At 43.5% G+C, this 288,358-nt stretch overlaps 1 protein-coding gene and 2 pseudogenes across 1 annotated transcript; 1 reads left to right on the top strand and 2 right to left on the bottom strand.

The window, feature by feature from the left end:
• Window positions 1-87,345: 87,345 nt before the first annotated feature.
• ANOS1 (anosmin 1) lies at window positions 87,346-276,544 on the top strand. Its single transcript, XM_065901097.1, has 14 exons — window positions 87,346-87,543; window positions 124,981-125,028; window positions 197,654-197,716; window positions 221,897-222,119; window positions 231,673-231,857; window positions 234,248-234,377; window positions 247,533-247,738; window positions 250,636-250,780; window positions 260,572-260,718; window positions 271,675-271,769; window positions 272,958-273,129; window positions 273,868-274,088; window positions 275,194-275,335; window positions 276,486-276,544. Exons 1-14 carry the CDS (start codon window positions 87,346-87,348, stop codon window positions 276,542-276,544), a joined length of 2,034 nt encoding a protein of 677 aa, XP_065757169.1.
• On the bottom strand, window positions 255,348-255,818 carry LOC136142633 (large ribosomal subunit protein uL23 pseudogene; annotated as a pseudogene).
• On the bottom strand, window positions 266,285-266,394 carry LOC136143173 (U5 spliceosomal RNA; annotated as a pseudogene).
• Window positions 276,545-288,358: the final 11,814 nt, after the last annotated feature.

The raw sequence follows: 288,358 nt of genomic DNA, 5'->3' as shown, positions 1-288,358 counted from the left end.
TGCATCTCTTCGTATATTTTTGGTAGTGCTTGTTCTGAGTACTACTATATCTACTTATCTCTATATCTATCAATCGACAAATTATACGGTCTAATGTAATAGCGTTTTACCACTTTAAGTGAAGTGTGGAAAGCTCACTCTTATTTGAGTCTCTTTGTCTTCCCTATTTAAAAATATTATTGTCTTGGGAATCAGGAGGTGCTACAATTTTTGTTCCAGTCATCAAATATGTTTTTTTTTTTAACATCTTTATTGGAGTATACTTGCATTACAATGGTGTGTTAGTTTCTGCTTTATAACAAAGTGAATCAGCTATACATCTACATATGTTCCCATATCTCCTCCCTCTTGCGTCTCCCTCCCACCCTCCCTATCCCACCCGTCTAGGTGGTCACAAAGCACCGAGCTGATCTCCCTGTGCTATGCTATGCGGCTGCTTCCCACCAGCTATCTGTTTCACATTTGGTAGTGTATATATGTCCATGCCACTCTCTCACTTCGTCCTGGCTTACCCTTTCCCCTCCCTGTGTCCTCAAGTCCATTCTCTACGACCAGACCTATTATTGGTGAGGGCAAACATTTTCCAGAACTCATTTATACTGCTCCACACTCTGTTAAATGACCCACATTAGGTTATTTAATATAAATGAGGTGATTCAAATTGGGCTGCTTTCTGAAACCAACAAAAAAGGCTATTCCTCTTTGTTTTTCTTATTTATGGGGGGAAAAAAGCATATATGAAAGCACCATCTGAACTCCCATTATTCACAGGAGCCCTTTAGAATGTGTTCTTGAAACCATATTGCATAATCTAAAACCTGACTCTCTTCAAGCTTTGCTTGCAATAGAAGGTAAAGCCCTTCCTTCGTTTTCCTCACATTTTCCGCCATGCAACTTATGCGGGTTCCTGTAAAGCACACGCACTAAACAATTACACACACACGCACGCACACACCTTGTAAGCCAGAATCCACGCAATGACCAGCTCAGAAATCTTTATGGATTTTGTGTCATCAGATGTGACTTTGGAGGATGAAATTTAATAACTCAACCAGTGTTGCTTAATCAATTGTTTATTTATATTCAGAAGAGTTTCCTGGCTTCAGAAGTTGCAATAATTGTTTACCTTATGCTTATTTTGACCTAGTATATGTTTGGCATATGTCGGTAGCGGGTATAGAATTCAGCCAAGTTGTAACAATTGATATTTCAAACTCCAGTTGAAGAAGATCTGGCTTTGAGAAAGCAGTGGTTCCTGGCAACTCTTGCTAAAATGAGTAGATAAATTATACACTTCATTTTACGCCAGAACCATAACCAGGGCACTTATACCAAAACCAAAAAAAGCTATTGTACCAGTCTCAGATAATTACACACTTTAATTTTGAGAACGACTTCTTATCCCAGAAAGGTCATTACTTTCAACAGAATTGAAGTTTTTTTAGAATGTGTTACCTCTGTTTTAGGCCACACACGTTATTTCTGTGTGTAAAGAAATTACTGTGGAGTGAGCTGAGCAGTCATAAACCGAACTGGGCCCTGAACGTTTAACAACCGTGCCCACAGAGGGTAGGAGACCAATGTTCATCGCCTTCTTGATTACGTCTGCATTTCAAAGGGGAGACATTTCTGGGGACCCGCATGTGAGTGCAGGTTGAAACAGGCCTCAAGGGGAACAGGAGAGCTGGTTTTCCTTTCCTTTCTTTTTTTTTTTTCTTTTCTTTTTTTTTTACGGCTGCGCCATGCGGCATGCAGGATCTTAGTTCCCCGACCAGGGATGGAACCCGCGCCCCCTGCAGTGGAAGCGCGGAGTCAGCCTCTGGACTGCCAGGGAAGTCCCTGAAGTTCTTCTTTAAAGTTGGATACTTCCTAAATAACACCAACAAATAAATACTGTATTTCCTCAACTCAAAGATAAGGAAATATTTTATCTTCTTTCCCCATCTACATTTTTTGTTTCAGAAACCAAGACACATCTTACCTTCAGTTTAATGTAGCAGGTTTCTTCTGTCTGAAAATCTTCAGTATTAGACTTTTGCTATGATATACAACTGATGGTGTCTTAGAAATAAAGGAGTGCAAGGAATTTGTAAGCACTGTTGAGAGTTCGGTATTTGTGGCTGCCATAAACATTTATCACAAACTTAGTAGACCACACACATTTATTGTCTCACAGTCCTGTAGGTGAGAAGTTTGACATGGGCTCACTAAAATCAAAGTCATGGCTGGGCTGAACTCTTTTTTTTTATTTTATTTTTTTTTATTGGAGTATAGTTGACTTAACAATGTTGTGTTAGTGGCAGGGCCGAACTCTTAACTGAAGGGTCTGGGGGCTGTCCGCTTTCAAGCTGTTGGCAGAACTGAGTTCCATGCTGAGGTCCGAGGTCCCCATTCCCTGTTGGCTGTCAGGTTCTCAGCTCCTAGAGGCCCCTCTCTTTCCCTGCCTCACGGTCCCTTCCATCTCCCAGGCGAGTCCTTTTCATGCCTCATCGCTCTGACTTAGTTCTGCTGCTGCAGCTCTCTGAGCCCAGCGGGGAGAGGTTCTCTGCTTTGAAGGGCTCCTGTGATTCGTTTGAGCCCACCTGGATGACCCAGGGTACCCTCCCCCGTCAGTGTCCTTTACACATCTATAAGATCCCTTTTGCCACGCAACGTAACATATTCCTAGGTTCCCGGCATTAGAAGGACGTGGACTTCTTTGGAGGCCATCATTCTGCCTGTGACAAACCATATTGTGTCTTGCGTGAATGGAAGTCTTCTAAAAGCCCCAAGGCAGACTGAAGGCCCCCGCAGAACAGAGACAGGGCCAGCGTGAGCGCAAGGAGGTGCTGGAGAGAGGCTTTCAGTCCTACGGTAGAGAGCGCCGCTGAGCCTTTCTGAAGCACGCCACCGAACACACCTTGCGTGTATGTCTCTGTAGAGTTTTCTGTACACTGAAGGAATGCGTGCCAATGCCGCAGAAGAGCGGAATTCGGGTTACCTTACCTCTGGTGTTTCTGGGGTGCCATTGACAGGTCTGCCTCCTGTTTACAGTGGAAGTGTCTGGCAGCAAAGCCCCTGAGCAGGTTACTTCCTAACATTCACTTCTTGGAGTAGCAAGAAAATAGTAATGTTCTCGGGAAGAGGGGACCGTATTTCCAGACAATTGAACACTCCTTTATTACCTTTTCAGGAAAGAATTGGCCTAAAAATGTAGCTCCTCTTGGGGTCAGTGGTGTGTCATACTGTTCTAAAATCTAATACTCTCTGCTGTTACTTTGGAAAGAGTACCATTATTTCCATTTTGTAGATAATACCACTCCTTGAATGAGCTGTCCCGTTTGTCCTGCAGTATTGGCGCTGCAGATGGCCCTGTATGGGGAGGCATAATGAATTGAAAGGCCATGCTATGGCTCCGTAACCTCAGAGAATGGAAGATACAACGCCTGTTCCGTAAGGGCAGGAATTGACCCATAGGGAAACGCGGCTTGTAAATTTCCTCGTACCTAGCTACATGAGTCTGCACTAGAAAGAGGAAAGCACTTTTATAACCCCAAATTGCCCGCATACGTTGTCTTACACAGGGCACATTAGTAATATGAGTCAGTCAGATATCACCTCCTTAAGTAGAAGATTTCATATAAATGGTTACCACACTTATAGGAAACTTATCTATGTTTAGACGTGTTTAAACCCACTATTTCACCATTTAAGCTCAGTAATATTGAATACTGAGTCTCCAGTTCTGCAAATGGCTATTTCAGAAGACAAGCTGTAATTTCCAGCTGAAGTAAGATTGGATAAGTGGCCGAAAGTAAGAATATTCTGCTTCTCAACAATTTCCCAATCTTGAGAGGCAGTAAAAGGGGATTTTATGGGCTTCCCTGGTGGCACAGTGGTTGCAAGTCCGCCTGCCGATGCAGGGGACGCGGGTTCGTGTCCCGGTCCGGGAAGATCCCACGTGCCGCGGAGCGGCTGGGCCCGTGAGCCATGGCCACTGGGCCTGCGTGTCCGGAGCCTGTGTTCCGCAACAGGAGAGGCCACAACAGTGAGAGGCCCGCATACCGCAAAAAAAAAGGGGATTTTATGGGACCAAAAATGATAGTATTTACATTACGCAGCTTAAAAAGTGCAATAATAGGCCTTTTTTCCCACGTGAAGAAACTTTAAGCAGAGACTATTATATTTCCGTAGATAACGTGACTTTTGATTCAGTAACAGAATTGCATAACCAACAGGGGTGCAATGATAAAAATACCGAGCTTTGGGGAAATACGGCTCCTGAATTCTTCAGGTGAAAGGTGGTCAATTCTGGCACCCACTGTATTGCACCTGAATACGTGATGTGTATCTCTGTGCGTTTAAACCATCTCAGTCCTGTGTGTTCTTTTCCCCTGCCGACGGTTAGAAATGCACTTTCCTTTCAACACTTTTCAAGCCCTGACTTCTCAGGATGGTTGTTTCCTCTGATTTGCTCCCTGCCCACTTCCCCAGGCAGGACCATCCTTTCCTTACAGGAAACTGGGTTCAAGCCCTGGATCCCGCTGCCCTTTACTCTTCTTGGTTCGCCATTGGTGTTGACTGCTGTCCTACAGATGGGGGTAATGAGACCTGTGTCAAGTGTGATTATTCTTGGGCTACGACACTGTGGCTTTGCCGTGTGTCCCCCCAGTATTCTCCCCAAAAGACCCTTTTTTTTTTTTTTTTAAATAAAACAAAACATTTTTATTTGGTCCATCAGAGCCTGTGTCTAGAAACACCCATGGAGAATCATCCTACAGGGCTGGTACTAACAATTGATAGAATAGCCTCTGTGTCAGAAGAGCTGCCGTACGTACAGGGTTAAAAATACTCACAGCTCAGAGTAAAAGGAGGACTATAAAGGAGGCCCAAAGGGGAGGCTAGTGCTTCTGGGTGCTTCTCCAGGTGTAAACCACCCCCCCTGCACGCCCCATGGGAAGCGAGGGGCCACAGACTGGGCCACCCACTGCCTGGGGGCTGCAGGGCAGTGAGGCCAGGCGGCCCAGGAAGCCGGGTTCAGTCATCCTCGGGCAGACGCAGAGCTCAGGGCTGAACTGCCCCCACCCAGACTGTGGACCACAGGGAAATCCCTAGTTTAGTGCCAAGCCTGGGCACATCAGCCAGAGTCCTTCATGTGCGCGAACCTCAGCGGTGAGCTTGCACGAAAAGCTGGGGACCTGGGATGGTGGAGCTGAGTGAGCACAGGGTTGATGCTTACAGAGGTGAAGGACGGGGAGAAATGGTGCTCACGAGTTGGGTGATAGCACTTGGATGGTGGCGCTTGTTCCTGAGCTGTAGCATCCTGGAGGGAGGAGCCAATCAGGAAGAAGGTGGGAAACGCAGTTGAGCTTCAAGGGTCCGTGGCATATTCACGTGCAACTTCCTAATACGTAGTTGGCTTTATGAGTCTGAAATGCAGCAGACAGGTCACATGAAAAGGCTCTTCATGTTGAGAGGGCAGCTGGGGAGACTGGCGTAAACTGGGGCTTAGCACGCTTTTTCTATAAAAGGCCGGAGAGTACATATTTTAAGTTTTGTGCACCATAGGGTCTCTGTTGCAGCTCTTCAGCTCTGCTGCAGCCGCTCAAAAGCAGCCATAGGCCATATGCCAAACAGTGGGTGTGGCTGTGTTCCAACAAAACTTTATTTACAAAAATGAGTGGTGGGCCTGAGTCGGTCCTTTGGCTGCAGTTTACCAACTTCTGCTCTAAATTGTGTATGGAAGGCATGGAACAGGTCTCTGAGGAATATAAGTACTTATAACAGAGCCTCTGAAAGTATAAAAGAATCTCCTGGGAGCTATTTCAAAGGCAGAGATTTCTAGGCCCCATACAAATTTCACTTGCAATAGAAATCCAAGCTTGGATTTAAGGGATGGACAGTGAAATGAGCCTAAAGAAAAAGGGGAGAGGGCAGCTTCCTGGAGCCTGGTGGAAGGGGCTGTGTACAGCACCCCTAAGAAATCAAGAGTAATTAGGACCACACTTCCTCCATTGACCACAGCAACAAAAAGTTTGGGTTTAGTGGTGAGCACAGAAGCCTGCCTGTGGTGGGTGGAGAGGCACAGGGAAATGAAAACAGAAAATAGTGGCTCTAGACAGCCTTTTGATGAAGGGGAAAGCGAAGGTGGCTTTTAATTGGAAGAAGAGTCTCCAGGGAAATGTTTGTTTTAAGGTAGGAGAGACATCCTCACATTTAAAGGCTGATGAGAAGAAGCCAGTGGAGAGGGGAGGCGAGGAACTCAGGAGAGAGGGGGCAGCTGATGGTCAGAGCCGGGATGCTGACGATGCAGCTGTTGGGCGGCAAGGGTTTCACGGGAATAAGCATATTTATAAAGAGAATAAAAGTGAAGTGTCAGTTGCAGGTAAATTTAGAGGCAAGAAGATAAAGTGAAAAAAAAAAAAGAAGAAGATGAAGTGATTGCAACTGACGGCCTCTTGGGTTTTCCTAAGCCAGGCCTTAGGTCATCTGCTGAAGGTGAGTGGGGAGGTCCTGTAGCTGGTAGGCTGGAGGGGATGAAGATCCCGCTGCAGAAGGTGGGAGAGAGAAGCAGGTAGGAAAGAGGAAGAGTTGTGGGTGCGCTCTGCATCGGATGCAAGTCCAGGTCCTCCAACAAGCCTTCATTATCCCCTCCTGGGTGGTTTCCACTTTCATTCATTCAGTCTAAGAATGCCCATGGTGTGCCCATTGCATGCCGGGCTAGGGGGGAACATCATCCTTGCTCTCAGGGAGACACAGAATAAAGAAGTGCGAGGTGATAGCTGTAGGAAGAGGTAACCAGAGCTCCACACAGACACACACACACACACACCCCCCACGGGAGTTAGGACTCTGTGTTACACTTTGCGTGCATGCCCTGCGCGCCTACCCAGGAGGCTTGCTGCCGTTTCACAAACCTGCCGGCTCTCTCCCTGTCCAGGTATTAAAACTTGCAGCCGTCTTCAGAAGCCTAACCCAAACCCCATCATGTCTTCTTCTCCCCTTAAACACCTGGGACATTGCACCTCAGTAAAGCGAGGGAGGGAGATGAGGCGAGAAATGCCGAGGGGAGCCTGATTCCAAGGCAAGCAAAACCCGACAAAGAGAGTCTGTTTAGAAGTCACCGTTCCTGCATGGCAACTTTTTATCCGAAATGAATGACCTGGAATCTGTTACGATGACAAAAGCAGGAACAAGCATCAGAAAGCTCGAGGCTGAATCTATCCTGGAAGTAATCACCTCATTCTCATATCCCCCCGTCAAAGAACATTCGGCACTTCTACTCAAAACAAGGTTGTCAAATCAATTAAGTGTATTGATCACCCCTTTCCAGTACTATGTTTCATGAATAATGGAGCCGTATTTTAAGTCAAAAGATGGTTTTCTATTCTGGGCGTGTAAGGTAAAACCATTATACATGATAGATCAAATTAATTGAATTATTACCTGTAAAGTTACCAGTAATGGCTTTCACGGAGTTAGCTGTAATCATTGCCAGTGGCATTAATTGTAGTGAATCTATGTTCATTTTCCTAGGAAAGCTATAATACGTTGCGTCTTGGGCTATACAGCAAATGCGTAAGGAATCAGAACCATTTACTTGGCAAATCACTCCAAACACTGTCCAAAGCAATTATTCAAAAATTCACATACAACAACTGAAGTTTTTGCCATTTATAGGTTGAAAAGAAGTGTCCAAAGGCATATGCTTATAAATCTTATACATACATTAGCCTCATCTTGAGGTTTTATTTCTTGTTGTGATTCAATCTCCGTTGAGACTAGGACTTGGTAAACTAGTCGAATTCCTATCAATTTGCAAACTCTTGCCCACAGCTTGTTATGCCCAAAGGCAGAGTCACGGACTCTCCTTGACCATGAAGGTGAGAAAGGATGAAGAGTCCATTTAGTTTAGAAACAGAAATTCTTTCTGAGGTTTAAGTAGACAGAGCAAGCAGAGAAAAGAAAACTTCCTTAATCTACAAATCTTAAGAGATGACCACAGGACCTTTGCGCTCTTAACACGTTGTTTTAACAAAATTTATAAAACCACATCTTCTCATTTATTTATGATTCAACAAGTATTTATTGAGCGCCCGCTGCATGCTTGACACTGTTCTTTTTGTGGGAGGTAGAACGTTGATGCACGAAGTTTCTCTTTCATATTATAGTATGGCCTTGTGGGGAGGGTCTGTGTGGGAGAGTGGGGCAGAGAGTAAGTGGAGAGCTCTCTACTCTCTGTCATATTTCGCCCACCACTAACTGCTTCCTTGATTCTCAGTCTGGTCATTGTGGACTGTGACCCAGCCCCATCCATCTCATTTTAAATGGATCTCCCTCAGTAAGCATCTGCTTTTGTTGCTAACACCTGACTGTATATCCTGATTTTTTTTTTCCATTTCTTGATTTTATTTCCCCTGCAGATTGCCAGATTCACTCTTGGTGTATTAACTTCTCTGCCTCGCCCAGTTTCTTCTAATAATAGGATCCCTCCTTCCTTTTGGAATCCCCCCTCGCTCCACATGGAAAGAGCTGTAACGCATGTTGTCTGGACCATTTCCCTGCAGGAGGCATATGGCTGAGACTTGGCAGTTAGTGGAGCCTGGCACACTGGCCACAGGTCGGGACTGGGTGTATAACCCCACCAGGCCCATCAGAAATCTCTGCTTTCCATCCCAAAGAGCAAGAAAATTGCTGGTGTCTTCAGGTTCATGGTACTGGAAGTATTTAATACCCTTTCTCCCAGCTGCTAGGATGAAGTCTGCATAGGATACGAGGGTTGAGGATAGTACAGTTCAATATCTCCTCCTGTGTCACAGCCTCCTTGTTACACACTAGATAGCTTGTATTCTGCCCCCTTAGTGTTTATCTTTGTCCTGATAGCCTGCCATATTTTCCTAACACTTAGCAATACCTGAAAATGTATTATTCTCCTTCTTTATTCTCTCTCAATGGAATGTAAGCCCTTTGATATCAGGGATTTTGTTTTGTCTTCTTTTATTCTCCACTTAACATTGACACCTAAAACAGTGTGTGGTTCTTTACAAGAACTCCGGATACTTTTAAGGAAAGAAAGAAGGATTTCTTGAGCCAGTTCCATGATGTTTTATTTTCCATACTACATTATTGTAATATTAAAAGTGCATTTACTTTAATATATGGTCGGTTAGGTCTACCCTTATTCATTGCTGGTGGGAATGTACTGTGGTACAATCACTTTGGAAAACTTCTGGTTTCTAATAAAGTTAATGAATTTCCATGTGACACAGAAATTCCACTTGTGGGTAGATAGCAAAAAGAAATGAGTGTTCATGTCTACAAAAAGAATTATGGAGTGTCCTTCCCCCCGTGGTGAACCACAGCTTCCCCCAGCCTCTGCAGGAGACCTTCCAACACTAGCAGACTGAGTCCCAACCATCAGGAAGCCAGCACAAGCCTATTAGATAGTCTCATCCACCAGAGGACAAACAGCAGAAGCAAAAAGAACTACAGTCCTGCAGCCTGTGGAACAAAAACCACATTCACAGAAAGATAGACAAGATGAAAATGTAGAGGGCTATGTACCAGATGAAGGAACAAGATAAAACCCCAGAAAAACAACTAAATGAAGTAGAGATAGGCAACCTTCCAGGAAAAGAATTCAGAATAATGATAGTGAAGATGATCCAGGACCTCGGAAAAAGAATGGAGGCAAAGATCAAGAAGATGCAAGAAATGTTTCACAAAGACCTAGAAGAATTAACAAACAGAGATGAACAATACAGTAACTGAAATGAAATCTACACTAGAAGGAATCAATAGCAGAATAACTGAGGCAGAAGAACGGATAAGTGACCTGGAAGACAGAAGGGTGGAATTCATTGCTGCAGAACAGAATAAAGAAAAAAGAATGAAAAGAAACGAAGACAGCCTAAGAGACCTCTGGAACAACATTAAATGCAACAACATTTGCATCATAGGGGTCCCAGAAGGAGAAGAGAGAGAGAAAGGACCCAAGAAAATATTTGGAGAGATTATAGTTGAAAACTTCCCTAACATGGGAATGGAAATAGCCACACAAGTCCAGGAAACACAGTGAGTCCCATGCAGGATAAACCCAAGGAGAAACACGCCGAGACACATAGTAATCAAATTGGCAAAAATTAAAGACAAAGAAAAATTATTGAAAGCAGCAAGAGAAAAACGACAAATAACATACAAGGGAACTCGCATAAGGTTATCAGCTGATTTCTCAGCAGAAACTCTACAAGCCAGAAGGGAGTGGCATGATATACTTAAAGTGATGAAAGGGAAGAACCTACAACCAAGATTACTCTACCTGGCAAGGATCTCATTCAGATTCGATGGAGAAACCAAAATGTACAGACAAGCAAAAGCTAAGAGAATTCAGCACCACCAAACCAGCTCTGCAACAAAGGCTAAAGGAACTTCTTTAAGTGGGAAACACAAGAGAAGAAAAGGACCTACAAAAACAAACCCAAAACAATTAAGAAAATGGTCATAGGAACATACATATCGATAATTACCTTAAACGTGAGTGGATTAAATACTCTAACCAAAACACACAAGCTTGTTGAATGGATACAAAAACAAGACCCATATATATGCTGTCTACAAGAGACCCACTTCAGACCTAGGGACACATACAGACTGAAAGTGAAGGGATGGAAAAAGATATTCCATGCAAATGGAAATCAAAAGAAAGCTGGAGTAGCAATTCTCGTATCAGACAAAATAGACTTTAAAATAAAGAATGTTACAAGAGACAAGGAAGGACACCACATAATGATCAAGGGATCAATCCAAGAAGAAGATATAACAATTATAAATATATATGCACCCAACATAGGAGCACCTCAATACATAAGGCAACAGCTAACAGCTATAAAAGAGGAAATTGACAGTAACACAATAACAGTGGGGGACTTTAACACCTCACTTACACCAATGGACAGATCATCCAAACAGAAAATTAATAAGGAACCACAAGCTTTAAATGACACAATAGACCAGATAGATTTACTTGATATTTATAGGACATTCCATCCAAAAACAGCAGATTACACTTTCTTCTCAAGTGTGCACATGAAACATTCTCCAGGATAGATCACATGTTGGGACACAAATCAAGCCTCAGTAAATTTAAAATTGAAATCATATCAAGCATCTTATTTGACCACAGTGCTATGAGATTGGAAATGAATTACAGGGGAAAAAATGTAAAAAACACAAACATATGGAGGCTAAACACTACATTACTAAATAACCAAGAGATCAGTGAAGAAATCAAAGAGGAAATCAAAAAATACTTAGAGACAAATGACAATAAAAATACGACAATCCAAAATCTATGGGATGCAGCAAAAGCAGTTCTAAGAGGGAAGTTTATAGCTATACAAGCCTACCTCAAGAAACAAGAAAAAATTTGAATACATGATCTAACCTTACACCTAAAGGAACTAGAGAAAGAAGAACAAAGCCCAACGTTAGCAGAAGGAAAGAAATCATAAAGATCAGAGTGGAAATAAATGAAATAGAAACAAAGAAAACAATAGCAAAGATCAGTAAAACTAAAAGGTGGTTCTTTGATAAGGTAAACAAAATTGATAAACCATTAGCCAGACTTATCAAGAAAAAGAGGGAGAGGACTCAAATTAATAAAACTAGAAATGAAAAAGGAGAAGTTACAACAGACACTGCAGAAATACAAAGCATCCTAAGAGACTACTACAAGCAACTCTATGCCAATAAAATGGACAACCTGGAAGAAATGGACAAATTCTCAGAAAGGTATAACCTTCCAAGACCGAACAAGGAAGAAACAGAAAATATGAACCGACCAATCACAAGTAATGAAATTGAAACTGTGATTAAAAATCTTCCAACAAACAAAATTCCAGGACCGGATGGCTTCACAGGTGAATTCTATCAAACATTTAGAGAAGAGCTAGCACCCATCCTTCTCAGACTCTTCCAAAAAATTGTGGAGGAAGGAACACTCCCAAACTCATTCTATGAGGCCACCATCACCCTGATACCAAAACCAGACAAAGATACTACAAAAAAAGAGAACTACAGATCAATATCACTGATGACTATAGATGCAAAAATCCTCAACAAAATACTAGCAAAACACATTAAAAGGATCATACACCACGATCAAGTGGGATTTATCCCAGGCATGTGAGGATTCTTCAATGTATGCAAATCAGTCAATGTGATACACCATATTAACAAACTGAAGAATAAAAACCATATGATCATCTCAATAGATGCAGAAAAAGCTTTTGACAAAATTCAACACCCATTTATGATAAAAACTCTCCAGAAACTGGGCATGGAGGGAACCTACCTCAACATAATAAAGGCCATATACGACAAACCCACAGCAAGCATCATTCTCAATGGTGGAAAACTGAAAGCATTTCCTCTAAGATCAGGAACAAGACAAGGATGTCCACTCTTACCACTATTATTCAACATAGTTTTGGAATTCCTAGCCTCGGCAATCAGAGAAGAAAAAGAAATAAAAGGAATACAAGTTGTAAAAGAAGAAGTAAAACTGTCCCTGTTTGAAGATGACATGATACTATACATAGAGAATCCTAAAAGTGGCACCAGAAATCTACTAGAGCTAATCAATGAATTTGGTAAAGTTGCAGGATAGAAAATTAATGCACAGAAATCTCTTGCATTCCTATACACTAATGATGAAAAATCTGAAAGAGAAATCAAGGAAACACTCCCATTTCCCACTGTAACAAAAAGAATAAAATACCTAGGAATAAACTTACCTAGGGAGACAAAAGACCTGTATGCAGAAAACTATAAGACACTTTCGATGATACCAACAGATGGAGAGATATACCATGTTCTTGGACTGGAAGAATCAATATTGTGAAAATGACTATATTACCCAAAGCAATCTACAGATTCAATGCAATCCCTAGCAAATTACCAATGGCATTTTTTACAGAACTAGAACAAAAAGTCTTTAAATTCGCATGGAGACACAAAAGACCCTGAACTGCCAAAGCAGTCTTGAGGGAAAAAAACGGAGCTGGAGGAATCAGACTCCCTGACTTCAGACTATACCAGAAAGCTAAAGTAATGAAGACAATAAGGTACTGGCACAAAAACCGAAACACAGATCAATGGAACAAGATAGAAAGCCCAGAGATAAACCCATGCACCTATGGTCAACTAATCTATGACAAAGGAGGCAAGGATATACAATGGAGAAAAGACAGTCTCTTCAATAAGTGGTGCTGGGAAAACTGGACAGCTCCATGTAAAAGAATGAAATAAGAACACTCCCTAACACCATACACAAAAATAAATTCAAAATGGGTTAGAGACCTAAATGTAAATCCGGACACTATAAACTCTTAGAGGAAAACACAGGAAGAACACTGTTTGACATAAGTCACAGCAAGATCTTGTTTGATCCACCTCCTAGAGTAATGGAAATAAAACCAAAAATAAACAAATGGGACCTAATGAAACATCAAAGCTTTTGCACAGCAAAGGAAACCATAAACAAGATGAAAAGAGAACCCTCAGAATGGGAGAAAATATTTGCAAACGAATCAACGGACTAAGGATTAATCTCCAGAATATATAAACAGCTCATGCAGCTCGATATTAAAAAAGCAAACAACCCAATGCAAAAATGGGCAGAAGAACTAAATAGACATTTCTCCAAGGAAGACATACAGATGGCCAAGAAGCACATGAAAAGCTGCTCAACATCACTAATTATTAGAGAAACGCAAGTCAAAACTACAATGTGGTATCACCTCACAGCAGTTAGAATGGGCATCATCAGAAAATCTACAAACAACAAATGCTGGAGAGAGTGTGGAGAAAAGGGAACCCTCTTGCACTGTTGGTGGGAATGTAAACTGATACAGCCACTATGGAGAACAGTATGGAGGTTCCTTAAATAACTAAAAATAGAATTACCATATGATCCAGCCATCCCACTACTGGGCATATACCCAGAGAAAACCATAATTCAAAAAGGCACATGCACCCCAATGTTCATTGCAGCACTATTTCCAATAGCCAGGTCATGGAAGCAACCTAAATGCCCATCGACAGACGAATGGATAAAGAAGATGTGGCACATATATACAATGGAATATTACTCAGCCATAAAAAAGGAACGAAATTGGGTCATTTGCTGAGACGTGAATGGATCTAGAGACTGTCATACAGAGTGAAGTAAGTCAGAAAGAAAAAAACAAATATTGTATATTAACGCATATATGTGGAACCTAGACAAATGGTACAGATGAACCGGTTTTCAGGGCAGAAATTGAGACACAGACGTAGAGAATAAACGTATGGACACCAAGGGGGGAAAGCTGGGGGTGGGGTGGGGATGGTGGTGTGATGAATTGGGCGATTGGGGTTGACATGTATACTGGTGTGTATAAACTTGATGACTAATAAGAAAAAAAAATAAATATAACTTCAGTGGGAAAAAAAAAAGACTTATGAAGGATGTTCAGAAGTCCACTCCTAATAGCCTCAAACTGGAAAAGACCCAAATGTCCCTCAACAAGAGAACTTATAAAGACCTGGTATATTCACACAATGGAGAGCCACTCAGGCATAAGAACAAACGTCAGAGAAACTCAACAACAGGGCTGAATCTCAAAGTCATTTTGTGGAGTGCAGGAATTCGGACACAAAAGTTACATAGTGTATGATCCCGTGTACATGGGGGTTGGAGAGGAGGCAGCAGTGACTAGTGGGTGATAGATGTCAGAACAAGGGCCAACCCTGGGTGGAGAGGATGGGGCAGTAACTGGGAGGGGCAGGAGGAAACTTTCTGATGGATCAAAATGTTCTTTGTTTTGACCTGGGTGGGGGTTTATGGTTATTTACAAATGTAAAAGTGATGGAACTCTAGACAATTAAGGTTTGTGTTTTACTGCATGAAAATTATTCCTCAATATATAAAATGCAGTGGGAAAAAAATGAAGATTTGTCATGTAGATTCCACCTCCCCACAGGCAAGGAGGAGCTCTAGACTAGTTTCTTTGGCCAGCTGAGCTCGTTATAGAGAAACCTCAGCCATGGTCATCTTCTTTCTGAAGCCTCCCTATTCTCCCTCCTGGGGAAAACTTAGGACGGTGATGTCAGAACCACCCCATTTGCTTTTCTTAGCCCTCTTGAGACACCACCCTTTCTAAAGCCTTGGAATGTTATCTGCAAAGTAGTAAGTATGTAGCTATCCTGTGCCAAGTGATTCAAGTCCATAAGCTCGAAGGATCAGAATGTCCCTGAACACTGGAGTGAGTGGTTCCGTTGTCTCCACGAGCATTTTCTAAGGAAATGTTTGCCCTGGATCACACAGTAGTGTGATCTAGCACTACTATCTAGCACATGAGGCTTTACCCCCAATACCAGAGAGAGAGAGCATCCATTGCAACTCAGAGTCCACAAATAAAGACATACATACCCCATATAACACTTTGCTGGAATGATACGTCCATGGTGTGAGGTAGGAAGGCAGACGTGTGGAAACGCAAGAAAAGTAATTTACTTTATCCTGGTGTCTAGAGCAGGCATGCTCCAGACTGAGAATTTTCCTTTGTCCAGTTTTGGTTGTCAACTATTTACATACAAACTGGTCAAATTAAAGGAAACCTCTAGAATCAGATGCATCCACCGTTCAACACTTGTTCTTCCCGCGTGGGTAGGTGTCCACTTTGATTATGACCAGTTGTAGCAACAGTCATTCTTTTTTTTTTTTAATTGTGGTAAAATAACATAGGCCATTTTAGCCATTTTTAAGTGTCCAATTCAAAGACATTCATTATATTCACACCGTTGTGCAACCCATCACCACTGCTTCTAAAACTTTTCCACCGCCCCACACAGAAACTCTGACCCATCAAGCAGTAACTGCTCACAGCCGCTGTTCCAAGCCCCTGATCACCTCTAATCTCCTTTCCTTCTCTGTGAAGAGCAGCGATCTTTCTTGACGTGATTTATGGGAGGTACTAATTTCTTGCAAGTAAAGGTTGACTTTATTTAATGCCCTTGGTTGAGGATATGCTAAAATTAGGGTCTTGTTTTCCTCTCTGTCGCCATAGACATTTGGACGAATAACTGAATCACTGTGTCATAAAGCACTAACATTTCCAGGAGAGAAAATAACATCTTTTCTCATCTTAAAGGACTGTGTTTATTTTACCAGTAGAGAATGACTGGTGAAATGACTCTGTCAGTTAATGTGTGTGTGTGTGTGTGTGTGTGTGTGTGTGTGTGTGTGTGTGTTACAGGTATACATGGTAGAATGAACCATCTCTGATTTAGACATCTATCAGATTCTTCCATATATAGAAATACATTAGTAGAAGAACCATTTCTTTGCCAAATTCTAACATAATTATGGACAGTAAGACACCCAGCAAATCGTGTGTCCTGAACTATAAATAAGCAGTGCCCTCCATCGCGGAGCAAGTGTACAGCCAGAAGACCTCCTTAACCTCATCTGGGACAGCAGGAGAGCCAGGCATCACCCTGTTATCTTCAGCCACTCCTGTCTTCACAAATAGTGTGATGGCATCTCACAGAGAAGCGGAGATGAGATTTTTTTTTTTTTTAATGCTCACTTCTTAGAAGTCTGTAATCCATTCCCAGTATCTAAAGGTGGAATAATCTGACTGTTTTTACCTGAGACAGAGTTCTGAGGTCAGATTCAAAGCTAAGGGCAGTAATCTCATGACAAAGGAGGGAGCCTCACTGAAACACATCTCTCTCTCTGCTTTCAAGATCTCATTCTTTAGACAATTTGCATTGTATATTAATGATGCCGTTCTGGATTTTCTGTGTTCTTCTCGTATCTGACTACGTGTTTTTATTGCAGATTTACAAAGGGAAGATTTGGCTGTGCTGTCTTGCCCCGGGGAGCAAGGAGATTAATATAACAAGGCAGTAACGTGGGGTTGATTTCTCTGTGTTCTCAGGAATACTCTGAGATTTCTTTTCTCATTGTTATCACTGTCAGTTTCATCTTTTCATCTCAACAGACTCTTATCACAACCATTCTTTTGTGTAGAGTAGACAGCTGTCAACATTCTCCTATCTGTTAGTTTGAATAGGAAAAGGTCTAATATTCCAAAACTCTTTTCACCCTCTTGCACCCTTGGCTGATTTAAAACTTTCTATTATTGCGATTGAATGTGACTAGGTATTGCGTCAAATCTCAATTATGACTTTAAATATCATTCTTCTTCCCCTAACCTCTGTCCTTCTTCCCAGTAGTGCCTCAGGGGGTTGCCACAAATGCGGAACTGAATTTGCTGGGTTTAGTAGTTAATCAAAGCGACTGAATGTGAATTAAATTCAGGCCTCTAGAGACGAGAGTTTATTCACCCTTTGCCAAAGAGTAGCCTCTTCTTTTAAGGACCAAAAAGCCTACTAAGTATTTCTCGGCCTTCTGATAGTGTGTGCAGGGTTACTCTGTGGAAATGAGTAAGATGTGAGTATAGGGATCTATCAATATAATCCCCAAAGGGGAAACTTTACATTACAGAAGTGAGTTATGATGGACCGTGTGTACACATTTTACAGACCTTCAAAATGACTATCTTGTAGAGTCTGTACTCCTTATGCTTTCAGAGTATGGACTGGTTTTTAGAAAAGCCTTGAAAATTTCATAAAGGCATCTGTACCCTAAAGGGAGGTGTATAGGGGAGAGGAGAGAATTTGTTTCTGTGGGCATTTGATGCTACCTGGAACTCTTCTCCCAAGATGAAACATTGTCTGGAGGACCGTAAGTGAGGCAATGATGTCTCTTATTAGCAGTACCAGCTGGAATCAACCCGGTTTGGGAAGAATAGCATCACGGACAATGAAAATGATACTTGTTCGTTCATAAAGGAAGGCTAAACTTGGGTCATCAGAATCTGGTCAGATAGGGCTTGTGAAGCAATGAAACTATGACCCTTTCGTGAAGAAAAGAGATTTCCAAGGCCCCTGTCTTTGACAACATCAGACAGATAGGAGTGACGGAAAGGAACCTGGATGGAATTCTCCTGCGCTTTTCCTGGGGAATAGTACCGGGGTTACAGCGTAATGGGACTTAGGTGCTGGGAGCTGGCTGGAGCATGCCAGCCTCTGAGAGACCAGTAGGGAGCAGAGCCTAGTGTCAGCTGTACAGGGTGGGCAGGTGCTGTCAGAAGCTCGAGTGCGTGAGTCTCAGTAGAAGAACGAGATGACTCACACTTCACAAAACCGGAACCTGTCTGCAGTGCCATCATTGTTCAAGACGGGGCATCACAGGGTGCCCAGCCGTCATCCACGTGCACCCAAGGGAAGACGGGTAGATGGTGGCGATCTTCTCACCTCTGACCGTAGGTGGATAAAGAGAAAAGATGGGAATTGGCGCTGATGATCACTTTTCCTTTTTCACTCATCACACCGACTTAAGCAACCTCTCCTCCTCCACGTTTTAAAGCCTGGTATAAAATGTGCCCAAGCAATTTTAACCCTGCTTATGTTTCAGATGAAGATTGAGTTGAACTAGGCTGTCTGTAATCATTCAAACTAGCTGCATGCCATTGGGCAAAAAGGATATAAATGTTAGTTAAATGATTCAGTAAACATTTATGGACCACTAAATCACTGGACCAGAAGCTCTTTAAAAGCAAGGATTGTGTCTTGTTCAGAGTGTACCCCTGGTACCCCCTGCATCAGGGCACAAGATGGCATAGGTTCACCAGGGGATGGTTGGTTGAGTGAATAACATGTTCTTGTTATGTATCTGACTCAAAAACAAACAAATGAGTGCTATTGTCGAGGAACTCCCGGTGTGGAGGGATAACTAACTTCCTACTAGTATCGCATCTGTACTATAAAAGATTATGGTTTAAAAATGACAAACAACAGAAATAGGGAGGAGGAAGACATTAATTCTGCCTTTGGACGGGGGATCAAGGAGGCCTGTGATGCCCAGTTAGGAATGCGTTTGAAAGATGAAGAGAGGTCTGTCAACGAGAGGAGAGGAAGGACGTGGCTTTCCAGGAAGAGCAAGGGTGTGGACGCCTGAGTGTGCGTGGCTTGCCCAGGGATCCGTGAGGTGTCTGACATAGCTCAAGCCTAAGATTTGCAAAGGGGCATGGCTCAATATGGAAGAAAACTGTAGGATATGATCAGATTTAAATTTTCCTAGGGCTTCGTCCTTTTTATTGAGTAGGAAGCCCTTATATCACATGACGGGAGAGCCTAGATTTACTGAGCGCATTAGAGACTGTAGATGTCATTCAAACAAGACAGGACTAGTGTCTGTAGTAGAGTGTGGGGACTCTTTGGGGGACAAAGACATTGTGTGGATAAACATGTTGGAGATAGAAAGGACCACAACCAGGGACTTCCCTGGTGGTGCAGTGGTTAAGAATCGCCAGCCAGTGCAGGGGACACAGGTTTGAGCCCTGGTCCGGGAAGATCCCACATGCAGCTAAGCCCATGCGCCACAGCTACTGAGTCTGAGCTCTAGAGCCCTCGAGCCACAATTCCTGAGGCCGCACGCCACAACTACTGAAGCCTGTGCTCCACAACAAGAGAAGCCACCGCAATGAGAAGCCCGTGCACCCCAACAAGGAGTAGCCCCTGCTCGCTGCAACTAGAGAAAACCTGCGCGTAGCAACGAAGACCCAACACAGCCAAAAATAAATAAATAAATAATAATTTTAAAAAAGAAAGAAAGGGCCACACCATGTAACCTGTGGTTGATGGTGTGGGGCAGAGGGAGGGGTGCAAGCTGACAGAAGTTTCTCTCTTACTCCAGAATCTTTTTGCCTTTCGAATACCTCTATATCTATACCACCCCCAGAAACCCAGGTTAATTATGGTGAGAAGAACAGCCAATGTTTGTATTCCTGCTTTTTGAGTGTTTTGAGAAAATACTGTTTACAGTTTTGCCAAAATCTTAGCCCAATGCAATATTGTCCCATGAATGAATGGGAGGTTTTTTAATGGGCCGGAGAAGGGATCTTCCATGAAATAGAGCAAAAAAGAGTTCACATTTTTATTACAGAATTAATTGTAGAAGCCCTAGATAATTACTGACAGTCAAGGCACCTTTTCCTCTAGAAGATGGATACATTATTGCTGTATCAAACAACATGTAATTTATTTAATTCTAAAAAGAAACAAGATCTCAGTTGTTGTAAAGAATATAAGATTAGATGTGGTTCTTGCTAGGGAGCCTAGAAGATGTGTGATAGGGTGCGATTTGGGGTACCCATGCAGCAGAAGAAAATATAACAAATAAAAAGTTCCGAAGTTTTCAGTAACATGAAGGCCATACTAAGACACAAGAAAGCTATAAGAAAATAAAACATTTAAGTTAGTAAAATCTAGAAAATGGTAGACTTCAGATAAGATCATTAAGGTGTTTCTCACAGGGTGAGGGATGGCTGAGGAAGCACGTCAGATTTCTTGAAAAGGGAGACATATGTACACACACATCTGTGTGTGTGTGTGATAGATATTTTTGTATATGTAATTAGTAAATGCATATGCTAGCATTGTAATTTCTTTGGTTTTTGGAATTTTAAATAACAATAAGAATAGAATGTCACCTTTTTATTTATTTACGTAGGACATGTTTCCTTATATTTCTTTAAAAAGGAAATTGGTATAAACTTATATGGTTTAATTAGCACTGCAAATTAACACATGGTTTTGTTCTTTTGTCACATTAATGATAAGTTTTATTCTTAAAGTCTTCATGGGTTACCAGGGTGTGAACAGCAGGGACTGTTTTCTATGTAGCGGAATATTTGACTGCATGGTATTAAGAATTTAGAAACTGACTTTAAAATTCTAATAGCCTATCTAATTTAGCTGTGGAAAAGCATCATTATTATTAGTTATCTTATTCCAATGGAAAACACATATGCCAAAATATTTTTGGAGAAATTAAATTGCAATATCAGTTTTATCTTGAGCAGTTACAATTAACGTGCTAAGTGCAGTGAAATGTGGTTTTTAGAACTTCTTAACTTATATGCTTAAGGGGATTTGGGATACTTTATAGGAAACCCTTTCAGAAGAAACACTGAATTTCAAAAAGTTTGAAAATGTCATACAAATTGAGGGGGAAATCATACAACTTGATAGTCCCATAAATTGACTTAAAAAACCACTTTATAAGGTGCAAATTTAATTTTTAGCAAAGCAAAGTTATCACCTAATAAAAACATGAGAGAAGTTTTACCTCCCCCTTCTGAAGCATTGTCTGTAAAGCAAGTCTCTTAGTCTGGGCTGAACAAGTGTCTTCGGGGGGGTTTTGACCCCTTTCAATTATATACAAATTTTGTGTGCATGTTTTAGAGCAAGGTCCACACCTAGATGGACGTTAAAGACTTTCTTCAGTATGTGTTTTCCTTCTGGCTCTGCCCTCCCATCACCTAGTACTGTGTTCAGAATATACTAGAATTCGGTGATGCTGTTGTTGAATTACGGATGAATGTCTAAAACTGGAAATTATAGAAAGAGTGTAAAGGTATAGCTGATGGAAGAGAATTAACTTATTAATTGAGGAAGGGATTTAGCAACAGGGAAGGTCATTAGGGGCCGGAGAATTTACAGGGAACCAGATAAAAAAATAAAAGCAACAGGGTATATTTTTTAAATAGCTTTTTTCTTTTTTTTTTAATAGAAATTTATTTATTTATTTTTGGCTGTGTTGGGTCTTCGTTTCTATGCGAGAGCTTTCTCTAGTTGTGGCGAGCGGGCACCACTCTTCATCGCGGTGCGCGGGCCTCTCACTGTCGTGGCCTCTCATTGCGGAGCACAGGCTCCAGACGCGCAGGTTCAGCAGTTGTGGCTCACGGGCTCAGTTGCTCCGCAGCATGTGGGATCTTCCCAGACTGGGGCTCGAACCCGTGTCCCCTTCATTGACAGGCAGATTCTCAACCACTGCACCACCAGGGCATCGTACTGTATGTTCTCTTTGTGCCTGTCTTCTTTCACTCAGCGCTAAGTGTGTGGGATTCTTTCATGTACCTCCATGGAGCAATAGTCCCTTGATTCCTATTACTGTCTTGCAGTCTCTTGTTGTAACTTTACCACCGTTTATTTATCCATTCTGCTGTTGGTACACATTTCCCTTTTTTTCTCTGTTACAAATGGCACAGCTCTGAGTAGTTATTTATTTTTTATTTGTACATTCAAAGCAGTGTGCAAGCATTCCCTCTGTCAAGGGCTGTACAAGTTTCATCACCTGCAGATGCTCTAAGTATCCTTCCTTGTGTGCGTTTTCGGTGGACGTGTACACGCATTCTGTTGTGTATGTACACGAGTAGAATTTCTGGGTCACAGCTATATATTTGGGTTGGCCAAAAAGTTCGTTCGGGATTTTCCATACGATGCTATGGAAAAACCCGAATGAACTTTTTGGCCAACCCAATATGTATTTAAAAATAACAATCACGAGGGAGGAGATATGGGGATATGTGGAAATGTATAACTGATTCACTTTGTTATAAATCAGAAACTAACACACCATTGTAAAGCAATTACACTCCAATAAAGATGTTAACAAAATTTAAAAAAAAATAAAGATAACCATCACGAAACTGCCATGTAGCTTAGACATTGATATTTTACAGGATAATACTGTTTGGGTTTTAAAATACTATGGTTCATTGCAGACAATTTGGACAGTTCAAAAGATCACGAAGAAAAGAATAAAAATCATGCCTAATGCTCACATCCAGAGACAGCCACTCTTAGTGAGTCGAGGTGTCCTAGCTAACCTTTTATGTGTGCATTTCACGGACTACTTTTTTTTTTTTTTTTTTTTTTTTTGCGGTACGTGGGCCTCTCACTGTTGTGGCCTCTCCCGTTGCGGAGCACAGGCTCCGGACGCGCAGGCTCAGCGGCCATGGCTCACGGGCCCAGCCGCTCCGCGGCACATGGGATCTTCCCGGACCGGGGCACGAACCCGTGTCCCCTGCATTGGCAGGCGGATTCTCAACCACTGCGCCACCAGGGAAGCCCCGGACTACTTTTAAACCATTTATTTTTACTCAATCGTGAATTTTGTTTTATAGCTATTCCTTTACAAAATATTTTTAGTGGTTGAATAGTTATTCTATGCTACGTGTCTATCATGGTTTATTTTCCAGTTTTTGGACTTATAGGTCATTTCTAATTTTCACTGTTTTAAAATACCAATGTTGTGGGTCAGTGTGCATCTGTCTTTGTGGGTATATATCTCTGTTTTCTTAGAATTACTTCCTAGAGGTGGAATTGCTGGGAATAAGGGTATTATCAGTCTTAAGGTTTGGTATATATTTCCACCCTGACCTTGCAGTAGAGATGAAAATGGAAGTTTAGAAAATATTAGAATCGTTCAAAAGAAATATGCTGATCTATAGGCAGTGTAAATGTTTATCAGACTAGTGATATGTAGAATGTTCTAGAACTGTCTCCTGTGCCTCCATTCTCATATAAAACATTTACCAGCATTTTATTATTGACACAAATATTCATGCTGTGCCTGCTGGGTATTATTTTTAAAAACAGCACACCATCCTTGCCCTGTGTACAATGTAGTAGGGAAACCTTACTTAAAGTCCATCAAAGAGTTAAACAACATTGTAGGAAATAAGAGTTCAGGACAACAGTAGAAGCATTTTCATGAGGCATTTGATGATAATAATCACAGGCGTTTCAAAGATAGGTGGCTGTTACAGCAAAGAAGGTGAATTGGACAGATTTTCAGGGAAGGAGGGACTGCAAGTCCCTGGATTGTTCCAAGTGGGGGAGGCCTTCTAGGAGTTCTGAAAAGTGTGAACAAAATCCCCAAAGAGGAAAACTTAAGGCATTTTTTTCAGCTTTACTGGGGTATAATTGACAAAATTCTAAGATAATAAAGGTGTACAGTATGATTTTATACACACACACACATTGTGAAAGAATTTCCCCCATCAAATTAAACACATCCATCACCTATCCTCCCTCCTTTCCTTCCTTCCTTCCTTTCTTTTTTTGTGAGAACAATTGAGTTCTACTCTCTTAGGAAACTTCAGTGATATAATTATTAACTATAGTCACCATTTTATACATTGGATCCTCAGATCTTATTCATCTTATAACTGAAAGTTTGGACCCTTTGACCAACATTTCCATGTGTCCGCAACCCCAACCTTCTGTTTCTAGGAGTTTGATTTTTTTTTTTTTTAAGCTTCCACATATAAGTGAGATGATGCCATATTTGTCTTCTCTGCCTGGCTTATTTCACGTAGCGTAACTCTAGATTCATCCACGTTGGCTCAAATGGTAGAATTTCCTTCTTTTTTATGGCTAAATAATTCAAAACATTTTGGAAAAGTGCAATTAAATCTTTAGACCCAAGGATTGACTTCTTTGAAAATCTGAATTCCGGAGTTGAAGAGTGGGTTAGGAAAAGAGAGTCCGTTGGTACCGAGCAGCCAGAGACACTGGTCTCAGTGCAGACTGGTTCATGGTCTTCTCCTGCGGGCCAGATCTTAGGTGACTGTGAGAAGTGGGATTTAAAGGAACAGAGACAGGACGCAGAGGGGAGGACACTTGTGAAGCCGTGTGTGGCTAGGTGATTGCTAGGCTAGATGCTGTGTACAGAGATTGGTCACCTGAGAAGTTGATGTGCACAGATCAGGAGGAATGAGAACAACGGGGAGACAGGAGTATGCAGACACCTTTTACTGATTTAGCGATGTTGCCTTGTGCTTTCCGTCGTCATCTTATGATTGCCCCTGAAATGGGCGAAGGTTTCCTGGTGAAGACAGCGGAAGGGAGGTACTGTGCCGTATGTTTACAGGTTTTTGCAGAATTGCCGGTGCACACCTGTTCAGGAAATTATGGTAGAGCAGCAGATACATTTGCATGTGTACAGCAACTAAGGAAGTTATGAAAACGAATCAAAGTACAGGCTCCAGAGAATTCAAAATGCCACTTCTCTCCCTATTCTACTCTCCCCCAAAAGCTTTATTGATCATCTTTAGGACTCCAACTGTTTATTCTGAAATTTCATAAATGGGAGGAAAATATCACACATATATTCTGTCTTTTCTGAATGGATTTTACTTCAAGGATTTTAATTCAAGGTAGTCTGACTTCAAGATTATCTGGACTTTACTTCAGACAGTCTATGATGGAAAGCCATTCTTTGTAGAGAAGCACATTAATAAACAAAGGAGGGATAATAGAATTAGAACATCATGCTTTGCTACCCCTAATGATGTCATACATCAAGGTAGTGATCATCGGTGGCTGCTAAAATCTGTAGGTGAAAGGTTGATGGGAGCTTTCAAATGGTTCCATCAGGGTGACCCCTCCAGAGCCCCATGTCAGTCTTATCCTTATTAGCAGTGCCTCCTGCTGGGATGCAATAAGCTCCATCAAGGGAGTATTCTTGCCTCCCCAACCCCCCCGACAAAAAAATCAATCCTCAATCTAATCAAGTCTCTGGAGGTAAACAGCACTTTGTATAAAAATACACGTGCTAAAGGAGCGTGTAAAAAATCACCACAAGAACACAACATGTAACATTCTAGATTGTGGGACATCTTATAGGAATATGGACTCAGGTCCTGAACGATACAAGTGACATAGGAGAAGAGTGCTGGGGAGCTGAAAGAAGTTTAGGTGACGTATCAATCATAAGAAGCCTGACGCAAACAGATTAACTGCTGGAATTTTATCTTTCTGCAAAAAGTCAAAAAACAAATGATACTTAGGAATACTTGTTAATTTTGTTTGATGTGGCATTGTGGTTAAGTTTTTAAAAGCCCGGATTAGAGATATCGGGTGAAGAAGTTGTAGATAGATGATGGGTAGTCAACCATTCTGGTTTACCTAGGACCAGGTGGATTCCTGAGATACGGGACTTTCAGTGCTATGGGATGGTCCAGGACAAATATGGACAGTGGGTCTTTCCATCTGAGGTTTGCTTTAAAAGGCTCCATTAAAGGAAACATAGAGAGCGCTTTAGAAAAATGTTGATGGTGAAATTGAGCAATGGATACCTAGAGGTTTATGACTCCATTCTGTCTATTTGGGACTAGGTTTGAGAATTTCTGTTATAATAAAAAATAAGATAGTAAAGATAATAATAAAATGATCTCTACTTTTAATAGTGTTTCTGAATAATAAGGGTATCTTTTCTCCATTTTGTCATCATCTGGGGAATCAAGGAGTCAAAATAAGAAGGAATCTCAGGGAATTTGTGGATATGGTGAAGGCCGCTCAGAGTGTGTGTTATAGGGAGAACTTTTGGCAAAGATGCAAAGCTGCAGAGATTTCCTTCTATTTGGACCATGTGTATTTCCACTGGACACGCCACGCCAATGATTTATTTGCTGGCTAGACAATGGCAAACTCAGGAAATAATTTATTTAAAAAGAGCATTATTTATATCGGAGACTGGGTGTGAGGTCTTGTTGGAAACACAGTGCCAATATACTCATATAGCATCTTTCTCCAAGGAGTGCTATCAACAGAAAGTTAATTCTGTGGTGCTGAGTGTGAGGTCGACAGGAAACAGATATTTCTGCGAAATTGAATTGAATCTTTTGAGTCCAAACGGCAGTTTAATGGCATAAGGAAAAACTCGTGAAGGAAACAGAGACCCCTGTCACGTAATCTAATATTTAGCAAGTTTTGCACAAACGTTTTGACAACTTTCAGGTCAGTGTTTGACAGTGTTCCCATTATTCAACGTGAAAGAGGCAGCCAAATGCCAGGTTACCTGTATAATGTTAAAGAGATAAAATAAGACGGTGTCAGGACATTACAGTCAGCCCCAAATATTTTCGCTTTCTAGTTGCGTCCAAGTTGACGCTTATTTCTAAAAACCCTTTCGGCTTACGTCAATAAAGAGAATGTGAGAAAAGCCAGGGCGGCTGAAAACGTCAGTGTCGGGCGGAGCAGGCCTGGAGGAGACCCGCCACGCGCCCCGGCCTCCGAGCTTCCGTGGGCACCGCGTGGGATGCCGTCCACACGCGTGTGCACACGTGCTCGTGCGGAGCCCTGCGCCCGGCCAGTGTGCTCGTGCGCGGAAATGCCCAACTGCACGAGTGGAAGCGACTGGCCAGGCCCCTGGTCTCTGCAGACCAAGCTTCTTGGAACCGGGTCATTCTACCTCGCAGGATGGCTGTGTGTGGTCACGTGCATGTCACAGATGTGCATGTGTCCATCCCCAAACCTAGACGTGAACTAGGACACCACATCCGTATCTGGGGCAGGAAACCACAAAAAAAAAAAAAAAAAAAATCAGAACTAGGCGGCCGGGGAGAGAAGTGACTAGTTTTTTGTTTGAAGCTGCCGTCAGCACCCTGTGGGAGGAAGTACTGGGATTCCAGTATTGCAACAGCCAGCTTTGCTTTGTTTTACTGACTACAGATCCTTGAAAGTCTGATGACTGGGATGAAATATGACCTTTTGTCTGTGATGGCGTTCAGGTGAGAGCAGTTGGGATTCGGCTCCTGGGAGCTCTGCAGTAATAGAAAATATCATTTGTTTCAAAGGCTCGGGAAGCAGGCTGTGCCTTCCGGAAAGGCCGGTTTGGGGGTTCACATGTCCACAGCGCCATCACCAGGGCAATGTGGGACATGCATGATCCCCAGAGCTAGTGCCTGCAGTTGGGAGGAACCCTGTAGGGAGGAAACACCTAACCTATCATCATCATCAATCATCAGTAGGACCAGGAGAGATCAGTGTCTGCAGGCTCCATGCCAGAGCTGCAAATAAATAGGGAGCCCCCAGTCTAAGGAGCTTCGCTCGAGAGAACTAAGAGCATGCTCTGAGCAGAGTTAAGGGATGCGAGTTTGGAGCCAGAGTACGAGGGAGAAGCCCAGAAGAGGCGACGGGTGGAAGCGGGCGATGGATGGGGCGCTTCCTCCGCGACGGCTGGGCTGCGCTGGGCTTTGCCCCTGAGTTCCAGAGTAAGCCTCACTTGCAAATGATAAGCCCCAACTCCCAGCAGTCCTCTCCAAAACTTGTCTGCTCCGCTGGCCTCTGTGTTTCCGCGAAGGAGGAGAAAAAAAAGTCCAAGGGCAGCGTGGAGGGTTAGCCAGTATTGTGGGAATTGCCAAAAGACAGAGGTTTGCCGAAATCTCGGGGATTCACCCTTTACTTGCCCTGTGACCGAAGTCACAACACTTGTTCTGTGTTTGTGTTGTCGAATGAGCACGATGGGATAAAATTTGCAAGTTTGTTTCGCAGAGTAAATGAGATACAAAAAGCACCAACATAAACGTGCTGAAATAGTCTCGTTTATTAAATTATAATAATGTATAAAATCCAGTCTTGACGGGGAGAGATCCTGGGTGCAAATTGGTCCTAAAAAGGGTGTAATTGGCTTGATATTGCATTTGTTGGGACAGCAAAGTGTAGAAAGAAGAGGCTCAGAAGCTAGAAGTCCCTGATTTCCCTTGGGTTGGCCTTTTTATTGAAGAATTTTTACACTACATGTGCATTTTAAAGAGGATCCTAATAACAAGCAATAACTAATCAATGATTATTATTATGATTTTAATGAGCACCTGCTATGTGATGTGTGCTCCATTCAGCAATTTCCCACTGACACTCTCTTTCACTCTTGAGAACCAGGTGGGTGAAATTATACCTCTTTTTAGAGAGGAAGTAGTTGAATGAGGCACCAGGAGATTTCTTTCTTATTGCTGTAAAGTTCATTCAACTTGGAAGGAGCAGGCCGTGAGGTCTGCCTGGCTTTACAGACAGAAACCTTTTCAGGTGAATTCTGACATCAAAAGAGTATATACAGTATTATGGAATATGTATTAAAAAATTGTGACCCTTTCTTAAGTGTGTGTCTAATTTTCATGTAATATACAAATGACTACAAATAGTCGTCTATGTATTAGTCATCTATGTAATTATATTAGACTTGGGTAAAGTTACATGATTTGTTACTTAAAGAAAAACAAACTTTAAATTAAGCCATAATTCGCTGATATCATGTGCTAGTTTGGCAATTTCGATTTCTACTTTTTTCTTTATTTTTCCTTTTTACTCTCTGTCAGTATTAATATGGGTAACCTACCTATACGGTGTTGCCTTCATAAATTTAAAAAAAAAAAGATTGGTGATTGTGAAATACTTTATAAGTGAACTCTGGGGAAAAATGTGTCACATATCTAAAGTATAAAGAGAATCCCCTGATTTAAACATCTGTCCTTAATGGCAATACTGATTTTAAAGTCTCCCCACCTCACTTTTGTCACCGGAGAAACACCGACTCTTTTTCTACTCGAGTATGGATGGGAATTAAAGGATGAAATGACTGCCATCTTGTGTTGTGTTTGCTAAATGTTATTCAACTGCCTTAGAGAAAAATGGAAATAAATCTTCACATTTCCAGCCCCTGGGTTTCACTAAGTAGGGAAAGCTCTTCTTCATCAGAGGATGAGGATTATCAATATATATTTAAGTTCACTTAATGAATATTTAAATTTAAAATCCAACAAAGCAGCTGCATGATCATTTCTCTTCGTACAGGAGAATCACTCTTTAAGTCTGACAATGCAGAATTTTTTGGTTTTTTTACCTTGATCTCATTACATCAAAATATTACTTAGTTATCTCAATAACTTTATTTAAGTGATAAAGGTACCTGTATTATTTAAAAGCTGTTAGGGTGGATGACTAGTACAGACATGCCTCCTTTTATTGCACTTTACATTGCCTTATTGCACTGCTAGTTACTTTGAATTTTACAAATTGAAAATTTGGGTCAACCCTGTGTTGTCAATTGATGGTTAGCACTTTTTAGCAACAAAGCGCTTTAAGGTAAGTACATTGTTTCTCGGGGGTTTTTTGTTTGTTTTTTTTAAACATAATGCTATTGTACACTTGATAGACTACAATATAGTGTAAACATAACTTTTTAAAAATAGATCTTTATTAGAGTATAACTGCTTCACAATACCGTGTCAGTTTCTCTCGTGCACCAAAGTGCATCAGCCACGTGCACACATATGTCCCCACCTCCCCTCCCTCTTGAGCCTCCCTCCCACCCTCCCCATCCCACCCCTCTAGGTCATCGCAAAGCGCAGAGCTGATCTCCCTGTGCGATGCTGCTGCTTCCCACTAGCTATCTATTTTACATTCGGTAGTGTATATATATGTAGATGCCACTTTCACTTCACCCCAGCTTCCCCCTCCCACCCGTGTCCTCAAGTCCATTCTCTATGTCTGCCTCTTTATTCCTGCCTTGCAACTAGGTTCATCAGTACCATTTTTGTTTTTGTTTTTTAGATTCCATGTATATGTGTTAGCATATGGTATTTGTTTTCCTTTCTGACTTACTTCACTCTGTATGACAGACTCTAGGTCCATCTATCTCACTACAAATAACTCAATTTTGTTTCTTTTTATGGCTGAATAATATTCCATTGTATATATGTGCCACATCCTTTCTATCCATTCATCTGTCAGTGGACATTGAGGTTGGTTCCATGTCCCGGCTATTGTAAATAGAGCTGCAGTGAACATTGTGGTACATGACTCTTTTTGAATTATGGTTTTCTCAGGGTATATGCCCAGTAGTGGGATTGCTGGGCCATATGGTAGTTTTAGTTTTAGTTTTTTAAGGAACCTCCATACTGTTTTCCATAGTGGTTGCATCAATTTACATTCCCACCCACAGTGCAGGAGGGTTCCCTTTTCACCACACTCTTTCCAGCATTTATGGTTTCTAGATTTTTTTGATAATGGCCATTCTGACCAGTGTGAGGTGATACCTCATTGTAGTTTTCATTTGCATTTCTCTAATAGTTAGTGATGTTGAGCATCTTTACATGTGCCTCTTGGCCATCTGTATGTCTTCCTTGGTGAAATGTCTATTTAGGTCTTCTGCCCATTTTTTAATTGGATTGTTTGTTTTTTGGTATTGAGCTCCATGAGCTGTTTGTATATTTTGGAGATTAATCCTTTGTCTGTTGTTTCATTTGCAAATATTTTCTCCCATCCTGAGGGTTGTCTTTTTGTCTTGTTTATGGTTTCCTTTGCTGTGCAAAAGCTTTTAAGTTTAATTAAGTCCCATTTGTGTATTTTTGTTTTTATTTCCATTACTCAAGGTGGTGAGTCAAAAAAAGATCTTTGCTGTGGTTTACGTCAAAGAGCGTTTTTCCTATGTTTTCCTCTAAGAGTTTTATATTATCTGGTCTTACATTTAGGTCTTTAATCCATTCTGAGTTTATTTTTGTGTATGGTGTTATGTTGTGTTATAATCTTATTCTTTTACATACATGTAGCTGTCTCGTTTTCCCAGAACCACTTATTGAAGAGGCTTTCTTTTCTCCATTGTATGTTCTTGCCTCCTTTATCATAAATTAGGTGACCATATGTGTGTGCGTTTATCTTTGTACCATTGATCTATATTTCTGTTTTTGTGCCAGTACCTTACTGTCTTGATTACTGTAGCTTTGTGGTATAGTTTGAAGTCACAGAGCCTGATTCCTCCAACTCCGTGTTTCTTTCTCAAGATTGCTTTGGCTACTTGGGGCCTTTTGTGTCTCCATACAGCTTTTAAGATTTTTTGTTCTAGTTCTGTAAAAAATGCCATTGGTAATTTGATAGGGATTGCATTGAATCTGTAGATTGCCTTGGGTAGTGTAGTCATTTTCACAATATTGACTCTTCCAATCTAAGAACATGGTATATCTCTCCATCTGTTTATGTCATCTCTGATTTCTTTCATCAGTGTTCTATAGTTTTCTGAGTACAAGTCTTTTGCCTCCTTAGGCAGGTTTATTCCTAGGTATTTACTTCTTTTTGTTGCAGTGGTAAATGGGACTGTTTCCTTAACTTCTCTTTCTGATTTTTCGTTGTTAGTATATAGGAATGCAAGAGATTTCTGTGCATTAATTTTCTATCCTGAAACCTTAACAAATTCATTGATTAGCTGTAGTACTTTTTTTGTTGTTTTTGTTTTGGTTTTTGTTTTGTTTTTTTTGCGGTACATGGGCCTCTCACTGTTGTGGCCTCTCCCGTTGCGGAGCACAGGCTACGGGCGCGCAGGCTCAGCGACCATGGCTCACGGGCCCAGCCACTCCGCGGCATGTGGAATCCTCCCGGACCGGGGCACGAACCCGTGTCCCTTGCATCGGCAGGCGGACTCTCAACCACTGCGCCACCAGGGAAGCCCTATAGTACTTTTCTGGTGGCATCTTTAGGATTTTCTGTTTATAGTATTATGTCATCTGCAAACAGTGACAGTTTTACTGCTTCTTTTCCAATTTGTATTCCTTTTATTTCTTTTTCTTCTCTGACTGCCATGGCTAGGACTTCCAAAATTATGTTGAATAAGAGTGGCAAGAGTTGACATCCTTGTCTTGTTCCTGATCTTAGAGAAAATGCTTTCAGTTTTTCACCATTGAGAATGATGTTTGCTGTGGGTATGTTGGATATGGCCTTTATTATGTTGAGGTAGGTTCCCTCTGTGCCCACTTTCTGGAGAGTTTTTTTTTTTTTTTTATCATAAACGGGTGTTGAATTTTGTCGAAAGCTTTTTCTGCATCTATTGAGATGATCATATGGTTTTATCCCTTAATGTGGTGTATCACATTGATTAAGTTGCATATATGAAGAATCCTTGCATCCCTGGGGTAAGTCCCACTTGATCGTGGTGTATGATCCTTTTAATGTGTTGTTGGATTCTGTTTGCTAGTATTTTGTTCAGGATTTTTGCATCTATTTTCACCAGTGATATTGGTTTATAATTTTCTTTTTTTGTGACATCTTTGTCTGGTTTTGGTATCAGGGTAATGGTGGCTTTGTAGAATGAATTTGTGAGTGTTTTTCCCTCTGCAATTTTTTGCAAGAGTTTGAGAAGGATTGGTGTTAACTCTTCTCTAAATGTTTGATAGAATTTGCCCGTGAAGCCATCTGGTCCTGGACTTCTGCTTGTTGGAAGATTTGTAGTTATGGTTTCAATTTCATTACTTGTGATAGGTCTGTATATATTTTCTAATACTTCCTGGTTCAGTCTTGGAAAATTGTACCTTTCCAAGAATTTGTCCATTTCTTCGTGGTTGTCCATTTTATTGGCGTATAGTTTTTTGTAGTAGTCTCTTATAATCCTTTGTATTTCTGCGATGTCAGTTGTGATTTCCCCTTTTTCATTTCTAATTTCATTGATTTGTGTCCTCTCCCTATTTTTCTTGATGAGTCTGGCTAAGGGTTTTTCAGTTTTGTTTATCTTCTCAAAGAACCACTTTTAGTTTTATTGATCTTTGCTATTGTTTTCTTCATTTCTATTTCATTTATTTCTGCTCTGATTTTTATAATTTCTTTCCTTCTTCTGACTTTGGGTTTTCTTTGTTCTTCTTTCTCTAGTTGTTTTAAGTGTAGGGTTAGATTGTTTATTTGAGATTTTACTGAGGTGAGATTGAATTGCTCTAAGCTTCTCTCTTAGAACTGCTTTTGCTGTATCCCATAGATTTTGGCTCATCGTGTTTTTGTTGTCATTTGTTTCTATGTATTTTTAAAATTTCTTCTTTGATTTCTTCAGTGATCTCTTGGTTATTTAGTAGTACACTGTTTAGCCTCCATGTATTTGTGTTTTTTACAGTTTTTTTCCTGTAATTGATTTCCAGTCTCATAGTGTTGGGGTCAGAAAAGATGCTTGATACGATTTCAGTTTTCTTAAATTTTCCAAGACTTGGTTTGTGACCCAAGCTGTGATCTATCCTGGAGAATGTTCCATGTGCACTTGAGAAGAAAGTGTAATCTGCTGTTTTTGGACGGAATGTCCTATAAATATCAATTAGATCTATCTGGTCTATTGTGCCATTTAAAGCTTGTGTTTCCTTATTTCTTTTCTGTTTGGATGATCTGTCCATTGGTGTAAGTGGCGTGTTAAAGTCCCCTACTATTATTGTGTTACTGTCGATTTCTCCTTTCATGGTTGTTAGCATTTGCTTTATGTATTGAGGTGCTCCTCCGTTGGGTGCATAAACATTTATAAGTGTTATATCTTCTTCCTTGTGTGATCCTTTGATCATTATGTAGTGTCCTTTGTCTCTTGTAATAGTCTTTATTTTAAAGTCTATTTTGTCTAATATGAGAATTGCTACTCCAGCTTTCTTTTGATTTCCATTTGCATGGAATATCTTTTTCCATCCCCTCACCTTCAGTCTGTATGTGTCCCTAGGTCTGAAGTGGGTCTCTTGTAGACAGCATATATAGGGATCTTGTTTTTGTATCCATTCAGCCAGTCTGTGTCTTTTGGTTAGGGCATTTAATCCATTTCATTGAAGGTTATTATCGATATATTTATTCCTATTACCATTTTCTTAATTGTTTTGGGTTTGTTTTTGTGAGTCTTTTTCTCCTCTTGTGTTTCCTGCCTAGAGAAGTTTCTTTAGCATTTGTTGTAAAGCTGGTTTGGTGGTGCTGAATTCTCTTAGCTTTTGCTTGTCTGAAAAGCTTTTGATTTCTCTGTTGAATCTGAATGAGATCCTTGCTGGGTAGAGTAATCTTGGCTGTAGGTTTTTCTCTTTCATCACTTTAAGTATATCCTGCCACTCCCTTCTGGCCTGTAGAGTTTCTGCTGAAAACTCAGCTGATAACCTTACGAGAATTCCTTTGTATGTTATTTTTTTGTTTTTCCCTTGCTGCTTTTAATATTTTTTCTTTGAATTTAAGTTTTGATAGTTTGACTAATATGTGTCTTGGTGTGTTTTTCCTAGGGTTTATTCTGTATGTGACTCTCTGTGCTTCCTGGACTTGGGTGACTATTTCCCATGTTAGGGAAGTTTTCAACTATAATCTCTTCAAATATTTTCTCAGCCCCTTTCTTTTTCTCTTCTTCTTCTGGGACCCCTATAATTTGAATGTTAGTGCGTTTAGTGTTTTCCCAGAGGTCTCTGAGATTGTCTTCATTTCTTTTCATTCTTTTTTCTTTATTCTGCCCCTCGACAGTTATTTCCACCATTTTGTCTTCCAGCTCATTTATTCGTTCTTCTGCCTCTTTCTGTTATTGATTCTTTCTAGTGTATTTTTCATTTCAGTTATTGTGTTGTTCATCTGTGTTTGTTTGTTCTTTAGTTCTTCTAGATCTTTGTTAACCTTTCTTGTATTTTCTCAATCCGTGCCTCCATTCTATTTCTGAGATTCTGGATTGTCTTTACTCTCATTACTCTGAATTCTTTTTCAGGTAGATTGTGTATTTCCTTTTCATTTATTTGGTCTCGTAGGTTTTAACCTTGTTCCTTCATCTGTGACATATTTTTTTGCTGTCTTATTTTTTTTTTTTTATGAGTGGAATTGTGTTCCTGTCTTACTGGTTGTTTGACCTGAGGCTTCCAACACTGAAGTTTGTAGGCTGTTGGGTAGAGCTGGGTCTTGATGCTGAGATGAGGACCTCCGTGAGACTTCCCGCTGATGAATATTCCCTGGGGTCTGAGGTTCCCTGTTAGTCCAGTGGTTCTGACACGGAGGTCCCACTGCAGGAGCTTTGGCCCAACCCCCAGCTCGTGAACCAAGATCCCACAAGCTGCGTGGGGTGGCAAAAAAAAAAAAAAAAAGAGAGAGAGAGAGCAATAACAAAGTAAAATATAAAATTAGACTAGGAAACTAACAGATACATTAGAAAGAATATAAAAATAAAAATATAGATGAATCAACAACTGGAAGGTACATCAGTACCACAATAGTAAAAATAAAAGAGTAGGAGGGAAAAGAGAGAAAAAAAAAGGTGGGGGGGGGAAGGCCTTGGCTGTGGAGGGCGGGGCCTAAGCAAGTAGGAGGTTTGGGCAGTGGGTGGGGCCTATGCTCAGGACCCACAGGGCTGGAAAAGGCCCTGGGGACTGTTGGGGGTGGGGCTTAGGCTCAAGGAACAGAAGGGGCCCAGGCATGCCCCCCACCCCTGGTCTCAGAGGGCAGGGGACCTCACCTGGGAGCCCGGCAGGCTTCCTGGGCTCCAGTGGGTGGGGCAAACGCCCTCTGCTCCTCTCTTCCCGGAGGGCCCCTCCCACCTTCCTCTCCTGTTCTCCCCTTGGCCTCCTTCCTATGCCCCCAGGACCAATGTGGCTGGGGGGATGGAGGGACCTGGAGGGCAGGGGACTGGCCTGGAAACTCAGCAGGTTCCCCAGCCAAGTGGGCAGGGCAGTCACCCTCCACTCCTCTCCTGCCCCTCCTGGAGGGCCCCTCCCGCCTGCCTTTCCTGATCTCCCTGCCCTCAGGGGCGCTGATCCTACCTGGCCTCCACTTCTCCTCCCCCCTCAGTACCCCCTACCATGTCCTACCGGTCACTTGGGGGTTCCTCCCGTCTCCTTGGGCATCAGGTTCCCCCACGCGGCCAAAAGGCGCCCTAGTTGTGGGGAGACGCTAACTCGGCATCTTCCCACACCACCATCTTTTTTTTTTTTTGCGGTACGCGGGCCTCTCACTGATGTGGCCTCTCCCGTTGCGGAGCACAGGCTCCAGACGCACAGCCTCAGCGGCCATGGCTCACAGACCTATCCGCTCCGCGGCATGTGGGATCCTCCCGGACCGGAGCATGAACCCGTGTCCCCTGCATCGGCAGGCGGAGTCTCAACCACTGCGCCACCAGGGAAGCCCCCCCACACCACCATCTTGACTCTGCCCCATAAACATAGCTTTTATAATACACTGGGAAACCAAAAAATTAGTTTGACTCGCTTTATTGCAATATTAGTTTTATTGTGATGGTCTGGAACCAAACCTGCAATATCTCCAAGATATAACTGTATATTTGGATTTGAAAATTTGCTGTTCAAAATGCTTTTGGGCTACAAGAGTAGAAAAGGCATGAGGACTTTGACTGGGAAGGGGTTTATCCCGCTCATCTGTCTGGAGCCCCCTGTGCTTTTTGTGAATTGGATTGGCCATCTGTACAGCCATGATCTTCAAACATTCTTGCTTAAATACTCTCTAAAAGGATCTTGCCACCCTGCGCAACTTCTAGCACACTTTGGTTACATCCAGAATTATACATCATCGTCTTAACTAGACAGAAAAAATAAAATTTCCAGCGTACTGTCACTATAGACAGCTTAACACAGAACTGTAAGATCGCTCCTTTAAACATGCTCAGTGTAATCTAATCACTACAGCAATTTGATACCTATTATAAGCAATTGAAAACCCTGAAAAAGCACTTTTCTAACAGGATGAAATTTTACATCATTTGTTTTCTTCCTTGAATTTTAGTTTCCATTCTGATTTCTGCAGAGAATTTTATCTTAAAGTAATATTATATGATGCTCGAAAATCTTTTATTGATAACTTGTTTTACTTACTGTTGTGGTCTGAATGTTTGTGCCCTAGCCTGCCACAGTTCATGTGTTGAAATGTTAACCTCCAATATGATGGTATTTAGAGATAGAACTTTGGGGGGGTGATCAGGTCATGTGGGTGAGTCCTTATAGATGAGACCCCAGAGAGCACCCTCACTGCCTCCCCCCTCCTCCCATGTGAGGACTCAGCTATGAGCCAGGAAGAGGGCCCTCGCCTGACCATTGTGGTGCTTTGATCTTGGACTTGCAGCCTCCAGAACTGTGAGAAACAAATTTCTGTTCTTTATAAGACACCCAGTTTCTGGTATTTTGTTATAGAAGCCTGAACAGACTAAGACACTTACCTGAAACAATACTATAAGTTATTTTAAACGTTACTTTTAAAAAATGTCTTGTAACCATAAGACTGAAGAGTTTAAAATATTTTTCTAGTTTGTGTTATCATTACATTTATTATTATTACATAGTTAAAGCAACATAGACATTGTTTAATTAAAGCATAAACATTCATAATTATTAAATAAAATTTCTTTAAGTGAATCTTTTAATGAGATAAATAGAGGTTTTCTCCCCATTTTAAATTTATTTATAAATCCGTATATAAGGGTTTCTCAACTTGGACACTGTTAACGTTTGGGACCGGATAATTACTTGGAGGCTAAGGAACTGTCCTATGCATTGCGGGATTTCTAGCAGCATCTCTGGCCTCTTCCACTAGATGTCAGTGGTATCTGCTCAGTTGTGTCATCCAAAAATGCCTATAGACACTGCCAAATCTCCCCTGGGGAGCAAACTTCCCCTCCCCTCCAAAATGTACCTGCTGGCTGTTCCATCAGGTCATCCTTCAGTTTTGTGAAAACAAACACTTGGAAATAACGATCTTCCAAAGGATTTATTACCCATCACCAAGTTAATTTTTCTCAAATTCTCATAATTAAACCAAAAATAGATATGAGGACTTGTAAAATGATTAATTTTACATTTTTTCCCTTAGCGGTACTCTTTTAACCCAATGAACAGAGTTGAGAACAATCTAAATATTGTTGAAGTACAATAAACCTTTCCCAACACTACATTTTTTGATAAAAATGTGCCCTACATGCGCTTTTGTCAAAACCTTGGATCTATGTATAAGCCTTTCTCAGTAAATGAGAAATTTCTACCATGAAACTAATAAGCAAATCAGCCTCTTTTTCAAAGTAATCAACCATATCAGACTTCCTTTCCGTCAAAACATTCAGACAAGGGCTTCCCTGGTGGCGCAGTGGTTGAGATTCCGCCTGCCGATGCAGGGGACACGGGTTTGTGCCCCGGTCCGGGAAGATCCCACGTGCCGCGGAGCGGCTGGGCCCGTGAGCCATGGCCGCTGAGCCTGCGCGTCCGGAGCCTGTGCTCCGCCACGGGAGAGGCCACAGCAGTGAGAGGCCCGCGTACTGCAAAAAAAAAAAAAAAAAAAAAAAAACCATTCAGACAAGATAGTTCAAGTGAAATGCCTGAGTTAATTTATGTTTCAGAGAACATCTTGAGACCTACCGGGGAATAAATTACAGTAGACATTTGTAAGACTAATTATCAAAAGAAGTAAAGAGATAATGAATTTATCCATTTTTATTGCAGGTTTATATAAACAAGAATAAACCTATATCCTGTTACTCATTATTTAATTTGCAGTAAATGTAATCTGATGTGTTTTATAAAATTGCAAGTTTTTATTAAGCAAGGGTTGTGATAAATGACATGGTATTCTTTTGGTAAATACGTGTGCTGTTGATAGGCTTTTGGGAATCATTAAGAATCATCTATAAACATTCAGACATAACTCTATTAATTCTGTGAGACATCATGATCTTACTTTTCCTTTTTGTTTAATGAAAAAGAAAAGAAAAAACTAAGAATTAATTATCCCAGGAGCCTGTATGTTTTATGTCTTATTAATGAGAAATAAAATGTTAAACATTTTATATGATGAAATGAGGTGGGATTGACTGTAATTTAAGTAAATACCGCATTGCTTTTTTTGGTAGAGTAGGTTTCCATTGTTATTGGGTAACACACCAAATCCCAAAGAAAGCGCATCAGATTTTTTTATTCTGAAGGTTTAAATCCAAAGTAATGTGAAGATTGGGTAGATGCTGACTCTCGTCAGTTGCATTTAATAAAATCAAGGTTACTAGCCTGCATCGATTCACCTGCTTAGAGAAGTTTTTCTTTCTAACTCAAGACACACCACTTGCACTGGACTGTGTGTTGAGACTCTGAAAAAGATTGTGTGCCTTGAGCTACATGGGAAAAATACCTTTTCTTATTCAGCATTTTAAAATAATGTTCTTTTTGCTTTGTTAGTAGCAAAGGATGTCTCTTGAAAGACAGCCTAAGATAATGGGATAGGTGAGATTGAGGTTGGTTAAGGAAAGCTGGCATCAGTGCAGCCTCTGCAGCGTGTCTCAGGCCTGGCTTGTCTCCTCAAACGGAAACAGAGTGTGTGAGCAGAGCTCGGATTGTAATTCTACTCGCTTTCCTACTCAATGAGCATCTTACATTCACTTCCCAGTTTCCAAAATGTGTTAAAATCTCCTCTGCTACCGTCTCCTCCCGCATTCTGTCTGTCATTATGAATTAATACATTGATTGACATACCATTATTGTGAGCTTTGAAAAGGAGAGAGAGAATATGTATTGTTAATCCACCATGGGTATGTAGACCTCTTAATTTTTCCAAAACTCCAAATTTAGACCTTCTTTAACGATGTAGTTGATTTCATTAACAAGATAACTAACTCCTCCTCTTAACTATAATGGAGAGTTTGAGTTTTTATAATATCACCAAACCAAATCCCTTGTTATTGTATTAGAGCATTGACAGCATTTAATAATTCTTGCAATGGCTGTTTCTTCCTCTGAGTAAAAAGCTTATCACTGGTGTAAGGAGCTCCTGACAAACTCTTTGTTTGCCCTAGGTCAGGGGATGGCAAACTAGAGCCAGTGGGTCAAATCCACGCAGCCCCATGTTTTTGTAAATAAAGTTTTATTGGGACCAGTTACACGCCTTCCTTTCTATACTGTCTGTAGCTGCATCTGAGCTACAGTGATGGAGTTGTGTAGTTGGGATAGAGACTGTAGATTTCTACACAGGGCGTGTTATCCCACTTGCTGGTGTCGGCTTGGTCTGTGCCGAGCTGTGTTAATTCTTTGTAGGAGATTTCGGATGCTGCAGTTACGTCTTCGGAGTATCTTTCTGACTCTGATATATGTACCATGCTTTATTCTCGCCATGCACATTAACATATGTCAGGCACATGTGAGCAAGTCTTTCATTTTGCAGCTGATCAAAGGTTTGCTTTGATCAAGGGATTTTCTATCCAAGTCTTCCTTGTTACAACCAGTAGGAGTATTGACTTGTATCCTACTTGTATTTTGTTATTTATGTTATTTGTATTATTCATGAATGGAAAAAAATATTAATTCACTCTCCTCTAATGCTGTTTTACGGACGTGCACAATTTGCATTTATGGCTAGCTTTGCCAGATTTAGCAAATAAAAATACAAGCTGCCTAAAGCGGAATTTCATATAAAATTCATCAGATCATTTTTTAGGAGAAGTATGTCCCAAGAAAATGTAATTCAAACTTAATACGGCATCTTGGGTTATAGCTAGTAACTCTATTTATGATTTAAATTTATAGTGTGTGTCTTTTCTAGGGTGGTAGAGCTCTAGGGAATTACCCCAACGATGGCAAATAGACTTGAAATAAAGAACTGAAAAGTCCACTTTTACAAATGCATGCCATTGTGGTGCTTGATGCCAGCCATTGAAGAAACAGATTGATGCAGACAGTAGTTGATTCCTTGTTGGAAAGGAATTACGCTGTAACCAAGATTGATTAAATATTATACACACTTAGGAAAAACCCGTGTCCCACAGGTAGGAAACTAACACGGAGTCTGGCGAGTCGTCTCTGGATGGTAGGTACAAGTGGAAGCAAAAATGAGAGATTGGGGAGTGCGCCAAAATTGCCAGAAAGTAAAAACAACTTGCTGGGTCGCAGCTACAATGATTTCATGCACGCTTCTGCCGGCACAGCTCCATTCCGTATCTCACCGATGTTTTTTTATCTCCTTCCTAAATCTGTGTTCTACACTGTTTTCTTATCGCTCACTCTCCAAGAAATAGTAAGGGAAAACACCCTCAGATTTTACCATGAAAGTATTTTAGAAAATAGAGATAGTAAAGGAATGAGTGAACGCCTGTAGCGTCGACACATGCTTGCTGCTCGCGAAGGGTGTGTTGGGGACTTCACGTCAAGGAGGAATCCTGCTCTGAGAGGAGTGCCTGGTTGCTGTCCTTACCGGAACCTGATATACTGAGACTCTAGGTTTCAAATGGATGTTAGTGAGCGCTGGGTTTGAATATATTTAATTTTTCGTTCATTGATGGCAGCATCTGTAACGTCCCACTCGTAAACATAATCTTACATTCCATAAATCCGACTCTGAAATATTTTGCATGGGGCTCTTCTTAGCAACTTGACGTGACGTTTACATCTAAGGCTATTCCTTTGGTAAACATCTGGTTGACCTTGCAAGTACAAAGGAAATAAGAGTGTCCTTGACCTCCCCAGCCTTAGATGGTACCTGGTTTTGAACTTGCATTCCTTGAGAGCAAGCTTTGGTTTTTAAGTAGTGGATGTGAGGTTGTGACAGAGGCTCTGATGGTGTTTACACGCCTCAGAGGAGCAATAGCTGACCGTCGCTCATTCTCCCTCCTTCCACACTCAGTCTCCCAGCTACCTGCTCTTCCGGCTTGTGGGGTATATTTATCTTTCCCAAGTAGCGTGAGACCCTCGCTGTTATACTGATCTTATCACCGTCACAAATTACAGGTTCTGGCTTTACTAAATGACCCTTCGAGTCAAAATAAATGATTATGGATATTTATAATCACAGTTATACATGGAATCAGCTCAGTGATGGAGGACGGTGTGGGTTTCACTGATGCTCTGTTTTATTTATATCAGAATAATTTTATGCACACAATAATATATCATATAGGATGCTGCAGAGGGTGATTTTAGGGAACTTTGGCTAAAAGCTCTCCCAAGGGTTTGCATACAGTTTTAATAATATTCAACTAAACACATAATCAGATGTTTCTCATATATTTTCAAAAGCCCCATATGGTGCGAAATGCCTGCCAGATTTCTCTGTTTTGATAAACAGAATGACATTTATTTAAATAGTTCTGAAAAATATCTTCTTTCTCTACTTTATACTCAGGATAGTTAATGCAGTCCTTGTTTCAGGCAATACAATGCCCCGTTGTCTGGACCTGTCCTGCTGATGATTCTGATTTTTCTCCCTCACATGTCATTCTGGAGAGACCCCAAGGACACTAGCCTTCAGAGATTTAAGGGTTTTAAACCAAGGATGGATGATGGTGAGTGTCTGACCTCAGTGAACTGGTTTGCACTGAGTTTTTAAAAAGTGATTTGGTGTTTGCTGCCTGTGAAACTCGGTATCCTCTGAAGAGGTTGTTACTTTTACTGCATGACATTCAGTATATTTACCATAAATTCCAATGATAGAAATTCGAGCAGAATGGCTGAAGCAAAGCAGATAGGAAAAGGAGTAAATACTTTGGACATTGTTACGTTACGTTGACATATTTTCTACCCCGCTTTGGACATTGTTACGTTACGTTGACATACTTTCTACTCTGGCTCTGTGGGTCACTGAGCCCCATTATTTCGATAGCAAGGAAATCTAATTGAACTGAAAGTCCCCAGCCTTGAAAAATGCGCTGTTTTGTTGTTTGGCTTTTTCCCTGTCAACCTTCCCCATCTCTGAGGTTTGCTTTGACAGCTCGGAAGTTTGGGTTATATACACTAATACACACAGAGTAAGGAAATAATTAGGCTGTATGGTATATTTTCATCCAGAAAACCACAGCTTTAAAATATTCCTATTGTCTTCCCCCGTCTTTTGCTGCTCGCTCACAGTTAACAAGGCCTTGTGGGCAAAGGGTTGGAGGCATGTGTGCCATGTAGAGCTCTGCTTCTCTTATCGTCCCGCCAAGGGAATCGGCGTGTGCTGGATTAAGTACAAGTGTGCGAAAGTTATATCCCAGTGCTACCAATGAATTAGAAAAAGGGCCTTTGATTCTGAACAAAACACTGAATAATTGGGAGAATTGTGTGTTGTGGCTGATTGTTGAAGGAAGTCTCCGCATCATTTACTCCCTAAGAAATGTGGGCAAGACATACCATGGTATCAGAATATCCAGGATCTGGAAAATGTGGACTCATCTTGCAGAAGCCAAGGATGATCTAGAGAGTGAGCTCTGGCTGGCGCCCCACAAAACGTATTTCCATGGGAGTTTCCGAGCTGTTCAGAGGGTGTTCTCCATTCTTTTCGGCTTCACGTTTGTGAAACTGGGTTCTCACAGCTTAGTTTCAGGATTCGACTTCCACGTTTTCTTTATATTTATCTGTATCATTTCAATTTCTTTGAACGATAAAGTTTAAACAATGCTCCAGTGAGTCCGTATGAGAAGCTTTGTAACAATGATAATACTTATTTTATCTTACACCAATACTTATTTAGGCTTATACCAAGCCATACTTTGCCACCTTTTTATAGCTCTCAAAGATTATGGGTGAAGCTTTGTTTTTCAGAACTCAAAATGTCTCTTCAAAAATGTCATCGTGTGTTTTGATCAAAAGAGCCTACATTAGGTAGTCCTGGTAATGACTGAAATGAATGCTTAACTCACTGAGGTGATTTCCACTCCGTGAAAAGGAAGCAATGAAGCAAGTTTTGAAAAGAGACCAAAAGGTATTTTCAGATAAATTCAGGCAAGTCCCTCTGCTCCTGGAGATTGAAAATTTCTATTTTAAAACTGCTGAATAAAATGCTATTTTTATTTGAGATTAGAGAGAGAAAAAAAATGTTGATATTGCTTGCATTAGAGGAACTTTGGAGCCTAGACATTTTTAATAGAAAGACTTGGTCTCTGACCCAACAACTTCACTGCTGAAGAATCAGAAACAGACGTATATCTGGGATCAGGTGGGGTGAGCATTCTGCTTTTTCGCAGTGAACTGACAGAAAGGGCTTTCAGGGGATGTCTGTTAATCAGCCCTGTACCTGTCTGACAGGTGCATCACCGTTGCTTGCAATCCCATCATTTGTTTCAGTTTCCCAACTGCTGGAAAACTGTAATGCTGTTGGGGAGAAATGAATAATTGAGCTTAAATTTAAAGTAGCAATGTTGACTGTCTACATTTTGTAGAATTAGAAAAGTAATTTTGAGTAATTTCATAAGAAGAGAACACCAAATCTGTAGAAAAGGGAGCCTTTATTGTAAAACCACAACTCTTAGAAACAAATGAAAAATAACAATGTGAAGTAAAAATTAAAGAAAAAGGTAGGAAATAATTCAGGTGATCTCCACATATAAACACATATTTTTTAATAATAGAACATCTGACTCCCTTGCTGAATTCAAAATATCTGAATATGTTGCACAGAAAAATGTTTTGCAGGTCTTATGAAAATGAGTAGCTGAATAGAACTTTCTGCTCACGGGCATTTCTGACTTTGTAATAAATTTTTGTTTTATAACGTGAATAGGAAACCCATTATTCATGTTGTCAAAGGCAATCCATTTTTTAAAAGTCTTCCCAATACTGATGGGATATTGCATGGGGTTTTACTATCAAAAACTATCAAAACTAGTTCTACTACTATCAAAAACTAGTTCTACTTTATGTCTGAAAACACTGCAGCAGAGCTCCCACAGATACAAATGTAAAAGTTGTATAATCAGGTAACACTCCTTGTATATTCCAATAAATCTTGGCAACAAAATATTTACGAGGAGAATTGCATTTTAAAACAAGCAAGCACAAAGGAGAAATACATAAGAATGCATGAATATTTTATGACCTCTTCAAATAGCCTTACTTGAAAAGACCATCACTCCATGGCATATGGACCCAGTTGATCCTGAAATAACCTTGAGTTGGATGTGTCCCTTGACCATCAGCAAGCCGACTGTAAGGCAACGAAAGGGAAAACCCAGGTCACCTTGGGGTTCCTATGGCCAACTTAAATGGGAAGGATGAGAAGGGAACTAGCTGACGTTTATTGAAGAAGAAATGGCAAAGGTCTTCCACTTGGTACCTTTCAGTCATCATTGCTTGGAAACAAAGATAGATCATGTATTTGCATGTAGGAAAATAAATCTAGTGTGTACTTTATAAGAGAGCCAGGCAATTAACAAGTGGCAATGCCAGTCCCTAGAATCTGTATTGTCTTTGTGTCGGGCAGCATTTCGATAGAAGCCCGGTAAGTAACCCAAATCAGACAGAGGCAGGCAGATGGCTGGATGTCTCTCTTCTATGCAAACCCATCACTCCTCAGTGAAACCCCTAGAAAACCCTCCTCACTGCCTTCCAGTTTATCGGAGTCTTTGCATCATTGCAGTACATCGCCCTCCTATTACTACTGATGAATGTTGCCAGTATTAAGGTCTGAAGATGATTTTGACTGTCTTTTCTTAATTAAAAATAGTAAGCATGTTATGTAAATTGGTGGCTTCTTTTGCATGTGGACTTCTCTTGTAATAGCCCTTGAAGAGTAGGAACTTGAGAAGAATATTTCAGTCTCTTTGCAGCTAAAAGGATTTTAATCATATTCCTCGACATTTTCTTGGCTTGTAAGTGGACTGTGTTCCAGAATGCAACGCACACAAGGACATTTATGTGTCATAGCATCTTTGACAAGTGAAATTCCCCCATTAGACTATAAATAAAAACAGCTGTGCAATCTCAGACAAGTTACATAAACTGAAGATGTGTCAGATTTAAAAATGAAACAGCTATTATGGAATTAAACTCCTCCAGCTTTTAAATATCATTACAGACAACTTAATAATGCATTTCAGGCTAACTGTGGCTTTTCAAAAACAAAACCAGAGGCTTCCAACTTTAATCTAGAAAATTGTTTTTGTTGGAGATCCTTCCCTATTATTGTTATGAAACAAAAAGCAAAACGAAAAATATAGATAAAAATTATCTACGAGTAAGATTGTTAAATTGCATATTTGATTAGAGCTTTTTAAAAATAAATTTATTTATTTATTTTTGGTTGCGTTGGGTCTTCGTTGCTGTGCGTGGGCTCTCTCTAGTTGCGGCAAGCGGGGGCTACTCTTCATTGCGGTGTGCGGGCTTCTCATTGCAGTGGCTTCTCTTGTTGTGGAGCACGGGCTCTACGTGCGCAGGCTTCAGTAGTTGTGGTGCACAGGCTCAGTAGTTGTGGCTCACGGGCTCTAGAGCTCAGGCTCAGTAGTTGTGGTCCGCAGGCTTAGTTGCTCCGCGGCATGTGGAATCTTCCCGGACCAGGGCTCGAACCCGTGTCCCCTGCATAGGCAGGCGGATTCTTAACCACTGTGCCACCAGGGAAGCCCTGATTAGAGCTATTTTAAAGTAAAATCGGAAATCCAATGAGGCTGAGAATACATCTACTGAAAAAGCCAAGTTGAAAATGTTAAACAGTCTATCATCATTTAAATAGAAGCCATTTATTATGTAGAGCTCTCTACTAGATGCTGTAAATATTTTATAAACGATGCATAGCAGCCTAATGTACTGAGTTTAGCAATGCTCTCTGAAAAATCTGGGTGAATTGAGTCTTATTCAAATACAAAATAGAAGTAGAGATAAGTCAGGAGAATGGTTTGAAAAACTGTATGTGGTAGAGGAAAGAGAAATCCGTTAACCTAGTACAGGAATCCTGCAAAATAATATATGGTTCCCTAATAAAGACCAGAAGACTGCAGTCCATGACCTCATTACTTCATGGGACTTCAAGGTTAAATTAGTCAGTCCAGGCCCCTGCATTTCACAGAAACTCCAGATGCTTTATTATCTCGCCCAAAGTTGCACAGCTAGTTAGAAGCAGACTCAAAACTGGTCTATTTGTTCTACACCTGATTGATTTTACTGTAATAGCAGAATATTTACATTTTAATATGAAGGTTTCCAAAGATTTGTATTGATCTACCTAAAAATGTTATAGTTGGATTCCTGAAGGTGTCCCTTAACCAATCGACCCCTTATACTGAGTAGTCCTAGGTATGATGGGAACAGTAAGCAGGACCGGTGGTTTTGGATGTTTCCGATAGAAGTTACAGAAACTCTGGAGCATATGCAGAGAAAGGAGTTCTCATTTTGCCCCTAAGATTGCAACTCCTGATGCAACCCGTATAAATATCAGAGCATTGCTTTTAGAGATTTTCTGAGGCAGTGGGTGGTGAGGCTGTTCGAAGCATTTTGTTCTTTGTTACTGACACTGAAGATCATAAAAGTAGATCTCAGTCTCCTGTGCATTTCCTACATGACCAGTCCCCATGCAGATGTCCCCCTGACCCTGTCTAGTTGAGCCCCATGTGTGTCTTTGCTTGAATGTCCCTCAGCTCCGAGAAAATTGACCGGACCGAGTGTGGGCAAAATTCATGATTCACCCAGAAAAGAGGTCAGTGGTTGGATTTTGATAATAAATGATCCCTGCATTGCAATTGTCTGTAGATTTCTATGCACAAAGGTAAAATTAAAACCAGCCACAATGTTATGTACATACTTTGAGCCAAAAACCATAAAGTAAGCAAAGATTTTCCTTTTATTTTCATATAAAGGCTAAACAGTCGGGGTAATTATACTGATGGCCCAAAATGCACATATTTCAGCCCTCAGATATTTGAGCCAGGGAATATACATAAGCAAGATTTAAGAACTGCTGTTACATTGCTTCTCTTTGTAATTGTCTTGTCAAACATTATAGAAATCCTTATAAGTTTCATCTTTATTATCCGGATTGATTTTAACCAAAGCCTTCAGGTAGATCAAATAGATGTAATTATTTATTCCTTTTTTTTTAATTTCACATTTGCTGAGGGCTGTGGCAGCCACGGAAGACCTACAGAGATGAAAGTATTGTTCTTGTTTAGGGAAGTCCATTGAAACCAGGAATATGATATTTGATGTCTTTTAAACCATAAAAAGGTGACAAATACTCCATTTGAGCACTCTTTTGATGTCCTAAAAGCTAATGAGATCAGCCTCTCCTGGTTAACTAGACAGACCATCTGGTTCTGGACAGAAGTCTCAGCAGGTGTAATCCATTGGCACAGGCCAGGCAGGTTAAGAGGGGTGATCACGGACAGGGCTCCAGGATCAGCGATTCTAACCTCATACAAAGTTCAGGAGAGTAGATCTAGTGAAGAATGTCTCCTTGAAAATCAAAACCTGCTGGGAAAGGCAACACAGCCCACTCTTAAGGGGAGAAGAAAGTAGTAGAACTACTTTAGCAACTACCAAGATGGAATCGTCGTATATTTTATTAGTAAGATGTTCACACTTCTGGGCTTGGATTCATAAAGATGACATACTGCTTAAACTACGGTATTTAGCTTAGGACCAGGAGGACGTTTTGTTGAAGACAACGCATCAAGGGTAAGTAGCCTCCTGTCTTTGTCCATTTCTCTCTCACCTCCGGGCCTCCCAGGAGCCAACATGATGAGAGAGGGGTGTCACGTTGAACCTGTAGTGAACTGGAGGTATGACCTTACCCATCTCTGTCATTATTTTAGGTCTAGTAAATTTCACTTGTGTACGTCTTGCCTCTTCCTCCAAGTTGTGAAAATTGTGTTAACTGGGATTATATTCCTTTGCACCTTCAGCCCTCACATCCCAATGGGTCGTGTGATAGATTTTTGGAAAACCTCCTTTTGGCACCTGAGGGAATTTTGCCCCATAAACGATAGCTAGGTCACTTGCTATCTAACCTCAGCTCATTCTCTCTGCCCGTTTCCCAGTCAGTCCTTTCCCTCTGCAGTGGCAATCAGCAGTGTTTGGGAATCATGGTGTCCTCGGAGAATCCGGGGGAAGCTATGGACGTTTGCCACAGAACATATCCAGTACACACAAAACTCTGTCCTCAGGGTGTTCCTGACCCATGACTGCCAACCCAGGATCCCACGAAGCACCCACCTGCTTGCCGCCCAGCCCTGTACGTTTCGGTGTGGTCTGAGGCACACGAGGTCCTCCTCCGTGGCCCACCATATCCTTGAGTTCTTAGGTCGAGCAAAGGTGGCTGCTGCTGGATGCCGTGATCTCCTCTCACGGGTTTATGCTTCACATTATCGTATTAATCTGAAATCGAACAGGAAAAAATTCTGCTAATTTTTTTCACTAGGCATTTCTGCCTTTAAAACTTTTTTTTGCTGAGGAAACACGGATATATAACATTATATGTTTCATGTGTACAGCATTATGTTTCTACTTCTGTGTACCCTATGACATGCTTACCACCCAAATTTAGTTTCCATCCATCACCATACACTTGACCCCGTTTACCCATTTAACTCTCCCCCCACGCCTCCCTTCTGATAAACACCACTCTGTTCTTTGTATCTACATACTTGTTTCTGTTTGACGTGGTTTGCTCATTTATTCTGTTTTGTTTGTTTATTAGTATCTTATATTCCCCATGTGAGTACAATTATATGGTATTTGTCTTGCTCTGTCTGACTTACTTCATTTAACAGAGTACCACCTAGGTCTATCCCTGTTGCTGCAAATGGCAAGATTTCATCTTTCTTTATGGCTGAGGAGTATTCCATTGTGTGTGTGTATGTGTGTGTGTGTACATACCACATCTTCCTTATCCATTCATCCATGGATGGGCATTTAGGTTGTTTCCATATCTCAACTGTTGGTGGATAATGTCATATGAACATAGGGATGCATATGTCTTTTGGGTTAGTGCTTTCATATTCTTTGCATAAATACCCGGAAGTGGGATAGCTGGGTCATTTGGTGGTTCTATTCTTAATTATTGGCCATTCAGCATTTCTTAAAGGGATATAGGTCTGAAACCTATTTTGAATGATGTTTACTAATAGCTGGATGCAGTGGCATTAAGTGGCCAAGACCTCCTAGGCTGAGGGAAGAAACTTCCAGAATGTTTGGGTGAGGAGCTCAGCAAACCCTCTCCCCCTAAAGCCTTGATAAAACTGGAAGAGATTTTGTCAGAAGTAACATTTCAGGTCTCTAAAATCCAGCCAAAGGACGTACAAGCTCCCGCAAAGCATTTCCCCAATAGTTCTCCCGCCAAAAAGTCGAGATCTCACATTGTCTTCCTGTTCTGCCCATTTTGCCAAGCCCAACCCTAGATTGAGGCAACCATCTGCTCTTCCTGATCCAGCATCAGACAACCATGCCCTGCTGGGAAAAAAAGAAATAGCCAACCAGAGGACCCCAGTGGGTGCCGATGGGGCACTGCTCTGGATTCCAGTTCCACCTAGGCCCTTGGTACCACTTAGAGATGCTTCCACTTTCCCCTCACAGCTTCCTCCAACATCTTATCCAAGATGGTTATGCCACATTTCTACTGCTCATGTAAGCATCCTTTCCTATTCTTGCTTCCCTGGATTCTCAGGTAACTAGTTTCCCTTTTATTCTAGAGGGAAAAAAATAAAAAATCAAGGCAGAGCTACCTGAAAGTACCTGCTTACTTAGCCTCTTCTCTTTCTTGCCTGTCAAGGTCATCTGCTCGAGCGAGAGCCCTCTCCTCAGCGTCTCCTCTGAGTTCTGTCTCTCCCGGGTTCTCCAGCTTCAGCGTTTCTATTTGCCCCTTTGCTTCAACTCGTGGAAACCTGTAAAAATGTACAATTATCTCCTTCCTAGGGAAAAAGTGTTCCCATCACCTCACACCTGTCTCTACCTCTCTCATTATCCTTTCCTTTCATAGCCATATTTTTTAGTGTGTGGTCAAACACACACAACATAAAATAACCATTTTAACCATTTGAAAATGGCATTCAACCTTTTTTTTTTTTTAAAGTGGAAGGTTCTCCTTTTAATTATTCTTTTTGGCATGATTTATTTCTGCTTTTTTTATTCATTTAAATTTTATCTTTATCGGGTTATTTTAGACATTTCAGTATTAAAATCTAAGCTCTTTTAAAAAATAATTTTTATTGGAGTATAATTGATTTACAATGTTGTATTAATTTCAGGTGTACAGCAAAGTGCATCAGTTATACATATACGTATTATCCACTCTTTTTCAGACTCTTTTCCCATATAGGCCATTACAGAGTATTGAGTAGAGCTCCCTGTGCTCTACAGCAGGTCCTTATTAGTTATCTGTTTTATATATAGTAGTGCGTATATGTCAACCCCAATCTTCAGCCGTTTTAAAGTGTACGATTCTATGGCATTTAGTACATGCACAGTGTTTAGCAGCCATCGCCGCTGTCAAGTTCCAGAACATTTTCAACACTCCCCAAGGAAGGAAGGGAGCCCTGTAATCAGTAGCAGTCACTCTCTCCCCCCCGCCAACCCCTAGCAACCACCAGTCCGCTCTCTGTCTCTATGGATTTTCTGATTCTGGGTGTTTTGTATACATTCACAGCCATAGTTCTTGCAAAGATGATAAAAGCTACCAGCATCCACGAGTTCACTTTCCGTGATCTTCTCATCCCGCTCTAACCTAAGCTTGCTTTTTCTGTGCTCTGTGCCCCGAACCGGCTCTCTCTAGGACCTCTGATGACAGTCTCGGTAGCCATCCAGTGGGTTGTCTTGTCTTTTGCCTTCCTCATACCTCTGAAACGCTGGAAATGGATCACTGGCTTTTTGGGGACTTTTGCTGCAATCCACGTTTCTTTTTGCCAGCCAGGAATAAAAGATACCAACATCACTGTGGGAGCCACTCAGGACATCACATCCAGTGGTGGGAAATTGAAAACTATTGCAGCTCTGATGCCAGGTACCGAGACTGACTTCTAACCCCTGTGCTTATCCCGTTGGACATTAGAAAACACTATCTTGGGTTCATTTGCGTTTTAGATTTTTCGTATGCATTTTGATTTCATGTGTTAGGCCAAAGTGTATTTTTTTCCAGGCTACCGTTGTCTCCTGAGTTTATATTTTCTATGTATATGAATGGCTTTTGAAGGTTTACTGCATAAGCATGTGTTGACTTGGCCGTCTGTAGACTTTCAGGCTTTAGCAAGAACGGTGAGGTCTCGTGAAGCTTCAGGAGAAAGGCTCACCCTAAAGACATAGGTCCTATTTTATCATGTACCTTTAAAATTTTTTTTAACATCTTTATTGGAGTATAGTTGCTTTACAATGTTGTGTTAGTTTATGCTTTATAACAAAGTGAATCAGCTATGCATATACATATGTTCCCATATCTCTTCCCTCTTGCGTCTCCCTCCCACCCTCCCTATCCCACCCCTCTAGGTGGTCACAAAGCACCGAGCTGATCTCCCTGTGCTCTGCATTGCTTCCCACTAGCTATCTATTTTACATTTGGTAGTGTATATATGTCCATGCCACTCTCTCACTTTGTCCCAGATTACCCTTCCCCCCTCCCCGTGCCCTCAAGTCCATTCTCTAGTAGGTCTGTGTCTTTATTCCCATCTCTTGCCCCTAGGTTCTTCAGAACCATTTTTTAATCTAGATCCCACATATATGTGTTAGCATACGGTATTTGTTTTTCTCTTTGTGACTTAGTTCACTCTGTATGACAGACTCTAGGTCCATCCACCTCACTACAGATATCTCAATTTCGTTTCTTTCTATGGCTGAGTAATATTCCATTGTATATATGTGCCACATCTTCTTTATCCATTCATCTGTCGATGGACACTTAGGTTGCTTCCATGTCCTGCCTATTGTAAATAGAGCTGCAATGAACATTGTAATACATGACTCTTTTTGAATTATGGTTTTCTCAGGGTATATGCCCAGTAGTGGGATTGCTGGGTCATATGGTGGTTCTATTTGTAGTTTTTTAAGGGACCTCCATACTGTTCTCCATAGTGGCTGTATCAGTTTACATTCCCACCAACAGTGCAAGAGGATTCCCTTTTCTCCACACTGTCTCCAGCATTTATTGTTTGTAGATTTTTTGATGATGGCCATTCTGACCGGTGTGAGGTGATACCTCATTGTAGTTTTGATTTGCATTTCTCTAATGATTAATGATGTTGAGCATCCTTTCATGTGTTTGTTGGCAATCTGTATATCTTCTTTGGAGAAATGTCTATTTAGGTCTTCTGCCCATTTTTGGATTGGGTTGTTGGTTTTTTTGTTATTGAGCTGCATGGGCTGCTTGTAAATTTTGGAGATTAATCCTTTGTCGGTTGCTTCATTTGCAAATATTTTCTCCCATTCTGAGGGTTGTCTTTTCATCTTGTTTATGGTTTCCTTTACTGTGCAAAAGCTTTTAAGTTTCATTAGGTCCCATTTGTTTATTTTGGTTTTATTTCCATTTTTCTAGGAGGTGGGTCAAAAAGGATCTTGCCGTGATTTATGTCATAGAATGTTCTGCCTGTGTTTTCCTCTAAGAGTTTTATAGTGTCTGGACTTTCATTTAGGTCTTTAATCCATTTTGAGTTTATTTTTGTGTATGGTGTTAGGGAGTGTTCTAATTTCATTCTTTTACATGTAGCTGTCCAGTTTTCCCAGCACCACCTATTGAAGAGGCTGTCTTTTCTCCATGGTATATTCTTGCCTCCTTTGTCAAAGATAAGGTGACCATATGTGTGTGGGTTTATCTCTGGGCTTTCTATCCTGTTCCATTGATCTATATTTCTGGTTTTGTTCCAGTACCGTACTGTCTTGATTACTGTAGCTTTGTAGTATAGTCTGAAGTCAGGGAGCCTGATTCCTCCAGGTCGGTTTTTCTTTCTGAAGATTGCTTTGGCTATTCGGGGTCTTTTGTGCTTCCATACAAATTGTGCAATTTTTTGTTCTAGTTCCATGAAAAATGCCATTGGTAGTTTGATAGGGATTGCATTGAATCTGTAGATTGCTTTGGGTAGTACAGTCATTTTCACAATGTTGATTTTTCCAATCCAAAAACATGGTATATCTCTCCATCTGTATCATCTTTAATTTCTTTCATCAGTGTCTTACAGTTTTCTGCATACAGATCTTTTGTCTCTTTGGGTAGGTTTATTCCTAGGTATTTTATTCTTTTTGTTGCAATGGTAAATGGGAGTGTTTCCTTAATTTCTCTTTCATATTTTTTATCATTAGTGTATAGGAATGCAGGAGATTTCTGTGCATTAATTTTGTATCCTGCTACTTTACCAAATTCATTGATTAGCTCTAGTAGTTTTCTGGTAGCATCTTTAGGATTCTCTATGTATAGTACCATGCCATCTGCAAACAGTCACAGTTTTACTTCTCCTTTTCTTGGATTCCTTTTATTTCTTTTTCTTTTTCTTCTCTGATTGCCATGGCTAAAACTTCCGAAACTATGTTGAATAATAGGGTCGAGAGAGGGCAACCTTGTCTTGTTCTGGATCTTAGTGGAAATGGTTTCACTTTTTCACCACTGAGAATGATGTTGGCTGTGGGTTTGTCATATATGGCCTTTATTATGTTGAGGTAAGTTTCCTCTATGCCTACTTTCTGGAGGTTTTTTTATCATAAATGGGTGTTGAATTTTGTCCAAAGCTTTTACTGCGTCTATTGAGAAGATCATATGGTTTTTCTCCTTCAGTTTGTTAATATGGGTATCATGTATCTTATAAAAAATAAAATTTTAAATATATTCTCTCTTCATTTAGAAAGCATTTGTGGGGCCACTACCTATGTACAGAGGAGGGAAAATATTTAAAACTGATTTTAAATAAAAAAATTCAATATGTTAGTAATATGGTAAAATGGGTGGCATGGGAAATGGATTTATTTTTGTTCTTAAAATTTTTTTCCTAAAATAAGAGAGATTGTCACTGCTGGTCTGAAGGCTAATGTCAGAAGTAATTAAGAGGCTTTCAGGGACTCTTTGGTCTTGCAAGAAGTTGACATTTACAGTTTTGGTGAAGGTCATCTTTTCCCTTCGGCCAGAAGACAACATAACATTAATTTTCTTGTATAATTAAATCAGACAAAGGAACGAGTAATCCCTATTGCCTAAAAATTATCCCCCAGTTTGGAAGAGTAATGGAGAAAACAAGAGAACATTATTTTTTAATGTCAGTGAATAATAAGGTGGTGATTTTTGTTCTCACAAGTCATTCTCTCAACGCACTGAGCTTTGGTTTCCTAGTATCAAGGTCATCAGCTTACGCTAAAGTCAATAGACTAGGTTAGAAACATTGCTTAATTTTAACATGCTGGCTGCTGAAGCTGCCACTTTCTTTATGATTGGGGTTTTTGGAAGTACTCCTTACATGTGAAATGAAATTCAGATTAAAAAAAGAACTGTCTATGCTGTAAGGGACAAGTATTTTGATTGTTCGAGGGTTTTGGACCATACTGTAGTTTTAAAACTTCTTTCTTGTCATCAGAGAGACTAGATGTCTTTTTTCTCACCTATTTAAACTGTATTTTAAGCTTCTGATTAATTCAGAATTCAGTAGTGGTTCTCCATCACTTCTAAAGATGCAGCTGCCTCAGTCCTTCATAAATGAAAGGGGTTGAGTTTTTATTTGCTTATTTGGTGTGTGTGTGTGTGTGTGTGTGTGAGAGAGAGAGAGAGAGAGGGAGAGAGAGTGCATTATTTATTTGTGACAACATGTGTGAAATGTCTTCTACCAGGGAAGCTCATTAAAGAATCATCACCCAGGGTTTTAATTGGGGCTGGTCGCGTAGGCACCCTCTGCCTAGCTCGTACCAAAATTCCAGATTGTCAGGGGAGCAGGTGTTTATCATAAACCACATCGTTTGTACAAACAATTTAGAGCAGTGAGACATTCTTATCAGGAATGGCAACAACATTTCTGAGCTCCACGTTCCCAGCTGCCAGCCAAGGGCTGACCTTGCAAGTGGGATTTCCTTGGAGGGCCCTCTCAGGTCTGCTGTGTGAGACTCTTCTGCACCACCATCACATCCCTCATGTCTGGCCCTGCTTACGCAGACCTCCAGGTCCATCCCCCTTCCTGCGTCTCATTGACTCTTGTACTCCATCTGCGGGAACTGCCCGCATTCCCCGCAGTCCCCCCTCTTCCCTGCCTCTTACTCCTTCTTCTGCCTGTGATGTAGTGGTGATGACGTACACCTTGGTAAGGTAAGCTAAAATACAATGTAGTCACTCTAGACACACAAACATGGGCTGATGGAACAAAAGGCCTATGTTTTTGAACATTAATGTTTGGTCCATTGATGTTTTTGAACATGAATCTTTTGTATTATATTTTGAAACAGGTATGTTTTTATACAGATTTTACTATTACTTCATTTTATAGATGATGCCATTAAGATTTCATTCTGAAGCTTGTCTTAAAATTTTTTCATTTTCCTCTGATCATGCTTTTAAAAGGATCAATTGAAATGTAGTTATATAATAACCAATTATTGCTAACAAATATTAATGTTATATTTTTCTTCTGATTAATTAAGGAGATTTGCACTTCCTGAATTGCCACACTCTTTAGTTTCTTCCCACTTATAACGTGAAAATCAAACATTAGGTTATTTTTCTCACAGTAACTCCTGTCTATCTATGGAATATTCATCATTTCTCCTCAGTGCTGAATTTCAAAGTGTAACAGAGTAGCAGGTGTTGGTGATGATGTGAGGAGTTTAGACGCCTCAAATACTGCTGGTAGGAATGTGAAATGGAGCCACCACTTTGCAAAACACTGGCAGTTTCTCAGAAAGTTAAACATAGAATTTCCACGTGACTCAGAAATTTCACTCCTAGATAGATACCCAAGAGAACTGAAAGCATATGTTCCCCAAGAGACTTGAATATGAATGTCTGTAGCAGCATATTCATGCAAGAGAAAATGTGGAAACGACCCAAATGCCCATCAACTGATGAGTAGAAAAGCAGGATGTGGGCTGCTACGGTGGAATAGTATTCAGCCATAAAAAGGAATGGAACACCGATTCACGCTGCGACGTGATGACCCTAGAAAACAAGATGCTAAGTGAAAGAAGCAGCCATGAAAGGCCGCCTATTGTATCACTCAGTTTATATTATATATCCAGAATTGGCAAATCCATAGAGACAGAAAGTAGATTTGTGGTTGCCAGGGGTCGAGAAGAGGGGGAGATAGGGAGTAACTGCTAACTGGTATGGGCTTCCTTTTCAGAGTCATGACGATATTCTGGAATTCAAGGGAAGTGATGGCTACACAACCTGTGGATATAGTAGAATCCCTGAATTGTGCACTTTAGAATGGTGGATTTTATGGTATGTAAGTTACATCTCAATTTAAAAAAATGAAAAAAATCATGAATTTCCATTTGAAGGTAAAGAAAACAATATTTTAAGTTTCTCTGAAAGAATTTTACAACAGAGGATCTAACGGAGGTTTAAAGAGAAATGAGGGCTGAGAAGCAAGGTCAGTACTACTTAATTCAACAACTTTTTGAAGAATCATTTAATTCAGGAATCGGTGTTTACTTTGTCCGAGTCCCCAGTCACACCTAATAATGCATAATGATGTACAGCTAGTGATCCTGTTAAAGTAAATCGCTTTCTTCATGTCAGTCTTCGCTCTGCTTCCAATGTTTTGAGGTATTGCAGATTTTTTCACAGATGCATGAATAGTGTGGGGAAAGACATATTGAGGGCGTTTGGAAAACCTCAATTTCTCCTACCACTCCATCACCAGTCAAGGTAAAAAATGTGTCTGATGATGTATACATAAAGCTCATGTCTTTCCCACTCCTTACAACTCCACTGAAGCGCTGTTAGGTGTCTTACCCTTGCTAGCTTTGGTAGCTTGTGTCTGCGCTAAGAACAATTGGTCAAGAAGAGGAATTAGTTTAAGCAATGCCACAGTTAATACTGCATTTCCAGTTTCCGGCTTTTCAAGTCTGATGATTTTGTTGGACCATGAGGTAGTTTCTCAGTGTTTTTGGCTACTTGGAGGAATGTAATCATACTTTCACATTTTTTTCAGTGTTGGTGCTTTTTTTTTTACTTGCAACTTATGACTAAGATAATTTTACCTTTGTGCTGTGCTACGGTGAGAAGCTAACATTGCATCAGACTACTTCACTGATAACAGGGGGCAGTTGGAATACCTTCACTCTGTGATCAGAGGACTAGTGGAATAGATTAAATGTCCAAAAATGATGACAGTGTTTAAAAGATCCTTTGTTTTTGGTTTCTGTTTTGATTAAGATGTTATAAAATTAGTCATGCTCCTCTACAGGGAAGTAAGAATAAATATTTATTCACTTACTTAAGCACTATTACAAAGTAGGCACCATCTGTGAGACTCGGGGACTAGGAGAATGAGTTAGCATGCCAAGCAGCTCTTCGATCCGCCAGCGCACCAGAGGGGCCTCCGGTGGGCAGTGGGTGTCCCACATCCCTGAAGCAGGTGAACACGGACTTGCCCTCACTCTCTTTCTACAGCTCAAAGGTCCAGCAGCTTCCCTTGAACCTAGAATGAACCCAGAAGTGAAGTCATGCACAGGTGCCAGGAGTAAAAATTGCCAAAACCGGGCTTCCCTGGTGGCGCAGCGGTTGGGAGTCCGCCTGCCGGTGCAGGGGATGCGGGTTTGTGCCCCGGTCCGGGAAGATCCCACGTGCCGCGGAGCGGCTGTGCCCATGAGCTACGGCCGCTGAGCCTGCGCGTCCGGAGCCTGTGCTCCGCAACGGGAGAGGCCACAACAGTGAGAAGCCCGCGTACAGCAAAAAAAAAAAAAAAAAAAAAAAATTGCCCAAACCTAGCAATTGTATATAGTCCACCTTTGTTACGTGTAATCCCATAAAATGATAAATCAATGACAAAATACCAGAAAATGTGAACTACTTGGCAATTGGAAATACTTCAAGAGAAATCTGAATCACAGCATCAATCAGCATTTTAGGGAGGGGATTGGACCAGAGTTCTGCCTCCCGTGAAAGCTTTTGCCAATAAAAGACAATGTAAAAAACGATACTGAAATGACAAGAAATTCTAGAAGAGAAAAATCGAGGTATGACATACAATACAGTCTAGGGAGCCATTGCACATAGCTTTGGATTGCTTCATGTAAATAACAAGAACAGAAATTTCATTTCCTGCTCTGTGTTGTTTACGAAGTTACTTGCATCCTTCTTAGGGGAAGGGGAAGAGAGAACAGAAAACCATTCACCCACCATTGGTGGTGGAGGAAGGGGCGGTAACCTAACTAACTGGAATGTTCCCCAGGATCAGTCTTTCATGGCCATGCGCTAAGCGGTTATGGCTTATTATCTCAAATTGAGCCTTTTAATAGCCTGTAAGTTAGGTATTATCAGTATCTCTATTTTACAGATGTGAAAACAGGATAGAGAGGTAAGTGCCGATTTATTGCCTGGGAATGAATTGTGAGGATTTGGTAAAGATGGATGTAATTGATGTTTAATCATCATAACTGGTCTAGTCTCTGTCTATACCACACTTTCTTTCATCTCCTGATTCATTCAAGACTCGGGTCAAAAATCACTTTACACTTCACCTTTTCTAGAATGCATCATCTGTTGGTTCTCAAACAAAATTGTGATTTTCCTTACTCTGCTCTCTGTAGTGGTTCCATAGCTCTCAAACCACATATCGTGGCTGTTAGTTACTTCACTGGTACCCACAGGTTTTATTGCATTCATAGTTTTATTCCTGGAACCTGGCATACTCCCGGGCGTATAGAGGTGCTCGATAAACGTTGCTGAATGAATGATCATTGAAGGAGTAAATTGGATGATGTTGAACAAACGTTAATTCTCCATTCTCTGTGTTTACATACATATTAAAATTAACTTCACCTCGTTAAAACGTTGTCTTGAAATTTATTCAAACTTCCCATTTTCTATGAATTAACCAGAAACCCTCGGTCTTTAGATTTTCACTAGTTAACGAGTTAAATCTCTTTTGAATTACATCATTTGAAAATATCAAGTGGGACAAAATCCGACAGTTCAGATAGTCCACGTCTCTTTAAGGAGCAAAGGTCGCCCAGCCGTCTGCTCCCCTGTCTCAGTACTCAGCCAACACTTGGCCGGATGTCTGTTAATGCACAGTAAATCACATCTTCTTACCTGGCCTCCAAGCGTGCCTTATTCAACAGGTCACTTGGTTATTATTATCTTCCACCCAGGAACAAGATAAAATATGTGGCAGAGAAAGATGTCTTATAGAGATTCTCGAAATGGGCTAGTTATACATAAACAAATACGTTACCAGACCGGACGCTCCTACCTTTTCGAAGGAGAAGATTTGTTCTAGGGGTTGAGAGTGAAGAAAATCGATCCCTGTTGAACTGACAAATGTCCCTTCTAGTTTATGTTGCCATTAAAGCATAAAGTTGCCATTTTCCTTTATCTGTCAGCTACTTACTTCCTGCCTGAGCTATTCAGGCTTTCTAAATCATATCTGCTGGTCTCTTGCCAAATGCTTGGCTGTTGGGTGCATATGGAATAAATTATACAATGAAAAACATCTCCATCTTTCCAGCTATTTGATCAAATGCACCTGTAAATCTTGAAATGCCTATAAAGAAATGTCTAACAAGCACCTTGGACACGAGATACAAAAATCTCACAGAGGACAATAGTAAGTAAATTTCGGAAGGTTCACTGGACTTAGGAGATTTCCATAGTTAGGGAGGAAAAATCCCCAAACCAAGTCATGAAATTCTAAGAGATGGTAACCACTATTTATACACATTTACGTTACTCTTCGTATTTGGGAAACTGTTGGGGAAATGGACAGTGGTATTTCCTTTTTAGGGTAGGAGGGGGAATTCCCCAATAATGGAAGGGGAGAAATGCCCAGGAAAAGGGAGCACTTTTTCAAGGCACCTCTTTTCCCAACCACGGGAAAGGCTCCCATTTCTGAGCTGTGCTATCCTGTGTTACTTGTTCTCCTGTAGTGGATACTTGTCGAGGCTGCCTGTTTTGTGAGAGCTGTGTCCTCAGGCCCAGCATACTAGAAGAGTATTAAATATTATTGAATAAATGTATGTCACTGCTAGTTCCTACCTTTGCACCTCTGTCAAGGTCATCCTTTCCTGCACCTGTCTCTCATCAATACCTCAGCATGGATTATCTGCATCCTTCAAGGGGAAGACTTTCTTTTTCTGGGGGACATTTTCTGAGCCTCCCTTGCAGCCTACCTGGGGGAAACTTCTCCATCTTTTCTTCTTTGTTCTACAATTTGCATGTTGGAAACCTTTACTAATGCCCTTGTTACACTGCGTTGCTGTGTTTTACAGTATTTGCTCCTTCCATTACATGTGTTGTTTGCATTCCCAGGGTCCAGTACCTAGTTTTGTTCAATAAATAGAAACGCACGAGTGAGGTAATGAGGGAGTGAATAAAGATAAAATGTCCCTTATTGCCTTTTCTCATTGAAATCCGTCCTTGTTCTGTGGCCTCTTCCAAAGAAGTGCAAGTTCCCTGAGCAGAGGGTTGCCAGATTTAGCAAAAACTAAACAAAGTCTTCCCATACGATCCAGCAATTGTACGCCTTGGGATTTACCTAAATGAATTGCCAAGTTCTGTTCACTTGAAAATCTTCATGCAAATGTTTAAGCAGCTTTATTCATAATAGCTAGAACTTGGAAGCAAGCAAGATGTCCTTCAGTGGGTCAATGGATAAGCAAACTGTGGTCCATCCAGACAATGGAACATTATTCAGCAAAGACCAGAAATGAGCTATGGTGCCATGAAAAGACGTGGAAGAACCTAAATTGTATATGGCTAAGTGAAAGAAGGCAATCTGAGAAAGTTATATACTACGTGATTCCAACTCTGTAACATTCTCAAAAAGACAGAACTGTGGAGCCGGTAAAAAGATCAGTGGTTGCCGGGGGTTAAGTGTGGGGAGGAACGAACAAGCACAGCACAGTGGAATTTTAGGGCAGTGAGACTACTGTATATGGAACTGTAATGGTGGGTACACGTCACTGTACACTCGTCCAAACCCACAGAACACAACACCCAGAGTGAACCCTCCCGTAAACTATGGACTTCGGGGGATGAGGGTGATGTGTCGGTGTGGGTTCACTGATGGTAACAAGTGCACCATCTGGTGTGGGGTTTTGATAGAGAGGGAGCTGTGCTATGTGTCGGGGAGGGATCTATGCGTATGGAAACTCTCTACTTTCCCCTCAGTTGTTAACCAAGAACAATTCTAAAAGGAAAAGTCTGCCTCCAAAATGCAGGGAACCCAATTAAATGTGAATTTCGGATAACAAGACCTTTTTAGTATAAGTATGCCCCAGGCAGTGTGTGTGTGTGGGTGCATGTGTATCTGTGTGTGGGCACGCGTGTATGTGTGTGCCTGTGTGTGCGCAAAGACCTTCGCACACCGCTAAGTGTTGTTTGTTTGTTTTAGTCGAGACATAGTTTACATACCGTAACATCACCATGGCGAAGCGGACAGTTTGCCGGTTTTTCGTGTATCGGCAAAGGGGTACGACCATCACCACTGTCTAATTCCAGAGTATTTTCAACACCCCGGAAAGAAATCCCACAGACCCTAGCAGCTCATCCTCCTTCACGCCTCGTCCCAGCGATTGGCAGCCACTAGTCTTCTTCTGTCTCTGTGGATTGGGGACTGGTTGCTATTTAAGGCTCCCTTGAACGTGGGGATTCCGTTTCTATGTCCCAGCGCACAGACACAAGCAGGCCTTTCTTGAGGGCAAGGAAGGCTCAGCAACTGGATGTACTGTTACGCTCATGTTCGGAGTACAAAGAACTGACGAGACACTGTCCTTATTTATTTATTTTTTAACATCTTTATTGGAGTATAATTGCTTTACAATGGTGTGTTAGTTTCTGCTGTATAACAAAGTGAATCAGCTATACGTATACATATATCCCCATATCCCCTCCCTCTTGCATCTCCCTCCCACCCTCCCTACGAGGCACCGTCTTTAAATCTCACATTGGTCTCATGGCCCTCACTCTCCATCTGAATAACCCCTAAATGTTTACTGCACATAAACATGCACTGGTGAGTCTGTGACTTAAAGGAAAATCCTAAAGTCAAAAGGAGAAAAGTCCATTTTACTCACAGCCTCATTTGGTTCTACAGGAAATCTTAGTTTCTATTCTTTTCTGATTATTATGCCGTTAACGGATTGGATAAAAGTATGCGTTCCCTTCCTCTCTCCCTTCCTTCCTTTCTTTCTTTCCTTCTCTCTCTTTCTATCTTCCTTTCGGAACTTGTGATTCTGAAAAGAGGAACCAGGAAATTCAGACCGCGCTTGCACTAAACCTCCTTGACATGGCGTGACTGGAGAAGATGTCCCTGGTCACAGTCATGATGAAGATGGAGGCAGGTCCCCCTTGTTCTGTGAGGACACCGCTGGCACCCATACTCGTGCTTCTTGTCTTCGCTTTGGCAGAGCATGCAAAGCCCGGCTACAGTCAGTCACTGAAGCGCCCGAGACATTCGGGATCAGATATGTTTTATGATAGGAGCATATTTAGGCTATGGTGGAGAAATCTGCTTTGTATTCCAAATATATCACATCTGGGTTGTACTTAGCCAGAGGACAGCCATGTTATAATTAAAAATGAATTTGAGTTCTTATAGAATTCAAAACTAACAAGAGCCATGATTGAAAACACATGACAGTGACCGCTGAAAAAGCTAACACTTGTATTTATTTACTGTAAAGCTATCGTAAGAAAAGGGCTTACGTGGCAAAAGTAAGATACTCTGCAGCTCCATCCAAATACTTTCCCTGACGCTGTTCCTGCTTCTGGGGCTGCTCAGAGGGCTTTGTACATACTTGGAGTCGAGGAGAAGTTTCTATTCCGTACATACATGTGTACGTCAGGCACTCTATGGGAAATACAACGTATTCTTGGCCTCTAGATTTCATGAACTCACTCTTTGTTCTTAAGGAACTACCTTTGAATTTGATATAATTGAGGACAGTTAGTAGAGTCACCTCATACACTTGGAGCCGTACGAGGATCTCGCGGCATCCCCTGTTTTACCACATAATTGCCTAGTGAATGGTGCATACGAGTTCTGGGGCTGCACAAGGGGAATCCTGACCTGCAGACCCGTGGGAGAAGTTTGCAAACCATCGAAAAACAGCACGAGGTACTTGTGGCTATGTCACTGAGAGGACATCCTACATAATTGTGGCAAGCCACGACAGCCTGTGCTACGGAGCATCGGGACCCCAGCATGGGGCACCGGAGTCCATTAACAGAGGGTGCAAGCCCAGATGAAACCACCATGTGGTCCTGCCGTCGCTAAGCACGGCCTGCAGGGTCTGCTGTCTGCTGGTCGGGCTGGCCACTCCTCCATGGACGTGGCCATTGGGGACACAAGGAGCCCAGATGGATGCAGGCAGGGAGCAAGGTCAGCATGGCATTGGCTCCCCAGGACTCTGGTCTCGCACGACAGCAAATAGCTCAAGCACGCAGATGGCAGAGGCCTTGAGCTGTGGGTGGCTAGAACTAGGGACATACAGCAGTGACCCTCGGTGGGGGGAAGGGCTGGAAACGTGCCTCATAGCAGCTCCTCCCCAGGCTTCACTCCATCAGCTCCCAAAGGAATTGCAGGGTGTTCCACCAAGACGTGGGTCGGGGTGTGGTCAGCCTTTGCACGGGTGGCCTGTGGAGCACACACGAGGTGCCAGGACACCACCGCGGAGGCGTTTCCTACAGAGAATTTCTCAGTGTCGGCATGGGGGCATCTGTGCCTCCACGATCCACAGCCCGGTCCCCTCGAATCTATCAGAAGCTTTGCAGTAGTAACTCTCCAAGGAATGTCTGGAGCCAGGCTTGGCTACGGGGGTGTTTAAGATTGTGTGGGGCTATGTGCTGGCGAAAGTGGGACCGGAACTCAGTGAATCTTCCTTATCTTTTTGGCCTGGCGATAACACCCTGGATGACAGGGTAAAATAATTCCTCTGTCTTCTGTCCTCCCCCCCCCACACCAAATCTCCTGTTCTGCGTCCTGCATCTGTTTCAGTATTTGTCCATGACACGTCAGTGCCCTGAAACGTGTGTGGAAGCCCATGGGGATGACCTCCCCCATACAGGTCTGAGTTCTCAGGATTTCTCTCTCCGTCCTGAATATCAATCAATCACTGTGGCCTGTTCCAAGATGTCCAGAGACTGAGGAGAAGGCAGTGACCACAGCTGTGGTTACTGGGGGTTTGGCCTGCCAGGTGCCCCGAGATCCACCGGAAAGGCCTTCCTCTCGTGATTCCCATGCATCAGTACAAACGTCTGCCCTCAGCAATTTCATGCTGCAGACTCGAGGGATTTTTCTTCTTTCAGACGCTCATGGGTTGTCAGAATTCTTGTGCTGTCTTATACTGTAATGTGGAAAGCGCAGGGAGTGATGAGGACACAGATAAATTGAATGCGTCTCTTCATGTAATTAAGGCCTCATGACAAATGACTTTGCCATATATGACTGTGATTCTACTGTACATCGGGTTATAGCTCTTGTCTACAATGGTGATTTATAGCGCATCTCTCTTGTGGTAGTGGAGGAAACATTAAACCAGAGCTTATCTGCTAAACCTACTGAGAGGCTAAGTCACCTGGTCTTAGTCCGTGGTGAGTCATGAGTGTATCACTGGCCACTGCCTTGCTTCACTTTCTCCTACCTGACTTCCAAGAAGGCGTTAAACACAAGAAAGATAAATGTGTATTTCAAGGTCTACCAGGAAATCGGACGCTACTCTGAGTATTTAAAACAGAGGGCACTTAATTCAGGAAGGTGATGGCAGGGGATGGAAGAACTAAACAGCCAACCTGGGATGGGAAGGCAAAGCAGAGCACAACCTCCAAAAACAGTAAGCCCCCTCGGGATGGAATGCAGGACGGAAGCAATGATTTCCAAACCCAGGGCCAGCACCGCCTGCTGGACACTGGAGGCGCTGGGATCTGTTAAAAGACACAGCAGCCCAGACGCACCGCCCATTGGGCAATCCCAGCTGGAAGCCTGCTCCTTGGAGAGCCTGGGGACAAGCCTGGGGTGACCAGCCCCAGTACCAGGAGGGGACGACAGTGCAATATGCAGAATGTTTGTGCCCCCTCTTGCTGCCAAATTCCTGTTGCAATGCTATTGCCCAGCGTGGTGGTATTAGGAGGTGGAGCCTTTGGGAGTGATGAGGTCGTAGGGTGGAGCCCTCATGAATGGATTAGCTCCCTCGTAAAAGAGACCCCAGAGAGCTCCCGCACCCCTCCACCATGTGAAGTTATACTGAGAACGCAGCTGTCCATGAACCAAGACATGGGCCCTCACCAGACACTGAATCTGCCTGCACTTGATCTTGGACTTCTAGTCTCCAGACTGTGAGAAACAAATGCTTGTTGTTTACGCCTCCCAGGCTAGGGTATGTTTATGTAGCAGCCCACACAGACAGGTACAAGAAATGGGAGCAAACTGACAAAGACTTGAGCCTTATTGAAGCTTACCTTTTAGGGAGACATGATAGACAGTAAGCATTTTATATCATTCGTACTTACCTTGCACACTATTATAGTTTACATAATGATCATTTTATGCTGCGTTGTTTAGACTTTAAAAGGGTGGTGAGTGTCACAGGGGAAAACAAGTTCAGCAGAGGAAGGGGGTCAAGAGGACTGGGGTGGAGGCAGTTCCCAGCCTTAGACGTGAAGGGCAGGGTGTGCTGACCTGACGAGCTTGCCTCTGAGCAAAAACTGGACAGAGGCAAGTGTTGCTTATGTGAAATTCTTTCCCCTGGTGTATTTCAAGCAGAGGACACTGCAAGGACAGAGATCTCAAAAGGAAGCAGGCCAGAAATGTTCCAGAATCACAAAGAAAGAAAGAACGAAAGAAAGAGAGGGAGGGAGGGAGGGGGGGAGGGAGGGAAGAAGGAAGGAAGCAAGGAAGGAAGGAAGGAAGGAAGGAAGGAAGGAAGGGGGCGGAGAGGGAGGGAGGGAGGAAAGGGCAGTTTCAGAAGAGGTCAGAAAGGGAAGGGGGCACCAGATCACACAGCATGGGGAGAGGTATGAGCGACTGTAAAGTAGAATCATCCCTTCAGTTTGGTCCAAAGGATGTAAATTATGTCAACATGACAACAGGATCTGTGTATTACCAAGTAATGTTTTATCTGTAAACACGGACAACTCACCCAATATTCTATAAATATTGAGTTCTTGTTGTGTGTCAAGAGTGGCAAATTTGATAGAAAAAAAAAAAGTTCTTTCATGGAGATACAATTCTAATTAGAGATAAAGAGGAAACAATAAAATAAATAAATGTACAAACACAGAATACAATTTCAGGCAGAGATAAGTGTTAGGAAGAAAAATGAAGCAGGGTCCAGCGAGTGATTGGGGGTTGAGAGTATATACGTGACTAGAGATGGAGAAATCAGAACTTGACAAAAACATATTTTTCTTGGCTTATTACAAGCCATTTTACAAATTTTTTTGGTTAAAGTGATGATAGGGAAATAAAAAATCAACTTATGTACCATCTTTTATGTATTGAGAATTTTGAGGAAATTTGTCATTTCTTGTTTAATGACATTCAAAATGCAGTTCTCATACAGACTAGGGGTATTTCTGCTGGAATGTGTGGAATTATTTTCCTTGCGGCAAAGAATGCGGTCGTGACACTTGCACGGGTGCTGGAGGATGAAGGGCTGGTTGGGTGTGAAAATGGCTTTGGCTCTGGGAAACCTTTGATCATCTTCTGAGGAAGGAACAAGCTTGAAGTACAGCAAGATATACACTGGGGCTGGAGCGGACAGAACAAGGAGAGGACCCAGGAGGGAGCCCGGGCAAACTAGGAAGGGCTGGAGGACAGGAAAAGAGATTGGGTTTCATCTACAAGTGACGGGGAGCCATGGGTGTGTGTGTAGGAGGAGAGCTACATCACCTACTTTGTGCTTTGAGGGCTCAGTCTGCTGACATTGGTCAGTAGCGGGAAGGGCAGGTGTGAAGGCGAAGACCCCCTCAACAGCTGTCAAAGTAGTGAACAGAAAAGAGCAGTGTCAGAGGAGGTGCTAACAGAGGTCACATGTGAAATAGGTGTGTCAGGGCTGTGTAACACGATATCGTTGGCAAGACTCGGGGGAGAGTGCACAGGCAGGAGGCAAGCCACGTGGTTCCATCACGTTGAGAATGCCATTTGCCCAACACTTGGTCTCTGCTTTATACTAGGGGTGGGCAGACTTCTTCCTTAGAGGTCAGGTAGTCCATCTTCTAAGCTTGGTACATCATAAGGTTTCTGTTACAACTACTCACCTCGGTCCGTGTAGTGTGAAAGCAGCCATAGATGGTATGCAAATGAGTGGAAGTGGCTTATTTTTTGTTCCAATAAAACTTTATTTATAGAAACAGAAGGCAAGCAGTATTTGGCTCCTGGGCTCTAATTAGCTGGCCTTGTTTCAGAATCTTGGACCACCCGTAAAATTCCCTGACCTCTGCTCCGTGTAAGAGATTGTGGCCATGTACTCTGGCCGTCCGTGTGTCCAGGGACCCATGCTTCTGGACATTTTGAGCCGTTCAGTACCCGCCACCACCATCCCCAACTTCTGACCTGTAGGTTCACTTAATCTCTGAACTACAATGAGTCTTCTGAGCAGTTCACTGAAATAATATCATTCTTCTTGGTGTTTACTTACAAATCTTGCACTTCCGTGTAAGATTTTAATGCTAGCCTTTAACTTCAGGTTATTACAGATGAAGCCATGGGTGCATTTATTCTGCCTCCCAATTACTTTCTTCCTTCTACTAAATCCTTTTCTGCATTTGTGGTGTCTGGAGGGATGGTCTAATGCAAAACGCATGGAATTTGGAGTACCTGGACCTGGGTTTGGATAACAGTTCCACACTTACCCACTGGGATTGGGCTTCACTTCTGTGAACCTTCATTTCCTCATCTGAATACTCAGATAATATTTCCTTTGCAGCCTAGTTAATATTAAATGATAACCCTAAAGTACCAAAGCACCAGACATTGAAACAACTCAGGATTTCTTTCTTATTGTTTTAATTAATTTTTAATGGAGTATAGTTGATTTACAATGTTTTGTTAGTTTCTGCACAGCAAAGTGAATCAGTTATACAGCAAAGTGAGTAAGTTATACACATACATATATCCACCCTTTTTTAGATTCTTTTCCCATATAGGTCATTACAGAGTACTGAGTAGAGTTCCCTGTGCTATGCAGTAGGTCCTTATCAGCTATCTATTTTATATATAGTAGTGTGTATATGTCAATCCCAATCTCCCAGTTTATCCCTCCCCCACTTCTCGCTTGGTAACCATACGTTTGTTTTCTACATCTGTGACTCTATTTCTGTTTTGTAAATAGGTTCATTTGTACCATTTTTTTAGATGCCACATATAAGCGATATCATATGATATTTGTCTTTGTCTGACTTACTTCACTCAGTATGACAATCTCTGGGTCTATCCATGTCACTGCAAATGGTATTATTTCATTCTTTTTTATGGCTGAGTAACATTCCATTGTATATATGTACCACATCTTCTTTATCCATTCGTCAGTCGATGGACATCTAGGTTGCTTCCATGTCCTGGTTATTGCAAATAGTGCTGCAATGAACACTGTAGTACATGTATCTTTCTGAATTATGGTTTTCTCCGGATATATGCCCAGGACTGGGATTGCTGGGTCATACGGTAGCTCTATTTTTAGTTTTTTAAGGAATCTCCATACCATTCTCCATAGTGGCTGTACCAATTTACATTCCTACCAACAGTGCAGGAGGGTTCCCTTTTCTCCACACCCTCTCCAGCATTTATTGTTTGTAGATTTTTTGACGATAGCCATTCTGACCAGCGTGAGGTGGTACCTAACTGTAGTTTTGATTTGCGTTTCTCTAATAATTAGGGATATTGAGCATCTTTTCACGTGCTTTTTGGCTGTCTGTATGCTTTGGAGAAATGTCTATTTAGATCTTCTGCCTATTTTTGGATTGGGTCGTTTTTTGGATATTGAGCTGCATGAACTGTTTGTATATTTTGGAGATTAATCCCTTGTTGGTTGCTTTGTTTGCAGGTATTTTCTCCCATTCTGTTGGTTGTCTTTTCATTTTGTTTATGCTTTCCTTTGCTGTACAAAAGCGTTTAATGAGGTCCCATTTGTTTATTTTTGTTTTTATTTTCATTACTCTAGGAGGTGGATCAGAAAAGATCTTGACGCGATTTATGTCACAGAGTGTCCTGCCTATGCTTTCCTCTAGGAGTTTAATAGTATCCAGTCTTACATTTAGGTCTTTAATCCACTTTGAGTTTATTTTTGTGTATGATGTTAGAGAATGTTCTAATTTCATTCTTTTACATGTAGCTGTCCAGTTTTCCAAGCATCACTTGTTAAAGAGACTGTCTTTTCTCCATTGTATATTCTTGCCTCCTTTGTCATAGATTAGGTGACCATAGGTGCATGGGTTTATCTCTGGACTTTCTATCCTGTTCCATTGATCTATATTTCTGTTTTTGTGCCAGTACTATACTGTTTTGATGACTGTAGCTCTGTAGTATAGTCTGAGCCTGATTCCTCCAGCTCTGATTTTCTTTCTCAAAATTGCTTTGGCTATTTGGGGTTTTTTTGTGTTTCCATACAAATTATAAAATTTTTTGTTCTAATTCTGTGAAAAATGCTATTGGTAATTTGATAGGGATTGCATTGAATCTGTAGATTACTTTGGGTAGGATTTCTTTCTTAACACATATCAAGTCAAATAGAAGGCGCTGAACCCACTAGAAAGTGCTAAGATTTGTGAAACCTCCAATTAATACTTTATTGTTTTCTAATATTTTCATAAAGTTCCAGTGACCTCTTCATTTGACTATTTATGAATATTATGCAAGCACATAAACTCTAAGTATATATTTAGAAGAGATATTCAACTAATTGGTTATTCTTAGGGAATACAAGATGTAGAGCAGGAAAACCACATTTTCTAAATTTTTGTTAAAATGTCCTACCAATATACAGTGACAGAAATAGTGAATAGCTCTATAAGGGCAGAGATTTTTAATGTAGTGAGATAGGTAACAGTCACAAAACTCAAAATATTTTAAGCCATTTACCAGTGCTTCATAAGTAGATATAAATACAGCTATAAGCATCGACATTATAATAGCATCATAAAAAGCGCCACACATTTTCTTTTATTCATTCCTCGTAGATCAACTTAATGTTCATGCTAGGCTTGGAAACCCAGCTAATAATCATCTACCAGCATCTTTATGTCCCAAGTTTCATTACATTATTTTGAACCAACAGTTTCTTTTTCACTTAAATTTCACAGTTACTAGACTAGTCATTTACCATGAAAAATAAAAATCAATACAGTCAGTCAGTGTAATTGCAAAGTCTGGGATGATGGTTCCATAATTGCTTTTAAACTACCTTCTAGAAATCTTGTGAGTTTGGAAATAAATAATGGCCACACACGTTTAGAATATAGAGAGAAAACGCAGCCGAGTCGTAACCAGGGTGGCAGCTGTAGTCATACTGACTACAAGTAGAGTTGAGGTGTGTTCGAGTACCATATTAGAAATCACGGCATCGGGTTAAGGTTTTTGAAGAGAATTACCCTCTTAACTCATTTTTATAGCTTTGTTTTACAGAGATATTCATTCCACTTTTCATCCTATAAAGGATTTTAACATCATATGACAAATGTGGGTTCCCTTCTTATATTCTCTTCTGTCTTCATGGAAGGTACCAGGGTGCAGACAAATTCAGCTGGCCCAGAGAAGAAAGCAGTGCATGGCTTAAATGAGAATGACGCCGAGTGTGTCCTATGACGTCCCATGCTTGTGTGCACGGATTAGTGCATTTCAGCCTCACAACCAAGCCGTGAGCAGGACTCTGCCCCCTAGTTCACAGATTCAAGGACATCTATTTTTACACATATTAACCTCTCTGAAGTTGAGGTGGGGCTCCCAGCACAATCACAGCGTCTCACGGTCACCGGTGGCCAGGCGGCAGGTGGGAGACAGTCATCTTCACCTGAACATTGTCACGGCCATCGTTCGCTTCTGCTGGGTTTTGTGAACTGTTGGTGCTACGCACGCTGGTTCTCCATGCCCAGCAGATGACACTAACAGTGGGAGAAGTCTCCAGCTCTCCCCTTTGAGGAGCGGCTGTCAGCGTGCTGCTGGGCTCCTGTCAGCGCTGAACACGGGATGCGCAGAGGTTTTGTGAGTCTCCCACCTGATAGCCCCGTTTCAGGGCGGGTCACCTCTGACTCCGTAACTAAGGACATGGGAAGGGCCCAGCAAGCCGCCTCGCTTGCCCAGTGTGAACGGGGCATTCAGGGAGGCACCTCGGCTTCCCACAGGGGCTGCTACCCCTTGGCGGGAACCTCTCGCCCCCACTCTCACACCTGAAGCAAAGCCCTCGGTTCCCAGAGTTTCCCCTAAGTGCCGGGGTCTGGTTCACCAACGGCTTGGCTGAGATGAAACCCAACGTGTCCACCGGGCTGCAGCGGCTGTCCACCCTCAGCACCAGCGAGGCAGGCCCAAAGGTGGACAGCACGCAAGGCCATTCTCACAGCTCTGAGCAACAGTCGACTTGATGAGCCCTGTTTTATTTTACTGATCCTCGGGGGGTTGCGACTTAGACCACTCCAGACTTGACAGCTGTGATTCAACCCCGTGGCTCACCACCGCAGGTGACCCCAAGCAGGGCCCCTTCTCTGCTGAGAGACTGATCGCAGTAAAGCTGCACCACCCAGGTGGTCCCCAGTGCTACCTGGTGATGGGTGACCTTGGCCCTGCAGCCCCCCATCCGGGCTCCTCAAGGTGCCCTCCCCTGCTTTCTGTCAAAGCGTTCATTGCTTTTGAACCTACTCGACACAGTGTCAAGTAGCTGGGTAGGCAAGTTCAACATTTAAAAAAAACCCTCATTCTTAGCATTCTTTGGAACTAGCAAAGTTCATTGGTTGAATATTTGTTGAAAAGAGAAGCTCATGCAATAAGGAAATGCAGACTGTAGGACTGAATATCATTGTCTAGACTGATGTAAACATCTCCACCTATGAATAAGTAACCTCCAGAGGGTGGAGACTTTATTTTGTCTATGATTGCGACACGGTGTCTGGAACAGTGCTTGAGACATAGTGAGAGGCTCAGAGAGAGCCACTGAATGAATGGATATTCTTTAACTTGTTGCTGGACAAGTAAAATAGAAAACTAATCGTGTGGAAATCGTGAGGCGGAGGGAGGAGAGCAAATGAGAAAGAGAAACTGATTAACTGTACCCCTCTCCTGCCAGGCGGAGCAAAGGAGAGGGGGAGCAGGTGATGCATGGTCTTCCCTCCCGGGGGCTACTTCTGGTCGCTGATTCGGGGGAAGAGGCCAGTCAGGTGCAGCCTGTGGGGGTGGAGCTGTGGAGCCCTTAGCTGGAAGTGAGGCTGTGGAAGGGGGGGCTAGTTACAACCTCCCAGTCGTTACGGAGAGGGAGAGAGAGAGGGAGAGGCTTTTATCTTCACAAGAAGTTCCACTGAGGCAACTTGAAGAGGGAGTGGAGTGAAGGCGGGGTAGGGGAGGGAATCCAGAAATGAAACCATACAAGAAACGGAAAGCTTTTATATGGTTCACTTCTAATTCAAAACATGCAGAACTTCATTTTGAAATATTGTGTCTCCTTTTGGGTTTTTTTGCATGTTTATATATTGCTGTTTTAATTGAAGCACACATTTGTTTATTTGTTTCGTTTTTCCTAGAAGTACTGCTTGGATATCCTCGATGTAGGAATTAGTCACATTGGTGGTTCTCAACCTAGGAAAGGTAGCAAAGATTGTCCCCCAGGGGCACGTGGCAGTGTCTGGAGACACCTTCGGTTGTCACACTGGGGAGAGGGTGCTACCGGCATCCAGTGGGTGGAGGCCAGAGATGCCACTCACCGTCCTACAGTGCACAGGACAGACTTCGCAACAAAGAAGGATCCTGTTCAAAATGTTAATGGTGCTGATGTTGAGAAATCATGAGTTTCCTACCATTTTCATCCAATTCTCATAATTTTTCTCAAATCTATCATTTGAATTCAGGGACAGAAATTCTCGTTGATTCTCAACTCTGGTGGCATCAAAATCACCTAAATGCTTTAAAAATCCTGATACCTAAGCCACCCCAGACCATTAAATGAAGATGTCTTGAGTTGGGGCCTTGAGTTGGACATCTGCATTTTTAAATCACTCGTGGTCACAAGCATTGAGCAACACGGATTTAAATGATGCAACGCAAGAAATTAAAACCACCAGAGTCGATTTACCTTATCTGTGTTTAAAAGATCTACAAATAAAATGATACAACTCTCCAGCGTAAATGAGAATATAATAGCTACCATTACTCCATGGCTTCCTATGTGCTTGCTTATATTTTGTAAAAGGATTTTCTTTCACTTAGATATGGAAAAATGTGCATTAAAAATGTTTCCTGTCTTGTAAAGATAGATCTGGAATAGGATAAAAATATTTACTTCTTTGTATTGACATGTTGGTAGCAATGCTTAACTTCTAAGTCCTTTTTTTTTTTTAGTGAACATTTCAGTGACTTATTGGAGATGTAAAATAATGGTAATAATAATAAAAGTTATAAAGTATTTTATGCTATTAGTGTGCTAGGCTGCAAGTCCAAATATAAGACCATTATAATTTCTCTATAAATAAAAACTGGAACATAAAATACCTATGGATTGATAACTTTAAAATAACTTTTAGAATAATTGTGGTCTGGATTTAAACATTTTAGTTTTGGGTTGGATTATTCATTTATTTACTTTCCTTTTAACTAAGTTTAAAAGTGTGCAAGTGTTGTGTTTTTGTTTTCCTTTCTCTTCAATGCCCAAGACTTTTCCAGAGTTACTTATGAGGTTAGAAATAGGAGCAGACTTCCATGTATTAGGATTCTCCAGAGAAACAGAACCGATAGAAGATAGGTAGGTAGGTAGATAAATAGATATAGACAAACAGACGGTAGATAAATAGATTAGATACATGGATAACAGATAACTAGATGATACTGTAGATAGATAGACAAATATGCTAGACAGATAGAGATAGCTAGCTAGGCAGATAGATAGGTAGGTAGATAGATAGATAGATAGAAGAGATAGAAATTTATTATAGGAATTGGCTCATGTGGTTATGGAGTCCAAGAAGTCCCACCATCTGTCATCTGCTATCTGGAAAACCAGGAAGCTCAGTGGTGCAATTAGGTCTCAGTACCAAGACCTGAGAATTCTGGGGCAGATGGCGTAGGTCCTGGTTTGAATCTGGAAGCCCAAGGACCAGGAATGTGACTGTGTGTGAGCAGAAGCAGAAGAAGAAGCAGAGAGAGAGAGAAAATGCCCTTCCCCTGCCCTTTTGTTCTGATCAGGCCCTCAGTGGATTGGATGGTGGCCACCTGCATTGGTGAGGGCCACCTTTATTCAGTCTACTGATTCATACGCTAATATCTTCCAAAGACACCCTCTCAGACACAACCAGAAATAACATTTTGCCAGCCATCTGGGCATCGCTTAGCCTAGTCAAATCGACACGTGAAATTAACCATCACAGTTCCTTTATCATATTAATAAATGGTTTCCCACTAACATGAAAAAGATCATGTTTGAAGAGAGTCTTTCCTAAAACTCACTCAAGTAATCCAAAAGATAGATAAGTCTAACAAACACGGAGAAAACAATTCAGTAATATCATAGTAACAGAAAACCCTCAAATGGCTGATAGAAGGATTTAGGTTAGGTTAGGTTATATCTGATATAGATACAATTCGGAACATATCTTTTCCTAATATTACATTACTTGAGACCTTCCCCAGATGACAGGTCTGGGTTTTCCAGACATCACCAATCCATGAGTCTCGGGGAGGCTTTATTACAGTAGGAAGTATTTTCCTGGCTTGTGATGGTCTTTAATCCTTGTAGCTCTTCCCTTTTACATATATCCATACTTGGTCCCTGTGTGACCTCATTCAGCCCGTGGTTTTGAATATCATCTGTATGATGATGAGCCTTAAAGTTTTCTGTTAGGAGAGTGAAGAGGTGAGAAACAAGGCGTCCCCTATCAGTGGGCAGGCAGGAGGTGCACAGGAGACCATGCCATGGGCGGTGGTTGTTTAAACCCTGCAGTTCTCATAGTCCCCCAGTGAGTCAGTTCCCTGTCTTGCACTTTTTACCTTCTCATTTTTCTCACAGTCACATATTGTCTTCCTAGGGACACGAAACAGTTCTACAAAGTCTGGAGCTATTGCCTTCTCAAGGTCAACATTCTTCAGTCATTTGAACGCTACCTTTTTGTTCCTTATTATTCCCAAGAATAACTTTCGACTACTAAGACTTATTCTTCTCTGGCTTTGTACTCAGAAAAAAAAAGAATTGCTTTTTGACTCATTCTTTCAACAAGAATACATTTCATATTGCTTTAGAAGACCTGGGCCCTGAAATGCTGCTGAAATAAACATGTAGTATCTGGTATTGTTAATTTTACTTCATTATATATATATATATATTTTTTCAGTTGATTAATTAATTTATGGCTGCATTGGATTTTCATTGCTGTGCGCACAAGTGGGGGCTACTCTTTGTTGCGGTGCGCGGGCTTCTCACTGTGGTGGCTTCTCTTGCTGTGGAGCCCAGGCTCTAGGCACGCAGGCTTTAGTAGTTGTGGCACGCAGGCTCAGTAGTTGTGGCACATGGGCTTAGTTGCTCTGCGGCATGTGGGATCTTCCCGGACCGGGGCACAAACCCGTGTCCCCTGCATCGGCAGGCGGACTCTCAACCACTGCGCCACCAGGGAAGTTCCCCCATTATATTTTTAAATTAAATTTCAGGAACATGGAGTTGGATGAATTATAATTCGTGGTCCAGACATTTTCACCATTTTCCAGATATGGCACCTTTTACGTATTCAACTAGCTATTTAATTAGTCATTGTGAAGAGTGTAATGGACAGGAGAAAATCCCATTACCAACAACACAAGCCAGGTCTTTTACAATCAACCAACCCTCTTGCTTTCTTCACTATAACCCTGCAATCTAGGTCAACTATCCCTTTTTCTTTCTCTTTAATGTAGATTTATTGCATATGTATGCTTACTAATTAATTTTATTCTACTTATCTGTAACTTTATGAAAGGATATCTTGCCATACTAATCTCTTGGCAATTCCTTTCACTGCCAAGTTGTTTTCAGTTTTTAAGGTTGATCTGTAACATGTACATCTCAGTAATTAACTTGATAGCTGTATACCACTTCATTATGTGTATGCATCTGCTCTTCCACTGATAGACGTTTTGTTGGTTTCAAAGTCTTGCTAATTTGAGCTGTGCTATTATAAAACTTGCTTGCCTGTGGTTTTTGCAATACACATGCAATAGCTTCTCTTGGGTTGCCCAGGAGTGTAATTGAGGGATCATCACCTGTGTGAGTGGTTGGTTGTTTACAGGTGATGTCTGGCCCCTTTCCCGAGTCATTGCATCAATTTACAGCCTCACCAGCAATGAATAAAAGCTTCTGTGGAGCTACCTACTCTCTGAGAGGTAGCATGGACAGACTTTCAGTTGTAGCTGAGAGAAAGGGTGTAAAATCACATGTGCTCTGGTCTTATTTTAGATTATTTTTTTCCTGGTCATCAGTGATGCCAAACATCCCTTCATCTGTCTTTTAGAAATATGTGTTTCCTCATGTGCCTGGGCTTGTTCATAACTGTTGCTTAGTTTTCTTTTGGTCTGTTTATGCTATTTTTCTTGATTTGTAGGAATTCACTCCCTGGTCTTCATTCTAATATTTTGTCTGGTGAAAATATTTTTCTTCCACTTTGTAATGAGTCTCTTTTCTTTCTTTAAGATGTTTTTGATGAACACTATGTCTTAATTTTTAATATAACTGAATATATCATTTTTTTAAAAAGTGAATGCATTGTGTGTTTTATTTAAGAAATGCTTCTCTATAGTTCTGGATTTGCCTTTGATCTAACCTCTGATTTGTTCTCTCATGTCAGATGATGGTTTGAGGACTTCCTCACTTCCCCGGGCCTAATTCAGGTTTTGCTGGAGGGTAAAGCTGAAGCTTTGAGCTGGAAGCTCTCTCACCTGGGACTGAGCTTCCGGCCCCCGTTCCACATCTCTGACTCTGGGGGCAAATGTTGGTGCTGCATCCCAGCCCTTTGCCGCCCCCTGCAGGCAGCTGTAACCAGGGTTGCTGCATTAAATCAGCCAAATTGCATGCTGGGAAGCAGAGAGAAGGGTGTGGCCTGATGAATTTCCATTTGTTGCAGGTCTCAATAATTTCAGATAATTCTTACGTGGTTCCTGAATCCCCACCTGATACTTTCAGAACCTCACATAGTTACAGGAACAAACATGCATCAAACATGTTGAATTCAGAAACAACATGCTCCGTGAAAAAAAGAAAGAAACAACACTTCATATTGTCGTTTATATGACGTTCTGGAAAAGAGAAAAATGGAAGGACAGAAATCAGATCACTGGTTGCCAGAGACTGGGAGCGAGGGCAGGAAATGGATACAACAGGGCATAAGAGAACTATTCGTGGTGCTGGGAATATTCTATATCACAGTCACATTGGTGGTCACACAACGGCATACTTTGTTAAGGCAAATTACGTCTTAACAATCAAATTGCTCATTTAAAATTTACAAATTGTATTTTATGTAAGTTAATTCTGTTTTTAGTAGATTTACCTCCGTAAAGCTGACGAAAAAGTAAAGAGTTAACTGAGGGAAAAATGTATAATTTAACTCCCCAACGATCAAATTTTATGCAGCAGGCACCTAAAGAGGTGTGTTTAAGATCAGGTAGAGTGTTTGACCAGGTGTAGAAAAACGGCTCTGGTGTTCACATCTGCTGTGCGAGTTCTTTTTGGATAACGTCGGGGGTTTGACCGCTTGTCTTGGATACTCTGGAGAGGCAGATGGTCGTTGTACCTGGGTATTTGCTTTTCTCTTTAGTCTGTCATCATTTATACATTGTCAAATAAGCTGTTTTGAGAAATCCTTTTAGAAAGTGGACTTCGTTTTCATGTTCAGAAGCTCACGTTCATTTCAGAAGTCATTTGAAAATCATCTTTACCTTTCCATTAGTGGGAACTGACTCCTGCAAACTAAAGATGTATTGCTCTAACCCAGTGGTTCTCAGCTGGGAGTCATTGAGGGGACACACGGTGCTGTCGGGAGAGAATTTTGTTAGATACGATTGTGTGGGGATGGGGTGTGGATGCTACTGACATCTAGTGGGTGGAAGCCAGATCAGCTTCCCATGGTAGAGGAAGCTCCCCACGGCCAATTATCCCCAAATGTCAATAGCGCTGGGGTTGGAAACCCTGGTATAAAATTTATACTAAAGGAGTAGTTAAAAACAAAAACAAAACGTACGTTATAAATCCATTGGTTAATACTGTGAATGCTATATGTACCTTGCCTAGTTTGGGCACTTATTATTAACTGAAGGTCTGTACCTAATCTTTCCGAAGTATTACTTCAGAATAATCCTGGGAGGCGGTTTCTGTTACGATACCTGTTTTGCAATGGGAAGATACGGGAACGCAGGGAAGGGAAGGGATCTGCCTAGGTGGCACATCCCTCGTTGCCCCTGTTGAGATTTTAACACCAGGTTGATCCCGAACTGGTATTTTTCACCCCTTCTAGTCTTCAAACTACATCATTTCTCACAATCCCTTAGCAGCTGAAGAGGCAAGTATGAAGTCATCACTTTATAATGTTTACAGTTACAGCTATAATTTCGGTTAATTATTTGGCAGGGAGGGAAAAATCTCTATCTAGGGTCCAAAGTCTTTGGTATTAAATTAACATTGATTAACATTGAACATGTGCACCTAATTCTCTGAAAACAGGAAGGGGCTCAGATCACTTTCATTTCTTTCATTGTTCGTAATGCCAGGAGGCAGTAACTCACTTAGTGAGACCCTGCTAATGTGACAGAGTCAGCCAGATCTCAGTGATCCCAGACTCCTCTCAGTCCCTCTTACTATGTATCAGTGACCCAGGTCCACGTCTGCCGCTATGGTTTCTCTCAACTGAACACTTTCCCTAGCACGGTCCTCACATATGAAAAACAGTACGAATATCAATATGTCAAATATAAATTTCTCCAGGATGACTGTGGTCTGTGATCATCTGAAAGGGTAGCTACTGATTATTTGCAGGAGAAGAAAAAGAAACGGATTGAAAGTTCTTTCTGAGCTGAGAAGTTGTTGCATGGTCACCAAGGACCTTCTCTACCTGATGCAACATCCAGGACTGTAAGAAAAATGTTCCCACTAGGAATCCCGCTTAAACACTAGGGGAACCCCGTTTACCATCTTTGCTGTCCAATTCTTGTCCCTCTGTGTCCCAGAGAAGCACAGATTGCTAAGAAAACGGAGCACACAGAGCAAAGCAGGCTTGGCATTCCTTGTCTGGAACTCGAAGTCAACCTTTCGTGTGAGAGGGAGTGTGAGCCTGTGAAGAGGGGTGGGCAGGAGAAGCAACTGTACGGAGAGAGGAGGGAAGGGAACGACCTTTGATTTCTGATTCCTGGAAGCACCCAAAGGCAATCAAGGGCAGAATAGCGTCCAGCTGGTTCCTGTTAGCCACTGTAGAACATCCTGGAAGTAAACCGAAACGTTGTCTTTTGTTTTGTTTTGGTGCTGGGGGACACTTTTTTTTTTAGCCCCTGCAGATCCAGAAGAGAAGAATATTGATTCCGACCTTAGTTACATTCATCAATCTATTTCCCTCGGTCCCAGGGTATCACAGTGCTTCCCTCAAATTCTCCAATGTGTTTATCTTCATCTCTTGACTCTTGGTCCATCTTGTGTAAGGTGGCCAGTGAGCGATGAAAGGCAGTTTCTGGGTCTTCTCTCTGTTTGCTACCACTGAAGGTAAAGGCTGTCCACTTTATTTGCTTTAGTTTCCCCTGGTGTTGAGTTTTATTCACCTAAGTCTCATATTCTAGGAAATCTTAACAGGCAAGCAATGCGTGAGCTGCAGAGGTGTTTGGAAAAGGAGCTACTTCAAATAGAATTCACGCACAGGCTGCCTTTGTCATTGAGTTCTGTAGTGAATAGTTTGAGAAGTGCTTCAAAGCTGGGAAAAAAATTCATTTGAAGACAGCTGTGCTCATTTCCCTAGTTTAGTTCAGTGTGACTGTAGTTAAGGAGGAAAGCTTTCCTGTGTTGAAGTCCACCGTGGAATTGGTCTAGCTTAACGTTGACGTCCTCAAATTAGGTTATCAAACAGAAGATTCTGTCGACTGCCGTCATGTTTTATGTAGATGGCCAGCGTGTGGCGCTGTTTCCTGCTAAAAGTTGCCTTTTTCCTTTTCAGAAAGTTCTCCGAATCTATGGTATTTACATGGCTCAGTGGAAATTTCCATGGGCTGAGCAACATCAAAGAAGAACAACCCCACTTCAGTCTTTCAACAGAATAGAGCTTCAGTTTTCTGAGGAGCACCTGTGTAGGCTTCTTTTCATGTTTAGGAATGAAACTCAGAATAAAAGTATGATTATTTGAGCTTCCTTTTAAAAAGCCAAAAAAAGTCTCATTTTACAAAATTTTAAATATGAATTTTACTGCACTACTTATTATTTATCTCCCATGAAAAGCCGGTCCTTCAGAAATGAGAAATGAGGTTTTTAGTTAAAGTTAAGATTTGGGATAAAATTATATAATTTACATTTCTTGTAACTTGCTTATGCTTCTCAGAATGTATGTTTGGGGGCAAAGTGGTAATATTTTGGTCATGTCAAGAACCTGAAATACACAAGTTACTTTTTATATTTTAGTGTCCACCATTTGGCCGTTACGTGGTATTCCTTCTCCAACTATTTATATGTTTTTCAGTGTCTACAGCTTATATATAAAATCAAATGTGAGAACCCTGACTCTTTCTGGTTGCTCACGGTAGTGTTGCTAACATTAACATTTGTGTAAAATCAGTTAATTGCCTGGTCTTTGGGACAAGTGTTCAATTCTACTGACATTGAGCATTCTTTGAAACCACTGGGTTTTAAAAACCCAGTGTTCCTTGCATGGGCAGCAGCTGTTATGCTCAATAAGGCACTGAAATCAACAAAAGCCCTCAAATAAGCTACAGTTAAAATTTCCTGGGGCTGGGAGGGTGAAAGCATTTACAGTTGAACGTCACCATCACCGTACAATTGATCCCTGAAAGATAAACATGCACACTCTCCTATACATTTTTTTAGTAAGTATTTAAATTTTAGTAATTATTGCAGGGACGGAATAAAACTTTAGTGATGACTTAATCTAGAACAGGCTCTTAGCATGACTGCAGAACAGGTACCACACAAATTTAACACTAATTGATGGATTGATGGTGACTTTGGGGGAGGGAAGGGAAAAAGGGCAAGGAGACAAATTCTTGAAGCGTAGTCGTAGCTTGAAATTGTGATATTTGACGATTCTTTGTATATTTTGCAGAAAAAAGCTTAAATTTTTCATTAAAATATTCTTCAGCACACAAAAGTAATCCAAACACATTTCTGATACTTCTTAGTAATATCTTAGTAAACATCGAGGTAATTAAAAATAATACCTTTAAACCTGTGTATGCTGCGACTGAACTTTTATAATGTTGCTGAAGAGGACCGTCTTGTAAACTAAAATTATCCCCAAATAGGGTATTTACATTGCAAGACGAAAAAAGCAAGCAGATAATTGCAAATGGATATGCGCATCCTTCTCCAAAAAGCTGAGTGTATATTCAGTGACCCAGTGCAAAAAGCTATAATTTTCATTTGTAAGCGATGAAATTTGCCATCAGGGAACAGATCGGTACAGCGCCATAGAGGTTCACCCCATCCTTACCTGAAATCATATTACAAAGGATGCAAATCTGATATTTAGACATGCAGTTCTTAACTGCATCCGAGCTCCCCATTTCACTTTTTCTTTTTCTTTTTTCTTTTTAAGAGCTCTCTCTATGTTCCCTGGATCATACAGTTCAAAGCTGAGCAGACGAGAGTCTGGAGGAGGGGGAAAGCCCAGTTGAAGAAGAGATCTGGAAGAGTCTGGCTACCAAATTCTGACAACTCCGCAGGCAGATGTAGAGGTGAGTGCAGGCCAAGGCTCTAACATGGCTCGCTTCTTGGATTTTCTCAAAATGTTAATTTTTAAAAATTAATTCTAATTTCTCTGGATGTTAACTGCAGTTTCTGAGAGAAGATGCCTGTTATTGCATCATCCAGTGAAAGCAATTCAAAGGAAACTGGGCACCATATGTGGGTTCCCTGCCCTCACGTCACTGTCCCCTATAACCCATAACCAATGACCATGGACCACACTAGGTTTAAAACTCATAAATGCCATCGAGCTGAAGTATTGGCCTTCTCCAGTTTTAGAGTAAGCTCTCAATTTGCTTTTCCAAGAGGGGAATGTCAGAGAAAGATTGTGTTTGCTTCCTTCACAGTTTATCCTTATCGAATGCAGCTGAAAAGCCTTTAAAGAGACAAGCCGCTGGCCCCCAAAAATGAGTCTAAGAGTGTCTTGGCTAAAGGTTTTCGAAAAAATATATCAATATGATTATTAAGAAGTAGATAGGTGTGTCCAATCTATATCAACACACATACCTAAAAAAGGTACTTTAAACAAAATGAAGTCATAGATGCTACTGAAATCAAAGCTTCCACTCCATTTTAAATGGGGCATGTTTTCTAAATCAGTTCTCTCTCAAACCTGTCCGTGGCTCACTTGCTCTACGATCAGGAGGTGGTGTTTCGAAGCTGAGATTCCAGGGCTGCCTCACCTCAGACATGCTTACTTAGAATCTCTGCACGTGGAGTCTTGGAGTGCACCTTTAACAAACCTCTCAGGGGCCTCTTATTCTCTGCTTAAGAAAAAGAAAAGAAAAAAGTATAAAAAGGAGAAGAAACTGATAACCTAAATCAATTGCAAGGAAGAACATAGCTAACTTTTTGGAAACTGGGAATGGGGGCCTGGTTTTGTGTTTCTTCTGTAACCTGACTGAGATGGACCACACGTCCTGGTCCAACTGTGTTCATATACATAGAGACAAGAGTCAATGAAGGCCCTTCTCTACTCTCTTTAATAGATGGGTGTTTTGTCTATTTAAGTCCCACTGAAGTCAATCTGAGGTTCATTTCCTCTCCAGATTCAGAGCGTGAGGTCCAACGTGGCTTTGAGGAAAGACATACTAACTTTCTTACTAAGGCACCTGGACGAGTCCCACCCATCCATTTACCTGTCATTCCTTCCATACGTACTTCTGGTTCCCCTCTCATGTGGTTGGTCTTCAGGAACGTAGCGTATGGCTTACCCAGTCATGTCAAAAGTTAGGGAGTCTCTGTGCCAGTTCACAGGGTGAGCTGTGTAATAGTCACGTGTATGTGAGCAGAATAAAAGTAGATTTTGACTGTTATTCTGACTTTACCAAAATGCTTCCCTTTTCAAAGTTACTTTAAACTGCAATTAAAATAAATAACATGAAAAAAAGCCAGCACAATCACAGAAGATGTCTGTGATAATTCTAAAAGAAGAAAGCAATGTAACCACAAGTATTATTTTAACATATGCATAATAAAGCAGCCCTGTGTGTTTAATCCTAAGCTTTCTGTGCAACTCACTAGATGTTCTTTTGTGGTTTATCATAAAATGCATTTATTCATGGACATGAATATGTTATGTAACCCATATAAGCAGAACACAGTCGCTTTTTAAAAAAATGCAGTGATCCCTTTGAACATTTAGAAGCTGTTTTAAAAGCCCAGCATGCTTGTCCCTGTGATTTCGCTTTCTAGAATATAAATTTCATGATATAACGTGCAGAGTTATAAATCAAAGATACCATAAGAAAATATAGGCATCATAATACCCTTACCTTCATCAAGACCAGGTATTTGCTTAACTTCAAAACTCAAACCCTGTGGGAAGGAGGCACTGCAGCTTTTGGAAGTGTTTTTAGTCATTCCTGACTGAAAGTGATAACATTCAGAAGACAATCCCTGTATTTAGATGTCTCTCCTCCGTTGGTTGACCTAAGGCTCAGTGCACCTTCCTGCTTGGGGTCACCACGGTTAGCTTCTTTGCTCTTAGTCAATACTGAGTATGTTTAACATTCTTTAAAAAGATTTCCGTCCACAGTTCTGAGCATCTTTTAAACAACCGTATGAGTTCATGTGAGCCCATGTCTACATTTTTTATGTTTCCGGCTCACGCAGGTGCCGCCGGCTATGTAATTCGTGGGACCTAGGGCGAGGTGAAAATTCGGGGGACGGTGTTGAAAATTAACGTCAGCGTTGTGACAGAAGAGCATCAAACAAGGTACGGATCCTTCTAAGGTCACACACCCATCAGGCCAGCTCTGCCTACAGAACCTTTTGAACAAAACAACGCTGGTTTTTACAACCCATTGGGAAACTCACTAAGCAATTATTTTTATTGGCCTCGCTGATGTAAACTATATGAAGAAATACACATGTCAGATGATGTAAAAGAAACATGGGTGTAATAGGATAACCGTAGATGGCTGTTGGCACCGTTGAACGGGACGATCTCAAAATCTCAGAGTGGAAAATCTGCAGAGTTTTAGGGGGACAGGATTGGAGGTTGGGAGAAGCCACGGGCTCTGTGGGAAGAAGACCCCAGCTTTGCGCAGTATCTTTGAGCAGGTGGCGTGCATCTCGACGCTCCGGCCACAATTAGTGGTGTATTTAGGGAGATGCTGCGTTTTGGAACGTGCGAGGGCAATCCTGCACAGTATCAGTCAGTTGCCCCGCATCCGAATGAGTGTGCGTGAGTCTTTTGGACTCTGTCGCGTTACGTAAGTATCCCCAAGTTTGGAGCACAGCCGTCCTCACATCCCAGCCCTCTGTAGGCTCTCCTACCGGCAGGGGGCTGGAGCACAGCCACTTCCCAGTGGAGCTCAGGGCAGTACAGAGCTTTGTTAGGGGTGGTGTAGCATAGGTGCTGCTGCGTCTCTTCCTCTGGCGGGGCCCTAGCTGGGGATGGAGAACGCGTGTGGTGAAAGAGCGTTGGAAGAGAGTACAAGAGGGGACGGTGCAGCAATTTTGCTGCTGAAAAGGCCAAATCAAAAGACTTGGGCCACAGACAAGGAGAAGAGCGGAGGAAAGGTGTGTCTTGAATAAGTCACTCAGGCTGGGCGGGTAGTGCTTACTAGAACAACACACACCTGAGGAAACCAGGGGGTGGGGGTGGGGTGGGGTGGGGGTGGGTCTATGGAACAACATACACCTGAGGAAACCAGGGGGGTCTATGAGCTGCCCGCTCAGATCGGTTTCCACGGGACAACAGGAAGGAGGGAAGGAAAGGATTGGAGGAAGGTCTGAATGGAGGGAGGAAAAAGAGAGGGAAGTAGGAAGGAAGGGAGGAAGAGAGGAAGGGAATGAAGGAAAGAAAGAAGGAACGAGGGAGGGAGGATGAGGGACGTGTCAGTCAAACGTCCCTGCCTGGCCTCTGTCTCGCCTTATTACACTCACCACAGTCCTCTCACTTAGCTCTTTCCCACTCCTCGGGAAAAGGGAAATTCAGATAAGCGAAAGCGTGAGCGGAGCTGAGCCCGGGGTAGGAACCGGGGAGAAAGCCCACAGCTTAGGGGCGCTCCGTCCTTCCTTAGCCTGTTCCCATGCCCTTGTGGGCGCCGAGGCCCTGATGCCCGAGACAGCGCCTCACATCCAGGCCCGGGCTTGCTCGCACCTGACGTTCACTGGATGGCGGGGGGTGACGGGGGTCAGGAAGGAGCGCAAGCGGACCGTGGGGGAACCTACGTGGGAGCGGACCACCTGGAGAGGGGCGCACGGCGGCGCTCGGCGGGCATCCCCCTGCGCTAGAGCTCCCGGCTCGCTGCCCCTCAGACCTGCCCACGGCCCTCCGCCCGCCCCCCGTCACTCACTTCCCTTCCAGCCAATGGCGCGGCCGCCTGTCACCCTCACCCCACCCCTGGAGGCAGAGCGGGGAGGGCCTTGGCAGGGAGGGCGCGGGGCCGGAGTTGAATGATTGAACTTTCCAGCGGAGTTGCGGCGGCCGCGAGGTTCCCGGCAGTGCGGCCCCGGCGCGGAGCTGGGAGCCTCGGCCAGCGCCCGGCGCCCGCGCCCCCGACCCGCAGCCATGGTGCCCGGGGCGCCCCTGACCCTCTGCCTCTGGCTGGCGGCCTCCGGGGGATGCCTGGCGGCCGGCTCCGGCGCGACGGCCGCCCGGCGGCTGGACGAGTCGCTGTCGGCCGGGAGCGTCCAGCGCGCCCGCTGCGCCTCCAGGTGCCTCAGCCTGCAGATCACGCGCATCTCCGCCTTCTTCCAGCACTTCCAGGTATGAACCGCCGCCCGCCCGGGTCCTCCCCGGCGCTGCGGGCCGCGGCGGGTGCGCTCGGGGCGCGCGCCTCCCAGCCTCGCCGCCCAAACTTCTCGCCCAGCTCAGCCGGCAGATCCGGCTTTGCCTCCGCGTGGATTTTACAGTCTGGGTGCGCGAACCCTCTTTTCCAGCCCCCTCCCTGCTCCCCAAAGGAAAAAGAAGCCCGCGGCATCTTTACCTACCTCCCTTCCGAGGGGGAAACGAAAGGCGGTTTCTCTGGGAAGGGAGAGCAGCTGTGTGGCTTCCAAGGGTGGGAGTGTGGGTTTGTTAGTTGCCCGGGACTTCCGCGCGGGACTGCGGGCTGGTGGCGAGTCCCGCAAACTCCAGGGCGCTCCGGGCCCTCGGCGCGGCGGGCGCGGCGGGCACAGCGAGCGAGGCCGGGAGGCGCGCACCGCTGCGCCCGGGGACCCGCGCGACGAGCCCCGGCCCCGCAGGTGCCCGCGGGAGGACACTTTTGTCTCTTCCGAGCTTTGCTTTCGCTCTCGGCGGGCCGAGAGCTCGCGGCCCACCCTTCGAGCCCCGGGCGGGGCACTTGGGCCAAGTCGTGCGTTCCAGCGCGTTTGTGTTGGGGCCCGGGGAGGCGGTGGTGATGGTAGCTGTGCGCGCCCCAGTTCGGAGCCCCAAAACTTCCAGGTCTCGCCAACGAATGGCGTGGAGAGTAAGGGAAGGGATGCAGGGGATACGGGACTTGGAGGCGCCGTGTTTGGATGCTCTGAGCGGGCTCCCGGGGGTCAGTATCTCCCCCAGCCCTCGTAGGTTCTGTCGGCTTGAGGGTAGGAGAGCTTGTGGGAGTGGGAGTGTTGGGTGTGTAGAAGGTTCAGAGAACGGCACGCTTGGTGCTGTGGATGGCCGGGATCCTGGGGCGGGGCGCGGGGGGGGGGGGCGGTGATGGAGGGCGCCACAGAGGGGAGGACCCCCGCGGGACTTGCTCAGGGACACTGGCCGAGGGTGGGCGCACGGGAATCGCTCCCGGCCCCGACCGAGGCGCGTCCCACAGCTGCCTTCCCCAGCTGACCCGAGTGCGCGCACTCTGAAACCATTCACGCAGATAACCGAATTCCTCTTGTCTGCCCTGGTTCTCGCCCTCGCCTTTTCGTCTCTATCCTTAGTTGCTCACCTGCTCCAAAGTCCCAGCTTCTCGCCGCAGGGAAAACTGCGGAGGCCAGAAGGAGACCGGGGCTCCTGGGTGGGCTTCTAAGACGAGCCCTCTGCCCTTGAGAAATAAACTGGGCGTCTCTTCCACTCGGGCGGGATACGTGGGCCTTCCCAGAGGCCCTGGGGACTAAGCTGCGACAGGAGGCCATCGTAATGACCGTGGAGTTGGGGACGAATCTCCGAAGTCTGAAGCGATGTTCATTCTGGCGTGAGAACTCATGAAACCTCGCGCCGAGTGGCACAAGGAGAACTAAAAGTTGGGATCTTCGGAGAGTGAACCAGCTGGCGAAGTTTGCATGCGCCTGAGTGCGTGCTTCTCTGTGTTCTCAAAGAAGCGACATCCGGTGGGTGTCAGAGAACTCGGCGCGCTCTGCTGTCCTCGTGGGTCTTCAGGGAAAGGGAAAAGGGAGTGTGGTCTCGTGCGCTGAAATTACGCGGACATCCTGGAGAGGGCCCCTCCGCAGCCCCCTGGCTTCCAAACCGCCGGCCCTGCGCTCGCGGCCACTCTCCCAAGGAGACGCCACACTCTTGTGTCAACGACAACAGAAAACAAAACGAAACGGCAGCCTGTTCCCAGGGAGAAAGAGTATCTTTTCTTTTTCTTCTTTCCTTCCTTTCTTTCTTCTTTCTTTTTTTAAATTGAATTGTCAGTTGCTGTAATTTATTTGTTTTACAGTTTCAGCGGCTAAAGAAGCAGTTTAGATCGAGCCAATTCCCGTGAAAGGCTTTTCTTGTGGTCTCTTGGCATGATTTCTCTTCGGAAGAAAAACTGCTGACAGAATACACATTGCCAGACAATCCTGATTACATTTTAATTAGCTGGGTGAAATAAGCCGCAAATTACTCAGGACTTAATAACTGCTGTTTTTGCAATCAATTGCAAAGCCACTCTTGGAGGTTTAACCCTAACCTGGTAATGCCTATCTGATTTATCTAAATTGCAGGGATTAAGCGTTCTTAAGATTTGAGAAGACAGAAGCACACACTCCTTATAAAGCTTCAAGCTTCCCTGCCCCTCCCCCCTTTAAATAATTGGAAGGATGCGGAGGGATCAGCCTGGGGGCAACTCATGAGGCTGCACGTGGGATTTATTAATGGGCGGGAGAGGCTGGGCTGCTGGAAGGGTTCGGAAGAGCCCCTTCTATCAGGGTCACCCCACCCACCTGTGCAAATAAACCGGAGCAGACGGCTGTTTCTGGAGCAGGTGCGGGTTCCCAACTTGTCCTGCACAGTTCCTGGCCTCCTTTAAAGGAGCTGCCAGGGCCAGTGACCTGGGGTAGCAGGCCTGCAGAGGCGGCTGGGGTCCAAACGTCTCCGCCCCAATTCTGCACACTCGCCAGTGCCTCCCAGCCTTGCAGCTCGAGGCTGGAGGTGGATGGAGCGCACGCGTGCCTCCACGTGGGTGGGGCTAGATCGGCTTCACCTGTCAATCACGTGGCTGTCAACCTTGCCTGATGGCACGGGGGACTCAATACTGATGCTTGGGAGTGGGTGTGGTGATGGGGATACTGGAGTGTCTGTATCCTGAATGATCTGCCCACGGTCCCCGACCTGAAGGAGCTTAGGATTTCGTACTGCGAGGGAGATGGATTCTGAACTGAATCATTGATTTCACCACTGAGGGCTGCCTCTCATTTGTGAAAAGCAGTAACGGCTAGCACCTCACAGGTTGTCAGTACCCGGCTCCACGATGTCGTGCGCAGGGCATTTGGCACGTTGCCATTTCAAGTTCACACGTATCATGCGTGCACGTGGCTAAAAGCCTGGCAACGGAGGCAGTTGGGAAGGGCGTCCTTTCCTCAGTGAATGCAGCTGAGGTCGGAGCTGTGGGGTAAGGAGCAGAGAGGTGGGCTCTAGAGCCGGGCAGATGGCGCTCTGCGTCAGGCTTAGCCACTTGGCAGATACGTAGCTTGGGGAAGATCACCCTCCTGAACTTCCAGCCTCTCGTGTGTCCAGTAGGACACCTGCCCAGCAAGGTGGAGATCATAAAACCTGTTGGGGATAATGAAAGCGATGGTAATAAAGGGGTCACCGTCCTGGGGGTCTTACAAGTCTGTCTCATTTCATCCTCACAACCGTCATACAAAGAAGGTACCATTGGTGTCCTCCTAAGAGCTGATAAGGACCCGAGATGCCGAGACGCTAACAGACGGGGGGGGGGGGACCTGGGTTCCCAGCAAGGACAGCTACAGGTTTGGGATTTGTTCTTATTTTTAGGATTTTATTGGTTACTGGTTTAACTTACTTCAGAACTGGCTGCCTATTTCTCAGGCCGCAGCGCCAAATGGAAACACGTCGTCCATTATTCAGAGAGCAAGAAGTGTTGTCGAAGGAACTAAAATATAAAACGTGTTCTTTCTTCTGTGACCCTTCTCTTTTGGAATTTGCTATCCAATGCTGTTCTCGGTAAAGCATAATTTAAACATGAAGTCTTTCGCGTGGATCTCACTGTCCATCTTTCTCTTGTGCACTGCCAGTGTTACACGCAAACATCAGAGCATTTCACTTGTATGTGGAAAATCACCAGCAGTACACAGTTTTGATGTCCTGGTTCATCCCTGGAGGGAAAAGTGGGGACCAGACTCAGGAAGGTGGGAAGGAGGACACGAGGACCCCCAAAGTGCCCTGTGTAGGGTGTGCCCAATGGGTGCCCCACAAGGGGATCTTGCAGGACATGTGTAGACCGTCATGGGCACCGGGGGTCTGGCGAGCTTATACGCTTGCTCAGGCACGGCCCTTGCCCAGTGCCCTGTTCTACCAGCTGCTGGACCAGCGCACTGCACTTTGTTCTAGCCGGATCCTCAGGAAGCTGAACCAGGGCTCTCCCCCTCCTACGCGCAACCCATAGCAGATGGTCAGCCCCGAGGTGTGCTTAGATCTGCTTGCCAGATGCGATTAGCTACCTGCGTTAGGGACGGGCAATAGGCTTGTTCCCGTGGAGTCTTGGGCTGTGGCTGGCCATCCACCAAACACAGTATGTTGGTCCCAGCCTGGGCCGGGGACAGCCACCACTAAATCCTGGGGCACATCAATGCATGCACGCGCCACCCTGACCCTCCTCCTGCCCACTCTCAGGCCCCTGCAGAGGAGAGAGGGGGACAGTGATTTGGGGGTGAGGTGGGAGAGGCTGGGAGGGTTGGGGTGCCAGTGGGCCAGGGAGTGGGCGGCCGAGAATCTTCCCTGGGGTGGAGAGGGGTGGGGAGAGGCGGCATCATGCATTTCGGAGGCTCTAGAACATGCTCCCATATCCCCTCAGACTGCACGTACTCGAAGATAAGATCTTTGAGGATTTCAGCATGGCGATCTCGGCACATTAACCCTCAGGTGCAGGGCCCCTTCTGAGCGAGGGCCACGTGCACTGGTCATTTGTCCCTGAAGCTGGCCCCGGTTTGGGTTTTTTAACCCTTGGAAGAGGTAGGTGAAGCCCACTTGTCCTGGTGGTTCTTCATAGTCTGTCCATCGTGTTCAAGGGTACAATGCTGACGTGCTCACTTGGGAATAACCTGCCGTGCACTTGTTTTTTCAACCTCCCTAGAAGATTAAAGAAGAGGGAAAACAGTGAAAATGTGCCTGGAATTAGCTGTGTCTCTTTTTGGGTGACTCTCATTTAACTTGAGAGTGGCCTCCTCTTCTGTGCTTGTTGGGACATTCAGGGCGGAGACCCTGCCTGTCTCGCTAGGTTCTGGTCGTCATGGCAGTGATGGATCTGAGTCTCAGAGTCCTTCCACTAAATATTAGCAGACCTGCAACCTGCTCTTTCGCTGCCCGCGTTTTCTCAAAGGAGGCTCAGTAGAATTGGGCTTGGGGGAAAAAGAGTAGCCCACGTGTAATAAAGAAGAGTGTGTCTATTTCTTTGCCAGATTTTGGGACCGGAGGGGAAAAGTGGGTGGAATCTTGTTGGAAGATAAGTAGCAGTTTGCTGGCAGCCTTGGTCCTAGGGCTCTAGAATTTTATTAGCGTTAGGAGATTCCAGCTTAATGGGACATTATTCGCTCTCCAAACTACTGCTGATAGACTCGTTTAGGTAGCTGATTAGAGATCAGAGGCTTTTTTCTAGCAGTAATTGGAAGCTGTTTGTTTTGGCAAAAGAGAGAACTAAGCTGGTGATTAGCTCGCTCTGCTTAGAGGACTAGCCTCTCCTCTCAGAAAAAGTAAACAAACAATTAGCACATCAGAAACCTTCAGCAGCCACAAATCTGCCCCAGGCTCGCAGATTTTTGGAGGAGCGATTCTGTGGTGAACATACTCAGCTGTGGTGTGTCCGTTTGGCCTTGCCGTGAGATTGAAGTTATACGCTAGAAAGTCTCTGGGAAGAGAGGCCATCCTCAAGTTTGACCTTTGTATTTCCTGGTCTGGGTCACTGGATCTCTGGCTGTGTTTCTAAGAATTTCTGAATTTGACCCAAACTAAACATTAGGTTATTCATGGCAAACTTTCATGTTTTTAATACAGCATTTCTCCTGGAACCGTGACTGACAAGTGTATCTTATTGTGACCATTACAGAACATTAAGAAAACACATTAGAAAATACTGACTTATTTATTTCTTTGTGCGCTGTACTATCAGAGGAGAAATATATTTATCTATCTAATGTTTACATATTGAGTATAGTATATGTTTATATGTATTTCAATATATTATATTAATAAAATACATACATGTATGTATGTTTGGAGACCTACATTTAAAAGTTAATGTTGTTGGTTTAAGCATTCCCACCTTAATAACCTCCTAACTGATAATTTTTTAATGTTTTTATGAAATAGATTCATCAGATTTCACTGTATAACCTACCTGGGTATGCTTCGGCAAAGGGGCATAGAACTTTCAGGCTCGGTAAAGAAACGTATCAAAGTGTCAGTGGGCATTGTTTGTATTCGCTCAGAAATGGAGAAGCTCCTATGTGTGATTTGCTATTGCCTTCCGGAAATGTGATTCTTACACGGTTTTGAGGGTTGGGCTTAGGACAATAATCAGTGAAGCGTATCTGTAGTATTGAGAGACATTTTTTATACGCACAACAGCACTGGTGAAAATAGCAAACGCCCTGCTGGAATGCTTTGTCAGTTACCCCATAACTCATACCGTTGGTGCAGTGTCTGAGCTCCAAGTCCTTTCGAGTGCTGAAGCCAGCCACCTTTCAACATTTCCAGTCACCCTGCACTCCATATTTTGAAAGTATGTTGTCTATCAACATATGGCCTTTATTAAGTATGACCTAGCTTTTCCTCTTCACATTAATCAAAGATATCCATAACTCCTTCAAACTTCAGATCAGCGTGAGGTCGCCCACGTTACCACAGTAGACTGATAAAACTGACATTCTTGACATTTTAGTTATTTTTGTACCACCTATCTTAGGAGAACGTGTAATTTGTTTTGGAGTCTCTGAATATTGGAAATGGGTCATAGACACCTATTCCTTCTCGGGAGACGCTGTTGGTGACTTTCTGTCGCTCACCCCGCCAGCCCCCTGGCTCCTGGATCGGCAGCTAATAGCTTACAGCTGCTCCTCCTGAGGGACTAACCTTTAGCCCCTGGGCACCATCTTGCCAGCAGGGCAGTGTACCTTCCTTCCCTGATGAGGGCAGGTCATGGCCATTGGCTCACCGCTGGGGGATACAGGAGGCCAGCCCTCTGCTGGGATCAACTCTGGTACAATTTATGCTCCAAAGCATTGCACAGGGCCAGACTTATCAGGTCTCTAGCCGAGACCACATCCCTACTCAGGTCCTCCTGCATCCTTCCCTCCCCTTCCACTGAGAGCTTCCCCCAGATACATCACATTCACAGAAAGACCCCTTTCAGCCTCAGCTTCCAGGAAACCCAACCTCAGACACCTACCTTCAGATACCTCATCGAATTCAACCCTTTTGTTTTGCAGATCAGAGAGCTTGATGCTTATAGGAATGATTCATTCAAGCACATACACATAATAGATAGTAGAAGTAAAGGTATAACCCAGCGTTCACAACTCTCAGCTCAGACTTTCCCCACTACCCCCTTTGCTGGTTTTCTTATTACTTATTGTTTTAACTTAATTTTTATTTTCCACTGGAGTATAGTTGATATACAGTGTTGTGTAGTTTCAGGCGTACAGCAAAGTGAATCAGTTACACATATACATATATCCATTCTTTTTCCGATTCTTTTCCCGTATAGGTTATTACAGAACATTGAGTAGAGTTCCCTGTGCTATACAACAGGTTCTTGGTGATGCTGTATTTCACACACTGAATGGTAGTGTGTACATGTTAATCCCTAACTCCTAATTTATCCCTCCCCCTCCTTTCCCCTTTGGTAACCATAAGTTTGTTTTCTAAGTCTGTGAGTCTGTTTCTGTTTTGTAATCCACCATTCCCTTTAAAAAAAAAAAAAAGTGAGAGTTTATACAAATTAAAAAAAGAATCCTTCGACGAGGAAGCACGTTGAGTCGGTACGTTTTCTGTTATTTGAATTTAGCTTCTCTCCTGATGATTTCAGTAAAGAGTCTCAAATCTTGATCCTAAGACATAAGCACCTCATGCGCCTTCATTGCCTCTGTGAAAAAATACATATTGTCGGCGCTCCGTGTGCTCTGTTTCTGCCTATCCGCAGTTGGTTGAATCCGCCAGTGAGGAACCCGTGGATACAGAGGACCGGCTATACTCTCATTATAATACGGACCGGCTGTCCGTATTACATAACGGACCGGCTGTCCGTATTACATAACGGACTTGAGCATCCGCGGATTTGGTATCCACAGGGGTCCTGGAACCAATCCCCCACAGATCTCAAGGGAGGACGGTGCTGTTAAAGCCAGCTTGCAATAGTTGTCTGGTAGGTGGACAGTAGGTGGGGTGAGGGGACGTCATTAACCTCAGTACCCCTGGCAGGTCTAAGAGCAAGGCAGAGAGGACCAGTTAGTTCAGATATTAACCAACTTTGCGTTTACTCAACAAGTGACCAGGCTGCCACATCCCCCAGGACCTAGAGTCCCCTCCATATCTTTAAAAGATTATGCGCATGGTTTCAAAATAGCGAGCGGAGGCATTTTCCCTGATGGTGATGGAGAAGGTTGGATAAAAGTGGTTACCCCTGATAGCCGATAAGTAAGGAAAGATTTATGGAAGCAGTGTTTATGGCTCATTTTAGTGTAAATCTCAGACCGTAGACGCTGGGTCTGTTTCTCCCTTAAAAAACAAAAAAAACCCCGCAAAAAACGTCACTTAAATCACTTCTACTTATTTCAGCTAATATTGATGGATTGCTGCAATTTCAAAGATGAGGTGGTAAAATCCCTAGTCCTGAGGGATTTATAGTCTGGTAGGGGCTGAGACTTGTAAACAGACCACTGCAGTCCACCAGGGAGGGCTCAGGGAGAGTTATCTGTGTGAGATCTCAGGCTTGTTGCTGTAGGGGACATGTGCTAGGGGAGATGACACTTGAGCTGAGCCTCAAAAGCTGGGCTCTTCCAACCGTAGAAGAGCCAACGTGAGTAAATGCAGAGTCTTGCAGGAGTTTGGTCTGTCTGTTGGGGGCTCTCGGTGGCTCCTAATGGACGGGATGCAGCGTCAGCCCGCCCAGCCAGCAGCCAGGCCTTGGGAACTCGTTGGTAAGAGCTGTGACAAAGCTCAAGTGCTGTGTTCTGCAGGACGGGTTGAGAGCAGGTCATCCCACTTAGAGGTGTCTTCCTGCTTCTTGCTGATCTGGTTGGACATCAGGCCACACTACCAGGTGCCCTCACGTTACTGAGCTGATCTCTGTGGAGATCCTCGCCAGCACCCCTAAGAAAAAGCCCCCGATGAGCATAAAAAGGAGAGAAGGGGGCTGCCTCTCCCATCTCCCTGCCGTCATGCTTTGGCTTACGGAAGGACCCCAGTTCCGACTGGTGGGGCTGGATCCTAAGTAAGAAACTCTCCTGAATCACTGAGCCACAGGTTAGAAGGTATTGAGCGTTCATCGCATTTTTTTCTATCTTGGTGCTGAGAAAGTAGTTTCACATAAAATATCTATTTGACCTTCACAGCAACTCTTTGAGGTCAGGAGTGTTATTTTATGTTTACAGATAAGACAACTGAAGGTTGTGAGCTATTGGGAAGTGAGATAACCAAGTCTTCGTAGCAGAGACTCAAGCCCTAATTGTCACGTTCCCAAATATTTATAGTAAATGATCTGCTTCTCGGCATGTTGACAGTGAGAGAAGACAGGGTGAAAATGTCAGCTGTAATATCATCGACAATCATGGAGTTTTGGGGGGAAACGGACCTCCGCGTCTCAGTCTCTCCTTGCCTCTTGGAGGTACCACTGCATCACGAAGTGGCACAGCTGTGGACGATTGAAAGGTTGCTGGTGTGATAGAAAAAAACCATTAAAAATATCAGTCCATCAGTGACATCCACTGCATCTGTCTATCCCAGTCCTTCCTCCAACCAATATGGATCTGTCACACACAGTTGATTTTCAGGTAGCTTAGATTCTGGGGACCCAGCATAAGTTACGTGCTTCCTGCCCACAAAAGAATTATTTTCTACGAGAGAGAGGGAGAGAGGGAGGGGCAGACATTTACACAAATAGTTGCAAAGAGTTGTTAAAATGAAGAGAGAGTTATAATCATGAACCATCTTTTAAATCTTTATAGAGAATTGTTTAACACATTATCATAATTTCTTAGATGAAGATTTTTTTCCCCTTATAAGTAGATTTTGTTTAGGTCCACCCAAAATCCCACTCGTCTAGCAAAATAGAGGAGTATTGTGATCCTTGCAGGAATGTTTCACGAACAGCTGAACTCCTTGATGCCATGGAGGGTGAGTTTGTTGTCTGGGAATGACAGAGGTCTCAGGGCTTCACCCTTGACCTTCATTCTTGGCCGCCATTGCTGTTTTGTACGGTGGAGGGACACATCTGGAATATTTGCAAGTGGTGGTCATGGCTTGTAGGTATGTGACAGCTAGTTCTAAGAACTCAGTGTGTCATAAGTTTGCTTGCCTTTGTTTCGGTTTGGGGAGAGTGTGTGTGTGTGTGTGTGTGTGTGTGTGTGTTTACATTTTATCATTCTTTCCATCATCTCTGTAAGATATAAAAGTTGGACAATAAGGAATTTTGAGAAAAGAATTTAGAAAATTCTCAAGGCTGCACATGAAAAGAAAATGGTGATGAATTGGGGTTCTTTAATCCCCCAGAGTGCAAAAATCTATCCTCAGGGGAATCTAAGAAACAATGGCTCTTCAAGATGGAAGAAAAGCTCTTAATTCACATGCTATTTATCCTTTTGTTTTAAATTATAACGTTCGTCATTTAATAAGCTTTTCGGTCTCCCAGTGATTAATATCCTGCCACCTTGAGAAAATAACATTCTGTTACAGTGACCTCAAAATACATAATTTTGTATTTCATGTTACCTTCCTACTTTGAAAGATAAGGCAGATATGCCGTCGCCCCTGCAAACAGTCGAGTAATGTCTGGTGACCGCCATCTTCATTTTAGAGAAGTGCGGGTTCTTACTGGCGTGCATAGGATCTCAAATAACCTTCAGAGAACAAACATGGATGTTTCCCCACAATTCAGTATCTGATTATCATGGATGACTTTTTAAATTTCATAGCTAATTTCTGGTTATATCCAAAGAAGTGACAATTTTATAAGTCTGTAAGTGAAAACACAAAACAGAGGGTCCTTTTAATGAAACAAGAAACATTAATTTTGCACAGTAATCCATCACCTTATGAAAATGTCGTTAATCCTACTGGTGCTGGGGACAAGAAAAATGATGGGAATTCATTCACTTAAGCGACTTAGAGCTCTTTTCTCCATATTCTGTTTGCAGTTTACACCTTTTTCAACCCACTTTAATATTCTAATGCATTAATAATTCTTATGTGTGAAACGCGTCACAGTGTTTTTGTTCTTCCTGTCTCCCTCCAATGCAAATGATGGTCTTGTCTGAGGACAAACCAGGTGGATCACATTCTTGGGAGATTACTGACAGCTTCTCTAAAAGAAAGACTGAAACAGTTGAGAAATTCTAAATGAAAACAAATCTAAAGCTTTCAGGTTAAAGGTGATTTTACCTGTTACTCACTGGGTCTCAATTGAGTTCATATAAATGGTTCATCTGATGTACGTTTATCAACTCTTGTTTAATTCTCTGGTAATGCGTAATTGAGAGAGACAGCACTTTCTAGACTTAAATAGATGCCTCTATTCCTGTCTTTAAATGCCTACACTACTGGAATGAGTAGCACTCTTTTGAAATTTATACTGTTTGTTATACTTTGTGGACTGGAAACAGAATTGACAAAGGCTTGCAATAGTGAGAGAGATTTTGAAGAGGATGCACGTCTTGTGCTATGTCACCCCAGCCGCTGGACAGGTTTCCAAGTGCTGTTATAGCAACCCAAATGTGGCAAGGATCCTGGCATCTCAGGATCATTAGTTTGCTTTCCAGCGGATGAGCAGACCCGTTCAGAATGCAAATACCAAGACCATTTCCAATCATGAGGGAATCATCACCACCACCACCACCATCACCATTATCATCATTATCACCATCACTACCATCACCGTCATCACCACCACCACCACCATCACCATCATCATCACCATCATCACCATCACCACCATCATCACCATCATCACCACCATCACCATCATCACCACCATCACCATCATCACCACCATCACCATCATCATCACCATCATCACCATCACCACCATCACCACCATCATCACCATCATCACCGTCATCACCATCATCATTATCACCATCACCACCATCACCATCATCATCAAAGCATTTGAAAATATGACACTGTTCCCTGAGAAATCTCTGTACAAGCAATTCTGTTGAGATACTCACATTTCCATGCCTATCCATCATGACAGGCTACTTATTTTTGCTCCTGCTTACTGATGTCTATCCTTCCCTTGATGGCCATTCCCCCAAGAACAGGGTTTTGCTCACCATGGAGGAGAAACCTCTTGTGAAACAAGGATCAGAAGACCCCCGAGGCATCGAGGGTGGCCCATTCTTGCCCAGCAGTCGTGCCATATGGGTGATTCAAATATAGGTAAAGTTACGAGCTGCAACATAGCATACCTTGGAGCTTGCTTTCTGGCGTGGAAGTGTGTTAGCGACAAGGATGCCAAGCTTATGCGGAAGTTACTACTTTCAGGAACGATGAGCAGAAAGTAGGAGACCGGTCGCTGTTAAAACATTTTGGTAACTGCGATTCCTTTACATTTCTTCTGTGGCAAGGAAGTGCAGAGAAATCACCCAAGATGCTGTCCATGATTAAAGATAGTCATTGGTTGAAGGTGAACACTTTCTTGGCTTCTCATTTGCTCATTCACGTTTTGGGCTATTATAGCCATTTAGAACTAGAACTTTGCCTTTAAAACCTAAAATATGTACCCCAGTTCCTTTCTTCCTCTTTTAGACATAGGTAGGCCCTCGGTAGAAGTTTGGCAAGTATCCCTGGCGCATTTTTGAGTAGAAATGCACTTTCTCTCCCTTTCTGTCACCCCCTCCTCTCTCCCTCTCCTTCCTTTATTTTGACACTTGGCTGTACCATTTTGAAAGCAGCACAGCCAAACCCATTTGCTGATCATTCCAGAAATGGCCTACATCTGGGAAGTTATTTTCCCATTGGGCCAGAATCTAAAAGAAAGTACGGAACATCTTTTGTTCTTTCCACATTTTTGTATCCGGAATTATGAGATAATGTCCTCACAGCTGCAAAGAAATAAAAAAAAACACTTCTGGACAGGATATATTCACTTGTTAAGTATCACCAGAGAAAAACCTATTGAGAGGTGAGACTCCACAAGAACAGACATCCATTTGTATTTTGATGTTTCTGTTGTACAGGGGCCATGGACATCCATTTGTATTTTGATGTTTCTGTTACACAGGGGCCATGGACTTGTATACTATTTTAAACCTCTTTTCTATTGGGCAAGATTGGCATACTCTAGTCCCATTTATTACTCCACAATTTTGACAAAAAAGGAGGAAGTTTCTTCTTGTTTGAACAGCCGTATGAAGTTAGGGCCAAAATGTTTTCTTCCATATATATGTCTGTATGTGTATGATCCAAGAGTGTCTAGTTCATGGTTTCTCAACCTTGGCACTACTGACCTTTGGGGCCAGATTATCCTTTGTTATGGGGTCTGTGCTGTGCATTGTTTGATGTTTAGCAGCATCCCTGGTCTTTACCCACTAGATACCTGTAGCATCCCTCCTACCCCCAGTCATGACAAAAAAAATATCTCCAGACATTACAATATGTGCCGTAGGACAAAATCACCCTTGTTGAAAGCCACTGGTCTAGTTCTCTCTCTTTTTACTTTACGTCTGTCTCGGTTGATGTGTCTCTAGTTCAGTATCTGTATTCAGATATGTATATCCATATCTAAATGTATACGTGTATGTATGACTCTTTTATTACATATTCAGTTACCCTCTTTGAAAGAGTAAACTCAGATACATGAGTCAACAAATTGATCGCAGTAACAATGTTCTTTTTCACTTATAACATGGGAGTTTGGAAAGGTGCTCGTTTATGTATGTCTCCATTTGAGAATCTAGGAAAGAATAAGGCACTTATTTCGAAAAAAATGCTTGTCGTCCATTCTATAGCAAACATTCTCCTGAATGAAAACAACAGTATCTCTGTCTTTAGCAGTGATGATTCTGAAGATATGTCATGGCATTTGGGGATGTGATAGCCTATAAGAAAATCGGGGTTTTTCAGCCATGACCAGTCTAATGCGTAAAGTTGGTCACATTGCATCTTTTCCTTTAAATACCTGTTATGTTTTTAAAATTTGGTGAGCTGGTCCGAAAGTCTGATTCCCTTGGAACTTCTTTGCAAGTAAACTGTCTTTTCCAGTTAAGAAACTTGTGTCTCTGAGCGTTCTTGCAGACCGCTTACGTGCTCTTTACCTCAAGTGCCTCGCCTAGAAAGTGGTGGCGATGGTAACACAGCTTCACTGGATCGTGCTATGATATGCCACACAATCCACTCGGAGCAGAACCTCACGTGTACTTAGGTCTACAGAAGTATGGGCTGCTGTGGTTCAGGTGAGCGAGGCACAGAGGGAGTACTGGTGCTGAAGATCTTGGGACAGAAAATTCACAGGCTGGTCTAAGAGCAATAAAAGGGAATTTAAAGAACCTGATTTTAAAGTGGGCCAAAGACCTCAACTGACACCACACCAAAGAAGATATATAGATGGCAAATAAGCACATGAAAAGATGCCCCACATCACATGTCATCAGGGAAATGCAAATTAAAATAAGATGGCACCACGTACCCATTAGAATGGCCGTAATCCACAACACTGACAGTACCGGATGATGCCGAGGACGTGCAGCCACAGGGACTCTCCTTCCTTGCCGCTGGGAGCGCAAAATGGGACACTCACTTGGGAGGTAAGCAGTTTCTTACAAAACGAAACGTACCCTCACCCCATGGTGTTTCTTCAAATGAGACGAAAACTTACGTACACGATGAAACTCGCACTTAGATGTGTAGAGCAGCTTTATCCATAATGGCCAAAACTTGGAAGCAGCCAAGATGTCGTTTAGTAAGTGAATGGATGAATAGACGGAGGTCCATCCGGATTATGGAATATTACTCAGCACTAAACAGAAATGAGCTCTCAAGCCGTGAAAAGACACGGAGGAACCTGAAACGCATATCACTGTGTGAAAGAGGCCCATCTGTGTATGATTCCAACTGTATGTCATTCTGAAAAGCAAAACTATGGGGACCGTGAAAAGATCAGTGGTTGCCAGGGGCTGGGGCTGGGGGCTGGCTAGGAATGAATAGGTGGGGCACAGCGGATTGTTTCAGGATTTTTTGTTGTTGTTGGGGAACCAACATTGTTTTCTTGTCAAAAGAACCTGCCTGGGGAAGTAGGGGGCCCACTCTGCCCCCAGGGGGGCTATGGACCTTGGTGGTCTGGGGCCTGTGGGAGAGATGGGTCCACCCAGTGAGAACAGCTCTGGCTACCACTGGCACCTGGGTGGTCAGAGGCAGGGTCTGGGGGGCCAGCAGGGGGCATGGGAGCCCCCCGGGAACCTGGGTCTTGGTTTCCCCTGGCTCATCTGCAGGAGGCCAGTGAGGGTGATCAGCTCAGCCCCACTGAGCCAGGCAGCCAGAGGATGGAGTGGAGAGGACCCAGGGGGACATGACTGGGGGTGGGAGCAGCAGCTTCAGAGAGCCCATCACCTGCTGAGGGGCCTGAGACAGGTGCAGGGTGGGCAGTGGAGGGTCAGAAAGACAGACATCTTCACAGCACATCGCTGTGAACCCTGCGTCCCTGGGTGGCTGCTCTCCACTCTAATGTCCTGCTAGACTGGCCCTGAGGCCTCTGCCTGAGGCTGCTTCGTACAGAGGCCAGAATGAGGGATGGCACAAGGTATGACACTATAGTTATGGACATGTCATCGTACATTTGTCCAAACTCATAGAATATACAACCAAGGGTGAACTCTAATGTAAACTATAGATTCTGGGTGATGATGATGTTTCAGTGTAGCTTCATCGATTGTAACAAATGTGCCACTGATTGGGATGTTGATAATGGGGGAGGCTCTGTGTATGGGGGAACAGGGGGTGTATGGGAATCTCTGTGCCTTTTAGTTTTGCTATGAACCTAAACTGCTCTAAAAAATAAAAACTTTTTTAAAATAAATGTTTTAAAATTTAAGTTTTTAATTTAAAAAGCCCTTTGAAGTTTCTTCGAAAGTTCTTAGTTCTAGGTAGTGAATGAAATTCAGATCTCTTATATGCTCCTGTCACTTAAAGATTTTGTCTTCCCGTATGATGCATGGGAATAGCTTAAGTAGATTTTTAAATTGAAATTTGAAATCCAGGATAGGTATTGTGTAAGTAGAAAAGGCCGTTGAATTCTAGGTCATCTATTCTATTAGGAAAACATAGCTGGCTTCCCAGGTGCTGGGTGCTTATAATTCTGCAGATAACATATTTTTCTTGAAATTGACTGTTTTCATTTTTGCAAAGCGAGGTCTTTTCTTGGGGTTATCGAGCTTTCTCTTGTATCCCATTTAATTCATCATGTTTTCTCAAGTGATCTCTCATTAAAACATGCTATTTTTTTTGAAGTTCATATTAAAATAACCCAGAATCGTGATGAATGGGCTAGAATATCATATAATTCAGGGGATAATGTACTATGAGGTGTTCTGTATTAGTTTGATTAATTATTCTGTACTCTCTAGTGAATAGCATAAATTAGCACAGTGAAGAAACATATATCACAAGAAAACCATGTGACAAAAATCTGACTTAGTAAAGGCAATTAGAATGGGAAAACCATGTCTCTCTAGTAATTCTTTTTTCCTGCTTAGGTTTTCTCCACTACACATGAAAGTCAACTAAACTACATCCTGAGCCTTCCAGCCTGTATGTGTGTATCAAGGTGGTAGACTTTGCTTTCGTATTAAAATAAGTCCTTCTAGGATTTATTGAGTGTGTTCCAAAACGCGTTACTAAACTCTTGTGTAGGAATGGAAATAGTTTTCATTTACGGGGCATCGTGTGTTTTCTCAAGTAACGTTTTTTAAATGGTTGTAGTGATGATAGCAATAGAATCCAGTTCATGTATCCAGTTCATGTTATCTGGTAACACATTGTCTCTGGTTACTGTTAACGCTTCTGAGTAATTAGCTCGATAATTTAAAATTAATCCTTAGCCTCTGCTGGTCAACACACCAGAAACCAGGCCGTAATGAGTCTCTCGGGAACTGCTTATTATGAAGCACGGATCACCCCTGTCAAGTTTCACAGCTGCCAAGCATCTCTTTTGAAAAATAATAGGGGACTTGAGAGTGTCTTTAAAGACTGCTGCGATTTTCCTCCTCACCGTTGTCCCAATCAAGACATAGCATCTTCCTCGAGTTGTTTATTTTATGAAGATACCCAGAGACTGAGGTGAGGCCGAGACACAGTGGAGGCCAGCGTGGCCTGGACCTGCTGGGGGTCATTGCCCTGGGTGATTCGTGCTCCCCAAGGTAGTGTGGGCCCTCAGGCTCAGAAGCAGAAACGGACTTGGAGCTGGTGGAAAACTAGGCGTGCGCACACACACACGCACGCGCGCACACACACACACACACACACATCCAAAGATCAATGTATGACTTGATAAAGAGGATTGTATGTCTCAGTACCCAGAATGCTATGAGATACCTGAAGAGCTGGATGAAGTACTCAGGACTCTACGTGGTAACATGGAGAGAGAGAAGGAAGCAACACTTGGAGTGGCATTCCATGAAGTCCTGTGTAGCAAAGTACGACCAACAGTCCTCCTCCCTCTGCAGCCAGGTTCTCTAGCTTCAGCAAGCCTCAGAATCATTGGGTAGCCTTGTTAAAACACAGCTCACTGCACCCCACCCTCAGAGCTTTTGATTCTGTGGGTCTCGGGTCAGACTCGAGATGTGCATGTCTGACAAGCTTCCAGCTGAGGCGGACATTGCTGGTCCCGGAACCCCACTTTGAGAACCACTGATGTAGGGTTATTTATGCTCTGGGGCTTCTCTCTAGGGTCCTTCTCTGCTTGGTAAGTTGTGCCACGTTCTAGCGTGGAAACTTTACGTTCTCTGCCCCCTGACCGCAACATTCCTCTTCTGACCAACCTTCCTCCTTCGTTCAAAGTTACATAACATTTATTAAGATTTAGCTTATTAAGTAGGAGTCGGTGGTGGCTTCCTCAGCAGGAGTGTCACTGAGGGCACAGTTTCAAAACAGTCACTTGTCTAGGGAGAGGGCTGGAGTCTCCGCTGGCCGTCATCTCTTTTGAAACATGGGTCACGGCTCCAGTCTGTTGATGGGGGTAGAAGCCCATCACTGCTTCCTCTGACCATATGTGTCCAGGAGATCTAGGTGTAGGGGGAAGACGCCTTAACAAAGACCTCAGAGAGCAAAAGTCATTCGCAGTCAAGGTTTGTTATGAAATGAATTCAAGAACATGACCTTGGGGGTCTGGACAGGGTAGAAAGAGCACCATAGAATGGACTGGTTCCCCTTGGGGGAGGGCAGATGCTGGGCATGCCCACATCATCTCCTTATGACTGTGTGGTTGCTTATTAAAGAGGGCTGTTTTCACCCCAGACTGGACTGCTTGATCGTAAAGAGTTTACTTTATTGGTTAACAGTTGTCTCCTTATGATGCAAGCATATGCCTTAAGTGCATTATGTAAAACACGAGGGACCGGTCATCGTTGCAGGCGAGGTGCAGAGACGATGGGACGTACGGAGACACTGCGCTCTGACAGATGCCGGGAGGTGGCAGGGAGGTCAAAGTGAGGGAATAAACCCCGACAGTGATTTTTCGAAGCAAGTGAAAAAACTGCATGAAAATATTAAGGCACATTCTCAGTTGGGGTGGAGGTTGGGGTTTGGTTGAAACAGCATAGCATTTCTTCCATGGCTTTGATTTAGTTTCAGTCACTGTTATGGGATGAACTGTGTCCCCCACCCCCCAAATCCATATGCTGATGTCCTCACCCCCAGTACCTCAGAAACTGAGCTTACGTGGAAATAGAGTTGTTGGAGATAGAATTGGTTAAGATGAGGTCATACTTGAGTAGGATTAGCCCCTAATTCGATATGACTGGTGTCCTTATAAAAAGGGCATATTTGGACACAGACATGCATAGATGTGAGGACACAGGTAGAAAACTGTGTGACGATTGGATTTGCAAGCAGAACGGGCAGCTAACGCTTAAAGGACCCGCACTTCCTGGTGGCTTTCGGAGGGGGAGCGGTTTAAAGGCATCATTTGGAGTGAGGGTTGCAGGGTACATGACTTTCTTCTGATTGGTTGGTGGTGAGGTAACAGGAATCTTAATTATCAACCTCTGGTTCCAACCAGACTGGATCTTGTGCTCTGTGTGTAGTCACCACCTTCCACCCAGGTGGGAGCCTTAGTGTCTGAAGAACAGCTCAAAGATATGTGTCAGATGGTTATGTATGTTCCTTGAGGAGCAACTCGGACTCTGTTTTATGCTGAACTATTGTTTAAGCTATCATTACTTTTTTTGCTTAACTGCTTTTCCTATGTTTCTGCATTCCCTCACTTCCCTAATTAGTAACTACTTAAGTCTGCTCTTTAGAACTCAGGGAAGGTCTAGAAGACTAAAGGCTTTTTCTGTAAACAAGAAACAGGGTACATGGAGGGCATTCTGTACCAGGGAGGACCCTGCAGGGTCCTGCTCAGTTTCAGTCCCCCCTTTTCTTTGCTACTCCTCGGCCCTGATGGGAACAGGGACAGGACAAGAAAGGGAATAAAGTTTTGGATAGAGAGGTTAATTTTATACCTGGCAGGGGAACTCGGTTTTAGGGGGACTCAGTTTGACCATAAAGCAAGGAACGGCTAAAAGTTAAGAGAAGGGCATGGACCAGATTCTCCCCTGGGGCCTTCAGAGAGGGTTTGGCTCTGCTGACACTTTGATCTCAGACCTCTAGCCTCCAGAGCTGTGAGATAATATGTTTCTGTTGTTTAAACCATCGAGTTTGTGGTACTTTATCACAGCAGCACTAGGAAGTTTCTTGTCACTGTGTTTCATTTTGAGTTTTAAATACTATTAGGAATAGTGTGATACTGTGATTTATAAGAATATATATTTGGTTGTTCAGGTGACCAGAGTATTTCTCATATTATGTGTTTGGTCTTCACCCACTGGTTCCTGACTCACAACTCTTAAAATCCTTGCAATTTCCTGTAATAAGAGTGATGAAGGTATCTTTTGTTACGTTAATGAGAACGGGGTGACTTTTGAAAAGCTTCTGGGTAATCAAAAGAAGGGGGTTGGTTGCCGCCCCCTTCAGACATCCTGGGAGGGGAGGTGGGCTGGAGGTTGGGTCAATCACCAGTGGCCCAGGATTTAATCATACCTATGTAATAGTAATAAGCCCTCTGTAAGAACTCAAAAGGATGGGATTCAGAGAGGTTTGGGGTCGGTGCCCACGTGGAGGTGCTGGGAGAGGGTTGAGCTTGGAGAGAGCACGGAAGCTCCGTGCCCGTTCCCCATGTCGTGCCCTGTGTATCATTTCCATCTGGCTGTTCCTGAGTTATATCCTTTTATAATAACCCAGTAATCTAGGCAGTAAAATGTTCCTGTGGATTCTGTGGGCCGCTCTAGCAAATTAATCAAACCCAAGAAGGGGTCACGGGAACCACTATTTATAGCCAGTTGGTCACAAGTATAGGTAACAACTTGGACTTGCAACTGGTGTTTAAAGCCAAGGAGGGATTGTTGGAACCGCCAATCTGTAGTTTGCTGGTCAGAAGCTCAGGTGATAGCCTGGGCTTGCTGTTGGCATCTGAACGCGGGGGGCAGTCTAGTGGGACTGAGCCCTTATCCTGTGGCATCTGGCGCTGTGTCAGGGTAGACAGTGTCCTAATTGAATCACCCTGTTGATGTGCAAGCATTGCTTAGTGGGAGAAACCACCCGCCCCCTCGCAACACACATGTTGGAATTGGGTCCAGGACCCCCAAAGAAATAGTATTTGTTGTTATTAGATTTTTAATGTTCCCCCAAATGGGGTTATACGTTATGAATTTAATTTAGTGCAGCTCTGCATTGAAGTACTGGTCTGATCTATGCTTTGCATGGCCCTCATGCCTTTGCGAAGATTCCAAGCAACCAAATGATATAGAAGTTCATGACCTTATTCCTAAGCAGTTGAAAGTCATTTTCTTTATCATTAAATCAAAACTTATTGCACGCTCTTAGAATTCTGACTTCTCCACAGTTAATCAATCACATGAGCCAGGCAGGACTCTAGAACTCTCTGTGAACTTCTTCTGACTTATTAAGAGTCGCTCCTTGTGCAAAAAGCGCTCCTATCGATGGATTCGCATCTTGCCAGCTAGACGGTCGTCTTGACTTTAAAAGATCCCAGGGGTCTTCATAAACATCTCTGTGACGATCTTTCTAAAAACACTCTTCTTCGCATTTTAGAAAAGAAGAAATTAATTTTTCCGAGAGCTCACAGTTTACGATGGAGAAGTGGCCTGGGATGCTAAGTAGGGCCTTCTGACTCCACATGAGTTGTGCTTTGTATTAAAATATTTTGATTTGAATCAACAATGTGTTACATATTTTTAGACTTCCTGGGCTCCACTGTCTGCATCTCTAAAGAGAGGGCATTGGTCTTGAATCTCCCTTAACTCTCGCAATTCTCATGATCTAGAATTTTCCTCAGAACCTGGTGTTGCCAGTATTGCTGATGGCTTTCATATGTTATTCAAATCCGTGATAATGAGTGACCCAAGTGGCGAGACAGTCCTAGGCATGGTCATTCCGAGATTTAGTGCCATCACTGGACACTTAGATCCTCCCTCCCCACCCATTCTGCACTTTCCCTTCTCCTCAGACACTGGTGGGCATTTCTCAAAAAGTTCCCCATTTCATGTTCACTTCCAAGATGCGGGTTGTCTGCATCATTATCTTGGTCCCGCTGTTGAGTTCCGTGGGGTTGAGGAACATCTCTGTGGCCTTCCCTCTTAGGACTCAGACTGAATGGACCCTGTGTTGTGTCTTTCTCACGTGGTTTTGGCCTTTCTTTGTAGGCGTTGTAAATGTTTTGGAGAGTTATTAGAGGCGTTAGAGGATCAAATATTAGCAGGCAGGGCTTCCCTGGTGGCGCAGTGGTTGAGAATCTGCCTGCCAATGCAGGGGACACAGGTTCGAGCCCTGGTCTGGGAAGATCCCACATGCCGCGAAGCGACTAGGCCCGTGAGCCACAACTACTGAGCCTGCGCATCTGGAGCCTGTGCTCCGCAACAAGAGAGGCTGCGATAGTGAGAGGCCCGCGCACCGTGATGAAGAGTGGTCCCCGCTTGCCGCCAACTAGAGAAAGCCCTCGTGCAGAAACGAAGACCCAACACAGCCAAAAATAAATAAATTAATTTAAAAAATATATATTAGCAGGCAGAAGGTCTGAAAGTTAATAACTTCTTACCCCTTTGCTCTTTAATGGTTTTGAGAGGTTTAGGTAGGCATTCAGGAATGGAAGAGTCCATGAGACAGGGTAACATGTTACTGGGACACTGTAACCTCTTTCCTTTGTAAAGTTCCTTGTACTGTAAGACAGTGGCATGTCATTAACGACTTACATGTGTCTTGTTTTCAGCAAGAAGATGGATTAAATGACCCTCAAAGGTCTTCTCTGGTTTGTAATTATATGGTAGTGTCTGAGTCAGAATTCTACAGTTTACAAACATTTTGAGTGCATATTTGCAATCATGTTTTGGGTCCCTTTCCTTGCTCTGGTTGTACGTAGACAGCAGGCTTGATCCTAGTCGAATAGATCTTTTACTTTCGCAGAGAGGGATTGACAGAAATGCCCACTGATGGAAATGCTTTGCACGGAAGCTGACTGTTAGTAATGTTGAAGGAGGTCTCAGAGAGCTCCGGGATCCCACATGGCTCGCGTGATGAACGGTGGAGAGCCCTCAATAAGTTTTGATATAATAAATTGGTTTTCACTTGCTTATGAAGAAGGGCAGCTTTTGTATACTACCCTTCCCAGGTAGGACAAGATTGAATCCCTCCATAGCTCAGAGATCTTGTGAAGTCATTGTTTTAGTAGCTGACTACATCCCTTTGGATTCTGCTAGTATTTCTCCTAATTTTCTGTTTTGTTCACGTCTAAAACATCCCACAATAAAATAAATAAATAAAATAAAATAAATAATAAAATAAAATAAATTTTATTTTAAAATAAAATAAATAAAAATAAATAAAAACACAACAGCAACAAGAGCAACAACAATTAAGGAGAGAAAAGACCTAAGAAGACTCCTAAACATTACTAGTCATTTAACGTAGCCTAAGTGTACTTTAGTGAGTTGTAAGTATGTACCTCATCACTGTCTTTCCAGAGAATGATAGTAAAAGATGTAATTAAGAGTTGCGTAAAGTTACGTTTTTAAATTGCTCTTCCACATTGCTCTTGCATTTTTTTCTCCTTTGATAATGGTTTGAACTCTTCACAGGAACTTTGATGTGTCTTTTAAACAGCATTTCCACTGGTCCTTTCAATTGTTTGGTACACAGCCTCACGCGAAAGTTGCTTTCAAAAGGGCAGATTAACATAGCTGCCTATAGCAAGTGGAAACGTATTGGAAAAACAATATGTTCTTTGGTGAATGTGCTCAAGAGACCACAATTCTCTTAGCTTCAGGAAAAATGTATTAACCTGCAGTGAAATTGTGATGGCTCCTAAACTAGCTTGGTTGATTGAGGAGCATCTTGTTGGGACTTGAAATGAAGAGATGTGTCCTTGGGCTAAAATGCTGACCCCCTCACCAGCCTTTTCTTATAAACCCACTTTCCTCTACTGCACTGGAGGGGCTACACTTCCGTGCTGCTCTTAACACCTTCCCACCATGGGGTTCATTTCTTCAACCCCCTCATCTTTTTCGAGAAATACGCCTCCTATCTGCTTGCCTTTGTTGAGGCTTAGCTTCTTCCAGAAGCCCTTCCATTGGAGAAAGCGCATTCCCTCAGACTTGATGTCTATGGCAAGATGCATACTTTTCTCGGGTTGTGTCATTCGTGCAGTGCATTCTGAGATTTTGAGATCTGAGCTCAGAACATTCTTGGGTGGTGTTCTTAGGATCAGCCCCGGAGGGGAGGTGGACGGAGCCTGGAGCGGGGGGCGGAGGCGGGCTGCGGGGCCGGAGCAACTGCAGCCACCGCGGGTCCCATCGCACGCCCTGGAGCGTAGGGTCCCTTGAAAGTTACCCTGAATGGGACAAGGTTGGTCCTTTGTTCCCCAGCATCAACCAGGCATTGGATATGAGCTTCTCCCTGAAGAAACATGGCCTTGGGTCGGCTCTCTTCAACCAAGTACCACTTCTTGGCGGGGAGAGAGGGAGTTTAGCTGTGAGCTGCCAGCTCTCAACACTCTCAGGAGCCGGGAACGTGTTCATTTCAGTCACGTGGTTGGGATGTGGGGCCGTCTGGGTGGTCCATGGCAGTTTTTCCCACAATGACTCTTATTTTGTAGAACAGAATTCTCCTACAGTTCCAACCATTGGCACACCTTGGCGCTCTCACCCACCAGAACTCTTCTGTCTTACGCTTTTTAAGCTCTACTTTTCCAAGCTGAGCACAAGACCTACCATTTTAGTGCTTTTCTTTCCTTTGCACAAGTGCTCTGTCTCGTTCACCACAAGACCTTCATTCCGGAATCCCTCAAAGTTGAGATAGCCTGTTGGCCTAGTGTTTACCACATGTGCCACATTGTAAGGAACGTTCGGGGCATCTGTTAAGCTACAGGTTCCAGGGTCGCGTCTAGGTCTACTGAGTCAGTCCCTGAGAACCTTTGTGTTTAACACATTTCCCAGGTGATTCTTGAACCAGGCAAGTTTGAAAGTACTGTTACATTGACCCTTCTTGTAACTTCCTGCTGAGTCCTGTCTAGGACCCGTGATGCATCATTTTAATCTTTTTTTTTTTTTTCTTTTCCCAGTAGTTTCATTTTCTTGCCCTTTGGCTACTCTCTAGCTATAAAATTCTAACTCTAAATCTGTCAGGCTCTAACAGCTGCCTACTTGGATGTCAGTTCAGTGCTGGGTACTGCCAGAGAAGATCACACACCTGTATGGAGTGGTGTGACTGTAAATCCATAGTCTCAGTCGCAGGTAAACGTGTGAACTGTCCATCCATCCTCCGAGTGTACCTCAGGTCGACTCCAACTCTCATTTTCCTTCAGCAACTAGTGCGCTTTTCACTTCTCTCCTTAAATTCCCTCCCCCATTACACTCACTTCTTGTGGAAAATTTCCTCAGTTCTGGTCTCATTGGGAAGAACGAAGGGCACGGGAAGCTCCTTCCTCCCAACTCCCCATCAGGACAAATTCTGCACTCACGTTGCATGTAGACATCATAGGAGCTGACGTTGGGTTTACCTTCGGTGTTTGTGGTGTGGGCAGACCTTCCTACATCCGCTGACCATACCCTGCTCCTTATCATCACAGGCCCACTTTCTAGAAAATCGTTACCAGTTTAATAAATCACTCACTACTTATTTCCTGGCTGCAGATTAGGGAAAGGGGGAATAGTCCCCAAAAGAGTAACTATGAAGCTATGTCAGTATGGAGGAGAAAGGGATTTGTGGAGAGCTGACATACATCTGTATACAAGATTTCACGGGATCTAAGAAGCCATGGGCAGAACATCCATTTTTACATAACCCTAAGATTTTAAAAAAGTGATTGTAAATAATGACAGATGGTTTAATGATGGTCATTTATGAAGCATCATTGGGTCTCACTAATATCTTGTTGCTTTGTTAACAGCTTTCATCTGGTCCAGGAGATTTGGTGATTTCTTCCGCCTTCATTTGCATTTTTGCATGAGATTGTGAATCCTTTTGTTCATATATTAGTAAGGATGTGTAGCACAGATTCATCTACCTGTGACATACTCCTTCCTTAAACCCTGTAAAGTATTAGTTACAAGAAAATATGAAAATGTGCAAGTTCCGTCTTTCCACCATTGAATATTTGCCGCACCTCTTTAGTCTTTGCATTTCTGAGCACAGAATATTTTTTCCTTTCAGTGCCAAATCCTAGTCTAATTATTGTAATCATATTTTTTAAAATTAATTTTTATTGGAGCATAGTTGATTTACAATGTTGTTTTAGTTTCTGCTGTACAGCAAAGTGAATCAGTTATACCTATGCATATATCCACTCTTTTTTAGATTCTTTTCCCATATAGATCATTACAGAGTATTGAGTAGAGTTCCCTGTGCTATACGGTAGGTTCTTAGTTGTTATCTATTTTGCATATAGCTGTGTGTATATGTCAATCCTAATCTCCCAATTTATACCTCTCCCCTTCTTTCCACCTTGGTAACCGTAAGTTTGTTTTCTACATCTGTGACTCTATTTCTGTTTTGTAAATAAGTTCATTTGTACCATTATTTTAGATTCCACGTATAAGCGATATCATATGGTAATTTGTCTTTCTCTGTCTGACTTCACTCAGTATGACAATCTCTCGGTCCATCCATGTCACTGCAAATGGCATTATTTAATTCTTTGTTATGGCTGAGTAATATTCCATTGTACACATGTACCACATCTTCTTCATTCATCTGTCGATGGATATTTAGGTTGCTTCCATGTCTTGGATATTGTAAATAGTGCTGCAGTGAACATTGGGGTGCATGCATCTTTTCAAATTATGGTTTTCTCCGGATATATGCCCAGGAGTGGGATTGCTGGATCTTATGGTAGCTCTATTTTTAGGTTTTTAAGGAACCTTCATACTCTTCTCCTTAGTGGCTGCACCAATTTACATTCCCGCCAACAGTGTAGAAGGGTTCCCCTTTCTCCACACCCTCTCCGGCATTTACTATTTGTAGATTTTTTGATGACTGGTATGAGGTGATACCTCACTGTAGTTTTGATTTGCATTTCTCTAATAATTTGTGACGATGAGCATATTTTCACGTGCTTTTTAGCCATCTGCATGTCTTCTTTGGAGAAATGTCTATTTAGGTCTTCTGTCCATTTTTGGATTGGGTTGTTTGTTTTACTGATGTTGAGCTGCATGAGCCGTTTGTGTATTTTGGAGATTAGTCCCTTGTCAGTTGCTTCATTTGCAAATATTTTCTCCCATTCTAGAGGTTGTCTTTTCATTTTGTTTATGGTTTCCTTTGCTGTGCAAAAGCTTTTAAGTTTAATGAGGTCCCATTTGTTTATTTTTGTTTTTATTTTCATTACTCTAGGAGGAGGATCAAAACAGATCTTTTTTTTTTTTTTTTTTTTTAAAATAAATTTGTATTTATTTACTTTTGGCTGTGTTGGGTCTTTGTTTCTTTGCGAGGGCTTTCTCCAGTTGCGGCGAGCAGGGCCCACTCCTCATCGCGGTGCGCGCGCAGTGCGCGGGCCTCTCACCATCACAGCCTCCCGCTGCGGAGCACAGGCTCCAGATGCGCAGGCTCAGTAGTTGTGGCTCACGGGCCCAGTCGCCCCGCGGCACGTGGGATCCCCCCGGACCAGGGCTCGAACCCCTGTCCCCTGCATTGGCAGGTGGACTCTCAACCACTGCGCCACCAGGGAAGCCCCAAAACAGATCTTGATGCAATTTATGTCAGAGTGTGTTGTACCTATGTGTTCTTCTAAGAGTTTTATAGCATCTGGTCTTACATTTAGGTCTTTAATCCATTTTGAGTTTATTTTTGTGTGTGGTATTAGAGGATGTTCTAATCTCCTTCTTTTTCATGTAGCTGTCCAGTTTTCCCAGCACCACTTACTGAAGAGACTGTCTTTTCTCCATTGTATATTCTTGCCTCCTTTATCAAAAATAAAGTGACCATACGTGCATGGGTTTATCTCTGGGCTTTCTGTCCTGTTCCATTGATCTATATTTCTGTTTTTGTGCCAGTACCATACTGTCTTGATCACTGTAGCTTTGTAGTATAGTCTGAAGTGAGAGAGCCTGATTCCTCCAGCTCTGTTTTCCTTTCTCAAGATTTTTGTGGCTATTCAGGGCCTTTTGTGTTTCCATACAAATTGTACAATTTTTTGTTCTAATTCTGTGAAAAATGCCTCTGGTAATTCAATAGGTATTGCATTGAATCTGTAGATTGCTTTGCGTAGTATAGTCCTTTTGACAGTATTGATTCTTCCAATCCAAGAACATGGTATATCTCTTCATCTGTTTGTGTCAGCTTTGTTTCATCAGTATCTTATAGTTTTCTGAGTACAGGTCTTTTGCCTCCTTAGGTAGGTTTACTCCTAGGTATTTTATTCTTTTTGATGCGATGGTAAATGGGATTGTTTCCTTAATTTCTCTTTCTGATCTTTCAGATCACACTTTAAGTAGTCATTAAACCCAACATGTATAGAACCAGCAAGGTACACAGCTCAGTGTAAATGGTGATAGGGTGCACAACTGTGACCACCAAGTTCACATGTGTAAAGTGCTGACCTCTGTGTCATGACTGCCACCTGGCCAGCAGTGATGGTGCACATTCATCGCAGTTGGGGTAAGAAGCACCCCGACTTCAGAAACAGTCAGATTTTATGTCTTCATGGTGTGTTATCTCAGGACTTTTCCTAAGATTGTTGAAAGGGTACGTTCTAGGTCCAAACAAGTGGATCCTGGTTATTAATCATGTTTCCAGAGCTCATTGCCTCCTCGTGTCCACCAAACTTTCTTTCTGTGCTTTGTCTCTAATTCCTGTGGACTGCAGGTGTAGCTGGGATACTCAGATTTTAGTGGGGACCGCATATCCAAAGTTGGACGGGCCGGCCGGTGGTTGCCATGGAGACCGAGCTGAAGCCACATAACTGAGCATAGCCTCCTAGTGTCAGAAAGTGCCACCTCTTCATTCAGGCACCCACCAAAGGGACCGCTGAGAGGCAGTCCTCATGCCAGTGGCTTTAGTGTGGCTGGGTTATAATAATCTTAAAGAATGCAGATTTGCCTTCGCCTCTTGATGACAGACAAAAGCAAAATGTGCTTTTGTATTAAATTTTAGAGAGGTTTTAGCATCTCATGTTTATGCCCAAGGACTTAATATGCCACTTACTCCAGACTTTGGGGACCTTTTCTATCTTTCTTGCCTATTTCATCCACTTCCTTCCCTACGGCTCCTTCTCTTCTTCCCAGTCTTGTCTTTCTCACCGTCACTGAGACCCAAACAAATGATCAACACTAAAGTCAGGGACCCTTCAAAGTAAGGGTTGGAAACAGAAGTGGGTGTGGCCGACGCAAGCCACCCATCGTGGAGATAACCCTTCCAGCACTTCGAAGCAGATGGTCATTCCTACATGCTGAACCCTTGTACCTCTGCCCTGCCAGCCTGGGCACTTTATTCCACAGGCGTTTACTTTCCAGACAAGCAGGTACGGCGACTGGGGAGAGGTTCCTGGAATTGGGAGAATCCACACAATTTACCAGCAAAGTAAACACTTGAGGGTGATGCCTGAGCATACGCCTGCATTTATAATCTGCATTCATCTTCATCGACACCGTTTCTTGTCCCTGCCGTGAAGGGGGAGCTGGGAAGAGAATGAAGCTTATACCGGCGTTTCTTTGTTTTCTTGGTCTCCCAGGAGCAATGCTGGAGTTGTTTAATTTAAATAGGTACTCCATTGCTCGTGCTTCCCTTACTTTCTAATACGAGTCATTGACTAAATTTTAGTTACTACATTTCACGCTCCCTCTAAACCTACCTAAGGTTGGATTTCTTTCGGCACAGGTCACTTATTCAGTCTTGAAATCTTCCAGGGCTTTATGTGATTTTGGGGAGAATGCACAATTTACCAGAATTTTCTCCTGAAAATATAAATTTTATGACCAAACACGGTTCAGTAAATGCACACCCAAAATCATAGCTGTGGCAAGAATGAGTTCAGAAGTAGCACATCCTCTTGGAGGAGATGGCAGTGGGGAGACTACTGCCTGAGGTGTGCTAACAGAAGCTAGTATCTCCGATTCTATGGTGGGTCCCAGCATTCTGTCAGAGACAGTGAGTAGTAAAAGTTGCATCCTCGTTTAGTGCTCTCCCACAGACAGAATTTGTAAGCATATTCCTTATTAAAATTCATAGTAAAGTGTTAATGAAAGTAATGTTTTCCCATATGGCATCGTCGAGCCCTTGCTGTTCTATAAATTTTTCTTCAGATGACTTTATTTACATCTATAAAAAGATAATTAGCGTGACTGTTTCTTAAGTAATTTGTACTTGATTCTGAATACAAGTTTTTGTTCAGATTTTCATATTCTCAGGCCGAATCTCTTGGACATTTACTCTACAGGAAAGAAAATAATGAAGCCATTTCCTAAAAGCTCCACCCAGAGAAGATGAAAAATTTGTTCAGCTCCATCTATTTATTTCCTTCTTTTCAGTTCCTCATGATCTAATGATTAAGTTTCAGTTTATTTGTATGACTCCCTATTCCATTCATTTATTTATTCAGTCAATATTCATTGAGATCATGAGGGAGCCAGTGGTGAGGGGGAGATACAGACACCTTCTGTCTTTAAGGAGGTCATAGGCGGGGCTGGGGTGGGGAGTGGTCATGATGATCACTAAGGGAAAACAACACGAATATGTTTATACTTGGCAACCGTGTAGAGTGCCTCGGAAGAGAAGTACAGGGAGGCGCAGAGCATGTGCAACAGGGGAGCTGTTGTAGTCAGGGAGTGGGGGTCAGGGAAGGCTTCCTGAAAGAAGTGGCACTTGCAGTGACCCGAAGGGTGCATGGGAGTCGACTTGGGGAGGGGACAAGTTCTGGGTGGGAGGACAGCACTTACAGAGGTTCTCGTTCCTGGACAAGCTTGCCAGGTGTGAAGAAGTGAAGCAAAGAACGTGGCCGGGCCCTGCATTCTGGTGGTGGGGGCCAGAGGGGAGGGCTGGGTGTCTGGAGAGGTATATTTGTACGGTCAAATACTGTTTTCCTGTAGAATTCAGTTCACTCTGAGAGATCTGTAGAATTCAGAGGGACATTTTTTAGGGGGACTGGTTAATGAAAAGGCTGTTTATTTACTGCGGATGGTCCATGACATGTGAAAGAACTCCTACTCTAAACAGCAGATGTAAACACATAGCTTTTTTTACCTTTTAAGTAGACTTTGTTTTAGAGCTGTTTTAGGTTCACAGCAAAATTGAGCAGAAAATACAAAGAGTTCCTATATACCCTCTGACCCTATACATGCACAGCGTCTCCTGTTATCACCCTCCCCCCCCAGTGGAACATTTGCTACATTGACGACCCTTCATCCACATGTCATCATCACCCCAAGTCTGTAGTTTACATCAGGGTTCGCTCTTGTACATTTTATGGGTTTGGACAAACGTATAATGTATCCACCATTACAGTATCGTACAGAGTGGGTTCAGTGCCCTAAAACTCCTCTGTGCTCTGCCTGTTCATCCCTCCCTCCCCTCAGCCTCTGACCACCACCGATCCGTTCACTGTCTCCATAGTTTTGCCTTTTCCGGAATGGCATAGAGTTGGAATCATACAGTACTGTAGCCTTTTCAGACTGACTTCTTTCACTTAGCAATATGCATTTAAGTTTCCTGAGAAGTATTTTGAATGAACGTATAGTTGTGATGACCACTAGCAAAGATTGATTTTAAAAAGTATTTTGATCCATGGAAATGCTGGGTCTCAATTTAAGTCTCCTGGACTCCTCTTCTAGCTGCTGTTGAATACATGAGAAACTTTGTGAGTATATCGACAATAGAAAGGAATATCCTTATAACAATAAACAAAATCAACTATTTTATTTCTTAATTCCAAAGTAATAGGAAAATATTCTGGATTAAAATGAGCTGCTAAATTTTAATCTATGCCTTCATTTTAAAAACTTTACATTTAACATGAAATGAAAATCATCATTCATTCACATTTAACATGAAATGAAAATCATCGATTGAGTCACAGCTGGTTACTTGTGGTTTCATAGGGTTGATCTGTAAAGTTTAGGTCTATTGTGGGTTTTCTGGAACGGTTTCAACTCATATGTTCTGTCCTGCTGTTGGGCAGTCACTCGGGGCTGAGTTTCCGAAACTGCGCACTGCTCAGTCCTCGTGGCTCTTCCACACCGTCACCTGCTTATGCTAAAAACACAAGCGGGATCTGTCCTAATTCTCTGTTTTCTTTGCAGATGGTTGTATCTAGATAACTAGTTTTCATCTCTCTTTATCCTTCCCTTGAGGGCTGTCTTTGAGTGAAGTGTTTACTTGAAGCTTTTGAAGAATTATTTTTCTTAAAGGAAAAAAATCAAAAGGCTAGAAATGGAGGGACTTTGAAAATATCATTGAAATAGTGTCTGGGTGCAGTTGATTGAACTTATATAGACTCTTTGAAAGTTGGATTGAGTGGCGTTTATGTTTGACCTAGTTAAACCAATAAAATACAGGATATAATCTTGAGATAATTACAGAAGTCCCGCTGTCTGATCCTACCTGGAGGTTACAATGATGATTCTAGAGGCAAATGTCTTTCATGCCTAATGTACTTTGTCTCTTTATTTTGCTGGCTTTTAGCCAGAGCGAGACTTTTTTATTGTAGTTGTCAATTGGCTTTAGTAGTGAAGCCTATTGTAATGCAGCTAAAAACTTCCCCCAGGCGGGATGTTGAAATGTACCGGATTCTTGTCTTTTTCCATTGCTTTCCTGCTCAAAGAGCATTCCAGGTAAGCAGCCTAGGTGGATGGTGCAGTGTTCGTGCACACCTGGCCCAAACACAGTGGCTGGAGTTACTCAGGGGTTTATAGACATCCTTGATGCCGTTAGGCAGGGTTCGTAGAAGTTCTTTGTAGAGATAAGTTGTAGGTATGGCCGATGCTGATTGATAAAGGCAAAGGCATGGGGCAGCTGCAATACCTTGACATGGGGGGCGGCGGATTGTTTTAAGAACAATAGGAAACCCAAAACGCAAAAAGGAAATAGGGTGGAAATGTGTGTGTGTGTGTAGGTAATTTCTGCAGAGAGAAAACTCCATGAATAAATTCAAAAGACAAGTGAGGCACTGGAAACGTTTTACAACACCTATTACAGACAAGTTATTATTAAGTCTCATTGGTACTAACAGCTGCTACAGTTGCTAAGAAAAGGGTAAACCATCCAAAATAGAAATGGTAAAACGCATAGACAGTTCACCCTAAAGGAAATACAAACAGCCAAAGGCAGTTAAAGCAGTTGCCATCTCATCGCATTGGCAAACGTTGGCAAATTGCTACCACCCAGGGAAAAATCCATGACAATTCCCCCCGCCCCCCTCGCACCCCCCAAGCCTCACTAATAAGATGGAACCGGTTAGCCTAGGATGAGTGTTACACACGGGAGCTGGGAGACTCTAAGTCCAGGATTACTCCTGCACTCCTCAGAACAAACATAATGGCAAACAAAGGAAGTAACATCAATAATCACAATGGCCTTTAAAAAACAATTTTTTTAATATCTAACTCTGTGCCAAATATTTTCCTAAATACTTTGCATGGATTACCTTTTTCATCTTCCCGAGCAAACTATGACATACTATCTTCACTCATGAAAAAAGAAATGATTCTAATCACAATAATCTTTCGTGCCTACTCGCTGTTGCCCCGAATATTTCTTTCTAATGACAGCTTTTCATTTTATGATTAATGGGAAATTGTGCTTCAAATGAAAATGCTTTGGTTGAGGAGATGCGTTGATATTCACTCCCAATAAAATGTAGACAACAGACGGGCTTTGTGGCTATTGGGGTATTCGAGCCAATAGGACAGGGAACGCTGTGTTTCAGCATGGGAGGGGGCACAGAGTTTGCATTTGCTGGCCGGCTGAAGTCAGTCTTTGCCGGATTCTTTTATTGTTGAGGTTGGACCATTTCATCTACAAAGGGAACAAAAGGATTCTAACCAAGGTGTGCCATGAACAAAGCGTCTCACAGATCGAATCCTCTATTTTTTTTTTAAACCCTCTGACATTTACTAAATAAAATATTTTATTTCCAATAAGTCAAAATCCACGGTAATCTGCTTTCTACCTACTCAGCCAAGCTCCTCTCGTATTGTCTGTTCCAGCCCACCCATCCGATCTGTTGTTCCCTGAGCTTACGGCGTTCAGGACTGTCTGGACCAATTCTACTCTCCTTCCAAGATTATAAACCTGGGGGTTCCTTCACAGCCCACTGTAAATCTCACCCTGTGTCTCACTCAGCTTTCCTCACTGGGGTACTCACGGTTGAGTTTAACCACTGGCTTCAGGATGTCCGTATTTTAGTTGCCGTCTCTGACTCCCAGTTTCTTAAGTAGAAAATGGGTAAATGAAACTTGTGTCGTATACGGGATGGTTATGTGGGGCTGAATATGTCCGACACCAGAGCGAGTGCCTGCTATATAGATGTGTCCAGTCATGTAATCATGGTAACAGTTATAGGTAATAATCAGGTCAGTGGCATATTACCCCACGGGTAATATTTTTGTCAGCCACTAATGGGGGGCAGACAGCAGTTGCCACGCCTACTTTTGCAGGCCCAGTCACCTTTGCGTGGCCTTTGATGGAGGCCACCTCTGTGAGAATCAGGAGCTGGTCCAGTTACTAGTGTGAAACTTTGAAGCAGAGAGCAAACAGGAAGGCCGGTCTGCTGGACCACACACTCTAGTTGAGGAGCCAAGGCTTAGATCAAAGAAAACAGATGCTACAGCAGGAGAGGGTGTGATACATCTCTCAAGAGCTGTGTGGCACATGCAGCAGGGGCAGACACCCAGAGGTCCTGCCCATCTGTCCAGGAAAAGGCAGACCTGGAGGGGAAGGAGGTGGAAGCTGGTCCGAGGTCAAGGTTCCCAGAGCAAAGGGCCGGACCCTCTGACCTGACACGAGGAGGCAGAAGGTCCTCAGACCTGGTGCAGGAGGTTGTCAGGATCTGGCCCTGACCTAGTCTGTTAGATTGGCGTCCATTCACTTCAGCCCTGAGTCTCTTTAGAAGGAACCTCACTGGTTCCCATCTCTGGGCTGTGAGCACAGAGCACCCAAGTTGGGGCCAGGATGTTCTCTGACAGACGTGGTCCTCGGAAGTCCCAGCGGGACCCAACCCCGCATGGACCAAAGAGCCTTCCGGGAAAAGACAATGAGGGTGAGGTTCTCCAAAGCTGCCCTGGACCCTGTTGTCAGCTTTCCTGTGATAATATACTCCTCAACACTTGGCCCCTGCTTTTTGTTGCCGTTGTCACCCTGTTTATGACCGACAGCTCAGTCTGCCTAACCCCCACTGTGAACTTTTCAGTTTGTCACCAGGCCAAGGGCTCCTTTTCTGAAACAGCAATTTGCCCATAATGCCCTCTTTCTTGCACCCTTTTTACTAACACGTCATTTCCAGTAATTAAACCGTGTCCACTGTTTGTCCAGCTTTGGCCTCTGCCCAATCTAATTATTTCTCTGATGTCAACCCTGCCAAAGATCATACTTAACCTCAAGCCAGGCTGTTCATATACTGCTCCAGCTGCAGCCCTTGCTTGTCGGACTGGTGAACGTTGATATGTAGAGCGAGATGAGGGCCCCCTGAAGATGTGTGGACCTTAATAAGGGGATGAGTAGGTTGATACCAGATTATCTAAAATGGCAGAGATGGTCAGCACTTTGGGGGAGTTAAGACTGTAAAGGAGAAAGTTAGGGCCGTATGGTGCAGAGATTTCATAGCTAAAGCCTTACTGTGGGACTGAGGTCTACAGCTGAGTGATTTTTAGATAGGAGAGGAAATTTTCTAATCCTAAACCGTTGAGATCTACCCAGTGGTTTTGGGAATCCTGTATTATTAAGATACATTATTGTGAATGGAAGAGCAAATATCCATACAATGGAACGTGACAACGAAAAAGAATGAAGTATTGACATATATGACAATGTGGATGAAGCAAAAATAGTATATCATTTAACACAATGTAAAACAGGATGAAATGAAAGAAGTCGGACACAGAAGACTACGTATTGTGTGATTCCATTTATAACAAGCGTCCAGAGTAGGTAAATTTATAGAGAAAGAAAGTACGTTCGTGGTGGCCAGGACCTGGGTGGAAGGACTGCTTTCTGTCAGGGGTGATGAGAAAGTTCAGAAATTAGTGGTGATGGTCGCACAGCCTCTCTTCTGAAAACCACTGAGTTATATGAGTAACTTTTGTGTTTGTGAATTATATATCAATAAACGCGTAATAAGAGTATTTTTCAAAAGATATATTATTGGTTCAGTGTTCTTTTAACTGCAAACAAAGGTGATACTATTCTATTCATACCGATGTTCTTAAAAGCTTAGGCATTCATACGTAGGAAATGGACTACTTTATCTCATACCCAACCTTGAACTTCAAAGAACAGGAGGCCCCAGCAGCTTAATTTTTGGATGACTGTTTCTGTTATCTGTTACAACCACGCCAGCCGAGAACAATCTGATGTAAATATCACAGTCCAACCATCACCAAAATTTTAGTCATGTGGAATGACAAGTTTCAAGCAGAAATTCAAATACTAGGGATAATAAATCATAGTCCTACAAAGCTGTATTCAAAAAGATACACGCACCCCTATCTTCATAGCAGCACTATTTACAATAGCCAAGACATGGAAGCAACCTAAGTGTCCATCAACAGATGAATGGACAAGGAAGATGTGGTACATGTATACAATGGAATACTACTCGGCCGTAAAAAAGAAGGAAACAATGCCATTTGCAGCAACGTGGGTGGACCTAGAGATTGTCATACTAAGGGAAGTAAGTCAAAGGCAAATACCACAGGATATCACTTATATGTAGAATCTAAAATATGACACAAATGAACTTATCTACAACACAGAAACAGACTCACAGACATAGAGAACACACTTGTCGTTGCCAAGGGGGAGGGGTGTTGGGGATGGGGAGGATTGGGAGTTTGGGGTTAGGAGATGCAAACTATTGTATATAGAGAATGGATAAACAACAAGGTCTTACTGTAGAGCACAGGGAACTATATTCAGTGTCCTGTGATAAACCATACTGGAAAAGAATATGAAAAAGAATGTATATATTTATATAACTGAATCACTTTGCTGGACAGCAGAGATTAACACAACATTGTAAATCAACTATACTTCAAAAAAATAAATTTTAATAAACAAATAAATCCTAGTCCTAGTATTTGGTACATGTTGAGTAACTGTCAAGCTGTGCGAAGTGGATTGTGTCTCACTAAGTTATCCCACTGACCTCGTGCAGGAGATATTGTCCTTATGCTTTACAGACAGATACAGACTGAGGGACAGACATAGTAAGTCCTTGGTCCAGAGCCACACAGCCCAGTGAAAGGGAAAGAGGAGGTTTTTCCCATGGGATTTGACGTCCAGGCTCAAACACTTATTACTGAATCGGTTAAAATTGAAAGCCTCCAGGATGCCAACTTGTAAATTTACCACAGCTATTTACTACGGAAGAACCATCTAGTGGTCATTTTCCTCTTGGTCTGTATTCCACTGCTCAGTACACCCAAGAGACGGCTCAAACACTTTTCCTCTTGAAACACCTTGAAATCTTCATTATTTTATATGTATTTGTATCATAAAGTCAAGAGCAAAAAATGATATCCTATTTTAGGAAGAGGGACATATATCAGGGTGGCAAAATTGGTCTTTCATTAATGCAAGTATTTTAAAATTATATTAATACACACAGGTGTATGTAGACTTCAAATAGAAAATTATTTAATGAGTCAATACTTCTTTTTGCAGAACAACGGTTCCCTGGTTTGGTGCCAGAATCACAAGCAGTGTTCTAAGGTACGTTCCCTACAACTATATCAGTATTTTAAAAAAACGTTTCATTTTGTAACAACTGTAGAGTCACAGGACGATGCCAAGCTAGTACAGAGAAATCACACATGTACTCTTCACTCATTTCCCACCAGTGGTTACCCTTTACATATACGTAGAACAATATCACAAGCAGAAAATCGCCTTGGTAAAAGGTATGTATATAGTTCTCTGAGATTTTATCACATATATGGATTTAGTTAGTGTAGCCACCACTACAATCAAGATACATATATCAACATTACTGTGTACTACCTTATTCCTCTCTTTATTCTCTAATTATTTCAATCAAAAGTATTTTTAAGGAGAAAACATCTTCTGATTACACGAGAAGATTTAATGCGTTCTACTTACACCTAAGTTGTTTTGTATGCGTTTATTGCGTTTGTGTGGGGGAATTGCTCATTCGCTAATGGGATTCTTTAAGCAGTCTCTTTTCTATCTTTGAGTATTTCTTGTTGCACACACATGCTCTAAAGTTATCATTATACCCATTCATATGTTTCATAGCATAGATTTCTTACCTCAGTCCCCAGACATCACCATCTTTAAATATATTTATATGTCTATAGAGAGAGTATATATGTATGTATATGCTTTAGCTCCAGTCTCAAAGTCGGTTTTATATTCAGATTATATAAGTGAATAAAGTTTAAACTTGCTATCAGTACTGCAGCACTTTGGGATTGTAATAGCGTTTCGTGAGATTTCTTTCATGGTTACGACTATTAGACCGAAAATTGAAGCATTCCTTTATTTTACAACCAAAATTTCATCTGAGTAATACACAATAATATGAAACAGCGTATTTATGAAGAACATTATTAGTTTGAAAGGTCTTTCAAACAAATTATCTCAAAGTAAACGGTTGTAGAATAATGTTCCTAAACCTAAAACTTCACTATAATGATACATTCTGACATTCATGCATGCGTTGTGTCATTTAATCCACGAGTGTTATTAAAAACAGAACAGAATTATTATGTGAATGTGAAATTATTTGGTGAAAACAAACTTTGCTTAGTTCTGACTCTCTAGATCCTGGGCAGAAATGAGATGTCTGGTTTATGATCCTTTTACTCTTTTTATGTAATATCATACATATTTGCTCTGATAAGATATTTTCTGGTTATCTCTTCATTGTTCTTCAATTGGTGTTTTGGGTAATTTGTTTATGTCATCACTGCAGGAGAGGATATATGCGTGTGTGTGTGTGTGTGTGTGTGTGTGTGTGTGTGTGTGTGTGTGTGTGTATGAATGTATGGCTATGAGGCTGACTAAATTTCATAAGTAGTGTTTTTGTCCAGTTTTGTTAGTTGGGTATTACTTGAATGATAACTTGTTGTATCAGTATTATTTCTCATAAGCACCTCTTTTCTCCTTATGCCATCAAGAAATTAATTTTTTTTTACACACTTGAAATTTGCATGGGACAGGTTCATTTAAACTGCTTTTAAAATATCCTAATTAAAGAACATTGCAGCCCTAGGGAATACAGATTGTTAAACCATGTTTTGTAATTGAATGATCAAGGCTGACCTGAGAGACTGAACTTGACAAGAAATCAGTTCCTTTTGCCTGAAAGAAATGAATCAGTAAGTCATAGACAACTTCAACAGAAACTTTGAAATATATTACAGAGGCAACATAAATCTAAGGGTTGTCTTTAGTCTGAATACTTGGGGATGAATCTTACATGTTAATCAAAGTTGATCTCTTTTGGATATTATCACCATGGGATACATTTGCAGACAATTACAGTTTGCGCTTCTTCTGAGATTCATGAAGCATTGTGTAGGCTTTTCCTTTGCTTTTTAGGTTAATGAGGTGAAGGGTGAGCGGTGGTAACTCCATGTTACACATGGGGAAATTCGGGCACCTACGTATTGGATAATGTCCTGGAATCACTCAGCAAATCAGTAGAGGTAAACTAAAGTTTGGAATACCATCTCCTAGGCTGTGTTGTATAGAGACCAACAACTTGAAAAACCGTTTTGAGCAAATATTGGGACAGAAGAGTAAAAACACCTCACCGAATCAAGAAGTAATGCTGATGATATAACTTTCTGAATATATGTTAAAAGATAAAGTTTACATAATATTTTATAGAAGGTACACACTTTCTAATTAGTTCTCGTTGTGTTTGCAAAGCCCATCACCTTCAGGATCCCTCCAGAAGGTGAGTTCTTCTTCCCATCTAACTGCCGGCCTTGTCCAATCTGCCATCATCTCTTGCCTGGACCTATCCAGGAGCATCCTCTTGGGTCTCCCAGCTTCTACTCTACCCACGTGGCTGCTGGAAAGACCCTTTAAACGTATCAGCTGTGAATCTTGCTGCTGTCTGCCTCACACCTTCTAATATCTTCCTACCTCACTCAGTCTAAAACATCGGCCCTGTCTTGTCTGCCTGTGCTCTCTCTCCAACGTTCTCCTCTGCTTTACCCCCATCAAGCCTGCTTTTCCCTCCACCAGAAGGCTCCTTCCGCAGTCACCCAGCTCACCGCACCCCATTCGTGTCTCAGCACAAATGCCACCTTCTCAGCCTTGCCCTCCCAGGTCACCTCCCACCCATTGACACACTTCCTCGGCCGTATTATACCCGCACGACATTATATAGTTGTTCCTTTATCTCTGAGAGTCTGTCTCCTTCACCAGAAAGTAAGCTCCGAGGGGCATCGACTGAGTTGTCTTTGTTCATTGTGGTATTTTCAAGCCTAGAACGGTGTTTGGTACGGAGTAGTTGCTCACCAAATATCTGTGAATGAATCCATGAATGAAGTCCACACAGTACATTTTCTTCCTCCCCCAAAGTACGTCATTACTGTATTACCTTCAGGAAAAAGGTTATAATCCATTTTGTATCCATGTAACTTAGCGTGATTATTTAGTATTAATTAGGAAAATCCTCCTCCTAGAATGAAGCCAGTACTATGAAGTCAGGGGTCTTCGGCATCACTTAGCTCCTAGATGATGTAGAGCAGTGACTTACTGTCCTGCATGGTTTGAGGCCAGTGGTTCTCAAGCTGGAGCGGTTCTGCTCCCAAGGGGACATTTGGCAATGGCGGGAGACATTTTTGGTCGTCACTACTGGCATCTAGTGGGTGGAGGTCAGGAATGCTGACAAACTACAATGCACAGGACGCCCTCACAGTGAAGAAGCTCCAAGCTCAGTAGCGCCGAGGGAGGTTGAAGAACCCTGGTCTGTGCGTTTTGCGAGTTATAAAGGAATTGAAGAACACAGTCCTGTTCTCAGCAGTTTTACTTTATTATATGAAGGAAAATAAACACATAATTTACCAAGCATGTGGTACACGCCAAGCACCTTTTCAGGGGCTCATTATATGTTAGGAATTCTAATGCTCATCATATACAATTTCTTTATTTTAATAATTTATTTATTTATTTTTGGCTGCGTTGGGTCTTTGTTGCTGCGCGTGGGCTTTCTTTTTTCTAGTTGCGGCGAGCGGTCCTACTCTTCCTTGCGGTGCGCAGGCCTCTCATTGCGGTGGCTTCTCTTTGTTGCGGAGCACGGGCTACATTAGTTGTGGCGCGTGGGCTCAGCAGTTGTGGCTCACGGGCTCTAGAGCACAGGCTCAGTAGTTGTGGCGCACGGGCTTAGTTGCTCTGCGGCATGTGGGATCTTCCGGGACCAGGGCTCAAACCCATGTCCCCTGCGTTGGCAGGCAGATTCTTAACCACTGCACCACCAGGGAAGTCTACATCATATACAATTTCTGTAAAAGGCCAGATAGTAAATATTTCCATCTTTGTAGCCCATAAAGTCTCATGTGGCCACTGTAGCCTGAAATCCGTGATAGATAGTACCTAAACAAAGGACAGTGGCTGTGTTCCAATAAAGCTTTATGTTTGGACACTGGAATCTGAATTTCATGTAATGTTCATGTCATGAAATTTTATTATCTTTCCCAACCATTAAAAAATGTAAGAACCATTCTTTGTCTGCTGGCTGTACACAAAGAAGAGCCCGGCTGGACTTGCCCATTTGCCAGAGTTTGCCATTGTATTCACATATGCAAAATCAGTCAAAAACAAAACAGTAAAGTTGCATTTGTCTCTCAATACAAAGACACATCTTGGTGCATTCAAACTGAAAAATGGACAGTTTCTAGCCTCCTGTGTGGAACATTTTTGGTCAGCTTGCGAGGATTTGTTGAATGAATGGTAAACAGCAGTAAGAAAACATCAAATCACAATTAATTTTTGAAAATTCAGTGTTAAAACGCAATTATCAGAGCCAGTAAAAGTTGTGGAGCGCTTCAAGATGGGCAAAATGATGGCTGGATGTCCCCTCTTGCACTCTTGCAGGTTATCTGCGTTGCTCATCGTCTTTGAGCTCTTTTCTTACTCTGTAAATGTAGAAAGCTGGTAATAACGCAGGTGATTCTTGTCCACGGGTGTGCAAGTGGTTGTGTGCAGTGTAGTGCAATTGGCGCTTCCCCCATCAAGAGACCGTTTGCATCGAGTTGTAACTCCATTCTAGCATCTGTTCTTGTGTGAATATATTTATATTTCTTGGATTTCTCCTTTGAACCACATGTAACATACTACTGGTTCTTGCAGTATTTCATGAGTTAAATCTTGGACACTTGTTCATTTTATATTTGCATGCGAGTCATGCATTTACTTTATAAAATAAGCACCCTTTGACCTTACGCTGCTTAGTTCCCTTTCTAAGCGTTGCATGCAAGAATGGCGTTCTTGTTGACACGCACCCCTGTCTGGGGAGCAGGCACGCTCATCCTTCTCCTTTTGGGTGTTATAACTCACTCACCCGACTTTTGTTCCCCATTTGGTTGTGAGGATTTGAGTTGAAAAGCAGTAATTTAGGGCTCAATCTTGGTGCGGTGGCCTGTTGCTTTGATCTCAGTGGGAGTTCGGTTCTTATAAGGGCTATAACTCCAGATTCCTAGTGATTTTCCAGGTTTATTCAGAGCCAGATTTCGAGGTGAGGAAGATTGGTTTTGCTTGTATGAACATCTGGGCAGTTTCATTTGACATCTCTGAAATTTATCGGATAAAGGTCAAACCCCAGAAACATAACTGAATGTGACTGTTGAAGGTTTTTGTGTTGTGTTAGATGCCTTCTATGATTTATGTGGTAGTGACTGTAAATCCATACAGCCCCAGGAAAATACATCTTAAGGAGGAAAATGAAAACTCAGGCACCCATGGAAATGCGCTATGTCCAAACACCCAAAGAACCAAAGTTGAACTGTTAATTTTTTGTAATATTCTAGTATGCAACAGTTTGAAATTTCAGTTGTTTTATATCCTTTAAAACATTTAAAGCCATTGTAATACTTCCTGATATTCATACAGTTTTCCCTGACTTCGTGTAATCAGCTTCAAGGACAAAGATGACGTATACTGAGCGTCTCTTGTCCAACATATTGATATCTTTTGGGAGGTACCAGTTATTCCATAGGCATAGCCACCATTGACGTTGATCGTCAAGAGAGGCTGTAGGATTGTGCCACTGGAGGAGTAGAAAACTTCTCCAATGTTAAAATTAATTCCCTTTATTTTGGATACCAATGTTATTATGCCCATAAGTAATGATCATGATATTATTTCTAAGTAAATGGGATGTGATAATCTAGGAAGAGAAGAGAAATATTCTGTTTCCTTAAACCAGTAGAATGAAAATGTGTTTGCAATGCATATGAAAAGAAATGGTGAGGTGTGTGAAAGTTTGGCTCCTGTTCTTTAGAAATACCGGTCTGTACATTCAGTATGGTACTAGCATGATAAAAATGGTCAAATGCACATTTGTTAGACTATCCTATAACATCATGCCAGTCAGTGGCATAATTTTAAGTACCCCAAAGACCATTATGTGCTTCTGTGCTAACCAAGAGATGAAGTCTCTCCTCCGGGACACCTGAGCTCCTGGATTTCCGGGTCTCCATGCAGCTGGAAAATCGCGTCCTCAGCAGGCTTGAGTTAGGGGTCCATGTGTAGCTACGTGCTCAAGTCCTCCATCCGGTGTCACTGCAGGGGAACACTCAAGTCGTATCATCTCTGAGGTGAAGGCAGGAATGGAGAAAAAAAGAAAGAACGAAGTGAGAGAATGTGGAACAACAGATAAAAACAACGTACAAATGGGGGAGCCAAATGAGTACCTAGTTTCAGAACTTCCTTTCTGAAGTGGTGAGTGCTGGGGTTTCTCAGAATCAGGGAAGGCTCCCAGCAGGGTCCCTGCTAGGGCTCAGGCAGGTGGATCGGTGAGTTGGTGATTTTAACAATGAGAGATTTGCCATCTGTCACCACCTCCTGGAATGCAAGCTCACAGCTCTAATTGGAGCCTTCAGCATGGAAGGCAGCCCGAGCTGGTGTCACTGACTTGCTTTCCCTCACACCATCATTCTTATGGTAAGTGTTTTCTGCCCCCACGCTGGGAACTTTTATCAAACATATTACCGTGCTTTGGGGCGATCGTTAGCCATCAGTAGCTGGAACATTCCAGGGTGTTCTTTAGCCTGGAAACTAGCCTGTGTGCTGCAGTAACTTGCAAAACTTGGCCAGGCTCATAGCACAATCAACATTTAAGGAAAAGAACAGGTTCTTATTTGGATTTAAATCCAACATGTGACATGTTAATAGCCCAACGTGTTTCTGATTTTCCATATCGGTTTTTATGGCTGTGAAAGACTTCCACCTGCTGTAAACATCAAAGCAAAGACATGTGGAGGGGAAAAAGCACCTCTGTGTAAGTCTTTATCCTCACCCCTTCCTATCAATTTCTCCTTCCATCTGATGAAAGAAGATGCGAACGAAATCTCTTATTTGGTTCATGACTGAGGAAGGGTTCCCTGAAAGCTGGCTTTAGAAAGGGAATGCATTTTGAACATGTGAAACGCATACACGTCAGGATGCGTCCCACGGTGATGATGGTCTGACAGACGTTTTGAAGTTGTGATGTATTCAGCAGAAGGCACACAGAGGAGCCGGGATGAGCTCCGATTGCTTGAAGATGCTGGGTTTGAGCTGGCAACTGGCAAAGAGGACCAGTGTCGATTGAAGGATGGGCATGGTTATGTTTTAGGAAGAAGATAGACTTGGAGTTCGGTAAGCTGGGGAGGGCAGAATTTGTGGGCACTGAATACGTCGTCGTGCTGAGTTTGCCCTGCCTTCTCCAAGAAGTAGTCTCCCCTGAGGTGAAAACTCTCCCTTGAGTTCAGGGGTAGAGGGTCAGCATTTGCTTTTCTGTGTTCATAATTGTGACCCCATCCTGTAGGTAGTCCTTGACACGGGGGCCAAGTTGTTCTACCTAATCATACACAGGAGTTCCTCTTAGAAGCCTAATATGTGTTGGTACACGGTCTGTCTTGGAAACAGTATTGCTCAATGTTTGTAAAAGAGCAGTTGTTATAGGGAAATAAATCTAGGTATTAATTTCAACTCTGTTTCTACTAGCTGACACTCTCTTTACTAGGAGATGCTCTTCTGTCTACTTTGCCTAAAGAAGGAATGTAGGATAATTATTTGAAAAATTAATTTTCCTTTCTCAAGATTTCTCACTTTTGATCTATTTGATGTGGAAGAACTTCCTTCATCCCATAAATAATCACATTCAATTGCCTTAGTATATTTGTTGTCTAATCTCTGGGGTCATAGGACTTTCTGTAAGATTCATTGCTCAGAACACGATGTTCTTTGGGTGATGTTGTTACTGAACCCAACTGGGGTCTGACTGCCCGTGCAGTCAACCCAATCTGCTGATCCTGGGTTGTGGTGAAGGGAAGTGTAGTGTTGATTGCAAGGCCAAGAAAGGAGTATGGGTGGCTCCTGCTCAGAAGACCCGAACTCCCTGATGGCTTTCAGGGAAACGTTTTTAATGACTCGGTGAGAAGGGCTGCAGGTGTATGATCAGCTTGTGGACATAATTTTGATTGGTTGGTGGTGAGGTAACCTGGTGGTATTTTGGGAGTCAACGTCATCAACCTTCTGGTTCCAGCTGCTCTGGGGTCTACGTGCTTGAGGTCAACATGAAGTTAACTTCTTCCACCCGGTGGGGGTTTCAGTATCTCCAAAACAGCCCAAGGACATGGCTCAGAATATCATCTCTAGCCCTTGAGAAGGAAACAAACGTCCTTGATTTTGTTTAATGGCTAAACTATTATTTTGTCTTGCTTGACTCCTTTCCTTTGTTTCTACATTTTTCACTTCTCAGATTAAATTTGTTCTTTGGAACTCAGGGAAAGCCTAGGAGGCTAAAGGTTTTCTTCAAACAAGAGGAATGCAGAGGACATGGGGGGATGGTCTGTCCTGGGAAGGTCCCATAGGGTGCTGCTTGGTTATAATATGAAGTGTGTGTGTGTGTGTGTGTGTGTGTGTGTATGTTTAATGGCTAAGCTGGGCATTTGTTCTAAACTCTTTTTCAGCCTAAAATTACCATAGCTGTGCATGGGATCTACCATTGAGTTTGTACCTTTTGTTTTCTTCTGGGTTAGAAGAGAAAATTTTTCCTAAGGAGGATCTTTATCAAGTACTCCCTTCATCTTCTTTGGTGAGTGTCTAGGCAGAGTTAGGATGACGTTTTTATTCAAACAGTCATCCTCATTAGGACCTGTAATTTTTGCTGTGGATGTCAGAGCTAACAGCAGTTCTGCTGGCTGTGAAATGACAGTGACGTATCAAGAAGCCGCTGCTCTCCTGGTACTTGCCAAGAACTAGAATATCAAACCTTTGGTATCCTTTCAGTACCAAAAGGCACCAGAGAGAAACAGTGTTTATACATGCCTGATAGATATATAGTTTCCAGATGCTGTACAATCCATGCTTCCATGACAGGACTAACTGTGTCCTTTCACAATCTCAGAATTGTCCTTTGACAAGTGACATTTACTGAATCCCATGTTGCTGCAATGCAGCACGTGTAATATTCTCAGAAACTGTCTCACAAACCCAGTCACCGAGGCCACTCTGAGGAACTTGCCAAGGACAGCTGTCTGTTATTCCATGCCATCTTTAGGAGAAAACTTGGGAAAGCATTCATCGTGTTCACTTTATCGGTACTAATTATGCATCCCTTAGAAACTGGTAGATATTTTAGCCTGTGGACACTGTGTTTTCCCCTTAGAACTGACTGTCAGAAAGCTGAATGGTAAATAAAATCACCGCCTTTAACAAGGTTACTGAAATTTATCCCGCGTATATGGGAACTAGCTTTATCCCTGACTCCAGTTTTTCTTTTCCTTTATCTTGTTTTTATCACACACACGTAAGATTTGTTTTCTAGCTGTATCCTGTGGATCTTTGTAAATTGTCTTGAATCCTTTTAGGAGTGAGAAAGGCAATGGATAAATCCATAAATCCCTAAAATAACAAATAACTAGAGAAATGCCCCATCGTGACTGACACTTGCCTGGTGCGTTGTTTAGTTTCCTGAACCATTTTATCCACAGTTTCATGGTTCACTGAGGTGAGATGACAAGACATCTATATTCCTAGCAGAGCTCTTTCTGCTGGTGCTGACAACTAGGGCTTCATTCCTTGGAAAGGAGCGAAGGTGGCCACTTGTCAGTTAGGTAATGGCTGTGACTGGGCAAAAGAGGGAAAATGCAGTTTTAAGTTGTGAAACCGGGGGAGGGGGGTGCGTATGGACGTGTTCTGAGGGGGAATGAGGTAAGTGGAACAAAGGTGAAAAGCTTTTGTTTGTGAGCGCCTTTTCGAGCCAAAGGGGTTTGGCCCTGTCTTCACAGATCTTAAGTCATAAATAGCAGAGGTCAAAGAATAGTCTTTAAAACCACACAATAAAGAAAGAACTTCTCTCGACTGGGTCTTTTCAGAGCAGAGCTACCAATGTGGGTGAGTTCATTTTCCATTCGCATGGGGGGGCAGTGACTTAAAGTGTGCACTTTGTAAAGATGGCCCTCCCTCCCACCCTTCCTTTTTTCTTTCCTTCTTTCTCTCTATTATAGTATCTATTAGAGTAGCAAATGTTGATGTCTATGAAGAACCTTCCCAATCTGCCTTCGGTTATGGGAGCTCCTCTTGAAAATTTTAGGCATAGAGTAATAGAAGTGGATGAACTGGGCATTTCACCTTCTTTAGCTACAGCAGAAATCCCACTCAAGCTGCAGCGTGTGCATCTCCATGTGCTTTTCCTTACGCCAGTAGCTCAGTTCACATGGATGTTGATGTATATTCGTGTTGGAAGACAGGTCGCGGTAAGGCAGAGCTGAAGGGGAGACGTGTGCTGGTGGTCAGAAAACTGGGATCACGTGGCATTGCCTTATTAAACACCGGGCGTTTTAAGTAATTACAAGTGACGGATGCTTTGTCAGATTCCGCATGGGGAATGAGAACCGCGGAAGCTGCCTGGGCCAGGACGGGCCTTGCGCTGTGCAAGCAGAGGTCACCGGGTGTGCGGCCGCCTGCAGATGTGGCCGGTTCAGCCTTTCGTAGACGTTTCTCACGTGCCTTGATGGCAGCTTTGTGGAGAGGGGCCGGGGAGCTGCCCGCTCTTCCTCCGGACGGGATGCAGCTCTTTTGGAGTCCGTCTGCAGATGAAGGTGGGGCTCTGGAGGGCTGGGCGCCTCTGGGTTCTCACAGCTGCGAGGTTGAACTTGGGCGGTTGCAGATGAATGAGCCGCCTTTCCCAAGAGAAGCTGCATAATGGCTTCGGGACTATTAAGCTGTGAAGATTCATGCGCTGGCGTTTGGGAGTGTGTGTTCAGCATCTTTTCCTTGGGGAGCGAGGGGGGCATGTGCGTTTTTGGCTTTTTACGTCCAAACTGTATGCACATTTTCCCTTTTTGTATGAGGAGATAATGCCTGCACTAAGGGTAAACCCTCCCCTCCTCCTAAATCCTTCCACAAAAAGATACTTATTAAGGCTGGCATTCTGAAGAACTAAATGCTTCTTTAACTTTGCTTTATCTGCTTCAGTGAGCACAGTGTACCGAGTCCGGGGAATTCACATTATGGCCGCGAGCCGCCCTCCCTATTCTCTGGGGCTCTTTGGGCACAGAAATAATCCCTTCCTAGAAGCTTTTGAGAAAGGAACTGAACTATGCGGGCTAATCAACTGTAAATCTTGGCCATCCCCAAAGTATTGCATGAAGTTGCATCGAAAAGTGTTCCGATCACCAGGAAGCCTAATTTCAAGACCTAGGGCAAATTTGCAGCAAACATGTTGATGTGCTGTGTTTTAAAGCTCTGGAACGCGGCTCCTTTCTGCAGCCATCCTCCGCTTTGGTTGTTTGCATCCTGTGTGTGTTTATTTCGTTTCTTTGTCGTTCTGAGACAAAAAGACAATGAAACTCCTTAGAACTTTTGTTTTCCAACTGGTAATGGAGAATATTATAAGGAGACGTGAACTCTGATGGAACGTTGAATTACAAACACTCGGAGGCTTTTCTAGATGACTTCTAAATCATTTTCTGCTCAGTCAGGGGACGGTATTGGGGAGGAAAAAAATAACCTACTTTGCGAGAGTCACATCTGCAGGCCCCTGTGAGCCACGGTGCTGCAGTCCCCCGTGTCATCACAGTAGCTGTCATTCTGCTGAGAGGTTGTGTCTTGCTCAGGGCGAACGCAAAGCTAGGTCGCCTGCATTCTCCTTGGACCTAAGATAGTATCAACAATGCATTTATAATAGCATAAATCAAGCCTTAAGACGCTTAGTGTACAGAGGTGAAGGCTGTCTTTCTGAATCACCGAAATCTAATGGAAATGGGACAGTGGCATTTGCTCTCTGACATTTGGAAGGCAGAATGAGAGCTTCATTTTTGGCCAATGAAATGTCTCTTCTTTACCTGCCTCATTCTTCCTGATGTTCCTGTCTCTACGTGCACAGACCACTGCCATTATTTCTATCCTGAGGTGTGGATTCAGCTGCATACTGATCATTTCGGATTTACGGTCCTTTAAAAACCCTTTAAGTTGCTGTGTCCTCATTGAGACACATTTCTTCTGCCCTTTGCATGAGAGGTGGTGAGCGTCACGTGGAGAGTCTGGTCTTTGGGCTCCAGGGCTGAGGGTGTGACTTACAAGCTCTGTGACCTGGACCAAGTTGCCTCTTGGCCTTCTCCAAACCTGTCCCTCACCCTGGATTCTCTATAGTAATTAAAAACATGGATATTCACTCAATCACTCAACCTAAAAACTCACAATTCTCCTTAGTGCTATCCTCTCCTTTACCTTTATTATACCCATCCTTCTGCAAAGTCCTTCAGTTTCATGCCTCAAGCTAATTTGCCGGTCCTCTCTGCTGTAGCTCACACACGTATAGTCCTTGAAATATACTTGTCTCGTGGCCTCTATTTTCTCCATCTTTCTACTATTTTATGGCTCCCAACTTCTTAGAGCAATGCTTCTCAAACATTAGCATGCTTAAGCGTCCCCTGGTGAGCTTACTCGAGTACAGATTCCTGGGTCCCACCTCCAAAGACTCTGATTCAGTAGGTCTGGGCTGGGGTTTGAGATTCTGTGTTTCTAAGAGACTTCCAGTGGATTCTGCTGTTGCTGGTCCAGGGTAGCTGCGAGTTTCTCACCATTAAGTCTGATGATAGCTCTAGGTACTTTTGTAGATAGTCTGTATCAAGTTGAGAAAGTTTCCCTCTCTTCCTAATTTACTGAAAGTCTTTATCATGAATGAGCGTCAGCTTTTGTTAAATGATTTTCCTGCATCTATTAATATAATCATGTGATTTTTCTCTTTTAGCCTCTTATCGTTATGGATTACATTAATTGATGTTTGAATGTTGAACCGGCATTGCATTCAATGCTGGGATAAATCCCTGTCGGTCAAATGTTGTGAATTCTTTTTATACATTTTTGGATTTGGTTTGCTAATATTTTCTTGAGGATTTCTGCATCTGTGTTCATGAGAGAGAATTTTCTACGGCTTTCTTGTAATGTCTTTGTCTGGTGTGGGTATTAGGGTCACGTTGGCCTCATAGAATGAGTGAGGAATTAATCCCTCTGCTGCTATCCTCTGAAAGAGACTGTAGAGAATTAGTATAATTCCTTCCTTAAATGTTTGGTAGAATTCACCAGTGATCCCGTGTGGGCCTGGTGCTTTCTGTTTTTGAAGGTTATTAGTTATTGATTCAATGTCGTAACGTCGATACAAGCACATTCAGATCATTGCTTCATGTGTGAGTTTTGGCACGTTGTATCTTTTAAGGAATTAGTCGATTTCATCTAGGTTATTGAATTTTGGGACATAGAGTTGTCCCTAGTATTCCTTTATTAGACTCTAAATTTCCATGTGATCCATAGTGATGTCCCCTCTCTCATTTCTGATATTAGTAATTGGTGTCCTCTCTCTTTTTCTTTGTTAGCCTGACTGGAGGCTTAACGATTTTATTGATCTTTTTAAAGAAACAGCTTTTGGTTTTGTTGATTTTCTTTATGGATTTCCTGTTTTTAATTTCATCTATTTCTGTTCCAATTCTTTTTTCTTCTCCTCACTTTGGATTTAATTTGTTCTTTTCTAGTTTTGTAAATCGGAAACTTAGAGTATTGATTTCAGATCTTTCTCTTCTAATATAGCAGTCAGTGCTATATGTTTTTCTTTAAGTACTGATTCCCCTACATGCCACAGGTTTTGAAAAGTTGTGTTTTTATATTCATTTAGTTGAAAATAATTTTGAATTACTTTTGAGATTTCTTCTTTGACCCGTGTGTCATTTAGAAATGTGTTGTTTAGTCTCCATATGTTTGGGGGTTTTCCAGTGATCTTTCTGTTATTAATTTCTAGTTTTCATTCCATTGTGATCTGGGAGCAGACATTGTGTGACATCTCTTCTTTTAAATTTGTTTTAGTGTATTTTATGGCCCAGAATGTGGCCTGTCTTCATGAGTATTCCGTGTGAGCTTGAGAAAAATGTGTATTCTGCTGTTGTTGGATGAAGTAGTCTATAGATGTCAATATATACAGTTGACTGTTGGTACTGTTGAGTTCAACCATATCTTCACTGACTTTCTGCCTGCTGGATCTGTACGTTGCTGAGAGAGGGGTGTTGAAGTCTCCAGCTACGATAGTGATTGCACCTATTTCTCCTTGTGGTTCTATTTGGGCTTGTCTCATGGAGTTTGTTGAGAACCGTTATGTCTTCTTGGAGAATTGACCCCTTTATCATTATGTAATGTTCTTTTATTATCCCTGATAATTTTCTTTGCTTTGAAGTCTGCTCTGTCTGAAATTAATATGGCTACTCATGCTTTCTTATGACTGGTATTAGCATACGTTTAATCTATATGTGACTGTATATTTAAGGCACACTTCTTATAGACAACATACAGTTGGGTCTGGTTTTTTGATTCATTCTGACAATCAATGTCTTTTAATTGGTACATTTAGGCTATTGACATTCAAAGTGATTATTGATTTAGCTGGGTTAATATCTATCATATTTGATACTATTTTGTTTGTTGCTGTTGTTCTTTGTTCCTACTTTTTGTGTTTTTTTTAAATTGAAGTCTAGATGATTTACAGTGATTCAGGTGTATAGCAAAATCATTCAGTTTTATAGATAGGTAGATAGAGATATTCTTTTTCAGATTTTTTTCTGTTGTAGGTTATTACAAGATATTGAATATAGCTCCCTGTGCTATACTTAGGTCCTTGTTGTTTACCTATTTTACATGTACTAGCATGTATCTCTTAATCCCAAACTCCTAATTTATCCCTCCCACCCCTTCCCCTTTGGTAACCATAAGTTTGTTTTCTATGTCTGTGAGTTTATTTCTGTTTTGTAAATTTGTATTATTTTTTTTAGATTCTGCAGATAAGTGGTATCTTGATATTTGTATACTCTGACTTCACTTAGTATGATAATCTCTAGGTCCATCCACGTTGCTGCAAAGCATTATTTCGTTATTCTTTTATGATTTATATTCCACTGTGTATATATTACCACATCTTCTTTATCCATTTATCTGTCAGTGGGCACTTAGGTTGCTTCCATGTCCTGGCTATTGTGAATAGTGCTGAAATGAACATTGGGGTGCCTGTATCTTTTCGAATTACGGTTTTTTCCAGGTATATGCCCAGGAGTGGGATTGCTGGGTCATATGGTAATTCTGTTTTTAGTTTTTTGAGGGACTTCCATACTGTTCTCCATAGTGGCTGTATCAATTTATATTCCCACCAGCAGTGTAGGAGGGTTCCTTTTTCCCCACGCCCTCTCCAGCATTTGGTGTTTGTAGATTTTTTGATGATAGCCATTCTGACCAGTGTGAGTGGTACCTCATTGTGGTTTTGATTTGCATTTCTTTAATAATTAGGGATGTTGAGCATCTTTTCATGTGGCTGTTGGCCATGTGTATGTCTTCTTTGGAGAAATGTCTGTTTAAGTCTTCTGCCCATTTTTTGATTGGGCTTTTTTTTTTTCTTTTTATTGAGCTGTGTAAGCTGTTTGTATATTTTGGAAATTAAGCCCTTGTCTGTCACATTGTTTGCAAATATTTTCTCCCATTCTGTGGGTTGTCTTTTCATTTTGTTCATCGTTTCCTTTGCTGGGCAAAAGCTTTTAAGTTTCATTAGGTCTCACTTGTTTATTTTTGCTTTTGCTTCCATTACTCTAGGAGAAGGATCCAAAAAAATATTGCTGCGGTTTACGTCAAAGCATGTTCTGCCTGTTTTCCTCTAGGAGTTTTATAATATCCAATCGTACATTTAGGCCTTTAATCCATTTTGAGTTTATTTTTTGTATGGTGTTAGGGAGTGTTCTAATTTCATTCTTTTACATGTAGCTGTCCAGTTTTGCGAGCACCACTTATCGAAGAGGCTGTCTTTTCTCTGTTGTATGTTCTTGCCTCCTTTGTCATAGATTAATTGACCACAGATGTGTGGGTTTATTTCTGAGCTGTCTATCCTGTTCCATTGATCTATGCGTCTGTTTTTGTGCCAGTACCATACTGTTTTGATGACTGTAGCTTTTTAGTATATTCTGAAGTCAGGGAGTGTGATTCATCCAGCTTGATTCTTCTTTCTCAAGATTATTTTGGCTCTTCGGGGTCTTTTATGTTTCCACACAAATTTTCAAATATTTTGTTCTCGTTCTGTGAAAAATGCCATTGGTAATTTGATAGGAATTGCACTGAATCTGTAGATTGCCTTGGGTGGTATGGTCATTTAAATAATATTGGTTCTTCCAATCCAAGAACATGGTGTATCTTTCCATTTGTTTGTGTCAATTTCACTTTCTTTCATCAGCATCTTATAGTTTTTGGAGTATAGGTCTTTTGCCTCCTTAGGCAGGTTTATTCCTAGGTACTTTATTCTTTTTGATGCAATGGTAAGTGGGATTGTTTCCTTAATTTCTCTTTCTGATAGTTCATTGTTAATGTTCAGAAATGCAACAGATTTCTGTATATTAATTTTGTATCCTGCAGCTTTACCAAATTCATTGATGAGGTCTAGTAGTTTTCTGGTGGCGTCTTTAGGCTTTTCTATGTAAAGTATCATGTCATCTGCAAACTGTGACAGTTTTATTTCTTTCTTTCCGGTTTGGATTCCTTTTATTTCTTTTTCTTCTCTGATTGCTGTGACTAAGACTTTCAAACCTATGTTGAATAAAAGTGGTGAGAGTGGGCATCCTTGTCTTGTTCCTGATCTTAGAGGAATTCTTTCAGTTTTTCTCTATTGAGTATGATGTTAACTGTGGGTTTGTCATATATGGCCTTTATTATGTTGAGGTGTGTTCCCTCTATGCCCACTTTCTGGAGTTTTTATCATAAATGAATGGGGAATTTTATCAAATGCTTTTTCTGCATCTATTGAGATAATCATATGGTTTTTATTCTTCAATTGGTTAATGTAGTATATCAAATTGATTAATTTGTGGATATTGAAAAATCCTTGCATCCCTGGGATAAATCCCACTTGATCAAGGTGTATGATCCTTTTAATGTATTGTTGGATTCAATTTACAAGTATTTTGTTGAGGAATTTTGCATCTATGCTCATCAGTGATATTGGCCTGTAGTTTTCTTTTTGTGGTATCCTTTTCTGGTTGTATCAGAGTGACAGTGGCCTCGTAAAATGAGTTCAGAAACGTTCCTTCCTCTGCAATTTTTTGGAATTCTTTGAGAAGTACTGTTGTTACCTCTTTTCTAAATGTTTGGTAGAATTTGCCTGTGAAGGCATGTGGTCCTGGACTTTTTTTTTGTTGGCAGTTTTAAAATTACTGATTCAGTTTCAGTACTGGTAATTGGTCTGTTCATATTTTCTGTTTCTTCCTGGTTTAGTCTTGGGAGATTGTACCTTTCTAAGAATTTGTCCATTTCTTCTAGCTTATCCATTTTATTGGCATAGAGTTGCTCACACTAGTCTGGTGATCCCTTGTGTTTTTGTGGTGTCAGTTGTAACTTCTTTTTCATTTCTGATTTTATTGATTTGGGCCCTCTCCCTTGTTTTCTTGATGAGTCTGGCTAAAGCATTTTATGATTCTAGTTTCTCTCCTTTTTTAGCATATTAGTTATACTTTTTTTTAAAACTTTATTTAGTAGTTGTGTTAGAGTTTACAGTATACATTTACAATGAATCCAAGTCCACTCTCAAATAGTCCCATACTTCTTCACTTGTTGTATGAGTACTCTGCAATAACAAACTAATCCTAATTCCTTTCTCTTGGCCCCGCTATCTTTGCTGTCATTCATTTTACTTATATATAAGTATACAGGAATATATATATCTACAATTAAATAAATATTTTTATATAATATATAAATATATTTAGGTATAAATATATACATTTTATATACGTATATATTTCCTATGTTATGTAATAGATGAATGTATACATTATAAAATAAAAATGCACATATAAATATATATTTATAATGTATATGTAAGCACACACAAGTGAATAACTTGACGCTATTATTATTTTGAACCAACTGTTATCAATTAAGAATAAGATAAATAAAATTTCAAATTTTATCTTCACTTATTCCTTCTTTAATATTCTTTCTTGCTTTATGTAGATCTGAGTGTCTGATGTTATTTTTTTCTCTAAAGAACTTAACATTTCATGCAAGGCAGGTGTACTGGCAAAATATTTTCTCAGTTTTGGTTTGTCAGAGAGTCTTTATATCTCTTTCACTTTTGAAGGATAATTTTACAGGTTAAAGAATTCTAGTTGGTGGGGTTTTTTTTTATCTCAACATTTTAAATATTTCTGTCCACTCTCCTTGCTTGCATGGTTTCTGAGGAAAAGTTGGATGTAATCCTCTGTTCCTCTATAGGTAAAGTATATTTTTCTCCTTTGGCCTTTTACAGGCTTTCTTTTTTTTTTTATCTTTGATTTGCTGTAATTTGAAAGTGATATGCTGAGGTGCAGGTTTTTGACATTTATTCCACTTGGTTATTTGAGCCTGTGGATCTGAAATTTGGTGTCTGATGATTTTTTTCCTGAGCTGTGCACTTATCTACTCCTAATTCCATCAGAGGCATTCTTCATTTCTGTTACAGTTTTTGACAGCTAGCAGTTCTTTTTGGTTCTTCCTTAGGAGTTCCACCTCTCTGCTTATGTTGCCCATCTGTCCTGGCATACGGTCTCCTTTATCCATTAGCGCCCTTAGTATATTAGTCATAGTTGTTTTAGATTTCTGGTCTGATCTTTCTAACATCCCTGCCACGTCTGCTTCTGATGCTCGCTTTTTCTCCTCAAATTGTGTTTTTTGCCTTTTGATATGGCTTGTCATTATCTCTTGAAAGCTGGATGTGATCTACCAGGTAAAAGGAACGGCTGTTAAATAGGCCTTTAGTTACGTGGTGCTGAGGTGTGTGGGGGAGGGGAAGCATCCGTAGCCTTGTCATTAAATGTCAGTCTTTTAGTGAGCCTGTGCCTCTGGACTGTGACCTTCGCACGTGTTTCTGAAGTTTTTTCTCCTCCCTTAGGTGGGACAGAATGGCCTGAAGCCAGCTGGCGTTGGGTATTCCTTGTCCCCAGGTCAGGCAGGCTCTGATAATACCCTGGCCAGTTAAGGTCTGGTGAACTAGTTTCCCTGAAGCTGGCCTCTTGAAAAGAACACACTGCTCCAGCATATTTCAGAAGGGTTCCTTTTGGAGTCCCTGTGGAGGTGTAACCCTGAGACTTGTCACTTGGAGCCTCCAGCAGTTGGTCAGTTAGATTTGAGGTTCCCTACCCCAGCACTGATTCCCACGGTGGCTTCCACCTGTGGATCTCTGCTCTGGGGAGCTGTGACTGCCTGTATCCACCTGTCTGGCTCTCCAGTCTTCGGAGCACTGGTTTGTTCTGTGTCCTCCCTTTCCTTATGGGTCCAAGAGCAGTTGATTTTTCAGTCTGTTCAGCTTTTTCTTTGTTGTGAAGATGGAGTGGCGACTTCCATGTTCCTTGCATGTGGACCTGAAAACCGGATGTGCCCGTTCCTGATGTTTTTGCTGTGAAATTCTCCTTCCTCCAATGGCCAGATTTAATTCCTTTCTTCTGTGCAGCCTTTCCTGACCTTTGTATTTCCTCAGCTCCGGGACCGATGACTCAGCCCCTCCTGTGTGCTGACACGATGCTACGTTCACGTTCATTGTCTTGGAAGTTTTTGCTTCTGTGTGTTTGCACGTGGAACCCGAGATTCTCGAGGCTGGGGACCTCGTTCTCCTCACGCCTCTTTATTAGAGTTAGTTTATCCTTCTTCACTCGCTTTATATTGGTCCAGCTTTAATTACATTATATCTGTGTGCCTGGTCCAGCTTGTGGAGGGATAAGTAGGACGAGGGGATGGGGTGTGGGTTGGATATACGTTTCGTCATCTGATCAGAATTCTTCAGTTTTCTGTTCTCAGCTGTATTTTCTTGAATATGCATCAATGAATATTCCTCCTCACATGTTACTGGTGTGTGTGAATACTGATTTTCATTGCCTGCTCTATAATTGCGGGTTTCCTAGACTAGTGTATAGGGAAAACACTTTCCCCTACCCTCTTAGGTTCCCCAGCTTGGTCTCTTGGCTAAACGTGACACGTACGCTAGTTTTGAGGCCGGGAGTAAAGAAAAATGGCAGAATCTTGGGATGGCTCTTAAAAGTTCTGCTCCGATGTGGTACTTGGCACTTCTCACGGCTCATTGGCCAAGCAAGATATGGCACCCATGGACAGAGAAGTGTATGTAGCCGTGGACCCTCCACTTCTAGGTGGGGCAGAAAACATTTGGGATCAGCGTACCATCTGCCTTACTGGGAAGATCGCTTAGAATGATGAATTATTGGTTTTAATCGTTAAACATTGTCGCAGGTCCGCAAATAGTGACAGTAACTGGAGATAATTTAACTCACTCCTACTAACATATCACACCCAAGCCATTGTTTATTTAGCTGTGTTGGAAGCAGTGTTCTCTTGCCCTAACATGGGCATGAAACTCCCGTGAGACGGGACTGGTTCAGGCGACTCGCCTGGATGAAATGGTATGATTTCTTTAATGTGTGAAACTTCAGGCAGTGTTTCTTTAATACGCACTCCATGCGTAGTGGCCTGCTACAGAAAATTTTTCGATCAGCTGAAATTTTGAATCGTTTTACATGTTATTCTGTGTAACATCTTGATGTCTTACTAGTGCTTTATGACCCCAGGGGTGCAGACCTTTGGGTCCGGCTTTGGCTCTATCTTTTCTCTTCTCCCCACTTTGGTTCCCAGTCAAGGAACCTTAGAGAGACGCAAACAGCTAAGATTCTCATTTCAGATGAAGCATCATGGATTTGCCCACATGTATTTATTTGCCGTTTTTAACTGTTTCTGCTGTTACAGGCCGCGAATTACTAGCGCCACGCCACACAACATACTGTAGTGCGCCAGTGTGTCAAGACCCCGTTTGGGGGCCTACATACGTAGACCAGATTCCTCCAGCTTGAGTGCACATCACCTGGAGATGCTGTTCACACGTAGATTCAGATTCAGCGGGTCCGGTGGGGCACAGGGGTCTGCATTTCCAGCAAGCTCTCAGGTGCTGCTGGCGTTGCTGGTCCGTGGACCACATTTTGAGTAGCAGGGGTCTAACCAATTCACTGGAAATACTGCAGCCCTTCAGGGGTGGCGCCATGTCCAGAATAACAGTGCTCATTCGTTGCAAAGGTTATGACATGTAGTTGAGTGAACTTTCCATTTTACTACGTGTAACTGGGTTTCCCTTCCCTTCCCTTCCCTTCCCTTCCCTTCCCTTCCCTTCCCTTCCCTTCCCTCCCCTCCCCTCCCCTCCCCTCCCCTCCCCTCCCCTCCCCTCCCCTCCCCTCCCCTCCCCTTCCCTCCCCTTCCTTTTCCTCCCTCCCTTCCTTCCTTCCTTCCTTTCTTCTCCTAATGGAAATGTTTCCCATCACCACAAACTAAAGTTAACCCAGACAAGTGGAGTCCCAGGAACTTCTATTGTCATTACTTTCAAAAAGGGATATGTGCCTAAACTACGGATTGTTAAAGAGTTTTTCTCCCCGGTAGCAGTCTGCTTGGTCGTCAACCAGAAAAGCTTCTTTGATGTAGCTGCAGGACAAATGGGTCATGTTACACCACGGGACGTGGGCACCCGGCAGGAGACAGGGGCACTTCAAGCGCCGTACCCGCCGCGAGGAGTGTCAGTTATTATTTTCTCCTTAGCACTGATTCTGCAGTTCAGCCACGGTAGAGATGCGTGCCACAGGGCAGACTTTCAGGACTGTTTGTTTCCTGTGAGTGGAGGGTGCTGTGCGGGGCAGCCAAGAGGTTTCTCTGACGTTTTCTCCCATCTCAGTGCCAGGGGGCCCATAGGTGCAGGGTGTGTGTGTGTGTGCGTGTGTGCCTGGCTCATAGCTAGGAGTGCTGCATAATCAGGCTGTTCGTATTGTTTTTTATTGGGATAAGATACACATAAGATGTTACCATTGTAATCGCTTTTAAGTGGCATGAAGCACATTCCCATTGTTGTGCCCCCATCAGTACTGTGCACATCTCGAGAACTTTTCCATCATCCCAAACCCAAAATTTGTACTCACTAAACACCTGACTGCCCGTTTCTCCCTCCCCAGCTCCTGGCACCCACCCTCCTACTTTCTGCCTCTGTGAACGTGGCTCCTGTAAGAGCCTCATGTAAGTGGAATCGTGCAGTGTTTTGTCATTTCGTGTCTGGCTCCTTTCACTTACATTATGCACTTCTTTTAAAGCCAAGTTGTGACTTACTTGACCATTATTGTTCTTTTTTATGCTGCATTGTCAAAACAAAGGTTGGTGGGACCGGGTGGGTCATCATTTAATCTCTAGGACTCTTGAGTTGAATAAGTTACCCATGAATCAATGGTTTTGAACTATTTGTCCTTTTGGAAGAGCTCTTGAAGCTAACAGACGCTTGACCCTTTTTGTTTTACAATTAAAGAGCGTTGTTTATTTTGCTCTCTTTTGGTAGCTGTTCACTTAGGGGGCATTTCCTCTCCAGATTATATGAGCCGTGTCGTCCGGGTTGCTCCCACAGTAAGTGGTGTGTTCCCACTGTGGACCTCTTTCATCTACTGCCGTGTTTATGTGCCTGTCTCCTTAGATGGGCGTCCCTGGAGCGGAGAGACAGTGCTGACAGCCTCTGGGGCTCCGTGAGCTCCTTGCTGGGCAGGGCAGTCTTTCTTCTTCTCTGTATCTTCTAGCACCACTGGCACCAAAATACCCTCGGTAAAGGGAAATTGAAAGTTAGAGCACGTGAAATGGGTGAAATGTACGGGTTGGCACATTCTGAAAGATGCTCTTTTCAGTTTTTGCAGTGACCCCAGGAAGGGGCTATTATTTTTGTCGCTTTACAGTTCAGAAAGCTGGGCTTTGCTTGGAATAACGAGTTGTCCAAGGTTCCCGAAGTTGGCCAGTTGTGGGCTACATGGCAGGACTGTTTGTCTCTACAGCCCATGTTCTTTCTTTGTACTTTAACTGTTCCTGGCATCAGAAGCGTTGAGTAGATTCCCCCTCCAAGTATTTGGGAGGAAATATAAAACGTTAGTGTGTTTCACCACACTGAATATTGTTTCTTTCCAGAAGTACCCGTATATTTCTTGGGATGTAGAACTGGGAAGTGAGACATTTCTGCCTCTGGGCTCTTGCTGTTAATTGCCTTTGACATTCCAGAGAGGCGGATTGCTTTATGCGCCACTCCCTTTGAACTTGGACTCATTCTGGGGCCCTTGGTTGTTTATGGATTCTCTGACCTGACACAGTTATCTCATGTCCATGGGGGATTGTCTTCCCTCCTCCTTCCTCACTAAACTTTCCACGTCTCCTATGAACCTGTGTAACCCCACTTGAAAGGCCCCGGCGTCAGCTCAGGGTCCAGTGACGGAAATGAGGTGACCGCAGCGGGCTGAGGGACAGCTCGCCGGGTCAGGTCACTCCTGCTGCCCCAGAGCAGTCGCACCTGGTCCCACGTGGTGGAGGTGTTCGCAGAGAGGGGACAGAGAGCCAGCAGGCACAGCTTGGGGTGGTCACGGCTGTTAACTCCCTCTTTGGTTTCGGCCCCCGCTACTGATGGATCTCTGTTCATCTCATTATTCCCTCCCTGGGTGGCAGGTATGGATTTAAAAAAAAAAAAAAAAAAACCTGTGGTGGTTTTTTTAAAAATCTCCTTTTCCTATTAATTTTGTACCTTTTTACACATTGCTGGGTTAGGATTGTTGTCACTGCTCTGAGTTGAAGACAGCAAATAAATAATTATTATGCAAATAAAGTGAAAGCTTACATCGTTTTAATCCTTCGCCCTTTCAGGAAAAAAAATTCTGAATGTCCCATCATATTTGTTGACTGTCAGTCTAGCTTTTTCTAAAAAATGAATTTTGTTTATTTGTTTATTTATGGCTGTGTTGGGTCTTCGTTGCTGCTCGTGGGCTTTCTCTAGTTGTGGCGAGCGGGAGCTACTCTCCGTTGCGGTGGGCAGGCTTCTCGTTGTGGTGGCTTCTCTTGTTGCGGAGCACGGGCTCTAGGCGTGCGGGCTTCAGTAGTTGTGGCACGCGGGCTCAGTAGTTGTGGCCCGCGGGCTCAGTAATTGCAGCACACGGGTTTAGTTGCTCCGCGGCATGTGGGATCTTCCCAGATCAGGGCTCGAACCCGAGTCCCCTGCACTGGCAGGCGGGTTCTTAACCACGGCGCCACCAGGGAAGCCCGGTCTAGCTTTTTATACTAATTTCAAGAGTTTTAAGACAGTGCTATCCAAAATAGTAGCTGCTTGACACATTTGCTACTTAAATTAATTTAAATTGAATGCAATTAAAAATTCAGTTCCAGGGGCCCCATGGTTCTCAACCAGAGTTAACTGTGCTGCCTCCAGGGGACATTTGGCAGTGTCTGGGGACATCCTCGGTTGTCACAGCTAGCAGGAGGAGGTGCTGCTGGCATCTAGCGGGTGGAGCCCAGGGTTGCTGCTCTAGACATCCTACAGTGCCCAGGACAGATCCCACCACAGAGAAGTGTTTGACCCAAAATGTCAGTGGCGCTCAGGTAGAGAAACTCCACATTAGCCACACTGCAAGGGCTTGGTGTCCACTTACCGCTAGTGGCTGCAGTGTGGGGCAGCCCAGGCAGAGAACATTTGCAGCCCTCGCTGCGGACGGTCCTACTGGGCAGCACCACCTAAGGTGAGAGGGAAGATGCGAATCAAGCTGAGGTGAGGAAGAGACAGGGCAGGGAAGTAATATACTTCTCTGGACAAGGTAGTGCAGTTTCTGTGTTCCTTTTCCAGTCTCTGTCTTAAGTTTTGGAGATTACGATTCTCATTGGAGTCAACCTGTTAGTACTCGTCCTCGTGTGTAGAAATCCGTGACTGACCATTACGTTACCATGTACCATTACATCCACTGCCTCATTTAATTTTTGCAGAAGTCTAAAACAGATAAGCTTTCCATTTTACAGATTTATAAAACTGAGAGAGCGATTTATTTGACTGTCTTCATACTAATGCCATAACTAATATATTTTAAACAGAAAACTGGTTTGGTCATGCCCACGTCACAGGGGTGGAGCGCAGGTCTTCTGGTTTGGGAGCCGGTGCCCTTTCCACTTTGTCACTGATGTGTCCTTTGAGAAAGTTTTTAAAGACTGCACTAGTCAATGTATAATGTTTAGAAATAGGCCAGCTCTCAAAACCCCCAATCGTGTTTGCATCTCAATTTGCCACGGTCAGTCTTGGAAGGGAAAGAAAGTTATAAAGAAAATGTCGTTCTTTTCCCCTCACTGAACATTTATGAGACAGTTATGGATCTTCCTAAATTTATAGACCATGTTTTCATAAATACATTTTTACTGGAACATCTCAATTTAAGAAGAGAAGACATACCCCACCCCCCACCTCCTAAGTTCAGTGGAACTTATGGACGAATGATGCAGCATTTTACAAAAAGTATCAAGTCATTTTATTTTTCATATTCGGAAAGATTTTCCCCAGATTAGCTTATGCAAATAAAGATAACATATGCATGTGCCTTAGTTGTCTTAGTTTCTTTCCAAAGGAAAAACAGTTATAGTTATGCTGTTTCAACAAAATGAGCGATTTTGGAGAGGAAATCGAAATATATGATATCAAACCATACATAAGGGAACCCAATTCCCAACTTCGGCTGGTTTGCCATTTGAGTTAAATGAAAAACAAATCAGTCAAAACAGCAAGAAATATAAACTAGGACACCCAAGGGGAAACTCCTCTTAACCATTTCTAAACAAAATTGTCGATGTAGATATGCTTAATTTTAGAGACCCAGGACATGGGCTTCTTATATTTGGATATCTTGATGATTGCGTTCTCAAAGGTTAAGGTTAAGACCCATGGCTGTTTTCAGCTCCACGTTCAGATAGAGACTGCCGTCGTCATTAATTTCTCGAGACTTTGCCTGGCATCTGGGTGGACTCTCTCTGAACACCGCCAGAGAGGACAGGATTTCTGGTGGCATGGTTACCATCCCTTTCTTTGAGGAGATCCTTTGAGACCCTGCTCCCCTGCTTTGAAGGTTGAGGCCAGCATATGATCAGTTTATGTGTTACCACATGTTTTGGCCCAAAAACGATGCCTAGGAAAATATGGAATACATTATGTTACAACACACTTGGGAGATTCTCTCTGTTAACTTTTGTGCCAGTTCAGGGGTGCCAACTTTTGAAAGGAAATTTGTGCTAGTTGAGGGTGCTGAATTCATAGCTTTTGGGTCTTGAGACATTCCTTTCTTGTATAGGATGTATGGTAGTCCATGCGTGTAAGACTCAATTTCTAGACTTCCTTCCATGGCCCACGTACGCCTTTCAGATCGTATTCGGTAAGAATAACTCTACAATCAAAAAGGGGCTGAGGAAGTGGGAGCTTGCTGTTATGTTACCCAGAGCTGATTGCGTGGAGACGGGGCAGAGACGGCCAAGTCGGGAGGTCGGATGCAGATACCACAGTTTGCCTGAGCAAATCTGTTTGGGATTCCTCTGTTGCTCCTGGGATCACCCACATTTTAGAGGCAATTCAGGGATTTCTGTGTGTGAATTATGAATTTCACATGGATGAGGCGCATGCATTTTATTAGGAACTCCTCAGGCCTAGAGTTTTATGCCGGTCATTTGAGTCATCTGTGTCTTTAAGACCTTAGAAAGTAGATAAAGCAATCCCATCACTCAGTTAGTAACATGTGTTACTTTCTTTGTGAGGCTTGTTGATTTTATAACTCTGACTTAAGGGGATCACAGAAATGTTAACACGAACAACAAAACAGACAAAGTGGGCATTTTTTTCATTTCTGAAAAGAATAAACAAGAGTAGGATTTTTGAAACCGAAATTAGCCGAGACCTTGAGGAGATGCTTTCTGTGCTTTTGCAACAGATACGCACGTGGATTCTGCTCCTCCCTTTTCTGTCACATGAAAGTGAAGGGGCTTTGTGGCGTCTTCCCACGTTAAAAAAGTAAATAAATCCAGACCATGAGTTTCTTGGTGGGAAGTCAAGGAAGAAGCCAAAAGGTCCTTACATTTGGTTTCTGTGGCCCTTCTCGGGAGCTTGTGAAGTTTCCTCTACTGTTGGCATTTGGAATGCGGTGACAGGCTGGTTGACACCTTGGGCAGAGAGAGACAATAGGCACCCTTGCAGTGCAGAGCTTTGGGTGGTGGGGGTGGCCCCTTGCTGAGGCCGGCCTGCCTGCAGCGTCAAGGTCATCACAGTCTACTCCACTTTCCCTTTGCCCTTGCTGGTTGCGTTCTCCAAGCATGTGCACCTCTGGCCCTTCAATCTCACTTAAATGTTGACTGTACCCAACCTGGACACTGAATTAAGCATCGTCTCTGTGGTGATTTGGGGAAAGGACCCAACACAATCATTTCAAAAACATGAGTTTACTTTACCTGACGTTTCAAGGCAGAACAGAGCTCACTGTCCATTTTCTTGACACTCGCAGAACACGGAGATGGAGTTAGACCGTCTGGAAGTAGGAGTTGGTGTGTGTGCCGTAGAGGAGACCCTCAGGCCCACCTTTAAGGTGACATCCCTGCCCATGCCATCCTGGATCCAGAGGGCTGATGTGTCTGCAGGCTGCAGGGTTCTGTTTTTGACAGCATTTGGAAAAACTCCCCAGCTCTGTCAGACAGAGACTTTCCTTTTCCATGGAGATTGTAGTAATGGTGAGCAGAAACGCGTACGACTGCCAAGTTCCGTGGTTCCGAACGTTTTTGAAGCACCGTCATGTCCTGTGAAATCTCTTGTCAGTTTCCGAAAAAGAACCAAAAAAAGTCATTCCTGGGGGCATCGATGAACAGAGAAAAGAGCCAGATTCAGTGTGACTCGCCAGTTTTAAAAATACATTAGCTCAACGGTAGGCAGTCAGTCGCGCACGAAGCATTAAGTAGCGTTTACCATACTAATGCCGAAAGGTGAACGCATGTGGGTGGCACAGTAACAGTTTTTAAATACGGGTTTTACCTGAAAATCATGTTACATCACCTTCATATTTTTATGTTAAAGGACATCTAAAGTAACAAATGATTTCGGTGTAAAAAAAAATAGCTGTCTTATTCCGTAACGTGCATAATAAGGTTGAATACTGCATCGATACTCCATTTTAAGTAATATTTATTTAGTTACGTGCTACCGAGATAAAGTTCCAACTTCTTTGTTGGTCCTGTGATTTTATTTATTTTTATGTCCCCTGGAACAGTTAAGAAAATGTCCTTTCACTCTTGTTTTTCGCTTCCCGGAAGAAGCCTCATCCTCTTTAGGTCCATCGTGCTCTCCTGCTCTGTGACGTCAGCCACCCTCTGGGCGATGAGTTTCCCTGTTACAATCAGCACATGACTGGTGTTCAAGGTGGAGACCCCAAGCTGATGAATTAACAGATTGGTTAGCCCTGTCATGGGCCGGTTAAGGGCGAGGGTGTCTGGCTCTGAATTCTCATCCAGGGGACAAGAGATCAGACCCTGTGCCCAGTGACCCCGGCTGCTTGGCTGCAGCAAAGCTGGTTAGCGATGAATGACTCACATGCTGGGAGCTAAGGGCACCCCTGGCCCTGGCGGAGATTGTAAACTGACCCCCCGTCACGCTCTGGCGTGGGTCGTTCCCACTGCTTCAGGCCAAGCCTAAACAGACCGTTCATGGGACCCGGGCTCATAGATTTGGAGTTTATATGCACAGGTTAGGGCCTGAGCAGCAGATCGAGTCCATGTACACTGATGCCCTCAGGCAGTGCTCATGCAGCCACCACCGAGAACCTGACGCTTTCCTGCTGTAATAGTAGGTTTCTAAACGCTCCTTGGCATGACGGGGTGGGTCCAAGTTTTAATTCTCTTTAATGTCAGGGGAGCCGTGTGGTACACACAGGACTCTGTGTGTGTGTGTGTGTGGAGGGGGGTGTCTGTGATTTCTCTGGGGAAGTGATTTTTTGGATCCAGCCCAGAAAATTGGTTTCGATCATTGGATTTTTTGAATGGTCTTCTATACACACATAGTATAGATACATATAATATGTGCCATTGTCATATAAAGCATGTATAACTGGTGCTTTCTTTGAGAGAAGGTTGGTTTTTATAAGCATGCCGAGGCATTTCCTGAGTCAGAAGAACACTCGTGACTGCCGATGCGTCTGGGCATTTGATCAGGTTACATCGTGGCTCACCACAGAGGCTTCACAATCATGTTCTTTTTTTCTCTTTTGAAGCCAGCAGAAAATTACTATTCAGAAGAGTAACGGAGCACTGTACACGCCGGCAACAACCAGGAGGGAAATGTAATTTGCGCCTTTCTACAAATGTCCTCTTATCTGATTTGTACATGCCTTGAGACCCCCTTTTCTGGAAAAAAATATATTTGAATGTTAAATATTTAAACTAAGCCATTTCCCTTCATAGAGATGAAAACATCTTTCCCTAAAGTGAATGATTTGACCTTTTATACATGCCTCCGATGAAAAATGGAAATATTAGTAAGAAGCTAGTATTTAACGTCTCTCTTCTGGAAGTGAGGTTCTCTCCTACACAACAGGTACCTTGATATCATGTAATGAGTGACAAATAATATTATGCAAAGGGCTTTTCCCCTTCCTACGACAGAATGAGGGGGAGGACGGTAAATATTTACTAAATGAATGAATGAATTCTGATACCTAACGTATTTCTCATGTTTACTTTAAAATCATTCATTCATGTATTCTTTCGTCCATTCATTTAAAGAACACTCATTTTAGCACATAACAGTGTGCTAATAAGCCTTTTCCCTGCAGGGTGCCCTGCGTATAGGTACAGACTCTGCCTTTATGGAGTAAAATCGGTATTATGAGCAAAGAAGGAAGTGAGGAAAGCAGCCATTTCAAAACCGGATAGACATTTTATCAAGCGTTTTGGAAAAAACAGGGTACTAAGATAAGAAAGATAGGAGACGTGACATATTGAAAAAGTTCTCTGACGAAGAAATTTCTTGGAAATTTTGAAGAGCAGGCAGAGTCAATGGTATGTACCAAGGCACTGGGGCAGGAAAGAACTCACTGTCTTTGGGGGAGTTTAAGAAACTGTTACATGGCCACAGGAGTCCTGGAGAAGACGGCCGGGGCCTGCGCTCTACAGGGCTTTGGAGGATCACGTATTTTATATCCTGTCTGAAAGTTCAAAGATAGAAGCCAATGAGGAGTCATAACTTGGGGTGTGTGTGTGATGAGATACAAGGTATATTTGGGGGAGGTTCTTAAGACAGAGACAGGGAATTGGGGACCTGTTCTGAAGCACATGAACTGATTCAGGCAGAAAAGAGAGACTGTGGTGCAGGCAGGGTGAAGAGGATGGATGTGGGGAGCTTCCCCTCAGAATTGGCCAGGCTTGGATATGACGTCTGAGGGAGAGGGATGCCTGGGTTTCTTGGGAAACTGGGGAGAAGCGTGGGCCAGTTACTGAGATGGAAGGAGGGGCTGGGCTCTTCCTCTTGGGGAGGGGAGGGCCGTGTTGAAACTTCTTTCGAACATGATACATTGAAGCCTGTGAGATAAGGAAAGGCAGCTCTTAGACGGACGTCTCTCAGGTCTCTGGCTCAGGAGCAGTGGGGACGAGAGACGTGAAGTTGAGTTGTCAGTGGTTGTGTGACGTTTACAGCTTCCTAGGAGAGCCCCTTGGGTAATTCCACTCTCTGTGCCCGTGGGGAGTGTTTGTCACTGCTTCCCTCCGTGGTAATTTAATAAGCCCAGTATGTTGGTGAGGATGGGCGGGGACTCAACCTTGGCGGACAGTTAGGGTGGTTCATCGATGGGTGGGACCGGAGGCTGGGTCAGCGTGAAGTCTACTTCCCCCTCCTCTCGCACCTGCTCTGTGGCCACACCCGGCACCTTCATCTCCTTGCCTTTTTCTTCCCCAAAATGAGAATAATGAAAGTTAAGTTTTACCTTGCAGGTTCATGTAGTTTCAACCACATAGGCAAATCTGGGTTTATGTATGTAAGTTTTCTGGCACATCACGGGTGCTGTGCTGATAGATGCTTTATAAACGCACGGGGAGAAGGAAGTGATAAGCCCGAATGTGGGTGGCCGGTGGACCACTGCTGAGGCGGGTTCATTTCACAGGCAGTGTCACTCCACGATGTACAGACAGGGTGAATATCCTACTTTTAATGGAAGTAATGACATAGTTGCAATACCTATTTTAGAGGGCATTTCTGAATCCACAAAAAAAGGCGGGTGTTTACCCTCTTCTTTCATTGATTTCCTATTTGACATACTACCTTCATGTCACGTGCATGTTGATGAAAGATACTTAATAATATGTGCAAGCTAGCATTTTTACCATTTATAGATGCTGGTAAAATAATCCAAACAATAGTTTCTTGTGTTTTTTCTTAAATTTCTACGTAGAGTTCTAAGTTGGGTTTTTTTTTTTAATCTAACATGTCAACTCAGTCCATCCACCTACTTGGAGTGGCATTAATTTCAACATAGTTTTGGTACTTGTGTGATAGATTTTTTTACTAGAGATATCGTCTTTGATGGAATGTTTGCATGTTTGCCTTATGTCTGAGAACATTAAGAGATCGTGGACTTTTTAATGAATAGACTTCTATTGGGTTTTTCTTTTTAGCACTTCCACCCAAAAATTGAGTGGAAAATACATGGAGTTCCCATGTATTCCTTTCCCTCTGCATGGTTTTCCCTACCATTAGCATCTTGCTTTAGTGTGGTACCTTTGTTACAGTCGATGAGCCGGTATTGATATATTATTATTAACTAAAATCCATAGGTTACATTAGGGTTCACTTTTTAAAAAAATATTTATTTATTTATTTTGGCTGCGCCGGGTCTCAGTTGTGGCACGCGGGATCTTTAGTTGCGGCTCGCAGGCTCTTAGTTGCGGCATGTGGACTCTTAGTTGTGGCGTGCAGGATCTAGTTCCCTATGCAGGGATCGAGCCCAGGCCCCCTGCATCGGGAGCCCAGAGTCTCACCCACTGGACCACCACGGAATTTCCAGGGTTCACACTTAATGTAACCAAGAGTGGGGTCCGGCTGCTCACCCCTCAAAAGCCAATAAAGAGGCCAGGTTGGTGGAAAGGAAAGCTTACTTTATTTTGGAGGCCGGCAACCGGGGTGGGAAGGTGGATGCCTGTCCAAAGGCTGACTGTCCCCACCCCACCAAAACTGACAGTCAGTGGGCAAGAGCTTTTATAGGCGGAGGGAAGGGACTGCATGTAGAAACAGCACAGTCGGCTCTGACCGTCATCTTGAAACTGGTCATCGGTGGTCTGACCAGCGTCATCTTGACTGCTTTAGGTACAGTTAATCTCCAGTTCCAGGGTCGGTTTGTTCCCATTTCTTTGAGGCCAGTTCTTGGAATTGTGGCAGCTCATATGTCATGGCTACAGTCTGGTCCTCATGGAGTTCGCTTCTTCCACCTGCTGGGGGTTTCAGTATTTACAAGACAGCTCACAAGATATGGCTCAGAATATGACCTCTAGCCCCTGAGGAGGAACTGAAGGTCCTTGACTTTGCCTAATGACGAAACTATTGTTACTTGATCTCCTTTGACTGTTTTCCTTTGCTTCTGCGTTTTCTTACTTCTCTCATTAAACTTATTCTTTGGCTAAAGTTTTTTCACAGGAAGAAGGCAGGGGGAGGACATTGCGGGGGAAGGACCATAGCGTCCTGCTCCGTTTCATTAATGGTGTGCATTCTGTGGGTTTTGACAAACATGTAATGCCATGTATGCCCAAGTACAGTATCATGCCCTGAAAGTCCCCTGTGCGCCACCTGTTCACGCCGCCCTCCCTCTGTCCTCTCCTGGGACCACCGACCTTTAACTGTCTTCTTAAGAGGCTTTGGATTTTTACTCGCACTTCGCTTTTCTGTTAGTTTTCATTGCGGCCGCAGGGAAAGGATTTGCTGTTACACCTTTGATGCTGAGAACTTCCTACTCAACCTAAAGCTTTCAGACCATAGTTGTTGATTCCAGCCATTGGATTACGGGTAGGACAGGGGAAGGTTATGGCTCCCACAAAGTAGCTTTCCTGGGTCAGCGTTGTTTTGGAAACTGGCTCCACGCACTTTGGTTTACACTGTAATACTGACCCTGCTGCTGTGGACATAGAGGTTTTCATAGCTGCTGTTGTAATTCAATGGACCTTATGTCCTCCAGGCAGTTAGAAGCACTTTGCAGGTATTAACTCACGCGGAACCCATTGCAGGCCTATGAAGTAGCTTCTCTTCCTTCCCTGATTCTACACGTGGAGCATCTGGGGGAGACAGGATTTGAACCCGGGACACCTGGCTCCACAGTCCATGCTCCGAGCTTCCACCCGCTGCTGCTTCTGCACAGCTGCGGTCTCGCCCTCCTGACCCAGGCGGGATTTGGGGGAGAGCCTACCTGAAAGCGAGTGGTCCTTTCTGGTCTTTGGCAACTAAATTCCTTAAATTGCTCCCCCCTCCCCCAAAGAAACCCTCCATCTCCCTGATGATGTGTGATATCAGATAAACTTCACAGTGGAGTTAAGTGGACAATGACAGTGACCCATGATCCCCTGGGTCTCCTGCCTGCTGGGTAAGCCAGGTCCCACGGTCGTGTTCATTCTCTGGAACTCTGATCTTCTACTTGAGAACTGAAGGGTTTTCATGAGATGCTCTCCTGGGTTTGACCTCTAAGATTAAGTTCTAAAACTTGCATGAAATTAGGGAAGAATTTCATTTGTGCAATATCAGGAAGGCTTGAATCTCTTATAAAAAGCAAATGTAAACTCATTTCTCTCTTCATTTTAGACTTGAATTTTCTTAGATATGTCCTAGAATTTTGAGGAAAAGTGTCAGCAACTCTGAGCGTCTGATGGGGTAGGGCTGGGTGAAAGAATATGGGCAGAGTTTATAATTCCCATACAGTTCTGTACTATTCAGCCCAAGGCTGTGGGTGATGGCTGGGGTTTCCGTTCTCTTCACGAGTCTGATTGGCCTGGAGCAGGATGTATTTTCTCCCAGGTGGTTCCGCCTGTGGGCACTTGATGTGCTTGTTCGGGGTGGGTAGCAGGAGGGTGGATGGCTGGCGTGGGTGATGCTGTCAGCCCTTGGGCATCCCTGGCCCTCATCCCAGGGCTCATAAGGAGAGTCGAATTTTCCAGTTATCAAGAAAGTCTGGAGGCTGGGAGGAAATATGGAATTAAAGGGCACTTATCACAAGCGATGTAAATCTCCACGTTTTGGAGAGATGCCACCGTTTCATTTAGTACAAAACCAGTTTGTCCGTTTTTACTTCTCGGCCACTGCAGGATGTAGAGTATTTCCTCTCGAGGTTCTCACCATGTCATAGACACCAGCCCACGCACTCCTGAATTCCTAAATTAAGTTCCTCTGTAACCAACTGTAGTGATGCGTCAACACGTTAAAAGTTAAAACTTGAAAACATCACAATTTTGCAAATTTTCTGACTCCATTTTGTGTGTGTGTGTGTGTAAATTTTCCTTCAGCTCACAGTAGCAACATTATTTAATTTCTTACAACACCTGTGATATAGGAAAAGATAACCTGTTACTGCTTTGGGAATCCTTGAATTGCTGGCAGTGAACACTGAGCACTGTTTCCTGTCTCCTTCGATTCCCTGTATCAGCATGTTAATCTTTCAAATTTGTGAAGTGTGAACGAGGAGAATCTTCATACTGGTGCATGTGTGACAGAGATTACACAATAAGCTGGAGATATGAGACCCCTTCCTTCCCCTCCCCTCCCCTCCCCTTCTTCCCTTCCCTCTTCTTTTTCTTTTCTTTTCTTTGTGGAGTGTTTATGAGTTAGACTGAAGAAATGTCAGTATTTTTAATTTCACAGAATATCATCAAAAGTTCACTTCGCCAGAGTGAGCATGGTAAATACTGCCACAGTTACCTGCTGTAATATTTTGAAGGTCAAATGAAGTGACCGCTTTCTTTCTCAATAGTCACTTATCCAAGAGGAGAATTTTTTAAATGTTTACATCATCTGGATCCCCAACATGTCGGCACCCGAAGCATCTACATCCTTATCGAGTAGTTTTAAGAAGGAAAAATTTTGACATTTTAGACTTCAGCAGTTGTCTTAATGAGTGCCTAGTATAAAAATGCTGCTTCCATGTTGAAGGCAGTATACACCCCTTCAAAAACACGTAGAGAATGCGAATGGGGAGGAACAAACGTCGCCCCTACTTCCACTACTCACATCTGAGCATTTGCTGACATTTGCTTCCTGTATGTTTTTCTAGGACTAGGAAGCCCTTTGGTACCAGTGGAACCTTTTTGCTGGTGATTCTGGCGCCTGGGGCTGGGACTAGCTCACGTCTCAAGCACAGCTCTGTCTGGGACAGCTCTGGGAACCACTGGCTTCCTCTTTCCTCCTGCGTTTATTAATTTGCATCCTGTTTTAAGGAAGAATTTACTTTCATATTTGTGTTTGTGTTCTCGGTGTGGACTCGTGAATTTTTATTTACCTTGTGAAAGAAAACCAGAGCCTGAACACTGCAGAAGGGCCGGCTGAGGCATGGACGTACTGTTTCTCAAGCTCTGGGAGGAGAACTGCTAATGGTGATGAATGCCAGTTGTGTGTGCGATGGGACAGTCCCACACCATCAGGACCGCTTGCCACACCGGGAGCCCAGGAGCAGCGGTCTTTATTATTTTTACTATGGCAGCAGGCACTCTTGGTTAGCATCAGCTTTTTGAATTGTGGTCAGAGCCAATCCTTTATAAAAATCAAACAAGCAGTAGAATTCCCACAAGTCTACCATTCTGGGCTGAACCGTGTCTCCTCTCTCCCGCTTTATATGTTGAATCCCCAAGCCCCAGAACCTCAGAATGTGAGTATTTGGATATGGAGCCTTTAGAGAGGGAACTGAGGTAGAGTGAGGTCATTAGGGTGGGTCCGAGTCCAGTAGGACTGGTGACCTTATGGGAAGAGGTGATCAGGCCACAGACACAGAGAGGGACGACCACGTGAGGACACAGGGAGAAGACGGCCGTCTACACGCCCTGGAGAGAGGCCTCGGGAGAATCCCACCCTGGTGACACCTTGATGTCAAACTTCCAGCCTCTGGAACTGTGAGGCAGTGAATTCCTGTGGTTAAGCCCCCAGTCTCTGGTACTGTATCATGAGAGCCCTAGCAAACTATACATCTACCTAGATCCTTACACTTTCTTACCTGGTTGATCCGTCTCTTGCTGTAACCTTTAGCGTATTATTGAGAACTGCCCTTAGTAGGTACTGCTGTATTCCTCTTGTCTCCTCTGCCTGCTGTTCACCTTCCTGGTCTGCCCCGGCATGCATCACTGTCTGGGCCATTGAAGTTCTTTCTGTTTTGATAAATGTACAGTACAGGCTGATAAACAGCCCTGCTGTTGGCAGGGCACTCCCCATCTCCTCTAGCGTGTACATGCATCCAAAGTGTGAAACACAGTGCGTGTATGCAACAAGATTGTGACATGCCGTGGGCTAAGGTAGACATAGCTCCTTGTTTTCCACGGTGTTCTGGTGCGTGCCTTTTACCTGAAAATCAGGAGCAGAAGAGGTGGACATCCAGGGCATGTAAGCTGAGGGCCTGTGAAGATATTTTCCAAACTGCCGTCCTTCAGGGAGATTGCATCCTGTCTGCAGTTCTTCCACTAGAGTTTCTTGGGATCCCTTCTAAGGTGAATGCTCCCGAGACCAAGTTTTAAATCCGTTCATACCATTATTCCCAGGATAAATTCCTTCGTTCAAAATATCAACAGATATCCATTGAACAATGACTAAATATCTTAGTCTCTGGGGATAGAGCGGACAAGTCAAATCTTAGGGGGGGAAAACAGACGATAAAGAGGAAATGGTAACAGAACTTGAGAAGTGCTGTGAGTGGTTAGGGCAAATAAGACAAGGCCCCCAGGCCCTGGGACAACACGAGCTGAGCTGACTCCGGAGGGTGAGTCGGCCAACTGGGAGGGTGGGAGGTGGCGGGCGTGTCTGTGTTCCTGGGAGGTGAACGGCCGCTACAAGCAAGCCAGGTGCGCCAGGCTCACTGGAGGAAATAGAGCCGACCAAGCCAGATGCAGATGGGGTCTCCTGTGTCCCCTCTGTGGCGCTGGCTGATCCCCTCACACCCACGGCTGCTCCTGCACGTGTATGTCGCTCTGCCTGGGAGCCTGGACACAGGGGGCACCCTGCCCTCAGCCACCTGAGGGACGGCCGGGAGGGCTGGGAGTTGCCGCCCTGAGAGCAGCCCCCAAGCCCTGACGCCGGGAGGTGGTGGACGATAAGTACCTGGGCTTCCCTGTCACGGGGGTGGGAGAACAGCCCGCAGTGGTCCCCAGGGCCGCGGAGCCCCAGGTGCTCGGAGCAGAAGCTCTGCGTGATTGCATTCTGGGTCCCGCCCTCGCCTGCCTCACTCCCCTGCGCGCGCCCCCCCCCCCCCCCCCCGCCGCTCTGTCCTAGGAGTGCGCTGACCAGGACTTCTCCAGACCGGGAGGTGACAGACACAGTCCTCCTGACTGTCATGTATGTTCTGCTCGTCTGACACTGACTATAAGTTCAAAGCTTCCGCAGACCACCCTTAGGTTGGAAAATTCACTGAAAAGGTGCAGAATTCGACGGTTCATGTTTATTCCAGGGAGAGGATGCAACTGTGAACCAGTCAGAGGAAGAGACGCACAGGGCAGCGTCTGGGAGGGTTGCAAACAGAGCTTTTCCCTCCCGGCGTCCCCGTGTGGCACTACGTACGCACCGAACATGGCCAAGCCTGAAGCTCACCTGCGCTTCGGTGCCCAGAGTGTTTTCTCAGGGCTTCAGCAGTGGCCATGGTTGATTGAGTCACTGCCCACGTACCTCCATCTCCAGGTGCCCCCGCTGACCTCCCCGGAGGTTGGGCGTGTACCATGCGGCCCGCCAGGAGTCAGTCATCTCATCAGTTAAACTCTCCATGAATAAGAATGGGACTCCCACCACTCAGGAAATTCCAGGGGTTTAGAGGGCGGTCACCTCCCCGGAGCTAGAGGACCAAGGCCGCACCTCTCTGAGGGAGGCCACCTTCCTTACCACGCAGCTCCCTCAGCGTGAGGCTGGGGGAACCTAAGGCAGGAGCCTTGGGTCTCAGATTCTGGGGAGCGAGGGGCCTGCTTTCCCGTTCTGCTGGCTCCGCTGGTGTCGCTGGACTGAGCTGAAAAACACCGCCTCGGGTAAAAGCACCTTCCCTCCTTCCTCCTGGCTGGCGAGCTTCCTACGAGCGATAACCTTGCTTTGTACCCGCCAGAGTACCTGCTCATGCTACCTAAGGTACTTTACGAGATAAAAGAAAACAGTTTTGAGGTCTCAGATTCTTTCCAAAGGTCAGAATTCTGCTGATTTGAATTTGATATAGGTTTGCGGAGGACCCTCTGTGTTCCAGGGCCCTGCGGTATTGTGGGGAGGACTGACAAACTATTGATAGAACAGGGCTTGGCAAGTTTTCTTTAAAGGGCCAGATAACAAGGATTTGGGGCTTTGTGGGGCTGAGTGCCCTGTTCCAGCTGCTCAACCCTGCCTGCCTGGAAGCAGCTGTGGACAGGTATATCAGTGAATGGGAGTGTGTGCCCATCAGACCTTGGTTTTGGACGTTGACATTTGATTTTCATGTAATTGTCACACACTATGAAACTCTTATTCTTTTGATTTGTTTCAACCATTTAAACATTTAAAAATTATGGTTACATTGTGGGCTGTACAGAAGCAGGAGTCGGGCTGGTTTGGCCTTAGCTGGCCAAACCCTGGATGACACACGCAGCCCCTGATTTAAGGAGCTTATCCACGATTCTAGGGAGGTAAACAGAGAGGTAGATCATGTCAGCACCATGTAGTGAGCACTGTAGCCATGGGACAGAGATCACAGAGCGGGCCCTGGGCTAAGTTTTGCTGTTGGACATAAGTTAAAGGCTTTTTATGTTCAGTTCTTAAAAATCTGCTACAGTTCCTATATTGGATGAATTAAATGGATATAAAAAGCAAGAATCAAGGAATGTAAAATCTTGTTTGCTGAACATGGACTTTTTAACATTAATTAATTAATTAATTTTTCACCGCATTGGGTCTTCACTGCCGAGCACGGGCTTTCTGTGGCTGGGGTGAGCAGGGGCCACTCTTGGTTGCGGTGCGCGGGCTTCTCATTGCAGTGGCTTCTCTTGTTGCTGAGCACGGGCTCTAGGAGTGCCGGGTTCAGTATTCATGGCATGTGGGCTCAGTAGTTGTGGCTCGTGGGCTCTAGAGCACAGCCTCAATAGTTGTGGCACGTGGGCTCAGTAGTTGTAGCTCGCGGGCTCTAGAATGCGGGCTCAGTAGTTGTGGCGCACGGGCCTAGTTGCTTCACGGCATGTGGGATCTTCCCAGACTGGGCTCGAACCGTGTCCCCTGCATTGGCAGGTGGACTCTTAACCACTGTGCCACCAGGGAAGCCCCAGACTTTTTTTTTTTAGGCCACAGCACGGTGAATTTTTAGCAAAAGGTCAGAAATATATTTTGTTGCTCTTGGGCAGATGGAGTAGAGACAGACCTTCACCAAGACCACAGTTTATTGTTTCTTTTATGGTGTTATATTTCCTACTAGCAGAGCACAGGTTTCTTTTTTTGTGGGGGGAGGGGGTTTGTATTCAATTTTATTGAATGCTCTTTGTAAATATCCAAATGCTAATACTGACGTCCTGTACCAGTAGACTCTGCCCTCCTGATGCAGACCGATGGGGAGAAAACACCAGGTCCAGTTTCAAGGGGGCATGGCTGGCAAAAGAGGTGTCAGCTCTGGGGCTGGACGGCTTGGCCTTGGAAGTTAGAGCAGGGACGGTGTCTGAGGCTGAAGCTGAAATGCAGAGCCATTAATTTCATCCCACTCAGGGCCAGTGCCAAGGGATTTAGCTGAGAAGTTCCCTGGAAGCTACAGCCATGTCTGTTTTCGTCACCACTGAACCCTCAGCACCTGGCACCGTGCTCGGTACTCACTACAGTTCAGCTGGAAAAGAAAGACGTTGCTTCATATCTGGAGCTGCGTGTCAATCTGGTTTATTCTTCACTCGTACGTGGAATGTTTATTGAGTGCCAAAGACTGTGAGGGACTCTGGTGATTCCAGAATGAAAGGGTGGACACGTTCCACGTCCTCATGGGGGACCTTCTAGTGCAGAAGAGAAGCAAGAAACACAAGAAGCAAATCTAAATACTGTGGTTGGCAAGGAGGGCAAGGGAGAAAACTGAAGGCAGATTAGGGGAAGGTGGAGTTTGCGGAAGGTGTGTTTATTGTGCAAAAGGTTCCTGCTAAAGGCCTTTCGTATCTGCACATCTGGAGGAAGTGAGAGAGAATGTAGGTGTTTGGGAAGGATTTTGAAGGTGGAGCCACCAAGACCTGAGATGGTGGATGGATTGCAGTTGGGAGATGAGAGAACAAGATGTCCAGGACGACTCCAGGGATGGAGGGGCGACTTCACCTGCTGGGGTGGACACCACGCATTCACCATCTGGGCACTTCCTTTCCACCCGGGAGAGCAACCCAGCCAAGGGATGGTGGGTTCACATAGGCTTGTTCAGGCACTGCTATACGATGAGCTTTGTTTCTTCTCTGTTCCTCAAAATCACCAAACCCAAAACACGTCCAATGAAGAGGTGAGCACGTGACAAAAGTGAGAATGAAAGCAGCAAATGTTAGAGTGAGTGATATGAATTAAATGGATGAAGACGGGCTTCGTTCACTCGGACAGAGGACCGGCTGTGCTCGCACAGTTGGCCGCACCCCGTGGAATGGAGGCTCCTGACTTTGCTCTGGAGAGATGCGGTGACACAGGCTATGAGAAAGGGCTCTAGGACACCCCCAGCGTCGCTCCTAGTAGCTTATGTTCTGGCGTATGTTCTGTTACCAGAAGGCGCTATTCCTGAACCTCAGCAGAACCTTCTTAGTATTTGTGTCGGCAGTAATTGTTCCTGCAGCCTACTTCCTTACTTCCGACTTCTACATATGTGAACCATACGTGAGCCATACATATGTGGACTGGTCAAGGTCTCCTTTCCCTGTTGGGTCATCGAAAGCTGAGACCAATGTTTGTGGCCTCTGTTCAGTGAGTGTTAAGGCCTTTGGAGGCTGTCACTTGGTATCAGATTATTGATTCCACTTCATGACCTCATTTCCTCTTATTTCTTCTCATTAGCTTCCAATTTAGGTCATTTTTCTATTTTTATGAATATGTATATCATTTAAAATTATTCCTAAGAACAGAACCCAAGGCCTCAATGTACCCCTAGTCGTTGCTGGTGACCTCCACATTCTCTGTGGCTGCTGTCTGAAGTGTCCCCTGGGGAAGTTTCAACCTGACCCAGGACCTCTGATCCCTTTGCTCACTAATTACGATAGGAGCTTTAGGGCAGTAAATGCAATTTCAGCTAAACTACTGGTTTGACAGGAGTTGATAGGTAAAAACGCAGCGGCAATCTGCCAAGTTTTGTATGTGCCGTTTTCCACTCTGAAGTGTTTTATTGTGTGACCTTGTGGAAGCCAGTGCAGAAATCTCAATTGGGGAAATTGTTTCTTGATTTAATATCATTTTAAATGGTTTTTAGTGCACCCGCTTTAGTATTCCACAAATCAGAGGCCCGTCCCTCAGACACTCCCGTTCTAAATCAGATAAAAGTGATGACACCTGGTCACCTGTTAAATGAGAATATCGTTCTGAAAAAGGTTTTCTCTTTAATCCCTCCCGAGTATTCTTCTCTTCCCCCTGCAGTTCTGTGACTTTGCTAATCTCTGGCTCATTTTATTTAACATTTTCTCCTCTGTTCTTCAAGGCCTTAACGTATTCTGTGCTCCTTTTCATGCAAAGGGTAGTATTGGAGGGGTCTGGGAGGCGATTTGCATTGGCTTGAAGACAGAGGGCATGAGAAGGCCGCCTGCTTTTGAGCAGGCTGCGTGTTTTGTGGGTTGAGAGGTGGCGGGCCACCTTGGAGCATCTCTGAGTCCCTCCGGTAGGCTGGGAGGGACCTGCGTGCCTGGCCGCCCGGAGCCAGCAGCCCCGGCGTTCCCAGGGTACATGGCACAGGGCTCTGTGTCCCGGCCAGGCCATTTCTTCCCGATCATCTGTCCAGTCTGGAGACGCTGTGTGCTTTCTTTCAGGTATCAGTGTGGATCAAAGCCACCCAAAGGGCATTTGCATGAGAATCTGTGGAATGATTAATTAGCAATGGTCGTTAGTAATTTTCCTTTTAAGGCTTTGAAATGTCTCTCATTGATAAACTAGTTCGGTTAAGCCTTGACTCCTTTTCACATAGTTTCCACTCAGTCCTCCCTCTGTGACTACAAATTGGACTTCCCCCCTGTCTACACCTCTCCTGTTACTTGGATTTGGCAGTGTGGTTAAAAGGACAGCCTCCTGTGAGGGTGACAGTCTTCATCATCGGCCTGCACCTCTTTTTCAGACTGTATTTTATAGGAGGGCATCTTCCATCCTCTCTTGTTGGCTGTCTCCTTTTTGGTAATTCCCACAGTCGTTCTGTTTACCCCATCTCCTGGTTCTCTCTGAATTGTAACAGTGCTGTTCTCGTTTTACAAGTAGCACTGACTTGACACTCTGATTCCCACATGCCTTTTCCTGATGGTCCAGGAACCCTTGGGGATGTTCTCGCAAAGGGCAGGTGGAAAGTGCATCAGCAGACAGGGTCATAGGCATATTCTGAGGCAACAATTTCACGCCCAGGAGAGACCCTGGAGAACTCTGGAAAACATTGCAGTCCCCACAAGGGCATGGTGGCAGGTCCCCCAGGCAGCTATCACGGGCAGCAGATCAAACTAATACCAGCCAACCCTTTGCCAAAAATGAAGCATGTCCCCATCACACAATGGAGGTGTGTGGAATGGAAGCTTACATAGTTAAGAAAAACGAATGAAGATACGTTAATTTTGCAGATTTTATATGTGGACACATAGCAAAGACTTCTTCCAGGGCCTTGGAGGGGGCTCATATGGAGTGAGGAACCATGAGCTTTCAACTTGGGGAACATGCTGTGAAATTCACTTCAGCACCCAGGCAGGGAGGGCTCAGCCACCTGCTGTCCCCGCAAGGTGTACCTCGGAAGTAGCTGGTACTTATGGCAGCTCCACCTGGTGCTGGTGAAACGTGCGATGACAGTTCCTGTTCGTGAGAAATTTTAAATTATAGGACTTGGTCCTGTGGAGATCGGGGGCGCTGGAATTTGATTGCCGTCTTCATTCGTGGAGTACCTGCTGCCCATGCAGAGTATCCCTGAGGACAGAGACAAAAATCTCATCCTCGTGAGCATAAGAAAAGACGGTGATGGGGCTATGGCAGAAAATATAGTGAAGGATGTGGTGGTAGCCGTTCTCCGTGGCTCAGGAAGATGCTGTGACCACTGGGTGAGTGAGTGCCAGGGGCATGATGGGGGGCTGGCGGGGAGGTGAGGAGATGGGTCTTCAAGTCCTGGTTTTGTCATGAGACGATGTTAGTCACATATGTCCACTCCCTGGGCCATAACGTTCTCAGCAGAAAAATGGCACCCTTTAGACGCTTCTGGATCAGTCTTAGGATTTATGAAGTCTTATATTTTGTTTTCTCCATCTCACGTCTGGTCTCAACAATCCCATCCCTGTATACCTCTTACCATCAGAGATGTTGGGATCGTTTTGATTTTGCATTTCATGAGGTGTCTTGGAGTTAAGGATGAACCCCTTTATAGATACCTGGGGTACTCAGGGAATTCAGGTGTCATTTCTGGGAGAGACGTAGGCTAGAGCAGTGTAGCGTTTTTCCAGTGGATTTTCACATCCTTAAACCTTTCTATTGGAACCGCTCTAATGGACGGTCTGGTGAGAAAGGAATTGCTGGCTTGGCACCCTGCCATTCCCTGCTTGGTTCTTTATATTAAAGAAAGGAGGTTTAAGGCAATGTTCAGTCATGGGTTCAGTGTTTATTCATTAAACATCTAGAGTGCACCTGGTTCTGTGTAGAGTCCTTTAGAATACCATATGTCCATATGTCTATAAGTATATATTAAAACGGGCTATTAATTTTTAAAAATTTAATTAAATGAGCACATGTGTTAACATTGGCTATTTAGTAACATATCTGCAAATTAAATTAATAAGTAAATAAGCATGTGTGTTAAAACTGACAGTTTCGTAACTGGTTCTCTTAGAGATTCATAGGAGTATTTTAAATACGGTATTGTTGCTTAATATGAGTAACAAATTTCTATGGTTCTTTAATTTTATGAAGCGACAATATATACTGAAAGTACAAAGGATATAAAGTTCTTCAACCTGGATTAGGTATAACAAAATGAGAAAAAATGGGCCCACTTTTGAATTACTTTGCTTCTTTTAGACTCCAGAATGATGGCCAATAGTAACTGAGTTTGAATGCTTATTGGATGCTTTCTTTTAGCATTTACTTGACCTCGTTAAATTTGTTTCCTTTGCAATGAAATTATCTTTATATAATTATTCGGTTTTAATATATCGTATTGGTCCACTTTATAAGAAACATAAATTATTTTACACTATGAAGATTAACCCGAGAAGCATTATTATTATTATTTTTTTATTTTTGCGGTACGCGGGCCTCTCACTGTTGCGGCCTCTCCCGTCGCGGAGCACAGGCTCCGGATGCGCAGGCTCAGCGCCCATGGCTCACGGGCCCAGCCGCTCCGCGGCATGTGGGATCTTCCCGGACCAGGGCACGAACCCGTGTCCCCTGCATCGGCAGGCGGACTCTCAACCACTGCGCCACCAGGGAAGCCCAAGAGGAGCATTATTTTAAATGGCTCATCTGACGATTTATAACATCATTACAGTTTAATGAACTTGGCCAGGTTTTGAATGCTTAGTGGAAATGGGAAGTTTTGATGATGTTTATTGCCCTCAAGTAGGCGGCTGAGTGGAACAGAGCAGGGTGACTAAATGAGGTACAATCAAAATGTGTGCGTTTAAGGTGCTCGTTTGGCTGAAGAGGGTATAATGAGGGAATTTCAATAATGTAACGATTCATTTTTTCTCTCTGTCCCTCATCTTCCTGGAAATCTTAGGTCTGTTCCTCAAGGTTGAACATAGTAACTCTATTTGCTTACAGCTAAGAGGGAAAGTATCTCTAAAAGAGCCTCTAGCTAGAGACATTCTGTTCACTGAAAAGCTAACAGACTTGACTTGTTTACATAACTAGTCCAAAGTACCCCAGAAATATTATTCAAAACAAGGTTGATCTGCGGAAATACTTTTAAACTCCGAAGTTATTTTCAAGTGTTAGTTATAATTGTTCTTCATTTTCCTTGATCTTTTCTTTCACCCTTTGAATTGTTACGGTGAATTACTTCTATTCTAACCTACTGGCTTTAACGATCTGGATTATATTGTTGAGAAAGCCATGTTGTGGAGGTGAGCGTTCCTGTTCAGAGTCAGTAGGGCGTGCTCTGAATGGTTTCCCCCTTGGTGCTGACGGTTCTAAACTTATTTATTCATATGCTCTTACCGCATCCCATTGGTTCTCTGTTGGAGACTCGGCCATATTTTGAGATATTTGGGGTTTTCATACGTGGGGCTGGAGGTGCTGCTGGCCTTTAGTGGGTAGAGGTCAAGGATGTTGCTAACATCCTACAATGCACACGGCTTAGCCGCCCCCAGCAAGGATGTAAGGTCCCGAATGTCCAGCGTGCTGAGGATGAGAAGCCCTGCCTGTTTCCACAAGGTGAACAGTACATTACTTAGCAGAGGCCTGCTCAGAAGGTAGAAGAGAGTTTGCGTTGCATGTGACAAATTGTGCCATTTGGGGGTCAGGCCGTCAACCTCGGTTTCATTAGTAGCCTCCAAATGCCGCTTGACGTATTCTCTTAAAATAGGATTCTATCTTCAAGACTTTCCCTTTTTGTCGGGGGGGGTGGTGAGGAGGGATAGCCTTTACTAATAATTGCAATCTACAAAAGATATAAAGCTGTTATCATAGCCAAGTAAGGATGCAAGATGGGTGTTACGTTGTACACTTACGTTCACGCGGAGACATATGATGTCATTTCATTGTAGCCATTCTTAAAGCCCCTCAGTCTCCTGGCGGCAGCTTCCAAAATCATTAGGCCCACAGAATTCAAACTTCACATGCCTGAACACGTCTTCCTTGATGGTCCCGCATTTATTACTCTTGTTCTTGAACTCTGCAGCTTTTCCTTTGCTCTTTGTTACCATTTTGAAGAGTAGAGTCTATGATAGACATACTTCATGCTACGGCTCTTCTCCCCCAGGTAAAGACTCCCATAAGGCTAAATGCCTAGATACAGCTAAGGATATTCTTGCCTCTTTTGAAAAAGTAAATCAGGGGGAATTTTAAAACAGGCTTTTTCCAGAATCAGAGGGAATCTGTATATCTGTATATAGCCACCCTCCCTCCCCAGATCTTTTTGTGTAAGAAGAAAAGACATACGAAACTACATCAGGTAGACCCAACTTCCAGGCAATGTTCGAGTTCATGTTTCTTCTCTGAGAAGAGAAAGATAGGATGAATTCCAAAATAACTTGAAAAAACAGAAGAGCGTAACGATAGCGCATTAAAGGTGAGTGGAGAGATGTAATAAGAGGAAGCAGTAGTAGAAACACAAAGTGCACTGGTCTACGTCTACCGCTGCATTAGGTCGGCAGGGTTATTGAATGTCGAATCTGAGGGTCCGCACAAGAAGTCTTCCTTCGGGGAGGCCAGCAGTTGGAATTCTCAGTCAGTTCGTGCTTTGCCAGCGTCTGCAGAGAGCCCTTTGGGTCACCCTTCTGGGTCTGGCGGGCGTGGACGTTTCTTCTCCTGCTGGACAGCTGGACACGTTGACCTCCCTCCGTCGATGGGAGGTTGCACACAGCGCCGGGGTACCTCTGCCTCATTGCGCTTCTCCCCCAAGGAGCCTTGAATTGCACGTTGAGGAGCATGCATTTGGAATTGGGTGCTTTTATGGTAAAAGCATTTCACTTCAAAATGACATATGGGAAGCCCATCCGATCCAGTGTTGAGGCCAAAGGGCACACCACATAAGCCATTCCTTTCACCGTAGATCTTCAAAAGAAGCGGAACAGAACACTAATATAACTGAGAATGGGAGGGCCCGATTCGTGAGTGCAGTGGAGGGATTTTAGCTTAAAATTGTAGTCACCAGTATCTCGGGATGATACGTCATTTTGCTACATTGATTAGAAGAGAGTCCAATGATTACAAGTTGCAAACACACCTCCTATGTTTTTTTATTATAAAGACCTTTGCTGGATAACGTATGCAATGTCAGGAATCCAGAAAGGAGTGCCAGTTCTTGCACTGGTATGTCTAGAATTTATTTTTCAAGAGGTCATTTCATTTTCAAGAGGTCTTTTTTCCCCCCAGGTGACAGACAAATAGAAAAAAAATGTTTTGACTGCCCTATAAAACTTAAGATAATGTCATTGTTTTCTAGCATCTTCTAGATTTATTGCGTGTGGGTGGTTAAATATGTTGTGTGGAAAATAATTATTCCAAAATTAACATGCAAGTAGAAACATTTAAAGTTCTTCAGGAAGAGTCCTGTTTTTAAATGTGGCCAGGTCTTCTTCCGGTCTCAGAGTGATTTGGATTGTGGTCCTCAAGTTCAGCCTGCGTAAGCGTCACCTGGAGCCCCTGTGGACACATCTTCCTGGGTGCTCCTTCAGACCGAATCCCGGTTGTGGTGAGGTGCTGGGGAGGGGATCAAGCTCACACTCTGATCTGTGTGCTCGGCCCACTGAATGGGATGGATGCGTCTGACAACATGAATCTATTCAAAATGGGACAGAGATCACTACATTTTTAACCTACGTGACTTTCATTTTCAATTATTGTTCAATAAAATTATATATTTTGGTGGTGATATTGTCTTTCTTTTAAGAAGATTGGTGGGATAATTGCATCTACCTAAGTGACAGTGGGGAAAAAGGATCACAAAATTATTTATAAACATAATTAAAAAAATAGTAGCATTATTGAGGTATAATTCACACGCCATACAATTTACCGATTCAAATAACGCATTGTTTTTTTGTGTACTCACAGAGTTGCGGAACCATCAGCACCATTACAGGATACGTTCAACACCATCCTCAGAAAACACTGTAGGCATTGGCAGTCACTCCCATTTCCCTCTCATTTCCCCAGTCCTAGAGAACCACTCATCTATTTTCTGTCCCTGTGTAGATTGGGTCCTTCCGGTCATTTCACATAAATGGAATCGTATGCTGCCTAGTTTTCCCTATCTGGCTTCTCTCACCAAGCGTCATGTTTTTAAGGTTCGTTTACGCTGTAGCATGTATCACGTCAGTGTTCCATTCCTTTTCATCGCCACATAATATTCCACGGTACGCTTTCGTTTTGTTTGTTCATTCATCAGCTAATGTACATTAGGGTTGTGTCCACTTTTTGACTGTCATGAGGAGTGCTGTTAGGAACATTTGTGTACAAATTTGGGGTGGCACGGATGGAATTATTAAACCTGTTGGACATATTTTATCCTGAAATTTTTGGATTAACTTTTTTCTAGAGTTGTCTGTTTCAATATTAAGATAAACTCTTTTCATTGTTTGTCCCCATTGTAAGTTCCTGACGTAATAAAACTCACGCCTGACATTAGAACAATAACAAAACAAAAGAAAACCAGAGTGGATGCCTTTCTGGAACACTAAACACTAACCTTAAATCAGCTTGTGGGGAAATTTGCTTAGTACTGTTGAGAAAAGACAAGGAGGGTGCGTGCACACACCCACATTCCCTCGGAGTGACATTCCCTCGAGCACACGGGCGTAACTGGGGTCTACACTTGGTATTTGAGGTGATATCTTGTGGGCTTTAAGAAATCCATGATGATTTCCAATAAAATAGCGTGTGTATTGGTGTGTGTATGCCTGTGTGTGTTATTTGCTTTTCAGTCTTCTGATTTCCAGGTCTTGTACTTTCTCTTTATAATATTCTAATGGGTCAAAGAAGGATGACAGTTGTTAAGGAGACTGATTGATTTTCCAGTGATATTGTCTTTCTTTTAAGAAGATTGGTGGGATAATTGCATCTACCTAAGTGACAGTGGGGAAAAAGGATCACAAGAAATAATAGTTTAATGAGAAGTTACATATAAGGATCACTATTTTATTTCACTGACCACTGTCCTGAAGCCTCTCTTTTTCTCTTTCCACACATCTGATTATTGATTATTCTCTCGTTTAGCAATGATGAATTAGATAGTTGGCAATGTGTTGCTTTTATTTCTTCGCTGTGTGTGTGTGTGTGTGTGTGTGTGTACCTGGTTATGTTTATGACTCTTCAGAGTCATAAAATATATTTTATTGCTTTCTCCCCTGTAAAATGCCTTACTCTTTGGGCATTCCATATGTCTGACTAACCCACTTCTTTCCAATAGTTTCCTCATACTTTAAAAATGTTTATTTTTCTTCATATAAGCTGAACTATTGAAGTATAGTCTTAAAGAACATCGGAGAAGGAAGTACAGTCCTGTTACAATGAGATAGCATTGCTCTGTTGATTATAACGACATTAGAAAACTCTGTTTTTTAACTACTGACTTGGGTCATAGTCAGTGATGGGGCCATCTCTACCCATTGGTTTCTTTCCGGAGTAGAAATTGTAGCTATAACTTATAGAAATAATCGATATGAATCATGTCCTGTAAAGCTTTTCTCATAGAGACTGTCTTTAGATAGAATGAGCTCTTTATTAGCCTCGAAGAGCAAATATCTCTTAACTGTCCGACGGGGTTCCTGAATCGAGAAGAATTAAATTCAAAGTCCTACGTATGATGTTATTGCAAGCAGAAGAAAAAATAGCCCAAGAAACAGATCTTCAATATTTCCAGTACTATTTTTTGCAGGTTCTTTCTGCTAATTAAAAAAGTGTGAGCAAAAGGCTATGCTTTGCTTTTTCTTTCCTCTTTAGAGCAACACGTGAGAGCCGAGTCTGCAAGACAGAGAAGGCTCCGTGTCTCACGGCTTAATCGCATTGATTCGGTAGGGCTCTCAGTGCGGTGGGCGGCCGATTTACATGTGCCTGATTTCTGTCGAGTGGCAGGCGGGGATTTGCCCCTGCGAAGACGAAACCCCCTTTCTGCAACGGGTTCCCTTCCCCCCCCCTCCCTCCCCCCTCCTCCCATTAGGAGACCTCGCTGAAGGCAAACGGATGCCTGCTGCCCAAACGCGGGACTTAACCTGACCCTCCACGGCGCACAAAGGAGGGCTTTCAGGTCCCCCGGGAAACAGCCCCTGCATTTTATCAGGCCGTGAAATTCGGAGTGAAAAGCCCTTGCCTCTGGTTGCCTAGCCATGCGGGGCAGTGGTGAGGGTGTCCGGGAGGGAGGGAGGGGGGGGGAGGATGGACAAAATACCCCCGCACAAAGGCGGCCTCTGCCCCCCCTTCTTTGATTGCTAGGTGGTCTGTGAGACTCCTGAGGAGCCGTCCACCCGGCCCAAGAGCATTTTGTTGTCACTGGGTCACTCTGGGCCGGGGGGAGGGGGACGGGGGAGGGCTGGAGAGGAAGACTGGAGTCTTCTCTGCACAGGAAGGCCCCTGGCTTCTGCTCATTAACAAACAGCAAGGGCAGCTTCGTGTCCAAAAACTGAAAGCTAGAAGAGGGAGAAACTCCTCACTTCACGGGAAGGACCTACCTTATCGGACAAGCCTGGAGTCTCAAAACATGTTCAGCAAACTCTTATTTCCTGCAGGCGCTGGAACGCTCTTCGCAATGAAGTCTGTGTACGAGTCAGTCGCGTTTCCTACTTAAAGTTAATAACGGGGTACACGTTTCTAATGTTTTGTATCAACACGTAGAGACCTTGCGAGCGTGTTAAAGAAATGGGAGAAAAGCATTCCTCAGGGTGTAAAAGTGCAGTCATTAGGTGCCATGAGGAACAAAGCGGAGTGGCTGGCCATCCGTGATGTGGCTGCGTTACCATCAGTTAGCTGTGTCTTGGCTGATCGCACTTCTGTTTTACTCTGCAGATGCAAGGTGTTTTAGGTCCCTCTCACGAAATAACAAGTGGACAACAAACCGCATGAACTGGGCAGAAAATAATAGAACCTGTGGAAGAAATACCCTTTACTTTTCCTCTTGCGGGTGTCCTTGGCCAGTTAACCTACCAAATTTAGTGGTCCTCAGTTACATTGAGATGCCAACTCAGATTTATGGCGTTTGTACACCTTATCTAAAATTTCCAAAACAGTCTCCTGTGTGGGTGAGACTATTTTTAAGCTCCCCTAAAATGGAAGAAAGCCGTCTTAGTATACCAGCTATGTCATAAATACCACACGTGTCTGTTGTAATATAGGAGCGTCCTAATATACGCTGTTTTCAAGTGCATGGAATCTTACTTAGGAATTTTACCATTTCATAAAGCAGCTCTCTCCATGCTGTATTTATTAGGTAATTGAAGAATTGGTTCTATAAACGGTGCTGGATATTTGGAGAAACGGAAGCTAGATCATTTGTCTCTAATAAAGGGAACATAAATTTCTTTAATAACAGAGTCATTTTCTTTCCTCTGTCCTACACTTTGACATCATGTCTGCTATGCTTTTGGAAACACGTTCAGCAATTACTCTAAGGACTGCTAAGATCTCAGCTTCCATTTGCCCAACAGCTAAAGTTTACTCTGAGTAGCCTGTGTGCTATAAATCATGTATGTTTCCCATCTCACAACCCAGCAGAAACTGTTGGAGTGGATCTACATCGCTGAAATTTACAGTTTTAGTTTCATGCTTCTGAAGGTCAAATTTGACAAGAAGATCCCACTTGCTTTTGCTCGGAATTCTTCCTACTCATTATTCTTTTTACAGCCTAGACATCCCCTCATGCAGAGAGCTCTGGTCAGCTCTGTGCTAGGGTTACGTTGTCCCCGCCTGTGCTTCTCTCCATCCTTCTTCCATGGTATTGATCCCACGTGTTGCACTGGCTTGATTAATTTTGCCCTCCATCCCACTTAAGATTGAAGCAGGCAGACTGTCTGTCTTATGTGCCCACGAACTTCCCGTGTCTCTCAGGGTGTCGGACACGCAGATGTGGCTCAACAGATACGTTTGCAGGGGGTAGGGAGGTAACAAAGTGAAGGCAGAGTTTATAAACTAACGTGGGTGACACAGTAGACAATGGGAGAAGCCATGGGTACATTCTTTGCGTTTTTGATGGCATAGGGGTTAAATCTGAATGCACATCTGTCTTCCTAGTTGCTTGCGTCAGCCAGTGTCAGTGAAGAAAACAAACCGCTCTAGGTACATAAACTAGAAGGAATTTACTACAGGGAACTACATGCTTCTAAAATGATTAGAAGTGTTGAAGGAACGGGCTCTGCACTAAACCTCCAGAGGTGACTCCAGAACGGCACAGAGCCGACCCCCTTGCTCGTTCTGAGGTCTCTCTAGAACAGTGACCTCAGAGCTAGGAATCTCCCCCAGGGAAGTCTCTTCAGACAGAAGAAAACCTGCACACATCCACAGTGGTTCTGAAAGAGTGAAGAGGAGACGAGCAAGAAAATACCTTCTGCTTCACTTTCGCCTTCAAAGTTTGCCCTGGAGCATTCCTTACCATGGCCAAATTGCATTCCGAATCTTCGTGATACAGTCATCTGGGAAATGTAGTTTTTATTTGCTTTCCCACCAGAAGGAGTATGTATAGTGGATATTGAATGTGCACCCTTGTACTTTCTTTTAACACGCTCCAAGGTGGTTGCCACTAGCCACATATGGCTCTGCAAATTTAAATGAATTAAAATTAAGTGTTTACTTTTTCATTTACACTGGCCACATTTCAGGCTCTCAATTGCCTCCTGTGGCTGATGGCTCCCGTATTGGACCATGCATACATAGAGCATTCCCACTGTGGTCTTACTTCGGGTAGCCCTGGTCAGGATGCTGCTGATGCCTTCTTTTTCTGCCCTTTTTGGTCCAGCAGAGCCACTGATGAATGAGCGGGTAAGGTGGTCCAGAGAGTCAACATAGAGTTCAACACACGGGGTTGAATTAGCTGAGTTGGGACATGCAAAACAGCGGGAGGGGACTTCTTTGGTTGGGTCCTTCATTGTGTGTTTCAGGTCAAAAGAGGTACACGGGGAAATTAGCAAAGAAACCCACATCTGCGTTGCCCACAGTGTAAAGAAGTCTATTCTAGACCTTGTGCAAAATCTGAATCAGTAAACAAGTCTTCATTCTGGTCCAGAGTTACTAAGTTTGCTCTCGCTGCTGGTTTTGATTGGGCTCACAAGTAGGTTTAATTGCTACTTTATAATGGATTCCACCGGACACAAGAACCTCAAGGTCACTCCTTAAAGGGAGAACAAAATTAAATATCCACGTGAGACTGTGCAAGTTCCAAGTTTGGTTTAAAGGGCAAACAGGGTCTATAGAAATAGGGTCTCCCACCCATAACTAACGTATATCCTCCTCCCAGTGTTTTCAGCTTCCGGAAAGTTACGAATATTACGACTCACTTGTTAATTTTGAGCAGACCTACCGCATAAGGCCCCCTTGAATGGGTTTGTTCAGGGATGCCCTAATGTGCTAGAGGCCCTTTACTGTCAACAAAGCCGGGCTGATTTGATCTGGCTCCGGAGACAGGAAGCATGAAAGTCCTTACGAGATTCAGCGCCCCCCCCGCCCCCATCCTTTCAGGAGCACGCCATGCCTTCCTGGAGCTTGACGTGTCAGACAGCCGAACCACACAGATACATATTAAGCTGTCAGTGTAACAAGCTGCTTCTCTCTGAAAAGGATTAGCGTTGACACTCCTGTTGATTTGTCTGACTGTAAAGGACTTGCTTCCTTCCTGGGTCCTCGCTGAGTAGCCGCTACAATCCCTCACCTCTCAGACAAACAGATTCGACTTCTTGGAAATAATTACCCACAGTGTACATCTGCCTAAGCCATTCTTATACAAATAATCTTATTAACCCAGAGCACGCATTATAAATAAGTTCAGAAGTACCTCCGTGAGCTTTAATACAGGGCCAAAGTGAAAACTCAATTACTCCTGTGACGTAGGCGAGATTTCATAAGGCCGGTAGCTCAGGGCAAAAGGACAGCAGGCCACCCAGCTTGGGGATACGATTGACACGGTTCTCTGACACCACCAATTACATGATCTCTTAGGAACTGTGTATTGTTAAGAAGATGTGTAGAAGAAAATATATACAGAGATAAGGATCAACGCTAGACTTGCCTAAGCTTTTCAATGTAGCATGAAGGCAGGGAATTGGTAATCTCCATTCACCGTGTGGCATGTCGGGAGCAGTTCCTTAACCTGGGCCTCATGCTGGCTTCAGAAGCATGCTGTGCAGATTACATTCTGGCTTTCACGAGGGAGCGGGACCTGGCTGGTGAAACCCGCAGGACGCTCTGACCAGGGATTCCTCTTGAGCCGTGCAGCATCTGACCGAATGAAAGCGCAAGACGGTTCTTAATTCAGTCTCTAAAATCTGACTTGTGGTGGAGACAGGCTTCCCAACTTATTCTGATTACCTGGGGGTCAATATTGGAGAAAGATGAGTCGTTGATTGGATAGCCTGCAAAGGACACAGATGCCTGTAATCAAACTAATAAAAAACGGTGTGTGTGCGCGTGCGTGCGCGTGCGTGCGTGCGTGCGTGTGCGAGCATGCATGCGTGAGAGAGAGAGGGAGATATCTGGCTTTGAAATGACATAGAGATGATATCCTCCATCCATTGTTGATTTGCTGAGCGCCCTGATGAAATATACATTTTTAATTTTCCCAGAGGAAAGGCTGTCTTGTCGTGTACCTCATTTGGTTGGGCTGTCTGCTTCTGCAGTCCATATCCCACTGAGGGCCCATTCTCAAGTGTCTTTAGGGAAATGTTCAAGTTAGGATGAGGAAACGGGACACACCCTTCTGTTACATCCCTGCGTTGGCCAAACACCAGGATCGGTTTTTCCTCGTTAGGCTTGTAATAGGGATGGGCAGATTCTGCTGATTCAGGCAGCGTGCGCGAACACTACCGGAAGCTGATAATTACGCAGGACGTCTCATTGAATGGTTTGCAACGGCAAAACAAGTAGGTTATACTCATTTCCTACTTGCATTGTGAGAAACGTTTTGCTTTGATGTTGTAAGAATGGTTCCTTTAGTACAAAGGAGGGAGGGACATTTTCAGAGGCAAATTGGACCACAGGGCTGAGTGAACTCATTTCCTGTGTTTATAATCAGAAACCGAGACAAGGGGTTGGGATGATTGGGGTCGTCGCACGCCCCCCCCCCCCACCCCATGGAATTACCCTGGGACTCCAGGATGACGGGGCTGCTCCAGTCTCAGCGCCATCAGGGTTCCTGAGGCTGTCCTTAAACCACCTGTTTATAGAACCTGTTAGACACAACTTTGCAGAGCCTAGGCGGTTTTTGTTAACCATTCTGTGGGAAGACGTGCCCCTCAGTTACTATGAGGTTTCGGGTCTCAAGCCTTTGTCTCTAAGTCTCCATTTCTTCCCACAACTTGTTTATAACTGCTTTACTAATTTTAAAATCACCTTTTGCCCATAGGTCTATGTCCATAAGAGATTTCAGTGATGCCTGCTGAAGAAAATTTGTGATTTTGAGTAATTTTAAGATTACTTGATGTGTTCACTTTTTAAAGTTTGAAGTATGGTTGATTTACAATGTTGTGTTAATTTCTGCTCTACAGCAAAGTGACTCAGTTATACACATATATACATTCTTTTTTATATTCTTTTCCATTATGGTTTATCTCAGGATATTGAATATAGTTCCCTGTGCTATACAGTAGGACCTTGTTGTTTTGATCTATTCATTTTTAACTTCATTTAGAACACTTCAGAAAAGTTACGAGAATAGGACAGAGAGCTTCCATATATCTTTCATCTAGATCAGGGTACAGCAAACATTCTGACAAAGACATAAATATTTTTGCCTTTCTTGGCCCTACAAACTGTTTCAACTATTCAACTCGGCTATTGTAGCACAAAAGCAACCAGTGACAATACATAAATGAATGGGTATGTCTGTGTTCCAATAAATTTTATTTACCAAAACAGATGGTGGGTCACATTTGGTCCCTGGTTTCTAGTTTCTGACCCCAATCTAGATTTACCAGTTAAGTTTTATTTGCTTTATCACGTTCTCTCTCTCTAGATAGATAGATATAGGTGTATGTGTGCACTTACAATTGTTATTTTTTTCCCACCCGTTTAAAAGTAAGTTGCAGACATCATGACTCTTTACGCCTAAATGTTTCAGCATGCATCTCTTGCATAACTGCCGTGGAATAATCAAATTCAGAGAATTTCACATTGATGTAATCTTAAGATCTCACATTTGGTCTGAATTTTAAATTTCACTAATTGTGTGAATAATGTCCTGTCTGGCATTGTTTTCTCAGACTCAGGATCTAGCCCATCAGCATGCTTTGCGTTTAATTGTCACATGTCTTTACTCTCCTTTCATCTGGAAGCAATCCTCAGCCCTTCTTTGCCTCTCATGATACTGGTTTTTTTTTTTTTTTTTTTAAACTAATAATATGAATTTTAATGTGGGTAAATTCAAAGTCCTGCCAATACTGACCACACAGATACAAAGATGAGAGACCAGTTCTTAGAAAGGAATCGTCTCGTCGTGGCTTCTTTGTCTTTGGATGTCGGGTCTTTTTTTGGTAGGTTCCAGTGTTTTTGTTTGTTTGTTTTTGTTTTTCTGATTTTGGAGTTTTCCTAAGAAGGGGTGAGCTCACGTCCTTCTATTCCGTCGTCTCGCCAGCAAGTTCCCGATGTTGGTATTTTTTAAGACTAGAGGCTTGTTGCTTCGTACGAGGCGCCTCATTCTGGATTTGTCCGATACTTCCTCACGGTTCAATTCAGGTTGTGCCCTTTGGGCAGGACACTGCCTGCATGATGGTGATGCTTTGTTTTTACTAGTGTATCATGTCAGGGGCACACAGGCGGGTTTCCCTGTTCCTGGAGATGTATCCTTTATCACTTAGTTAAGGTTTTATCTTCAGGTTTCTCCACGGTAAAATTGTCACTTTCTCTTCATTATTAATATTTTTTACCTTTATTTTTAAACACTTTTTATTACAAAAAGTTTTAATTGAACTATATTTGATGCACAGTATTATATAAGTTACAGGTATGTATACAGGTATACATTGTATCGTTTTAATGTGAGAAGTAACCGTGGGCTATTTGGCACTTCAGTACTATGCCAGAATGCCATAGCAGATGATCAGGTGGAAAATCTGGTTGCTAAGAAAGTCTGTTTGGTCTTTAATGAGACAGAATCCCCTGACGGATCTATTTCAAGAGACTGAATGATAGGCATAAGGGTATGAGAAAGAATGACAGTGACAGGATGGTTTTCTGATAATAACTACCTCGATTCGTTTCTTTTTTCCATTTTAATTGTTCTTTGTTTGTTTGTTTCTAAATACTTGCACTGAAACTACAAGAGCTCTTGATGTTAGAATTCCCTTTATTGTGAACAGCAGTTGTGATAAAATGAGGCCCAGATTCCTTGACAAGCATCGTGGCAGGAGAGTAAATACCCTTTGAGTGTTTCAGAGAAAGTTGACTTGTGATGTGAGATGTCTGAGGTGTGACATCACCGTGCTGGGCTGGCACGCTGATTCCTCTCGGGTTTAGGCTCTGCTCCTCGTTCAGCTGTACTTCCGTGGGCTGACTGCCAAAAGGTTTCATTATTTTGGCAAGACACGGTACACTTTTTGACACGACAGGATTGTAACAATTTCTATACCAATTTAGAGCTGGAGGGAGTCCGTGAATACTTTTAAAGCCAGTATGGTGCACATATTTCAGGAAATATATTGGGGAAAAAACCGCTTCCATCTAAAAAACAGATCTACAGTTTCCTAGAGAAACTTGCTGCCATTAATTCAGAAAACAGAAGAAGTCTTTGGAAACTTACGCTATGAGTATATACCTGTATGAAATGCAAAGTGGATTTTTTTTTGTGGAACCCCAAATTTATTCTGTACGTCCAGGCAACCATCTAGACAAAAATTAAATATAAATCACTGGGCTTCCCTGGTGGCGCAGTGGTTGGGGGGTCCGCCTGCCGATGCAGGGGACGCGGGTTCGTGCTCCGGTCCGGGAGGATCCCGCAAGCCGTGGAGCGGCTGGGCCCGTGAGCCATGGCCGCTGGGCCTGGGTGTCCGGAGCCTGTGCTCTGCAACGGGGGAGGCCACAACAGTGAGAGGCCCGCGTAACGCAAAAAATATATATAAATCACTATTTAACTTTTTTTTTAGTCAACAGAAAATTCTTTTGTGTGAGAGCATACCATGTGTCCTATAAAACATACGGTGCTCTAGTCTCAGAATTTTCCTTCTGATTCCACCTTCCGGCCACATACGCAGGAACATGCCACCACACCCATCCATAGCTGTCGGAATTTGGGCAAAAAATTGGCATTTTTAAAACCGTTATTGGAACATGCTTGAGAGACTAGAATTAAAAGAAGATTTATTTTCTTCTTTAATTAAAAGAAACAAAGGTAGGTATCAGGGAAATATGAAAGAACTAAAATTAATTCTCCTTATGGGTCTTCTAGAAATGGAAGGGAATCTCATTCACTGAGTACCTACTACATACAGGCATTTAAAAACGTGGTCATTAAAGTTTTTATTCTGAAAGAATCCTCTTGGGCAAATGTTACTCTTTCATGTATCAGAAACCTCAGACCTGGCTGGAATCGTCAGTTTCTGTGTCCCTCACCTGTGTTGTCTATCAACTCAGGACCTCTCAAGTTCAGTCACCAGAATTGCCCCTAGAAGGGCACACACATCTAATCATCAGCGCTTTCTCACCACACTGGAAAACTATGGACAGAACGTGCTTCTCATGACCATTGTTGTGTGTCTCTGCCTCCAGATTCTTACATCCTCTAAGCTCAGCGGTGAATTGAATGGTCTGTGTCCAACCACAAATGGAGCCCTGGGCTTGAATCCTGCTACCCAGCCATTGCTCCTGTAACGATGTTTTACTTCCCAAATCTGGAAGGTGTAGGGTTGGGTTAGATGCCATCAAAGATGCTTGCCTTTCTAAAATTCTGTGTTTCCACGTTGTAACCCCTGCACATCCTCTGGGACCTGGATCTATTGATTATTTCCCATTTCTCCTACATCTTCAGTCAGACCCCCTCCACCTGATCCTTTATTTTCTGCCTACCAATATGTTCCAGTCCCTTCTTTTTCAGTCTCCCCGGGCACAAATACAGAAGAGGGGGCAAGATAGATCACACAAAAACCTTTTGCTGACCTGTGAGATTGCCTCAGTGTTGCCATTCTAGCGCTCATATATCCCAGCTCCCCAAATTCTTGACATGCCAACTTCATATTTTCTCTGCTTCCTTTTGACTTGTATCTTGGACTTTTGCTTAAAAGTGAACACGCCTTGTTTACCTTTCTAGACTGTGAAGAACTTGAAGGCAGGTGTGTGTGTGTGTGTGTGTGTGTGTAATCCATAAATTTAACAGAACCATCACTTAGCATGACGCTGTGGTGGTGGAACTCAGCACATGTTTATGAAACAAAGGAATGAATGATGTAGAAAGAAAGAGAAAAGAAGCCTGTAAATGCTCGTCATTAGCTTTACCCTTTCTCCAGAACTGTGTATCCATAATTCCAGTAGCTTGGTGGGCATCCTTCCCTGTATATCCACTTGACAGCTCAAACTCATCATGTTACACGCTTAATTCCACCTCTTGCCCCATGTTTGTTTCGCCTGCACCCTCCGTCACATTGACGCAGTCAGCTCCTTTCCGATTGAGGTTAGAAAGTTGGGTGCCTTTCCCATTCTCACTTCTCCCACATTGCCTTTCATAGGTTGATTTTTCTTTTCCTTTCACCCAATGTCCTCTTCCATCCAAATGGCGTATTGGCGCTAGAAGTGCTGGAGAGAAGGTTTGGAAGAAATTGTAAAAGCTTTTGCTCTGGTTTCATTTGCTGCGTGTTTTGCCCCCGTAATCCATCTCCTATTCGAACACACAAGTCATTTTAAGCACAGATGGGCTGAGCAACTCCTTTCCAAGACTGTCAGTGGCTCTCATTGAATTCCAAGGGCCATCTTCCTAGCCTTGTGTTTTACTGCGTCTTCTTGTTTAGCTCTCACACTCCACATATCTATGACATTGTCCAGGCCCCGAATCTGTTTACCATTGATGAGGTCCTCCTCATCCTTCTAAGCTAATCCATGAGCCCTCAGTTCTGTGAAACCCTCTCCAGTTATCCCATATGAACAACATACCACTTCTTCGGTTTCTTATGGGACTTTATTCTTCCATCACTTGTTTTATACTTTGTTGCTGTAGACTGATTTATTTGCCTGCTTTTCTCCCATGGAGATTATAGACAACCTCAAGGCGGAACAAATTTCGACCAGATTTCCCCCACCTTGGTGAGTCGATGAGCGCTTAGCACATAGGAAATACGAATCCACACTCATTGATTTAGCAGAAGTTCATTTGAACAGGTTGGAAAGTATGGAACGCTGGCTGCCGTGTTTTAACGTGCGTCCTGTCTATTTAGCATAATATAATTAGGGGTTCTGTTTCCGTGAGGATTGGGCACGTGTGAACATTTGAATTTTATAGGAAACTTTTTTGCCTCAGAATTTTTTGCGATCGCCACTTAGGTAATATAATTTACTTTTCTGTACTTCGGCGTGAAAGTTTTGGGTTAAGTGTAAGGTGTGGAACTTTGTACTAAACTGTCCAGATGGTAGTTCACCAAAGCACTATCAATAATTTTCCTCTGTCAGTACTTTGGCTCGGAAGAGCGGGATCTCTTTGTGGTATACATAAATACCTTGGAATTTGTAGCACCTAGGGCCTTCTGGAGCTGAGTCCTCCTTGGGATCATCATAATTTAGTAATCTCATAGATTTGCAGACCGCTCTTCAGTTTCCAAATCCCTGTCACATATCGCATCTCTTTAAGCTCTTGTAGCATGTGGCGTAAGTGGGGCAGTGCTTTATAATGGAAATAACATTCCTTGGGGTGTGCCAACGCATGGCTCCAAATTCCAATTCCCATAGCCTCACCCACAGTCGCTTGCTTTGTTTCCTCAGCCTCTCTAAACGGCAATTTCCTCTCTCTAAAATGTGAGAATAATAGTACCTAATTTTACACACTTCCGTAGTTCTGTCCTTATGAGGCTTCGCTGAGCAAATCATTTTAAACGTGCTCCATAAATCTGTAAAGATTCTCTCACATTCAGTAATAGTTTAACAAGTTAATATGGATGATTATGTTCTCATATTTGAATTATCAAGCTGAGGCTAAATAGTTAATGTGATTTTCTCAGTTGTAGATTTAGACACATGGCCAAGTTAGGGCTCAAACCAAGGCTTTCCATTCCATGGTGCACATGGCTTGTTTTTTTATAATCTGTTCTCTTGTTTGCATGCTCAGTTCCATATGCCTTGTGAGGGATTATAAAAGGGTTAGCAGACGTATTCCCTCCTCAAGAGGATCTGGAGGTAGTGTAACTTTAATACAAGTCATAGGCTCCACAAATCAGTCAGAAATGTGAGAATTCTTGGGGGGAACTCTAAATGCTACATGGTTGCAGAGAGGGCAAATCAGTGTGCGCTGTGGGGACAGCAATGGCCAAAAATAGATGGTTTGAAGCAGCTACTGATCTGAGTGGAGAAGGACGGAATAGCTTGTCTGTAAGGAAGACATATCGTAACACAGTGGAATTAGAAAGGATCTTGTTTTGGGGGAACAGAAAAGCAACCGTCTTCGCTGGAAGCAGTTCACAGGAGGTTGAAGGAGTTGGTTGGACAGGATTTGCTGCCTGACCGGACGTTTTGAATGTAAAACCATGTACTTTAGGTTAAATTCGATAATTATTGGCTAATTGTATCAGTGACCTCACCTCTTCAAAACGGTGTTGTAGAAGGATGAATGTGGCCAAAATGTATAGAATTGTTCCATGATTGCAGGTCATGGTCCTCAGTAGCATTTACTCCTCCATCCTGGGGAAGTTGTTTCTCAGGACCAGCTCTGTTACTGTGGTTCCTTTGCATGTTGTTCAAAAATTCTCAACCTTGGCACTGTTAACATCTGGAGTCAGATAATTTTTAATCATGTGAGTGCTATCTGGCCCCTGGAGGACGTTGAAGCAGCATCCCTGGCCTCACCCCCAAGAAGCCAGTACCTCTCCCCTTAATCATAACAAAATGATTTCCACACATTGTCAAATGTCCCCTGGGAATACAAAATCACACCCGTTTCAGAACCACTTACTTAGAGCAATTTAAAAATTTTACCTATTATCATTCTTTTTTTTTTTTTAGCCACGCCACGCGGCTTACAGGATCAAGCCTGGGCTCCCTGCAGCGGAGGCATGGAGTCCTATCCACTGGACCACCAGGGGATTCCCTCTAGTATATTATGATATAAATTAATTACAATAAAAAAAGACGTGTACAGTGTTGTACAATATATTTAAAAGTTGGAAGGGTTTATATAAATTCCGCATCATTGGCTTCTCTGTAAAGTTTGAGTGTCAGGCAATTCTGGAAGACAACCAGAAGGCAGTAAAGAGCAGGTGTTCCCTGGATATAGGCTGACCTCTCCAGTTTCCCATTCTTTTTGTCACCCCAGTTATCCAAAATTTACCCCCTTCACTCTTCCTCATTATTTGCTTCGTCTCTGGAAGTGCTTGGGTATCCCAGTCCTAAGTACTGGTTATGAAAACATTTCAATTTATCAATAAATTTATTCAGCAGGTGTTTATTGAGCTGCAACCAAATGATAAGAATATTGTAGTAAACGTAGTAAATGTCACAAAGTCTCATTGCTCACTATGCCATGAGTGGAATATTGTATGAACATGTTTTATATTACGGTACATTTTATTTTTTATTTATTTATTTTAAACACAACATATCTCTCACTTTATGTCTTTTTTAAGTTCACCTAGAAGTATTTTGGGTTTTCAGCATATAGGTCTTGACATTTTAAAATCAGATTTATCTCTAATTTTTTTTGAATTTATTTTATTTATTTTTCTTATACAGCTGGTTCTTATTAGTTATCTGTTTTATATGTATCAGTGTATACATGTCAATCCCAATCTCCCAATGCATCCCACCACCAACAACCCCCGCCGCTTTCCCACCTTGGTGTCCATACATGTGTTCTCTACATCTGTGTCTCTATTTCTGCCTTGCAAACCAGTTCATCGGTACCATTTTTCTAGATTCCACATATATACATTAATATATGATATTTGTTTTCCTCTTTCTGACTTACTTCACTCTGTACGACAGTCTCTAGGTCCATCCATGTCTCTACAAATGACCCAATTTCATTCCTTTTTATGGCTGAGTAATATTCCATTGTGTATATGTACCACATCTTCTTTATCCATTCGTCTGTCGATGGGCATTTAGGTTGCTTCCGTGACCTGGCTATTGTAAATAGTGCTGCAGTGAACATTGGGGTGCATGTGTCTTTTTGAATTGTGGTGTTCTCCAGGTATATGCCCAGTAGTGGGATTGCTGGGTCATGTGGTAATTCTATTTTTAGTTTTTTAAGGAACCTCCATACTGTTCTCCATAGTGGCTGTATCAGTTTACATTCCCACCAACAGTGCAGGAGGGTTCCCTTTTCTCCACACCCTCTCCAGCATTTGTTGTTTGTAGCTTTTCTGATGATGCCCATGCTAACCGGTGTGAGGTGATACCTCACTGTAGTTCTGATTTGCATTTCTCTAATAATTAGTGATGTTGAGCAGCTTTTCACGTACTTCTTGGCCATCTGTATGTCTTCTTTGGAGAAATGTTTATTTAAGTCTTCTGCCCATTTTTTGATTGGGTTGTTTGTTTTTTTAATACTGAGCTGCATGAGCTGTTTATATATTTTTTGGAGATTAATCCTTTTTCTGTTGATTTGTTTGCAAATATTTTCTCCTATCCTGAGGGTTGTCTTTTCATCTTGTTTATAGTTTCCTTTGCTGTGCAAAAGGTTTGAAGTTTCATTAGGTCCCACTGTTTATTTTGTTTTTATTTCCATTACCTTAGGAAGTGGGTCAAAAAAGATCTTGCTGTGATTTATGTTAAAGAGTGTTCTTCCTATGTTTTCCTCTAAGAGTTTTATAGTGTCTGGTCTTACATTTAGGTCTTTAATCCATTGTGAGTTTATTTTTGTGTATGGTGTTAGGGAGTGTTCTAATTTCATTCTTTTACATGTAGCTGTCCAGTGTTCCCAGCACTGCTTATTGAAGAGGCTGTCTTTTCTCCATTGTATATCCTTGCCTCCTTTGTCATAGATTAGTTGACTATAAGTGCATGGGTTTATCTCTGGGCTTTATATCCTGTTCCATTGATCTGTATTTCTGTTTTGTGCCAGTACCATACTCTCTTGATTACTGTAGCTTTGTAGTATATTCTGAAGTCAGGGAGTGTGATTCCTCCAGCTCCATTATTTTCCCTCAAGATTGCTTTGGCTATTCAGGGTCTTTTGTGTCTCCATACAAATTTTAAGATTTTTTGTTCTAGTTCTGTAAAAAATGCCATTGGTAATTTTATAGGGATTGCCTGGAATGTCTAGATTGCTTTGGGTAGTATCGTCATTTTCACAATATTGATTCTTCCAATCCAAGAACATGGTGTATCTCTCCATCTGTTGGTTATCATCTTTAACTTCTTTCATCAGTGTCTTAAAGTTTTCTGAGTACAGGTCTTTTACCTCCTTAGGTAGGTTTATTCCTAGGTATTTTATTCTTTTTGTTGCAGTGGTGAATGGGATTGTTTCCTTAATTTCTCTTTCTGATCTTTTGTTGTTAGTGTATAGGAATGCAAGAGATTACTGTGCATTAATTTTGTATCCTGCAACTTTACCAAATTCATTGATTAGCTCTAGTAGTTTTCTGGTGGCATCTTTAGGATTCTCTATGTATAGTATCATGTTATCTGCAAACAGTGGCAGTTTTACTTCTTTTCCAATTCGTATTCCCTTTATTTCTTTTTCTTCTCTGATTGCCGTGGCTAGGACTTCCAATACTATGTTGAATAATAGTGGTGAGAGTGGACATCCCTGTCTTCCTCCTGATCTTAGAGGAAATGCTCAGTTTTTCACCATTGAGAATTATGTTTGCTGTCGGTTTGTCATATATGGCCTTTATTATGTTGAGGTAGGTTCCCTCTATGCCCCCTTTCTGGAGAGGTTTTATCATAAATGGGTGTTGAATTCTGTCAAAAGCTTTTTCTGCATCTATTGAGATGATCACAGTGAATCACATTGATTGATTTGCGTATATTGAAGAATCCTTGCATCCCTGGGATAACTCCCACTTGTTCATGGTGTATGATCCTTTTAATGTGTTGTTGGATTCTGTTTGCTAGTATTTTGTTGAGGATTTTTGCATCTATATTCATCAGTGATATTAATCTCTAATTTTCTTTTTTTATAGTTTCTTTGTCTGGTTTTGGTATCAGGTCTCATAGAATGAGTTTGGGAGTGTTCCTTCCTCTGCAGATTTTTGGAAGAGTTTGAGAAGTGTTAGGTCTTCTCTAAATGTTTGATAGAATTCACCTGTGAAGCCATCTGGTCCTGGACTTTTGTTTGTTGGAAGATTTTTAATCACAGTTTCAATTTCATTACTTGTGATTTGTCTGTTCATGTTTTCTATTTCTTCCTGGTTCAGTCTTGGAAGGTTATACCTTTCTAAGAATTTGTCCATTTCTTCCAGGTTGTCCATTTTATTGGCAGAGTTGCTTTTGTTAGTCTCTTGTGATGCTTTGTATTTCTGCAGTGTCTGTTGTAACTTCTCCTTTTTCATTTCTAATATTACTTGTGTCCTCTCCCTCTTTGATGAGTCTGGATAAAGGTTTATCAATTTTGTTTATCTTCTCAAAGAACCAGCTTTTAGTTTATTGACCTTTGCTATTGTTTTCTTTGTTTCTATTTCATTTACTTCTGCTCTGATCTTTATGATTCCTTTCCTTCTGTTAACTTCGGGTTTTGTTTGTTCTTCTTCCTCTAGCTCCCTAGGGGTAAAGTTAGATTGTTTTTTTGAGATTTTTGTTGTTTTTTCAGGTAGGATTGTATTGCTATGAACTTCCCTCTTGGAATTGCTTTTGCTGCATCCCATAGGTTTTGGGTCGTTGTGTTTTCATTGTCATTTGTCTCTAGGTATTTTTTGATTTCTACTTTGATTTCTTCATTGATCTCTTGGTTATTTAGTAATGTATTGTTTAGCCTCCATGTGTTTGTGTTTTTTACATTTTTTCCCATTTAACTTATTTCTAATCTCACAGCATTGTGGTTGGAAAAAAAGCTTGATACAATTTCAGTTTTCTTAAATTTACCAAGGCTTGATTAGTGACCGAAGATGTGATCTATCCTGGAGAATGTTCCATGTTCACTTGACACAATAGTGTAACCTGCTGTTTTTGGATGGAATGTCCTATAAATATCAATTAAATCTATCTTGTCTATTGTGTCATTTAAAGCTTGTGTTTCCTTATTAATTTTCTGTCTGGATGATCTGTCCATTTAACAAGTGAGGTGTTAAAGTCCTCCACTATTATTGTTTTACTGTCAGTTTCCTCTTTTTTTGGTGGGGGTGGTTTGCAGGCCTCTCCCGTTGCGGAGCACAGGCTCTGGATGCACAGGCTCAGCAGCCATGGCTCACGGGCCCAGCCGCTCCATGGCATGTGGGATCCTCCTGGACCGGGGCATGAACCCGTGCCCCCTGCATTGGCAGGCGGTCTCTCAACCACTGCACCACCAGGGAAGACCAGTTTCCTCTTTTATAGCTGTTAGCATTTGCCTTATGTATTGAGGTGCTGCTATGTTGGGTGCATGTATATTTATAATTGTTATATCTTCTTCTTGGATTGATCCCTTGATCATTATGTAGTATCCTTTCTTGTCTCTTGTAACATTCTTTAAAGTTTATTTTATCTGATGTGAGTATTGCTACTCCAGGTTTCTTTTGATTTCCATTTGCATGGAATATCTTTTTCCGTCCCCTCACTTTCAGTCTGTGTGTGTCCGTAGGTCTGAAGTGGGTCTCTTGTAGACAGCATATATATGGGTCTTGTTTTTGTATCCATTCAGTGAGCCTGTTTTTTTTGGTTGGAGCATTTAAACCATTCACATTTAAGGTAACTATCGATATGTATCTTCCTATTACCATTTTGTTAATTGTTTGGGGTTTGTTTTTGTAGGTCCTTTTCTTGTCTTGAGTTTCCTACTTAGAGGAGTTTCTGTAGCATTTGTTGTAGAGCTTGTTTGGTGGTGCTGAATTCTCTTAGCTTTTCCTTGTGTGTAGAGTTCTTGATTTCTCCGTTGAATCTGAATGAGATCCTTGCCTGGTAGAGTAATCTTGTTTGTAGGTTCTTCCCTTTCATCACTTTAAATATATCGTGTCAGTCTCTTCTGGCTTGTAGAGTTTCTGCTGAGAAATCAGCTCTTAACCTTATAGGAGTTCCCTTGTATGTTATTTGTTGTTTCTCCCTTGTTGCTTTTAATAATTTTTCTTTGTCTTTAATTTCTGTCAGTTTGATTACTGTGTGTCTTGGTGTGTTTCTCCTTGGGTTTATCCTGCCTGGGACTGTCTGCACTTCCTGGACTTGGGTAGCTATTTCATTTCCCATTAGGGAAGTTTTTGTCTATAATCTCTTCAAATATTTTCTCGGGTTCTTTCTCTCTCTCTTCTCCTTCTGGGACCCCTATGATGTGAATGTTGTTGTGTTTAATGTTGTCCCAGAGGTCTCTTAGGCTGTCTTCATTTCTTTTCATTCTTTTTTCTTTATCCTGTTCCACAGCAGTGAATTCCACCATTCTGTCTTCCAGGTCACTTATCCGTTCTCCTGCCTCAGTTATTCTGCTATTGATTCCTTCTAGTGTAGTTTTCATTTCAGTTGTTGTATTGTTCATCTCTGTTTGTTAGTTCTTTAATTCTTCTAGGTCTTTGTGAAACATTTCTTGCATCTTCTCGATCTTTGCCTCCATTCTTTTCCCGAGGTCCTGGATCATCTTCACTATCATTATTGTGAATTCTTTTTCTGGAAGGTTGCCTATCTCCACTTCATTTAGTTGTTTCTCTGGGGTTTTATCTCATTCCTTCATCTGGTACACAGCCCTCTGCCTTTTCATCTTGTCTATCTTTCCGTGAATGTGGTTTTTGTTCCACAAGCTGCAGGATTGTAGTTCTTTTTGCTTCTGCTGTCTGCCCTCTGGTGGATAAGGCTCTCTAAGAGGCTTGCACAAGTTTCCTGCTGGGAGGGACTGGTGGTGGGTAGAGCTGGCTGTTGCTCTGGTGGGGAGAGCTCAGTAAAACTTTAATCCGCTTGCTTGACTGCTGATGGGTGGGCCTGGGTTCCCTCCCTGTTGGTTGTTTGGCCTGAGGCGACCCAACACTGGAGCCTACCTGGGCTCTTTGGTGGGGCTAATGGAGGACTCTAGGAGGGCTCACGCCAAGGAGTACTTCCCAGAACTTCTGCTGCCAGTGTCCTTGTCCCCACAGTGAGCCACAGCCCCTCTCCCGCCTCTGCAGGAGACCCTCCAACACTAGCAGGTAGGTCTGGTTCAGTCTCCTGTGGGGTCACTGCTCCTTCCCCTGGGTCCTGATGTGCACACTACTTTGTGTGTGCCCTCCGCGAGTGTCTTTGTTTCCCCCAGACCTTTCAGAGTCCTGCAATCAAATCCCAGTAGGCTTCAAAGTCTGATTCTCTGGGAATTCCTCCTCCCATTTCCTGACCCCCTGGTTGGGAAGCCTGACACGTAGCTTAGAACTTCACTCGGGTGGTGGACTTCTGTGGTATAATTATTCTCCAGTTTGTGAGTCACCCCCCCAGTGGTTACGAGATTTGATTTTATCGTGATTGCGCCCATCCTCCTGTCCCATTGCAGCTTCTCCTTTATCTTTGGATGTGGGGTATCTTTGTCTTTGGATGTGGGGTATCTTTGTCTTTGGATGTGGGGTATCTTTTTTGGTGAGTTCCAGTGTCTTCCTGTCGATGATTATTCAGCAGTTTGTTGTGTTTCTGTTGCTCTTGCAAGAGGGAGGGAGTACTTGTCCTTTTACTCCACCATCTTGAACCAATCTCTATTACTGAACATTTTTTTTTTTGGAATATTACTGAACATTTAAAAAATATAAATTTAATATACAGTTATCATCTGAGCAAGTGATGTTGTGAATGTATCTTTCTAGATTAAGTAAAAAAAAAATTGATAGCTACATTCCAAATGATGATCAATGTGATTAGCTGGCTCAGACTTTTTTTTTTTTAAGTTTCTCTGAAATGTGAAGTTTTTCTTCATTGGGCTTGAAGCAGTAGCCTAGGAGGAAATGATTTCAAACAGTTGATCGGCCTGAAACTTGAAAGGCTAAACCACTTGCTAAAATACTAACTTTGATTACTGTTTTTGTTTGTTTGTTTTTGTAGTTTGACGCAGTATGTGTTCACGGCCCTTAAGAGTTGCAGTTGTTTGCTTGTGGTATTACTTCTACTCCCTTCACACGTGGAAGCGAGTTTTACGACTACCTTTTTTTAGCAGTACTTTATTATTATTATTACTTGGAGAAATAGAAAGTGTTTTCTTCTTGTTCAAAGTGTGAGAGAAATGGCTGTCATTTTTTTCCTCTTTGGCTTTTGTTGAAATCATTTTACCTGGCCAGTAGCACCGTAAAGAAATAGAGCTTTGGAAAATTTATCCTGCCAAGATTTACATAAATGTTTACATCTAGGCTGTTCTTGTCAGGTAGTTTTCACAGAGGATTACTAAAGGAAAATGTTGGCTGTCATTAGTAGCATTTTGAGACGTATCTTTAGCTGCTCCTGATTAGTGGTGACTAGAAATGAGGCAAGCATGCAATTAAAATAGAACTTTAAATGAATTGTATATACCAATGCTAGACTTGACAGATGGAGATTCTGGATTAACAAGAAGACAAGTGCATTATGTATTGCTGTTGTTAGCATTTCAGAAGTATGCCCACTTTTGTAAATGATATCTAGTTTTTATAAGGCATTTATTCCACAAGTTGTCAGGAATATGGTTATTTGGAATCATGGACATCACAAAGGATTGACTTTTTTAATGCACTCATTCGTGTCTCTAGTTATGAAAATGCAACTGTATACGTGTAATATCTTGTTTTCATAATTTACATTTTCAGGCAATGACAGAAAGCAAGAATCACATAATTATTCTGAGACATTTTTAGCCACATTGCACTGAACAGTTTTTATATGGAATAAATGCTTGTTGGATGTTTCCCAAGTGAAATGACAGATACTTAACTTGTAAGTAGCTGAGCCTCTGTCCGTGAAAAATCCCCAGGTCTTGTGGTGTGGTCCTGCTCCATTGTAGGCCACTTCTTCAAATGAAAAAATTGCAAGGTATTTTAAAGAGTGCCACTTATTCATATCAAGTAGTCTTGAGAAGGAGTTAGGTCTAAGCATATTTATTAAATGACCAGTAAAGTTTTTAGGCTAGGAGCCAATGTCTTGCAACAAATAAGGATAACTCTGTGGGGTAAGGCACTGGATGTCCCTTTAGGAAGCATAACTCACTCTTTAGGGAGCTCTTGAACTATGTAAGGTAGACAAGTTTTAAACTATTTCATTGCTATTAGAAAAATGGTATTCTTTTAGAATTGTTATATTGGTGAAAAACTGTGCATTTGTTTTAGAACATGCTTGGAAGAGGTGAACACTAACAGACTTGGGACAAGCTTATATAGGTCTTGGAAAAGCATCATTGACGAGCTCAAGTTTTTTTCATTAAAATAACTAAAAATGAATTGTTCATATGCACCATTAAAGGATATAAAATCTAGAATATTCTCACAAGCAGTAGACTGATTCTTAAATGATACCTACATGAACCAAGAAAGAGCCGTTACAGACTCTGTTTTCATCAAATTTGACAGTTCTTTTTTCCCCCCAGCTTTATTGAGATATAAGTGACATATATAACATTGTGTAAGTGTAAAGTGTACCGTGTGATGGTTTGATACACATATATATTGGGAAATGTTTCCCACAGTAAGGCAGTTCTTTTTAAAGTTTAGTGTAAGCACCAGGATTTTCAGGGGAACTTGCTAGACTCTGTACACCTAGTGCCCTTCCCATGAACTCCAAGGTGATGCTTATATTACTGGTCACTTATCGCACTTTGAGAGCAGTGCTGTGACAGACTGACGGTTGATACAGTCAGTAGTTTGTTTTCATATACGCTTTTTTGATTGAAAAAAAATAGCAATGGACATTTGCAAAGTAAATTTCACCACAGAGTCTTCCAGTTCATCTTTAAACTGTGTATTTATTTGACAACAGGGAGGTTACTAGAAAGTAAAGTGAAAATATAGTACAGGTGTATGTTCTGAATTCTACATTATATATGTCTGAAATTTAACTGAGAATTTTGATATCAACTGGAAAATTTATCAGTAATGGAAGTCAGATACATAGAATAACCATGAGCGTCTGGGAACCAGGGTGTGCCAATATTTAGATAACTGTCATTTAACCCTACGAGATGATTAATTTGTACTAATTAAAATTTGCATTAGAATATAATTTGGAGAATCAAATATCCATTCATGCGAATGTAAGATTTTCATTTCAGTCATGAGGCCTGGCTGTTATGTCTTGTTTATTACAATGTATCATATAGATAGTATATATAGTACTATATTTTAAGTGTTATAATTGTACGTTATATATAGTAGTATGTGTATAAAACCTACATTTGCATGTATCTATACTTTGTTCATTCAATAATATTAATTATTACAGTTGTTACTGAACAGTGGATCCCGGCTATTATCTTTGATTTATTAAATCATATGTGTAAATTATATATATGTATTCAAATGGTATTCTGAAGCTCTTACGGCAGAGTCTCATATTCAGGTTTACTCCATACATTTTTTTTTTTTTTTTTTTTGCGTTACGCGGGCCTCTCAATGTCGTGGCCTCTCCCGTTGCGGAGCACAGGCTCCGGACGCGCAGGCTCAGCGGCCATGGCTCACGGGCCCAGCCGCTCCGCGGCATGTGGGATCTTCCCGGACCAGGGCACGAACCCGTGTCCCCTGCATCGGCAGGCGGACTCTCAACCACTGCGCCACCAGGGAAGCCCTCCATACATTTTAATAGAGTAATTAAACTGCGTAAATGGGAATGCTGCTGGATTCACTGAGATAAACACATAAGTTAACAATAATGGCTGTGATATATATAAACATATATATATATACCTATACATATATTTAATGCAATACTTCAGTCACTTACAGAAGAATATTCAAAACACAGCCCTCCGTTGTCAGTTTAAAAGCAAGTTATCGTTAAGGTTGATGAGGAAAAAATTCATCTGTAACAACAACCTTTAGAAACGATTTTTTACTGAATAAAAGTAAGTATCCAAAGTGCTGAGGCTGACAGTGAACACACCTGCTTCTCCTGCTTGTCGCCTCCAGACTCTGCAGCTTTCCTTTCTCGATTGTGTGGAAACGTATGTCTTTCTGTCCCTGCTCGGTCATGACGCCCTTGGCTCGGATTCCTGTGATACACACAGTTACGATGAGCTGCTGATGGATTGGATTTCCTAAGGTCACTAGGAAAAGTAGGCCCTGAGAAGTCAGGAGTGTGCACGGGCGGGTTCTTTCCTTTTGGGCTTTGTTTCTTTCCCGTGTTTACTGATTGGTTTTCACTGTTCATCTCTCCTAGTGCCTGGAGCCCTGCAAGGTGTCCTGGGACCTGCGGAAGCAGCAGTGCCAGAGCTTCTGTGAGGTAAGAGGCCCCATACACAGCCACGGACACTCGGGACGCAATTGCAGGCTGACCACGTGCCAGTGGGTCCTTGGCATGGGAGGGCATCACGTTCTGGGGCTGGGGAAGTTCACTTTCCTTCAGGTGTGTGTGTGTGTGCACGTGTGTGTAAATTCACCTTAAAAAAACTCTCGAGACTTCTTAAAACCTAGCCACCCACTGCTTCCATTATTAGTTAATCAGACAGTAAAACTTTTTTTAGCACCAGTGAAGAAGGGCTCAAGCTGTTGCCCTCCCCCCACCTCACGTTATGGCTCTTCCGTGGGTGATTCTCGGCATGATAATTCTCAAGCTTTTGGAGGAAGCCACCCTTTTATTAGTGGTGGGGTTTCTCCGAGATTTTCACCTGGCTGTTCACCCTCTGGGCAGCCCATACTCTGGGCTGAGGCTTGCCCACGTTTTCCCGTATGCAAGGCGCCTTACTTTCCCCGTGCTCTCAGGTAGATGATGGAGCGTTGCTGTCCCAGACAACCACTGTCTAAAATCATCAGTTGTGCTGAAGAGGGGGAGGGCTGCTTTGCCGCACTGTCTCTTCCAGGGCAAACCAGGGATCCAGAGACCTGCCGTGAAGCAGCCAGGCTGACGGCACGGTGGCCGCTCAGAGTAAGAGCGGTCGGAAAGCCCGCAAGGGCCGTGAGCACGAGAGTTGGAAGAGTCCACTCTGGGGACCAAAGCAACACCGTGGAGGGTGGTGGCGAGGGAATGCCAGAAGACATGCCCGTGCGGCATCAGAGGGAAACGACGCTGCAGGGCTTCTTTGAGTGGATTGGGGGGCTGGTAGGGCACTTCCGAGCTTCTCCAAACAGACACAGTGGTCTGGTCCCACCCCCGTGTGGGAGCTGCCAAGGTGGTCCTGTTGCCTGCGTTTCACCTTGGAGGGCGCACAGATTCCGTTCTGCAAACATGCCTGTGGGCCTGGGGTCATAACAGCGCCATCAGTTTTTTGTTTGTTTTTAATTAATTTATTTATTTTTGGCCGTGCTGAGTCTTCGTTGCTGTGCGTGGGCTTTCTCTAGTTGCGGCGAGTGGGGGCTGCTCTTCGTTGCGGTGCACGGGCTTCTCACTGCCGTGGCTCCTCTTGTGGTGAAGCACGGGCTCTAGGTGCGTGGGCTTCAGTAGTTGTGGCACATGGGCTCAGTAGTTGTGGCTCGTGGGCTCAGTAGTTGTGGCGCACGGGCTTAGGTGCTCCACAGCATGTGGGATCCTCCCGGACCAGGGCTCGAACCTGTGTCCCCTGCATTGGCAGGCAGATTCTTAACTACTGAGCCACCAAGGAAGCCCCAGCTCCATCAATTTTAAGGTGCGTGAAATACAGCCTCAGTCCTGATACCGTCTGACCTTCCCGACAAGCATGGAGATAAGCAGGGCACCCTGTAAGTCCACAGAGCTGTGTGTGGAAGCGTGGAGGCCTGGGAAGCTGGAAATTATCAAGTCACATGGCTCACCCACTGCAGGTGGCAAGACTGCCTCTCAGCTCCATCTCTGACCCCTCTCCCCATGTCCATGTGCTGCTGTGGCTAGATTCCCCTTGGATGGTTACAGGGGCTCACTGTGTTACAGGGTTATTTTAGAAAAGTGTTTAGTGTTGTTTTGGAAAGCTAGAATGGAAGTGTTTCTCAACTGCTAACGTAATCAATACGTGATCTTCCTAATCTCAGTTTTATTTTGCTCCAAAAGTTTCTACTCAGCATTTTGTGACTGGCTGGAACATGGGTGATTTGCAAACTTACGTAATGACATCTGTTGCCGGAAGTACCTGGGGGCTGAGGATTTTACCGTAAGTGAAGTCTTCGGAAGCATTTTGTAGTAGAGTGAACTTTAGAATGCTTCCGATAATACATAGGACTGGCAGGTATTTGAAGTTACATAGCCAATTGCTCTGCTACTGACACACACAGCTAAGCTAATGATTTAGTGTCAAATCGGATAGAAGAGCTCTCCTATGTCTTTTTGTATCTCGTCCTTTTCTGGACGTTGGAGATGACGCAGAGGAGCATAAATCATGGCTTCTGCCCTCCCTCAAGGGAGCTGACATATTACACTTCAGGTTTTCCAGAATATCTTCAGGCTTCTTTAGGGATCCGATCCAAACTTTCCCAGGAAACATGCTTACCTGCCATTCACATGAATGTTTCTTTATATTACATACCTCTTCCTGCATAAAAAATGACCCCCAAACTTAGTGGCTGAACACAGCACACAGTTTCTTTGGGTCAGGAGTTTGGGCACAGCTCAGCTGCATTCTCTGCCCAGCGTCTGTCAAGTCTGTAATCAAGGTGTTGGCTGGGCTGCATTCTCATCTGGGGGCTCGACTGTAGGAGAATCTGCTTCTAAGCTCATTGCAATTGTCAGCAGAGTTCACTTCCTTGCAGTTGTAGGACTGCGGTCCTGTTTCCTTGGTGACTCTTGGCTGGAGTGCACTCTTAGCTCCTAGAAGTTGCCTGTGGTCCCTCCCCATGTGGCCCCCTTCATTGGCAGGTCACAAAACAGCTATGTACTTCTTTAAGGCCAGAATCCTGGTTTCCAGTCTGCTGAGACGGAATTTTATATAACACAACATAATCTCAGGAGTGACAGTTCTTCACCTTGGCCATATTCTATTGGTTAGAAGCAGACACACACACACGGAGGTGATTACACCAGCGCAGGTCATGACTCGGTGGGGCTCATTCTAGGCTGTGGAGGGATTCAGGTCTCTTGAGACATAGAACAGAGAGGTTTGATCAGAAATGGAAACAAACAAGCAATAAACAAAACTGATGAATCTGTGCAAAGACAAGGACAGTAAGGCCATCCCTGTGTCTCCTACATTCTATAATGTGCACTCCTACATTATTTTGTATTCTGTTCTGTACACAGACTGTACATATATATGCTGCTGTAGAATCTAGAGGAACAAGATGTGCCCTGCTGTTCGCTTGGTAAACACATTATCCCTTAATATCACTGACTCTGTGTTGATAGTTTTACATCTGATCCCTGAGAAGGGAGATATAATTGAAACCGTTCTCCCTGAAATTCCAGATGTGATAGTGGGCTTCTGTAATTGCCGTTCTCTCTGAAATAACCGTGAGGACATCTGAACCACATCGGTTTATTAAAATGGGACTCGTGTGTACAAATTGTGATCTGCTGTTGGCAGAAAGGTTAATTGGAACTTGAAAGGTGGGGAAAACAGAGGCCGGTTAATGTGAGGGACTTTGTGGAGAGACCTCAGCCCGCTGGTCCAATAACTCAAAGCCTTAATGTGCAGTTTTAGCTGCTTCGATTGTTCTTATCTCTCTCTGCGTTTTTTTGCTTCTGTTTTATTTTGCAGTAAATGTCTGACTATTATGCTTAAACAGACTGAATCCTGAAAGGACTTGTCCCTGTTTCAGTATTTTTAAGGCTAGTCATTCATTGAGACAGACCCGTCCATGCCCCTGGTCACCACATTATGTATTAAGAATGCGTACAAGTTCCATATTGTCAGGAAGCTAAGCTTTCCCTCGGTAAGAGTTCGGACCCAGAAGGACTCCAACAGAAACAACTAGACTGTTAGATATCTTTGGCCCAATGTGTAGATTTGCAAGATGGTCTGAGCTTTGTCTTCTAAGGCATGAGCTTGCAAACCACACCCCACACAGCAAACCTGGTCTGCCTCTTGTTTTTGTAAGTAAAGTTTTATTGGAACTTGGCCAAACCAGTTTTTTTTTTTTTTTTTTAATATATCATGTATGGCTGCTTCTGTGTTACAACAGCAGAGTTGGGCAGTTGTGATATATCATATGGTCCACAAAGTGGAACCTTTACAGGAAGTCTGGCCCTTTACAGAAAGCGTGTTCCAACTCCTGCTCTAAGAAGAAGAACCACGGTCATAATGATATCACACAACCTCCCTAACCATTCAGACTGTCATGATTTCTTAGCCTGTATTACCAACACCAATTTCTACACATAAAGTATTTTCTTGGTAATTTTAGTCATGAAGTTCTGCTATGTGGAAAAGATTTTCAGGGGCATGTTAATAATAACATACCTAGGATCCATTCATGGCCTCCTCATGTGCTGATCTCTGTAACTTTTCATATGACTGTCTGTACAGTTCTACTTTTGCTACTTTTTCAGGCTGATGGCAGAGTTAACAATGTTATTTTTTAAAATGACATAGTTAAGTATATTAGAACAGGAATCTTTTTTTTTTTAATTTTTCACATTTATTAACTCATCATAGGGGTTCACTCCAGAATATGTTTTCTGCTTTTGCATAACGTATGACCTCTGACAGAAGTCACCATCAGCATTCATTGGGAATGTCTCCAGTATGAATCTTTGGGGGCAAATTAAGATAAACATCTTGTCTCAAGAACCCTTTGGGATCCTGATGTAGCTTACAGAAAAAAGAGGCAGTTCTGGTACAGAGTATTAGGACACTCTGTTCACCTTTTAATGTTTGGGGTAAATGACAGCCCAAGGCTATGGATGTCTCTCAAGCCTAGATCTGAATCATAAGGGATGATTTCTCATGTGTCCTTTTATGAAACATGTTATTTTCCGTGATAGAGACATAGATAGATGGTACTTCATTGCTTTAGTTTATTAACTAGCCATTAGCCCCTTCCTCTTACTTTTATAAAACCTTAAGAAACATGATAAGCTATTACAGTTTTTCATACTAGTCATAAAGTGCATGTTTTCCCATGTTTAAATGTATTTTTCTTACAACTGATGTAATCTTGAATTATAAATGAACATGTCCTTTTCCCTTGTTAACGGTATATAAAATAGTCACGTGTGTTACAGCTGTTGTTGTCTTAGTTTCGTTCTTTTTTTTTTTTTTTTGCGATACGCGGGCCTCTCACTGTTGTGGCCTCTCCAGTTGCGGAGCACAGGCTCCGGACGCGCAGGCTCAGCGGCCATGGCTCACGGGCCCAGCCGCTCCGTGGCATGTGGGATCCTCCCGGACCGGGGCACGAACCTGTGTCCCTTGCATCGGCAGGCGGACTCTCAACCACTGCGCCACCAGGGAAGCCCTCGTTCTTTTTTTAAAAGAGAAATTTATTTATTTATTTATTTTTGTCTGCGTTGGGTCTTCGTTGCTGTGCGTGGGCTTTCTCTAGTTGCGGCGAGCGGGGGCTACTGTTTGTTGCAGTGCGCGGGCTTCTCATTGCGGTGGCTTCTCTTGTTGTGGAGCACGGGCTCTAGGCGCATGGGCTTCAGTAATTGTGGCTCGCAGGCTCTAGAGCGCGGGCTCAGTAGTTGTGGCACACGGGCTTAGTTGCTCCGCGGCAGGTGGAATCTTCCCAGACCAGGGCTCGAACCTGTGTCCCCTGCACTGGCAGGCGGATTCTTAACCACTGTGCCATCAGAGAAGGCCCCTGTTGTCTTAGTTTTGATGACACCTGATACATCTTCGTTTATGCATGGGCTTCTTGCTGAGGAAACACCTCCCATCTTTAATTCTGATGTGTTTGACTTCATAATATCCCTACCCTAGTAGGATGTCAGCTGAGATGTCAACCTTGGCCGTATGAAATGTGCACTAAGGGTCGTGGAAAGCTGAGACCTCACCTGTGTCAGGGGTCAGTCAGTGAGAGAAGCATCCATTGTTGATACTGAGCTTGTCATTCGATCAGCCTGGATTCTCATCAATCCAGTCCTGGTCAGGATGAAATTAGGAATGAAAAAGGGGTTTTCACTCTGCCACAGATGGCATTATTGATTCATTTCTTTGTGCTTTTTGATTTTCAAAATATTTTCCCATATTACTCCATTTGATTTCATAGCAATTCTTAGAAGTTAGGTCTGAATTTTACTAGGCGAACTTTATGGGCAGTGAAATCAGCGCACAAGGAGAAAATGTTTTATTGGCCCAAGATGACGTGGTTCAGAGGCAGAGGAGTAAGATCTAAAATCGAGTGGGTGTGCCTTCTAGTTAACGTTTCTTTCCCACTGTCCTCCATCCCAGACACCTCTGTCTACCCCTGCTCCATGAATGAGCCTATCTCTTTTGTAAAATTGTGGGTCCAACCATTTGTGTGTGAACAGGCTTACTCTCAAATGAGAAGGAAGCTTTGATGATGCAGAATCATAGTTAGTTAAAGGTACTTCAAGGAATTGAAAGAGGAACACGGCTCCTTACTACTTACTGCAGGGTCTCTTTGGCCGTGGGACGTTCCAACGTGACTGGAAAGACACCTCGAAACTAAGGTGTCAGATGTGTCACACTGCTCTTCTTGCTGTCAAAACTTGTCCTGCCTCCGCTGCTCCACAAGCCAGTGTTATGTCTTCACATCTCGGGTATTAAGTAAACGCATCGCTTCAGGAACTGAGGCAGAGCCATCACCTGTCTGGGAATGTCTCTGCAAGAGTTAAAGGTACTGAAAGAAGCTGATGAGAGCTAAACAGGAAAAGGATGTCATCTGCCCCAGGTGTTTGCATGCCGGGGGAAGGACAAGCACGTAGAATTTAACACAAGTCTTTTGCTTTAGTGTACCAGAACGACAGCTGACCCGATTACAATGTCCTTGTGAAGGGACAAGTGGAGATGGACCTTGGTGCTGTTTTTTGAACGTAGTCATATCTTTTCTCTCCTGGGGGTTGGGGATATACCAGAACCTAATAAAATAAAGCTGGCTTTGGGTGCCACACCATGGGATTCATGATACAGTCACCTCTAGTCTTTTGAAAAGTCAACTAGTGAATCGTTCGGAGTCCATTAAATGAAGGTCCAGTATACAAGAGGGACTCAATTTTTATTTAAAAGGTTTGCTCTGTTGGAATATTTTCCCTGAGAAAGTTACAGTACGGCTCCTGAGTCCTCCCTTTAGGGGGGTTGTTCATATTTCGGGGGGGGGGGCAGCACCAGGATGGCTCTTGAGGTGTATGACTGGTGCGTAAGAAGCACAGGTTCTTCTTACTTGTACAGGATGAGTGCTTGAGCAGAAGAGAGATGTTGGTGGGTTAGTCCAGGGTGGCAGTGGTGGAGGTGGGCAGAAGTGGGCAGCACATATTCTGGAGGTAGAGCCGACAGAATCTGATGACACGTTGCGTGGGACGAATCGGGGGAATGAAGCGTTGATGGTAATGGCGGGGTCTTTGTCATGAACAGCTGGGGGAGGGAGCTGGCATGACCTTGAGCGGATACCGACATGGGGGGTATGTGAGAGGCACAGGTTGTGGGGTGGGGGGGGGGAGAAAGGATGGCCAGAGGCTTGGTGTTGAGCCTGCTGTGTCTGAGACGTAAATTAGACCTGCACTCGAGATGTGTCATGGGCACATAGATACATGAGTCTGGAGTTGAGAGATCAGGCTGGACATACAAATGTCATGGTGGATAGATGGTATTTAAAGTCACGAAGCTGGATGAAGTGGTAGAAGGACAAGAGCTTCATGGGTTATGTCCTAAATCAGTCCTGCTGGTGGACTAAGGGGGGGCTGTTAAGATGGGAGAAGGTCCACGTGAGGGTGGAGTTCTAAAGGACACATGGCAACAGCTTTTCAAGAAGGAAGAGGTGATCAGTTGCACCTGCAGGACCGTGGAGGTCTGAAAATTGGTCACTGGATACTGTGATGCACAGGTCGCGGTCGACCTTAACAAGAGCAGAGTTAGCGGGTGGCTGCAGAGAAAGCCTGATTGATGTGTTCCAGAGGAATGGTAGGGAGAGACGGAGAGAGGAGGGGGTATGAGAACATTTCAGAGAGCACGGATTGCTGTGGAAGGTTGTGGGTGAAGGGCTGAGCAGGGTAACCCCACATTATATCACGTTTGGGGTGAAGAAATCATCCCGTAGTCTAAGCAGATGGGAACTGTCCTGAAGAGAGAGGGTGTATGATGCTGGAGGAGAGGGGAGAACTGCAGAAGCACGTGACCTGAAGCGGCAGTGGTGTCCACTGCACCATGTGAGGAAGGTTGGACGTGGGAGTAAAGGACCGTGCCTCCTTGTCGCGGGACGAGGTAGCGATTGAGAGCACACGGGCCAGCTTCCGGTGTATAGGCGGGTGTGAAAGGGGATTCGTGGAAGTGTCCGTCTCAACGCTTCACTTTTCTCCGTGAAATGGGGTGGTTAGCTGAGAGTGATGGAGCCTGGGGTGACCAGCACGTAGCATATTTTCCCAAAAGCGTTAGCTTTTATCACTGTAATGAATAAACTTTTATTTTTTACAAAGGATAAACATTTACCTTTTATATTTTTATAGTAAAGTATTAATGATATAGTCTGGATTGTGGTCCTTGGTCAAGGTGCAGATTTGGTCCAAGTTTCCTTTTCCACTTAGTGAGGGTGGGAGTAATGGAATCGAATCGTTTCAAGGAATGCTGAAGATTTTTATAATCGTTATGAGATCCCCTTTACCATCATCTTATAAAGGAAGCTGTCCTTTTTAGATCAGATTTCACAGTCCTGGAGAATGAGGATATCAAGAATATTGAATGACGTTTTATGGTCGTTCAGTAAATTATCCACTGGGTGGAACGTGTTCTCCATGGAATGCAGCCTTTTTTTTCTTTTCATTTTTTTAAACAGTGAGGCTCAATTTTCATTGAATTTTTATGTGTTGCTGGGGAGTATACCATGAGACTCTATTGAGGAGAATTGATGAGTTTTGAAAATTTATAAGAGGCTGAGACTGGAGGCTCTTTTGAATGATTTAAAGACCTATCCTGTCTCAAAAGAGGGACTAGCCAGGTAGCTACACAAGGAGTCAGGGGAATATCATAGAAGTTACAAAAGCATCTAATTTAAGTAAAAAATCAAAGATGCATGTAAAGCACTTAAACAGTGTCTGAACATAACAGACATTGGATAAATAGTAGCTCTTTTTATTATGATGGCGGAGGGCCAGGTCGCCACTTTGGAATTCTATGACGGGTCAGTAGAAGACAGCCTTAAAAGGTCCCACTCGAATAGTAAATGTACGGGAGGAAATGTACAACAGATGCACACAACTCTGTCCACAAGTTGAAGTTCCTTCCTAAGACCACCTGGGTGGGAAAGAGGAGAGACAAGTGGCTGGGTCAAGGGCTTTGATTTTGGGGAAATGGTTTTTGTGTTTTTACCTTGAGAAGACTTTGAATACATTTATAAGCCGAGGGGAAATGACCGTCATCGGGAGTGTGAAGTGGGAGATTCGTTGGGGGAAAAGCCCAGATTTCTGGAGTCAGAAACTAGGCTTGAATCAAGTTTCAGTGCAGAGATGGAGAGACTCAGCTCCCGCAGATGCCAGCTGCAGCTCCCCGGGGCCAGAGCAGCGCTTCCCAGGCTTGGTCCTTCACACATCTCCTGGAGTCTTGCTGAAGTGCAGATTCTGTCATAGCAGGCATGGGCTCTCAGCGCGAGAGTCTCCGTTTCCTCAGCAGTTCAGATGCTGCTGGGTGAAGGACTAGTAAGTGTGTGGATGCCCCTTCTTTGATAGTGGGGTTCCCTATAAGCTCTCACTTTGAGGTGCCTACTGATGAAGTCTTGTGATTTCTTCTGTGGTATTCTATAGAGAGAAAATGTGCAATGGCGGATAATGATTGAAAATAAAGAGATGGAAATGGTTTTTTAAAAGTGGAAGGGCTTCCCTGGTGGTGCAGTGCTTATAGGCAGATCCCACATGCCGTGGAGCAACTAAGCCCACGAGCCACAGCTACTGAGTCCACGTGCCTAGAGCCCATGCTCCGCAACAGGAGAAGCCATGGCAGTGAGAAGCCCACGCACCGCAACGGAGAGTAGCCCCCGCTCGCTGCAACTAGAGAAAGCCTGAGCACAGCAACAAAGACCCAACGCAGCCATACATACATACATACATACATAAAGAAATCAATCCCTCACACTTTTATCATTCAAAACGCAGAATTATAATTGTCGGTTTGTCTCTGTCCCCAGACGGAAGGTATTTCACTGGGTACAGAATTTCCAGTTAGCAATTTAAAAAAAATGAGTTGTTTAAAAATCTTTTCGTTTTCTTTTGTCTTGTATATTTTCTGAAAAATCTCCAACATTCTTTTTCTTTCAGCTGTTTATAAAGAATCTTTTTATATCTCTGTCTGCTTTTAAGTGTTTCTTTCTGTGTCTAGTTTTAATATGATTATGGATACCTTGATGGCGTGGCCTTTATGTGTCTTCTGTTGGGGGTCACTAAGTTTCTTCTAATTGTGGGATAATAATTTTAGTCAAATTTTAAACACATGGGCCAATTATTTTTCTGCCCCATCCTCTGTGTCCTGTCTTCTGGGGCCCTAAATATATATGACAGACTTTATTTGGTCTCCTGGGTCAGTCCGTCTCTGATCATGTTTTTTGCTCATTTTTCCCCCAGTGTCTGCTTCATTTTGATAGTTTTTGTCATTGTGTTTTCAGGTTCCCATCAAGTGATCTTTTCTTCTACAGTGTCTGACACTTTTTAAATCCTCTCTGGCATGGTTTTGTTCCTTCACTTTTACTTCTGGAAGTTCCATGCAGGTCCTTCCTGCATCTTCTGTTCCTCTCCTCCGTGTCGATGTTTTCTTCTACATTCCTGGGCATATAGAGCATATTTATAACAACCTTTTATCGATAAATGTCCTTTCCTGCTAATTACATCACCTGTGTTGTTTCTGGCTCTGTTTCTTTAGATTCTCTGTTTCCCTTTTGCTTGTGTGTCATAGTTTCCTGCTTCTTTGCATGCCTGACGATTTTTTTTTAAAGTACTTTTTAAAAAATAATTAATTTTTGGCTGCCTTGGGTCTTCATTGCTACGCACAAGCTATCTCTAGTTGCGGCAAGCAGGGGCTACTCTTCGTTGCTGTGCGCGGGCTTCTCATTGTCGTGGCTTCTCTTATGGCGGACCACGGGCTCTAGGCACGTGGGCTTCAGTAATTGTGGCACGCGGTTTCAGTGGTTGTGGTGCATGGGCTTAGTTGCCCCGCGGCATGTGGGATCTTCCAGGACCAGGGATCGAATCCGTGTCCCCTGCCTTGGCAGGCGGATTCTTAACCACGGAGCCACCAGGGAAGTCCAGCATGCCTGATGATTTTTGACTGGATGTCAGATTTGCGTGTTCTGAATTTTGCTGTATTTTGTAAAAAGCATTCGATCGTTCTGGCATGTAGTTACTTGAGATCAGTTTGCTTTTGTAGAGACTTGCTTTTAAACTTTCTGAGGGCAGATTCAGAGCAGCCTTTAGTCTAGGGCTGATTTGTCCCCATTACTATAGTGATATTTTTCTGAGGACCCTATCTGATGCCCTGTGTATTATGTATCCTTTCTGCTCTGACGGTTAGAATGTGAGGTAGTATCCTGCTTAGAACTCCAGGAATTGCTTGCTCTAGTGCTTTCTGTCTGTTCCTTCCCCGGTCTCGTGTGCTTTCACCTCATGCAAGTTCAAGAAACAGACTTAATGGACACAGGGAACAGACTTGTGGTTGCCAAGGGGGAGGGGGTTGGGAGAGGGGTGGGGTGGGAGTTTGGGGTTAGCAGATGTGAGCTTTTACATGTAGGATGGATAAACAACAAGGTCCTACTGTAGAGCACAGGGAACTCTGTTCAGTGTCCTGGGATAAACCATCATGGAAAAGAAGATGAAAAAAAAAAAAGAATGTTAAAAGAAAGCATTATTCAGCCCAAAACTTGAGGGAGGGGTCCCTCACAGCTCTCTGGGTTTCTCTTTGCCTAGTTCCATCCTTCCTGATTTTCTGCCCACAAGACCTACTCGTTTCAGCCTCCTCAAACTTTGATCTCTTTCTCCTCGACTCAGAAAAGCTGCAGGACGACCTTTGGGTCACCCCTCCTCGCCCTGTGGACTTGAACCTACCCGCAGCCGTGCATTACCGGCCATCTCCGGGCTCACCTCATTTGTGTGCTCTCTCAGGGCGTACAGCCCCGTGCTAGCTGTTGGCCATTGTCTGCTGTTAACATATATTCTGTCCAGTTTTATGGTTGTTTCCAGAAGGTCAGTCCCCACATTCCTCCACGGGCATACGTCGAGGGTTTTTGGCAAATAAACCAAATGAATTGAAGCTCTCCAGACTGTGCCCTGGCTACTCTGGTTTTGCACAGTTGGTTCTTTATGGCTGAAAAGACACTGACATTCAGACGGTCCTCTTCACCCCTGCCTTTCTTCATTTAAGACCGCTGTCACATCTTCTGAGCGCCTTCTTTGACAACTTCGCGTGAGCTCGTGTCTCTCCTGTGTTTAGTAACTGATATGGTCATTTACGTTTTAGCGCTCCTGAAAGGCAGGCAGAGTGGAAGCAGAGCCGTGACTGCCTTCTCCTTGTCCCTGTAGTATGGCACACTGCTGGACGCTGTCGAGGCGTGTTTTGAATATGCGCTCCCCGTTCTCGTGGGATTTGTACATGTCTGTGACAGTGCGTATGACGTCGTGGTTTTGTTGTTTCAAAGTCTGTCTCCTACAGAGGATTCTGGACTTCTCCGGAGAGGGATGGAAGCTTATCTCCCTTTCACATTTGTGCTTTTCTGGCTAATTAATCAATATATTGCTCTAACCCAGAGTCTTTGAACTCCGACACTCTTGACATTTTTGGTTAAATACTTCTTTGCCATGAGGCTGTCCTGTGCCCTGTGGGATCTGTAGCAGCATATCCCTGGGTTCTACCCACTCACCAGATGCCAGGAGCGCTCCCCTCCCGGTTGTAAGGACCAAAAAATGTCTCCAGGCCTTGCCTTTTCATACTCTCTGTGGGGCAAAAGTCACTTCTGCTGAGAACCCTTTTGCTAACCTATGGTATTTGTAATTTCCCTTGCACATTATAATGAGGAAATAACATTCTATTCACATTAGTTTCTAGTTCACTTTGCGATGGTACCGTCAGTCTAAAAGTATGCTATCCATATAGTAGTGTATAAACAAAGGAAGAGAAATTTCAAGGAAGATTTCTGCGATCCTGCGATTTATAAGAAGAAATATATGCATTTGGTCTTCGACCCCCTTCTTGGCACAGAGGTCCTCGGGAATGTCCTAAGTGGTGAGAGCTCTCACAAGGTGTCTTTTGTTACTTTAATGAGGTGACCTTGGCAAAGCACCTGCTCACAGGGGGCTGGTTGCCAGTGGAGCAACCCTGTAGTTAGGGGTTGGAACTTTCCTCCCACCCTCTGACTTAAGGGAAGAGGGGAAGAGCTGGAGATTGACTTCAGTCCTCAGCGGCTGATGAGCTGCTCAGTCATGCCCGAGTAATGAGGCCTCCATCAAACCCCCAGAGGACCGGGTTCAGAGAGCTTCCTGGTTGGTGAACACGTGGAGATTTGGGAAGAGTATCTTGTGTCCTTTCCCCGTACCGTGCCCTATGCACGGCTTCCGTTTGGCCGTTCCCGCCTTACATCCTCTTGTAAGAAACTGGTAATACAGTAGGTAAAATGTTTCTCTGATTTCTCTAGCAAACTAATTGAACCTGAGTGGGGCTTGTCGGAACCTCCAATCTGTAGCCCTTTGGTCAGAAGCACGGGCGACAGCCTGAACTTGGAACTGGCCTGTGCAGAGGCAGTAGGGGATGTCGTCCTGTAGGACTGAGCCCGTGACCTGTGGGGTCTGATGCCGTCTCCAGGAAGATAGTGTCACAATTGAGTTGAGTTGTGTAAACACCCAGCGAGGGTCTGAGAATTGCATGGTGTGTGTGCGGGGAATGCCCCCGCCCCGGCTGACATTGGAATTGGGAGTACAGACCTTTTATAATTTCTAAGACTGTGAAAGTGTATCTCTTTTCTGAAGTATGATTTTGCTTGTAACTTGGATGGGACAGGATTTGCAAAATTCTCTGAGATGGAAACATGTTAGAAACTTAAAACTACAAATCAGAGTAAATATGTACATTTAACAACTTGACAGTTTATTCCTCCTCAAAAGAAATTTTTCATATGAGTATTTTAGGTAATCTATAATTAACCTCTTGTGTTTCTCATTGTTTTTTCGTTTTTGTTTTTGTAGAATTTCTAGAATGATGTTTTAAAACTGTAATACTTCTTTTCGGGGCTAGCACTGATTTCAGCATGATTATGTGGCAGAACCTGTGCCAAGTGTTTCATATACGTCAATGCTGAGGGTAATAGTACACAATAAGTATTATCGTTATTCCCCTTTTACATTTGGAGAAACCAGGACGTGCGGCACTGATGTTGTCACCACAGCATGCAGCTCCTACCTTACTGATGTAGTTGCCGTGCCATGAATGGAGTACCCTGTATTTGCTTCTGCCCTCGTACTTGTCATTCTTTCCCTCTAGAATAGCCCTCTGCCCTTCCACACCACACTTACCCAGTTAACTCGTGCTAAGTGTTGACGACCTATCTTAAAAGCTTTCTCCTTGTCTAATCCTCTTTCGACCTCACGTGTGCGTACCTGCGTTACCGCCTGTGTCTACCTCTATTTGAATACAAACGAAACTGCTTAATGATGTCACCTGTTTGTTAGTAGAGACATAAGCTGTAAGCATAGTGCGTTGTCACTGTCCTGCTTTCCTTCTGTTCATCTGTAGCTTCCCAGTACCTAGAATGCCAGTTTGGCTTCTGAGTCAGTATATAAAGGCTTCGCGGGGCTAATGATTCATAGACATGCCTGGTAGCTCGTAGTAACAAAATGCAGGACGAAGGGGAGAGAGGGAGATGGTTGTCTATCAAGTGTCCTAACTGTCCCTGATTCTCTGGAAAATTTTGAAGTTTGGGAATTATTTTTGTGCCTGGCGATCTTCCAGAGATCTTCCAGCATGATTCCGGAGTGACGCTCCCAGTGGAGAATTTGACCGTTGATAACCTCATACAGTGTGTCACATTTGCCTTCAAAATAAATAGCAAAGCCAAGGAAGAGGAAGCCGAGATAAACATATGTAAAGATGACTCTAATTTAGCAAAAGCGACATGTACTCCTAGGAAAGTGACTGTTTTCAAATACGTGTTTCTGATTTTCTCCTAATTTTACAGTATTCATGGCCAAGGTCTACAGTTTGCCTGGGAACCAAATTGACTGTAATCACATTTAATAAATTAGGATGTGTAACTGAGTTTCCAAGCAAATTATAATTTCATTTCCAAGCATAAATTAGAAACATTTGAACTGAGAATGCTTTTTCCTATTTCATGCATACTCAGCATTTAGATGCCTTCCTTGAAAGATACAACTGGTAATTTGGGTTGTTTTTTTAAACAGTATAATGTCTTTACTTTTTATAGAAGTTATATATGCCCATTGAAACATTTATATAACAAACTGCACAGGACACTAAAACTTAACCTTTACTCCAAAGTCTACCATCTGGAAATAGCCATGGTTACCTGTGCAGAGGAGTTATCATAGCAAACCTGTCGTTAGAAATTCCTGCTTAAAAGGTTGGCCCTTGGCTGGCTTCTGGAAACTTGGGCTGGGGGAGATTTTCCCACCAATCCCTAACTGAGAAGAGGGGCTTACTGTTCTAAACTATTTTTTTTTCCTTCCCTGTATTTTATTTATTTATTTATTTTTTAACATCTTTATTGGAGTATAATTGCTTTACAATGGTGTGTTAGTTTCTGCTGTATAACAAAGTGAATCAGCTATACACATATATATATATATATCTCCATATCCCCTCTCTCTTGTGTCTCCCTCCCACCCTCCCTATCCCACCCCTCTAGGTGGTCACAAAGCACCGAGCTGATCTCCCTGTGCTATGCGGCTGCTTCCCACTAGCTATCTATTTTACATTTGGTAGTGTATATATCTCCATGATACTCTCTCACTTGGTCTCAGCTTACCCTTCCCCCTCCCCATGTTCTCAAGTCCATTCTCTACATCTGCATCTTTATTCCTGTCCTGCCCCTAGGTTCTTCAGAAACATTTAAAAAAATATTTTCCATATATATGTGTTAGCCTGTGGTATTTGTTTTTCTCTTTCTGACTTACTTCACTCTGTATGACAGTCTCTAGGTGGACCTCACTAGAAATAACTCAATTTCGTTTCCTTTTATGGCTGAGTAATATTCCATTGTATATATGTGCCACATCTTCTTTATCCATTCATCTGTCTATGGACACTTAGGTTGCTTCCATGTCCTGGCTATTGTAGATAGAGCTGCAGTGAACATTGTGGTACATGACTCTTTTTGAATTATGGTTTTCTCAGGGGATGTGCCCAGTAGTGGGATTGCTGGGTCATATGGAAGTTCTGTTTGTAGTTTTTTAAGGAACCTCCATACTGTTCTCCATAGTGGCTGTATCAATTCACATTCCCACCAGCAGTGCAACGGTGTTCCCTTCTCTCCACACCCTGTCTAGCATTTATTGTTTCTAGATTTTTTGATGATGGCCATTCTGACCGGTGTGAGGTGATACCTCATTGTAGTTTTGATTTGCATTTCTCTAATGATTAATGATGTTGAGCATCCTTTCATGTGTTTGTTGGCAATCTGTATATCTTCTTTGGAGAAATGTCTGTTTAGGTCTTCTGCCCATTTTTGGATTGGGTTGTTTTGTGTTTTTTTGATATTGAGCTGCATGAGCTGCCTGTATATTTTGGAGATTAATCCTTTGTCAGTTGCTTCATTTGCAAATATTTTCTCCCATACTGAGGGTTGTCTTTTCGTGTTGTTTATGGTTTCCTTTGCTGTGTAAAAGCTTTTAAGTTTCATTAGGTCCCATTTGTTTATTTTTGTTTTTATTTCCATTACTCTAGGAGGTGGGTCAAAAAGGATCTTGCTGTGATTTATGTCATAGAGTGTTCTGCCTAAGTTTTCCTCTAAGAGTTGTATAGTGTCTGGCCTTATACTTAGGTCTTTAATCCATTTTGAGTTTATTTTTGTGTATGGTGTTAGGGAGTGTTTGAATTTCATTCTTTTACATGTAGCTGTCCAGTTTTCCCAGCACCGCTTATGGAAGAGGCTGTCTTTTCTCCATTGTATATTCTTGCCTCCTTTATCAAAGATAAGGTGACCATAAGTGTGTGGGTTTATCTCTTGGCTTTCTATCCTGTTGCATTGACGTATACTTCTGTTTTTGTGCCAGTACTATACTGTCTTGATTACTGTAGCTTTGTAGTATAGTCTGAAGTCCAGGAGCCTGATTCCTCCAGCTCTGTTTTTCTTTCTCAAGATTGCTTTGGCTATTCGAGGTCTTTTGTGTTTCCATACAAATTGTGAAATTTTTTGTTCTAGTTCTGTGAAAAAATGCCATTTTTTGGATAGGGATTAGTTTGATAGGGATTAGTAGTTTGATAGGGATTGCATTGAATCTGTAGATTGCATTGGGTAGTATAGTCATTTTCACGATGTTGATTATTCTAATCCAAGAACATGGTATACCTCTCCATCTGTTTGTATCATGTTTAATTTCTTTCATCAGTGTCTTATAGTTTTCTGCATACAGGTCTTCTTTTTTTTTTTCCACATCTTCATTGGAGTATAATTGCTTTACAATGGTGTGTTAGTTTCTGCTTTACAACAAAATGAATCAGTTATATATATACACATATGTTCCCATATCTCTTCCCTCTTGCATCTCCCTCCCTCCCACCCTCCCTATCCCACCCCTCCAGGCGATCACAAAGCACTGAGCTGATCTCCCTGTGCTATGCGGCTTGCATACAGACCTTTTGTCTCCTTAGGTAGGTTTATTCCTAGGTATTTTATTCTTTTTTTTTGTAATGGTAAATGGGAGTGTTTCCTTAATTTCTCTTTCAGGTTTTTCATCATTAGTGTGTAGGAATGTAAGAGATTTCTGTGCATTAATTTTATATCCTGCTACTTTACAAAATTCATTGATTAGCTCCTAGTAGTTTTCTGGTAGCATCTTTAGGATTCTCTGTGTATAGTATCATGTCATCTGCAAACGGTGACAGTTTTACTTCTTCTTTTCCGATTTGGATTCCTTTTATTTCTTGTTCTTCTCTTCTGTGGCCAAAACTACCAAAACCATGCTGAATAATAGTGGTGAGAGTGGGCCACCTTGTCTTGTTCCTGATCTTAGTGGAAATGGTTTCAGTTTTTCCCCTTTGAGAATGATGTAGGCTGTGGGTTTGTCATATATGGCCTTTATTATGTTGAGGTAAGTTCCCTCTATGCCTGCTTTCTGGAGAGCTTTTGTCCTAAATGGGTGTTGAATTCTGTCAAAAGCTTTTTCTGCATCTATTGAGATGATCGTATGGGTTTTCTCCTTCAATTTGTTCATATGTTGTGTCACACTGGTTGATTTGCATATATTGAAGAAGCCTTGCATTCCTGGGATAAACCCCACTTGATTATGTGTATGTGTATGATCCTTTTAATGTGTTGTTGGATTCTGTTTACTAGTATTTTGTTGAGGATTTTTGCATCTGTGTTCATCAGTGATATTGGTCTGTATCAAGAAAAAAAGGGAGAAGACTCAAATCAGTAGAATTAGAAATGAAGAAGGAGAAGGAACAACTGACGCTGCAGAAATACAAAGGATCATGACAGATTACTACAGGCAACTCTATGCCAATAAAATGGACAACCTGGAAGAAATGGACAAATTCTGAGAAAAGCACAACCTCCTGAGACTGAACCAGAAAGAAATAGAAAATATAAACAGGCGAATCACAAGTACTGAAATGGAAACTGTGATTAAAAATCTTCCAACAAACAAAAGCCCAGGACCAGATGGCTTCACAGGCAGATTCCATCAAACATTTAGAGAAGAGCTAACACCCATCCTTCTCAAACTCTTCCAAAATATAGCAGAGGGAGGAACACTCCCAAACTCATTCTGCAAGGCCACCATCACCCTGATACCAAAACCAGACAAAGATGTCACACAAAAAGAAAAGTACAGACCAATAGCACTGTTTCTAAACTGTTGACACCTGTTTCCTTCTGGGAGTCTGGGTTTTGGTACAGGCTACGCAGGAGGTGCCTATGTGACCAGCCCCCCAGAAAAGCTCTGGGCTTCATGTCTCCCCTGGACTTCTCTGGTTGACAGCATTTCACACGTGTTGTTACAACTCATGGCTGGAGGAATTTAATGCATCCTGTGTGACTCCACTGGGAAAGTTTGCACCTGGTTTCCTCTGGACTTCTCCCCATAGGCCTTTCCCTTCTGCTCGCTTTGCTGCAGTACATCATAGCCCTGAATACGGGTGTCCTAAAATTAAGTTCAAGATTTCTTGCTCCATTCCTTCTAACCTACCGGTTTTTTAAGGCCTATTCTTTTAATTTTATTATATCATATTACCTTTTTAAACTGTAATTCCTACTTTTTTCAATTTTAGTTCTATATTTATGTGGATGACAAAATGATTAGTAATTCTTTTATGCTAATTTCTTTATTTTTGGCTTTCTAAATTAGATCATGTCTCAGTGTCTTTTAAAAGATACCATTTTCTTTGAGATTATTCATGACAGGCTCTGCCTACTGTTATACCTGATGTCCAGATGGGTTTGCACAAACTTTTTTCTCACATAATATATAAGTGTACGCTTTATATTTTTTTCAGGGGGTGCTGTGCTAGCCCATCTACTCTTTATTTCTGTCAACTTGTGGAACAGCTGAATTTTACCATTGCATAGTTTTGCAAGAAAGGCTCATGAGTGTTATATTCTCTGAATCTTTATGTCTTTGAGAATATTTGTCACATGTTTATTTGAATAACAACTTAGCTGATTTTATATATATATATATATTCTTTAGTATTATATGGCCATTGCTGTATTGCTGTCACACCTTACATTTTATAGAGACAAATTAACCTGGGAGAAACCTTATTTTCTCCATCATAATGAACTTGCCTTTTCTACCTGGATGCCTGAAAAATTATATTTTTATCCTCAGAGTTCAGTAGTGCAAGCTATATCTCAGCGTTGCCCATTCTTATCAGTATTCGTGGAGTATAACTGCCCTTTTGATTTATATATATATATATATATATATGATTTACATATATACAGGTATATAAGTGTGTGTGTTTGTGCACCCGCGTGCATTTTTCCCCTCTGCTCTAGTCCTGGATATTTCCGGAGTGCTAGAAGTCCCCAGGTTATCCTAGTAGGGAAGCAAGTTGAAAGCCATTGGCTTAGCCATCTTCTAATTTTACCCTGAGATACAGGGCAGCCCTTAGATAAACGTTGGCCCACACTCTTACTTGTTTGTGATTTTGGATAAATTACGACCTCCCCGAGCTTCTGTCTGCTCATTTGTGAAATGGAAATAATCCTGGCTGTAGGGCCTGGGGGAGGAGTACGTGGGGTGAGCTAGGGAAGCAGCTGGTAGAGGTGACGGGGTGGGAGACCCTCGGCAGCTGTTAGCGATGACCTACCACGGCTGGTTCCTCGGGTCGTCACTGGTGAGGGTGGCGGGGGTGGTGGTGATGATGGTGGAGAGCTCACTTCAGGGGTCCACAGCCCTGAAGGTTGCACGCCTGTGTGTTGGCTGGAGCCAGGAGACAGCCCCCAGGCCCTGGCTCTTCGCCAAGGCTGTGTATTGAGATTGGGTACATGTGCAGTTCTGGTGAATGGAACGAGACACCAGATGCAGAGTTTTCTCCGTATCTGAGGCTTCATATTTATAGGATCTCTAACGTATTAGTATATGTTACCGAATTTGATGTGTTTGTGTTCATCATCCCATGATTGCTGCACAAATTATGTTATTGCATCCAAGAACAGTTCGTTACTATTGTTAGTATTTCATTTCGTTTTTACCATTTGCCACAAGAAAGATCAGCTTAGTGTGTTGCCTAGGTGAGGCACTGAAAACACATTTGCGTTTTGGGCTAAGAGATAGGATGTAGGAGAGACTTATAAGAATTAATTAGTGTTGTGTAGAATGTTAGTTAAAATATGGGGGAGTTGCCCCTTAAAGCAACGCACCCAAGGGCATTTTCCTTCACCTCTTTGCTTTTTTGAGCCCGTCCTTGGATGCATAATGACATCCTTTAGGCACTAACTACCCTAAAAAATACGTGATCTTTGAAGACTATTCTGCTCTTATTTTTGTATATGGACAGGGCAGAAAAAAACAAACAAAAATTAATCAGCATAGTAACTACGTTTTCTCCAAATTTTAAACTCGAGCCAGTGACCTGGCGAAATGGTTATTTGTGTGAAATTATTCATATGAATAGTTTTATAAAGGAATTGTAGTTACATAGTTTTACAATTCATAATTTGCCTTAACAGACTGGAAGCAGTTGTATAAACAAGAAATACAGCATTCGGTAGGTGCATCTGATGTTGCCATGCGTGTTTTCACTTCTGTGAAGTTGAGGGGCGTGACGCTCCTTGTGGTTTGGGTAACCCACACCTTTAAAATGTTCACATCCCTCCTGACGAGTCTGTGAGTGATTAACTTGTAATGGCACAAGAAATGTGACACGCTTAAAGGTCAGAAGTTTCTTTTCCTGCACCCAAATGATCTTTTGCTCACAGGATTTCCAACTGGTGATCAGGGGACCAATTTACACATTTCCTTTATGTCTAGAGTACTGATGTTCACACATCGTTTTCTATCACCTATGAGCATTTTTGTCCTTATTCCATTCAGTGGTAAATTCTCATTAAGCAATGGTTAAAGACATGGGGAGAGACCTTGTGCATAGATACCATATGTTCTCTAATTTATATTCAGACTATTAATATTTTTCAACCTAATCCAAGAGGATTATCTAAGATAATTGATAGAGAACATCAAAGTTTGCCTTCAGTAGAGCCGAACAAATAGAAGAGTTAAGTAGAACGCCTCTGTGAGATTACTGTACCAAATTCACGTATTTGTAAGATGATCTTCATTTAAGTTCAAGGGCTGAAGACTATTTCTTTCTTGTAAATTCCAAGGGGGCCCAGTTCCCTCCCTGCAGATTTCAGTACTGGGCCTGGTGGGGGCATCTTGGAGACTTGTGGATGGTCACGCTGTAGGAGAAGCAAAGCCACCTCTCTGTCTTTGGCTCTTGTAACGTTATGATCAGAATAACAGAAGAATTTGGAAATGTTAAACAGGAAACGTGTAGCAGTGGGAAAAGAAAAGATACATCCATGAGTCCAGTCCTGCTGAGTAGCTGTTGGGAGCTAACTTGGTACAGCCCTGCCTAGTTCTCCGGGTACACAATCTAATATAATATTCATTATGTTATCTGGAACACTGCAAGCTCAGGGACCAGTCTAGAAAGCTGCAGTGCAGAGAGGAACTTTCTTTGATTCCTGATTTGTTTCCATGGACCTCAAAATACCCACCCCCCCCAACAAAAAAAAATCACATTTTCCATAGTAAAAAGGAAAAGAATTGTACAGAACAACCCTACATCAACTGGAAGATCCAAGTTATTGTGCTAATTATGGTCATTCTTCTTTTACACTCAGTAGGAACAAATGTTGCAGATCCGTCTCTGCCAGTGTTTTTGTTTATTTGTTTTTAATTCTGGCCCATTAGCTCGGTGAGTAAATCAGTAAGGGGAGGAGATAGCAGCTCCTGCTTTCCTGTCCCTCCCAGTTCAAGGGCGTGGCTGTTAGCATGAAGATGATTAGAGTCATATGAACAGACAGCCCTTACTTTGTTATCTGATTCCCAAGTTATACTCCGTTTTCATGTGTGAAGAAGTTTGCCGTGAGTTGATTTGATTATACATAATGCAAACTAAGTCCCTGTGATTGCTAACTTAGCAAGCAGTAAACACTTGGCAGATGTAATAAAATTATGTCTACTTGCAAATCTCAGCCGGTGTGCCAGGGGCCGATGATTTTAGTAACTTAAGTATTTTCGTCAGTGCATGTAATATATACATTTTGTTGAAAGAGGAAAGCTGGCCAAAACTCTATAATTGTTCCAGATCCTTTCACATGCTTCTTTGATTCCTAACTTTGATTTGGACCTGAATTGAGAACTTCAAAAACCAATGAAGGGCTCCCTTGGTGGCGCAGTGGTTGAGAATCCACCTGCTGATGCAGGGGACACTTGTTCGAGCCCTGGTCTGGGAAGATCCCACATGCCATGGAGCAAGTAAGCCCGTGAGCCACAACTACTGAGCCCATGTGCTGCAACTATGGAAGTCCACGTGCCTACAGCCCATGCTCCACAACGAGAGAAGCCACTGCAACGAGAAGCCCACGCACTGCAACGAAGAGTAGCCCCCGCTCTCCGACAACTAGAGAAAGCCCACACGCAGCAATGAACACCCAACACAGCCAAAAATAAATAAATAAATAAAATTATATTAAAAAAACCCACACCATACCAACTCAGTATCCTTAAAAAAAAAAAAAACGAATGAAGTAAAACATCTAGTAGCTAACAGAAAAATGAGCTGTGAAAGTGCATAAGAGAGAAGAGCCTTAAGAACTGATGATGCTTTAAATGTTTATAAAGTTTTAATTTAATTTAAATTAACTAGCTACAGACTCGTGGTACTTCAGTATTGAAAGCATGACCTTTCTTCTGTTTTACCTGGAAAGTTCTTGAATTGAGACACAGTTTTGATCCAGTCAATTCATGTTATTTTCAAATTTTATGTATCATTAATTTAAAAAAATGAATTAATTTTTTTTGGCTGTGTTGGGTCTTCGTTGTGGTGTGCAGGCTTCTTGTTGCCGTGGCTTCTCGTTGTGGAGCACGGGCTCTAGGCGCACGGGCTTCAGTAGTTGTGGCACGTGGGCTTCAGCAGTTGTGGCTCGCGGGCTCTAGAGCACAGGCTCAGTAGTTGTGCACAGGTTTAGGTGCTCCGTGGCATGTGGGATCTTCCCGGACCAGGGCTCGAACCCGTGTCCCCCGCATTGACAGGCGGATTCCTAACCACTGTACCACCAGGGAAGCCCTATATACGATTATTAACAATCATTTTTATTCTCATCTACAATTCTAATTCAGACCTTGAAATTATACTTTTTCTAGCTAGTGTTTCTAGTTTTCCACCTTTGGTAATTAAATTAGAGTGTGAAATTTTTTCCTGGTATTTAATTGTCAGAGTATTGATGTCTCGATGTACATTAAATTTACAATATCGGAACTCAAAATGTAACAATAATCTGTGAATGCGTGTATGTGTAATTGATGTGTATCTGTTGCATGTAAAATAAAGTTCTGATGGGTCATAGTCCTTTAAAAAATTAGCATAAAACATCACTTCTTTAGGGGGAAAGAAAGCAAGTACATTTACTTTGTAAACAATTCAAGGGAGACTTTGATGGAGTAAGAATTTTGACCTGCCTTTCCGACGCCTTGGAAATCAGACTCCGTGTGTCTTTAACGGGAGAATTCTTTTCTATTCTCTCCCAGCCTCTGTTCCCCAAGAAGAACTATGAATGCCTGACCAGCTGTGAGTTCCTCAAGTACATCCTGTCAGTAAAGCAAGGGGATTGCCCAGCTCCCGAGAAGGCCAGTGGCTTTGCCGCCGCCTGTGTCGAAAGCTGTGAAGTGGACAGTGAATGCTCTGGGGTTAAGAAGTGTTGTTCCAATGGATGTGGACACACCTGCCAGGTGCCCAAGACTCTGTACAAAGGTAAGGAGCAGAGCAGAGTAGGCGAGGGGACCTCCAGGGTCACAGGGGGGGTTGTGTGCGTGTGAGGAAAGATGTCAAAGATGTGACTTGGAAGGAAAGCGAGAACTATAAGAAAATGTACCTTGTGCCACATACAAACATCTGAAAATACTTACTGGACCATAGAAATCAGCCCCAGTGAACTCCTATTGGGGTGGAGTAAATCCTTCATGGGAATTCTTCTTATTTTTTTATTGAAGTATGGTTGATTTACAGTATTAGTTTCAGGTGTACAATACCGTGGCTCGGTATTTTTATAGATTACACTCCATTTAAAGTTGTTACAAAATAATAGCTATATCATATGAGTTCATTTAGAAGTTAACATGTAGGAAGGCCACCATCAATTCAGGAACTTTTTTTGTGTTTTCCTCCAACATGAGTAAATGATTGAAGCTCCACTCGCTACCTTGGAGTAACTGTATTTACATCCTTGGAAAACAGGCCGGCGATGGGGCCCAGCTGAAACACGCATAATAGACGCATGACTATTGTGGGTTTTCTGTTGGCACAATCCAAGAACAGAAGTGTGCTTGCGGGGAACTTTAAATATTTTGATTAGTATCTTAAGTTTCCAGATGGAGGAATTGCCCTCTTCCAAAAGATAGGGATGCAAGTTATCAAACAGTTTAGCCGATGTAAGGGTTTACATCCATAGGCAGTTTCTAGAGCACTTAACTCCTTTATGCTGTTACATGCCTCTTTCTGTAAGTGTGACAAAGTGCTTGTATGGTAAACCCATACTGTTGTATTATGTATAGTTTGGCATGCCAGAAAGCATACTATGGGAGACATAACATTTCGTTACTTTTTTGGGTCTCATTTGAAGAGAAAAATAGAATCGGTCACTAGGCATCATTCATTATAAGTAGAAAGAAATCTCTCTTGCTCTCTCGCACTTTCCCTCTCACGCATCAAGTGTATGTTGTTGCAATGCCGGTTCTGCATTACGGGCCTGTTGACTATTTTCAGAAGTCCATTCTTAGGCTTATAACAATTCAGGTCTCCCAGAAGACACATACCTGCGCCATCTTCCTCCAGCTGCCACTCGGAAATACTCTTATCTGAAATCTGTGGAATCCATGCAGTTTTCCAATTTTTTTCCCCTAAGATCCTTGGAAACCTGGCACAAATACTGTCTCAGATTCAAAATAATTGCTGCTTTCCCTTTCTTAACAGACTGACGTTTCCTTAATGGATTTAAAGTTTTATTGTTTCCATGCCGTTTGTTATAAACTACATAAAATCACTTCTGCCCAATCTAACACCGTTTAATTTTTTAAAAGGCTACTATTATGAAACCTGTTCTGTTATTATAGAACATTTGCTATTGAAGTATCAGCATTTACCATAAAAATAGGATGCTTTTAGAATGATCGTTGAAAACCCATTTGTAAAACCCTTTTTGTTTTAAAAGTGAGGCGGTTAAAGGACTCAATATAAATTAAAATATGCTTTTCATGTGGAAGCAGTGAAGAGTCAGTATGAATTTCAAGTATGCCTGGTTCACCGAGAATAAGGGAAGTATTCTACAAAGGGCCAGCATAAATGATTAATGATTAAAAGATAGCTGCAATTTAAACGTAATACGATGGGCTTTTCTCAAGTGCCGAAGTCGCCTTTCTACTACAAGTAAGTGTTGACCTGGGTGTTTGTGGACAGAGGCAATTCATGGAGGGCTAACCGCAAATAGAATAAAAAGACTCTGTTGACCTGACAGTGACTTTTGCATAATGAGCACAAGGATAAAATAGTATTCTTTTGGAAAAAAAAAAAAAATATATATATATATACACCCACACTACATAGAGACTTTTTCCTTGCTCTCTGAATGAAGGCTGGCTTCCATGTCCTGAGAGCATCTGACAGTCGTCAAAAGAGGGTTCTGGGCTTCCCTGGTGGCGCAGTGGTTGAGAGTCCGCCTGCTGATGCAGGGGACGCGACCAGGAAGATCCCACATGCCGCGGAGCGGCTGAGCCCATGAGCCACGGCCGCTGAGCCTGCGCGTCCGGAGCCTGTGCTCCGCAACGGGAGAGGCCACAACAGTGAGAGGCCCGCGTACCGCAAAAAAGAAAAAAAAGAGGGTTCTGGTGCTGATGGCGCCAGCCTCTCTGGGAAAGGGTCTTTCCTGACCCAGCGCTTGGCTTTGTGAGGAGAAAAACATGTATCCAGCCATCAACATGCATGCAAATCAGCCTGACAACCGTTGGAGGCCCAGCTGTCACTGTCCTTCTCACCTTCATAAGTGCCCCCTTATTGCCCCAAAACAAAAAATATATATATATATATATACACCCACACTACATAGAGACTTTTTCCTTGCTCTCTGAATGAAGGCTGGCTTCCATGTCCTGAGAGCATCTGACAGTCGTCAAAAGAGGGTTCTGGGCTTCCCTGGTGGCGCAGTGGTTGAGAGTCCGCCTGCTGATGCAGGGGACGCGACCAGGAAGATCCCACATGCCGCGGAGCGGCTGAGCCCATGAGCCACGGCCGCTGAGCCTGCGCGTCCGGAGCCTGTGCTCCGCAACGGGAGAGGCCACAACAGTGAGAGGCCCGCGTACCGCAAAAAAAAGAAAAAAAAGAGGGTTCTGGTGCTGATGGCGCCAGCCTCTCTGGGAAAGGGTCTTTCCTGACCCAGCGCTTGGCTTTGTGAGGAGAAAAACATGTATCCAGCCATCAACATGCATGCAAATCAGCCTGACAACCGTTGGAGGCCCAGCTGTCACTGTCCTTCTCACCTTCATAAGTGCCCCCTTATTGCCCCAAAACAACCGGTGGGAAACGAGCTTGCCTGCCTGTCTCTGCTCGCGCCGGGTCTGTGCAGGCGTTTTCTTTAGGAAGAAGGAGCTCCACCGCTGGTAGAGCTGCACCAGTCCTGCTGTCAGTTCACAAGTGCTGAGGCTGAGGTCGCAGGCCGCCTCTGAGGGGATCCAGGGGTTGGCAGCAGCGATGCGTCTAATGCCTGTTCCCACCTGGGCCAGCTCTCCTGTCATTTTTATTTTGACTCTATCCCGCTACTGTAATAGGACCGTAAACTTCAAGCCCTCTTTGGGCACCCCTGTATTATTGTATTATAGCTCCAGTAAAAGATAGATCAAGATCAAATAGATTAAATCTCATACAACCACTGATTCATCAGTGGTTTTTAGGCTCATAAGTAACATGGAGCTTTTTTTTCTTTGAACTTTATTTCCAACTAGTTTGTGGAGTTGTAATATTTAAATTAGATACAAAGTATACCTCGTGAAGAACCAAATTCTATTGGGCAAACCTGTAAGTTCCTCACGTCCGTTTCATTCATTCATTACATACTTATTGAAGTGTCATCGCATAGGAAATCCCAGAGGGCATTTTCTTAACGTCTTCCCCATTTTGAGTTTAAAAGGGACTGATGTCACCTGGATCTCCAAGTACTGACACATTTCAGCTCAGATAGTAATTACTGACTATGTGTTAGGAGTTATGGGCAGTGCCTGACATTGGTTATGACCTGTACTGGGTGAGCACCGGGGTGCAAAATCAAAGGACACCAACCTCCACCCGGCCCAGCAGTTCCTCGTCAAGCTGGTCATACGCACACACTCACTGAAGTGGACCAACCACTTTCTTAACTTTTGCCATAAATTGCTACGTGCCATCCGCTGTCCTGTTTTTCCTTTTATCGCTTATTGAGTTAATGAAAAAATTTTTAAATACATGGAAACATATATCCTTTCTGTCTGGTCCACTTTTGTAGAAAGGAAGATGGGGTGTAGGCTGATCTCATACCTTCGAAGGCTTTATATATGCTGGAAACGTGAGTTTTTCAAAACACTGTGCGTTTTGAAAAAATGATAACAGAATGTCCCGTGTTACATTTGCGCGTCTAATTTGGGTTATGCTGTGAGAAGTGTCCTTGCCTGATGCTTGAGTTAACTTTACAGACTGGTGTTAGGGTTTGAAACAAAGGAAAACAAAAGAGAGCTTTTCCTTCACCCTTCAAGTAAAACTATTAGAAGCAGCCCCCTGGAAGACTTGACCATGTTACCGTGGGTAAACTAGGCCCGAAGGTGCTAGTCTCTGACGCGCACAGCTTCGTGAGACTGTGGGAAATTCACAAGCTGGTCTTCTATGGGTGAAACACAAGCTCTGGTTCGTTGGGGCACTGGGTTTCCTTTGATCCTCCCCTATTTTAGGTCTGGTTTACAGCCTAGTTGGACTGTCCTCTGTCTAGAGGTGATGCTTCAGTATCTTACTGCCTCTCCTCACTCCCAACTGGGACATTTGGTTTGGGGAGGGAAAGAGAAAAGCTGAACTTGTTTTCCAAATGTAAAGATTCAGACTAGTTTGTGGCCTTCAGTTAGGTAGGTGGCCGTGACACAGCAGTCATTTTTCTTTACCAGGTGCTAACCAGGAATTAATCCTATATCAGTTTGTTTCTTCCCCAAAAGATCTGATGTGATGATGGAGTTGACTTACTATTTCCATGAATCTCTTAGTATTTGAAATACGTAAACCTCAGGATTTTAGAGATGGGCCGCTTTTCACAAATTAACTTTTCACATTTTGAATATCGTGACTGAGTGCCTTAATGTGATGTAAACACAAATTCCTTGAGTACAGTTGTCCTTATGAGAGATATTATCCCTGGAACACAATATCTTTTTTTTTTTTTAATTTATTTTATTTATTTTTGGCCGCGTCGGGTCTTCATTGCTGTGCGCGGGCTTTCTCTAGTTGCGGCGAGCAGGGGCTAGTCTTCGTCGCGGTGCACAGGCTTCTCATGGTGGTGGCTTCTCTTGTTGCGGAGCACGGGCTCCAGTGCGTGCGGGCTTCAGTAGTTGTGGCAAGCGGGCTCAGTAGTTGTGGCTCACAGGCTCTGGAGCACAGACTCAGTAGTTGTGGCGCACGGGCTTAGTTGCTCCGTGGCATGTGGGATCTTCCTGGACCAGGGCTCGAACCCATGTCCCCTGCATTGGCAGGCGGATTCTTAACTACTGTGCCACAAGGGAAGCAGCCCCACAATATCTTTTTAATTTTAATTTAATTTATTTTTGGCTGTGTTGGGTCTTCATTGCTGCATGTGGGCTTTCTCTAGTTGTGGCGAGCGGGGGCTACTCTTCATTGCAGTGCATGGGCTTCTCATTGCGGTGGCTTCTCGTTGCGGAGCACAGGCTCTAGGCATGCGGGCTTCAGTGGTTGTGGTGCTTGGACTTCGGTAGTTGCGGCTCACGGGCTTAGCTGCTCCGCGGCATGTGGGATGTTCCCGGACCAGGGCTTGCACCCGTGTCCCTTGCATTGGCAGTCGGATTCTTAATCACCGTGCCACCAGGAAAGCCCGGAACACAATATCTTGCTGCATTTTCATACCTAGACTTGTGACAAGTATATTTATATGAACAGTCAGATCTTGTGATGATTTGCATCTGCTGATGGTCTGTCTTTATTGAATTTTCTATCAGCATAGTTTCAACATTTTTTTGAAGCATTGGGTTTCTGTTCCTTTGATTTCACCAAAATCCTTGTTATGTTTTAAAGAAAAAAAAAATGCACCGATATTGTCATATATTGTTGGATGTTATATGATAGCATTTTTGAAGTTTTTAACAGAATAGTTTAGATTTCAGATGACTAATACGTTCAGAAATACTAGGAAAGAAAGATCCTAGTCATTTACATAATAAAAACCACACTGAGGACAGATCCATCCTCTGCATCTGGTTATGCAGCCGGGCTGCTGGGTGAGCTCGCAAGGACTATGAAAGGACTGGCGTGAGGGCTTGAGGGTCCAGGCCTGAGCCCCATCTGCACACAATTACAGCCAAGGGCTGCAGTGACTCCCAATCAGGGGAGCCAGCTGACCCTGATGCAAACCAGATGGACCGTTTCTTAAAATGCAAATTGCAAGACCATTGCACGTCATAATTAAAGAGATTCTCAGGTGAAGGAATCTGAACTGACAGTGCCCTGACAGTCATCGTGGTGCCATGAAGGCTCTTGGTAGTTGAATGATACTCCAGACTGAAGCCTCAGAGCACGGGGGTGCGGATGCAACTCAGCAGCGGCACCTCTGCTGCCAACGCGTTCAGGGTGCTTCAGCGACTTGAGGATTTACTGTAGCTGCGTTTACGCTAGAGGATTATACGTGGAGAGCCAAGAAAGTGCAAGTGCTCTGTGAGGTTCAGGAACTAGCCAGCCATCGTCTCTTGAAATAGTAAGTAAAGGAATGTTTGAGCCATAGGACCTTGGCAGAAAAGGAGACGTGAGCTCCTTGAAAGGATACACACGCCAGAGAAGGTGGCACTGAACGCCTGCGATAAGTCTTCTCCTTCCCCTCCGTGACTCCCAAGCGGAGAGGGGTTTACCATTGTCCCAAACATGTGTGTAAATGTTCCGAGTCCTCTTACGTCCCCAGGTGTATTCCTGAGAGAAGAATAAGACAGCGGGTTGGGCTGTTTTTTCAGCAAATAGTTCCGGGCCATTTGCTCTTGCAGAGCGCTCTCTACGAGGACATGGTGACGTGGAAATTGAGGAGACGTGGTTCTTGACCTCTGGGGTTTTAGCTTTGTGGGGAAGACAGACATCATTACACGAGCTGGCTGTGGAGGGAGGCAGTTAAGTGTATTTCGACAGTGACGGGTTAAATGCTGAAGAGCTGGCAGAAGAATGGAGCCTTTCTTTCCAGTTGGGAGCTTTAGGGAAAGTGGCTCCGAAGGGTGGCATTTGGACTGAGCCTGGAAGTATTCCAGGGTCTGTGGTCCGAAAATAGAAGGAAAGAGATTTCAGAGTGAAGGAGACACCACGAACAGGCCGTGGTAGTAGGGAGTGCCTGGCAGTGTGTTTGTGGGTGTAAAGGCAGGTGTGCGACAGACACGTAAAATGTACCACGAGATCAACTGAAAGATAACTGGTAGGTGGTGGTGAAGATGGATGCCTTGAGTGAGATGCAGAGACGTTTCCCTCCCTTCTGTAGCAAACGGATGTGCTTGAACGTTCTGAGAAGGAGAAGGAGAGCCTCTCTCCTCCACTTGAAGAAAATAACCACAAATACGGTGAAGAGGGAATTAGAGAAAAGAGACTGGCTTGCAGGGAGATGGGTTAGAGGCTATGGTGACGGTCCAGACAGGAGAGGAAAGTGCCTAAAACAGGTGGTCACCGTGGAGACAGGATGACTGAGGGGTTCCTGAAACTATACTCTGCAGTAAAACCACAGGATGGTGGTAGGTGCAAGCACAAGACAAAAGGTTCTGGGAACCCTTCGATGTCCAACAGCCTAGAGATGTCATGAAGACCTACGTCTCAGGAGGAGGGGCGTATCTGGGGACAGGCATTTGAGAGGGGACTTATGCAGGTGGATGAGGTCCTGCAGCCCAGAGAGGGACTGGGGGTAGATGGTGAGAATCACTGGCTCTGCAGAAATACTCTGGGCATGGAAGCGTAAGTGTCAGGTTAGGCACTGAGAAGTTTCTGACATGAGCTTGAAAAAGACTTGCAGGGGCACAGCAGGGGCAAAGACTAGGACGGGAGAGTCCCACACCGACCGGGAACTTCAAGGACGTTAGAATCAGAATGTCCAAGGGACTTGCAGAGCTACGGAAACCCCTTCGTTTCTCTACCTTTCTAAGTGGCTTTTCCTAATCCGAAATGTGGCAGAAAATTCAGGGAGAAACCAGAGATGGGTCATGGCTCCAGGCAATTTGTTTAATCTTCCTCAGACTCAATTCCCTGGGGCTCAGAATGTAGCTACTTCACCCTTCATCCAGTTGATGAGGTCACAGCAAGGATCACATGAGACAACTTTATGGTAAAGTGAAGGGCAACGTACAGATACAACCCGCCAGCAAATCAACATGGAGAATGCAACAGGGGCGGTGACTGTGGTTGTCCAGAAAATAGTTTTTTGGGTTTTTTAAAATTTTATTTTATTTTTATTTTATTTACTTTTGGCTGAATTGGGTCTTCGTCGCTGCACGCGGGCTTTCTCTAGTTGCGGCGAGCGGGGGCTACTCTTCGTTGCGGTGCGCAAGCTTCTCATTGCGGTGGCTTCTCTTGTTGCGGAGCACGGGCTCTAGGCGCGTGGGCTGCAGTAGTTGTGGCGCGTGGGCTCAGTAGTTGTGGCTCACAGGCTTCAGTAGTTGTGGCACGCGGGCTCAGTAGTTGTGGCTCACAGGCTCTAGAGCGCAGGCTCAGTAGTTGTGGCGCACGGGCTTAGTTGCTCCGCGGCATGTGGGATCTTCCCGGACCAGGGCTCGAACCCGTGTCGCCTGCATTGGCAGGCGGATTTTTAACCTCTGCGCCACCAGGGAAGCCCTAGAAAATAGTTTTTAAGAGTCAGTGAGCTTTTGAGCAGATATACATATGCCATTTTAAAATTATCCAACTCTGTCCACCTCAGTGTTTAATGCTTTAAAAGTTCCCAGCACAAGATCTGGCTTGGATTAAGATCAGAATGAAATGAGTTGAATTCAGCCACATCACTAACATGCATCAGAGCTTATATTTTGTATTTACACATTTTCTAGTTTTCTCAGTTTAAACTCAAGAAACGGAAAAATTAATGCAGCGTTCTGAGCTAACCATTTCCAATGCTTAGTTGTCAGTGCTTTAGGCAAATACTCGTCCTCAGCAAAGAAGGATTTTAATGCAGCTGGGGTTCTTGGTTTGGATGGCATTGAACGTCACGACGCCGTAGACTGTACCTGATTCTGTTAGTTTCATATGTCCTGTTAGTATTATAAATTTGTTTTAAAACTCCCTTTCCATAACGGCTGCTATTTCGAACCGTGGTTCTTAAATCTTTCAGTTACCAGGCAACTTGCATGCACTGTAGGGGGAAAAAGGAATCAAAATGATGAACTACTTTCCAGTGAGGCACCTGTGAGGGACTTCTGAAGCCAGGCACTCACTCATGCCCAAACCAAACATTATCAATTCATCTTTTTCCAATTGTAGACGGTAAGTCAGTGGGGCAGAGGTCCAGCAGTCAGTTGGAGAATCCACAAGACCCATGCTTCGGAAACCATTCTTATAAGATTTGACCACGTGAGAGGATTGGGCTTTATGATGTTTTCCTTATGAGGAAAACTCGCTCAGATAGAGAGGAGAGCAAACTTGAGAACCGTGCTTTAAGGACCCTAGGATCTGTCAGCAGAGACGGAGCGTGTTACGTGGGAAAGAGGACTCAAGCCTCCTCCTGACTGTTGCCCCGTGTGAATTCCGGGTTAGCCTCCACTGGTGCAGCTTGGTAACAGGATTTACTTGGAAGAACATGCATAAAGGAATTGCTCTAGAGGTGACCTTGTTCAGAACCAGGAATCAGTTTAGACCCTCTAAAAAACTGGGAGAGCGAAACTGAACTTCGTGTCAGGAGATTTCAAATGTGAACCCCTGATAGGGAGAAGCTGCTTTTAAGAAAGGAAATAGAGGATCCGTTGTCACGAGATGAGATTTGTCTCTTCCGTAGATTTTCTTTCTCAACTTTCACCGCACTCCGAGTCACACATGGGCTGTTTTAACCGGCGCGGTTCTGTTTCAGGTGTCCCCCTGAAGCCCAGGAAGGAGTTACGATTCACAGAACTGCAGTCCGGGCAGCTGGAGATTAAGTGGTCCTCAAAATTCAATATTTCAATTGAGCCTGTGATCTACGTGGTACAAAGAAGATGGAATTATGGAATCCATCCTAGTGAAGACGACGCCACGCATTGGCAGACGGTAGCCCAGGTTAGTGCTTCATAGGCATTGTTTTCCCCTTGAGGCAGTGTCTCCTTCGCCTACAGAGAGAAACTTAGCTTGCTGTGCCGTGGTCAAAACAACCTGAGCACCGAAATCACGTAATCCAAGGTGGACGTGCCCTGCATGTTGGCGGAAGACGGGATGGGCTCTGTAGGTGTAACCGGGTACCACAAGAAACTTGGCTTAATGTGTTCACGGCGCACGTGGAAGGGAGACGGTTTTCTGATGAGAGTTCACATTTATTCCGAGAAGTACGCTTCCTTGAGATAAACTTAAAACCGACTAGAGTGAGGGAAATGCAACACCCGTAGGACTGGTCAATGTGCTATTTGATCATCTCAACGACTTCTCCTCTATTTCTCCTACATTTAAGCCTTTATTCCGCATGGGACTTCCGTGGCGGGAGGAAGATTCATATCACAAAACTACTTAGTGGGAAGCAGCCAGCAGCTCATCAATCTCCCCTAAGTGCTTTCTTCTTCTTGGTCAGCTTACCAACTGGGAGGCCACCTGGATGGAGTTTATCTTCCCAGTGCTTTACCTCCTCTGTCTTGTGGATGTGAAAAGCAAAATATTTTCTTTCTTTTTAAGAGCTGTTAAATGGACTACCAGCTGCAGGCAGACTCCACGGATGGAGAAAAGAATCAATTGTCAATATGCAACTGCTTCAGGCTTTTCAGCAACTGAAATGCCTTCTCTACATGTAGGTCTATAGGGGGAAATTCTGTCCTGAAGTTGATCAGGTCATTTTTTTCCTCCCAGGACAAGATTCCCATGATTTTTTTTTTCAGTAAATATAAAATAAATTTCAGCATCCAGGTGTTTAGGAGAAGAATTTGGTCCCTTTTGCAAGAGTAGCATCTCAGAGAGTATAAACACTAAAATGCTTTAAATCCCACCCGATCATTGAGAAATGAGATGTTAAGAGAAACATCTTAAATTAGGGGGGGAAGAAAAAATGGTCAGATAAATTTAGCAATTCTATTCCATACCTATTTTGTTAAAAAAATTGTGTTTTAACAAAACATAAAGATGTTCAGAATGCAGCCTGAAATTATATTTGGTTTACATGGCATTCTCCCTGAAACAGTGCTACAGTATCATTTGTAACTCTTCCAAATTATGCAATTTCCAAATATTTCCAAATTATAAACTTGAAGATTTATGAAAGTAACTGATGATAAGCCCTTCTCTTTCATATCCTCTTATCCGGAGAGAGGAAAGACCTCGCACTATCATTTCTGTTGTTATTACTATTTTCACTAGTTAATACCACATGTAATGCTTCCTTTCTCTGTCTGCTGAATGCTGTGGCTAGCATGCTGGCTTTAGTTCCTTAAACTGAAAGCTAAAACTAGACAAACAAGTCGGTGAAAATGTTATCTCAAATGCTGCCAAACGAGGTAGAAAGCCACACTTGAGGTCATCTTCTTCCTTTGATCTCGGAAATGCTTAGCTTCTTTTGAATGTTAAAATACACATGACGATCCTTTTCAATAAGTTATTATAAACTCAGCTTTAGGAGGGTTTCAGTTCAGTTTCCCAGTTTCATCCACCGAGCACCAAGCTGAGCGCAGCACTTGGCGCACGTGAGGCATAGAACTTGGGCGTCTGTCCCTTGGAGTCAAGGCCAAGGTTTCACGTCTACCCTAGGACGTTGCTGGAAGCAGGCATGTTGCCCTGAGTTTGAGGAAAGGGAGGACAGTGGGAAGATGCTCAAGCTGTTTGATGTCTTGGGACGTAGCTGTAGGGACAGCAAGACCTGTGGACCTGTCCCATTGTCCAGTTTTCTTCTCTGGACCTTTTCTTGGATGAAACATCCCTCACCCTTCAGGAGCACGACTCTTTGCAGATCTTACATGATTTACTCAAATGAAACAAAAAAGTCTTGGGTTGCAATGTACTTCCAGAATTTAAGCGTGTGGGTTCACGTACATACTTCCAAAATTATATCTGGCACGCAAGTAGGAGGCATTTCCCTTCTATAAACTAAAGTCGATTTCATTTTCTCTATACTGTCATGATTACTTCATGTATTTATTCTATAATTTATTGATGACATCTCTCCAAGGCTGTATTTAGTCACCAGATTTTAAAACAGCCCAAGCATTTGTCACGAGATTTTGACTTCCAGAGAGCTTTGACTCTTTGAGGTAAAATACCTATGAATGGAAGCAAGCAGTTGGAACCTTCCCTAGGAATTCCTTGGTCCCCGACAGCCCCTCCCGTCCCGGAGCAGGACGGGCTGCTCTCATCCAGGAGGGCAGGGCACGGCGAGGCTGTGTTGCATGCGCTGACGAGTGCGTGCGTTTCTAAAACAGACCTGATGGGCACGTCAGGATAAAGGGGATCTCTGTGCTCTGTGACTTTCCCCTCAGACCACGGATGAGCGGGTCCAGCTGACCGACATACGGCCCAGCAGGTGGTACCAGTTCCGAGTGGCAGCCGTGAACGTGCACGGGACCCGAGGCTTCACCGCCCCCAGCAAACACTTCCGCTCCTCCAAAGGTCAGTATCGCTTGCCTGCCCCTCTACGCCCAACTCGCCACGGGGGCGCATCCGTCTCACCTCTCCAAGTTCTTACGTGTGGTTGGCCAACAGGTGGCTGTGCTGTGCTTAGCGAACGGGACCGGATGGGTCTGAAGGTGCCGGCGAATTTACGATTAGGACCATCCCTGGGCTTTTACCTCTGAGGGACTGCAGGAGATAATGGGATGGGGTTTTCTCAACTCTGAAGTCATGGTTTTCCATGACCAGCTTCCGTTGGCTCTCTCAGTATATTCTGAGTCAAGCACCATTCAGTTAATTTTTGGAGAGAAAGGTTTGGTTTCTGCCACATCAGACTGTGCAGGTTTCTTGAAACAGTTGCTATACTGAGTGTGAATTAATCTCTTTTGTTTCATAAGAGGCAGAATTTAAATCCCTCCCGAGTCACTTTATCACGGCTATCATTTTGTTCAGTTCCTACTTCAGTGCTATTTTAAAACCTCTGTGGGATCCGATGAATACCAAGTATATTACATTTGTGGTTAGTTTAGTCTGTGATAGTGGGAGGACATCATTTGACTGGATATTAATAATAGCTCCGTGTCTGTTTCTCCAGTTGTGTTGAGATGGCTGTGTGTGCTCTGAATTAATGATCCATCTGCTTGGCTAATAGTGAGGGCCAGTTTCATGGATAGACGTTCGTCAGGTGATTCCCTTACTAACCAGCAGTTAGCCTCTTAGGGAGCTCGTTGAAGTTTATTTTAAGAATACATTATGATATTAATGAATAATGTGAGACTGGTAACATCAATCATGTCTTTCAAAACGGGAAGGTTTGAACTGGCTGCTATAAATTGCGATTTCCGTTCCGTTTTGGGTAGAATGTATGTTTCCGTTAGTCTGTCCGTTTCTCACCAGATAATATAGCCACACCTTTCTCTGCACAATCATAGGTCTCAAGTGGGAACCTTGCAAGCAGATCAATTTGGTGTTGGAATTCTGTTACGGTGTACGTTGTAGATTTTTAAGTCTTTCTTTGAAAAAGTCCTTTTAAGAAAAGAGAGGTGCAGAGCACACACCCCCGCCAACCCCGAGGCAGATACACTGAGCAGGTCCCAAAATGAAATAAGAAATACAGACATCAGACCTTCCTTGTCTGAGGACTGTCTCCAAGTGGTCCGAGGACTGAGAGAGGCCGTGGGAATAAATAATTAACAGTGGGTTCAGAGGCAGGGATCAGTACAGGGCTCGAGAAGCGTTCACCTTGATCTTGGCAGTTCAAATGCGGTCCAGGCGTGCTGTGGTTACAGTGCGTTCCCATCTCCTCCCTTGCCGGCAGGATGGGGGTCTGGCGCTCTCAGATCATGGCTGCATGTCCAGACATGAGGCAGAGCAGCTCCCAGCCTCTGCAGACAGAGGTGGAATCCCTTTCAGAGTCGGACGGGGTCTGGGCAGAGGCCCTGTGACAGTCCCCAGGGCCGGCCCGGTGGCTGCCAACCAGCAAAGAGGCATCCATTCTGGGGAAGGAACAAGGCCGTGCTGTCCCAGCCCGTCCTACATGTCTGAGGACCGTATATGTCTAGAATTAGAGCAGCATCCCTCAAATTTAAACAGGCTTTTGTTGAAGGAAAGTGCACCATTTGGGGGAAACCTTGCAGTCACCATTAAATTGTTCTGTTTCTTGGTTTTACAAATATGCCCAACATTCAGCATTCCAGACTTCAGTTCTTGTACTTCTGAAACCAAAAATACCATGCCTAGAACTTGTGGCAGAGGCTACTGTTTCCACTGAAGAGGCAGCACGGAATGATGGGAATATAATACCCACTAAACAGTTGAAAGCATTTCCTCCAGGATATGGCTAAGGATACATCACCGTTTACAAGGTGGTACCCCGTCTTCCCTCACCTTAGTCAGTTCTCATCAAGCGTAGAAATGTGTCTTACTGGGAAAAGAATTTTTAACAGCCTTATTGAAATATAATTTACATACCATAAAATTCACTCATCTTAAGTTTGTTAGCCAGTGATTTTTAGTATTTACCATAAAGTCGTGCAAGTATCCTTTATACAGTTTTAGAATCCTCCAGGAGCCTCCCTGGCTTACTGGGAGAATTTTAAGGTAGAAATAAAGTGTTTTGGGGTCTCGTTTTATCACTCACGTTTCATTCCCTTTTTTTATTCAACAAATGTTTGTTGAGCACCTGCTCTGTGTCAGGCACTGTGCTAGGCACTGAGGTAACAAGTAAAAGACAAAAATGTCAGCTCTTGTGGAAAACACACACACACACGGATTCACTGTGATTGGGGGCGAGAGGAAACAGTAAACAAGATTAATACATAAAACACTCTCATATACTAGGGTAGAGAGTGATAACTGACAGTGTGAAAAATAAAGAATAGACACAGGAGCTGTGGGGAAGGGGGTGTTTTTGTTTTTTCCTATTTCAGGGAGGGCGGCCACAGAAGAGATGCTGTATAAAGGAGTGAAGGGCTGGCCTTGCACCATCTGAAGGAAGAGCCTTCCGGTTCCAGGGCGGAGCCTGAGGGTGGAGGAGAGAAGGGTGCAGACTGCAAGGAAGGAGGGGCTGGGCGTGCTGGGTGTCCAGGGTCACGGTACGGAGCGCCAGTGCAGTATTCCCGCTCAGAGGGCACTGCACTGAGTGGAGAGAGCCAGACAGAGGAAGACGAGCGCTCTACGTTGTCGTTCATATGTGGATCTAAAAAGCACAGCAAACCAGTGATGCAACAGCGGTAACGAAAGGTGACAGTAACGTGGACAGAGGCAGAAGTCAGCTGTCCGGGGAGCATATGTGGAAAGGTGACTCTGATAGGCTTTGGGGACTTACCCGTGGCCTGTAGGGAATGACTCCAGGGTCTTTGGTCAGGAACTGCTGAGAGATTGGTGTTGCCAGCGACTAAAACAGAGATGACTGAGACGAGGGTGTTTCAGGCGCAGACTCTTTTCTTCCTTTGGGGAGGCACATATTTCCAGAAGAGTAATCCTTGCCCAGCCAGTATGACTGCTGTGTTTTAGGGCCTTTCCTACACACGGGCTTTTCTGAGGGGTGGATGTACCCCGGTGAAGGACCCTGGACGTGCTGGAAACACGAGTAATCAAAGGAGCAGCTGAAGACACAAAAATAACTTTGTTTCTACCTTAAAATTTTCCCGGCAGGGCACGGAGGATCTTAATGGGGTAGCGGAATCCTTCTAAAATGGATAGTGGTGGTGGTCACACCCTTAGGGAACACTAGAAATCACTGCTTGCACGCTTGAGTGAACTGTATGGTATATAAATTCTAGTTCAGTAAGATTGTTACATTTTCTTCCCCCAGCAAGCACTTTTGTATATTTGTAAAGGCGGTGGAGTAAGATGGGAAGTGATGAGGGGGACCGACCTGGCAGTGTCTTCAGCCGTCAGGCAGGTCTGTCATCCCCTCGCCCCCAGCCCCATTCTGTGATGCATCTTCCCGGAGACCACCAGAGGATCTATGATGACCAGCGCACACACGCTTTTGGTTTGCAGAGCACAAGGACTGAAGTCTGGAATGCGCCTTGCCTTGAGACGTATGGAAGGTTGCATGTGCGGTGTGGTTTGTAAAAGCAAATAGCACCACATTTTAACGGTCACTGCAGCGCTTCCAAAAGCGGTGCATTTTCATTTAATTAATGCCCGCCGTGCTCCGGAACCAACTGACACTGTACCAGTTGTACGTCTTCTAGTGGTTTAAAATTACTTTAAGAAAGAAATAGTGCTTCCAAAATAGTTGTCTGTGCAAAGGGGAGGCCATTTTCTAGTGCATTTGAATTTGCATATGGGACCAGACTTGATCATTTAAGGCTGGCTCAAGGGAAGGGGCAAGGATCTTTTCCATCTTCCACGAACACCTCTGAAAATAAAAGCAAAATTAAATAGGACGATAAAAAAACTTGGTAAAGTGGGCGTCATGTAGTTTAGTTAGGCCTGCTGCCTGGTATTCATCCTGATTCTCACAGAAAAGCCAAAATTGCTGTCTTTCTCTTCTTTAGGGTTACTTTTAAATACAAAATTACTAGTCTGTGGTTTGCCCGAATAGATTGGTTACTCAGTTAATTTCCCTTTAACTCTTTCTTTTTTTTTTTTTTTTTTTTTTTTTTTGCGGTACACGGGCCTCTCACTGTTGTGGCCTCTTCCTTTGCGGAGCACAGGCTCCGGACGCGCAGGCTCAGCGGCCATGGCTCACGGGCCCAGCCGCTCTGCGGCACGTGGGATCTTCCCAGACCGGGGCACGAACCCGTGTCCCCTGCATCGGCAGGCGGACTCTCAACCACTGCGCCACCAGGGAAGCCCTCCCTTTAACTCTTATATCACCCTATAACTTAATCCTAACCCCTTAGAATACTTATTTTCTATAAGAAAATTCTGAGTTGTTCATAGATTGGTAAGTCAGTTTCAGGCTTTTTCTTTTCCAGGTGAATACCGTTTCTGGATATTTTTATTGCTAACCCCTGCCAACGCCCCTCCCCAAGGTTGAGGTGATTTTCTGTATTTACTTATTTAAATGCTCTATACTGTCTTTCTCCCTGGTACTTGAGAAGGAAAGTTGGCTACAACCTTAAAAACTGAAATTACATAGATAATTTAATAGACTAATGTATAATGTCCCTTTCTACTTTTTGTCTCTTAATGGAGAAAATGGAAATGGTAACCCTTCCACATGGTGAGTTGCCTTCCTAGGCTACTCGTGGGATGAAGCGCTCGCTTTTCTGGGCACCAAGCTTGCCAGACCCTAGGGTCTTGGAAACTTTTCCATCCCGTGGCGTGGGGAGTGAACCCTAGGAAGCATCGGGAGACAGATGTAGATACGTGTGGAATCACAGGGGCGTTTGCACGTGGGACTCCTGACGCGGGAGATGACCTGCCAGGGACGTGATCCCCAGACGCCCGTGCAAGTTAAGGCTCCGCATGGAAGCAGTTTACAGAGGCAAGGATCCAGGACACCGGGTGGGCAGGGGCGGGGGTGAGAGGGAAAGGTGACCGGGTGGGCAGGGGCGGGGGTGAGAGGGGAAGGTGACCGGGAAGGGAAGGCGGAGCACAAAGGCACGTTCTCACGCTAGTTGCCACTGTGGGCAGCCCTTCGCCCTCTGGGGAACTGGGGCGTTGCAGGCGGGCTGCTCCCGGGCGTCTGTGTCCTGCACACGCACAGAGCCTGCTCTGGGTGCAGACAGAGGCGCGGGTGTTTACAAGCTGAGCGGACGTGCCCTGAAATAGCACAGGACAGGGGACAGGGGTGGCACCGCGAGAGCGTCTGCTGTCTACCTCTTGGTTTACTCAATATCTACAAGATTCCCGTTACAGACGTGTCTAATGTGTTTTGAATTATGGTTTAAAACAAAGATATGAATAGTTGGACGGACGCAATTCGGCAAGATCATGAAAGGAGCCCCCGTGTTCCCGAATGTGGGACAGACGTAATAGTAAGTGGAGACAGACAGGCCTTTCCAGGCTTGCTTTCTTCCCTCCCGAATCTGCCATCACCCTTCCCAACATCAGATCCGTTTCACACTGTCGTCCGCTTCTTTGACGAAGCAGCCCCAGGCTGCTGACCCACAGAGCGCCCCAAAGTGGCGGGCATCAATTTAGGGTGACACTCTTGCCAGGAGAAAACATACTTTGGTATGCACTGGTCTTGAACGTTTTCTCGATCATGTTGATATTTATGGACGGGGCAGAAAATGTGCATATACTGCGTGCTTGGTATTGGAAATATACGTTACTAGTACTACTTCCTGTTACAAGTGACTGCTTACAAGTTGACTGAATTTGGGAAATAAAGGGCTACAGAGACTTCTGTGTGTCGACATCAGCAGTGGAAGCAGGAAGACGGACGGTTTTGTGCCTTATGTTAAGCAAAGCCCAGCTTCACTTTTTTGCGTGTTGCCAAAAGCACGCAGATGTTGGTCTGGATGTTTGAGGTTAGTCCCTATCCATTTAACACTGAATTAATGTGCTTTTAGGAGATCTTACAAAGAAAAATTTAAAAGTCCACCTTCCGTCGTCATTAACCTAGTACGTCTTCTCATGTACATAATACAGTTATTATATTCACTTCCAAATTCAGAGTTCTCCATCCATCTTTCCCCCCTTATTTTCCCCATGTGTACAGGATACATTAAAAAGCAGAAGAAAAGCAGACGTTGTTTTCACAGCGTACAAGCATCACACGGGATGTTATTCCACGCATACATTACGGAGTGTTAGGAAAGGCGAGAACAGACTCCACTGTGGTCATAAAGTTCCCTGTCGCTCCACGGGGACCCATGACTTCCTACGCAGCTGCTCCGCGTGCCATTTCCACTGGACAACACTGTTCTGAGCACGTGTCCTGAAACTATGCGATAGCTGGGAATGTGCCTGCCGTGCAGCTTCCGCAGCGTCCCTAAGCTGTCGTGTGTCTAGGTACTGCAGGGGATTTCTTTCTTCTCCTTCCCTTCCTTCCCTTCCCTTTCCCCTTCCCTTCCCTTCCCTTTCCCCTTCCCTTCCCTCCCTTCCCTTCCCTTCCTTCCCTTCCCTTCCCCTCCCCTCCCCTCCCCTCCCTTCCCTTCCCTTTCCCCTTCCCTTTCCTTCCCTCCCCTCCCCTCCCCTCCCTTCCCTTCCCTTTCCCCTTCCCCTTCCCTTTCCCTTTCCCCTTTCCCTCCCCTCCCCCCCTCCCCTCCCCCTCCCCTCCCCCTTCCCTCCCTTCCCTGCCCCTCCCCTCCCTCCCCTCCCTTGCCTTTCCCCTTCCCTTCCCTTCCCTTTCCCCTTCCCTCCCTTCCCTCCCTTCCCTTTCCCCTTCCCTTCCCTTTCCCCTTCCCTTCCCTTCCTTCCCCTTCTCTTCCTTCCCTTCCCTTCCTTCCTTCCCTTCCTTCCCTTCCCTTTCACCTTCCCTTCCCTTTCCCCTTCCCTTTCCTTCCCTTCCTTCCCTTCCCCTTCCCCTCCCCTCCCTTCCCTTCCCTTTCCCCTTCCCTTTCCTTCCCTTCCTTCCCTTCCCCTTCCCCCTTCCCTTCCCTTCCCTTCCCTTCCCTTCCCCTCCCCTCCCCTCCCCTCCCCTCCCCTCCCCTCCTCTCCCTTCCCTTCCCTTCCCCTCCCCTCCCCTCCCCTCCCTTCCCTTCCCTTTCCCCTTCCCTTTCCTTCCCTCCCTCCCCTCCCCTCCCTTCCTTCCCTTTCCCCTTCCCCTTCCCTTTCCCTTTCCCTTTCCCTCTCCCCCCCTCCCCTCCCCCTCCCCCTCCCCCTTCCCTCCCTTCCCTGCCCCTCCCCTCCCCTCCCCTCCCTTGCCTTTCCCTTCCCTTCCCTTCCCTTTCCCCTTCCCTCCCTTCCCTCCCTTCCCTTTCCCTTCCCTTCCCTTTCCCCTTCCTTCCCTTCCTTCCCTTCTCTTCCTTCCCTTCCCTTCCTTCCCTTCCCTTCCTTCCCTTCCCTTTCACCTTCCCTTCCCTTTCTCCTTCCCTTCCCTCCCTTCCCTTCCCCTCCCCTCCCCTCCCTTCCCTTCCCTTTCCCCTTCCCTTTCCTTCCCTTCCTTCCCTTCCCCTTCCCCTCCCCTCCCTTCCCTTCCCTTTCCCCTTCCCTTTCCTTCCCTTCCTTCCCTTCCCCTTCCCCCTTCCCTTCCCTTCCCCTTCCCTTCCCCTCCCCTCCCCTCCCTCCCCTCCCCTCCCTCCCTCTCCCTTCCCTTCCCTTTCCCCTTCCCTTCCCTTTCTTTCTTTCTTCCTTCCTTTCTTTCCTGTCTTTCTGTCTCTCTTTTCTTTTTCTTTTTGTTGTTCATGAGGGAAGTAAAATTATTCCAACTGCTGTGTCTGGAAAGAAAACAGTTTAAATATCAGAACTAACCTACGAATTAGCTGGAGAACATGTGACTGGTTATATCATTGCTTTAAAAATCTAACTGCCCTTGATCACCGCCCCACACCTAAGAGGCAGTCCTCTGATGCATTTCAAATGGGAAGTCTGTTCCCTGGACATCGTTTGAGGAACTCAAATAAGTAATAAAATTAACATTCATGCTCTCAAAGCATATCTCGTTCCTCTCTCTGTGTCTATGTATATATACGTATATGTATATTCCTTCATGATTGTGTATTTATAAAGGTCTTTTTTTACGGAAGTAGAGTTGATTTACAATATTGTGTTAGTTTCAGGGGTACAGCACAGTGATTCAGTTATAAGTATATATGTTTTCGGATTATTTTCTCTTGTAGGTCATTACAAGACATTGAGTTTAGCTCCCCGTGCTGCAGAGTAGGTCCTGCTGTTTATTTTATATACGGTATATGCATCTGCTAGTCCCAAACTCCTGGTTGACCCCTCCCCGCCTTTCCCCTTTGGTACCCATAAGTTTGTTTTCTGTCTGTGAGTCTGTCTCTGTCGATGGACTCATTTGTGCCACATTTTCGATTCCACGTGCAAGTGGTATCCTATGATGCTTGCCTTCCTCTGTCTGACTTACTTCACTGAGGACGACCTTCTAAAGGTCTCTCTCTTTACTGCCATTTGCACCCCACTCTGCAGTTGCGCTAACGCGCGGCTGGGTCTCCGTGTTCAACCAACAGGATCGTCTGGACACGTGGAGGCGCCTGCCTCACAATAAGTGATGGGCTTTCTCCTGGGATGGCAGGAAGGGCTCCTTTCCCATGAGAGCTCACATCAGTGTGATAATAGCCTGCCTTTCTGCAGGGGTGACAAGTGATTTCATTTGGCACTTTACCCATCGTAGGGCGTAAAGCTGTTCCACCGTGTGTGTTACTTTGTCACAAAAGGGTCAGAGATGCAACCGTAAATCTATCTGCTGAAACCCGAAGCTTCCATCTTCCTTTGCCAAAAGCACTACATATGATCGTTAATAAAAGGAACTATTTTTTCTCCAAGGCTGAAGTTGGTTATTCCTGCTAAACGTCAAAGATATCTTTGCCCTGGAAATCATGCAAACTGTAAAAGGAGCTGATACGGGCTTCCTATTGCATTTATCTTTGAAAGTGTACTTGCTGCCTGCTTTGTGAGTTGTGTTTCTGCAGATAATGGGGATGGTTGCACAGAGGGAGTGGATGAAGCAGAAAGAGGAGTGAGATGGGAGAGAAATGCTCTCGTTTAAGCTTCAGAGGGGGAGGGGTCAGGGGAGCTCTGGTCTTGTGATGTGCCTCTGACCTTCTCCCCCTACACTCCTGAACTAGAGAATTAAACTCTCTGATCCTCAGTTTCCTCATCTGCAAAATGGGAACAAAAGGCCAACATTAAAAGAACAAAGCACAACCATATGCGTGTAAGATTGGAAATAAGCTGTGCTTATGTCCAGTTCCCAGAGACTAAATGGTGTCATTGCTCTGGACAGACTCTAGCTCCGGGGTTGACCGTCCATGGCCTGTGGTCCATGTTTGGCCTGCCTCCTGTTTCTGCAGATAGCGTTTCACTAGCACAGAGCCGTGCTCATTTGTTTCCATAGTATCTGCAACTCCTTTCAAGCTACGACAGCAGAGTGGATTAGTTGCAACAGAGACTGTCTGGTCTGCAAAGCCTTGATATTCACTGTCTGCCCCTTTACAGAAAAAGGCTTTCAATCCCTGTGCTAGACTATAATGGGCACTTTCCCCAGCAAAGGGCTTCACAGGTTGACTTTCTGTAGAGACAGTGGCCCATCGTTATGTTGATGACACGTAACAGATGTAGAGATGTGGCCTCAAACCCCTCTTTCTCCCCTCATTGTCATTCTCACGCCTGGCTCTGCCACCAGTTATGTGAGTGACCTCAGGCAGGTCACTCTACCTATCCAACCCTTAAGATCCTTACCAGTTTTTTTTTTTTAAAGTTCATAAATAAATTATAAAATCCCTTAGAGCTTTATCATAATGTGGAATTTCTATATGCATATGATTTTTTCCACAAGCTTCCAACTGCATTTCAATGTTTTAACAGAATTAAAACATTATGTAAACTGAAAGAAAAGATTTTGTATGTTTCAACAAAGTGAATATACTTGATTTCACACTGCAGGGAACCATTTCACAAGGCAGTGAATGACAGCAATCTGGGAATTTGTTGGGACTGAATGAAATCCTTCAGATTAGACAAACAGGACAGACTCTCTCATCTGAAGTCTTCAGTGACTAGACAGATAAATGAGTAGCTCGTTTACAGAGGATAACTGGGGTGATCACCTCTGCTATTTCCCTTTGGCTTCAAAAATTTAAAAAGTAGTTATCTGGGGGAAGAAAGAGATTGGGGGTGTCTCACGTTGGTAATGGGAGTACGCCACCTGGGTATTGTGAGTACTCGAGTGGGCCTTACTTTTAAGAAAATGTGAAGCAAATATTACTAATTCATTTATTTGAAAGCACTGCTTCCTAATGCCATTGTCATAAATTACGTTGTTTCATATTTTATCATGTTTCATAAACTAGATGATGTTATTCTGAATTGTGATCACATCTAAGGTATGAGAAATTTTTCCAGGGCAGTAAGAAATGATACCATGAATGAAGTAGATTAGGGAAATGATGAAATACCGAATACTATTTGCCTTCCTTAAACCTGGAATTTCTTTAGAAAAGGCGGTGACTTTGAGCTTGTCCTACGAACCTAGACTCTCTGGAAGGTTCACATAACTACTTATTTCCAGCATATAGACATCCAGGTGCATCACTGAAAACATGAATGGCTGTAATCACCTTTACACGTTGTAATTTTTCTCTTACTCTGAAGCGATGCTGAGCTTGCCAGCCAGCTTTCTGTAAGAAAGGTCTGCAGTAACCTGTCGTAGGTTAAGGATTGACTCATACCGCAGAGGTTGATCTTAAGGGCCTTGGAGAATACCAAAGTAGGAGAAAATCACGGTGAAATTCTGCTGGTGCGTGGAGGAAAGCACATGTAACTGTTTTGAATAGGGTGACATCTGGTCGACCTGCAGTAGGTAACGACTCTCGGGGCGGGGGGTGGGTAGGGAGGGAGGCGTTTAGGCTAAACCGGTGGAAAAGCTTCAGTAGCTCTCGGTTTTCATCTCCACGTAATCAGATGGGAACCAGTGTGGCCAGAGTAGCAGGCTCAGGTGGGGACAGGAAAGGAGGTTTGGGAGGTTATGTGTGGGAAGGATGCACGGGACTCTGGGGAGGCTGCCAGCACTTTGACTCTAAGTGAGACTGGAGGCCATCGAGAGCTTCCAAGCTGAAGAGCCTCAACTTGTGTTGTAAAGAACCACCAGCTGCCGTACTGGGAAAGGCTCGGAGGCCTTTGCCGTCATCAGGGAGCAAAGACAAAGGCTTGGCACACGGTGTTATTCTGGTGGAAACAGTAAGATTCCAGATAGGTTTCTGAAGGAACTGCTAGCCGAAGGAATGAAAGCGGAAGAAGTACACGACCTCGAGGTTTGGTGCGGGAGCAGCGGGAAAGAGGAATTTGTGTTTCCTGAGATGGGGCGTCTGTGGTGGGCAGCAGGGGCTGGGAGGGACGGGGACTTTGGTCTTGGGCACGGTCCTTTCAAGCTGCCTCAGACCTCCAAGTGTAGCTGATGCAAAGACCCTTTAGTGCTTGAATCCAAGTTCAGGGGTTTTAAAGCTGTGACTGGTGAGATCTCTAGAGATTGGGTATAGATGCCAAGAGGCCCCCGAGTTCAGAGGCCAGATGCTCCCCCGCTTAGTGGCGGTGGGATGGGGAGGCCAGGAAGGGGGAGGCTGAGGAGGGTCAGGGGACCAGAGGGACAGCCAGTGGGGAGCGGAGGCAGGCGGAGACCACGATGCAAGGTGAAAGCAGCGAGGCGTGTGGCGTCTCCACGGGGGTGACCAGCGTGGGGCTCCCAGGGACTCCGCAGAACCAGCAGAGCGAGGAAGGCCGTGCTTCCTGAGCCCGTGATAACAGGACCCAGCACTCCCCTGCTCGCGGGAGGCAGGGGCTGTTTGCACCTTTGCTTGGCCGCCACCAGGTGCAGGACTGTTCAGCTTCTGACCTGTGGATCATCCACTTCAGAGTCGCGTGTGTGCTTTACATAAAAGTGTGTATTTCACATAAAACACGAATATATATTGAACGTGGATGTATCGATGGGCCGCACTTGCTGAACCAGCATACCTCAGTATAAGTCTTGGGCGCTCCCAGAGGGTTCCTCACGGTGACCGTCTGAGAACCACCTCGGTCAGGCATGTCAGGTAACGTGCTTTGGACGAGCCATCAGCCTAGGAGAGCAACTACAAAGCTTTTAAAAATGACACAGCCCACCACCCCTCCAAAACTTATCTTACAGAAAAGCAACAGATTTTTAAAAAAATAATTCATGCTTCCATCATCCCCGAAACACAAACCATCCCAAGGGTAAAACCATGGCTATTTTCCGCCAGTCTTCTTCGTTTATATGGAGTTAGATAGCGCTTCTTTGCCCCTCTGATGCAGATGGTATTAGAATTAGAATTATTGACAGCATTTTTCTGGGCAGGCGTCTTAAAACAAAACCATCTGTAAATCATTTGTGGTGAGCGGCTGGCTCAATTTGTGGCAAAAAAATGAAGGAAAGACCCTCAGCTTTACACGTACTTAGTCATCTTCATATATAGATTTCAAATGGAGGTTTGTAGAGAAATCATTCCAGAACCTAATCTCCCTCCTGACAGTTGAGACGGTTTTGGCTTATGCGACAAACTAGAAATGGTGAAATTATAAAAATGTTACCCGTCTGTCACCCACTTTGTAATGTGGCGAAAAAATAAACTTTTTGTTTTTGCTGATGTTTTCACGTCACTCTTAACTTTTGATTCAAGGATCTAAAGCTCCAGGACGGCTCGGATGAAAACAGTTACTCGAATGAGCTGGTCCTAGATTTCTGTCTTTTCTTTTCAGAATTTTCAAAGGCATTTCAACTTTGCTGACCTATTTAATGCCAACCAACCTGAATGGAATTTGACCGTGTTTTACAGAACTTTATCCATTTCGGTACAGTGAAGATTTGGCTGGGTTGTAGCGGTATGGAAATGCCTAGATTACAAATATGGCCCAAACACATTGCCCTTACTGTTCTATAGGTTGTTTTTCAGTTTGAAGCTTAAGAAGGGGATCTTCCTTAGTGCTTATCTTCAGCTCTTCTCCACATCAAGGGCAGTCTTCCTGCATCGACCCTGTAGTCATCACATGTACAGAGGCGATGCTTTTGTGGTCATCCTGGGCCCTTATGTCTTTCTCCTGGGATTTCAGATCCATCTGCACCACCGGCCCCAGCCAACCTCCGGCTTGCAAACTCCACCATCAACAGTGACGGAAGCGTGACGGTGACGATCGTTTGGGATCTCCCTGAGGAACCAGACATCCCAGTGCATCACTACAAAGTCTTCTGGAGCTGGACGGTCAGCGGCAAGTCACTTGTGCCAACGAAGAAGAAGAGGAGAAAGACCACGGATGGGGTGAGTGAGAACCAGGGGGAAGAGGCCCATCTCCTCGCAGTGGTGTTTGAACTCAGGCACCTGGTCTGAGCGTGGCCTCTGATGAGCCACAAGAGGGACAGATGAGGGACAGGTTCCCATCCCTCCCCTTTGGACGAGGAAGTTCAGAAAACAGAGGACCACGCCAGCCGTTCAGCCGTGCACATTTCAGGTGACAACAGTTGAGTTTAGTCTGTTGACTTACTCATATCCAAATGGCTGGCACCACTCCGGAAATCAGAGGAACAAAAATGTCTCCATCTTAACCTGTCTAGCCATTGAAAACGAGACAATTCAAAATGTCCTCGACATTTAGGTCTCTTTTTTTCTAAAGAGATCCTTGTAAACTGAAGAGTAAATGTTCACGGCTTTATCTGTTGTGTATCGTAAGGGGCTCCCATCTATAATCTAATCAGTGCAACAGCAGACAGTTTAGAAAATGCATGTTTGACAATATGCTTTTCTTATTGATTAAAAGAACTTGGAATGGCTTATTTTCCACACACCAAGAAATACAATCTTCACTGAACTGTTTTATGCAATGAGATGTCTATAACACTGAACCTTTTGCATCATATGAAATGCTTAATGCATAAAAATGAGTGTTTGGTGTCCTTTTAGTACACATTCCTTTATCTCATTGTTATAAAACTTAACACCTTTTCCCCTAATTCGTAAGGTTGAATTCCGTAAATAAATAAATGTTTGAAAGTGCTTTAGAAGGACACCAAGACTTTTTTTTTTTTTTTTGCACTGAAGATTCCAATATCTGTGCCATTGAGGAATTATAAAACATGTCTCCACAGGTCCATATCACCGATATTTAGCTGTGATACTGTTTTGGTTTTATTTTCAAGAAACATTCTGACAGTTCCAGCTTTTATTTTGTAGGACTTTGCAACAAGTGACCATTGGTAATGTGTGCTTATCTCATAGAAAGTGCTGAAAGAGATAAAGTTGTGCAGTCACAGGGATAGAAAGCAAAAAGTGATGTGATGAAATGCCGACAGCCCCATGCCCCTGACATGCCCTTAATAACCAAACAGCATCAAGGATTAGTAGGGAAGTTTGCAATTTATTTCCAGTATATGTCAATTAGATAAATAAAAAATGAACTGCGGGGATTCCCTGGTGGCGCAGTGGTTGAGAGTCCGCCTGCCGATGCAGGGGACGCGGGTTCGTGCCCCGGTCCGGGAAGATCCCACGTGCCGCGGAGCGGCTGGGCCCGTGAGCCATGGCCGCTGAGCCTGCGCGTCCGGAGCCTGTGCTCCGCGACGGGAGAGGCCACAGCAGTGAGAGGCCCGCATACTGCAAAAAAAAAAAAAAAAAAAAAACTTTGAATTTAATTATAATTGTTAACAGACCTAGAGTAGCCTTAATCATAGGTCACTATCTTACGAGTGACGTGTTTTTCTGGATCCACAAGAGGCAAGCTGTAGGTCATGTGACTCATTAAAGTTCTCAATATTAAAATTTGACCAACGGAGAATTACGATCAGGAACTGGAAACATGTTGAAAAACATGAGAAATTGTGAAATTTTCTTCTTGGGCATCAATGTCTTTTCATTTCCTAAGAGTCCATCCTAATATCCGTGAAAACTAAGAGGAGTGGGGATGTTCAAGGAAATGGTCTTTCAAAAGTGAATTCTATTTTCCTTGTTTGAAGGTAATAGTTCAGGAAGAGTGATACAGAACATAACAAGAAACCCTAACTAAAAAGAATTGGGAATCGGTAGTTCATAGACATACTGTAGGTAAAAGGCAGAAAGGGCACGAAGAGGCACGGTTAATACCACGGTGGGTGTGGCTGAGAGGCGGCCCAGCCTCACCTGGGAACAGGGACCACGGTCCAGAGCCTGCCTCTCAGCCCCCGCTTCTGGAAGTGCAGTCCTTTCAGCCGTCCAGAGCCGCCCTGCTGGAAGGTGGCCGAGTTCTGATGACTGATCCCTCAAAAGCCTGAATCACGTAAAGGTGCCGAACTATTAATTTACAGGGAGCGTTGTGCTCACGGTCTGAAACGCCCCTGGAAGTCGTGTTCTCTCCCTGAAAAGAGATCTCACATGACCCAAAATGGTGCGGAGAATTCCGACAGGTCATTGAGGTATTGAAACAAGGGATGGGCTTATGTGATTCAGTATTTGACAATTTCAGATGACGATACCTTCATGTGGCACGGTGCACGTATACAACTGGCCTGCTCTTTGTGGGAAAGCACGTGCTGCTTACCGACGGCCTGATGTCTGGTGTCGCGTTCGTGATGGACTCATTTTTCCCTTCACAGATGTTAATACCACCAATTAGACCATTTAGGGCCATGTGATATCACATGTACTATATTTTGATGAATGTTTGAATTCTAAGACAACAACCTTATTTCTCTTAATTCCTAGTACTTGTAAGGGGCTTTATTATTATACCTGCAAGCCATAAAAAAGTGCTTTAAGCATTTTGTCAGGTTGATTTTTCTTACAACTTTTGGTGGAAATTTACTCATACAAGATTTAGGATAAAATCAGAGAAAGACAGGGAATGCCAATTCGTAATCTTTATAGCTTTCTTCTCTCTGTAAGGTGGTATCTAGTAAGGAGTGAGGGGACAGAATTATTCATTTTCCTGCTACTGAAAAGCATCCAATAATGGGATTAGGAATACAATTTCCAAAAAAACGTGTTTGTGCCTTTTGTATGACATTTATTTTGATCCACGGTAAAAGCGGATTTTCATATGCTAAAGATGTAGAACGATTTGTGATCTTAGATAGTCCGGGCAGACATCAGAGACGAGCTGGTGTGCTTCACAAGGACACAGCAGCTGTGCAGGGAAGCTCAGAGGCAGGGCGGCTTGTAACAGAATCTGTGTGTGTTCCCTCCACCTGCAGTCTCAGAATTCTGTGACCCTGGAGCCACTGCAGCCCGACTGCGACTACACAGTAGAGCTGCAGGCTGTCACCTACTGGGGCCAGACGCGCCTCAAGAGCGCCAAGGTCTCCCTCCAGTTCACGTCCACACACGCCGTCCACAGAAGTAAGTGCTTCGAGTTCCTTTTTCTTATTTGCAGTCTTTACATGGAGAGTCTTCATACCCGTATACACGTAAATATGCCCTTTGAACTATGATGTGTACAAATTTTACCTTTGAGTTTTTCTTAGGATTTTTATCCTAAGTTTTATGTGCAACATTTTGGCGTCATAATGAAAGTTTAAGAACATAGGGTGTCTCATTCGAACAAATGTTTATACTTCCATGATTGGGGATCCTTGTGCATATGCGTACTTGTTTTTAAGGAGGGTCCGCACAGTTAAACTGTTAGAAACTGTTGCTTCCCTCCTAAAAAAAATGCGACGTGCCCTTTTTTCTTTTCTACTGGTTTTACAGTGGTCACAATTACTGCAAAAGGCTACCGAATTCTCCACTGGGGGCAGTGACTAAATCATTCCCATACCCGCTTCCTTGTTGCCAGTGGTTCTAAACTAGTCTGTTTGCCATGAACTGAGCAAAGCAAGGGGAGAGTCTCATGAGACACTCACCTCTGAGCTGGAAAATGCCTTACGTGGTGTTTCCGGCTTTGCTCGGAGGTGGGGACTGCTGAGAAGAGCTGTGGGGAAGCTCCTGGCCAGGGATCTGGGGACGGGCAGATAGCAGGCGAGCCCGAGAGAGGCTGCCAGGGGTCTCCGCGGGTCCTGCTTCCCCAGGCTCGCAGGGTCCCGTGGGATCTGCCTTTCATCCCGGCACGGGGCCTGGTCAGACACGGAAGGTGTGACAAGCTTGTTGAATTTAGGAAAGGCAATGCTGGCTCCGCACTGTTAAGACGCAGGGATTGCCCATAATTATCTTCTACCACCTGGGAAACAATAGGATCCAAACGAGCAGGTCCATTTGAAATGATGCTTTCAAAATAGTTCTAGAAACAGAGCTTCCTACCTACATGGATTTGGAAAGTCTACTATTGCTAAGTATAAGTTTGCATACAATACAACTTCTACATAAAAATTCTCATGGAAACATCTCTATGTGTTTAGTAACTTCACTGATTTTTTTATCAATATTTTTTATTGAAGAAGAGTTGATTTACAATGTTAATTTCTGCTGTACAGCGAAGTGACTCAGTTATGCACACACACATACACACACACACACACACACACACACACACACACACACACACATATATATTCTTTTCCATTATGGTTTATCCCAGGAGATTGAATATAGTGCCCTGTGCTCTGCAGGAGGACCTTGTTGTTTATCCATTCTCTATGTAATCGTTTGCATCTACTAACGCCAGACTCCCACTCCATCCCTCCCCCAACGCCCTCTGCCTTGGCAACCACAACTGTGTTCTCTATGTCCGTGAGTCTGTTTCTGTTTCATAGATAGGTTCATCTGTGTCATATTTTAGGTTGCACATGTAAGTGATATCATAAGATATTTGTCTTTCTCTTTCTGACTGACTTCGCTTAGTATGATCATGTCTAGGTCCATCGATGTTGCTGCAAACGGCATTATTTCATTCTTTTTGATGGGTGAGTAGCATTCCATTGTATATATGTACCACATCTTCTTTTTATCCATTCCTCCGTCGGTGGGCATTTAGGTTGTTTCCATGTCTTGGCTGTGCTGTGCTGTGACGGTGCTGCTGTGAACATAGGGGTGCATGTATCCTTTTTGGATCTCTTTTTTTCTTTGCGGTACGCGGGCCTCTCACTGCCATGGCCTCTCCCGTTGCGGAGCACAGGCTCCGGACGCGCAGGCTCAGCAGCCACGGCTCACGGGCCCAGCCGCTCCGTGGCATGTGGGATCTTCCCGGACCGGGGCACGAACCCATGTCCCCTGCATTGGGAGGTGGACTCTCAACCACTGTGCCACCAGGGGAGCCCTTTTTTTGATCTTTAAAATTTTTATTTTATATTGGAGTATAGTTGATTAACAATGTTGTGTTAGTTTCAGGCGTACAGCAAAGTGATTTAGTTATACATATATATACCCGTATCTATTCTTTTTCAAATTCTTTTCCCATTTAGGTTATTACAGACTACTGAGCAGAGTTCCCTGCACTATACATAGTCCTTGTTGGTTAAAACCAGCATTACACAATTCAGTTTTAACGGCATTAATTTGTGTGCCTGATTTCAGCCTGACTGTTCTTAGGGAGGTCCAATCTTACAATTTGTAAATAGGCCCAATATGTCCGTTATATGATTATGAATCAGTTTCAAGAGTAATTTTAGAGTCAGATTTAGTGATATCTATGGCAGCACTTGTGGAGCACGTGACATGTTAAAGGCAAGATGTTATGCATTAGAGACAGCTTTCAGCTGAGAGGAAGAATGAGGCGTGAGTCAGTACTAGTGTTATAGGTGTGATGAAACAGGGCCAGAAAATCCTTCTGTTCGTTGGACAATGTATACCACACGTGTAGGGTCTCGATAGCTTAGTTATAGGTGCGATGAAACAGGGCCAGAAAATCCTTCTGTTCGTTGGACAATGTATACCACACGTGTAGGGTCTCGATAGCTTAGTTATAGGTGCGATGAAACAGGGCCAGAAAATCCTTCTGTTCGTTGGACAATGTATACCACACGTGTAGGGTCTCGATAGCTTAGTTGCTTGAAGTCATTTTTTCTTTAGCCTGGCTGCACATTATGGTCAACCAGAGAGTTGTTTGTAAAAACGCTAGTGGTAGGGCACCATGCCCAGAGATTCTAATTCAATGGTGGCAGGAGGTGGGAGGGTTGGGGGAAGATGCCTCTCAATTTCTTTTTCTTTTCTTTTCTTTCTTTTTTAATTCTACTGAAGTATAGTTGGTTTACCATATTGTGTTTCATTTCTGGTGTACAGCAAAGTGACTCAGTTATACATATATATTCTTTTTCATGTCCTTTCCCATTATGGTTTATCACAGGATATTGAATATAGTTCCCTGTACTATAGGGTAGGACCTTGTTTTCTATCCATCCTATATATAATGGATTGCATCTGCTAATCCCTGACTCCCAATCCACCCCTCCCGGACCTCTGCTCCCCCTTGGCAACCGCAAGTCTATTCTCTATGTCTGCCAGTCTGTTTTTGTTTCCTAGATAGGTTCATGTGAGTCATATTTTAGATTCTGCATACAGGTGATATCACTTGGTATTTCTCTTTCTGACTTCACTTAGTATGATAATCTCTAGGTCCCTCCATGTTGCTGCAAGTAGCATTATTTCATTCCTTTTTATGGCCGAGTAGTATTCCACTGTATATATGCACCACATCTTCTTTATCCTTTCATCTGTTGGTGGACACTTAGGTTGCTTCCATGTCCTGGCTATTGTAAACAGAGCTGCAATGAACATTTTGGTACATGACTCTTTCTGAATTATGGTTTTCTCAGGGTATATACCCAGTAGTGGGATTGCTGGATCACATGGCAACTCTTAGTTTTCCGAGGAACCTCCATACTATTTTCCATAGTGGCTGCAACTTACATTTGCACCATTCATTGATTTCTTTAATGCAGTCCTCCATTCACTCATCAAACTGTGTCTAATGATGGGAACAATTACTACCTTATACCAGTGTACACTGTATTATAGTATAAAGATATGTACACCGTAGGATATATACTATATAGACTGTACGTTATATAGTATATGCGTACCATGTATTTATATGTGTATGTGTGTTCTGTATATACGCACATGCGTACATATACATGTGCAAACACACTCATACACACACATTACTGCAGCACTGGACACATTTCCATCTCTGCCTTCAAAGCGCCTACTGTTGAATTTGGGAGAGAAACATGTCAACATGATCACACAGAGACCAGTCCGTCACACACAGAGCTGCAGGGAAGCACGGCGCAGACGGACAGACATGGCGGTGGGAACCAAGAGCACAGCGCTCCTCCCGGGTCCTGAAGAATGGGTGCTCTGTGGGACACGGTGTCACCCCACACAAGCGCAGAGTTGGAAGAGAGCATCGTTTGTGCAGAGAATCAGTTTGGGGGTGGGGAGTGGAGGGGGGGGTCAGTTCCCTCCCTGGGAGACGTCAGTGACTCCCGTGGGTGTCATAACCATCCACGTGCGAAGGCCACCCTGTGTCTCCCACCTGATGCTCCCTGAAAGCAGAGGTACGTGTTCAGCTGCCTGCTCGGCACGTCCACTGGGATGGCTAACAGGTACTTCGAATGTAACATCCCCGAAACCAAGCTCCTCACTTCCCTCTCACACCCGTCCCTCTCCCAGGCTCTCCTGCCCCAAAAGTTCCCACCGTTCCCCCTTTTGTTCAAGCCATCCATAGAGGTCATTCATCATGCTTTGCTTTTCTTTCTCTTCAGAAATCCAGTTCATTAGAAAGTCCTTTTGACTCTAATTTCAGATTCTGTGTGGGATCTGTCCAATTCTTGCCCTTGTTCAGCCCACTGTCACCTTTCTTATAAAATAATCTAATTAATATTTGTCTCCACTCTTTCTTAAATGTCCATTTTGTAGACAGCTGCCAAAATATTCTTTAGAAAATATATATATATATATATATATTTTTTTTTTTTTTTTTTTTTTTAGTGAAAACTTTTATATTTAGAATTAGTCAGCTGGACTCAGTTTAGATGATCCCAATTTTGTTGGCAACATCCAAAGCGTCATAGTCAGGAGCCAGTCGAACATATGCCTTCTTCTCTCCATCAGGCCTGATCAGGGTGTTGACCTTAGCCACGTCAATGTCATAGAGCTTCTTCACAGCCTGTTTAATCTGGTGCTTGTTGGCCTTGACATCCACAATGAACACCAGTGTGTTGTTGTCTTCTATTTTCTTCATGGCTGACTCGGTGGTGAGGGGGAACTTGATGATGGCATAGTGGTCAAGCTTGTTTCTCCTAGGGGCGCTCTTCCGAGGATATTTGGGCTGCCTCCTGAGCCGCAGTGTTTTGGGCCGTCGGAAGGTGGGTGACGTCCGGATCTTCTTTTTTTTGTGGCTGTGTACGCCTTTCAACACTGCTTTCTTGGCCTTCAAAGCCTTTGCTTTGGCTTCGGCTTTGGGAGGGGCAGGGACTTCCTTCTTCACTTTCGGCGCCATCTTCGTGAAAAGGGTTTCCGAGCAGAAAATATTAACCATATCACAGATTACTCTCCTGAGTTCCACTCTCAAGACTGTCACCTACATCTGCTCTTTGCAAGTCTCCACAGATCTCATCCTCTATTGCTTTCCCATGTTTTCCTCCCCAAATGTCTTCTCAAACCAAAATCCTTTAAACTTCTGCTTCTCCTAAGACCCATTTTTTTTTTTCTCTATTGGTGGTGGGGATTTCCTCTATTGTGTAAAATAAGTTTGCCTTTTAGTCTCCTGGCTTTTCCAGTAAACAACATTCCTTCCCCATTAGAGACTGGTATGGGATTGCAAACTCCCATAATTTAATATGTGTTTCTGCCCACAACCAAGAACAAGGAGAGGAAAACCCAGCCTTGGCTTGCCATTGTTGAAGTCATGTCATCGAGAATCTCTTCATGGTCCAGCCCACAGACACAACTGTTACAGACTCTGGGTCTCCAGAGCACATCTAGGGCTTTCTCCTTCTTCCTGGGGCATCTCCCCACACACACCTGGTGAGATCCTCTTTAATTAGCTCCCTCTCCCTTCCTCTCAGGTATGATTACAAACCCTTCTCTCTCACTTTAAGCCATTAGGCATCACGTAGACTGAATTCTTCCCTCTCAGTGAGCCACTCAGATCCCCCCAGATACAAACACATCTGTCCTTCACCCCTGAGTGTCTTCCCCTGTCCTCTGGAATCTCCGGTGGAAGTGTCCTTCCTTTTGCACACGACAGATTCCAGTCTGTGGCGTCTAGACCTATCCCTTGGAAAGTACATCCGCTCAACTAAGGTCTCATCTAGGTCAGAGAACAGGGACTGTCCGCCTGGGTGCCCACAGCAGCCGTCAGAGCCCACGTGCTCCAGAAGCCTAGGCGTGGCCTGTAGCACTGCTTCCGGAGCTCCAGAAGCCTAGGCATAGCCCGTAGCACTGCTTCCGGAACTCCTGTGAAAGCAAACCAGTCAGTTGTTCCCGCTCTTACCTGCGCACACAACCAACTCCTGTTCCCGCAAGACGCTGGTGCTGAGTGTTACAGTAACTTTCTAATCATCTTGTACGATGAGGTAACGTTTTACCTGACCAATAAGGAGATGTGACAGTTAACCTACCAAAGGCCACTTTATGCTAGGATTAACTGATGCCTGTCATGCGGATTCAGAAAAATAAAAAAAAGTGACAGTGCAAAGCACCTGTCATAATACATGTTATTTGGGTGTCGGCGTCGCCGACAGAAGAGACTGGTTTTGCAAAGGATGAGGCAGGATATAGCTGAATACGTGTCAGGATGTTCTTTATAACCCAATGTTGATATATAATCTCGTAAACACTAGAAGTAAGGAATAACTACAACTCTATAGTATAAACGAGGGAAATTATATTTTATAGGAATGAGTGTAGTAAATGTCAGCATGTAAATTATTTTTTGAACTATATTTTTCCAGGTCTGCGGGGTGCCAGGTGTATTAATGATAAATATTTCGATGCAAGCAAAGCCTGAATGTTCATACAGTTTTATAAAAGGGTCCCTTGAAGGAGGAAAGACATAATACTATCTTTAATGGAAATGTAACTTGCTTTTTTGGAGGTAGGAGGAGTATTTCCAGGGTTGACAGATTCCAAATGTTTTTTGTAGTTGCCTCATGCAACTGGAATATACTTCCAGCTCTCCAAAATAAAAATGGAGTGGAGAGAAAATACTCTGAATCTCTCAATCTGAAAAGTTAATCAGAGTTTTGACATCTGGAGAAATAGCATAGTCACTCAATTCTTTTAACTTTTAGGACTATTAAAGAGTATAAATAAATCAGACCTCATACCTCTTCAGAATGTGAAGGAATGAATTTTATTCCATTTTTGTCTCCTGCTGAAAGTGGAGGACACACTCCGAGTCAAGAACATCCTCCCAGGACTGAACTATCACATCTGTCCCTACATGGGGGATGGGGCATGTCCATGCGTGTCTGTGCTGGAAATATTCAATAAAGCAGCAAAGATTCAATCTTGAGATATATACATATATGTGTGTGTATATATATATATATATATTTCACACGTTCTTACGTCTGTAATGAGAAATGAATGTTTCCATGGCATATAAAAGACAGCAGGAAGACAGAATTCACAGAGAGATTAAACACGGTTTTCTACACTGTCTCGGTAGTCTGCTGGCGACTTGTTCCCATCACAGGTTCTTAAAGGAATTAGAAGCGTAAATGGGCTTGTGAAAATCTGAAGCCTTTAATTCTTTAAAAGAAACATGCTTTAGGTATAAGCAGCGGGATTCTTTAACCGCCTGGTGGTGTCTAGAAAGGGATGCGTTTGGGGGCGGGGCCTTGTGAGGGCTCCGCGTCCCAGGCCCTCCTCTGGGCTCCAGGCTCGCTGTGCTGGCTTCTGCAGGCTGGGAAGCAGCGCCTCCTGCTATCCGGTCTCTGCACGTTCCTGGCCCCCAGAACGCCCACCTCCACCTGCGAGCGGAGGACGGAGGTTTGCCATCAGCGGCCAGTAGTTTAATCAGCATGCCCGTGTGATGACGCCTCTGTAAAAATCCAGAAAGACCGGGTTCAGAGAGCTTCCGCGGAGGTGAACGCATGCTGGGGGAGGGGCTCCCTTAGACCCTCAGACGTGGAAGCTCCGCCCCCTTTCCCCACACCCTGCCGTGTGCATCACTTCCATCTGCCTCTTCCTGACTTAGATCCTTCTTTTCCCACTCACTTTTCATATAGCCAAATCAAATCTTATGCTTAGGCATGATTAACTTTGAAGACAGATGTTCTTGTTTACATGAGCTAAATATGGGCTTACATGACAAGCAATATTGATGTGAACATTTCTATACAAGTTTTTCTACGTTATAGATCCTCATCCCTAGAACAGTCTTTTTTGTTACTGTTGTCTGTGGTTGTGTGTTTGTTTCTTTTTTTAAATTGAAGTATAGTTGATTTACAATGTTGTGTTAGTTTCAGGTGTACAGCACAGTGATTCAGTTATACACATGCACGTATTCTTGTTCAGATTTATTCCATTATAGGTTATTACAAAATATTGAGTATATTTCCCTCTGCTATACAGCAGGTCCTTGTTGGTTATCTCTTCTATATAGAGTAGTGTGTATATTTTAATCTCAAACTCCTAATTTATCCTTCTGCTTCCCCCCTTTCCCCTGTGGTAACCATAAGTTTGTTCTCTATGTCTGTGAGTATGTTTCTGTTCTGTAGATAAGTTCATTTCTGTCGTATTTTAGATTCCACATCTAAGTGATACCATATGATATTTGTCTTTCTCCGTCTGACTGACTTCACTCAGTATGATAATCTCTAGGTGCATCCATGTGGCTGCAAATGGCATTATTTCATTCTTTTTGATGGCTGCATAGTATTCCACTGTATATATGTACTGCATCTTTATCCATTCCTCTGTCGATGGACACTTAGGTTGCTGGGTTATATCCTTTTATTATAAACGGGTAATCTATCAAGTAAAATCTTTCTCTGAGTCCTGTGAATTGCTCTTGCAAGTTATTTGAATCTGAGGAAGGGGTCTCTGGAACTCCCCATCTATAGCAGGTCATCAGAAGCACTGCTGCCAACCTGGACTCGTGACTCGCATCTGAAGCGGGTGGGGGGCGCAGTCCTGCAGCACTGAGCCCTCACCCTGGGGGATCTGATGCTGTCTGCAGGTAGAAACTGTCAGAACTGAGTTGAACTGTAGGACACCCCGCTGGGGCCTGAGAATTGGTGGTATGGGGAACCCCTCATACACACACTGCTATTGGGTGCAGAATCCTTAACCTAATAAATGTCAGAGTTATCCAAACATTCATTTGAATTATTTAAACTAAAATGTAAGTACCAACTAATGTAACTATCCCATTCCTTTTAATCAGATCCATTGCGTGGATGGTTTGACAGGCACACCCTGGTAAGGAGAAGTACACACTCGATGTACTTTTTCTTCTGGGTCCTCAGTTTTCCTTTCCTTCTCCTGATTCACCGCAGGTCAGCATTGCTCTGCCTTCATCCTCATCTCTCCCTCTTCCTCCCACCTTCTCAAGAATGCAGACCTCACAGCTCTATTGGAAAAGTTTTGATAACACATTTCTGACTGCTTTATAATCAATACAGCTTAAGCTGTTATCTCTCAAAGGGCTACTTGGAATTCTGAAAGCAGAAAAGTCTTGTCTCCAAGGACGGAATTTCTAAATGTACAACTTCTAAAATCAGTGAACTGGTAAAGGAGAGATCTGAGGGCAGGAATTTTTGGTATACTTCCTGCTAAGCCGTATAAATTCTCATCTGGCTCTCTAAAGATGGAGGAACGTAACATGCTGGTACTTCTGTGAAAAGCTACCTATACTGTTTTCATGAAATGGTATTTTAATATTACTTCATTTACTTCATAACCGCAGAGAAGTCTGTCTATCGTGAGAAATACTACTTCCACCTGTTACTGAAATCAGAGCATCTTTCCGGGCTGGTGAATGTATGTTGATTCCCAATTTAAGTTCGGGGGATCCCGTGTAATGTATACAGTCTACTTTTAGGTAGGCATTCCAGCGTGTGATGAAGGGGGAGGTGTCATCAACTTGAGCTGGAAGGAACGTGTAGTCACATTACATTTTACTTTAAAAGTCAGGCACTAAATACGGATGAATAGCAGAGTGAAATCAAATACACTGGGATTACTATCGGGTTACAGATTTATTTTTAACAAGTAAATCAGAATGTTGTGCTTTGTGGTAGAAGAACAACTTGGGAAAACTAGAAAAAGTGTGATGCAAATACAGCCTCCGTTTCAAAGACGACGGCCCACGCGCCTCCTGGAAATCGGAGCTCCGTTCTATCAGGACAACCAGCTACAAGTGAAGGTGTACTGGAAGAAGACCGAAGGTGGGTACATGCTTCTGTTCATTTGTTGTTGTTCTTCCTAAGTTTCAGTTTATATTGGAGGCGAGTTGATTAACAGTGTTCTGTTAGTTTCAGGTGTACAGCAAAGTGATTCAGTTGTACACATACACGCGTGTATTCTTTTTCAAATTCTTTTCCCATTTAGGTTATGACAGAGTACTGAGCAGAGTTCCCTGTGCTACACAGCAGGTCCTTATTAGTTATCGATTTTATATACAGTAGTGTGTATATGTCAATCCCAATCTCCCAGTTTATCCCTCCCGGCCACCCTTCCCCTTTGGTAACCATAAGTTTGTTTTCTAAGTCTGTGAGTCTGTTTTTGCCTTGTAAATAAGTTCATTTGTGTCGTTTTTTTTAAGATTCTGCACATAAGTGACATCATATGATATTTGTCTTTCTCTGTCTGATTTACTTCACTTAGTATGATCATCTCCATGTCCATCCACGTTGCTGCAAATGGCATTATTTCATTCTTTTTTATGGCTGAGTAGTATTCCATTGTATATGTGTACCACATCTTCTTTATCCATTCATCTGTCGATGGACACTTAGGTTGCTTCCATGTCCTGGCTATTGTAAATAGAGCTGCAATGAACATTGTGATACATGACTCTTTTTGAATTATGGTTTTCTCAGGGTATATGCCCAGGAGTGGGATTGCTGGGTTGTATGGTAGTTCTATTTTTAGTGTTTTAAGGAACCTCCATACTGTTCTCCATAGTGGCTGTATCAATTTACATTCCCACCAGCAGTGCAGGAGGGTTCCCTTTTCTCCACACCCTCTCCAGCATTTATTGTTTGTAGACTTTTTGATGATGGCCATTCTGACTGGGGGGTGTGGTGATACTTCATTGTAGTTTTGATTTGCATTTGTCTGATAATTAGCAATGTTGAGCATCTTTTCATGTGCCTCTTGGCCATCTGTATGTCTTTGGAGAACTGTCTATTTAGGTTTTCTGCCCATTTTTTTCACTGGGTTGTTTGTTTTCATGATATTGAGCTGCGTGAATTGTCTGTATATTTTAGAGATTAATGCCTCGTCAGTCACATCCTTTGCAAATATTTTCTTCCATTCCGTAGGTTGTCTTTTCATTTTGTTTACGGTTTCCTTTACTGTGCAAAAGCTTTTAAGTTTAATTAGGTCCCATTTGTTTATTTTTGTTTTTATTTTCATTAATCTAGGAGGTGGATCAAAATGATTTTGCTGGGATTTATGTCAGAGAGTGTTCTGCCTATGTTTTCCTCTAAGAGTTTTATATTTGTTGTTTGCATTGAAGAGCGCTGTGATGTAAGGGTGCTTGTGCAAACATCACCGTCGAGCCACACTATTGATATTAAGGAAACGGTAGCTGAACAAAACACATGCTTTTTAAAAAATCATTATTAAATACCTTGCTCTTCTGAAGTCTGAATGGGTTGCCTCTGATTCCCAGGAATCTGTATCACATACTGAAATCTTCTGCTTACATTTGATCATTTCAGGGATATTAACCTGTCTTCATGTCTTTCCTAAGAAGGTTGATCTTGTGTCCCAAACACTTGAGACAGTCATTATTTTGCACTGTAAATTCTTGTTCTAAATTAGAAGACCTATAATGCAAATAATTTGGAAAATAGAATAAAAGAGCCGATTCTCTTCTCAATATCATTTCATAGAAATAGCATTTTACTGGATTTTCTTTCAGAAGTCTCCTATACCTCTGTTTCTCACTCAGTTGTTTTATATGTATATGTGTGTGTTTGTAAAGCACATTTTCATAAAATACTAATCTGCTTTCTATATTGTTGGTATTTTTAATAACATTTTAAAATGGCTGCCTTGATGGATCTTATGCCATAATGATTCCACTATAGTCAAACATTTAGCTGCCTTCAGAATTTCCGTCTTATAATCAATACTGCAGTGAACAGTCACCCTTAGAATAGATTCTTTTTTCTCTTTATCTTCGGGATAAATTCCTTTTGTTTCTTTGTTTTCTGTACTCTTAGAATATTTATTTTGCATTATTGAAATAGTATTTTTAGTTACTTGACGTACATTTTTATCACTTTTGTGCATTTTAAGACATAAACTCTATTTTAAGCAAAAAACAATAGATTGTTTCAAGAATGCAGTTTTTAAAATTCTTCTTATTTTTCTGAAGTGCTATTTTACTCAGGGTATCGGCTCACGAGCCATTGGGGATATTGGTGTTGGAGCTCTTCTTGTTCCAGAATTTTCTTCCAAGCTGCTGAAATTCATTCTCTAGCTAAAATAACATTACCAATCATGTTAATGTTTTATTACTATCATATGTTAATTTAAATTTTATTTATTGAATATTATTAACTTATGTTAATATATCCATATTATGACATTTAATGATAGTTTTAAGTTAATATTAAATTGTAAAATTTATTTGATCTATTGTACAGTCAAGCCCTCCACATCAGTGGGTTCTGTATCTGCGAATTCAACCAACTGTGGATTGTGTACTATGTTTAAGATTGGCAGTTGGTTGAATCCAAGCATGCAGAACCCACAGATACGAAGGGCTAACTGTGGGACTCGAGCAGCCTGGAATTTGGTATCCAGGGTGTGGATCCAATCCCCACTCTCCAGTGGGTACCAAAGGATGAGTGTATTTATCAATTTCAAATTAGAATTGTATGTCAATATGACATATTAAGAAAACAACATATTAATATAATACTGAAAATGTACACATCTCATGTAAGGAAATGAAAATGTACACACAGGGGAGGTGCAAACATCTTAAACACAGAATAGTAACCACCATTTCCTGACTTCTAAAATTGAAGATTTGTTTTCCGTGTATTTGAATGTATACAGATGGAATCATACAGTTTGCATTACTCTTCTCACAGTGAACACTGCATGTGGGAAACCTGTCCGTCCTGTTGCAGGAAGCCGTGATTCATCCATTTATATCACTGCATAGTCGTCCCTGGTACAGCAGTTGACGGAGATTTGGTTTGTTCAGATCCTTTCAGCAGTTGATGGAGATTTGGTTTGTTCCAGGGATGGGCTATTCAGAATGGCCCTGCTGTGAAGAGCCTATGACATGTCTGTTGATGCACGTGTACCTATTCCCCCACAGAGGGTGGGATTCTTAGATCATAGAGGATGATGACCTTTAGAAGATACTGAGAATTTCCAAAGTGGCTGGACCAATGCACTTTCCCACCAGGAGGGTAAGATGGTTCCCACTGCCCCACATGCTTTCCCCCATGAGGCATGTTCTGTCTTTCTCAGTTGAGCCTTTCCGGTACGTGTGACGTGATGGCTCAGTGCCGTTTGAATTTGCATTTTTCTGGTCATCCAGGCGTTGAACACCTTTTCATAAGTTTACTGGCAATGGAGTTCCTGTTTTTCAAAGCACTTTTCAACTGTTTAGCCAGCCTGTCCTGCAAGAGTCCTTTATATGTGGAGTATATGAGTCATCTGCTGGTTTCATCTTAGTATTTTCTACTTTTATTTTTCTCACATTCTTAATAGTTCTTACTTTTAGAGATTATCAGTTCATCATTTTGTTTCCTTGAGGCTTACCGCTCTTTGTGTCCTGTTTAAGAAATCTTTGCTTATGCCAGGGTCACAAAGATACTCTCCTTATCTCCTAGGAGTTATACTGTTTCATCTTTCTCTAGCTTTTACCCAGATTTGATTATTGTTGTAAGCAGCTAGTGTAGGGCATCAGTGTCCTTTCATTTTTCTTTCCCTCTTTTTTCCCCAAAACAAAGAACTTTTTATTGAAGTATTAGTTGATTTACAATGTTGTGTTACTTTCAGGTATACAGCAGAGTGATTCAGTATTACATATATATATGTCTATTCTTTTTCACATTCTTTTCCATTATAGGTTATTAGAATATATTGAATATAGTTCCCTGTGCTATAAGGTAGGACGTTGTTGTTTATCTACTTTATATACAGTCATTTGTATCTGCTAATCCCAAACTCCTAATTTATCCCTCCCCCACCCCCTTTGCCCTCTGGTAATCATAAGTTTCTTTTCTAAGTCTGTGAGTCTGTTTCTTTTTGTAAGTAATTTTATTTTTATAATTTTTTTACATTCACATATAAGTGACATGATATTTGTCTTTCTCTGTCTGACCTACTTCACTTAGTATGACAATCTCTAGGTCCATCCGTGTTGCTGCAAATGGCATTGCTTCATTCTTTTTTATGGCTGAGTAATATTCCATTGTATAATTGTACCACATCTTCTTTATCCATTCATCTGTTGATGGACACTTAGGTGGCTTCCATGTCTTGGCTAGTGTAAGTAGTGCTGCTACGAACACAGGGGTGCATGTATCTTTTTAAATTATAGTTTTGTCTGGATATATGCCCAGGACTGGGATTGCTGGATCATATGGTAGTGCTATTTTTAGTTTTTTGAGGAAACTCCATACTGTTTTCCATAGTGGCTGCACCAGTTTCCATTCCCACCAACAGTGCAGGAGGACTTACTTTTCTCCACATCCTCTCCAGCATTTATTATTTGTAGACTTTTTAATGATTGCCATTCTGACTGGTGTGAGGTGGTACGTCACTGTAGTTTTGATTTGCGTTTCTCTAATAATTAGCGATAATGAGCACCTTTTCATGTGCCTGTTGACCATCTGTATGTCTTCTTTGGAGAAATGTCTATTTAGGTCTTCTGCCCATTTTTGGATTGGATTGTTTTCTTGTTATTAAACTCTACGAGCTGTTTGTATATTTTGGAAATTAAACCCTTGTTGATTGCATCATTTGCAAATATTTTCTCCCATTGCATAGGGTATCTTTTTATTTGGTTTATGGTTTCCTTTCTGTGCAAAAGCTTATAATTTTGAATAGGTCCCATCTGTTTATTTTTGCTTTTATTTCTATTGCCTTGGGAGACTGACGTAAGAAAACGTTTGTACGATTTATGTAAGGGAGTATTTTGCCAATACTCTATCCTAGGAGTTTTATGGTGTCATGACTTATATTTTAGTCTTTAAGCCATTTTGAGTTTATTTTTGTGTATTGTGTTAGAGAATGTTCTAATCTCCTTCTTTCACATGTAGCTGCTCAGTTTTCCCAGCACCACTTATTGAAGAGACTGTCTTTTCTCCAGTGTATATTCTTGCCTCCTTTGTCATAGATTAATTGACCATAAGTGTGTGGGTTTATTTCTGGACTTTCTATCCTGTTCCATTGATCTATATTTCTGTTTTTCTGCCAGTACCTTAGTATTTACTGTAGCTTTGTAGTATAGTCTGAAGTCAGGGAGCTGTGATTTCTCCAGCTCTGTTCTTCTTTCTCAAGATTGTTGTGGCTATTTTGAGGTCTTTTGTGTTTCACAGACGTTTTAAAATGTTTTGGTCTAGTTCTTTGAAAAATGCCATTGGTAATTTGATAGGGATTGCATTGAATCTGTAGATTGCCTTGGGTAGTATGGTTATTATAACAATATTGGTTCTTCCAGTCCAACAATATGGTATAACTGTCCATCTCTGTCAGCTTCAGTTTCTTTCATCAGCATCCTATAGCTTTTGGAGTACAGGTCTTTTGCCTCTTCAGGTAGATTTATTCCTAGGTATCTTATTCTTATTTTTCTTTCCCCCTCTCCACGGAAATCTTTAGTAAAAGGCAAAAGATTTATATGATCTGAAGAGAAACCAGAGTATGAATGGTATTTTATTCTTTCTGATGCAATGGTAAATGGGATTGTTTCCTTAATTTCTCTTTCTGATAGTTTGTTGTAGTGTGTAGAAATGCAACAGATTTCTGTATATTAAGTTTGTATCCTGCAACTTTACTGCATTCATCGATGAGCTCTAGTAGTATTCTGGTAGTATCTTAAGGGCTTTTTAATGTATGGTATCATGTCATATGCAAGCAGTGACGGTTTTACATCTTCCTTTCCAAGCTGGATTCCCTTTCTTCTCTGATTGCCGTTGCTAGGACTTCCAAAACTATGTTGAATAAAAGTGACAAGAGAGGGCATCCCTGTCTTGTTCCTGACCTTGGAGGAAATGCTTTCAGCTTTTCACCGTTGAGTATGATGTTAGCTGTGGTTTTGTCATATATGGTCTTCATTATGTTGAGGTAGGTTCCCTCTATGCCCACTTTCTGGAGAGTTTTCATCAGAAATTGATGTTGAATTTTATCAAAAGCTTTTTCTGCATCTGTTGAGATGATCATATGGTTTTTACTCTTCAGTTTGTTAATATGGTGTATCACACTGATTGATTTGAGGATATTGAAAAATCCTTGCATCCCTGGGATAAATCCCACTTGATCATGGTGTATGATCCATTTAATATACTGTTGGATTTGGTTCGCTAGTATTTTGTTGAGGATTTTTGCATCTATGTTCATCAAAGGTACTGGCCTATAATTCTCTTTTTTTGTGGTATCTTTGGCCGGTTTTGGTATCAGGGCGATGGCAGCCTCACAGAATGAATTCGGATGTGTTCCTTCCTCTGCAGTTTTTTGGAACGGTTTCAGAAGTACAGGTATTAACTCTTCTCTAAATGTTTGACAGAATTTGCCTGTGAAGCCATCTGGCCTTGGACTCTGGTTGTTGGGAGTTTTTTAATCACAGTTTCAATTTCAGTACTGGTAATTGGTCTGTTCATATTTCCTATTTCTTCCTGGTTCAGTCTTGGGAGATTGTACCTCTCTAAGAGTTTGTCCATTTCTTCTGGGTTGTCTGTTTTATTGGCATATAGCTGCTTGTAGTAGCCTCTTAGGATTCTTTCTATTTCTCTGGTGTTGGTTATAACTTCTCCTTTTTTATTGATTTGAGCCTTCTCCCTTTTTCTTCTTGATGAGCCTGGCTAAAGGTTTATCAACTTGGTTTATCTTTTCAAAGAACGAGCTTTTTAGTTTCTTTGATCTTTTCTATTATTTTTTTAGTCTCTGTTTATTCAAAATAAGGATTAGTCAGTTAGTCAGAAGCACTTTTTTCCCTTGCTTGCTTCTTGGTTACTTGGTTGCTTATTTACTAGTAATTCACTGGAATATTTATATGGAAACAAGCTAACAGTATTATTTACAACTAAGCAAAGTCACTGCAAACAAGTGTCTGTAAGCAAGTATTATAGGTAAAACACTGTACAGTTGTAAAGTAGTACTTGGGCCAGAATGACGTAGACTTAATAAGTTCTTTAAGAAGGGTGGGACCCGCTAGGGAGAAGAGGGACCAGGACCGGGCGCGAAGGAACTCCAGTTTCAGCACAAAGAGGGGCGATGCGCTAGAGGTCAGTGCAAGTGAGTGCCCAGAGGAGCTGGAGAACACAGGGAGATTTGAGGCAGAAGCCGAGGCGGGCAAGGCATTTAAGAAGAGGGAGGGGGCTTCCCTGGTGGCTCAGTGGTTGAGAGTCCACCTGCCGATGCAGGGGACGCGGGTTCGTGCCCCGGTCCGGGAGGATCCCACGTGCTGCGGAGCGGCTGGGCCCGTGAGCCATGGCCGCTGAGCCTGTGCTCCGCAACGGGAGAGGCCGCAGCAGTGAGAGGCCCGCGTACCGAAAGAAAAAAAAAAACGCTACCTTATGCTACTGATTTTAAAATGAAAGGAGACACAGTGGCTGCTCACTGCTCACAGAGTGTGTATTTGAAGACTCGTGTAGTCACTAAGGTTTACTTGTAGCCCCTCAGCAGTCCTGGGGGGCGCTTGTGTGGTCCTTTGTGGGGGTGCTTGTGCAGGGAGTGGCGATGGGCTTGAGTCGCCCCACGTACACGTTCCCACCTGAAGCTGAGGGGACGCTGCCCTCTCGTTTCCACTCTCACGCTGGCGACACATCCTTTGCCCGGTCTGTTTAGCGCCGTGGGTTTCTGGTCTGTTGTGTTGCATTGCCTTGCTTTTTGTTGGAGAGATTTGTTCTGGTTAAAGTGGCCCCAAGCAGAGTGGTGGAGTGCTGCCTTTGCCGATTGATACATGAGGCTGCCTGGGAGGTGCTAGTCGCATTGGTAGTGTGTGATGAAGTTCCGAAAAGGTAAAAACAGTGTCTAAATTTGTCATTTTTGAGATGGTGATGGATTAAAAAAAAAAGTACAGTGGAGGCGTTATTGTGAGGCTGAAAGCAAAAGCAATTTACTGTCCTGCTACCCAGGATCATGAAAATAATTTCAACTAGAGTTTTTTAAGTAAAGAAATATTACAGTTAATTATGACTTTATTAAATAGTAAGTTTTTAAAAAAGAAAAACACACATAAAATAAGATTATGTATTGACTGGCTGGCAAAAGTGTGGTGACCAGAAGCTCACGGGAAACTAACAAACACTGTATTTCTCCAAGAAACAGCCATCCCAGATTTGCTAATTCTGCTTTCACGGTGATTTTCTAAACCCTCACTTGTGTGAATAACGAGAACCGATTGTGTAGACCTGCGTGAGAAACGCATGCCAGTTTTTGATTAAGCTTGGAGGAGTGTGGACTGCTGTGTATATGTGTCTGAAAAAGTGCCATGAAGGACTGCTTAAAAGACAGCCTGTTCATTTTAATCATGTTCTAAAGGAGTGGGTTTTATTCGGGTTTGGTGAAGGCAACAGAGACAACGGCCACTGAGAGGTAGTTTGTTAGTCACGGCTCCCAGGAGGGGGACCCTCCACGCCACTCGGGCCACGTGGGGAGGCACCAGGGTCAGTCAGGAAGCAGGAAACTGTGCTCAGAAGCCTTTACTCTGGCAAGTAGGAAAGGCAAGATGGTCTCAGGATTGGCTGGTCTGGATCCTTTCGGTGGGCTCTGGCTCAGGGGCTGTCCCCACCTACTTGGCCCTGGGGTGACGAGGGTGGTGGCCCAGAGTGTGAGGGCCCCATAGAGGAGGTGCTGGGGAGGGGCTCTGGGTCGGCTGGTCTGCACGGGGCAGCGGCCACCCTGCGAGGGCGGTCCCGGCAGGGTCCGCAAGGCTGCAAGATGTCAGAACATCACAGATACAGAAAACAAAAAGGAGTGATTAAATAAGAGGCAAGCTGAACGCAAGGGCAGTTGAGGGCAGGGATCAAGGGAGTGGTTTCAGAAGCGCTGAGTTTGAAAAGCATCTACATGGGACAGGAAGTTGGGGACACCACCTCCTCCAGGGAACAGCTCAGGTGAAGGTAGAAACGCAGAGCCGCCTTGGAAAGCCTTGGGCTTGGGTGAAATTCTTCACGGAGGTGGCAGATCCAGAGAGAGCAGGCGTGGACTCGGGCAGGGCGGCGTTGAGAGCTGAGGGCTCCGACGTGTTGCTCGGTGCGTCCTCTTATGGAAACACAATTACGCTGTCAGACGTGTGTGGGGTTCTTAGGAGACCTGGAGCCACGGGTATCAATGACACATCAAACTGGCATCCAGCCCCGGCTGCTCCGGACCAGAGAATGTCAGCCCTGCCGTGTGCCCGCCTTTGGAACTTGCTACTCTGTCCGCTATGGGAGCCACGAGCCCCGTGGAGCAGGTGAATCTGAAATTGATGTCAGTGATTGATTTAAGATTAAGCAGCAGTGTGGTGACGAGGGGTCACCACATACAGAAGCTTCCGTCGTGGCAGACAGTTGTGTGGGGCGGTGCCCTGCCCCCCGTTATCCACACCGACCAGGCCCAGTGCCAACCTCCTTCCAGGTTCCCCCGCGAGGTCACCTCCTCTGTGAGTTGCGCCAGCGCTGCAGTGACAGTCGCCACCCTCTGTCGGGACGCCGTACCTCTCTCGCCCTCCGTGTCCAGCTGGAGGCTCATCTCCCTCCAACCTGACTGAGACCTGACTCATGTACTTTATTACTTGTCCAGCCCCCTTAGGATTTAAGAGGCGTGAGAGCAGCTGCTCCTGGGAGGTTATTTCACTACGATGCCTGAAAGAAAGGATTTGAATTCACTCAATGACTGACTTCAGCCTTAATGTATAACGTGCAATTATTCTTTTCTTAAAAAGAAGCCCTTGATGTCTCCCACGTAAAGAGTTAAAAACCTCTAGTCAGAGGGTTCCCCTTTTAGCTAAACACCATTGGTGCCCACTTGCTGTTTATTTTCTCAGATTGAAAGTTCTTCTTTTCTCGTTCCAAAGTGCTCGCAGCAAGTTCCCACCAGAACCACCCAATGTCATCCAAGAGTTTTCCCCTCGGAAAACCTCCATCAAACACTTGGCGTGAGCATTCGGACAAGATGCTAATCACCCAGGGAAGCGATGCCTTTCACACCCGGAACAAACTGGGGTGATTATTAAGCCCAGGATTGCCCGGACCTCCTTTCCCACACTCAGTGACCGGCTTCTCATCACGGTGTCTTTTTTTCCACTCGGTCGGCCAAAGTAAAGACACGTGCAGAAAACGCGCTGCTCCAGCTGGAAGTGGAAACGTTTAAGGAGCCCGTATGCTGGGCCGGCTTTGAGAGCAGGCCTTGTTTCCGTAGCGATCGCACACACGCACTGCAAGGATGCACTTACCGTTAAGTCACCGGGAGGCTGTTCACCCTGTATCTTCTGATGAGGGGGCCCTGTCACAGCAAGGCTCGAGATGGAGCACATCTGAAGGGCCAGGTCTTCAAGTCGAGGGAAAGGCTTTTGTTCCTGCCTGGGCTTGACAGCCTCTCCATCAGCTTCGTCAGAAAAATGTAGGATTCAGAGACTTGAGACGAGTCTCTCTTATAGCCTAGGAAATGAGAGAATGGCTGCTGAGTGTTACCCTTTGTTGGGGGATTTGTTACTGTGGACACCATGGCGAGGTTATTCTCAAGACCTCTGTGGAGTCATTTTGCTATGACTTTTCTAATTGTTTTTTTCTTTTTGGTTCTCGTATTTCAATTCGCTTTTCCTTTGATGGCTTATTACTTTTTCCCCCGACTCTAGTCAGAATTTTGGGAGCCCCACCTCCTCTGGATCACCTGCAGGACTCTGTCCTTCCTTCCTGGCCTGTCGTGCTCTAAGGACTTGGGGCTGCGCGCACCGTGACTTGCAGGCTGTTCTTTCTTGCTGATCGATGTTGACCTTACAGATCCCGGTGTCAGTCGCTATCACGTGCAGTGGTTTCCGGAAGTCTGTGCCCACAACGCATCCACCGGGGCGGAGGCATCCTCGGGCGTGACCCAGGTGAGGAGGTGGCCGAAATGCCGGATTCTGAACGGCTTCTAGACTCACCTGATCGGGGGACAAAGCTGGACAGAGAGAGGTGCAGGCCGTGTGTCCAGTGGGTAACTCATCCTCACCGGGCTCCCTAAGGGACCCATGACCAGGTGGGAGCGGGAGACACAGGGTCACCTGTTCACTCATCTCTCGGCCCTTCACAACCTCACACGTCATCAGTCAGCACAGGGCGGGCCCTGAGATGCAGACATTCAGGACACAGCTCGCGGGGAGCTCCCAGGACACAGGGGAAACGCTGCCAGCCTCTGGGTGTCTCATCTTAATTGCACGAAAGCTCTGAATTGTTTTCTGGATTTTGACTCGGCACAATGACCTAAAAGGTCTCATTTCCCCCAGGGAATTTCTATACGGCACTATCGTTCAGCATCTCCTTTGCTGCATCCCTAACTTCCACCCACTCGTCCAGGTAATGAAAGATACGGCCCGTCCTGTGATGTTCTGCCTTTAAGGGTCCCAGAGATGCTTCTGCTGCAGCTCTCGTACATGTGCACGAAGCCCTGACAACTCCAGCCTAGAACGGGCACGCACACCCAACACCCAAAGGCGAAGAAGCCTCGCACAAGCTCGTTAGGCCCGTCAGCGTCAGCTCTCCCGTTAGCGTAAGGTTATACCCTCAGCCTCTCACTCCGCCCGCAGCTGAGTCTGGTTTTCGTGATCCTGTTTAATCGCAAAGTTCCGGCCGGCAGCAATCACAGCCCTCCCAGCAGCGGAGGCAATACACTGCTCAAGAGTGTCTTCCTTTCCGTAAGGAAAAACTCACAGCTAAAGCACGCCTGTGTCTCAGAGAAGCCCGAGTTAGCTTTTTTTATATTAACAACTTACCCACCGCGCTGCCTCCCACCTCGCCCTGCTGCTGCCAGCTCCCCGAGGCTGCTCGTGAGGGCTGCAAGTCGGCTGCTTACGTGGAAGCACTGCCCTCCTGTCGGGTTCTGGAGCCTGTGTCCCAACCCATGGGAGCCTCTCACAGTTGTAATAAATGAAAGCAGGGCCCCTGTCTCCTTTGCACTTTTTATGAGAGCCGTGTTGCACACGTCCCATATATAGGAAGACAGCCTTGGTGGAGGTAGGAGTTCCTCTCCTGCCAATTTCGTACCCTCGTGAGGTTTACTGTTAGCGTATTCTCTCTCTCTCTAGGAAAATTACATGATTCTTCAAGATCTGGCATTTTCCTGCAAATACAAGGTGACCGTCCAACCCACACGGCCAAAGGGCCGCTTGAAAGCAGAAACCGTTTTCTTTACGACCCCACCGTGCTCCGCTCTGAAGGGCAAAAGCCACAAGCACGTCAGCTGCCCCGGCGACGCAGGTACGTTTCACGCGAACTTCCAAGGTTGCGGCTGTGATGTCAGCAACTGTACACATTTCCAGACCGCATTTCACAAGAGCCTACAACCCCAGAGTATCCCCCTTTCTAAACTGCAGTGACGGCGCACTTGGGAGGTAACATGCGTATGAAGGCACGTATTACATCCTCATTGCGACAGCTTTGGCGGACAGCCTTTGCTGGCGTGTCAGCCCTTTAGAAATGAAGCCGAGGGTCTGTGTCCTGCTTGTGCTCTGGCATACTTTATGTAAGTGATCTCACTTTTATCCTGGCCCTCTGCCGTGGGCGTCACCTCGACACGCTTTCCGAGCGCCCCGTCTTTAGCTTCCCAAGCCTCTCCTAAAACGGGGGCAGCTATTCTCAGGCGCAGACCCCTGAGCGCCTTCTAGTAACTTCCGACGACTCTTGTAGTACCGTGAATATTCACCCGTCTCACTGCAGTCTCTCCTGTCCTCTAAGTGGCCACGTCCCGCCAGATCACAAAATTCTTCCTCCGTCTTCCACCCCCAAAGCAGGACTCTCAACGTAGCGCCCAAGGGAGCGGAAGCACGTGGCACAGAGGTGCAGGGCTGAGCCTGCCTCCGCACAGGTTGCCGGGGCGACCTTCTGACCCGGCGCTCCCGAGGCCGCCGGCCGAACCCCACGGGACGTACCTGCTGCCTAGGGCCCCTCTCGCGCTCTCCATCCCCTGACCCGGCCTTCCTCTTCCCGCTGCTCCAGGTCACGTTCATTCCAAAGTGCAAGCCAAACCTGAGAACCTGTCGGCCTCCTTTGTGGTCCAGGACACGAACGTCACAGGGCGCTTCTCCTGGAAGCTGAGCAAGGCCACCGTCCAGCGGCCCGTGACCGGCTTCCACGTGACGTGGGCCGAGGTCACGACCGAGAGCAGGCAGAACGGCCTTCCCAACAGCCTCATCCTGCAGTCCCAGATCCTCCCGGCGGTGGGTGCCCCTCCCTCCCGGGCCCTCGGGCTGGCACCCGCACCGTCGGGTGGTTACTCACTGTTGGCGCCCACGTCCCATCACGCTGGGGCCGGTTGTTGAGCCGCGTGTGTGTGTTGTCTTCTCCCGAGTGTATTATTTCGCAGGTACTGAAAGACACCACACAAGTGTTGCCGTGAACAAACTGTCGTCTAGATGAACTGTGATTACTAGAGCCCCTCTTCAACACACGTCTCCTGTCGACACGGGATGCACGCGGCGTAACCATTTTCTTCTCCTTTGCGAAGCCCGTGTCCCTCTGGCCCAAGTGCACAGGCCCTGTTTGAAGGGTTAAATTTGGGGGAAAATTAGCTAAGAGAACCTTCTTCTTTCTCTCCGTTTCCCCACTTCAAATGTGGCCAGAGCCCATAATGAGTTGGCCTGTCTTCCAGGCCACTAATTCCTTGGCTTGAACAAAAAGACCCATGTACAGGCTTTTACCAGCTCTAAAAATGCCCTTAGAATATCCAACTCTTGCTCCAAAAAGAAAAAGAAAAAACAAACAAAAAAAATCCCTTAAATCCCAGAAGGAAAAATTCCATGGAATTGGAAAGTAATTTTTCTATGTGTGTATATATTAGCTTTTATTGAGTTTTGAGAAAAATGTGTTGGCATAAAAATAAACACTGTTGGCTATGGGCATTGACAGATAGATACTGCATCTTAAGGAACACAGTTGGCTCGCTTGCGGAAATGTGGATTACCAAGAATTCACACCACAAGATGTGCAGATGAAAACTTTGAACCAAGGGAAAGGCCTGGGTTGAGGAATACAAAATGCGGTCCCGGGGGTGAGCCCCGAGACTGGCCCCGGCCCATCTTAACTCTGCAAGTGTCCCCGGCTGCCAAGAGCTGGGCTCTCAGTGCCGAGGCTGCCCAGCAGGGCAGGACTCTAGCAAACAAGGACAGATGTTCGACCGACCACGCTGGGGTGTCAAGGCAACTGCACCCGCGTTTACACGGTGATCGCGGGCGGGAGGAAACGGGCAGAGAATGAGAGAGTCCGTCGTGTGGCTTTGTAGTCGAGAGGGGCCTAACGGGCGCGTCCTCTCCTGTCCCCCCTCAGGATCGCTCCGTGCTCACGGTGCCAGGTCTGCGGCCGGCCACCCTCTACCGCCTGGAGGTGCAGGTGCTGACCGCAGGCGGGGAAGGACCCGCCACCATCAGGACCTTCCGGACCCCCGACCTCCCACCCTCGGCTGTGCACAGTGAGTGCCGGGGGCCCCCCGCCAGCTTTGGGGACACAGAGAAAGTCTTGCTGAAAACACGAAAATCAACAGATCACTGCAGATTCCTACAGATAGGGAATTCTCTGAACCTGAACTTCTTCCAGGCCTTTGTATGTGCTTTTCCTGGCGGCCACGCCTGCTGCCCGCAGCCCACCTTACACGCTTCCTGGCCCTGCTCCCTCCTCCCTCCCCCCTCCCTCCCCGCCTTCCTTTCTGTTACTTCCTTTTCCATACTTCCATTTTTTTCCCTACGTGATGCATGCTTTCTCCTTGTCTTTTAACCACAGATACACATGGGAGGGAAGAAAATCTATCGTCTCATATCAATCTGAATTTTTGGTTTTTAAATTAAGATGTTCAAATATGACAAAATAGCAAACAGCATTTGGCTACGGACCTTATTTTCTTATTACATACGTTGTTACTATAATCTGTATAACATGAATTTTCTTCATAACATGACCCAAATCAATCTACTTGACTTACTGCTACGTTAAAAATAATTGTCACGTATTGTTTCAAAACAATGAGCCTCTTGTTGGTTTTTAAATTATGCACTTTGCTTTTCTAGCTTAAACCTTTGACATGGCTTTTTAAGTTTATGTGTTAAGAAAACTGCGAAGTCGTTCTAGTTTTACTTGTTTTTTAAAAAATGATGGATCAAATTTGCCCCCCAGTAGCTTTCTGCACTTCGAATTTAAAGGAAAAAACCATCCCGTGGACGAGCTCGATGGCCCCTTATGCTTATAAGGGTGAATGCGGTCCCCATGTGCCTCCACTGAAATTCTGTGTAATAAGAGCATGGGTTAAGTTTTAAACTTTCTTGAGGAAATGCAAAGTATTTTGGCTTATATAATTGTGAGCCTAAAGAAAGGGGCTTGTCTTCTTTCTCTTGTGATTTTTTTGGCGTTAGGGAGGGAACCAAAGCGCGGGGGGAAGGCAGAGAGAAGAGAGGGAGAGTGAATGTCTGTCTCTCTGCACGTTCAGAGCCGGGAGAGGAGGGACCTGGACGGGAGGGAGCACGGGCCCGGGGCCAAGGCGTTCACCGCAGTCAGCGCGTTCCTACTGTCCGTTCACCCAGCCGGGGAAAGCGTCACGACCGACTGATGTGTCTGTTCTGTCTCCCTAGGACCCCACCTGAAACACCGTCATTCACACCATTACAAGCCTCCTCCAGAAAGATACTGACCTGTTCCCGGAGATGTCTGAACCCCGAGCGAGCCTGTAAGCTCGCAGAGCTTCGAGGACCGGCCGCGCCCGCTTACGGGGGCACCAGGCCTTTCCCATAGGACCTCCCGCCCCATCTAACTTTACTGCACTAAACGCTTCTGTCTGTCTCGGACGCGCCTGGACACCAGGGACAAGTGGTGAGACGGTGGACGTGGACACAGTTTCCTGTGAGAATGGAGAGAACACGAAGGCCAGGCCTGTTTCACTGCAAAATCTGTTTCCATACATGGTTTAGCTGTGATCTCAAGTGAATTACTGCAGATCTGAGACTTCCCTGAATTTAGAGCGGCAAATTCTCAAGAGAAACCGGCGTAACAAATACACAGTTTATACACGTAATAAGCATGCTAAGCGTACACACAGTAAGCGTCACGTTACTCAATAAACAGTTTAAAATTAAATTACTGGTTTGGTTTGCAAAATCGACTGAAGACTATACGGTTTTTTGGCCCTATTTATTCAAATACTTAAGATGATTTTTATCACGTGATTTTTTAGCTGAAAACTTGTGACCTGAAATATGCCAATTAATTTAGACTTAAAATGTTCCCACGTCCAGCACCTAAGCTTCATTTTCCACCAAGGCAAAGAAGAGCGCAGCCTGTCAATGAGGGTTTAGGGAAGACATCCACAGCAGAAAGGAGTCAGTGCCTTACGCTGCTATCCAGAGTCTGCCTTGGAGAAACTAAAAGTCTTTTCTGGGGATGCTTTTTAATATTTCATCCCGTACTGTGAGAGATTTCCCTGAAACGCTATTTATGCTTTTCCTTAATGTGGGAAACGGTTGCCGACGTGCTTTGTTTTGCAGCTTTCATGTATCTAAGACACTGCAAAACCTCTTGCTTGAAATGAAGGAATCCCAGCGACTGAATATTTTCAAGTCTTTACTGAGATTTGCCTTTTCTTAACGAAAGCAAGCTCTTTTACGTGGTAGAATACTGTCCGTAATGTAGAAAAGGCAGAAGGGCTTTGGTTGGTGGAGAAGGACAGCTACTTGCCTTTGACTAGCCTTCCTTTACTCTACAGATGTATTATTATACCTTATTTGAAAAATTTCCCAGGTTCCACGCTAAGCCCTCAGAGCATGAACACAAGTCAAACACGTTGTCAGTCTACAGTATTGCAGGGTATGTCGCGGCAGCCTTAAACCAGAAATGTTTAGTTTAATACAGTTTTTTCCTCGAGGGAATACCCATATGTATGTTTTGAAACAGGCACATATGTATGTGCGTCTGCGTGCTTCCGTGTGTATACACACAGGCGCAAACACACATACACACACTCATAGACTCACACGTACACACACGCACACCTTGAGGACGGATCTCTGAAGAAACTGTTTTCCCAGCTCAGCAGTGGTGGATAAAGACACAGTTCTCTTACAGATCATTAGGGTCACCTATTTTCCCCGTCAGTATTGACACTATGAGAAAAGAGCAACTTAAAAATTTGAACATTTTAAAGGATAGGCTTCCTCGTTTCATTACCTACACAAGTAAAACGAGGAAATTTTCAGTACACTTTTCTTGGGTTTTCATGGTGGGACTTGGAACTGGTCGTTTTGTTACGTTTCCTGAAAGCCTGCGGGCGCCCTGACTGCTCCTGGTGGGGTGAAGAGGAGAGAGAACGTGTTGGCTTTTGTGAGGCTTCCCACTCTAAGAGCAGAAGCCATGCAGAACGCAGACAGACTCTGTCTGTTACCAAATCGATGCCTAGCCTTAGGGAACACAGTCTGTAGGCATGGATCCCTGAAAGGATACTGAAAACTGCTTCCCGTGCGTTAAAACTGTCTAAAAGTCGATAAGGCAGACAGTGTTCTGCAGCTTTGGACACGCGGCTCCGTGGGAAATCTCAGAACAGAAGTTCACGGCGCTTCCGGCTGTTTTTCTGCAGCTCCTAACGTGGCCTGGGATGGACTTTAGCACAGGGTGTCATGAAATCACCTGGTTCCAAGAGTTCCAAATTTTGAATGGAGAGAACAGGAACAGCCTTCATTTCAAACGCCCTTGAGCTTGAGCAAACACAGAGATCTTCTCCGAAACTATGATCTACTCTAGTGCCATTCCCAGCATCTGAATTTCAAATTCTTAAAACTTCAAAAATGAAAACTTCACATTATTGGCTACAAGTTTATCTTTTACCTTAATTTGTCATGAAGAAATCCACCAAGTATTCGTGCCAGCAAATTTTTGTACTGTTGTATAGTTTAAAATGCAGGAGTATATACATAGATACAAGATATTATTAAATTATTAAATAAGCTTAACTTTATAAAATTTAATTATGTTTCTTTTGTCTGGGTAAGAGACATTGAGCAAATATATTTTCAGTTCAGATAAAGGTTCTGTAGCTTACACCTTCCTTAAAAAAATCTGAAGCAGCTCTTATGAGCATTTCATTCTGCTATAATATTCAATAATTTAAATTTTATTAGTATTATTGGAAAATGCTATTAGGCAATGAGAGAAACCTGTTTCTTTTACGAATTTCAGTAATCTTCAATAATAGTCAAATGAACAAAAATATAATTACTACTTTTTGAATTTTTAACATTTGAGTGCCCTAATAAAGGGCTAAAAAGATCTGTTTCTTATTTTAAAACATAGTTTTAGTGGCTGACTCTCTGATACGTTTTATGGAAATTAGATGCATTTCTCTCACGTGAGAAAAAGTATATTAACTGATAGTATTTACTCTTTAAAAAACTGAGCTCGTCAAACATATGACGTCATCAAAGACAGGTGGCTAATTCCATGTATATCGAGGCTACACGCGCTCTTTTTACTCAGAACGTTCACTCCTCAGTGGTGGGTTTCTACCCATCTACCCCTTATTCTAAGTGGCCTCTGCAGCAATTTTTATAAACGAATGTGTGCCCTTCACGTCATCTAGTGTTTTAATATATTTATGACAGGTAATTTTCTGAAATGTTTATTAAACAAAATTCAAAGTTGAAAAATAGATCTACGTCCTAGAAAGCTGAAAGAACCTATACCCAATCTATAGAGCAGGGTTTCTCCACCGCAGCGCCGTTGAGATTTGGGGCTGCACGTTTCCCTGTTCGAGGGGCCCGCCCCCTGGGCGCTCAACGCAGGTCTCCACCCAGCAGCTGCCACGAGCACCTCCCCGAGGGGGTGACAGCCACAAGCTCTCTAGTCACGGCCCGCGCCCTCTGGGGGGTAAGGTCACCCCCAGCTGAGAATCACTGCTTCGTAATGTTTACTGAACAGATGAGAATTTGCCCTGTATGAGGAACCCAGTAATTCGCAGGGGTAGGAACGGCTGGGAAGTGATTACACTGGACTTCAAAGCCCTTGATTGTATCTTTTATCAACACTGAAAAATCCGATTAAAAGGCTGAATTTGGACTTGTGTCTGTATCACGTGAGTACAAATATTCATCTTGTCCTACGAATCGGTCAGTGTCATTTGTGATAACGGCTTATCTACATAATGCCCTTTCTTACACCGTGTGCTGTGGAGTTCCTCAAGTTTACTCATTCCTACGATTGCAAATATCTCAATCTTGTTACGCAAACTTTGACGTCGTGACCAGAACACAAAGGCTAAACATCTGTTGCATGTACTTTAAGATTCATTTAAAATATAAATGCATAAAGATGGCGACTCTTATCTACGGTTTTGCATGGCCAGACTGAGCTTCTTACCTCTACTGAACATTTTAGCAAGTTATACCATTCACAGGGTGATCAACAGAGGTCTGTATGTAAAGCTGTTAGGACTTTTTCTCGACTTAATTATAGTATGCAGATAACACAACGGCTACCTTCTCATCCGAATGGCCTGTAGAAATCATGTCCCTTAGAGAGGTCATTTAAAGTCAATATTTATTTATGTATGTAATAAAAAATGTTTGATTTCTGTGTGTGTCTATTATGTTATTTAGGGAGAAGTAATCTTGTAAAAAAAAAAACTTGTAAAAAACACAAAAGCACTGTAAATAGGCTGATACCCCGTGACTCATTATTTTCTTGTTAGAGTTTGTACATACTGATTCCATAATAAAGGATCTTTAAACCCGCGCAGTGGACTAGACTCGTTTCCTGAAAACACACGCACACGCATTTTCTTTCCATTTAGAAAGAAAAATTAACAGTTTCATACGGCCCCAGAGAGATTCAAAAAGCCTCACTCTCCTGTCAGCATGGAGGGAATTGGAGGTCCGGTAAGTGCAACAGGGCAGCACGTCATCCTGAAGGAGGGGTCCTGGCCTTGGACGGTCATGCTTCAGAGTTATTTCACCGCGTTTACAACCCTGACTCCTGATGGTTTGGTGGCACTTCCTATCAATAGTCTACAAGTTTACATCGCTCCCCGCCCCCAGGATGTACCCATAAAAGGCTAGGTATGTGCAGTGCAAATAAGCTTTCACCCACACCCCGGTGTTTTCAACACCAAAGGCCACTGACGGCTGCGGTCTCCACTCCCCATGCAGCGTCTAGAGAGGTTCCTGGGGCCGCCACGCTGGCAGGCGCTCTGCCCACAGCATCTCCACCGGGGACTCAGAAGAGCGCTGTGCCATAAAACAGGACTAGGAAGGTGTTAACGTAGGGAAGCCGGGATTCTTTTTCTCTCCATAAAATCACCTATTCATTTATTTATTAGACACTCAGCAGAAATGTCCTCAGTCTCTGCTGTTGCCTGGTCCTGCCCTCCAGGTGGGATACTGACTAAGCATGGCAGGTGCCAGGTTTTCAGGGGTCTTCCTCTAGGAGAAAGAGACTGGCGATAAGTAAGAGACTGGCGACGTCGTACGTGTGAACAGCCAGGGGGTGGGAAGGACGCGCAGCGCCGGGTTAGGGAGCAGCCGTGGGGCGCTGAGGATGGAGTTTCAGGCAGGACGCACTGCGGGCTCACAGTTCAGCTAAGCCCCGAGGGATGGGAAGAAGCCGGGGCACGGCCCTGGGGCGCGAGCCTCTCAGCTGTGCTTCTGGGGTTACTGCTGAGGGTCTTCCGAGTCGCTTGTCCTTCCTTTGGTCTTTCCTAGTCGCTACTTCAAAATGATGGGATTTGTCTGACAAAAATCACATAATCGCTTGTTTTCTTTCTTCGTAATCAGAAGCCGTTACATGCACAGAGACTGAGAATTACTGGGCACTGACCAGAACGAACAATGGTGATAGATACTTTGTAAACAGTATCAGCAACACCTAAGGATCTGGACACAAACGGTCCCCTATTGCGTGACTGCATTTTTGTGAACTTTCTAGAACAGGAAAGTCCATGGAGGCAGAAAACAGATGGGCGGTTGCCTGGGGCTGGGGGGACGGGATGGGAAGTGACTACTTCATGGGGGACGGGATTTGCTTTTGGAGTTAGTGAGACTGTTTTGGAACTGGATAGAGGGGATGGCTGCGCACTTTGAACGTGAACTAAAGGCCACTGAATTATACACTTAAACTGGCCCAGTATGTGTCATGCGAGTCTTAACTTCAGTAGAAACAAATACTGGCAATACCACCTAATTTCCAAACACGAACACACACATATGTCACATTCAGTTTTAGTAGTAAGTGAAACTTATTTGCAGGATAACTTATCCCTCTGATTTTCAAATGAAAAGCAAGCAGAAGTGACGCCACAGACGGAACGTTCCTGGTCTTGATCTTGACTAGGGAGTGTCTGGGTTTCAGTCCCACTCCTCCCGGGCATCCTGTCGGAGGTGGTGCCCCTCCTGCTGCTGAGCCCCAGTGCCAGCTGGCTGAGCCACCGTCACCACCAGGGCTTCAGCACCGAGGTCCCACCGGCCCCGTCCCCCCAGTGTCCTCCCACCTGGGATGCTGCCCTTGTCCAAGGCGGGGTCTGAGGCGTCACCGCCCCGCAGCTGCAGGGCCGTTGCCCCTCCGACTGGTGTCCACCCTCCCTGCTTCCAGCCACCCCTGCCAAGAGCGGAAGGACTGTGGGCTCCTGGCCCAGGGCCCGGGCTTGCGACTTACAAGAGAAACTCGACTTCTACACATTCTTGACCCCCTGAGCTAGACTATGGGGCCCACCGTGGTGGAGGGCTGGTGGAGGGCCGTGGCAGAGACTCGAAACCAATGAACGTTTTCAGTATGGTTTCCTTTGGGGAGAGGCTTTCACGCAGGTGTGTCTCAGGAACGTGACTTTGTTATAAATTGGAGAACATGTCTACATACAACAGCCGCTTACGGAAAATGTCATGCTCAGCGAGGTAGCTGTGGCTGACAGGGAGAATTTTTATAAGAGTAGGAACTGGGCCCCCTCTTGTGCTGTGACACATGGAGTGTGATGGTCCCGTTCTACCCCCCGCCCCCACCCCCGCCACTGCAGTTTGCAGCCAGATCGGGGGCCGACAGGTCCCGGGAGACCCAGGCCCCAGGCGACAGCACCAACAATTCAACTCCTGCAGCCACTGCGCCCCAGCGCCAGCCAACTCCCCACTGCAGCCACGCACTAGGTCTGCAACAAACACAACGGACAAGGGGACGCGACCTTGGCCTGCCTCGGGGCAGGACCGCGGATGCCTGCACAGGCAGTGGGTAGGGTGCTGTGACTACGCGGGCCTCATTGCCCCACCCCTCACCTCCTCGGGGCCAGAGCACACACTTAAGGGCAATGGAGCCTTATCAAACCTGACCTTCAAGGCTTCTACTCCAACGCCTAGGCAGCAGACCCTGCCCCCCGATAGGGCTGTGACAGCCGTGGAGCAAAGAGGAGGCCCCGCCCAACATCCAGTGCAGGCTCTGCTCACAACGCCCATTGCACCCCCTGTCAAGGGGATAACGGCCAGCGCACTGAAGAAAGATGTGGCTGGCATCCAGACCAAAAAAAGTCCTCACACCAAAAATACTGGACTCACAGTTTACATGGAAACACTCCCACATACAAATACCCCTTCAGACCACAGGAGATAACTGTTTCTCCTGAATTCACAGAGACAAAGAAAGTAAAATGAGAAAGCAGACAAACCACACCCAATTAAAAGAACAAGAGAAACCCCCTGAAAGAACAAATAACGAAACGGACCTCACCAGTCTACTAGACCCTGAGTTCAAAAAGGTCATAAAAATGCTAAAGGAATTAAGAAAGATCATTGACAGAAATGCAGAGTACTGTAACAAGGGAGTAGAAAGTATAAAAAGGAACCAGTCAAAATTAGACAACTCAATTGCCGAGATAACAACCGACCTAGAAGCAATGAAGAGAGGACTAAGTAGTGCAGAAGAATGAATAAGTGATCTGGAAGACAGAACAAGAGAAATCACCCAATCAGAACAGCAGACAGAAGACAAATGAAAAAAGTGAAGGCAACATAACGAGATCTATTGGATAATATAAAGCATGCCAACCTACACATAATAGGGATCTCAGAGGGAGAAGGAAGAGAAAAGGGGATCGAAAATGTATGTCAAGAAATTATGGCTGAAAACATCGCAAACCTAAAGAAGGAAACAGATATCCAGGTACGGGAAGCATAGAGGGTCCCAAACAAGATGAACCAAACAGACCCACACCAAGACATACCATAATTAAAATGGCAAAACTTAATGAGAGGATTCTAAAAGCAGCAAGAGAAAAATAGTCAATTACAAGTGAACCCCGACGAGGCTACCAGCTGATTTCTCTGCAGAAACGTTGCAGGCCAGAATGCAGTGGCAAGATATAGTCAAAGTCCTGAAAGGGAAAAACCTGCAACCGAGGATACTGCACCCAGCAAGATTATCATTTAGAATAGAAGGAGAGAAAGAATTTCTCAGTGAAGCAAAAACTGAAAGAATACAGCAATACTAAATCTATCCTAAAAGACAAATGGAAAGGCTTTCTCTACATAGAAAAGAAGCAAGGATCTATAGGAAAGCGAAAATCACAATAGGAAAAGCACATACGTAAAAGGATTGAAGATCACCTAAGTAAGCCAGTACACAGATTAAAAAAGAATCAAAACAATTCTGTAAAAGTGATTATAACTGCAATTAACAGCAACATTAAGATGTAAAATAGGACATTAAAATCACAAAATGTAGGAGAGGGAAGTAAAAAAATGTAGATCTTTTAGAATGTGTTTGAACTTATATTACTATCAGTCAAAAGCAAGTAGGTGTAGTTATGGGTTAACATACCCAGGGTAACCACAAATCAAAAACATAGAAGAGATTCACAAAAGCCAAAAAGAAAGAAACTCAAGCACATTATAAAAAAGAAAACACATCACATCACAAAAGGAAAAACAAAAAAGAAGAAATGAACAGAGAAGAACTACAAAACAAACTGCGAAACCAAGTTTAAAATGGCAATAAGGACACACCTATCAATAATTACTCTAAATATGAATGGACAAAATGCTCCAGTCAAAGGACACAGAGTGGAAGACTGGATAATAAAACAAGAACCTACAATATGCTGCCTACAAGAGACACACTTTAGGGTGAAAGACATATACAGACTGAAAGTGAGGGGATGGAATACCTATCAGAATGGCTATCATCAAAAAGAACACAAATAACAAATGTTGGTGAGGATGTGGAGAAAAGGGAATCCCTGTGCACTGTTGGTGGGAATGTAAATTGGTGCAGCCACTGTGGAAAACAGTATGGAGGTTTCTCAAAAAACTAAAAACAGAACTACCATATGACCCAGCAATTCCACTCCTGTGTATATATCCAAAAAAAAAAAAAAAAACACGAATTCAAAAAGATATATGCACCCCAATGTTCATAGCAGCATTATTTACAACTGCCAATATATGGAAGCAACCTAAGTGTCCATCAACAGAGGAGTGGATAAAGAAGATGTGTACACACACACACACACACACACACACAGGAATACTACTCAGCCATAAAAAATGAAATTATGCCATTTGCAGCAACACGGATGACTTGGAGGGCATTATACTAAGTGAAATAAGTCCGACAGAGAAAGACAAATACTGTATGGCAAAACTTATGTGTGGAATCTAAAAAATAAGACAACCCAGTGAATACAACAAAAAAGAAGCAGACTCACAGATATAGAGAACAAACTACTGGTTACCAGTGGGTGTGTGGAAGGACAATATAGGGGTTGGAGACTGGGATATACAAATTATTGGGTGTAAGACAAGGATGCATTGTACAACACGGAGAATATAGCCAATATTTTGTAATGACAGAAAATGGAGTGTAATCTTTAAAAATTATATAAAATTTTTAATTAAAAATAAAATATTTAAAAATAAAGATCGTAAGTTAAAAAATAAAGATATTTTCCTGCAACCTGAAAAAAATGGGTCAATGATCAAATTTAAGAGGAAATCAGAAAATACCTTGAGACAAATGACAATGAAAATACAACTTTACAAAAATCTATGGGATGCAGCAAAAGCAGTTTTAAGAGGGAAGTTCTTAGCGATACCTGCCTTCCTCAAGAAACAAGAAAAATCTCCAACAACCTAACCTACCACTTCAAAGAATTAGAAAAAGAACAAACAAAACCCAAAGTCAGAAGAAGGAAGGAAATAATAAAAATCAGACAGGAAATAAACAGAGATCACAAAACCAAAAAGATCAATAAAACCAAGAGCTGGTTTTTTGAAAAAATAAACAAAACTGACAAAACTCTAGACAGGCTCATGAAGAATAAAGGAGAGAGGACCCAAATAAACAAAATAAGAAATGAAAGAGGAGAAATAACAACTGGTACTGCAGAAATACAAAAAATCATAAGAGAAAACTATAGTTTTCTATAGTTAGTTACATGCCAATAGTTACATGCCAACAAACTGGACAGCCTAGAAGAAATGGGCAAGTTTCTGGAAACACACAGCCTGCCAAAACTGAGTCAAGAAGAAATACGTAACTGTAACAGACTGATCACAAGAAGTGAAACAGAATCTATAAAACAAAAACAAAACAAAAAAACCTCCCAGCAAACAAAAGTGCAGGACTGGACATCTTCACTGGGTAATTATACCAAACATACAAAGAAAAACTTATACCTATTGTTCTCAAACTATTCCAAGAGATTGAAGAGGAGGGAACACACCCAAATTCTTTCTATGAAGCCACCATCACCCTGATACTAAAACTACACAAAGACACTACAAGAAAGTAAAAGTACAGGCCAATATCTTTGATAAATATAGATGCAAAAATCCTTAACAAAATATTAGCAAACCAAATCCAACAATACATCAAAAGGACCATATACCATGATCAAGTTGGATTAATTCCAGATTCACAAGGATGGTTCAATATACACATATCAATGTGATACACCACATTAACAAAAGAAAAGACAAAAACCACATGATCATTTCAACAGAAAATCATTTGATAAAATTCATTGTCCGTTCATGATTAAAAAAAAAAAAAACTCTCACCAAAGTGGTATAGAGGGAACATATCTTAACATAATAAAAGCTATTTATGATAAACCCACAGCCAACATAATTCTCAACAATGAAAAGCTGAAAGGCGTCCCACTAAATTCAGGAACAAGACAAGGATACCCACTCTTGCCACTTCTACTGAACACAGTATTGGAAATCCTAATCACAGCAGTCAGACAAGAAAAAGAAATAAAAGGTATCCAAATTGGAAAGAAAGAGGTAAAATGGTCACTATTTGCAGATGACATGATAATCTATATAGAGAACCCCAAAGACTCCATACAAAAACTATTAGAACTAATAAATGAAGTCAGCAAGGTAGTAAGATAGAAAATCAACATATAGAAATCTGTTGTATATCTTTACACTAACAATGAAATATCACACAAAAAATCAACAAGCCAATCCTGTCTAAAATTTCATTAAAAAAAATACCTAGGAATAAAGTTAATCAAAGAGGTGAAAGACCTATATGCTGAAAACTATAAACACTGATAAAGGAAAATGAAGATGATTCAAAGAAATGGAAAGATATCCCATGCTCTTGGATTGGAAGAATTAATATTGTCAAAATGGCCATATTACTCGAAGGAATCTATAGATTTAATGTGATCCCTATTAAAATACCCATATTTTTTTCACAGAACTAGAATAATCCTAAAATTTGTATGGAACCACCAAAGACCCAGAATTGCCAAAGCAATCCTGAGGAAAAAGAACAAAGCTGGAGGCATAACCCTTGCAGACTTCAGACTATCCTACAAAGCTACAATAATAAAAACAGTATGGTACTAGCAAAAAACAAACAAAAAACAAAACCCAGACATATAGATCAATGGAACAGAATAGAGAGCCCAGAAATTAACCCACACACCTATAGTAAATTAACCTACAACAAAGGAGGCAAGAATATATAAGGGAGAAAAGACAATCTCTTGAGCGAGTGGCGTTGGGAAAGTTGGACAGCAGCATGTAAATCAATGAAGTTAGAATACTCCCTCACACCATACACGAAAATAAACTCAAAATGGCTTAAAAACCTAAATGTAAGACACGACACCATAAAACTCCTAGAAGACAACATAGGCAAAACATTCTCACACATAAATCATAGCAATATTGTCTTAGATCAGTCTCCCAAGGCAAAACAAATAAAAGTAAAATAAACAAATGGGACCTAATCAAACTTAAAAGCTTTTATACAGCAAAGGAAACTATCAACAAAATGAAAAGACAACCTAATGAATGGGAGAAAATATTTGCAAATAACGTGACTGACAAGGGATTAATAGCCAAAATATACAAACATTTTATACAACTCAACGACAAAAAACCCAAAAAACCCAATCAAAATATGGGCAGAGGGGGCTTCCCTGGTGGCACAGTGGTTGAGAATCTGCCTGCTAATGCAGGGGACACGG

The sequence above is a fragment of the Phocoena phocoena genome, chromosome X, assembly GCF_963924675.1.
Source record: "Phocoena phocoena chromosome X, mPhoPho1.1, whole genome shotgun sequence".
Classification (NCBI taxonomy): domain Eukaryota; kingdom Metazoa; phylum Chordata; class Mammalia; order Artiodactyla; family Phocoenidae; genus Phocoena; species Phocoena phocoena.
Note: the sequence above shows the minus strand (reverse complement) of the source record. Positions and strands in the feature narration are given on the sequence as shown.

Excerpts from the sequence above, each read along its gene's own strand:
- ANOS1 (XM_065901097.1), top strand. The coding sequence starts at position 87,346 with ATGGTGCCCGGGGCGCCCCTGACCCTCTGCCTCTGGCTGGCGGCCTCC. Across the intron at positions 273,130-273,867 it reads CAGCTGCCCCGGCGACGCAG|GTCACGTTCATTCCAAAGTG; the intron begins GTACGTTTCACG and ends CCGCTGCTCCAG. Across the intron at positions 274,089-275,193 it reads AGTCCCAGATCCTCCCGGCG|GATCGCTCCGTGCTCACGGT; the intron begins GTGGGTGCCCCT and ends GTCCCCCCTCAG.